We start from the raw sequence: 288358 nt of genomic DNA, 5'->3' as shown, positions 1-288358 counted from the left end.
AGCAGTGTCTTTTATTTGGAAATCCTTGTTTTTTAGTGCCAGATGGTCGATGTCCAGGTGAGGGGTTGACACAGGTCTCACATCCAAAGAGGTCTGGGTAGCCATTCTTTAGGGGGAAATGTGTGAATTAGGCTTATACAAGCTGTAGAAGTGAAACTTTGAAAACTTTGGTGGAGTAAAAGGGTAATTTGCAGTTTGCAGACTAGGGGTTTGGGTATTTAGGTGGAAATACTCTCAAATTCAGGGAAAATTAATTAAATTCAATTAATTAATGTTTGAAATAACTATACGTTTTCAAATTGAGAGGGTCATTCTGGTTTTTTCTCAAAAATACTTGGAGTTGATGGTATAGGCTGCGAACTAGTTTCAATGGTGGCTGTAGAGTGTGCAGTTGATTTAGCTGTGCATTGGATGGTTGAATTGGGCATCCGGAGCATGTTCGAAAGGTAATCGGTAGTCAAATTCAGTTGTAAAGGCTCAAGGTGGCGCAGGAAGGCTTAGGCAGCTTTCACAGTGAAAATGAGCGAAAAGATTTGAAATGGGCTTCTTCGGCCTTTTAATTGGAAACGGTTAGAATTTGGCACAGAATTCATAATGAACAGTGTATGGTTTAGCTTTTGGTGGGGAGGCAGTTTTAGGGGCCATCACATCACTTTTGGCAGTCGGGTAGTATTTCCCTGAGAGCATGCGATTTCGCCTTGAGCTGCCATGTAGCCAAAAAAGGCCCGAGAAAAACTGGGAATCTCATGTGCTCTTGGGCTGGTAAAGATCAGAAAAAGAATAAGTGTGATATGGATGCACACCATCAAATCTAGGGGTGAAAGATCTAATGGCTATCACGTGGAAAAACTGCATGGAGGGAATAGGGGTGGAGATTCGCAAGGCCCGAGGAATTAATTACAACTAACTGTAATTAATTAATGAATAAAGTGGGGATTAAAATACAATGAGCGGGATTAATAAAGTGGGACCAGGGTTGAATGTGGTGGGGTTTCTTAACCGCATCAAGGGTGGTGGGTTAAAAGGGTTTATGTTGGGGAGTTAATTAAATAATGCGGGTGGGGGGGGAGGATAAAACTTAGGATAAAGTATTTTTAAGGGTTTTTAGGGAAATTAATAAGGGGGAAGAGGATCTTTTCAATGGGGAGTGGGTTTCACACTAGGAAATAGGGCTTTAGGGTAGGGGGATGACCTTTGGAGGGCAATTTGTTAGGAAAATGTGTGAAACCAAGGGGTAAGGGTCAAAATGAAGGGAAAATGGTATATTCATGAGACATGATGGGATAATGGGGAAATTAGTAAGTATGTAGTGGGGGATGAAATGAAATGAGGGGAATTTAATTAAATCAGCTTGTGAACATCCTTTCACTTTCATAACTGCTCTTGCACACTGTAACATATGATTAAGCATGATAAATGTGCTTATGCTTTAACAACCTTGTACTTCTGCAACCTTTCTTCTACCTACCCTTTACTTATCCTAACATTTTTTTTTCACTTTATTGGGTGCATTTAAGCTTGCGGACCATTTCTTTCCTTTTTATTTTGAAAAGAAAACTATGTAATTCTAACCTTATATCTTCCAATGGCTCAGATTAGGCTGTTGAGCACATTTTATTTCTCTACCTAACTACTCATCTGCCAAAATTAAATAGTTTGGCTAGATCTTTATTCTCTATCTATAAACATGAAATTTAAAGCATGAATTAGTCAAGATTAAGCTATTTGACTATCATGGGCTATGGCATTTATGACAAGCTGCACACAACCATTATTTTGCACATAAAAGTAAAAGCATTGGCACTTGAATTTGCACACTTTCATGATCTGTTTTTGTTTTGGGTTCATAATTTTTTACTTTTTTTATCTTTTCTTATTCTTTTTGTCCTTTGATATTTATTTTAGGACATACCCTTTTTACATTTTTTAATTTTTAATATGGAAAACATTTTGCAGAAAGAAAAAGTATGTACAATATTATAAGACTAACCATAGCCAATTCAAAATTATGAATTCTATTATTATAGGACCCTAACAGTGGCTCCACATGGGGATGGCATTTCCTGGTGAAATGTCAAGAACTTTAAGATCAATAGCCTTTGAATTTTTATTGCAGTTACCCTGTAAACTATTCTTCTGTGATTTCTGCCTTACTCATACTTATGATGGTGAAACCTTCAAAGCTTAGGGCCTTCTCTCTGGGCTTCAACTTCAAAAGATCACCATCCAATCCAATCTAAACTCTACAATGTTATGTACAATTATCAAAGTAAAGTGAACTATTGTTAATATGTGGATACATAATGCTTCAACATTCTACCATTGACAAGTCCTCCTGGTAGATTTGATCCATCTATCTCTCTCAAGAAAAATGCATTGTTACCTTTGTAACCATAAATGACATAAGGGCCTTGCCATAAGAAGTAAAATTTTCCATGTTTTCCCTTGTCTTCTCTTCTTGAATCCCACTTAAGAACTTTATCACCTATGTAAAAATCATCAGATTTGGTCTTTTTATCAAATATATTTTTGATTTTGTCCTGGATTACTTGTGATTTTACATATACTTCTTCTCTGGTCTGCTGCAAGTGTATGGTCTGATTTATCCTTCTCTGGATATCATTTGGTTCTACCTACAACTCTTGGATGATCTTCATCACTGGAACTCCAAAAGAGGATGGAAAAAACATCCATGTCTTATACTAACTGATAGGGAGATATACCAATGGGCTTTTTGGTAGTTAGTCTGTCTGCCTGTAAGGCATTGACCAACTTTTTGTTCCATGTCTTTTTCTTGTCTTCCAATAATTTCTTAATGATATTGACAAGGTTGTTGTTAGAGGATTCTGCAAGTCCATTACCTTGAGGGTAATAGGAAGTGGAGTGGCCAAGGGTGATGTGGTATTTGTTACAGAAGTCTATCATTTTCTTGGACTTAAAAGCAATTGCGTTATCAATAATGAGCTTTTGGGGGCATCCAAATCTTGATAGGATATTGTTTTCTAGGAAGGAGATAATGGCAGAGTCTGTAGCTTGTCTAGAAGGGATGGCTTCTATCCATTTGGTAAAATAATCAATGGATGTCAAAATCCACTTATTTTGGGTTCAAGAGACTGGGTGTATTTCTCCAATGAAGTCTAACCCCCATTGTTGAAATGGCATTTTTGTGGAGATTGGTTTGAGAGGTAAAGGTAAAAGCTTTCTTTTTCCCTCAAATATCTGGCACTTATGACAGGAGGTCACATGTTTCTTAACATCTGCAAACAGGGTGGGCTAGTAAAAACCAGCCCTTAGAATTTTGTTAGCAGTAGTCTTCCAATACAAGTGTCCTCCACAATCTCCTGCATGAAATTCTTACATAATTTTATTAGCTTCATCTTTAAGTAAACAATTCAAAAGAATACCACCATTGTCTTTCCAAAACAAAGCATTATCTATGATACAATATCTCAATGACTTCATTTTCAAAAATATAGCTTTAGTTCTTGTTAAACCAGGAGGAGCTTGTAAGTTCAGTAATACAAATATGATATCTACATACCAAGGTGAATCTATAAAAGGTTCACTAATCTATGGAGTCACCATCTCTTCCTGATCATCAAGGGCACAAATAAAATTTATATTTAGGGCCTAATAGTTCGATTTAGCCATAAATTTGGCTAAACCTTGGCCTTTGATAAGTTTAGTGGGATTTATTTCTATGTCATATTTCAAAATAGTGGCAATCCATTTGCCTCTCTTTCCTTCAAGCCCATTTTGTGTCAAAATGTCCTTAACTAGTGAATTTGAAACATAAGCAATTATGTGAGAATACAAAATGTACACTTTGAAGTCTTTAATAGCCTTTACTAAAGCTAATGCTTGTTTCTCCATAATGTTGTATTTAAGTGTGGCATCTCTTAATTATTTACTCAAAAATGCAATTGGTTGTTCATATCCTTGGTCATTCTTTTGCAACAAGATTGCTGTAATAGTCTGTTCTGAAACAAAAGAAAAAATAATAAAATCTTTCTGGAAATTAGGACTTATAAGGACTGGAGTCTTGGTTAGGGCTTCCTTGATGGCTTTAAAGGATTGTTTGGCCTCCACTATCCATTTAAGTGCTGAATCTTTTCTTAACATGTTATTTAGTTCTTTAATCAATTCTTCTAAATTTGAAATGAATCTCCTAAGAAAATTAATTTTTCCTAAAAATGACTATAATTCTTTGATGTTTCTAGGATGGGTGATGGTCAAGATTACCTCTATTCTAGCAGGATCTATTCTAGTTCCATCTTTGGATATTATATGTCCCAATAGTTTCCCTTCTTCAAGACCAAAGATTGTCTTTTTGGGATTTAAGGAAATACCAAATTTCCCGCGTTTAGTGAAAACTCTTCTCAGGTGATCTAGGTGTTCATTATTAGATTTAGAAAATACTGTGATGTCATCTTGGTAAACTACTAAGAAATCATGGATCTCCTTGGAAAAATCTATATCCATAGATCTTTGAAATGTTTCTCCTGCATTCATTAATCCAAAAGGAATCTTAAAATACATGTAGGTACCCCAAGGAGTATTAGATGTAGTTTTGGCTTGGTCCTCTGGTTGAACTAAGATTTGTTCATATCCAGAAAATCCATCAAGCAGAGAAATTCTGGATGAGCCTACTACCCTCTAAAGGATATGGTCCATTTTTTGTAGAGGATAGTTATCTTTTAATGAGACTTGTTTAAATTTCTGAAATCAAAACAAAGTATGATTTCTCCAGTTTTCTTCCTAGTAGTGACTAAGTTTAAAACCTAATCTGAGTATCTAATGGGAGCTATAGTTTGGGAATCATACATTGTTTTAACTTCTTTCTCAATAGATGGCATAAGAAATGGATTAATTCTCCTAAGTTTTTGTTTAAAAGGTTTATGATCCTCTTTGATTGGTATCTTGTGTTGAATATGTTGGTGTCATAAGATTTTAGGTCTTCATAACTCCATGCAAATACATCTTGAAACTCTTTAAACAGATTTATGTATCTAACTTTTTCATCTGGAGGTAAGGCTTTTGATAATTTAAAGAGTTTAGGTTTTTCTTCAGTTCCTATATTACATTCTTCTATATCTACTCTCAAAGGCTCCATTTTCGGTTTCCTAGCTACATCATTGGAACCAAAAAATCTTCTAAGGGGACTAATCCCTTAGGAAAAAAAAATATTTTTAAGATTAAGAATTTTAGGATCATCATTCATTATTTCCTCTATTTCTACATTTTCTAAGTTATCTACTTCTAATCTAGTGAAATTCGTAGGTTTACCTATATCTAAAATATTTACATCTATCCCACTATCTATGTCATTGTCTACTATACAGTTTGTATCTATATTACAATTCTAAAACTCACCTTCAACATTCATGAAGTTATAAATTTAGGAATCTTGTGAGAAAATCTGCCAATACTTCAAGTTCTTTGGTATGACAGGCCTATGTCTCACTTCTGCAGTGTACTGATGGATGGGCTGAATGGGAAATTTGCAAGTACTGGCAAAAGTAGCTAAACTGTGGGCCTACATATTCTATTTTCTAGGAATGGAAACAAAGTTTGTTTCCAGAAGGTCTTTGATCAAATCTAGGACAATCTCTCTATGTTGACTCAGTCTGGGATTGTTTATAGAGCATTCAGCATTAATTTGTTTAATAATCAATTCTGAGTCTCCAAGTATAGAAACTCTCTTGGCTCCAAGTTTTCTAACCATTTGTAATCCTAAGATCAGAGCTTCATACTCTGCCATGTTGTTTGTGCATTTAAAATTTAACCTAAATGCATGACCTTCGACATGATTATTCTCCATATTGTGGATCCACACTCTTGCTCCTGCTACAAGTCTATTCATAGATCCATCAAAATCTAAATGCCAAAGTGATTCGTGAAAAATGTTTTAACTATCAACTATTTTGTATTTCAGTTCTTCAGCTATGATTTCCTTTTTTCATGGTCCGAATTATACAAGATGAAAGATTCCATATCAAAATGCATGGAGTATATTGGGAAATTTTGTGGTTTTTATGCACTACTCACCATGTATTTTTTTTTTTTTCTAAAGCAAGATACTTTCCTTCTATTTCACTAATCCAAAAGTAAAGTTACATAATATACAAAAAACCGTCCATCTTCATGGACACAGGAAAAAAGGTTTCCTGTCGAAGACTTGACCCTATACCAGTTGACACCAAACCCTTGAATTACACACTCTGATGTGCTAAAAGATCCCCCAACTAAGGGGTGAGTGCCCCTTTTCAACAATGGGGATTGGATTTCATTGGTGAAATTCATCCCGCTTCTTCCGGTCAGCATAGATGTATCCTCACAGCGACAGATTATTTCATGAAATGGATTGAGGCAATTCCCACAAGACAAGCTACTGATGCGGTAATCATTTCATTCCTCGAAAATAAAATCTTGTCTTACTTTGGTTGCCTGAATAAGTTAATCACTAATAACGCAGCAGCTTTCAAATCAAAAAGGATGGTAGAGTTTTATCATAAATATCACATCATTTTGGGTCACTCAACTGCCTATCATCCACAAGGCAATGGATTGGCCGAGTCTTCGAACAAATCATTGGTCAACATCATCAAGAAGCTGCTGGAAATAAATAAGAAGAGCTGTCATAAGAGGTTGGTCAATGGACTTTGGGCAGATCGGGTCAGCCAGAAGAAATCCATTGGTACGTCACCATTTGAGCTTGTTTATGGAGTTGATACAGTGTTTCCTACCTCTCTCGCTGCCCCGGTAGTCAAACTTCTTCAGGAGGCCGGCAGTGAAGAAGATCCCATGCAGAGAAGGTTGAATCAAATGGTCCACTTGCAGCAAACCAGAGAAGAAGTTTTCAATAACACATCCAAATTACAAGAGAAGATCAAGAAAATTTATGACAGAAGAGCAAAGGCAGATAAATTTCAGTTGGGTGATGTGGTGCTGAAGTGGGATGCAAGGAATGAGGAAAAAGGTAAGCACGGTAAGTTCGAGAATCTTTGGAAAGGCCCTTTCAAGATTGCAGCATATCGGGGTCAGAATGCAATTCTTCTTAAGGAAATGAACGGGGAAGATTGTCCAGGAGGGCCGATCAATGGTTGGCTGATCAAGTAGTACCATTTCTGAGTTATTAACGTTACTTCCACTGTCATTGTAAATACCATTTTTATTTCAGTTTGGTTTGAGTTTGTCAAGTTAGTCTTCAAGTCATTTCAATGTCAAGTTTGAGCCAATTTTTTGGTCATTTTAGTTTCATAAATGAGTCAGAGTCCTGTGTTGTTTGTCAAAAAAATGACTCCATAGCCCAATGGACGAAGGCACTGTCTAGCTCTTCCAGAGATCTGTTGTTCTTGGCACCTCCAAGGAGCTACCATCCCGCATTGGAGCCAATGTTAGAGTCGGTCTAGTGAGTCCTCCATTAGAGATCAAAACTCTTTATGCATTTCATTTTTAGGAGTCCTGCTCCATTTACCCAGCTTCATTCCACTAGGAGCATGCCATAATCTGATGGAAAAGGTCATACTAGTAATTTCCCCTCATGTCTGACTCCTGCTAGCTTAGGTCTTTTGTCAATGATCACTAAAGTCCATGACAGTCAAGGTCTGGTCCTTTAATGGACAAAAGTCATTTTCGATAATTAGGTCTAGGGATTAATCAATTTGGTCTTCAACCATGTCCAATAAAGCCATGCAGGCCAGAGTGGGGCCCTTACAAAGTTATGATTCAGAGAGTTTCATCGTCATGTGGACGAATTTCGATTGTTCTTCAAAACTCTATTTTGAAGAAAAAGTCAAACAATGTCATTTGTGATAAAATTTTAAAAAATTCGTCAGTTGATTTCTTCAGGTGCAGTCATGGTTTCCATGGCCAAATGCCCTGTCATGCAATCCATGCAAAGAGTGCCAAAAATTTCATCATTTTAGCTAAAAATTCAAAGGGAAAAATGAAATTCAGTGTTGCATTAAATCAGTGAAAAGTGTCAAAATGAAACATTATTAAAGTGGGTTTTGAAGAAGCAAAAATTAAACCTATGACTCCAAGGTCTTTATATACAAGTTTCCACAAGCAACCAAATCATTGTGCACACCAAGGTCATAGAGAAACATAGCAAAGTGATTGAGGGCGCAGACACGCATTTGGAGTAAGTTTGGGGTCGGTTTCAGGAGCGCGGTGCACACACAGAGGGGCACGGTGCACATAGGGAGTGCGGCACACAGAGCGTGACCCCGCAGTGTAAAATTACAACGGGCGCAACGCATATACCGAGCGCGGTGCACTGGGTTTGCTGCGCGGTGCACACCCACAGAGGCCCGAATTTGTGCCAAAATTGCAACAAATCTCTTTGAAACCCTTCAAATCGATAGGTAGGCTCTATATCATGGCTTGCTCATCAAATTTTGTGAATGTTATGGTGGTTCATGGCTATGTTTAATTGCAACAAAACTCATAAAACCAACCACAAGAAAACACCAAAAGCCATTGTTGCTAGGGTTGCATAATTGTGGTGTTGATGCCAAGGTTCTGTTATCACCCCTCATTTTCCCTTTCTTACCATTTTTCCCTATCCCCCCTATCCCATTTTTTCCTATTCTCCCTACCCTAAAATATTACCAAACCCTATTCCTTATCCCTCCACTCTTTGGTCAATAAAAACCCCAAAACCCTACCCTATCAAATCCCCAAACCCTCCTATATATCCCTAAACAAAACCTCTCCCCATAACCACTATTCCCATCATATTATTCCCCTCCTAATACTCCCTTTTTTTATTATTCCCCTTGGCGGCAGATATCACAACAGCACCTAGTTTCACTACCATCATCAAAGGGCAGTCCAAGCACAGTACACATACAACAGTCATGGCATCTGAGCATTCATCAGAGTATGAGATGGAGACACAAAGTGATTCATCCTCGGAAGAACAGGCTCCCAGGAGACATCACAAGAGTGGCAAACATGTTAGGGATGAGCCAACCACCCTCACAGAATTGTAGGCATGCCCTCTTGCTATGTCATGTTTCCAGCATCTATCATGTTTTGAGTTTTGTCAAAGAGTGGCTAATGTTCGAGTTCATCATGAGTTGGCCCGTCTTTTTGTGCTTCACCTACATGGAGATCACTCTATCTTGGCGAGGTCACCTTCACACTGACACCTGAAACTGTCTCATTAGCAACCGGTATACCGAATGTTGGAGAACCATGGCACAAGAAACAGAAAGTTGATCGGCAACATTATGAGCCTTACATTAAGGCCAGTTTCTTGAGGCGGCTCACAAGAGTCTTTCCATTCAGATATTTGAAAGATGAATATGCTCCACTCATGAAGTTAATCATGAAGTACTTCAGCTGTGAGGGGAGGTTCTCTTGTCTATATGCCTATCACATCAGGTTGCTCATGCACTTTACAAGGGTACGGATGATGAACATCCCATTTTTCATTTGTAGGAACATAGAGAGGATGAACACCTTCATGCAGCACAAGACCCCTCAGCAGCAACTTAATAGTGTTTATCACTTTGCTCTTATTAAGATTTTGGTGGTTCTTCAGTTGGGATTGTAGGGCATTACTTGGGATGATTTCATCTCCCGTGACCTCTTTAGCACTTCATAGGTATTATTAGAGGTTAAGCATGAGGGTGAACCTTCTCGTCGGTATGAGCGCCATGAGACTGCTAGTGTGCCGGTTTTCATCACATATCAGAGGGGTGCTAGACATTTGTTTGCAGCAGCAAAGCGAGTGTTATCTCCACCCGGGGTGGAAGGGGCCTCGCTTCCGACATCATCACTACAGGTGCAGGACAAAGGCAAGGAGCCAATGCGGGATGAGGGACCTTCAGATGAACGAGAGACCAAATTCGTTCTCCTTCATGATGATGAGGCAGATACAGAACCGACAAGTGCACAGCTCAAAGAGATCATCCAGGAGCAGGAATCAGAGATCAAAGTCTTATCCCTTGACTTGGAGAGGGCTAAGTGGAACATGAAATATCTAGAGCAGAGGAACAAACAACTTGAGGATCAGAAAGCCATCATGGAGCTACAAAACATTCGTGAGCATCGCCAAGCTGCACAAAGGAGAAGAGTTGAGCTCACGTCATTGGAGCAAGAGATTAATGAGGATCGGGAGGCCAACCTCGAGAGAGTTAACATGCACTTAGAGAGGTTGCTAGACAAGGCTGACAAGGACCATGCATTGCTAAGACACATGGCTTTCCACTACATGGCATGAAACAAAGTGTGCAAGGCCCGAATCAGGAATTTGAAGGTTAAATTGAGAAAGGCAATCAAGAAGCAAAAGAGGCAAAGGGAGCTCGATCGACTTCAGATATTGGCCGAAGCCTCTTTGGCCCAGCACAACACCTCATAGAGGATCTCCAGCCCAAATTTCAAGAAAATTGGGGCAATTTTGATCACATGGATAATTTTTGGTCACAACACAGGTTTTTTCTCCCTGTGCATCGCGCCACTGGGGCGGTGCTTAGGATTGGGAGCTTCAAATCACAAATGGCTTGCATTTTTGGATTCAGAATGAAAAATCATGACTACTGGTGCTTGGACAAGAAATTTGGGCATGATTTGAGTCCCCAGGAGGTCAAAAACACTCAAAAAATGACATCTCTGCCCCTATTTTGACACACAGGAAGCAGTCTTGGGAGAATGAAGTTTTGGAGGGGAAAATGAGCACCAAATTCAGAAATTCCACTTGGGTTGGAAAGTAGACAGGCCAGGATTTCCAACAAGCACACTTGGGCACAATTTGGACTCCTTCAGGTACCTCAAAATCGCCTCCAAAGTGGCGCAGCGCATATAGATTTTGGCGCGGCGCATATAGAGAAAAAGGCCAAAATCGCGCCCGCTTCGCGAAATTTCGATTCGCGACTTTCTCCAAGTGGGCCCGCTCATTTACACTATATTTTTCTCAACAACTAAGGCAATTGTTAAAAAGTATTTTCACTAAAGGTAGGCTCCTATCCAAGTGGCAAAGGAAGGCGAGGAGTCACCCAAACCATTTGTCATTTTTGTAACGCTGCACCTGTAACTAATGGTTGTCTTTCCACTTCCACTTTGTAATGATTCAAAAAACTCCCCAACTCTTGGTTGTTCTATTTCCTCATGGCATAGTCTATTTATTGTATGCAAACCATTTGCAAAAGGTTGGCTTGTAATTTATGGGAGACTGTGGGAGAGAAACTCAGTTCTTCATTGTATATTTTGACAGAGGATTAATGAAAGGCAGCGGCTCTGTTTCATGAGATTCATGTGGTTGTGAGTGTAGAAAATGTGTCTCTTATGTTTCATATGTATTTCGTAATGTTTGAAAATTCATTTCATATTCATTTCTAGTGAAATTTTCTAAGTTAGATAAGGTAGAATTCATTTTTATTGCTCTGCTTGTGGGAAAATTTCATGTTCAGTGTTCTTCTTTTGTTGAAAAGGATTCATGTACTTATGCCCTTTTCACCCTCTTAAGCAATTCGTCCATTCTGCGTTATTTCAAACTAAATTGCTAGACTTTCTACCTGTCTTGCCTCACGAAGTAATCTGTGCCTTTGTATTGAATTCTTTGCTCATTGCTGTCCATTGGTCCCATACCATCCCAAAAGCTCAGTCATTCATAAAAAAATGCTTCTTGTATCCATATTTACTTACTATCCTAAGATCAATATTTCACTGTTAGTCATCTCAGACCATTCCATTTACTTATTCACTGAGCGTGACTCGGAGAGAGCCCTCTCCTGTTCTGGTAGGGCTAGCTACCAGACTAAGCGTGGTTTGTGGTTACCCTGAATTTTGCCTTCCTTCAGCCTAAGGCAGATTTAGGTGCTAACATAGTGGCGACTCCACTGGGGACGAAATTAATCCCCTTACTTCTTGATAATTCTAGGCTTCCAGATGATAAGTTTAGGATTTTATAGGCTGAGTAAGTTGTTCATGTCCTTCTGATTTTTTCGAAAATAGCACGCTGGCTTCGAGACGATATACCAGAGCCAATCCAGATCCGGATCCTCCTCATATTTACGAAAACCCCAACTTGATTCCAAGACTCCTTCATCAAGAGAGAACTATAACTCCCGTGTTCAAATCCCATTCATGTCCTGACATTTTTGAGTATCTTGAAGAGCTTGAGTTTGATGAGCGGTTTGAAATATCATTGTTCGAGACCAAATCCGAAAGGGCTGTTGACTATACTGTACCCAATCCACAATTTCTTGTAGACTTGAGACAGAAAGGGCTAACCGGTCAATTGATAATTACATTATAGCTCAGCTTCAAACTCCAATTGCTAGACCCTTACAAACTGTGCACACTACTCCAACACCTCCAAGGCCAAATCCACCAAGAGTGATGGCTTCCTGTTTTGCACCCCTGGTTCTGCCTCAAGTTCTAGATGATATGCCCGCAGATTATCAAAGAAAAATCCTGTTTTTTGATGGCACTCCTAACAGCATTACTGCTCAACAACATGTGGACAGAATGGCAGATTTCTATGAACTTCATGAGATCGATGCGGAGAATGTGGCAATGAGACTCTTTGTACAGACATTTGCAGGTGAAGTGAGGAAATGGTTCAGAGGTTTGCCAGCGGCACGTATCACTACCTTGGATGACCTACAAAGACAATTTTTAAACGATGGGAAGTGAAAAAGAATCCTCTTCAAATTCTGGCTGAATATGAGAAAATCAAACGAAACGCTGGCGAGTCGGTCCAAGACTATTGCGTTAGATTCAATTCAGTTTATAACGAAATTCCAGATCATCTAAGGCCACGTGTGGGACTAGCCATGGTGAAGTTCCTGGATGGTTTTTATGCTGACATGGCTTATCAATTAAGAGAGAGAGAGAACCGGCCAGAATGGAAGACATGCAGAAGATAGCGGTCAACGTTGAAGCAAATCTACTGACCAAGAGAGCTAGAGCAAAGGCAGAGAAAAAGGTCACCGTAAAAGAAGAGTCTTCCTCGGTAGATCAATTACTCCGGAAGGTAGAGCAGATGCTTGAAAGGGTGAAACTTGACAAACCAGAGCCACAAGTTAGAAATCCTAACTTTCGTGGTCAGCAACAACCACAATATAGAATAAGACAGAGAGATCAAAGAGCCCAAGAGCAGATAGTACAACAGCCAGTACAGACACCTTTGCAGCAAAATTTTGTGCATGGACCAGAGTCAGATGAGGACGGGAATATAATAGGTGAAGAAAACCACCTCTTTACTCCTGATGATTTGCCTATTTATCTCATTGAGGATGAGGAGTATGCATAAAGTTCGGCTGTACACAAAGATGTAGATTTCATTCTAGCAAATGACACCGTTTTGGAGGAAGAATCAGATGAGTACCAAAGAGGCTATATGAATGCTCTGTCTGCCCAGCAACAGCGATATTCACTTAGAAACAAAGATGTGTCGTCAAACCAATTCAGAAAAGGAAGGATGTTGAGGCATCAAAGAATGATTCATCAGTTACACAAAGGAAAGGAAAGGAGGCGGTTGGTCCGGAGAGCAGCAAATCACCATCAGCAGAACAATCACATCAGCAAGTTGCATTGAAAGAAAGGGAAAAGAAAGAAATCCCAATCAAAGAGGTAGAAAAGATTCCCGCTTTTAATTTAGAGAATGAGATTTCTAAATTAAAGGTATCCATCCCCTTGACTAAAATAATGAGGAACAACAGTTATAGAGGGAAACTATCTAAAATGTTGAATTTAGACCCAATGTCCGACATGGTGAATGTCGAAGACAATCAACCTGAAATGATTTTTGGGCCAACATCGAATGGTGAGTTTCCTGATAGTGATGTGCCACCCTTTTATATCAGTTTAAGGTTGCATGATTTTGTGTTACATAATGCCATGTTCGATTCCGGAGCTTCTCACAATCTCATGCCCAAGGCTATCATGGATAAGCTTGGTCTGGACATCACCTGGCAATACCGTGATCTCTATTCATTTGATTCCAGTAGAGTAAGATGTATAGGACTCATCAAAGACATGGTTGTGAGTCTGGATCAGCTCCCAATGAAGAAGATTTTGATGGATGTTGTTGTAGCAAATATTCCTCCCAGGTTTGGCATGCTTCTTTCTAGGTCTTGGGTAGCGAAATTGAAAGGGACACTACAACTAGATTTCTCCTATGCAACGATTCCGGTGTTTGGCCAAATGAGGAAATTGTATCAGGAACAAAAAATGAAATACATGATCACAAGCAAGGAGAAACCAATAAATCATCCGATTAATTATGTACATACAGATTTAGAGTCTTTTGTTTTGTATTCTGATAGTTTCAATGATATTGATAGTCAGTTAGTAGAAGCAGATGATATTCTGAAAATAACAGAAAATTTCAGAGTTTTAAAGAAATAAGGACAAGAACAACAGAGCACCGTTGAGCGATCAATTGAAAGTAATGGACAGCAAGCAGACCAAGCACAACAAACAGATTTTCAACACTTGCAAGAGGAGGAAGAAGGTTTGTGGACCATGGATTTCGATGGAGTAGTGGGAAATGATGGCGTTGGAATTGGAATTTGGGTACGCAGTCCTTTCTCCGCCCCGAACAAAGTGCCTAGTAATGTGCGGGTATGCTCTTACAAGTTGGCTTTTGATTGTTCAAACAATGAAGCTGAGTATGAAGCTCTGATTGCTGGCCTAAAGATTCTAAGAAAGCTGAATGCTAAGAGGATTTCAGTCTATGGCGACTCAGAGTTGGTGATTAAGCAGGTCAGAGGCGAATATCAAGCAAAGCATCCTCGGATGCGGGCTTACCGTAATGTAGTCCTAGACATCCTAAAATTGTTTTTAGAATACACCTTGACATGTGTGCCTCGTATACAAAATAGTATTGCTGATGCTCTTGCTAAGGCAGCAAGTAGTTTGAAGATCCCAATGAACTCTAGTAATAAATTCGAAATCCATGTCAAGCATCATCCGACTGTCCCAGACAATCAGAGATATTGGAAAGTTTTCCAAGATGATGAGGAGATTGATGATTTTCTCCAAAACAAAGGTAAGTTCAAAGAAACCTCAATTGATGTAGAAAATGACGATGGTAAAGGTAATGGTACAGATGATGTGAAGATCAATCAAATGGACGTATTGCAGCTAAAGAATAACGTTATTCCTAAAGGCTTGATACCTTTAGAAGAACTCTTCGATCAAGATGATGTAGCCCGCAAACCAACATTGCAGCCAACAGAGAAGGGTGTGGTAGAGGTCAATGTCAGAACAACTACTAATCCTAAATTGGTAAAACTGTCTAAAGCATTGCCACCAAAGATCAAGGACAAATATATCAGTTTGCTGTCTTCATTTGCAGATGTGTTTGCTTGGGACTATTCTGACTTAAAGACATATGATACCAATATAATTCAGCACACTATACCCATCAAGCCCAATCAAAAACCATTCAGACAGAAGTTGAGAAGGCTAAATCCAAAGTTGTTGCCATCTATTGAAAAGGAGATAAACAGGTTGTACAAATCAGGGATCATTGTTCCCATCAGATTTTCAGATTGGATCTCTAATTTGGTGCCTGTACGAAAGAAGACAGGTGAGATTCACTTATGCATTGATTTTAGAAATCTCAATAAAGTTTCGTTGAAATATAATTATCCACTGCCCAAAATGGACCATATACTTCAGCGAGTAGTGGGAGCATCTCGTATGTCACTACTTGATGGTTATTCCGGATATAACCAAGTTTCTGTCCATGAAGATGACCAAGACAAGACAGCGTTCACCACTCCATGGGGAACCTTTCGTTACGCTAAAATGCCTTTCGGTTTAAAGAATGCGGGTGCCACATTTCAGCGTGCAATGGACTTGGCTTTTTCAAATGAGAAGGATGTCTTTTTGGTTGTGTACCTGGACGATTTGACGGTGTTTTCCAAATCTGATGAAGAGCACATGTACCATCTAAAAACTGTCTTTCAAAAGTGCAGAAAATATGGCTTGTTGCTGAATCCGAAAAAGAGCTTGTTCGCCATGGAGGAAGGAAAACTACTCGGGCACATTATCTCAAAATATGGCATTCGTATTGACCCATCATGTGTGCAAGCAATTCAACAAATCGATCTGCCCCGGAATAAGAAAGAGATACAATCTTTCAATGGTAAAATGAATTTTCTACGCCGCTTTGTACCTAATCTTGCTGAGCAACTAAGAGAGATGAAAAACATGCTTAAGAAGGATAGCCAAGTGAAGTGGACGGAGGAGGCTATAAAATCTTTCAATTTAGTCAAATTGGATCTTTCTTTAGCTCCCGTTCGAATTAGCCCGGACTACACTCAAGATTTCATATTGTTTTCATTTGCTTTGGAGCACACTATGGCAGCTGTGTTATTGCAGAAAAGAGATGATCATGAAAGACCCATTGCATTCTTCAGTAGAGCTATAAGAGATGCAGCCTTAAAATACAACATCATTGAGAAGCAAGCCCTTGCACTTGTGAAGGCATTAAAATATTTCTGGGTATATATTCTACATTCTCATATTTTGGCCTATGTTCCTAACGCTGCTGTCAAAGATGTTTTAGTGTAGACCGATCTAGAAGGAAGACGAGGAAAATGGATTGCAGCCTTGCTGGAATATGATGTGGAAATAAAGCCCACAAAGTTGGTTAAAGGACAGGGATTGGCAAAGTGGCCGAATCAAACTTACATGCCTTGGACATAAATCTGATCATTGTTATGTCCGATGAGAGTGAGGAAGCATCATTAGTTCAGGTATCTGAAATGTTTGATCTCTCTCTGTGGTATTCAGATATCATATATGTGCTTAAAAATTTGTCACCACCGCCCATCATGACTAGAAACAAAGCGAGAACACTCAAGTTGAAAGCTACCAAGTTTTGCATTCTTAATTCCGCACTGTATTGGAAAGATCTCGGTAGCGTTATGTTAAATTGCTTGGTGGAAAAGCAAGCAAAGAAGGTCATGGAGGACTGCCACCAAGGAGACTGTGGGGGTCACCTTTTTTGGAAGTCAACAGCAAATAAAATTCTGAGAGTAGGGTACTATTGGCCGACATTGTTCCTGATGTATATAAGATGGTCAAGAGATGTCATAAATGCCAGATTTTTGAAGGGAGGCAGAAATTACAACCTTTGCCGCTTAAGCCCATTGAGGTGAGTGCCCCTTTTCAGCAATGGGGATTGGATTTCATTGGTGAAATTCATCCCGCTTCTTCCGGTCAGCATAGATGGATCCTCATAGCGACAGATTATTTCACGAAATGGATCGAGGCAATTCCCACCAGACAAGTTACCGATGCGGTAATCATTTCATTCCTCAAAAATAACATCTTGTCTCGCTTTGGTTGCCTGAATAAGTTAATCACTAATAATGCAGCAACTTTCAAATCAAAAAGGATGGTAGAGTTTTGTCATAAATATCACATCATTTTGGGTCACTCAACTGCCTATCATCTGCAAGGCAATGGATTGGTGGAGTCTTCGAACAAATCATTGGTCAACATCATCAAGAAGCTGCTGGAAATAAATAAGAAGAACTGTCATAAGAGGTTGGTCAATGCACTTTGGGCAGATCGGGTCAGCCAGAAGAAATCCATTGGTACGTCATCGTTTGAGCTTGTTTATGGAGTTGAGACAATATTTCCTACCTCTCTCGCTGCCCCGATAGTCAAACTTCTTCAGGAGGCTAGCAATGAAGAAGATTCCATGCAGAGAAGGTTGAATCAAATGGTCCACTTGCAGCAGACCAGAGAAGAAGTTTTCAAGAACACATCCAAATTGCAGGAGAAGATCAAGAAAATTTATGACAGAAAAGCAAAGGCAGATAAATTTCAGTTGGATGATGTGGTGCTGAAGTGGGATGCAAGGAATGAAGAAAAAGGTAAGCACGGTAAGTTCGAGAATCTTTGGAAAGGTCCTTTCAAGATTGCAGCATATCGACGTCAGAATGCCTTTCTTCTGAAGGAAATGAACGGGGAAGATTGTCCAGGAGGGCCAATCAATGGTCGGCTGCTCAAGTGGTACCATTTATGAGTTATTAATGCTACTTCCACTGTCATTTCAAATACCATTTTTATTTCAGTTTGGTTTGAGTTTGTCAAGTTAGTCTTCAAGTCATTTCAATGTCAAGTTTGAGTCAATTTTTTGGTCATTTTAGTTTCATAAATGAGTCAGAGTCCTGTGTTGTTTGTCGAAAAAATGACTCCATAGCCCAATGGATGAAGGCACTGTCTAGCTCTTCCAGAGATCTGCTGTTCTTGGCACCTCCAAGGAGCTACCATCCCCCATTGGAGCCAATGTTAGAGTCGGTCTGGTCAGTCCTCCGTCAGAGATCAAAACTCTTTATGCATTTCATTTTTAGGAGTCCCGCTCCATTTACCCAGCTGCATTCCACTAGGAGCATGCCATAATCTGATGGAAAAGGTCATGCTAGTCATTTCCCCTCATGTCTGGCTCCTGCTGGCTTAGGTCTTTTGTCAATGATCACTAAAGTCCATGACAGTCAAGGTCTGGTCCTTTAATGGACAAAAGTCATTTTCGATAATTAGGTCTAGGGATTAATCAATTTGGTCTTCAACCATGTCCAATAAAGCCATGCAGGCTAGAGTGGGGCCCTTACAAAGTTATGATTCAGAGAGTTTCATCGTCATGTGGACAAATTTCGATTGTTCTTCAAAACCTATTTTGAAGAAAAAGTCAAACAATGTCATTTGTGATAAAATTTTCAAAAAAGTCGTTAGTTGATTTCTTCAGGTGTAGTCATGGTTTCCGTGGCCAAATGCCCTGTCATGCAATCCATGCAAAGAGTGTCAAAAATTTCATCATTTTAGCTAAAAATTCAAAGGGAAAAATGAAATTCAGTGTTGCATTAAATCAGTGAAAAGTGTCAAAATGAAACATTATTAAAGTGGGTTTTGAAGAAGCAAAAATTAAACATATGACTCCAAGGTCTTTATATACAAGTTTCCACAAGCAACCAAATCGTTGTGCACACTAAGGTCATAGAGAAACATAGCAAAGTGATTGAGGGCGTAGGCACGCGTTTGGAGTAAGTTTGGGGTCGGTTTCAGGAGCGCGGTGCACACACAGAGGGGCGCAGTGCACATAGGGAGTGCAGCGCACAGAGCGCGACCCCGCAGTGTAAAATTACAATGGGCACGACGCATATACCGAGCGCGATGCACTGGGTTTGCTGCGCGGCGCACACCCACAGAGGCCCGAATTTGTGCCAAAATTGCAACAAATCTCTTTGAAACCCTTCAAATCGACAGGTAGGCTCTATATCATGGCTTGCTCATCAAATTTTGTGAATGTTATGGTGGTTCATGGCTATGTTTAATTGCAACAAAACTCATAAAACCAACCACAAGAAAACACCAAAAGCCATTGTTGCTAGGGTTGCATAATTGTGGTGTTGATGCCAAGGTTCCGTTATCACCCCTCATTTTCCCTATCCCCCCTATCCCATTTTTTCGTATTCTCCCTACCCTAAAATATTACCAAACCCCTATTCCTTATCCCTCCACTCTTTGGTCAATCAAAACCCCAAAAACCTACCCTATCAAATCCCCAAACCCTCCTATATATCCCTAAACAAAGCCTCTCCCCATAACCACTATTCCCATCATATTATTCCCCTCCTAACACTCCCTTTTTTTATTGTTCCCCTTGGCGGCAGATATCACAACAACACCTAGTTTCACTACCATCATCAAAGGGCAGTCTAAGAACAGTACACATACAACAGTCATGGCATATGAGCATTCATCAGAGTATGAGATGGAGACACAAAGTGATTCATCCTCAGAAGAACAAGCTCCCAGGAGACATCAGAAGAGTGGCAAACATGTTAGGGATGAGCCAACCACCCTCACAGAATTGTAGGCATGCCCTCTTGCTATGTCATGTTTCCAGCATCTATCATGTTTTGAGTTTTGTCAAAGAGTGGCTAATGTTCGAGTTCATCATGAGTTGGCCAGTCTTTTTGTGCTTCACCTACATGGAGATCACTCTATCTTGGCCGGGGTCACCTTCACACTGACACCCGAAACTGTCTCATTAGCAACCGGTATACCGAATGTTGGAGAACCATGGCACAAGAAATAGAAAGTTGATCGGCAGCATTATGAGCCTTACATTAAGGCCAGTTTCTTGAGGCGGGTCACAAGAGTCTTTCCATTCAGATATTTGAAAGATGAATATGCTCCACTCATGAAGTTGATCATGAAGTACTTCAGCTGTGAGGGGAGGTTCTCTCATCTATATGCCTATCACATCAGGTTTCTCATGCACTTTACCAGGGTACGGATGATGAACATCCCATTTTTCATTTGCAAGAACATAGAGAGGATGAACACCTTCATGCAGCACAAGACCCCTCAGCAGCAACTTAAATGTGTTTATCACTTTTCTCTTATTAAGATTTTGGTGGTTCATCAGCTGGGATTGCAGGGCATTGCTTGGGATGATTTCATCTCCCGTGACCTCTTCAGCACTTCACAGGTATTATCAGAGGTTAAGCATGAGAGTGAACCTTCTTGTCGGTATGAGCGCCATGAGACTGCTAGTGTGCTGGTTTTCATCACATATCAGAGGGGTGCTAGACATTTGTTTGCAGCGGCAAAGTGAGTGTTATCTCCACCTGGGGTGGAAGGGGCCTCGCTTTCGACATCAGCACTACAGGTACAGGACAAAGGCAAGGAGCCAATGTAGGATGAGGGACCTTTAGGTGAACGAGAGACCAAATTCGTTCTCCTTCATGATGATGAGACAGATACAGAACCGACAAGTGCAGAGCTCAAAGAGATCATCCAGGAGCAGCAATCAGAGATCGAAGCCTTATCCCTTGACTTGGAGAGGGCTAAGTGGAACATGAAATATCTGGAGCAGAGGAACAAATAGCTTGAGGATCAGCAAGCAATCATGGAGCTACAAAACATTCGTGAGCATCGCCAAGCTGCACAAAGGAGAAGAGTTGAGCTCACGTCATTGGAGCAAGAGATTAATGAGGATTTGGAGGCCAACCTCAAGAGAGTTAACATGCACTTAGAGAGGCTACTGGACAAGGCCAACAAGGACCATGCATTACTGAGACACATGGCTTTCCACTACATGGCGTGAAACAAAGTGTGCAACGCCCAAATCAGGAATTTGAAGGCTAAATTGAGGAAGGCAATCAATAAGAAAAAGAGGCAAAGGGAGCTCGATCAACTTCAGATATTGGCCGAAGCCTCTTTGGCCCAGAATAGCACCTCATAGAGGATCTCTAGCCCAAATTTCAAGAAATTTGGGGCAATTTTGGTCACATGGAAAATTTTTGGTCACAACACAAGTTTTTTCTCCTTGTGGCGCGGCGCTTAGGATTGGGAGCTCCAAATCACAAATGGCTTGCATTTTTGGATTCGGCATGAAAAATCACGACTATTGGTGCTTGGACAAGAAATTTGGGCATGATTTGAGTCACCAGGAGGTCAAAAACACTCAAAAAATGACCTCTCTACCCCTATTTTGACACACAGGAAGTAGTCTTTGGAGAATGAAGTTTTGGAGGGGCAAATGAGCACCAAATTCAGAAATTCCACTTGGGTTGGAAAGTAGACAGGCCAGGATTTCCAACAGGCACACTTGGGCACAATTTTGAATCTTGCAGGTACCTTAAAATCACCTCCAAAGTGGTGTGGCGCATATAGCTTTTAGCGCGGCGCATATAGAGAAAAAGGCCAAAATCGCACCCGCTTCGCGAAATTTTGATTCGCAACTTTCTCCATGTGGGCCCACACGTTTACACTATATTTTTCTTGGCAACTAAGGAAATGTTTAAAAAGTATATTCACTAAAGGTGTGCTCCTATCCAAGTGGCAAAGGAAGGCGAGGAGTCACCCAAACCATTTGTCATTTTTGTAACGCTGCACCTGTAACTAATGGTTGGCTTTCCACTTACACTTTGTAATGATTCAAAAAACTCCCCAACTCTTGGTTGTTCTATTTACTCATGGCATAGTCTATTTATTGTATGCAAACCATTTGCAAAAGGTTGGCTTGTAATTCCTGGGAGATTGTGGGAGAGAAACTCAGTTCTTCATTGTATATTTTGACAGAGGATTAATGAAAGGCAGCAGCTCTGTTTCATGAGATTCATGTGGTTGTGAGTGTAGCAATGTGTCTCTTATGTTTCATATGTATTTTGTAATGTTTCAAAGTTCATTTCATATTCATTTCCAGTGAAATTTTCTAAGTTAGATAAGGTAGAATTCATTTTTATTGCTCTTCCTGTGGGAAAATTTCATGTTCAGTGTTCTTCTTCTGTTGAAAAGGATTCATGTACTTATTCCCCTTTCACCCTCTTAAGCAATTCCTCCATTCCGCGTTATTTCAAACTAAATTGCTATACTTTTCCGCCTGTCTTGCCTCATGAAGTAATCTGTGCCTTTGTATTGAATTCTCTACTCATTGCTGTCCGTTGGTCCCATACCATCCCAGAAACTCAGTCATTCATAAAAAATTGCTTCTTGTATCCATATTTACTTACTAGCCTAAGATCAATATTTCACTGTTAGTCATCTCAGACCATTCCGTTTACTTATTCGCTGAGCGTGACTCGGAGAGAGCCCTCTCCTGTTCTGGTAGGGCTAGCTACCAGACTGAGCGTGGTTTGTGGTTACCCTGAATTTTGCCTTCCTTCAGCCTAAGGCAGATTTAGGTGCTAACAGGGTCAAAATGCCAAAAAATCAGGATTGGATCAAGTTCTAAAAATAGTGTCTACAGGGCAAGATAGAGGAGTTACTACAGATCTCAAAGGCTTGATGGTGAAATGGTTTCCAATTGGATCCAGGGAGAAATTAAGGGCTCCTTAGGCAAAATTATGAAGAGAAATGAAAGAGGTCAACCGAGATGGGAGAGAAATTAAGGGTTCTCAAATCCAGGTGTTAGAGGAAAACATATAAATGATTAACTGTGCAAAACAGAGTGTACTTAAACAAATTTTGAGTTAAATTTCCTATTAATTCATTCAAATTTAGATAACATTTAAGTTTATGAAACACATAATAAAGTAACAAAATCAGACAAAGAAGATACTTCACTACAATAGCTCATCTCATGAATCCTGTAGTGCAATCTTTTATTACTTGCTCCAGTCTGTTGACTTGAAAATTGGTACAATAACCCTTAGGTTTAAGATCAAAATAACTCTACAAATGTATAGCAATCCACATTCAATACTTCGAATTATGAAGTATTTATACAAAAAGAATTTACAAAATATCCCAAATTGTTGTGGGAACTAATCTAGGAGAAATAAATATCTTCATGCAAGAAGATAGAGACAACTATTGAGCTGCTACTTTCTATCCCTGTTATTTAGGTTCTAATGTCTTTTAATCTCTGATCTTTTGCCCTTTAATCTATTTGCTATTTGGTCTTCACACTGGATGTTATATTTACTTTTACCTTTCATCTGATACACTTTGACCTTGCTGACCTGTCAATATCCTTTCACTGTACTCTTTTACTTTCTACTGTACATTTCATATTTTTATTGTGTATTCCTACAATAAATGATTGAGTTTTTTCCATGTCTCAGCATCTGGTAATTGGATATTGAGCATTTTTTTATAAATCTCATCTGCCTCTGTATACTTGGCAAAAGTTGGCTTATTAATAAAAAGGTGGTTTACCTCATGCTGGAGGTAAAACAAATTCTCGAATGTTTGATACAATACTTTGCCAGTAGATATACCATTTATGGATGAAGTATTCATCTGATCTTTGGCTACTTCCCTGATCATTTTATTATAATCCTCCTATGTCATTAGCTTATCATTTATAACCAAGGGATTTGGTAAACCCTTTTGCCTAAAATTTTGAATTTAACCATGAATCTGTCAATTTCCAGTTGCATGGTTTGGTACTTATCCTCCAAGTTCAACATCAAATTACTGTTAGTGAGGACCTTTTTAACTTCCAAACTTGTACCTGTTCTATCAGGTATCTCCATTTCTTATAGCTCATACTTGTTCTTGGAGTTGAGGAAATGAATGATCCTTGCAGCTTCCTCTGGCATGTCTCCAAGTTCTGCTTTAACCCTCTGAATGGCTTCTGTAGCCTACTTTATCAAATCAATTTGTTCAAAAATAACCTGGATGGATGGCCAAATATCATTGACAGAGTCAATGATATTGGCCCATAGTTGCTCCTTAGCTTGACCTAAAGGTTCATTGAGTGTTAGTTCCTTCTCTAGGCTTTTGATTCTTTCAGTCATTCTTGTAGATTTCTATTGTTCTTCTTTGTGCATGATTTGGGCAAGTCTGCAATATGTCTCCACGCTGGTCACTTTCTCCTTAAGCTTGTTCATCTTAGTGGTTTGAATGGACATTTCCTCCATTGCCTTGACCATCATGTTTTCTTCACCACCTATTGAGCCTATTGTTGTAGATCCTGTTGCTGATGTAGTTGGTGTAGATGCTGGTAGTGTTGTGGCCATTGGAGTAGTGGGGGCCAATGATGCTACCAAAGTAGAAGGTACAACAATGGAAAATGTTGGGATGATAGTTGTAGGAGAATCATGAAGACTAGGTTGTTTGAGCTGAGTCAAGATATCCAATTCTTTCTCCATCTCCTTTAACTGATCATTTAGTTGCAGCACTAGATCCATCATTTCTTCATGATTGGTTTGGCTCTCCAGGACCTCCTTTGTCTGTGGGTGTTGCAAATGAGGCAACTTAAGTTTTTTCTTGAGGGCTTATATATCCTCATTCTTCTTTTTGATCAGTTGTTCAACAGCCTTAATGTCACTTGGATCATGGCCGAGTTCAATGACCAAGTCCTCCAATGATTTTATCCTGTTATATTTGGCATGTGAGGAGGCGTTCTCCAATTTGTACTGGGCTGTCACATTATCTAGTGAATCCTGTAGCTTGTGGGTAGCCATGGCCTTTCCTGTAAGGGTGGAGTAAATCATTTCTCCAACTTGCTTCTGGAACTCTATCTATTCAATGGGATGAACATCCTTGACCATCCCCTCAATATTTGTCTTCGTATAGTTAGTTGAGGTCTTGGGTTGTTGTACAGTGGGTTGCAAAAATGACACCTGCGACTTTCCTGCTTTGAGGTCAAAGGCTGATTTCAATATGCTCTAGTTGGGTGGTGTATGTTTGAAGTATTGGGCATATTTCTTTGCCTTCAACTTCTCATTCCTTGTATTTATTTCTTAAAACATGTCCTTGACATCTTTTTCCCTATTAGCTAACCTGACAAAGGAAGAAACCTCAACACTGTGTTGTCTTTCAATCAATTGAGTGTTGGAGGTTGATGGCTGTTGTGTTTCACCTGATGCAGTTGTCACTTTGCTCCTTTGCCCCATTGTTTCATTGTCAGCTATTTCCATTGCTTCAATGTCCTCCTCCTGTTTAGACACATGATTCAACTTGGGTCTTTTTTGAGCTCAAACAACTCATAAGTAGTCTCCATGGCAGAGCTAGATGCCTCTTCCCTATTCCTCTTAGGATTCTTCTCCACATTGGCTGGGATCTATAACACAAGATGAACATTCATTGGCTCTCCTAGCTCTAGCACCTACAGGAAAGAGCTCTAGTCAAATTTTTTTTCAAGGTCAATCAGTGTGTTCACCACATCCACCACTGTGTTTTCCACCCACTCAAATTGGTTGGCAAACTGTTCAATGTCAGGTCTTGGGTGGTGGATGTATGGTCCCAACTTGACCTTGAGTCTAAGTTTATTTATAACCCCATGAGGGTCATACTGCCACATGAATCCGTTGCTAAATTTCATCCACTATAGTATTTTGTCACCATCTGGTCCAACCTCTCTGTTGTTGCAAATGAATGGGCCCAATTGGTTTTTCATCTTGAACTGGGTTTTCTTCCTAGAAGATAGGAAGTGGACCTCATCAGAGTTTATGATTTTTGTGAAGTACTCAAGTGAAAATATCCTCATAGGGAGGTATTTGGGCAACTTATAGGGGGCTAATTGGTATCCATAAACTTTGATTTTAGTGTGGTTCTGGTACAAGTACCAGTCTCCCATATTGATTTTCTTAGCCAATTGTAACACCCTTTGATCTCTTGGCTTATCCTAGGTTGAGTGTTACTGATCAGCATGTTCATGACTAGGTACACAAATAATTCTATGAAGTCTTTGTAGGTAAATGCTGTGGAAAATTTCTCGACCAAGGGTGTCCAGTAGACCACTGATCTCTCCTTTCCCTTGGTGTCCAACTTCTGGATACTTACAGGGAACTTATCTATTTGGTAATACAAAAACATATAAAACAACATTGAAGAGTATTTGAAAGCTCTTTCAGTGGGCAGTCTGGTGAATCATTCATGAATTCTGCCTGTAATGAACTGAGCATAATTGTACATGATAGCAGGAGGATTTCTTGGAGTAAAAATGGACAGGAAGGCCAGGATGACCTCAGCCACATGCTCATGTGAAGTGTATCCTATGATGCATGAGAGCATGGTGATTATGTGTCTGCTAATCTATGAGAAAATGGTGGTAGCATAGGGTGGGGTATCTGTAGGAGTATGGCGATCTTCAATGATGAAAGTCTAGAAGATTTACCTTATCTTAACCAAATCCAATGTGACATATAAGTCCAATAGGTCTCCAATGGATATAGGTGTTTGATTAGGGCTAGGCTGGATTTGTAGAATTTTATTGATAGACTCTGGTGTAATGGTGAATAACAACTATTGTTTTGGGGCGACAATAGCCCTTTGGCTAGGGATATAACATGCATGACAAAAATGTACAATATTAGAGAATGGGTGAACTTCTGGGAATAGGTATTTGAGTAAATTGGATTCCCAAAGGTGGATGTCATCTACATGGTTTAGAAGTTTGTCCTTACTCCAACAGTGGAGCTTCAGAAGGCGAGCTGGAGTAGCAGTGTATTTTATTTGGAAATCCCTGTCTCCTAGTGTCAGATGGTCGATGTCTAGGTGAGGGGTTGACATAGGTCTCATGTCCAAAGAGGTTTGGGTAGCCATTTCTTAGGGGGAAAGGTGTGAAGTGGGCTTATACAAGCTGTAGAAGTGAAACTTTGAAAACTTTGGTGGAGTAAAATGGTAATTTGCATTTTGCAGAATAGGGGTTTGGGTATTCAGGTGGAAATACTCTCAAATTCAGGGAAAATTAATTAAATTCAATTATATAATGTTTGAAATAACTGTACGTTTTCAAATTGAGAGGGCCATTCTCTTTTTTTCTCAGAAATACCTAGAATTGATGGTATAGGCTGCAAATTGTTTTCAATGGTGGTTGTAGAGGGTGTGGTTGCTTTAGTTGTGCACTGGATGGCTTAATTGGGTGTCCAAAGTGTGTTCAGAAGGTAATTGATGGTAAAATTTGGTTGCAAAGGCTCAGGGTGGCACAGGAAGGCTTAGGCAACTTTCACAGTGCAAATGAGCGAAAAGAGTTGAATTGGCCTTCTTCGTCATTTTAACCGAAAACGATTATAATTTGGTGTGGAATTCATAATGACCAGTGGATGGTTTAGCTTCTGGTGGGGAGGCGGTTTCAGGGGCCATCACATTGCTTTTGGAAGTCGGGCGTTATTTCCCCGAGAGCACCGATTTCTCCTAGAGCTACTGTTAGTGTTGGTATATGCATACTTCCATCAGGGATCAAATCTGCTCTCTGCATTTTCATTGTTGGTGTCTCATACTAAATTTTTTTTATCATTCCACTAGTTCATGCCAAAAATGATCCACTGATGGTTGTCTTCTTCTTCTCTGAACATCTAATTTTCCCTCATCAGGTATATTTGCTAACCCTTCTTCATGTTTCATTCAATTATGGTTTTAGTTATATTATTTTTAGAGTCAACGCAGTTATGTCTCCATTAGGTCTTAGGGCTCATTTCCAAAGGTCAAAAGATTTGTTTTATTGCAAATAAAAGGCAACAAAGGTATGAGGAAGACCAATAAACAAGAATGGTTGGTAGTTAGTCATGGCTACTGTACAAAATTCTTATTTCACTAATGTAATTTTCATCTCAAAAACATTGTTTTTTGAGATGAAAACAAAGTATTTTATTTTGTTCATATCCTTGATGTAATTCAAGTCATTTTATGTAATAATTGTTCCCATAAGCTGCCCAAGGCACTTCTCCTTGTTGGAAGAGAGGAATCATTGAAGAATCAAATCAACCAAAGCATCATCCACCTGAAAAAAGACAAAGAAATAAAAGCATCAAACTGAGATTTGAAGACAAATTAAAAAGTTCCAAACAAACATTATAAAGTGGGTTTTTCTAAGGAAAAATCCAACTCATCCTCTATATAATATTTCCAAAGCATCTTTCAAACTTCATGATGCTCATTTGACAAAGAGAGAAACCAAGTTGTAGTGAATTGGTGGCCAAAGAAACCGTGGGCACTGTGCATAGATCCTGAGCACCGCGCACAGGGAAAAGTTGCAGGGTGCTGCGCACGCAGGCGGGACACTATGCATACAGCTAGAGCATTGCACATAGAGCTCGCGTGCCTGTGTATTTTTTCACGGTGATGCGCATACAACAGGGCATTGTGCACCTATACACGGCGCTGCACATAGGGCCGGAAACCATCAAAACTATCCTAACAAGCATCAAAATCACTCCTTTTACTACATAGAGCCTAAAAAAAGTAAGTATACTCCCTAAGTTGTCCCCCTAGCACTCATTTGAAGATTTTTGAGTTTGTTTGCTATTAAAATTTTCAAACCCTAGGTTTTTTAAAAACTCTCCCTATTTATCATTTTCCTGTTCATTCCCATATCTTATTGTCATATCCCTAAATATTATCCCTATTCCCTACTGTCAAATAAAATTATCCCCTATACCCTAGTCCCCAAACAAAATCCCTAAACCCCTACTTACAAAATATTCCCTACTAAAAAATACTCCCCTTTCTCACTCTCACATCATACATATCTCATTCCTACATCACACAAACTCCTCTCCCCTTCCCCTATCCCTACTCACCATAACTCCCACTTACTGATTACCTTCTCTAGGGTTTATAAAGCTTAAAAATAAAAAACATGGACAAAGAGAATAAATATTATGAGGAGGAAAATGGTGGTAGTGAAAGCATGGAAGATGAACCTCAGCATCAGAGAAAACCACATAAGGGAGGTAGAATTATCAGAGAGGAACCATCAAACATCAGAGAGTTAGAGGCTTCCCCTATGACTATCTCTTGTTTTAGGTATCTGCAATGTTATGATTTTTGTGAGCAAGTACAAAGAGTTCAACATCTTCTTGAGTTGACTAGCCTTTTTGTAGCAAATCTCTATGATAACATGACAACTCTTGTTGGGGTGACATTTGCAATTTCCACCTCCGTCAATGCTGATGCTACAAGGATTCTGAATGTGGGGGAAAAATGGTATAAAGCAATTGATTTGGATGAGCACTAATATGATACATACATCAAATCTAGGTATAGGAATGAAAGGAAGATGACCTTTCTTTTCAGGTTCCTTCACGACAAGTATGCCTCTATAATGAGGATCACTATGAAGTATTTTACATGTGAGGGCAGATTTTCCAGACTATACACCTATCATATTAGGCTTCTAATGCACTTCACAAGAGTGAAAATGTTTAACATCCCATACTTCTTATTTAGGAACATTGAGAAGATGGCCTACATTGTACAGAAAAGGCCATACCCTTAGCAGATGAATAGTATTTATCACTATTCCTTGATTATGATTAATGCGTTACATCGTCTCAACCTCCTCAACATCTCCTGGGATACATTTATTACCAATGACATCTTCAATGGTCCTCAGATTCCTCCACTGGTGCATCAAGAAGTAGAAAGGCCTTCCAGTAGTACCAAAGTAAAGAAAAGTAAGAAGGCTAAAAAGACTAAAGTTGTTGAGAAGACAGAAACCTATAAAACATATCAAAGAGGGGCTAGAAAGTTGTTTGCAGTGGATAGGAAAGTGTTTAATCCACCTGATGTGGAAGGGGCCTTTCCTTCTTCATCATCTCATAGGAAAATACTTGCTCCATAAATGGTGGAAGGGGCTTTGCCTTCTTCATGAACACAACAGGTGTAGCATGTGCAAAAAGGGAAGGAAAAGATGCTGGAGGAAAACCTCAATGATGAAGAGGAAAGGGAATTTGATTTGATGGAACATGATGAACCAAAACAGCTACACATTCATCATGGCATTGAGATAGTCGACTTGGAGGCTCAAGATGAGGCAACAAATGAAAATATAATCATAAAGGAAAAAGATGCACAAATCCAAGCATTGATGGACAACTTGGAGAGAGCTAAGTATGCCATTTCGTAACTTGAGCAAGAGAACAAGCATCTAGGTGAAAAACTGGTCCTCATGGAGCAAGAACTTCTCAAGGCAAAGAGGCAAGATGACAAACACAAATCAGTGATGCAAGAGGAAAAGACCCTCGCCACCTTGACTACAGAACAGAGGCTTGAAAGGGAGTTCGAAGAGGACAGAGAAACATGGCTTGACAGGGTAAATTTTCATTTGGAGAAGCTGCTAAAAAGGGCCAATAGGGACAATCAAATCGTCAGGCACATGGCTCACCATTACAGGACCCAGAACAAGATTTGTAACATAAGAGTCAAGCAAATGAAGACAAGGCTAAAACAAACCCTCAAAGGAAAAAAGGATGGTGATAGGCTTAGGTTGCTTGCTAAAGCTTCCTTGGCTGACCCAAACACTTGATGGTGGTGATCTCCCACAAATTTTGAGCAATTTTGCGCAAGTTTTTAGAATTTTCGCATTTTTGAAGAATTTAGCAGTTTTGACACATAAATTTTGGCTCTACGCGCTACACCACTAGCGTTGCGCTTTTCCTAGGAGAATCTAATGGAAAAAATAAGACCACCATTTGATTTCTAATGATGTAAGCATGGTCCCTGTGCATTTTCTAATCTTTTGGAGCAAAACTGGTCAGCGAAAAGGTTAAAAAACACCTAAAAATCATGTTTTTGCCCCTGTTTTGACCATGGCGCTGCACATAGAGGTAGCATTGGGAAAATGTTTTTTTGAGGGGTCAAATCAAATCCAAATGGGAAAATAAAGGAATATTTGGAAAGTATACAAGATAGGTTTTCCAATGAGCTATCATGGGCTCAATTTGGACACCGGGAAAGCCTCCAAATTGGCCGTGCAAAAAGTGTTGCACATAGTCTTCTCACGCTGCACATAGGACAATTTTCTGCTAAATTTTCACTTTACTGTGCCATGACTGCAAATTTTAGTTTTTCTCTCATGGATGATATTTTTACTGATGTAAATGGTGACTAGGCATGTAAATAAGATTAATATTAGTCACTGGAGGGTAGATTCATTGGATCAAAATTTCTCTTGAAGTCAAATGAATCAGTTTCCTCCCTTTTAAAGGCAAGTTGTTAGGGTTGCCTAGATTCTAGTTTCTTGTTCAGCTTTTGATGGATTAGTTCCTCATCTTAAGGATTCAACCCTTGAGGATGTGAGGAGGTTGAATTGAGTTCTATCTCTTCTTTTTCTTTCTCATTGTAAAAGGTTGGACTCAGTGGGATGCTTATGTTTTGATTATATATCATTTTGTATCAGTTACAGCAAGAGATTAATGAAAAATTGTAGTTGTTTCTTTGGGATCCATGTGGTATGATGATTAGTTCATTTTTTATTTTTTGTATTCATGTGTTAGAATGTATTGTTGACTCCATTTCATCATTTCATTTCCTTTATGTGAATGTATACGAGTCTGAGAGGCAGAATCCATATCCTTTATGCTCTGTTTTGGGTAGACATTTCATAGTCTGTGGTTTCTTCAGTTTAGGAAGAATCCATGTGGTTTACATGCTCTTTCTAGCTCTTCACCGGCCTTTCACCTCATCCATCAAACGTTAAGGTTCTGATCATTGTGCCTAACTTGCCCCATCGAACACCCTGCAGTTTTGACCTAACTTCCTTGACCTAACAATTTGGCTCTTTCTAATCCAGCAAAACCCTTAAAAAAAAATTGAATCAAAACCATGTGCTACTATACCTAGCCTAATATCAGTTTCTTGATCTAGTCATTTTGGCTTTGAGCCTTATAGAGAGAGCCCTCTCCTAGCCTAGTAGGCTAGTTACTTGGCTAAGCGTGGTTTGTGGTTACCCCGGAATCACCTTATTCAACCCAAGGCTCAATCTAGGTGCGAACAGCTGCCACGTAGCCAAAAAGGGCCTGAGAAAAATTGTGAATCTCGCATGCTCTTGGGCTAGTAAAGACTAGAAAAAGAATTAGTGTGATATGGATGCGCGCTGTCAGATCTGGGGCTGAAAGATCTAACAGGTGTCGCATGGAAAAACTGCACGAAGGGAATGGGGGTGGATATTTATAGGGTCAGGGGATTAATTACAACTAACTATAATTAATTAATGAATAAAGTGGGGATTAAAATACAATGGTTGGGATTAATAAATTGGGACCAGGGTTGAATGTGGTGGGGTTTCTTAACTGCACCAAGGGTGGTGGGTTAAAAGGGTTTATGTCGGGGAGTTAATTAAATAATGCGGGGGGGATATAAAACTTAGGATAAAGGATTTTTAAGGGTTTTTAAGGAAATTAATGAGGGGGAAGAGGATTTTTTCAATGGGGAGTGGGTTTCACACTAGGAAAAAGTGGTTTAGGGTAGTGGGTGACCTTTGGACGGTAATTTGCTAGGGAAATGTGTGAAACCAAAGGGTAAGGGTCAAAATGAAGGGAAAAGGGTATATTCATGAGACATGATAGGATAATGGGGAAATTAGTAAGTATGAAGCGGGGGATGAAACGAAATGAGGGGGAGTTAATTAAATCAACTTGTGAACATCCTTTCACTTTCATAACTACTCCTGCACACTGCAACATATGATTAAGCATGATAAATGTGCTTATGCTTTAACAACCTTGTACTTCTGCAACCTTTCTTCTACCTACCCTTTACTTATCCTAACATTTTTTCTTCACTTTATTGGGTGTATTTAAGCTTGCAGACCTTTTCTTTCCTTTTTCTTTTGAAAATCAAACTATGTAATTCTAACCTTATATCTTCCAATGGCTCAGATTAAGCTGTTGAGCACATTTTATTTCTCTACCTAACTACTAATCTACCAAAATTAAACAGTTTAGCTAGATATTTATTCTCTATCTATAAGCATGAATTAGTCAATATTAAGCTATTTGATTATCATGGGTTGTGGCATTTATGACAAGCTGCACACAACCATTATTTTGCACATAAAAGTAAAAGCAGTGGCACTTGAATTTGCACACTTTCATAATCTGTTTTTGTTTGGGGTTCATAATTTTTTACTTTTTTGATCTTTTCTTATTCTTTTTGTCCTTTGATATTTCTTTTAGGACATACCCTCTTTACATTTTTTAATTTTAATATGGAAAACATTTTACAGAAAGGAAAAGTATGTACAATATTACAAGACTAACCATAGCCAATTCAAAATGATGAATTCTATTATTATAGGACCCTATAATGACCAAATACTGAAGCCAACATAAATCACTAAACCATATATAGATTATCACCTAGAAGCATCATCACAAGTCAATACTTTACTTCATAATCAATTCAGGCCAAACAATACTTTCAAACACAGATAATTATAATAGACTTCATCAACAGACAAAAACAAACATAACATAATAGATCAACCATTATCATCAACTCATATTGCAAAACCCTAACAGATATACATGACTCTTATAAATCATTTCCGCGTATGTACGCTCCTTTTATACTTAACACATGCGTAAAAATTTGTCTATTCTACAGAATGTATACATGATTATCCAGAATCAGGTCCGCATATGTACATGATTTTTTTGAACCATACTTGTGTATAAATCTATAATTACCAAGTTCAAACCTTCATTGCACACCAGAACACCTATCAAACCCAAATATCGGCATACACCATAACAGATACACATCATAAAATCATCATCACAGATCTATCAAACCATAAGTAAATTATTCAATATATAGTCATTTTAGATCTAATAGATATGATCTATCATCATACTATTTGGTGCACACTTATTTCAGATCAAACCAATCATCAAAACCCAATATATACACACATAGAAGTTTGATCTCTATATCCTTATATAGCTCAGGCCTTAGCCAATACCTTAGGCCAATTACATAGTTATGCCGATGGTATTCTTTGATGGGATCAAATATCCATTTTCGTGCTCATTACTATGGGCCAATACCATGGTAAATACCCCTAGCATTAAAAATACTATGGTGCGGAAATTGTACACGACTTTGCTTCACCATACCTACGTATGTATGCGGCCTTTGTTAATAGGGCCTGTGTATACTTCTTAAAGCATCATCTTTAGCATTACTCTGTCTCTAAAATGATATGTACTGGCCTAAATACTTATCCTCCTATTATCATGCTGACATCTTTATTAAGAAGGTTACCATCAAGGACAACACATTTGTCATAATTCCAACAGTATGTTAACTAACCACATGCCTCTCATTCCACCTTTATGACTCTTGGAAATGCCTTCCTATCATATTTTTGATCATCTCTTCGATATGGCTCAGGTAAAAAAATTTTGACTTCCCTTCTTCAAACTTCTACCCCTCACCTTTCTCACCATGTACAAGAATGGCGCAAAAGGAGCAGCCTTTGTAAAGCTCCCAATGGAAATTTCTATTGTCTACTTTGGACATTTTGGATCCTTTTTATGATCATTTGATCATATTTGATGTTGTTAAAGTGGAACATCCCCCCTTCCTTCATTTTTTGCTTTTCAGATACCAGTCTTAATAAAAAAAATCATCGTTCAACGATGTATAATTGACAAAGGCTTCTCCACTTGTGTGATGGCCACTAGTGTCTGGAAGCAACTTGGTTCTCCCAACTTGTCACCCTCAACCATCACTCTTCATGCATGAGATGGTCACCCTTCACAGCCTCTTGGTTTATATCAAAATTTTCCCATCACTATTGTTGGTAAGATGGTCATGATCAATATTGAAGTCATTGATGCCCCTTTAGATTATAACCTCTTATTGGGTCATTGTTAAACATATGCCATGTCAGATATTGCATATTTTGTCTTTTGCAAGATTTTCTATCCCCATAATGGAAAAATCACCACCATTGTCTATCAACTTACTTACTATGACCCTTAGTCATAGACATCTCCTCAAAATACCATTTCATCAATGGCAGGCAACAAGACCACCTCTACCTTTACTAATGTTTCCCCTGGGGGCTTATTATGGCCACTTTCTGTTCATACTAAGCCTAGCTCTTCTATTATTTGCATGCTTCAAATGTCATGAGCCACTAGTAAGTAGTCTGGTATGTCTTCTCAGCAGCCAACTCCATAAAAACCCCCTACTCAAGACTCAACTCATCCTTCTGGAACAATTCCTCTAGGCCATTTCCCTCCAGTGGGTTTTCCTCCTAACCATCCTCCTTCAGGAGGAGTTCCTCCAGGTCATTACGCCTTTAGTTAGATATCTTTCTTATTTCCACCACTAGGAATAGTTTCCACTCATGTAATGGATTTATTGAATATTCCTACCATGAGTTTGGGTATCCCAGTTTACTACATCGATCCTCCTGCAAACACTCCTCCTGACCAACTCAAACCTTACATGTCTTTGACTTTGGTTCAACCTGTTCCTACCGGCTCTACATTTGCTTCAGTTCCATAGAAACCATAGCAGGAATATAATCCTATTGCGAAAACATCTAGTGAGAGGGGGAAAACAAAAAAAAGGGGAGTAAAGACAAGGCAACGCATGCGACTACCACTCCTCCTAAACCACTGAAGCCTACTCCTCCATGTGCTTTGTGTGATGTTCCTGGCATGCCACTAATAATTTTCCTCAACTCCCCCATGTTAAGAGTGTGGTCTTTGATACTCAACCCGACCCTAATATTCTTGAGGTTCATGTCACTTTATCTAAATATGCCAAGAAGAACAAATCATTATGCACAAACCACCCTCATTTGTTGTGTGATACATACGAACTCTACTCCCATCATTTTACTCATCTTGAAGACTTTCACGATTCTCTCCATGTCCTTCACGAACTAGTTGTTGCTTCTAGTGACTCTCATTTCTCTCTACTTGTGGGTCCTAGTAGTAGTTCTTCACTGGTACAAGAGGTTTCTCAACCCACTATTGTGATTCCCCCTCCTAATGTTGAGTTGACAGATAATTCAACACCCGTTATCTACTTTTCGTCATTCATGGGATCGATATAGTTAGACTCTTTGGGGGTTTCTAAATGTGACTATTTAAAACCATCCTCTAAAGACACTTTGGTCTCAACATCGGTGGATTCAACATCCACTTGTCATTAGTCTACCACAGTAGATGTTGCATATGTGAGTCATGTATCCCATGATGATTATTGGTTCAAAAGCCCTTACTTCAAACCCATGAATTCGAACCACATCCACCTTGTGGCCATTACATTACCACACAATGTTTGGGTAAGGGAGAATCTACTTTTCAAAATCTAGAAGAAGAAATTATCCCTAACCCTCCTAATGCACCTGGCTGTGTTGACTCTAGCACCATTATTCTTCCCCAACTTGAAGAACTTCTAGAGTCCCACATAAATCCAAATCACCATGAGGATGATCCACTTCATCATTCCTCCTTCATGCACCAACAACCTAGTCCCTTAGACATTGTTGTTGTGCAACCTTTGTGTCATCTAAATGAGCATCGATTCACTGTATCTCAATCCACTCTTTGGTATGGTGACACCATGTACGTGAACCTAGAAATCTAGTCCATTTGACTCCCATATGTATTACCACAGGAGATTGGTAATCCAACATTTCCTTTCTCCTACTACATCCATCCATTCTTCCCATAGGAATATGTCGACGGTGCTGGAACCGCCAACATGTAAGGGGATCTCCATGGTAGTAAGTCCTAATTAGACCTCAGACCATTTGGTGTAGGATTCCCAGCAGTGGGTCGTATATAAATTCTTTGACTACGAGGCAAGTAAGATAAATTTGTTGGTAGCATGGGTGTGACCACTACAATGAGTCAAGGAAGGTGCATGAGAAGTTCTAACACAGGTGGGTTGAGATGAGGGTGAAGGTGAGTTCTAGGCTGAAAGGGATCAATCCCAACTTTTCTAGGAACACTCAACACACATGACATACACAACTTCCGACGGAGAAATCCACTTGGATGTGATAGTCACAACATACAAGGTAAGGTAACACGTACAACACTCATGGATTAGTTGGAACAAGTGCAACGGTTGTTATAGCAAGGTTCATGTGAAAGGCCTGTCTAATGTCCGGCAGAGCAGTCGACACAGACGGGATAGCATTAACAACATATACAACACATTTCCATTAATAGATTATGCATTACAACAAATGAATAAGTTCATATGTAGAATATAAGTTAAAGTACCATGCATTACAAGTGTTAAAGATCAGTGTTATAATAGATAAAATACATGTGTGAAAACATGTTGGCTCTTATTATATAAAGAAGTGTAAGTTCCAATCATATAATACATCCATGTAAACCCACTATCCCTAATGTTAGACCATTACAACCACATCCGCCTGCTCCTCCAAAGAGATGAACTAGCTTCGTGAAGTGGAGAAGCCAATGCATGTTACAATACTATCCAAGCTCTTTCCAAGATAGTCTTATTAGAAGCTTGGTTGACAAAAAAACTATAAAATGAGTTATTAGGAACTATTTATAGCAAAGGGTGGGGTGACCCTTGACTTCCCCTTTGTGACTGTTCAACTACCTTCATGACTCTTCACCTACTCTATGACTGTTACATCCAACTATTGACACTTGACATGGCTCAAGATTATAATGCACATGTATTCATGCGAGAAAACATGGCTTGAGCAAGCCATGCAAGACATCGCTGATACTCGGTCCACTGTGATGAGACCAACTCTTTGACATGCTTGTGATGTTGAAGGTGGTGGGTTGATGCCAAGCTTGGTCATCCATGATGGTGTGCATGAACCTCATGGTGACATCTTGCTAAAGCAAACTCTTACCTCTGTTGCAAACGATGCATTGTTTCGGCTCCTTAATCCAACTTGTCTACTAACATGCACATGGTATTCTTAAGTGTAGCTGAACTGGAAACACATTGATGCATAGTGTCTGTGCTGATATTAGAGTGTGTGCTGGTGGTCTTGCACATCAACTTGCCGAAGTACATGTTCAAATCCAGTTGGAATGACTTCTTTTCTTCACCTTGGTGAGTGTGTTGAATGGGTTGGATTGCATGTGTGCACACAATGACATGCATGCTACTAAATCCCTTGCATGCAATCAACAAAAGTTCTCAACATGTCTTCTCCGTGTCAGCTGTTGGGATGGATCTTTAATCTGAATGGGTGAAGTTTCATCCATGAGTGTATGTTACGCCCACTATTGTTCCTATTCCTATTGCAAATCATTCGTCTATCTGTGCAGCTTTATGTTCTTCCTTGAGTTGATGCTTCAACACATGCAACTCCTTCTTTTTTCCATTCCCTGTCTTCACATGAAACCAACCTTAGGACAACAAGGGCCTGACATAACCATCAGATCAGGCTGAAGTGCCTTGATAGTCTAGGGGGTTTTGACTTCGTTGACAGATAGATCATCGTAGACTAGTGTCTTAGACAGATTAACAATGATTGAATCAACATCGTGATCAGATGAGGAAGTGAATAGATCACAACAACTAAGATTAGAAAATTCGAGATGTTCGTCGACATCCTCATGATTTGATGAATCAAGCAAAGGGGTAGATGAGAAGCAAAGATGTTCACCCTCTATGTTTTCAAGAAAGATAAATGACAGATTGAATGGATTTTCCAAGGAAGATGTGTCCTCTCCGAACTCTAATGGAAGACTGACATCTGATGTGTCCTGTGAATGATCGGAAGTAGAAGCATCTGGAAATGAGTTTTCACAGGAGAAATCAACAGTGGTAGAATCACAAGGGATGTCAGGATGAATTAGATGAGGCGTGGCTGGAAGAGATTCATCCTTCACCACAAGATCTTCTTTAGATTCTCGCACACACTCATCATGAATGTGTGCAGGTTGGCTGCATAATGCCAACTCTGTCGATAGCTTGACCCTCATTCACAACAGGTGAGGAGTCCTAAATGGGAGAACACAAGATAGTACAATCCGAAGGACCAATAGAATGCGAGGATGGAGGTCGAGGGAATGAGTCCACATGACAACCAATAGGCTTGCAAGTCAAATATGTGCAAATCTCAAGAGCAGGTAGAGTGGGAGGATGTGACAGTTCAGCCGAGGTGTGTGCATGATCTCCCACATCACTCTGCGGTGGTGGAGTTGTTTGATGAGGTGAACGAGGAAAGTCACTTGTGACAGCAACTGTGCCTACTAGTGATTGTGCAGGTCCATCATCGAAGTGTGCTGAGTGGGGTTAAAATATGTGAAGAAGATACTCAAATATTTCATCAAAAAATTCCCAATCAATATCATCTTCTGAGAATCGGTACGCGAGATTACAAAAGCGAGTGTGAAACTATTCAACAGATTCATTGGGTGCTTTTCATAATTTCATAATTTCTTTGTTGAGTTCTTTACGTTCATAGTGATTGAAAGAACGTTCTATCTCTGTGATCAGATGAGCAAGAGAATGAATAGATTTTTCAGGCAGCGTGGTACACCAGTGCATTGGGTACCCTTGAAGCGTGTAGATGAATAGCGTGCAACTCATGTATTCTTCAAAGAATCCATGTCTTTCACATGAGCTTACAACACAGACCCCGTGCCTTACCAAGGCTATGTAGCCTCCACCATCAAAATTTTTATGATACAAGTTATGTGAGATCTGTTCTGAGATGATGAAATCATTTCCATAAGACATACATTTCGGAAGAGCAACTCAGTAGTGAACCATGATAGATGTGTAGAGATTCAAAACAGATGTGAGGACTTAGCTTGTCATCTAGCCCTCCTTTTAGTGCCAAAATGTTGACAGTGTTGGACCCGCTAACATGTAAGGGGATCTCCCTGGTAAGAAGTCCCAATTAGACCTCAGACCGTTTGGTGTAGGAGTCCTAGCAGTGGGTTGTATAGCAATTCCTTGACCGTGATGTCACACAGAGGCTAGTAAGATCACTCCGTTGGTAGCAAGGGTGTGACCGCTGCAATGAGTCAAGGAAGGTGCATTAGAGGTTCTAACTCAGGTGGGTTGAGATGAGGGTGAAGGTGAGTTCCAACTCGACTAGGAACACACAACACATAGGACATACATAGCTTCTGGCAGAGCAGTCCACTCGGATACGGTAGTCACAACATACAACGTAAGATAACACGTACAACACTCACGGATTAGTCTGAATGAGTGCAACGGTTGCTACAGCAAGGTTAAAGTGAAAGGTCTGTCTCATGTCCGACAGAGTAGTCGAAATAGATGAGACATCATTAACAACATATACAACACATTTCCATTAATAGATTATGCATGACAACAAATGAATTAGTTCAGATGTAGAACATAGGTTAAAGCAACATGCATTACAAGTGTTAAAGATTAGTCTTACAACAGATACAATACATGTATGAAAACATGTTGGCTCTTATTATATAAAGAAGTGTAAGTTCCAATCATACAATACATCCATGTAAACCCGCTAGCCCTAACAGTGAACGTTACAACCACATCCGCCTGCACCTCCAAAGAGATGAACTAGCTCCGTACAGTGGAGAAGACAAGGTGTGTTACAATACTGTCCAAGCTCTTTCCAAGATAGTCTTATCAGAAGCTTGGCTGACCAAAAGCCTATACAATCAGTTATGAGGGACTATTAATAGCAAAGGGTGGGGTGACCCTTGACATTCCCCTTTGTGACAGTTCAACTACCCTCATGACTCTTCACCTACTCTATGATTGTTACATCCAACTATTGAAACTTGACTTACACTTGACATGACTCAACATTACGATGCACATGTATTCATGTGAGACAACATGGCTTGAGCAAGCCATACTAGACATCAATGATTCTCGGTCCATTGTGATGAGACCAACTCTTTGACATGCTTGTGATGTTGAAGGTGGTGAGATGATGCCAAGTTTGGTCATCTGTAATGGTGTGCATGCACCTCATGGTGACATCTTGCTGAAGCAAACTCTTGCCTCCATTGCAAACGGTGCATTGTTTCAGCTTCTTCATCCAACTCGTCCACTAACATGCGCATGGCCTTCTTGGGTGCAACAGAACCGGAAACACACTGATGCGTAGTGTCTATCCTGATCTTCAATTGTGTGTTGGTGGTCATGTACATCAACTTGCCAAAGTACATGCTCAACTCTAGTTGGACTCGATTCTTGTCTTCGCCTTGGCGAGTGTGTTGAATGGGTTGGATTGCATGTGTGTGCACAATGACATGCATACTACTGAATCCATTTCATGTGATCAATAACATTGCTCACCATGTCGGCTCTCTGTCAACTGCTGGGATAGACCTTTAACCTGTACGGACACAGTTTCATCCATGAGTGTATGTTGCGCCCACTGTTGTTCCTGATGCAACTCCTTCTTTGTTCCATTCCTTGTCTTCGCGTGAACTTCATGTCATGCCGTCACCTCATAGCCTAAGTCTCCAAAGTTGCTTTCATCATCAATGGATCTTCTTGAACTTGCAACTTTGTTCCGCCTCTGTGTTGTCAACAACCTTCCTCTTGCATTCATTGCATCCGTTGCATTCACTGCGTTCATCGTGTTTGTTGCATTCGCTACATTTGATATGCTGCCTTTAGCTGTTGTTTATGATGTTACTTGCTGTGATGATGCTATTGTCATATCTTGATGTCCTTGTCTACAAACAACTTGATGTCTTCGTGAGAAGGAAAGATCATAGACATTTGATCGATTGCATCTCCAGGTGTGCTTTGGACGGTGTCTTCAAATCTTCTTTATTGGAAACCATTATACTTGTATTTCTGAGAGGCAGATGAACACATACAATACCTGTAGACATGGAAACACTCATTGAAATAAACATGTCAGTCGGAAACCAAAATTAACTTGAGAAATAACTTGCAACATACCTGTGTGATTGATCATGAAGGTTGCGTAATTTCGGCCGGGAGGTCGGGAGACCGACTGCCAAGACTGCACAAGGCATAGTCTAGTTTGCTAGGAGACTGAATGACTGTTGGAACTGCACAATACATAGGCTAGTCTGGTTGTTGACTGCTAGGATTGTGCAATGCGCAATCTCAGCTGGCAATGGTTGTAGGCTCAGTGACTGCATTGCACAATTTTCTTGGCCAGCAGTGACTATCCCTCAGGATTGCACAAAGCAGGCCTGTGAAAAAATGTTGGGTAGAAATGCACATTTCTATGGAGGAAAGTAGAGCCTTCCCTCTCAGGATTGCGCAATGTTGTCTTGGTGAGGCTCTTGGTGAGGCAGAGTCTGAGCCAAGGCTGCCCAGACTCACTAACGGGAAACTGAAAGTGAATGTGAGTTTGAATGCATGTTGATACTGAGTGTAAGCATAAATGAATGATCATTCATGCAATTGGTGAATGATAGATTTAGAAAATGGAACAAAATGCATGTGGGTGAGGCGAGTCGCCGAATTAATGACCGTTCATGAAAAAAAGTTTCGTGCATGTGACAACATTGATATGTTGATGAAAACTAAAATGGTACTAGGAGCTAATATACATGTAAACAATAGTAGACGTTCAAGGAAATCAAGCAAATGGTATTCATACAAGCGAAAACACAAAAAGCGACAAAAATGCAACACAAGGCATGGGAAGTGGGCTTACCCAAAAACAGCTAAGATGAATGTGCTGACTACTCCTAGATGTGATGTGGGATGTCAGAGATGCAAGGTTGATGTGAGGAATGAGCTCTGCAACTTTCGGTTGATGATTTTTAACAACATCGAGGTTGTGATGTGAATGCCACAAATCTAGGGAAAGTGACACTTGGTGGGAGGTTTATGAAATGATCCTTTCATGTAACCTCCAATTGCTAAACATAGATCCCTGAAACAAGGGATGCCTTTACATGTTGCCTTGGGAGAAGCAGCTCATGCATGCAAGTCATTTTTGCTCAGTCCCGGAGGGGACCAGTCAACTCAGTTGCACATGCAAGAGAATGCTCTACTTCTTGAAGGAAATGCGCATTTCTAGCTGGGAGCTATGCTGACTGCCCAAGAGATTTGCGCAATGTCTAGGTAGAGCAGCTGACTACTACCAAGATTTGTGCAAATTTTGGGCTGAGCAACCTTGTTGAGGAAAATTGTGGAATTCCTGTTGGGAGTGTTGACTAGCAGAATTGAGCAACCTTGGAGCCTAGCAAGCTGCCATACAAGATTGTGCAATTTTTGGAGGGAAGGCTAGTTTCCGTCCAGAAATGCACAATTTTCTTGGGGAATCTTCTCAGCCTACAATTGGACCAGGTTCGAGTGACCAGCCTGTGAGGGGAGTACATCGGGCTATGATTGACAGGCTGCCTATGTGCAAGAAAAACATTGAAGCTCGTGAACTTCATGAAGCAAGGCAATTTGCTGTGAAGGTTGGAAAGGAGGCTCCAAAACGAAGCTAAGGAGAAATTTTGGAGGGTGGTTGTAGCTACTACAACATAAGACAACCATAAATAACAAATGGCCACACCATACAATCATGCATAATCACATTATGTATCACGATATCCATAACGTGTTTAGAGTCCATTATTCTGAATAATTACAGCATGTCCATAACATGTTGTAACCATAAATACCAAACTGGGTGACACCTATGCCCCTATAAATAATCATCATCCTCTTGATGATCTTATGCCTATGGGACCAGATTCTTGAATCCCTTATTCAAGCACCTAAAACACAATGGCGCTCCACAAACTCATCCAGCTTGGGTCATCATTCCCATTCTTTCATACTCGATAATTCTCCTCCATCATCACATGTTGGGGGGTAGTATCTCATGCATGGGGGCATGATGGCACCCATGGCCACTTTCTCACTTGGTTAACATCAGTCTCGGCTTAGATCCCAATGATCTAAGTATGGTCGGTTATCCTTTCATTTCAAGGATAATTTTTCCTGTCGGCCTCTTTGGCGAGCCATATACACATCACATATCATAAATGCTTGATACCATATCTTCAAATATTCTACTCTATGTGATACCAAACATACCACCCGGTCCCCATGTTTGACTCAGTGGGTGTGGATTATCCTAGACCTTCTGTAATAATCCTTCTTGTCTAACCAAGAGAGATTACTAGGTTACCTGACTCTTGAGCATGGTTACAAGAATCGGGTAGTTGCCTCTTTCTTTTTCTATGTTTTTTCTTCTTTTACTCTCCATTTTAGAAGGTTATATATAGTTACAGCCCACCACTTAGCTCAGTACTAGCTTCTCTATTCAATTATAGTGTGAAAACTTTAGTGATAGTCTTAGTGAGGGAATTCGAAGAAGTAAGGATTGGTGATAATGGCTATTTAGTCCTTAAATAGTTATAAAAGTCGTACTAACAACATGACTTATGTATGGAACCATAGAAAAATTTATGACAAGCCATAGACATGAATATGTCATTCTATCCCATGGGACCTTTAAATCATCCCACATGTGAAGGTAACTTTAGTTTATGGGTTAATCACAATTCCCTAAGCTTTAGTATTACCCATGGTTACAAAATCCATAAGAAGTCTTGCAATCTTGTAATTCCAGTAGGTAGTTATAGTCGATAAGATAACTCAGAGTGGGCATTAGGGTGAGGCTCATCATTTTCCTCCCAACCATTGGCAAGATGCCAATTATGCAGCTACCACCCCCTAGCTTATGAAACTTGTCCCAGTGTCTATACATTTAGGGATTCCAAAGGTCTAATCAAACCTCCACCCTTCTAGCATAATAGTGTTCAAGTATAGGGACTCGAGAGATCTAATCCAATATCCACCCTTCTGGTATAGTAGAATAGGGACTTCAAAGATCTAATCCAATCTCCACCCTTTGGCATAATAATATAGGCACTCCAGAGATCAAATTTGATCTCCACCCTTCTTGCATAATAATACAGGTACTCCAAAGATCTAATCTGAGCTCCACCTATCTGGCATAATAGTGATACTTTATATTTGTATTTTAGTTTTCTCTTATCTATCTTGTGATACTTTGTAACATTCCATAGTATTAAATTCATTGCATAACACCCTTTTACAACCATAGACCATGACATAGTTCACATGTAGATAAATACCCTACCAATATATTAGTGTATGCACCATTTTTTGTGTGACTTAATGAAAACATCCCAAACAATATTAAACATATTGAGTCCATGAATCCCCACTTTAATTCATGTATGATAAGCATTATTGATTCTTGTCAATATGGAAATTTGGCGTTGGATTTGATTTACATTTTTCATGTTTTTTTTTTTATCTCACACATGCCATATTGTCATTTTCTTTGTTATCCTTTCCTCCACTCTTCGTTTTATAAAAAAATGAAACAATTAACAATAGGTTATGGGTGTAAATTGTAGTGATATTGGGAGCTTATTAGTAAAATTAATTACAAATGAGTTGTTCAATTTTTTAAGAGAAAATAATAGAAATTAAGAAAATTGAAAGAAATCACATTATCTCTATTTTTCATGTTTAAATATTTAATCTCTCTAACAATGGCTAATGTTTTGATTCATAGTTATTTTATTGCATTTATAATGTTATGTGTCTTCCTATTAAAATTCATGACATGGTTATAGCTTTGGTATCTAATATGTCTATTATTTCATCTAATATGAATATTATTTCAGCACATTGTCATGCCTCTCAACCATTTAGCATGCAATTCATGGCATCCCCATTAATATAATAGATAATGGAAATTAAACACAAAAATAAATGAATGTAAATGTCTCAATAATCCACCAATTATTAATAGGTTTGGTCAACTCACCATAAAGATAAAAAATACTTTTTTTTTTGGTTCATATATAATTATTTAATGACGATTTGTAAATTTCCATGGGTATTCCACCGGATAGTTCATCACAACATATCTAATAAAATTATATTTAAAAATATGAAATCTACACTATTGGTGTTTTATTTCTCTTTAGAATCTATAGATTATTGTTTATTTTGTGTGCATGCAAATTAAAATTTATGTAGAAAATAGAGAACAATGAAAAAATAAATCACAAACGATGATTTGACACAAGATATAACTTGGAAAACCCTTTAATGAGAAAACCCAATCGGAAGGTGATGTGACTTCGCTCTCTTTCTCTGAATAGAAAATAGTTGTGTTATCACTCAGATTTTCCTAGAAGTTGTAAGAAGAGGGAAAGGGGTCTGAGATAACCACAAACCAACTTTTAGGTACAGAATCTAGCCAATTTGTACCCAGAGAGGGCTCCCTCTTTAGGATTTAGCTTTGTTTTGAAATATATTAGGCTAGTTATGAAAGTTTGGGATTTTTTATTGTGTTTGGTGGTGAAATTCAATATCAGAGGGGTAGGACTGAGTAGTTTAGGCCATTGGGCTAATGGAGTCAAAGAAGATGGCTCAACTGGATTTGGTTTTTCAACAAAGGATGGTTTCACAGGGCAAGATAACTAAACAGGGAGAAAATAGAGACTTGAAAAGATGGAATGGACTTAAAAGGGATGAAGGGAATTTAAGAATCCTTCAACATGTTTTAAGAGAAGGGAACTTGGACGATTACCAATAAAGAGCAATTAAGAATTCTTTACTAAATAATCAAAATGAGTAAACTAGGAAATAGGAGCAATTAAGAATTCACTGCTTATGCTAGTTTAGAGGAAAACATTAAAAATAAAAACAATTGAAAACAAATTGCACTTAAGCACTTTCTGAATTATTCTTTTTCATTTTAATATTCAAATATGAAACACAATTGATATAATAAACCAGAAAACATTAACACATGAGATATAGAATACTTAATGATTCGGTGTTTGACACATGAATCCTGTGAAAAGTCATTTGCATTAATTCTTCATCCAACCAGCCATACAAAACTTGTCCAGTAGCATTTTATTCCAAAGTAATCAGCTTATAGCAATGTCTAAGAATCCACCACCTCAATACTCCGAATGAGGGAGTATTTATACAAAAAACTTTAAAAAATATCTCATAACAAAGCGAGATATATTCTAGGATGACTATCAATAAATTACATGAAAAATAGAGACAGATGGTCTCGTAGATAGAAGAAAAGGAAAAATGATGGCTTGTTGTTCCTATTTTTGTGAATGCGCTAGAGGCAGGCCCTATGATTGGGCATGTTGCTATATTCTTTGTAATTTTGTGCTAGCTACCCTGCTTTTGATCTTCTTATTGATACTCTTTACCAGCTCTGATACTCTTTGACTTGTTTAATCATCGTTTACCTTTAGTTACCATCATTGACTCTAGTAAAAAATGGAAATTTACCTTTTTACCAAAGGTAAATCACAAAATTTCTATCATTTCTACCCACCAATTTTCCTTCAGTATTCTGGTTCTTTGAAGCTTTCTAAGGATTTCATCAACCTCGGTATATCTAAAAAAATCAGGTTGAACTTGGAACAGGTGTTTTATCTCGTGCTCAACATAGAATAGGTTCTCAACATTATAAAAAAGAACTCTGCCTATAGGTATTGCTTTAGTTGTACTGGAAGATGAGCTAGCTTGGTCGTCTGCATATTTAGCCAACTTGTTAACATAGTATAATTGTGTCATCAGCTTGTCATTGATAACTAAAGGACTGGGAAGTCCTTTACTCTGTAATACACCAAATTTCTTCATAAAGTCATCAATTTCTTCCTGCATGTTTAGGCATCTCCTTTCAAAATTCTGCATCAAGGACTTTTTAGTCAAAACTTTCTTAATTTCCAAAATTGTCCCCGTTCTATCTCTAATGCCTAGTTATTCAAGCTGGTATTTATTCTTAGTATTCAAAAAATTAATTAGTCTGGTAGCCTCTTCAGGCATCCTTCCTAATTCTTCCTTTGTTCTCTGGACTTCTTCAAGGGCTAGTTTTATCAACTCCATCTCCTCAAAAATTATTTGGATAGATGGCCAGACATCATTTATTGACTGAGTGATGCTAGCCCAAAGGATTTTTCTAATTTTTGCCAAGGGTCTATCAAATTTGAGGTCCTTTTCTAATGATTTCACCTTTTGTTCTAATCCTTCTTTTTCCCTCACCTTTTCTGCAAAATTGATTTTTGAAATATCATACTTTTGCTCCAAGGTAACAAATTGTTCTTTTACCTTTTTTAGCTCTGTAACTTGGAGCTTCAATTCCTCCATTGATTTTATTAATTCATCTGAGCTAAGACTTGAAACTCCTGCTTGTGTTGTACCTGCTATTGTTGTTCTTGCAACTGCCTCTGCTATGACCACTGGAACGTTAGGTGCCAGAGCTGTTCCAAAGGTTGAAGGGACTGCAGTGGAAACTACTGGAATCACATTGGGAGGCTGAGAGGTTGACTCTCCCTGCTTGTCCTTCAATGATTTCTCTAATTCTTGTTCAGTCTCCTTCAACTGCTCATTAAGCTTTAGGACTAAATCCATCATCTCTTCTTTAGTCCTGTGTTGTATAACCTCAGCTATCTGTGGATGTCGTGAAGGAGGCAACTTTAATTGCTTTCTTAAGGCAGCTATGTATTCATCTTTCATTTTAATTAAGGCTTCTGCAGCCTTCACATATTTAGGATCATCACCCAACCCGATGATCAATTCTTCTAAGGATTTAATCCTGTTGTCTTTAGCTTGTGAAGAGACTTTCTCCAACTGTAGTTGGGCAGTTGTATTATTCAGAGAATTCTCCAACCTTTACGCCATCATGGCCTTGCTCGTTAACGTAGAGTAGACCATCTCCCCTGTCTGTTTGTGTAATTCACTATGGTCTAGGGGATGGATGTCCTTCGCCATTACCTCAAAATTAGTTTTGAGGTAATCTGCAGCTGATAGAGGCTGTTGCACCTTGGGCTTGAAAAAACTCATTATCATTTTACCTTCTTTGATGTCATAGGCTGACATCAACCTATTTTTATTAGTTGGAGCCATTTTTAAATATTGATTGTAAACTTGTATCCTTAATGGCTCATTTCTGGCTTTTATTTCTTTGAACCTTTTCTTGATGTCTAGATTTTCTTTTCCTAGAGGCCTGAAAGAATATACTTCTGCACTCTATTGTCTCTCCAATTCATGTCTTTGTGAGCTAGAAGGTGTCCCTCCTACTAGGAAAGTTTGATGACTATCAACACCTTCTCTTCTTTGGCTATTAGTGTTCTATTCATAGAATTCTTCTTCTGAAAGAGGATTCAACCTATGCCTCTTAGCACCGGGCTATTCAGAGGGTCCACTGGTAGGGGTAGCTAATTCCCTATCCCTCTTTCTAGTCCTTTGTTCATCCAGGGGAATCTGCAAGATGGGTGGTTCTACCACACTGACTTGAGTTGAAGGAATTTGGATGTTGCCATGCTCTTTGGAAGTTTCAGGCTGTTTAGACATTATGGACTATTCAGTACCCTGTGTACTTCTCTCTGTTTCTTTATCCTTGGAGGTCCCTGTGGCTGGTGTATTGGTCTACTGTGAGTGCCTTTCATAGGTCCCAGCTGCTGAGGCACTTATTCCTAATGTTGATTTCTGAGAATTATCATAATGTATCTGTCCAAAAGAATCTAAGTCAAGAGTCTTTTCAAGATCTCTCATTACATTCTCTATGTTGACCTGTTCACTATCAGTAGCTACTTAGGTCCCTTCTCTCCATTCATCCATGTTGGCAAACTGTTCAATTTCTAGGATTCTATGATGCATATATGGAGACAACCTATTCTTCATTCTTCTATCACAGATAAAGCCATGAGGGTCGTATGGGGCCCAACCAAAATTTTTTTGTAACCTAAGGTAATTTTCTAGAATTCTTTCTGCTACATCCCCTGCTTCTCTAGTGTTGCAGATGAAAGGGCCTATTTAATGTTTGATCCTGAGCTGTGCTTTCTTTTTTGTTTTAGTAAAATGGATCAAATCTGAATTACACATCTGCTTATAGTATTCTAATGCAAACAGTCACATTGGAACATATTTTGGTAACTTGAAGGGGGCAAGCTCACACCCAAATATCTTGAATTCTATAAAGTTCTAGTACAGATACCAGTCACCCGCTTTGTACTGCTTGGAAAGTTGAAGGATCTTTTCAATGTCACCACTGATCCTAGGAGGGGAAACCCTTGTCAATAAGGTGGTTGTTGGATGAAAAAATTGATCATTGAATTCATTATAGGAGTAAGGGGTTTCGAAGGAATCATGGAAGACTGTAGAATATAAGATTATAGACCTTGGATTGCTTTTGGTGTCAAGTTTCAGGACAGGGAATGAGAATTTGTCTGACTGATAGTAGAGCATGAGATGTTATATAAAGGTGGTATACTTGAAAACTCTTTCATTTTCCAGTCTCATGAACTGGTCATGAATCTTATCGGCAATGTAGGAAGCATAGTCATATTTGACAGCAAGGGGCTGTCCAGGAGTAAAAATTGACAAAAATACTAGGGTTAACTCATCAACAAACTCACTAGTATTGAAACCCATTACTAATGATTTCATATCGACTATAAGTTTTCCCATATCTGTGAAGAAAGTGTGCAGATAAGGAGGTGGGCCATTAGGCTGATATTTCTACAGCATGAAAGTCTGACAGAGGTAATTAAGTTCATCTTGGGACAATTTAGGTGACTTCTCAAGTAAATCTCCCATGGAGAGGGGAGTGAGGGCTTGACTAGAGTGGAATTGCAACATTTCTTTGATTGACTCGACAGTTATTGGAAATTGTTTTGGCTGTAAGGTTTTGGAGCAGGTTGGCGACTGGAAGCTTGAACTGCTTGACCTCAATGTTCTTTTGCATGGGCGCATAGGTTTACAGTATAAAGCAGCGAAAATGACTTATTTTTTTTATTTACAAAGTCAAAGGTTGGCGGGGTTTTGGATTTTGGGCGGGTGACATCAGTGGCAAAAGATGTGATGTTTTTGTCATATGTGGGAAGGCAGTAAGCAGTTTCATATCGGATTGCTTTTGGGGAAAGGTGGTAATTGACCTCGAGCCAGCGATTCCATAGAACATTTGACGCGTGGTGGAGGTTCTGTGAGAAAACTGCTTTGTGATCACGTGATAATGCGTGGTCACAAAGGGTCGCGCGATATTGATAATAGCCATCAGATCTTGAGGACCTGATCAGATGGCTGACGCAGGATGCGATATGCGGAGTTTTAAAAAAGGTAGGCCATATACATTAAGATTTAATTTAATCATATCGGGAGTGGCAGGATTGGTTGTTAAGGTTATTAATTAACCGTGAGGGCTAATTAATCTCGTTTTGTGCGGTGGGGGATTAAGGTTCTTAATGAATTCTAGATTAACTCATTAATCCTATTTTAAATACTAATTATGGTTGTATTCAACCGGGGGTGGGATATATAACATTTTTGGAATATTTAATAAAATTATAATATGGGAAAGGGTAAATGTTGTAAGGGATTTATACAATATAAGTTAAAAGTTAATATGGCAATGAAATGAAAAAAGCACCAAGTATAAAAACATTTGACATGTGTAGTTAAACTTAGGCTTAAAGTGAAAAAGGGTTTATATGAGAAATATTTGCAATTTTCCTAAGTAAAATAGGATTTTACTTAGGAAAAGAATTATGAAAGTGAATGAGTGATCTATGAATAGTTTTAAGTGCTTTAGGCTTTATAAACTATTGGGCCGAGGGTTTGGTCCCTCCAGAAGTCAAAGAAATGCTCTAAGCCCCTATAATTTAGCAAATGCCTTAATACTTAGGGGAAATTAGTGAAAATTTAAGGAAAAATGAGAAGGGGAGTTAATTATTTGACCTTGCTTTGCTTGAAATTCTTTCAGTGTAATGTCTGCTTTGAACTTGTGATGAAAGTAGAAGATTAACACATTTAGAGTCATCATTCATCACATGTAATTTTGCAACATCATCTACCTACCCTACCTACTTCAACCTAACATTTTTTCTTCTTTATTTGGGTGCACTTAGACTGGCAAACTCTTATCAAACTTTTCTTTTCTTTTACATGCAGATATCTATCTAAGTCTGGCTTTATTACATCCAAGGGCTCAGATTAAACTGTTGAGCTCCTTTTATTCACTCTACCTATCTGCTTATCTACCAAGATTAAATAGTTTGCTCAGATTTTATTCTCTATTTCTACAACATAAATTTCAAATATGAACTAGCCAAGCTTAAGTTGTTTGACTATTCAACAATTGTGGCATAAGTTAACAAGTTGCACACAATTTTTTATTATATAAGAGTAACAAGTAGTTGCATTTAGGCTTGCACACTTAGTCTTTCCTTTGGTGGGGTTCATTTTCTTTCACTTTTTTGACCATCTTACTCTTTTTACACTTTGATTTTTCTTTTAGGGTATACCCTCTTTACATTTTTTAAATTTTTTTGATTTTTTGAAAATATGGAAAACCTTTGCGACAAGTAAAGGCACGAACATATTACATAGCTCATCAAGTCAATCATGATATATGACACCTATTGGTATACGAGCATAACACTGGCTCCACTTGGGGATGGCTTTTCCTAGTGGAAAGTCAAGAATAATAGGTTATATGGCCTCTGAATTATTTTGACTTCACTATGGAATCTTCTTCTACTTGTTGCTTTATTGTATATATGATAGTGACACTTCTGAAGATTAGGGCCTTCTCTTTGGGCTTCAACTCCAAAAAGTTACTATCCAATCAAAACTGTGACAGTACAAAGGATATAGTATGTACATCTTAACAATCAGGATACATTAATAAGTAGGATCAAAGTAATGCTTCAACATCCGACCATTGACTAGTCCTTCTTCTGTTTTTGTGCCATCCAAGCTTTTCAATTAATATGTATTGTTTCCTTGTAAAGCATAGATAATGTAAGGTCCCTTCCATAGGAAGTCAAACTTCCCATGTTTCCCCTTATCCTCTCTCTTGGAATCCAATCTTAACACTTTGTCTCCAAGGTAGAAGTCATCTGCCTTGGTCCTTTTATCAAATATCTTCTTGAGCTTCTCTTTCAACACTTGGGATCTTTGGTACACTTCCTCTCTGGTCCGCTGTAGATTGATGTTTTGGTTTATCCTTCTTTGAATATCATTAGGTTCCACCTAAGCTTCTTGAAGTAATTTCATCATAGGAACTCCTAATGATGAAGGGAATACAACCTCCATGCCATAAACTAGCTCATAAGGACTAGTACCAATGGATTTTTTGGTTGTAAGTCTGTCTGCCCATAGTGCATTTGTCAGTTTCTTATGCCAATTTTTCTTGTTCTCCTCCAATAATTTTTTAATGATATTAATGAGGCTCTTGTTGGAAGACTCGACCAGTCCATTCCCTTGAGGCTAATAGGCTGTGGAATGGCCTAAAGTAATGTGGTACTTGTTACAGAAACTGATCATTTTCTTTGATTTGAAGGCAGCAACATTATCAATTATAATTTTATCAAGACAGCCAAATCTAGACAATATGTTGGTTTCTAGGAATCCTATGATCACTGTGTCATTGGCTTGTCTGGAGGGGATGGCCTCTATCCATTTGGTGAAATAGTCTGTGGCAGTGAGAATCCATTTGTGTTGGCCAGAGGAGGGAGGATGGATTTCTCTAATGAAGTCGAGGCCCCATTGTTGGAAGGGTTTTTCAGTGGAAATTGGTTTAAGGGGTAAAGGTAACAATTTTCTCTTGCCTTCAAAAATTTGACATTTATGGCAAGTAGTGACAAATTTCTTTACATCAGCGAACAAGGTTGGCCAATAGAATCTAGCCCTTAGGATCTTGTCTGCAGTTGACTTCCAGTAAAGGTGTCCACCATAGTCTCCTACATGAAATTCTTGGAGAGCCTTGTCAGCTTCTTTTAGTAAACAATTCAATAAAATTCCTTCATGATTTTTCCAAAAAAGAGTATTATCTAAAATACAAAACTTTGAAGCTTTCATCTTTAAAACCATTTTCTTTGTTCTGGATAACCTTGAAGGAGCCTACAAGTTTAGTAACACATAAATTACATCAACATACCAAGGTGAGTCTAAGAAGGCCTGGCTGATTTGTGGAGTCACCATCTCCTATTCGTTATCCAGATCATTTATGTCCAGGGCTTGACAATTGGTTTCTATCATGAGTTTGGCCAATCCCTGTACTTTTATTAGCTATGTAGATTTTATTTCAATATCATATTCTAATATGGTAGCAATCCATTTACCTCTTTTGCCCTCAATTCCATCCTGAGTTAGGATGTCTTTGACAACAACAATTGGTACATAGGCTATCACATGAGAGTATAATATATAGACTCTGAAGTCTTTAATGGCTTTTACAAGTGCAAAAGCTTGTTTCTCCATGATTTTGTATTTTAATGATGCATCTTCGAGTGCTTTACTAAAAAAGGCTATGGGTTTTTCACATCCTTGATCATATTTTTGTAGTAAAACAATTGTTATAGTGTGTTCTGATGCAAATGAAAAGATTATGAAGTCTCTATCGAATTGTGGACTGGTTAGGACTGGTGTTCTAGTTAAAGCCATTTTCATTTCTTCAAATGCTTGTTTGGCTTCTACTGTCCATTTGATACTTGAATCATTTTTTAACATATCATTAAGCAATATAATGAGTTCAGCTAAGTTAGATATGAATATTCTCAAAAAATTTAACTTTCTTAAGAAAGCTTGAAGTTCTTTGATATTTATTGGATGAGGTATCTACAGAATAGCTTCTATTCTAGCAGGATAAATTCAAATGCCATCTTTGGAAATGATATGGCCCAAGAGTTTACCTTCCTCCAAACCAAACAAGAACTTCTTTGGATTTAAAGAGATACCATATTTTCTGCATTTTAGGAACACTTGTCTGAGATGGTCCAAATGTTGCTGATCTGATTTAGAAAAAACAGTTAAGTCATCTAGACATATAACAAGGAAATCATGAATCTCTTTCACAAATGCTATGTTCATTGCTCTTTGGAAGGTTGCTCCTGCATTTTTTAGTCCAAATGGCATTTTGATGTACAATAAAGTGCCCCATGGTGTTGTAAAAGCAGTTTTTTCCCAGTCATCAGGATGAACTAGAATCTGGTTATATCTTGAGAACCTATCTAAGAGTGAAATTCTAGAAGAACCTACTACCCTTTGCAAAATATGATCCATCTTAGGTAAAGGGTAATTATCCTTCAGAGAAATTTTATTCACATTTCTTAAATCAACACATAATCTAATTTCCCCAGTTTTCTTCCTAGTAGGTACCAAATTAAACACCCACTCTCAAAACCTAATAGGGGCAATTATCCCTGCTTCATACATACATTTAATTTCTTTTTCAATCAATGGTAACAGCACAGGGTTGATTCTTATGATTTTTTGTTTGAATGGTTTCTGGTTTTCTTTCAAAGGTATTGTATGCTGAATTATGGAGGTGTCATATGATTTCAAGTCCTCATTACTCCAGGCAAAGACATCCTGGAATTCTCTCATTAGTTCAACATATTTTAACTTTTGGTCGGGAGGCAGAGATTTGGATAGTTTTATCATTTTTTGATTTTCTTCAGTCCCTAAGTTATATTCTTCAATGTCTGCTTTTAGTGGTTCCATCTTTGGTTTCTTTGGAATGTCATTAGAATCAAAGAGGTCTTCTAGAGGAGTTAATCCTTTAGGTAGATGATTGTCTTTTAAATCAATGACTTCTGATTCTCCTTGAACAATCTCATCAATATCCATTTGTTTAAGGTCTTGCACTTCTTTTTTGGTGAATTTTGTGGGATGAAGCATTTGAATTGTACTTTCTTCTGAAATTTCTATTTCTACCTCATTTGTTTGATTAAATTCAATAACTGTGTCTACATCTATGTGACTGTTAGAAAATTCTTCATCTAAAGTCAAGAAACTATTTATCTACTCATCACTATCAAACACTTTCCAGTTCTTGACATTATTAAGTATGGATGGTCTATGTCTAATCTCAGCTGTAAACTAATGATTAGGTTTGAAAGGTAATTTGTAGGTGCTGGCAAACATCGCCAGACTGTGGGCTTGCAAGTTGTGTTTTCTTGGGATTTTAGCAAGCTGAGTTTCCAGAAAAGTATTGAGAATCTCTATAACTGTTCCTCTATAGTATCTTAATCTAGGATCATTAGTTAGATATTTTCCTTTGATCTATTGAATGATTAAATTAGAATCTCCTATGACAGATACTCTAATTGCTCCTAATCTTTTAACAAGTTTAAGACCTAGAAAGAGAGCTTCATACTCTGCCATATTATTGGTGCACCTAAAATCTAACCAATAGGCATGGCCTTCAACATGGTCATTTTCAATATTGTACACCCAAACTCCTGCTCCTACTCCTAATTTATTGACTGAGCCATCAAATTCTAAATGCCAAATAATTTCATGTTCATAGTTGGCATTAGGAGTGTCAGGAATTTGTTTAACTGTGAGATCTGGTTTTTCACTTTCTTTTGGTTTCCCTTGGGTGTCTGATATTTCATTGTTTTCAGAGATTTCCTGGATTTGAACACTAGATTTTTATTTTTTAATTTCTTTTGGTTCTACTGCTAAAACTTCTAATTCATTGGAAGGATCAATTTCAGCATTGTAAAGAATGAATGAATCCATATCAGAGTGTACTGAGTAGATGGGGAAATTTTGGGGTTTTTCCTAACTACTTACTACATATTTCATTAAATTTTCTCTGTATAGCTTCTTAGGTTGGCCGAAAACTGAGATAGTAGCATATGACATGTCTAATTGAAGAGATCCCTAAAGCTTTGCACCCGAGGATCTGGACAATAACATGCCATATTTTGGTGGAATATCTGCTACCACTATATCCATTAAGATTGTCTTTGTAGAGTATTGAACCAATGAAACACAAAAGTCTTTTATCAATCCTAAACATCTCACTTGACTTGAATCAAAAGAAAAGAGGTCTTTGTATGGTCTGGTGATATCTAGGTCTAGTTTTTCCATTACAAACTTGGGCATTAGGTTATGAGATGCCCCAGAATCAAACATGGCATTATGAAGTATTTCGTCATGTATGTTCAAACTTACATAGAAAGGGGAAATTCCTCCATCTAAGGGTTTTCCATTCACTTCAGGGCCAAAGATCAGTTCTGGTTGGTCGTCAAAAACATTGACTGAGCCTTCATTTCCAATGATTTTTAGTGATCTATTGATTTGACTTCGGTAGACATCATGTTTAGCTAATTTAGAAAATGGAACAAATATTTTTAGTTTGCCTACTTCAGTCTCTAGATTAAAAGGTTTTTCGGTCTGAACTCTTGTATTTCAAACAGTGGGATTCTCTTTGTCTTCTGTATTTTATATATTTTTCTCTTTCTCAGGAGTGGGGTTATGAGTTGAAGTTGCTTCCAAATCAATCTCTATAGTTTCTTCCACATTTCCTTTGGGAGGAGGAGTGGAGTTTTGTCTGTTATTAAGTTGATTGTCGGAGACATCTTCAATTATTGGATTAGTAGGATTAGGATCTGATCTAGAAAGAATATGCATAGGTGCAGTGTTCATCTTACCTTTGATGGGATGTTTTGTAGCTTTATGTTTGTTGGTTTCAGGAACATCAATTCTTCTACTCCTCGGGTTATATTTCTTGTGGACTTCATAAATGGTTGTATCATATCCCTCCCTGAAGTCGAATGATTCACCTGACTGAGTTTGGAATTGTTTGAGAATATGAGCCTCTTGATCTCCCTGGGTCAAGAATACCTATTGTTCATTATTGAGTCCCATTAAATTTATTTGAGTATCTTCTACTGGTTCATCAGAATTTTAGGCTTCAGCATAATTTTCTTGGAATGGGGCCCTAATGTTTTGATCAGGACAAGTCTTTCCAGTGTTCTGATTTTTATTTTTTTTGAAATTTGGATTTCTCCCAGTATTGGTTGGCTGACCATCCCAAGGGGCCTTCCTTTGTATTTCTTCTACTCTATCCCCTAGCCTATCCATCCCTTTAATTATAGCATCTAATTTCTATTCAAAAGCTGAGGGTTCTTCTTTCAATGGTATTCTCCTTTCACTTCTAGCCTTGGCTCGTTTAGATATCAGGTTGGCTTCAACACTGATAGCTATACTTTGCATATCTTCTAAAGTGCGGGGAGCTCTTTCTCTAAGCTGGTAGGCCATGTCAGAATCAAATCCATCAGGGAATTTGATTAACGCTAAATCAGGAGGAGGTCTAAGGTTTTGAGGAATAGCATTATAAACATTGTTGAACCTAGTGCAGTAGTCTTGCACAGTTTCTTGTGTTCCTCTTTTCAGGTTTTCATATTCTGATAAGATTTGGAGAGGATCTTTCTTCTTTTCCCATCTGTTTAAGAATTTCTTATAAAGATTTTATAGGCTATTTATATTGTTTGCAGGTAGGGCTCTAAACCAGGTTTTGACTTCTCTAGTTAGACTTTGAACAAATATTCTCATTTTTACATCATCAACATCTATTTCATATATTTCAAAGTAATCAGTCATTCTTTTGGTATGCTATTGGGCAGTGTAGGTACTAGAACCATCAAATGGAGTGATTTTACTTTGATAGTCTTGGGGCCTGGCCCCTAGATTGGCTGGTAGTACCAAGGGATTATATTTGTTTGCCATTGCAGTAGGTAGTAATGAAACAATAGCTAGGGTTTGGATAACGATAGGTGTTGGAGTGGTAGATGGAGGGGTAGAATGGGTGGTTTGAGGTTGAGATCTCTGAGGAAATGGTGATGAACTTGGAGAGGCAGTAGTGATCACAGAAAGATTGGGTGTTTCTTCAAAGGTAAGATCAGATTGTATCAAGTTCTGCAAATGTCTATCAAGATGTGAATTAACAATTTCAAGTTGTAATTCTTCAATGAACAATGGATCTGGGAGTAGGTCGATTAATTCTGAATCACAGGATGTCCTAAACAGAGAGATTTCAAAATGTTCATCAAAGGGTTCGTCTTCAAGATAGATCCACCTAACAGGATAGGATGTTGATATGAAGGGGGGGTCTGGAACTGGTAGAACTTTCTTGGCTTTCCTATCTCCTAAGAATTCTGGGGATCATATTAGGATTTTCAAACACTTGTGGTGGATTGGGATTAGGATTAGCTCTGGTGTAACGAGTCCTTTCTGAAGCCAGATTTTTAGGTGTATTTTTGGTTTTTCTTAATTGGTATTAACAACACAACTTCTATGGTTTCTTTAAGAGGTTTTAGCTATGGGATTTGAACTTTCCTAAAGACTTATTTGACAAGAGGAACTGGTCGAATGTTTGGAAACTAGATGTTTAGTCCATAAACTAAATCGGAGATAGACTGAAGCAACATTCATTTAATATGTAATTTCAAAGCAAGAGTAGTTCAAAGGCTACCTAGCTAACTTTAGGCTTCATCTGTAGTTTATAAAGTAAACAATAGTAACAAACAAACTATTCGTTCCCCAGTGGATTCACCACTATGTTATCACACAAATTTTCCCAGAAGTTGTAAGAAGAGGTAAAGGGGTTCGAGGTAACCACAAACCAACTTTTAGGTACAGAATCTAGCCAATCTGTACCCAAAGAGGGCTATCTCTTTAGGATTTAGCTTTGTTTTGAAAGATATTAGGCTAGTTATGAAAGTTTGGGATTTTTTATTGTGTTTGGTGGTGAAATTTAGTAGCATAGGGGTAGGACTGAGTAGTTTAGGCCATTGGGGTAATGGAGTAAAAGAAGATGGCTCAACTAGATTTGGTTTTTCAACAAAGGATGGTTTCACAGGGAAAGATAGCTAAACAGGGAGAAAATATAGACTTGAAAAGATGGAATGGACTTAAAAGGGATGAAGGGCAATTAAGAATCCTTCAACATGTTTTAAGAGAAGGGAACTTGGATGATTACCAATAAAGAGAAATTAAGAATTCTTTACTAAATAATTAAAATGAGTAAACTAGGAAACAGGAGTAATTAAGAATTCATTATTTATGCTAGTTTAGAGGAAAACATTAAGAATAAAAATGATTGAAAACAGATTACACTTAAGCACTTTCTGAATTATTCTTTTTCATTTTAATATTCAGATATGAAACACAATTGATATAATAAACCAGAAAACATTAACACATGAGATATAGAATACTTAATGATCCGGTGTTTGACACATGAATCCTGTGAAAAGTCCTTTTCATTAATTCTTCATCCAGCTAGCCATACAAAACTTGTCCAACATCACTTTATTCCAAAGTAATCATCTTACAACAATGTCTAAGAATCCGCCACCTCAATACTCCGAATGAGGGAGTATTTATACAAAAAAAATACAAAAAAATATCTCATAACAAAGTGAGATATATTCTAGGATGACTATCAATAAGTTACATGAAAAATAGAGACAGATGTTCTCGTAGATAGAAGAAAAGGAAAAATGATGGCTTGTTGTTCCTATTCTTGTGAATGTCCTGGAAGCAGGCCCTATGATTGGGCATGCTGTTGTATTCTTTGTAATATTGTGTCGATTTCCCTACTTTTGATCTTCTTACTGATACTTTTTACCTTCTCTAATACTCTTTGACCTGTTTAATCCTCGTTTACCTTCAGTTATCATCATTGACTCTGGTAAAAAATGGAAATTTACCTTTTCTACCAAAAGTAAATCACAAAATTTCTATCATTTCTACCCACCAATTTTCCTGCAGTATTCTGGTTCTTTGAAGCTTTCTAAGGATTTCATCAGCCTCGGTATATCTCATGTTGAACTTGGAACAGGTATTTCATCTCCTGCTCCACATAGAATAGGTTCTCAAGATTATCAAAAAGAACTCTGCCTGTAGGTATTGCTTTAGCTGTACTGGAAGATGAACTGGCCTGGTCGTCTGTATATTTAGCCAACTTGTTAACATAGTCTAGTTGTGTCATCAACTTGTCATTGATAACTAAAGGACTGGGAAGTCCTTTACTCTGTAATACGCCAAATTTCTTCATAAATTCATCAATTTCTTCCTGCATGTTTAGGCATCTCCTTTCCAAATTCTACATCAAGGACTTTTTAGTCAAATCTTTCTTAATTTCCAAAATTGTCCTCGTTCTGTCTCTAATGCCTAGTTCTTCAAGCTGGTATTTATTCTTAGTATTTAAAAAATTAATTAGTCCGGTAGCCTCTTCAGGCATCCTTCCTACTTCTTCCTTTGTTCTCTGGACTTCTTCAAGGGCTAGTTTTATCAACTCCATCTGCTCAAAAATTATTTGGATAGATGGCCAAACATCATTTATTGACTGAGTGATGTTGGCCCAAAATATTTTTCTAATTTCTGCCAAGGGTCTATCAAATGTGAGGTCCTTTTCTAATGATTTCACCTTTTTTTCTAATCCTTTGTTTTCCCTCACTTTTTCTGCAAAACTGATCTTTGAAAGATCATACTTTTGCTCCAAGGTAACAAATTGTTCTTTTACCTTTTGTAGCTCTATAACTTGGAGCTTCAATTCCTCCATTGATTTTATTAATTCATCTGGGCTAAGACCTGAAACTCCTGCCTGTGTTGTACCTGCTGTTATTGTTCTTGCAACTACCTCTGCTATGACCACTGGAACGTTAGGTGCCAGAGCTGTTCCAAGGGTTGAAGGGACTGCAGTGGAAACTACTGGAATCACATTGGGAGGCTGAGAGGTCGACTCTCCCTACTTGTCCTTCAATGATTTCTCTAATTCTGGTTCAGTCTCCTTCAATTGCTCATTAAGCTTTAGGACTAAATCCATGAGCTCTTCTTCAGTCCTATGTTGTATAACCTCAGCTATCTATGGATGCTGTGAAGGAGGAAACTTTAGCTGCTTTCTTAAGGCATCTATGTCTTCATCTTTCTTTTTAATTAAGGTTTCTGTAGCCTTTACATCTTTAGGATCATGACCCAACCCGATGATCAATTCTTTTAAGGATTTAATCCTATTGTATTTAGCGTGTGAAGAGGCTTTCTTCGGCTGTAGTTGGGCAGTTGTATTGTTCAAAGAATTTTCCAGCCTTTGGGCCATCATGGCCTTGCTAGTTAGTGTAGAGTAGACCATCTCCCCTATTTGTTTGTGTAATTCAATCTGGTCCAGGGGATGGATGTCCTTTGCCATTACCTCAAAATTAGTTTTGAGGTAATCTGCAGCTGATTGAGGCTATTGCACCTTGGGCTTGAAAAAACTCATTATCATTTTACCTTCTTTGATGTCATAGGCTGACATCAACCTATTCTGATTAGTTGGAGCCATTTTTAAATACTGATTGTAAACTTGGATCCTTAATGGCTCATTTCTGGCTTTTATTTCTTTGAACTTTTTCTTGATGTCTGGATTTTCTTTTCCTGGAGGCCTGAAAGATGATACTTCTGCACTCTGTTGTCTCTCCAATTCATGTCTTTGTGAGCTGGAAGGTGTCCCTCCTACTAGGAAAGTTTGATGACTATCAACACCTTCTCTTCTTTGGCTATCAGTATTCTCTTCATAGAATTCTTCTTCTGAAAGAGGATTCAGCCTGTGCCTCTTAGCACCGGGCTGTTCAGAGGGTCCACTAGTAGGGGTAGCTAATTCCCTGTCTCTCTTTTTAGTCCTTTCCTCATTCAGAGGAGTCTGCAAGATGGGTGGTTCTACCACATTGACTTGAGTTGGAGGAATTTGGATGTTGGCCTACTCTTTGGAAGTTTCAGGCTGTTTAGACATTATGGACTATTCAGTAGCCTATGTACTTGTCTCTGTTTCTTTACCCTTGGAGGTCCCTGTGGTTGGTGTATTGGTCTGTTGTGAGTGCCTTTCAGAGGTCCTAGCTGCTGAGGCACTTTTTCCTGATGCTGATCTCTATGAATTATCATAATGTACCTATCCAAAAGAATATAAGCCAAGAGTCTTTTCAAGATCTCTCATTACATTCTCTATGTTGACCTATTCATTGTCCCTTCCCTCCATTTATCCATGTTGGAAAACTGTTCAATTTCTGGGATTCTATGATGCATATATGGAGACAACCTATTTGTCGTTCTTCTATCACAAATAAAGCCATGAGGGTCATATGGGGCCCAAACAAAATTTTTTTGTAACCTAAGGTAATTTTCTAGAATTCTTTTTGCTGCATCCCCTACTTCTCTAGTGTTGCAGATGAAAGAGCCTATTTGATGTTTGATCCTGCGCTGTGCTTTCTTTTTGGATTTAGTAAAATGGATCAAATCTGAATTACACATCTGCCTATAGTATTCTAATGCAAACAATAGCATTGGAACATATTTTGGTAACTTGAAGGGGGCAAGCTCACACCCATATATCTTGAATTCTGTAAAGTTCTGGTATAGATACCAGTCACCCACTTTGTACTACTTGGAAAGTTGAAGGATCTTTTTAATGTCACCATTGATCCTGGGAGGGGAAACCCCTGTCAATAAGGTGGTTGCTGGATGAACAAATTGATCAATGAATTCATTATAGGAGTAAGGGGTTTCGAAGGAATCATGGAAGACTGTAGACCAGAAGATTACAGACCTTGGATTGCCTTTGGTGTCAAGTTTCAGGACAGGGAATGGGAAATTGTCTGACTGATAATAGAGCATGAGATGGTATATAAAGGTGGTATACTTGAAAACTCTTTCATTTTCCAGTCTCATGAACTGGTCATGAATCTTATCAGCAATGTAGGAGGCGTAGTCATATTTGACAACAGGGGGTTGTGCAAGAGTAAAAATTGACAGAAGTACTAGGGTTAACTCATCAACAAACTCACTAGTATTTAAACCCATTACTAATGATATCATATCGACTATAAGTTTTCCCATATCTATGAGGAAAGTGTGCAGATAAGGAGGTGGGCCATCAGGTTGATATTTCTATAGCATGAAAGTCTAACAGAGGTGATTAAGTTCGTCTTGGGACAATTTAGTTGATTTCTCAAGTAAATATCCCATGGAGAGGGGAGTGAGGGCTTGACTAGAGTGGAATTGCAACATTTTGTTGATTGACTCGGCAATTATTGGAAAAAGGACTGTTTCGGCTGCAAGGTTTTGGAGCAGGTTGGCGACTGGAGGCTTGAACTAGTTGACCTCAATGTTCTTTTGCATGGGCGCATAAGTTTACAGTATAAATCAACGAAAATGACTTATTTGTTTTATTTACAAAGTCAAAGGTTGGCGGGGTTTTGGATTTTGGGCTTGCGACGTTAGCAGCAAAAGATGTGATGTTTTTGTCGTATGCGGGAAGGCGGTAACGAGTTTCATATTGCACTACTTTTGGCGAAAGGTAGTAATTAACCTCAAGCTAGCGATTCCATAGAACATTCGACGTGTGGCGGAGGTGCTGTGAGAAAACCGCTTTGTGATCGCATGCTAACGTGCGGTCACAAAGGGTCATGTGATATTGATAATAGCCGTCAGATCTTGAGGACCTGATCGGACGGTTGACATAGGATGCGATATGCAGAGTTTTAACAAAGGCAGGCCCGATACATTAAGAGTTAATTTAATCATATCGGGAGCGGTGGGATTGGCTAGTAAGGTTATTAATTAACCGTGAGGGCTAATTAATCATGTTTTGTGCGGGGGGGATTAAGGTTCTTAATGAATTACAGATTAAATTATTAATCCTATTTTAAACATTGATTATGGTTGTATTCAACGGGGGTGGGATATATAACATTTTGGGAATATTTAATAAAATTATATAATACGGGAAAGGGTAAATGTTGTAAGGGATTTATACAATATAAGTTGAAAGTTAATATGACAATGAAATGAAAAAAGTGCCAAGTATAAAAACATTTGACATGTGTAGTTAAACTTAGGCTTAAAGTGAAAAACGGTTTATATGAGAAATATTTCCAATTTTCCTAAGTAAAATAGGATTTTACTTAGGAAAAGAATTATGAAGGTGAATGAATGATCTATGAATAGTTTTAAGTGCTTTAGGCTTTATAAAGTATTGGGCTGAGGGTCCGGTCCCTCCAGAAGTCAGAGAAATGCTCCGAGCTCCTATAATTTAGCAAATGCCCTAGTACTTAGGGGAAATTAGTGAAAATTTAAGGAAAAATGAGAAGGGGAGTTAATTATTTGACCTTGCTTTGCTTGAAATGCTTTCAGTGTAATGTCTGCCTTGAACTTGTGATGAAAATAAAATATTAACACATTTAGAATCATCATTCATCACATGTAATTCTGCAGCATCATCTACCTACCCTACCTACTTTAACCTAACATTTTTTCTTCTTTATTTGGGTGCACTTAGACTGGCAAACCCTTATCAAACTTTTTTTCTTTTACATGTAGTTATCTATCTAATTCTAGCCTTATTAAATCCAAGGCCTCAGATTAAACTGTTGAGCTCCTTTTATTCACTCTACCTATCTGCTTATCTTCCACAATTAAACAGTTTGGTCATATTTTATTCTCTATTTCTACAACATAAAATTCAAATATGAACTAGCCAAGCTTAAGCTGTTTGACTATTCAGCAATAGTGGCATAAGTTAACAAGTTGCACACAATTGTTTATTATACAAGAGTAACAAGTAGTGGCATTTAGGCTTGCACACTTTCCTTGGTCTTTCTTTTGGTGGGGTTCATTTTCTTTCACTTTTTTGACCATCTTATTCTTTTTACCCTTTTATTTTTCTTTTAGGGTATACCTTCTTTACATTTTTTAAATTTTTTTGATTTTTTGAAAATATGGAAAACCTTTGCAACAAGTAAAGGTACAAACATATTACATAGATCATCAAGTCAATCATGTTATATGACACCTATTGGTATAGGAGCACAACAAGTTGCAAGTACAAAGAAGTATGGCATGTTGTTCATAGGCTACTACATTGCACAAATACTCTCTGTGTGCTCTCTCCTTATTCCTCTCTACTATTTTTCTCATCTATGGAAAAAAATGTACTAAAAAAGAATGGAACCCGTTTTCCTCCCAGTGTCCTGCTTATAACACAACCAGATAGCCTACTAGTGGTTAGGTGTGACTACCTCGACTCTTATAGATTAAAATGTAGGATCTTATAGACTATTCTTCATCATAATCACATGGTTAGCCCTTTTTCCATGAATAATGGGGGCTGACATGGCATCCTCTCTAATTATGGTGTCCAAAATAGGAAGGTCAATTTTTTTAGTAGCATAAATTTTGCATATGTACTCTGATTGAGGTGATTCTTGCACCGTTGGAAATTTATCTATGTGTAGATTATGAAAAAATGATGCAAAACTAAAGCAACAAATATTTACTCCCAAAAAATGTCATTTGATGCCTCAAAATGCTCCGAGAAGGTTTAAGACCCCAGTTTTCCAAATTGGGCCCCACCAATAAAAATGGTCTAGTGAGATTATTCCTCCACTTTTTCCACTATAAAAGCAGCCGTATGGATGAAAAAAATATAAGTGATCTAATTTGGATCATACCTCCCCATTTTGGAAGGCTTTTGGTCCCCAAAAGCTTACATTGAATGAGGTGAGGAAATTTTTCCTCCATCTTCTCTCTAGAGTACCATTTATCCATATTCTCTCTGGTGTACCACTTATCCTTGCCTAGAAGTTTTCCTTTCAACCCAATCTACCAAAGGTAATTTATCTATATTCTTATAGTTATGGACCTCTTCTGAAAAATTGTATCTTATGTCAACTCTACATGAGAATTTGTTACCAAATCTTCTACAAAGGTAGGATCTGTTCCTCTTCCTAATATAGGATGGAAGGCTCATAAAGTTACATATTCTCTACATTAATAACTAATTAAATGCACATATATGGGGGGTAGACTGAGTCTACAGGCACTATCTCTAACCTTTTCTAGTATCTCGAAGGGACCATACCTCAAAGCCTTGATTTTCTTACCAAGACCTTGTAGTCTCTCCTTGTGTAACTTAACCATACTTTATCTCCCACCTTAAATGACTTCTCTATTTTATGTTGATCATGCTTGACCATGTATTTTTCCTTTGACTTATGCAGTGTCTCTCGTACCTACATATGGATCTGCCTAATCTTCTCAATGATTTTTTCGTTTCTCAAGGCATCCCCTGTAAGATCCTACCCTACTCCTCCATGTTGCCCATATGTAATATCCAAAGGTGAAGGTGGAAAATATCCAAAACAAGTTTCAAATGGGAACTTAACAATAGAAGTGTGGACTGATTTGTCATAAGAGTGTTGTATATATACCATATTTTCATCCTAGGTCTTTGGATGCTTCTAATTATAACACCTCAAAAGTTGCACCAAAGTCCTGATGACTACTATTGTTTGTCCACTGTCTAAATATGGCATGTGGTAGACCTCTTCAACTTAGTGTCCATCTTATCCCATAATGTAGCCCAAAATACACTAAGAAATCTCATGTGTTTTTCTGAAATTATGCTCCTTGGTATCCCAAAGTGCACCCAAACATGTCCAAAGAACACATTTGTTGCTTCTTTCCCATTGATGGTCTTTCTATAAGGAATTATAGCACATATATTGTTGAACATATCAACTACCATGAACATGTAGTCATGTCTATTGGTAAACCTCCCACAAATTTCATGGAAATTCTATTCACGGTGACTAATACTTCATAATAAAATCCATTTGTGGAAATATGTGCAAAGATCTTAATATACTAAGTTTTTTTTGTGGGATTAAGAGCCTTTACTGACCCTATGGTAATTTTCCTACATCAATGACCTAGTATCTTAACCAAGAACTCTTCAATGGGCACATAGTTTACCTAACGAGTGGAGTTGGTCCCCAAACCCTACCTTTCCCCTAACCATTAATGCTTTTTTTAACCATATCTTCATTAACTCTTCTCACCCTTCATCTCCTTTCAAAATGTCGAACAGTTAGATGATAAGTTAGAAACAAAGGTTTCATGAGTTCTTGACTAATTATATTAGATTCTACTCTAATTAATTATCAAAATTGAATCCATTTTTGCCTTTTCGTAGGGTTAAATTGGGTTTTAAAAAGTAATTTAAAAGACACATTTTAACAAAAATGTAAAATTTTTAAATCATTTGATGGGAAAAAATATCATAAAATGAAAAAAGAAGATTCATATCCCCAATATCCTCTCTTCCAATACTTATCAATATCCTCCATTCCAATATTTATTTTATGAGCATTGATTCATCACACAATACTTACCTCTAACATCAAAATACTAAAACAATTGATATTCTAACTAGCTCTTATCTATCTTGTGATACTTTGTAACCTTCCATAATATTAAATTCACCACATATAACCCTTTCACAACCTTAGATCCATCACGTAGTTCACATGTAGATAAATATGCTACCATTATGTTAATGTATGCACCATTCTTTTGTGTCACTTAATGAAAGCATATGAAACAAGGTTAAACATCTTGAGTTTTTGAATCCAAAATTGAATTAATGTATAATGAGCACTATCAATTCTTTTCAATATTTAAATTTGGCATTGGATTTAATTTACATTCTTCATGTCTTTTGATCTTAAAAATGCCATAATTCCATTTGCTTTATTATATTTGTCTCCACACTCACCATAATGTCATTTGCTTCCTCCAAAGTCGTTTTTCTTTGTTATATTTTCCTTTACTCCTAGCTTTGTAAAAAACTAAAGCAATTAGCCATAGATTATGCATGTAAATTGTAATGATATTAGGATCTTATTAGTAATACTAATTACAAATTAGTTGTTTGATGTTAGTTTTGAAGAACGGATAATAGAAATATAGTGAATCCAAGGAAATTGAGTTATCATTCTTTTTTCATGTCCACATCTTCCATCTCTCTAACAGTGTCTGATATATTGACTCATATTTATTTTGTTTCATTTATATTGTGATGTGTTCTCCTATTAAAAATAGCATGGTTATAGCTTTAGTATTTAGTATGATTATATTTCAACACATTGCTAGGCCTCTCAACAACTTAACATGCAACTCATGTCATCTGCACTAATATAGTAGATAATGGAAATGAAAGACATAATTAAGAATTGAGTGTAAATGTCTCAACAATCCACCAATTTTTACAAGTTTTATCAATCTCATCATAAAGATAATGCATAATTTTTTCATTTCATTTATAACTATTTAATGGTTATGTTTGGGATTAAAAACAAGTTACAAACTATACTAAGCTAAATTTTCTAACTCATGTGTTCTTCGATTAAGCTTAGATATGAACTTGCACAAAATGAACCTTGTCAACATCAAAAAACCTAAAATTGGTATTACAACAATGTGAATTATGATTTTTTTCATCCAGTTTATAGTATTATCAAATCTTGATTCCTTGGTTCTCTAAAATCATTCCTCTTTTCAATATTATATGAATATTTGTCTATGACATTCTTTCACTTCTTCTTTTTGTTTCTAGAAACAACAACATTGGCATGATGATAGTTAACAAATATTTTGAGAATGCCTCATAGTTGTGGTACATGCATGCTTAAGACCTCTTTTGGGCCTCAATCATTTCACCCTCTTTCATAAACTACTAGGGGAACATATAACCGCTTTTATTGCACTACTAGACCTTACCTACCATTTGGGATTGTCTTATATTTTTAGCTTTTTTCTAGTTTTATTAAGTCTCTTTTTAGTAGGGATGATGTCTGGGATGATATGTGGTAGTGACTAGGAAATAGTTGGGTAATGACATGGAAATTTCCCCTCCATTACTGTGCATTATGTCAACCTTAATATCTATAAGTACTAATGCACATTCCCTTTCTTATTTTTTGAGATTACCTTATCCACTCACCTACCAACCTTAGCCTTTGACTTTCATTCTTATTTTAGGAGGTTTCTTTCTATTTCTGAATTAGGACTCATATTTATTCAACCCTATTCTAGACTCTTACTCTATTTTCAGATGGGCCTACTCTAATTTCAGGCTACTAGCTAATTATGGAAAGTGATTTTTTATTTTCTAGTGTGCATACACTATGGAACCCCATCCTAGTGCACATCGGTTCCCCCTCGAGGAGTGTTATAAATATGCAGTTACATCAAGAAATATTATATACATTATTTTAAGGGTATTTTGAATTGGCCTCTCAAGCTACATATTCTTTTTTAATGTAATTCATTATCTTATTTCTTCTTATGAAATTGCTATTTGTAGTATTCTTTTACATAGTAGATCACATGCTTGCGCTTAAAAGGCAACATAGTAATAGATATTTAGAGTGATGTGAAGAAGAATAACATATTATTTCAGGTTTTACAAGTTTGAAAAAACCAAAGTTAATGGATCAACCAACAATTCACATGATTCTAACTCCACTTTATTACTTTGATTGGAAGTTAAAGATCGTATTTCTATTTCTAGTAAGTGCTTCTATAGAATCACTATGGGGACTAAAATAGATCCCAATTTAGCTATAAATAAGTCCAATTACTTCAAAAGAATGGATGAAACCTATGCGGTATTGTGTTTTTCTATCTCCATTTTTTTTTATTTCATGTAGAATCATGCACAACTCTTGATGATGTATGTACAAAATTTGAGGAATTTTTTAACAAATAGGATGAGTTGAGTGGACATGATCTATTGAACGATGATCACTCTATAGCTTGAACTAACCATGTTGAGACCTTACATGACTTCTTCTCTAAGTTAAATACCTTGAATATTTAGGTAAAATCTTATGACATAGATAAGAAAGAGGAGCCAACTATCCTCTCAATACTTCCTAAATGAACATTGTGTCTTTATCTCAACATTCCAAACCACTAGAGTCTCCTTAGATGAAAATTTTAGGATTCAATCTATTGAATCCTAGATACATGAGTAGATTAAGTTTATCCACATAAGGACCCTTAAGTCTCCCGATTCCCATGATTTTATAGTGAAGGACGATGACAATAAGAACAAACAGAACAGGAGGGATATTGATCATATAGATATAAAAGGCATTAAATATTTGGACCCCAAGGGAGGAAATCCTACTATTGTTCCTAAGGTTGATCCTTGTTAGGAATCAATGCCAAGGCACCCTATGGAGATTAAAATAACGTCCCTGCCTTAGGTATTTAAGCTAGAACTTGGACTAGAGCGAGCAACCCTCAACATATTATAATTTAATAGCTACAAAAACAATTTTGTATTTAGTAAAATTAATTTAGAAATGTAGGTGGATTCTAATGGTCATTTACGGAAATTACAAATTGGCAAGGAAACATGATGTATGATATTGAAATATAATTTCCTAAGTAGGTGCAATTATAGTTACAAACTTCATATAATTGAACATGTCATTCATACATAGAAACCAACACAATAAAACAAGATAGGTTATTTAGAAACTTTGTGAGAATAAAAAAAATGCCCCCCACACACACATTAAAAAATATTTATTGTTTATGAAATTAAAATCAAAAGGAACAAATTGAAATACAAATAAGATAAAAAATTACTTAGATACAATGTAAATTCTTATTTGAATGAAGACTTAAGCATCTATATCAAGTATTAATTGCCTATGAAGATATTTTAGTTAATTTAATTAACCTTTCATATTACTAACCATTCAATAGTATATGGATCTTTGGTAGTAATATAAATTAAACTTTAAAAGACTATTCTATAGAGTAAATCTATTTAGGATTGAAGTTTGGAAAGAGTATAACAATTAAACAAGAAAACATATAACACCATAACATGAGTTGCTACACGGAAGTATGATGGATAACCATGAAATATAATAACTGCATTCAAATCCACAAACAATAGTAAGCTCAATGTGAAAGTTCCTACAATTCAAAATAATATCAATATGATGAATTTCCAACCCCTTTAGCATGCTTATACATTTTCCCCTTCAAATAATCATTTTATGGGATTGAACTTTGTTTGTTAGGATCTTTTCTTTAAAAAATTTATCCTTTCCTTTATCCGATGTTGATGCTTATGCATTTGCGTTGGGAAAACCTATAGCATTGGTTGTATCTTTCTATTTTCTTTGGAAAATAGTGAAGGATTTATCATCCTTGTTGACCACTTTAGCAATTGATTGTTGTGGAAAAATAGACTAAACACTTGATACTAGGAATGGTGTTTGGGACATTACTTTCTTTAACTTTTTCAACATTTCCCATTCCATAGGAGTAATTGAAGGATTTGTTTTGAAATTTAAACATGTTTTTTCTAGGCTAGACTTTAGATAATATGGTATGGAAGGTAGCTTATAGATAATTTTTTCTAATAGTATAAGAATGTTAAAATATGTGACAAGAGGCTCCATTATCAACTCCCCAGAGACATAATTCCCAACTATTTATATGATGTAACTCTGATCCTTTTGATACTTGTCCATTTCTTCAATAAAATTTTCATTTAATATTATCCATCCATCCTTATTCCAATGTTTTATCAAGCTGAACATTCAGATATAACTTCAATCTTCTTTAAATCCCCATTATTGTCTAATAACATTTGAGCTCTCATCTTGAGTTCAAGCCCCCATTGTTATCTTTTTCCATTGCACACATGCATTGAGAGAGAGAGAAGTAGAGTTGAATTCTGCTAGAGCACAAGGTCAAAAAGGACCCATCCCATGGAGGGGGATCTATAGACCCAAGTCTATAATCTCTCCTCATCAGGTGTTAAATTTCCATTCTTAGTAATAAAATAAGAATTTATTTTGTCATATTTCAAATGGGTTGTCACACTTTATCTTTCTATTGCATGTATCTTTTTTATTTGCACATTTTTTGCTATAGGGTTCAATATTTATTTTAAAGGGTTAAAAGATGAAGTAACAATCATTTTTGTTGTTAGAGTAATTAGTGACCAATGCTTTAAGTAAATAATTTTTGGTAAACCTTTCTGAAAAATTTACTCTAATAAATGGTGACTCCACTGGGTCTTTAATCCCTAACAAATGGTGACTCAACTGGTGTAGCAGTTCAAAAGTCCTAGTGACTATTGTTTTGGAAATTTTCTATATTTTTTAGAATTTCTTTTTTATCTCAATTCTCATTTCTATTTTTAGATTTCTACCATTTACTGGGATATTTTTTCTTCTGTTGGGTTTCCATGTCTTGTTTGTGGGTCACAGGTGCATTTTTTAGGCCAAAACCTGTGCCCTAGAACACATTTTTTGGACTATTTTCTACATCTGGGCACTCTTAATAGGTCAGAACCTGCACCCTGCCTTTTTTCCATATTCTTTCATATTTTTTAGATTTTTCCGAGAGTGTTGCCTATGTCGGGAAGAGATTCTATTGTTTTCTTGATCACCTTTAGGCCTAGATATAATTAGTATTTTTCTCATTTCAAGGAAGGAAAAAACCCCCTAGGGTTTAAAGTATGCCTCTATCAGGATGAAGACAATTTTCCGAGTTGGGGAGTCTAGTGTGTAACACCTTCAACCATTATTTTCCAACACTTCTATAGATTTTTCCAATCTTTTGTAGATAATTTTTATATCACTTTTTTTCCCTTAGAAACTTGTGTTCTTTTCCCTCTTTAGGGTCCCCTTCAACATTTCACTTTCTAATTTTTGTTGGTTTTCTGCACCACTTTTAGTATATTTTTTCCTTAGATCCTACCCCCTTATACAATAGATATTTTGGCCATTTTTGTATCTTTGCGTTGTTAATTTCCAATCATATTTATTTCTCCTTGATTTCCTTCTTGGGTGGGAATTGTGTGTTTGATTTTGTTGTTTATTTTACTGTTAATTTTTAGTAATATTTAGAGTTTATGAACTTTATTTTTAATAGCAATGGAATCTCAAAACATGCTCAATAACTCATCCACTGACACATTTTTGACACGTGCACACCTAAAGTGAACATGAGCTTGGTTAGAACTGCTAAGCCAAGACTTGAGAAACTCCACATTAACAATAACTTAACTCACACAGACTAGGCCCACTTGGGTGATAGGGAAAAACAATATATGTAGTTAGGTTTAGGATTGGTGGTATAGGATTCCAAAATCACCCATCGATCGCTTACACTAAGAAATAAAAAGTTGACATGCTAAGGAATTTAAAATCCTTCACCTTCCCATGGTCCAAAGCTAGTGTGCGACAAAGACCTCTTTGAGAGGGAGTTAGGCTTAGGTCTCAGGTGCACAAATATCCATGAGGCTTCTTGAATCATTGGTCTAGGGTTCCACATTGTTGACTTACTACCAAGAAGCCCAAGACTCAAACACCCCCATGGGAGGAAGGTAACCTTAGTGGCCAATCTTAGGAAAACACCCTATAGGCAGTGGTTGTGGGCTAAGCAGCCTCTCCTCTACCTTACCTTCCCCTAGACTGCTTGCAGAGATCAGACGTTGTCAAGTAAGAAGTATTTTGGAAGGCCATCTAAAATAATAGAGCTAGGACTTGTTTGAGGATTTAGACCACCTTTAGGCTAGAGGTAGTTTTTCTTTGATAGGATGTGTTTTCTTGGATTAGAGTAGCATATCATTATAGCGAGTTTACACACTGCACCACTACATTAGGTGTTTTCTTGTTTTTCGTTTCTCTTTTCCTTCATCACCATCCTTTAGCCTTTTGACTCATCAGTTTTCCTTGGCACCATTTCGCCCCCTCATTATCTGTTACAGAGACTTTGTGGCCTTCACCACCAGTTTCCTTTAGTCTATCCTTGCCTCCCTCGCTTGCTAGGCCTAGTTTTTTCTCGGGTCTGTGTTGAAGGTGACCCAGCAGGTATGTGATATGGTTCTCTGAGCAATGACCTTTAGAGACCTCTAGAAATATAATTTCTTCTTACAATGGAAGAGCTGCACTCAATTTGAAGTCTCATTTAAACATTGACTAGAAGCCACTTGGCTTGGCTCCTCCTGGTGAAGGGGTTTTGGAAAAAGGTTCAAGGCTAAAGAAAAATATGAAAGGCTCGTGGACTTGATGTTTAAGGCTAAAGTTGGGCAAGGCTTCTGGCTTATGGTGACTCATGTGGCTGGTATTAGCTTAACGGGCCACTGTCATTAACACAAAAAACATGCAATCTACTGGCTTTGATACTTGGCTTGAAGTCTGTCTGGGTGGGATTCCACACAACATGTTATAGAAGTACCCTTTATTCACTCCATGGCCGAGAGAAAGGAAATGTTACCCATGTGACATACAACAGAATGCTTACAAAGGTCGGTACTCATGGGATGCTCTCCCTACTTGACGAGTAGGGCTTCCATGATCTAGTCCTCCACCTCGACCACATAAGGACTCTAGTTATTTTGATTCTTCTAGTTCTTCATCTGATTCCAAATCATCCCAAACCCACACCATAACCATTTCAGGAGCTAATGTGGGTGGTGGAAACCAAGGCGCTAGCTCTGGTCCTAAATAGGGTAACCCCGCAAAAGGAAATATTGAAAACTCTTCAGGTATGGCTGCCAATAACCCTCTTCTTCCCTATATGGCTAGTTTGAACCTACCTAACTTAAGGAAACTCATCAATGACCATCTTCTCCATGACTAAAATTGGCCTCCCATGCCAACCAAACATCCCTCAGACATCCCCAAGTTTGAAGTAAATATTGGAGAAGACTCTACCAATCACATTCGCTCTTTCCACATGTGGTGTTCATCTAATTCCATTACCCATTTGTCTTCGTCTCTTCCAATGAACTCTAACTAGAGTTTCTTTCAAGTGGTATGCCAACCAATCACAAGCCTCTCATTCCACCTTTGCAAATCTTGTCAATGCCTTCCTATCATATTTTCGATCACCTCTTCGAGATGACACTGGTACAAAAATTTTGACTTCCTTTCATGAAACTTCTACCACTCACATTTTTGACTATGTATAAGAATGGAGTAGAAGGAGTCTCTATAAATATTTTGAGTTCAAAGACCATGTATATATGGATTTATTTTTTAGAACTCTCTTGGCCCCCTTAGGTAAATATGTCACCTCTCACTTCCCCCAAACTTAAGAAGAATCTCTCTAATTAGCCTTGAAATGTGAGTTGATATATTCCCAATTACGTTATGTTTATACCATCCTTCTCGATCTCTCTAGGCATGGTGTTGTTAATGCACCAGGGGCATCCCATGCCACCGATGGTATCGTTGGATCCCTTTTCCTCCCTCATTCATCACCATATTATCAACCTCCCATGAATTATGGTCAACCTCAAGGGGGGACCAGTTCCACTTACACCTATCCCCTTTTGATCCTTCACGTGTCAACTCTTACCAAGGTACAAACATGTCATATGAATTTTCCCATTTGTATTAGTCAATGCCAATGCCAATTGTTGCTCAACCTGGTTGCTAAAATGTTGTTGCAAGCCCCTATTATCCCTATGCACCACCTAGCATTCCAGCCCCAATGACACAAGTGCCTCAAACTTCCATGTCTCCACCACCTTTTCCGAAACACACAACCACCTCCACATTGTTAAGTATATTCTCAACATTGTGTTACCATTCAATCCCAAGAGAAGGAACAACGGGAAGGGTAACTACAATTAGCAACCTTAGGGTAATCATGGCAACAAAGGTAGAAAAACTAATACTACTAAGGGTGACCAGTCCATTCCCATAACCTGGGAACATGGTAGACAACCCAAGCAAAACAAGGCTCTTATAACTAATAAACATTATTCTTGTTGCAAAACTTATGGCCATTACACATGAATGTCCTCTTCTCCCTTAGATGTGTCAAGCATGGGAAGCTCAAACAACTACTTCTAGAGGACCACAACCCATTGCTCAACCTCCTTCTTCTTCTTCACAGCTGGCAGTGCTTACCAATCCATTCCCTCACCAAGGACATATGACCACCTAACCTGGCCAGAATCCTCAAACACCTCAAACTACACAGCTTGAGAATGGAAATTATCATATTATCATGATGAATTTCGAATATATCAACCTCTAAACTTGGTCATGCCAGTACGAAAATCCTCCAAATAAGTTTGTAATCGATTTCAAAACCAAAGTTTCCACTAAGCCCCTTTCTTGACCAAATGGTACCTTACATATCCCTCCACATAAGGAAGAGGTTCATTCTAAGATCACCAAAGGACCATTGCATCAAAATGTTGATAACTATCGAGCTGCCCATACTTATAGTATAGTAGATGACTTGGCACAGTCTCTTGCTACCATGTTAACACTAGAAGTACTTTAGACGTTCCCATCCCAATGAAAATCTCTACTGTCTACCTTATGAATTGTGTATCCTTTTGATGATCATTTGATCATATTTGATGTTGTTAAAGTGGAACATCTCCCCTTCCTTCATCTGTTTCTTTCCAAATACCAGTATTAATAAAAAACACCACTATTCAATGGTGTATAATTGACAAAGGCGCCTCCATTTGTGTGATGGATGCTAGTGTTTGGAAGAAACTTGGTTCTCCCGACCTGTCACCCTCAACCATCACTCTTCATGCATGAGGCGGTCACCCCTCACAGCGTCTTTATTTATATCATAATTTCCCCATCACTGTTGCTGGAAAGACGGTCATGATCGATATTAAAGTCATCAAATTCCCTTTAGATTATAACCTCTTATTTTTTTCATTGTTAAACATATTCCATGTCAGCTATCACATCTTCTATATTTTGAAATATGTGCTTTCCCCATAATGGAAATATCACCACCACTATCGATAAATTGACTTACTATGACCCTTAGTTGCAAACATCTCCTCAAAATACCATTTCATCAATGGCAGGCAACAAGACCACCTCTATCTTTACCAATGTTTCCCATCAAGTCCATAAATATTCCATGCTACTTGGGGCTTATTATGGCCCATTTCCTATTCATACTAAGCCTATATCTTCAAGTGTTTTCATGATTCAAGTGTCATGGGCCGATAACAAGCAGTCTGATATATCTTCTCAACAACAAACTCCAAAACAACCCCCTGCTCAAGACTCAAATCATTCTTTTGGAATAATTCCTCCAGGCCATTTCCCTCTAGCGGGTTTTCCTCCTAACCATTCTCCTTCAGGAGGATTTCCTCTAGGTCATTACCCCTTCAATCATATACTTTTTGTATTCTCGCAACTAGGAATAGTTTCCATTCCTGTAATGGCTATGTTGAGTCTTCCTAACATGAACTTGGGGATCCCAGTCTACTACATTGATCTTGCTACAAACACTCCTCCTTACCAAATCAAACCTTACATTTCTTTGAATTTAGTTTAACCTATTCCCACCACCCCTTCATTTGCTTCAGTTCCATAAAAACCTTAGCAGGAACCTAATCCTATCGTGAAAGCATCTAGTGAGGGGGGAAATCCCACAAAAAGGGGAGCAAAAACAAGCCAACTCATAGGACTACCACTCCTCCTAAACCACTGAAGCCTACTTCTCAATGTGCTTTGTGTGATGTTCCTAGGCATGCCACTAATAATTTTCCTGAAATCCCCCATGTTAAGAGTGTGGTCTCAAATACTCAACCTGACCCGAATATTCCTAAGGTTCATGTCACTTTACCTGAATCTGCCAAGATGAAAAAATCATTAATCACAAACCACCCTTATGTTTTGTACGATACATATAGACACTATTCCCATCATTTTCCTCATATCAAATCTTTTCGTGATGCTCTCCATGTCCTTCGCGACCTAACTATTACTTGTAGTGACTCTCCTTTCTCTCTACTTACAAGTCCCGGTAACAGTTATTTGTCAGGAAAAGAGGTTTCTCAACCCACTATTGTGATCCCCCCTCCTAATGTTGAGATGATGTGAAATTCAACACACATTCTCTACTTGTCGTCATGCATGGGATCGATATATTCAAACTCTTTGGGGGTTTTTGAATGTGCCTCTTTAGAACCATCCTCTGAAGACACTTTGGTCTCAACACCGGAGGACTCACCATCCATTTTCACCACACTAGATGTTGCGTATGTGAATCATGTATCCCATGATGATGATTGGTTCAAAATCCCTTCAAACCCATGAATTCGAACCACACCCACCTTGTGGCCATTACATTACCACACAATGTTTGGGTAAGGAAGCATCTACTTTTCAAAGTCTAGGAGCAAAAATTCTCCCTAACCCTCCTAATGCATATGGTAGTGTTGAATCTAGCACCATTATTCTTTCCCACCTTGAAGAAATTATAGATTCCCACATCACTCCAAATCACCATGAGGATGATCTGCTTCATCTTTCCTCATCCTTACACCAACAACCCAGTCCCTTATACATTGTCATTGTGCAACCTATGTGTTATTTAGGCAAGAACCAGTTCACTGTATCTAAAGCCACTATTATGTATGGTGACAGCTCGTATGCGAACCAAGAAATTCAGTCCATTTGACTCCCATATGTAGTACCACATGAGATTGTTAATCCAACATTTTCTTTCTCCTACTACATCCATCCATTCTTCCCATAGGAATATAGCCATAAATAGAAAATGGCCACACCACAAAATCATGCATAATCACATTATGTATCACAATATCCATAACATGTGTTTAGAGTCCATTATTCTAAATACTTCCAGCATGTCCATAACATGCTATAAGTATACATACCAAACTGGGAGACACCTATAACCCTATATCTAATCATCATCCTCTTTAGGATCTTGTGCCTATGGGACTGAATGCTTGAATCCCTTATTCAAGCACCTAAATCACAATAGCCTTCCATAAGCTCATCTATATAGGGGCATCATTCCCATTCTTGCATACCGATAAGTCTCCTCCATCAACATATGTTGAGGGGTATTTTCGCATGCTTTGGGGCATGAATGAACCCCTGGCCACTTTCTCACTTGATTAACATCAACCTTGGCTTAGATCCCAATGATCTAAGGATGGTCGATTATCCTTTCATTCCATGGATATTTTGTCCTACTAACCTCTCTGGCAAGCCATATACACATTGCATATCGTAGATGCTTGACACCGTATATTCAAATATTCTACTCTATGTGATACCACACTTACCACCTGGTCCCCATGTTTGACTTGGTGGGTGGGGATTATCCTAGACCATATGTAACAATCCCGCTTGTCTAACTAAGATATATTAATAGGTTACTTGATTCTTGAGCACGGTTACAAGAATCAGGTAGTTGTGTCTTTCTTTTTCTCTTTTTTTTTCTTCTTCTGCTCTCCATGTTAGAAGGTTATGTATAGTTGCAACCCACCACTTAGCTCAATGTTGTATTCTCTATTAAATTGCAGTGTCATAGCCTTAATGACAGTCTTAGTGAGGACATTCAAAGAAATAAGGATTGGTGATAATGGCTATTTAGTCCTTAAAGAGGTATAGAAGTGGTACTAACAACATGACTTATGTACGGAACCAAAGACAATTTTATGAAAAGCCACAGACATGGAGATTCCATTCTCTCCCAGGGGCCTTGTAAATCATCCCACATGTGGACGTAACTTTATTTTATGGGAGAATAACAATTCCCTAAGCTTCAGTATTATGCATCGCTACAAAATCCATAATAAGTCATGCACTCCTATAATTACAATGGGTATTAATAGTCAATAAGATAAATTAGAGTGGGCATTAGGGTGAGGCTCTTCATTTTCCTCCCAACCATTGGCAAGTTTCCAATTGTGTAGCTACCACACCCTAGCTTATGAAACCTATCCCAATGCCTAGAAAATTAGGGATTCCGTAGGTCTAATCCAACCTCCACTCTTCTAGCATAACAATTTTCAAGTATATGGACTCAAGAGATCTAATCTAATCTCCACCCTTTTTGCATAGTAGCATAGGGACTTCAAAGATTTAATCCAATATCCACCCTGTTGGCATAACAATATAGGGACTCTAGAGATCTAATCTGATATCCACTCATATGGAATAAGATTACAGGGACTCCAAAGATCAAATCTGATCTCCACCCCTCTGGCATAACAATACAACGACTCCAAATATCTAATATGATCCCCACCAATATGGCATAAGAGTACAAGGACTTCAGAGCTCAAATATGATCTCCACCTGTCTTGCATAAGAGTAGAGGGACTAGAGAGATCAAATTTGATTTCTACCCTTTTGTAGAGATAAGCTGCAATATTCTCTAAAATAAATTTAAGTTCTGGTTAGCAATAGGTAAGAATTAAAGATCAAGACATCCATAAGATAATGTTCAGGACAAGGTACATGCACTACAAGTTTTTGGTAGAGCCATTTGGGCTCACAAAATCACTAGCCACATTTGTGTGCTTGATGAACAATGTCCTCAACCCATATTTGGAAACAAAATGTATTGTTTTTTGTAGATAATATCCTAGTCTACTCAAGAACTAGAGAAGAACATGAAGAGAATTTGAAGGGAGTGTTGTATTTGCTAAGAGAGCACAAGTTGTATGCCAAGCTCAAAAATTGTGATTTATTCCAATCACTAGTTCAATATTTTGGGCTTGTCATTTCAAAGGAACGAGTAGTCGTGGATCTTGAAAATATTAACGCCATAATGGATTGGCCCAATCCCCAAAATGTCACATAGGTTAGAACCTCCATGGGATTGGTTGGATATTACCAGTGGTTCATTCAATATTTTTCAAAGTTTGAACATATAATCATATGATTTTAGAAGAAAGGAATCAAATTTCAATGGAAGTTAGAGTGAACAGCTAGTTTTGAGCAGCTCAAGGGATTGCTCAAACATGCACCTATTTTGAGAATAATCGATCTAGAGAAAGACTTTCTAGTTTGCATAAATTCCTACAAGGATTAGGTGGAGTCTTGGTGCAAACTGAACATGTAATTTATCACGATTTAAGGAAACTAAATGAACATGATAATAAATATACCACTCATGAATTGGAGCTTGCAGTAGTGTTGCATGCACTAAAAATGTGGAGAAAATACTTGCTTGGAAGAATATTTGTGTTGATGTCAGGTCATGGAGGGTTGAGATACTAGTTTGATCATACTAAACTAAATGTAAGACAAGTCATATGATTATCTTTAATCATTGGGTTTGATTTTGAGATCAAACATATTAAGGGAAAATAGAACAAAGTTTCATATACACCTAGAAAAATCCCGCAAATATCTCACTTGTTAGTCATGAGTACTTGTGGTTTTCACATGAAAGACATCATAAAATAAATTATAACATGATGAACACTTCCAACATGTGAAGGAATGATTACAGTAGGATGCATAGGGATCATTAAGCAAGAATTATAAGCTCATTGATAATGTATGTTATTGTTCAAGGATAGATGGTATGTTCCTTGCACAACTAAATTAAAGAAACTCATAATGGATGAGTATCATAAGAGACATTATTCATGTCATCCTAGATATCATAAAATGATAACAACCTTGAAGAAATAATACTATTGGCTAGGAATAAAAAATGAATTTTTTGAATACATTTCCAGGTGTCTGAAATGCCAACAAGTCAAGGTAAAATGCATGCACCAAGCATTATTGTTACAACCAATTCCAATTCCTGAATGGAAATGGGAAATAATATCTATGGAATTCATTATAGGGTTTCCAAAAACATCCAAACAACATGATGATATAGTGGTGATAGTGGAAAAATTGAGCAAGACAACTCACTTTATAGCTACCAATCCACCCACAAATCCATTGACATAGATCATATTTTCATGAGATAAATACTCAAATTACATGGAATACAGAAGAATATCATTTTAGATCAGGATGCAAGTTCAAATAGAGTTTTTTGAAGGAATTATTTGTTGGATTTGGAACCTAGCCAACTTTTAGTACCACATATCATCCTCAGACAAATTTCCAAACAAAAAGAGTGAAATGATTTTTAGATGATATGTTGAGAATGTATGTCACGCATCAGTTGAAGAGGTGGGAGGAATTCCTTCCATTAGTTGAATTTTCATATAACAATGGGTATCAAGAGTCACTGAATATAAGCCCTTTCAAGGCATTACATGGTAGAAAATGTAACACTCCCATTAGCTAGAATGACCCAGTGAACATAATGGTTCTTGGAATTGACATGGTGAAAGAAAAGGAGTAAGAATATTAGGCATAAATTAAAGGATTCCCATGACATAAAAAAGAGGTATGTATATCAATGAAGAATACAAAAGGAATTCCAAGTAGGAGATAATGTATATCTTCACATCAGACCAAGCAAGATATCACTAAAAGTGGTGTCTTTTGCTAAGTTGACACCTAGATTTTGTGGACCATTTCAGATTTTGGAAAGAGTAGGATTAATGGCTTATAGATTTCCCTTACCACCTACTATGAAATAACATGATGTATTTCACATTATTTACTTAAGAAGTATGTATGTGACACTAATCATGTCTTTTATTGGTTTGTGAGATAAGTGGAATCCAAGGGAGAATTCCAACTATAACCTTTGTGCATCCTGGATTAGAGATAGATTGCACTCTAAAATTGAGTAATAGAGCAAGTCAAGGCGAAATCGAAGCACTTTGGAGAAGATGAAGGAGCCTAGTAGATGATAGATCAAATGAGTGTACTTTACCCATTTTTGTATAATACATAAATGAATGTAAGAGATAAATATAAAGCTCAAATTTTGTTTTATTGTTTGTTAATAAAACACGCAGGATGGTGTTATATTAAGGGGGTGGAGTCTATAACGACCCCTTTTCATTACCCCTGTGTTTTGTATACACAACTTTGTACTTCTAGCATAAGAGTCATGGCTGGCTAAAGCGATTGGACTGTAAACTTAGGAATTAAATGTAAAATTAAATGATTATATTGAGGAGAGGATGACACAGATCCATAGTTATGAGGGAAGAGGGAGCTCACTTGTTTGAAAATCCATGAAACTGCGTTAGAGTTATCACTGGAGTCATTTTTGACCCAATTAAGATATCACTGGTTAAGAACAATTATGATATTGGATAGCGTGGTGAGGGGCACAAGACAGTGGACATCTTCCCTCAAAGATCTAGAAACGACTGGGTCGAATATGATTCTTCGAGAAAGAAAAGAAGCATCGAAGAGATGTGGGAACAAATAAAGAGTACAACATATTTGACATTGAAAGCAGAAAAGGACTAAGAATCCAATAGAGACTATGCCTAAAAACAAACAGATGTAGAGGGAACTATTTGTACGCATAGAATAGAAGTGAGTCTAGGGGTTTGGCAAAGGTCGTGCCTTTGTGCAAGATGTATTTACCCTTAATTTGATTTCACATCATGTTTGGGAGTCAAGACAATCTAGGGTGGCAAAGGTAATCCATCTCTTGGGAGTACAAATTTCCATAAGTCCCAATATTTTCCCTTTTCACTTGTCACTTATTGTCCACAACACGTAAGTTATATTCGGGTCTGAATTGTTGAATTGTATTAATTTTAAATATGGGGATCTAGGGGTTGAAGAAAGGTACATGCCATTTTGCAGCTAGATAAGACATAATATGGATATAAGACTTAGTGCTAGAATACTAGCCCACTAGGGAATCATGCTTGGTGGAACCATTTACTATGCTATCTGGAGGTCCTGTGAATCTAGAGTGTTAAGGGGTTGCACAACTATGCATTCTTGGATTCGGTCAGAGCTAGATAACTTATAATCATGACATAATGTTGTCATGGTAATGCCATGAGGGCTAGATTAGAGTACACATAGATGCAACATGGCAACAAATTGGTGACATGGCAAGGTTTGAATGGCCAAACTTCTAGACCACATAACTTACAATTTCAAAGTTAGATTGTTGTATCAAATTTCTGATACCACATCCTTGGTGATTGTTTTAACCCATACAGAAACTTCTTTAACTTGCATACCAGTTCTTTCTTACCCTTCACCGCAAAACATTCAGGTTGATTCAAGTAGATCTCCTCCTCCAGATCCCTGTGAAGAAATGTTGTCTTCATATCCATCTGTTCTAACTCATAATCAAAAGCAACAACAACAGATAAAAGTAATCTAATAGAAGTTAGTTTGGCAACAGGAGAAAAAATATCACCAAAATCAATTCTTGGCACCTGGGAATAACCTTTTGCTACCAACCTAGCTTTGTATTTCTCCACTTTTCCTTCTGAATTTGTCTTCTTCTTGAACACCCATTTTCTACCAATGGGTTTCCTTCCAACTAACAACTCCACCAGATCTCAAGCCTCATTTTTTTGCAAAGATGCCATTTCATCAACCATGGCCTCTTTCCAAAGTTTTCCATCCTCTGAATCTATTGCTTCCTTCACAGTTCTGGGATCATCATTAGTAATAGATAAAGAAAAATTTGAATAGAAAGCAGATGGACTATACCTTTCTAGCTGCCTTCTTTCTCGAACCGATCTTCTCACACCCGGAGTTTGTGGCTATTCATCTTTTGATTCCTCCTCTACTGTAGAGTCTGATTCTTCCTCCTTTAGCTCAAACTCTATCTTCTTAGGTTCCTTTGGTTGGACTTCATGTTTAATAACATCTTTCACCTCTCTGAACACCACATCTCAGTTGTACACAACCTTCCTTGTTACTGGGTTCCAAAGCTTATAACCCTTTAAACCATCCTTATACCCAATAAAGATGCACTTTTCAGATTTACTACCCAACTTGGTTCTTTTCTCCTTTGGAACATGTACATATGCATCACATCCAAATACCCTCATATGTTAAAGAGAGGGTTTCTTACCAGTCCATACCTCTTGTGGAGTCCTATCCTCCAACGCTGATGAAGGTGACCTGTTGACCAGGTAACATGCAGTATCCACCACCTCTGCCAATAATTCATATCCTAACCCGGCACCACTGAGTATGCTTCTTGCCCTTTCCATCAACGTCTTGTTCATTCTTTCTACGACTCCATTTTTCTGAGGTGTATATGGAGTAGTCTTCTACCATGCTATACCACACTTCTTATAGAATTCTTCAAATTCCTTACTACAAAACTCTCCACCGTTATCTGTCCTCAACACCTTTATCTTCTTCTCTATCTTGTTTTCCACCAGAGCCTTAAATTCTTTAAACCTGTCAAAGACTTCAGATTTCTTCTTAAGGAAATATATCCATGTATTCCTTGAGAAGTCATGTATAAATGATACATAGTACATAGACTTACCCATTGATGGAACCGTCACAGGTCCAAACACATCAATGTGCACAAGCTCTAATATATGTTTTGCCCTCTTACCACCAGAGGGGAAACTCACCTAATTTTGCTTCCCATATAAACAATTTTCACAGAAATAAAAATCCAGAGAGCTATTACTCATACCTTCTACCATACTTTTACCATGAAGTATTTGAAGGCCCTTTTCTCTAATATTTCCAAGCCTTTGATGCCACAGCATGGTCTTCTCTCCAGAGACCACTAGATTTTCTGCTCCACTTTCAGGAACCATAGTACTGTTGCACCCATCAACAACCATGCTACCTTGCAGCTTGTACAGAGTTCCAATCCGAACTCCCCACATCAATACCAGTGCTCCCGAACCATCTTGTAGGTATCTTTCTCGAACAATGTTTGTACACCTACATCATCTAGCTTGCTAACAGAAATCAAATTTCTGGCTAATGCAGGAATATGTAGAACACCCAGAAGTGTTCTAACCCTTCTGTTAGAGTCGGTCTGGTCAGCCCTCCATCAGAGATCAAAACTATTTATGCATTTCATTTTTAGATGTCCAGCTCCATTCATTCAGCTGCATTTCGCTAGGGGCATGCCATGATTTGACGGAGAATGTCATGCTAGTCATTTCCCCTCATGTCTAGCTCCTGCTGGCTTAGGTCTTTTGTCAATGATCACCAAAGTCCATGACAATCAAGGTCTGGTCCTTTAATGGAAAAAAGTCATTTTCGGTAATTAGGTCTAGGGATTAAATCAATTTGGTCTTTAAATAGGTCCATTAAAGCCATGTAGGCCGGAGTGATGTTCTTGCAAAGTAATTATTCATAGAGTTTCATCATCATATTGATAAACTTCGACTGTTCTTCAAAACTCTGTTTTGAAGAAAAGTCAAACAACGTTATTGGTGACAAAATTTTCAAAAAAGTCTTCAGTTGATTTCTTCAAGTGCAGTCATGGTTTCCGTGGCCAAGTGTCCTGTCAAGCAATCCCTGCAAAGAGTGCCGAAAATTTCATCACTTGAGCCAAAATTCAGAGGAAAAGTGAAAATCGGGGTTGTTTTAAAGTCAGTGAAAAAGTGTTAAACATAAACATTAGAAAATGGGTTTTTTGAAAAAGCAAAAATGTAACCCATCACTTCCAAATATTTATAAACAAACTCCCACCTAAATCCAAGTCATTGTGCAATCAAAAGTAGAAGGAAAGCATTGCAAAGTTGTGGGTGTGGAAGTGCGTAATTTGGAGCAGTTTGGAGGAAGTTTCAGGGGCGCGACGCACACAGGGAGGGGTGCGGCGCACACAGAGCCCACTCGCAGTGCAAATTCCTAACATGCGTGGCGCACACCCAGAGCACGGCGCACTGGGTTTTGCGCACGACGCACACAGACAAAGGGTCGGCAACAGTGCCAAACTCCCTCAAATCTTTTGTGAAGCCCATCAAATTGCAAGGTAGGCTCGAAACATCACTTGTTCATCAAATTTTATGAGTGATATGGTGGTTTTATGCCTGTGATTGAATGCAACAAATTTCATAAATTCAACCACAAGAAGACACCAAAAACCATTGATGCTAGGGTTGCATAAGTGTATGTTGATGCCAAGGCTCTATTTTTCCTGCCCTACCACTTTTCGTTATTCCCCTATGCCATTTTTCCTATTATCACTACCCTAACACCACCAAACTCATATTCCCTTCCCCTCCTCCTATTGGTCAATAAAAACCCCAAACCCTACCTTATTAAAACCCCAAACCCTAACCTATCAAAATACCCAAAACCCCTACATATCCCTAAACAAAATTCTCCCTATAACCCCTATTCCCATTACATTACTCCCCTCCTACTAGTCCCATTGTTTCATTGTTCCCCTTGGTGGCAGATATCACAAACAACACTCAACTTCACCATCATCAAAGGGCAGCCTTAATACAGTATATAAACAACAGTCATGGCATCTGAGGGTTCATCAGAGTATGAGGTGGAAACTCACAGTGATACAGCTTCAGGAGAACAGGCCCCCAGGAGACATCACAGGAGTGGAAAACATGTTAGGGATGAGCCAAACACCCTCACTGAATTGCAGGCATGCCCTCTTGCTATGTCATGTTTCCAGCACCTAGCATGTTTTGAATTTTATCAAAGGGTGGCAAATGTCAGAGTTCATCATGAGTTTGCCCTCTGTTTGTGCTTCACCTATATGGAGGTTAGTCTATCTTGGCTGGGGTCACCTTCACATTGACACCCGAAACTATCTCAGTGGCAACAGGCATACCAAATGTTGGAGAATAGTGGCATAAGAAGAAGAAGGTGGATAGGCATCATTATGAGCCTTACATTAGGGCCAATTGTTTGAGGCATCTCACAAGAGTCTTCCCATTCAGATATTTGAAAGATGAGTATGCTCCACTCATGAAATTGATCATGAAGTACTTCAGTTGTGAGGGTAGGTTCTCTCGCCTATATTCCTATCACATCAGGTTGCTCATGCACTTTACCAAGGTGAGGATGATGAACCTCCCATTTTTCATTTGCGGGAACATAGAGAGGATGAAGAATTTCATGCAACATAAGACCCCTCAGCAGCAGCTCAACAGTGTTTATCACTTTGCTCTTATCCGGATTTTGGTGGATCATCAGTTGGAATTGCAGGGCATTGCTTGGGAGGATTTCATCTCCCGTGACTTCTTCAGCACTCCACAGGTAGTATTAGAGGCAGAACATGAGATAGGTGGTCCTTCACATCAGTATGAACGGCACGAGACTGCTACTATGCCAGTATTCATCACCTATCAGAGAGGTAGTAGACATTTGTTTGCGGCGGCAAAACGAGTGTTATCTCCACCCGCGGTGAAAGGGGCCTCACTTCCTACATTGACGACACAGGAACAGGACAGAGGTAAGGAGCCCATGCATGATGAGGGGCCTTCAGGTGAGCCATCAGGTGAACGAGAGACATAATTCGTTCTCCTTCATGATGATGAGACAGATACAGAACCTACAAATGCAGAGCTTAGAGAGATCATCCAGGAGAAACAATCAGTGATTGAGGCCTTATCCCTTGACTTGGAGAGGGCTAAGTGGAACATGAAGTACCTGGAGCAGAGAAACAAACAGCTAGAGGATCAGTGGGCGATCATGGAGCTACAAAACATTCGAGAGCATCACCAAGCTGCACAAAGAAGAAGAGTTGAGCTCACATCATTGGAGCAAGAGATCAATGAGGATCGGGCAGCCAATCTCGAGAGAGTCAACATGCATTTGGAGAGGCTGCTAAACAAGGCTGACAAGGACCATGCTTTGTTAAGACACATGGCTTATCATTACAGGACACGAAATATGAGTGCAAAGGCTCGGATAAGGAGCTTGAAGGAAAAATTGTGCAAAGCAACAAAAGAGGAAAAAGAGGCAAAAGAGTAAGATCGGCTTCGAATCTTGGCTCAAGCTTCCTTGGCACAGCATAGCACTTCATAGAGGACCTCCAACCCAAATTCCAAGAAGTTTGGGGAAATTTTGAGCACATGACAAATTTTTGGGCAAAACACAAGTTTTTTCTCCCTGTGCGTGCTAAAAATTGGGAGCTCCAAATGAAGAATGGTTTACATTTTTGGATTCAGCATGAAAAATAACGACTACTGGTGCTTGGAAAAGAAATTTGGGCAAGATCTGAGTCTCCAAGAGGTCAAAAACACCCAAAAAAATGACCTCTCTGCCCCTATTTTGACACACAGGAAGCAGTCTTGGGAGAATGAAGATTTGGAGGTGAAAATGAGCACCAAATTCAGAAATTCCACTTGGGTTAGAAAGTAGACGGGACAGGCTTTCCAACAAGTACACTTGGATACATTTTGGACTCTTTCAAGTGCCTCAAAACAGGCTCCAAAGTGGCACAGAGCACACAGAAAATAGCGCAACGCATATAGGAAAGAAGCCTAATTTTACCTCCGTTTCGCGAAATTTCGATTCGCGACTTCTCCAAGTGGGCCTACTCATCTACATTTCGGTTTTTTGGCAGCTAAGGTGGCATTTAAAGTATTTTCTCTCCAGATTGGCTTCTATCCAAGTGGCGAAGGAAGGCAAACGGTCACCTAAGCCATTTGTCATGTTTGTAACACTGCACCTATAGCTGATGGTTGGCTCTTCATCTCCATTTTGTAATGATTCGAGTAACTCCCCAACCCCTGGGCATTCTATCTCTTCATGGCATATTCTATATATTGTATGCAAACTATTTGCAAAGGGTTGGTTGGCTTGTAACTTCTGGGAGACTGTGGGAAAGAAACTCTACTTCTTCACTGTATATTTTGGACAGAGAATTAATGAAAGGCAGTGGCTCTGTTTCATGAGATTCATGTGGTTGTGGGTGTAGCAAATGTGTCTCTTATGTTTTCATATGTATTTCGTTATGTTTCATAATTCAATTCATGTTCATTTCCAGTGAAATTTTCTGAGTTAGATAAGGTAGAATTCAATTTTATTGCTCTGCCTGTGGGAAAATTTCATGTTCAGTGTTATTCTTCTGTTGAAAAGGATTCATGTTCCTATGCCCTTTTCACTCTCTTAAATAATCTCTCCATTCCACATTATTTCAAACTAAATTGCTACACTTTCCACCTACCTTGCCTCACGAAGTAATCTGTGCCTTTGCATTAAATTCTCTGATCTTTGCTGATCGTTGGTCCCATAACATCCTAGAAGCTCAGTCATTCATAAACATTGTTTCTTGTATCCATATTCACTTACTAGCCTAAGATAAATATTTCATTGTAAGTCATCTCAGACCGTTTTGTTTATCCATTCACTGAGCGTTACTCAGAGAGAGCCCTCTCCTGTTCTGGTAGGGCTAGCTACCAGACTGAGCGTGGTTTGTGGTTACCCTGAATTTTGCCTTCCTTCAGCCTAGGGCAGATTTAGGTGCTAACATAGTGGCGACTCCGCTGGGGAATGAAATCAAATCCCCTTATTTCTTAATAATTCTAAGTTTCCAGATGATGAGTTTAGGATTGGATAGGTTGAGTAAGTTGGTTGTGTCCTGTGGTTTTTCTCAATAGCACGTTGGCTTCGAGACGATATACCAGTGCCAATCGAAACCCGGATCCTCCTCATATTTACGAAAACCCCAATTTCATTCTGAGACTCCTTCGTCAAGAGAGCACCATAACTCCCATGTTCAAATCCCATTCATGTCTTGATATTTTTGAGTATCTTGAAGAGCTTGAGTTTGACAAGCGGTTTGAAATATCGTTGTTTGAGTCTAAATCCGAAAGGGCTGTTGATTATACTGTCCCCAATACGCAATTTCTTGTAGACTTAGAAACCGAAAGAGCTAATCGGTTAATTGACAATTATATTGCGGCACAGCCTCAAACTCCAATTGATAGCCCCTTACAAACTGTGCAAACTCCTCTAACACCTCCAAGGCCAAAGCCACCAAGAGTGATGGCTGCCCGTTTTGCACCCCTGGTTCTGCCTCAAGTTCTAGATGACATGCCCATAGATTATCAAAGCAAAATCCCATTTTTCGATGGCACTCCTAACAACATTACTTCCCAGCAACATGTGGACAAAATGGCAGACTTCTATGAACTTCATGAGATCGATGCGGAGAATGTGGCAATGAGACTCTTTGTACAGACATTTGCAGGTGAAGTGAGGAAGTGGTTCAGAGGTTTGCCGACAGCACGTATCGCTACCTTGGCTGAACTACAAAGACAATTTTTAAATCGATGGGAAGTGAAAAAGAATCCTCTTCAAATTCTGGCTGAATATGAGCAAATTAAACGAAACACTGGTGAGTCGGTCCAAGATTATTGTGTTAGATTCAATACAGTTTATAACGAAATTCCAGATCATCTAAAGCCACCTGTGGGACTAGCTATGATGAAATTTCTGGATGGTTTTGATGCTGATATGGCCTACCAATTAAGAGAGAGAGAGAACTGGCCACAATGGAAGACATGCAGAAAATCACGGTCAGCGTTGAAGCGAATCTGCTGTCCAAGAGAGCTAGAGCGAAAGCAGAAAAGAAAGTCACTGTTAAGGAAGAGTCTTCTTCAATGGATCAATTACTTAAAAAGGTAGAGCAGATGCTTGAAAGGGTGAAGCTCGACAAACCTGAGCCACAAGTTAGAAATCCTAACTTCCGTGGCCAGCAGCAGCAGCCACAATATAGAATAAGACAAAGAGATCAGCGCGCCCAAGAGCAGACAGCACAACAGCCAGTACAGACACCTTTGCAGCAAAATTTTGTGCATGGACCGGAGTCAGATGAGGACAGAAATGTAATAGGTGAAGAAAACCACCTCTTTACTCTAGATGAGCTGCCTACTTACATTACCGAAGAAGAGGAGTGTGCAGTGAGCTCAGCTACACACAAAGATGCAGATTTCATTCTAGCAAGTGACACTGTTTTACAAGAAGAATCAGAGGAGTATCAAAGGGGGTATATGAATGCTCTGTCCACACAACAGCAGCGATATTCACTTAGAAACAAAGATGTGCCGGCCAAACCAATTCATAAAAGGAAGGAGGTTGAAGCATCAAAGAATGATTCATCAGTTTCACAAAGGAAAGGAAAGGAGGCGGTTGGTCCGGAGAGCAGCAAATCACCATCAGCAGAACAATCACATCAACAAGCTACATCAAAGGAAAAGGAAAAGAAAGAAATCCCAGTGAAAGAGGTAGAAAAGATTCCCGCTTTTAATTTAGAAAATGAGATTTCCAAATTAAAAGTATCCATCCCCTTGACTGAAATAATGAAAAACAACAGTTATAGAGGACAAATATCTAAGATGTTGAATTTGGACCCAATGTCTGACATGGTGAATGTTGAAGATGATCAGCTTGAAATGATTTTTGGACCAGCATCGAATGGTGAGTCTCCTGATAGTGATGTGCCACCCTTTTACATCAGTTTAATATTGCATGATTTTGTGTTACACAATGCCATGTTCGATTCCGGAGCCTCTCACAATCTCATGCCCAAGGCTATCATGGATAAACTTGGTCTGGACATCACCCGGCAATACCACGATCTCTATTCATTTGATTCCAGCAGAGTGAGATGTATAGGACTCATCAAAGACTTGGTTGTGAGTTTGGATCAGCTTCCCATGAAAAATGTTTTGATGGATGTTGTGGTAGCAGATATTCCTCCAAGGTTTGGCATGCTTCTTTCCAGGTCTTGGGTAGCGAAATTGAAAGGGACACTACAGCTAGATTTCTCCTATGCAACTATTCCGGTGTTTGGACAAATGAGGAAATTGTATCGGGAACAAAAAATGAAATATATGATCACAAGCAAGGAGAAACCAATAAATCATCCAATTAACTATGTACATACAGATTTAGAGTCTTTTGTTTTGTATTCAGATAGTTTAAATGATATAGATAGTCAGGTAGTAGAAGCAGATGATATTCCGGAAATAACGAAAAATTTCAAAGAAATTTTAAAGAAAGAAGGACAAGAACAACTAAACAATGTTGGGCAATCAGCTGAAAGTAATGGACAGCAAGCAGACAAGGCATAGCAAACAGATTTCCAGCACTTACAAGAGGAGGAAGAAGGTTTGTGGACCATGGATTTTGATGGAGTAGTGGGAAATGATGGCACTGGAATTGGAATTTGGGTACACAGTCCTTTCTCCACCCCAAACAAAGTGCCTAGTAGCGTGAGGGTTTGCTCTTACAAGTTGGCTTTTGAGTGTTCAAACAATGAAGCTGAATATGAAGCTCTGATTGTTGGCCTGAAGATTTTAAGAAAGTTGAATGCTAAGAGGATTTCGGTATATGGAAACTCCGAATTGGTAATAAAGCAGGTCAGAGGCGAGTATCAAGCAAAGCATCCTAGGATGCGGGCCTACCGTAATGCAGTTCTAGACATCCTAAAATTATTTTTAGAATACACCTTGACATGTGTGCCTCGTATACAAAATAGTATTGCTGACGCTCTTGCCAAGGCAACAAGTAGTTTGAAGATCCCAATGAATTCTAGAAATAAATTTGAAATCCATGTCAAGCATCGTCCAACCATTCCAGACAATCAGAGATATTGGAAAGTGTTCCAAGATGATGAGGAGATTAAGGATTTTCTGCAAAACAAAGGCAAGTTCAAAGTATTAGCACCTAAATCTGCCTTAGGCTGAAGGAAGGAAAAAATTAGGGTAACCACAAACCACGCTCAGTCTGGTAGCTAGCCCTACCAGAGCAGGAGAGGGCTCTCTCTGAGTCACGCTCAGTGAATAGATAATCGAAAATGGTCTGAGATGACTTACAACAAACTATTTACCTTAGGCTAGTAAGTGAATAGGGGTTTTCGAAACAATTTTATGAATGACCGAGCTTCTGGGATGTTTATGGGACTGGCGCTCAGCAAAGAACAGGGAATTTAATACAAAGGCACAGATTATTTCATGAGGCGAGGTAGGCGGGAAATGTAACAAAGCTAGTTTGAGGTACCGCGGCATGAATAGATTGCTGAAGAAATTGAAAAGGGCATAGTGACATGAACCCTTTTCAACAGAAGAATAACACTGAACATGAAATTTTCTCACAGGCAGAGCAATAAAATTGAATTCTACCTAATCTCACTTGGAAAATTTCATTGAAAATGAACATGAAATGAATAATGAAACATAACGAATTACATATGAAAACATAAGTGACAGATTTGCTACACTCACAACCACAAGAATCTCATGAAACAAAGCCACTGCCTTTCATTAATTCTCTGTCAAAAATAAACAGTGAAGAAACAAAGTATTCTTTCCCCACAGTCTCCCAGAAGTTACAAGCCAACCAACCCTATGCAAATAACTTGCATACAATATATAGAATGTGTGAGGAAGAGATAGAACTCCCAGGTGTTTGGAAGTTACTCGAATCATTACAAAATGGAGATGGAGAGCCAACCATCAGCTACAGGTGCAGCGCTGCAAACATGACATTTGGCATTGGGTGACTGTTTGCCTTCCTTTGCCACTTGGATAGAAGCCAATCTGGAGAAAAAAACTCTTTAAATGCCACCCTTGGTGCCAAAAAACTGAAGTGTGGATGAGCGGGCCCACTTGGAGAAGTCGTGAACCAAAATTTCGCGAAACGGAAGAAAATTGGCAATTTTTCCTTTGTGTGCCATGCCATTTTCTCTGTGTGTCGTGCTACTTTGGGACCTGTTTTGGGGCACTTGTAGGTGTCCAAAATGTGCCCAAGTAGGCTTGTTAGAAATCCTATCCTGTCTACTTTCTAACCCCACTGCAATTTTCAAATTTGGTGCTCATTTTCCCCTCCAAATCTTCATTCTCCCAAGACTGCTTTCTGCATGTCAAAAAAGTGGCAGAGAGGCAATTTTTGGGTGTTTTTTGACCTTTTGGAGACCCAGACCTTACCCAAATCTCTTGCTCGGACACCAGTATACATAATTTTCGATGTTGAATCCAAATATACAAGCCGTTTCTTCATTGGAGCCCTAGAAAATCCCTATTTTTTGCACAAAAAATTTCCTTGTGACCAAAATTTGCCCAAATTTTTTGAAATTTGGGCTGGAAGTTCTCTATGTGGTGCCATGCTGAGCCAAGGAAGCCTCAGCCAATATTCTAAGCCTATCTTGCTCTTTTGCCCATTTTTCCCTTCTTGTTGATGTCCTTAATTTTGCCTTTAAACTCCTTACCCGGGCCTGTGCACTCATGTTTCGCACCCTGTAACAGAAAGCCATATGTCTCAATAGAGCAAGGTCCTGGTCAGCTTTGTCCAGCAGCCTCTCCAACTGCATGTTCCTGATCTCGAGATAGGCCTCCCGATCTTCATTGATCGCCTGCTCCAGTGATGTGGGCTGAACTCTTCTCCTTTGAGCAGCTTGGCGATGCTCACGAATGTTTTGAAGCTCCATAATCATTTGCTGGTCCTCCAGCTGTTTGTTCCTCTGCTCCAAGTAGTTCATGTTCCATTTTTCCCTCTCCAAGTCAAGGGACAAGGAGTCAATCACTGACTGATGCTCCTGGATGATCTCTGTGAGCTCCTCATTTGTTGGTTCAGCATTTGTCTCATCATCCCGGAGGAGAAAAAATTCGGTCTCTCGCTCACCTGATGGTCCTTCCTCCTGCACTGGCTCCTTACCCTTACGCTGCTCTTATGGCGCTGATGTCGGAAGCGAGGCCCCTTCCACCTCAAGTGGAGATAACACTCGCTTTGCTGCTGCAAATAAGGTTCTATTGCCTTTCTGATAGGTGATGTATATTGGCATAGTGGCAGTCTCATGTCGCTCATACTGATGAGATGGGCCCCTACCTCATGCTCTGCCTCTGAAACTACCTGTGGAGTGCTGAAAAAGTCACGGGAGATGAAGTCCTCCCAAGAAATACCCTGCAATCCCAACTGATGGTCTACCAAAATCCGGATAAGGGCAAAGTGATACACACTGTTGAGCTGCTGTCGAGGGGTCTTGTGCTGCATGAAATTTCTCATCCTCTCTATGTTCCCACAGATGAAGAATGGGAGGTTCATCATCCGCACCCTGGTAAAGTGCATGAGCAACCTGATGTGATAGGCATAGAGGCAAGAAAACCTCCCCTCGCAACTGAAGTAATTCATGATCAATTTCATGAGCGGTGCATACTCATCTTTCATAAATATGAACGGAAAAACTCTCGTGAGTTGGCTCAAACAACTGTCTTTGATGTAAGGCTCATAATGATGCCTCTCCACCTTTTTCTTTTTGTGCCACTGCTCTCCAGTGTTGGGTATGCCTGTTGCCACTGATATGGTCTCAGGTGTCAACGTGAAAGTGACCCCAGCCAAGATAGACTGTCCTCCATGTAGGTGAAGTGCAAAAAGTCGGGCCAGCTCATGATGAACTCTGACATTCACCACCCTCTAACAAAATTTGAAACATGCTAAGTGCTGGAAACAAGACATAGCAAGAGGGCATGCCTGCAACTCGGTGAGTGTGTTTGCGCTCGTCTCTAAGATGTCTGCCACTTCTGTGACGTCTCCTTTGGGCCCTTTCTCCCGAAGCTGTGTCACTGTGGGTCTCCTTCTCATATTCTGATGAAACTTCTGATGCCATTACTACTGTTTGTACCCTGAATTTTATGCTGCCCTTGAATTCCAATGAAGCTGGAAGTTTCCCTGAAAATCTGCCACCAAGGGGACCATAAAACAGGGAGTATTAGGAGGGGAATGATGAAATAGGGATAGGGGTTTAAAGGGAGATATTTATCATGGATTTTAGAGTAGTTTGGGTATAGTATTGATGGGGTAGGGTTTGAATTTATTTTGGCAGGGTTTGGGTTTTTTGAGTCATAGGAGGAGGGGGAAAAAGGAATATGAATACAGTGGTGTTAGGGTGATGATAAGGGGAAAATGACGCACGGAAAATGGTGATAGGGGCAGGGTAGGAGAACACTTTGACAACACTGTTACTGTAGCAAAAACCCTAGGAGCTTGATTTCTTTGTGTCTTCTTTCGTTTACTAAAAAGGAATTTTGGCATTAGATTTATACTCATCAAAATCATGGTATTCTTCTCAAGTTTAATGCCAAGAGTGAAGGTAGTTGGTCTACCTCTCAAGTTTGATAGGCATTCACAAAAATTTTAGGCAAATTGGTGGTTTTCTGGGCTTATATCTCTGTGTGTCGCGCGCACTGTCCAGTGCGCTGCCCCAGTGGCATTTTTACACTGTGAACCGGCTCCTCGTGCACCGCGCACAATGAGTGCACCGCGCCTCCTTGTGTGTGCACCGCGCGCTCAGAATTTCACCATGAATTGCTTGCAGGGATAGGGAAAAGGTTATGTAGTGGTTTTAGGGTGGGTTTTTTAGGAAAAATGGTCAAGGGGAGATGAGAAAGATGATGGGTGAGGGGACAAGGGGAGTGGAGTGAAACCTTGGTGCTATCATCACATTTTTGTAACCCCAGCCATTGTTTTCTTGGTGATTTTTTTCATGGTTGACCTTATGCTTTTGGGTGACATTTAAACATCTCATAAACACCATATCAATGACAAAATTGATGGAGAAGAGGTGTTCGCAAGGCCTACCTCTTGTTCTGCTAGCCTTCACCAAGACTTGAAGCGGTTTGGCAATTTTTTATGCCCCTGGATGTGTGCATCGTGCGCAAAGCCTAGTGCGCTACGTGCTAGGTGTGTGTCGCGCCCTTGTGAATTTCCCACTGCGGGCTGGCTGCGTGTGTGTCGTGCCCTCTGTGTGTGCCGCGCTCCTTGGTGTATGTGCCGCGCCATCGAAATCCAACTCTCACTTTTTCAATGTCTCTCCAAAGCTTGCAAGAGCACAATGCTTTTGGTTTGGGTCAAAGCATGTATTTATAGCCTTGGAGGAGATGGGTTTGATTTTTTTCTCTTTGAAAACCCCTTTTCTAATGTTGAGTTTTGCACTTTTTCATTGACCTTTAGACACACTGATTTTAACTTTCCCTTTGACATTTTGGCTCAAATGATGAAATTTCCGGCACCTCTTTGCAGGGACTGTACGACAGAGCATTGGGCCATGTAAATCATAACTGCATCTGAAAAGTCAACTGGTGATTTTTTGAAAAAATTTGTCATAATTGAGCTTGTTTGACTTTTCTTCAAAACAGAGTTTTGAAGAAGAGTCGAAGTCTCTTCAGGTGATGATGAAGCTTTCTGAACCATAGCTGTGTAAGGACTCCCTCTGGCATGCATGGCTTTTTCTAGACATGTTTTCAAAGACCAAATTGATGAATTCCTAGACCCAATCATAAAAAATGACTTTGTCCTGTAAAGGACCAGACCTGAACTGTCATGAGCTTCGGTGATTATGGACAAAGACCTGAGCTAGCAGGGGCCAGAAATGAGGGAAAATGGCTTAGTATGACTTTCTCCATCAGATCATGGCATGTCCCTAGCGAAATGTAGCTGAGTGAATGGAGCGGGACACCTAAAATTGAAATGCACAAAGAGTTTTGATCTCTGACGGAGGGCTGACCAGACCGACTCTAACATTGGCTCCAATGGGGGATGGTAGCTCCTTGGAGGTGCCAAGAACAGCAGATCTCTGGAGGAGCTAGATAGTGCCTTTTGTCCATTGGGCTATGGAGTCATCATTTCGATAAACAGCACAGGACTCTGACTTATTTATAAAACTGAAATGACCAAGAAATTGGTTCTACTTGACATTGAAATAACTCAAAAACTAACTTTACAGACTGAAACCAAACTGAAATAAAAATGGTATTTACAATGACAGTGAAGCAGCGTTAATAGATCAACAGTGATATCGCTTGAGTAGTCGACCATTGATCGGCCCTCCAGGACAATCTGCCCCATTCATTTCCTTCAGAAGAAAGGCATTCTGACCCCTATATGCTGCAATCTTGAAAGGACCTTTCCACAGATTTTTGAACTTTCTGTGCTTGCTTTCTCTTCATTCCTTGCATCCCACTTCAGCACCACATCATCCAACTGAAATTTCTCTGCTTTTGCTTTTGTCATATATTTTCTTTATTTTCTCCTGCAACTTGGATGTGTTCTTGAAAACTTCTTCTCTTGTTTGCTGCAAGTGGATCATTTGATTCAGCCTTCTCTACATGGGATCTTCTTCACTGCTGGCCTCCTGAAGAAGTCTGACCACCGGGGCAGCAAGAGAGGTGGGGAATATTGTGTCAACTCCATAAACAAGCTCAAACAGTGACATACCAATAGACTTTTTCTAACTGATCCGATCTGCCCAAAGCGCATGGACCAACCTCTTGTTCCATCTCTTCTTATTTATTTCCAGCAGCTTCTTGATGATGTTGACCAAAGATTTATTCGAAGATTCCGCCAATCCATTGCCTTGCGGATGATAGGCAGTTGAATGACCCAAAATTATGTGATACTTATGACAAAATTCTACCATCCTTTTTGATTTGAAAGTTGCTGCATTATCGGTGATTAATTTGTTTGGACAACCAAAGCGAGACAAGATGTTATTTTCGAGAAATGAAATGATTACTGTGTCCGTGGCTTGTCTAGTAGGGGCTGCCTCAATCCATTTTGTGAAATAATCTGTCGCTGTAAGGATCCATATATGCTGTCTGGAAGAGGCAGGATGAATTTCCCCAATGAAATCCAACCCCCACTGCTGGAAGGGAGCGCTCACTTCAATAGGCTTAAGTGGCAAAGGCTGTAATTTCTATTTTCCTTCAAAAATCTGACATTTATGACAGCGCTTGACCATCTTATGCACATCAGCAAACAAAGTAGGCTAGTAGTACCCTGCTCTCAAAATTTTGTTTGTTGTTGATTTCCAAAAAAGATGACCACCACACTCGCCTCCGTGGAAATCCTCCATGGCTCTCTTTGCCTCCTCTTCCACCAGACAATTTAACAAAATGCCACCGAGATCTTTCCAATACAGTGCAGAATTCAAAATACAAAACTTGGCAGCCTTCAATTTGAGTGTTCTCGCTTTGTTTCTAGTCATGCCGGGTGGTGGTGATAGATTTTTCAGCACATATATTATATCTGAATACCATGGGGACAAAGCAAACATTTCGGATACCCAAATTGACGTTCCCTCCTCATTCCCATCAGACATGGCAGCGATCAGATTTATGTCCAAGGCATGCAAGTTTGATTCGGCCATTAGTTTCGCCAACCCCTGTCCTTTGAGCAGCTTTGTAGGCTTTATCTCCACATCATATTCCAACAAGGCTGCAATCCATTTTCCTCTTCTCCCTTCCGGATTGGTCTGCACTAAAACATCCTTTACAACAGTATTAGGAACATAGGCCAGAATGTGAGAATGTAGGATATATACCCGGAAATCCTTCAATGCCTTCACCAATGCCAGGGCTTGCTTCTCAATGATGTTGTACTTTAAAGCTGCATCCCTTATAGCCCTGCTGAAGAATGCAATGGGTCTTTCATGATCATCTCTCTTCTGCAATAATACCGCTGCCATAGTGTGCTCAGAAGCAAATGAAAACAATATGAAATCCTGAGTGTAGTCTGGGCTGACTAGAACTGGAGCTGAAGAAAGGGCCAATTTGACCAAGTTGAAAGATTTTACAGCCTCCTCTGTCCATTTCACCTGGCTGTCCTTCTTAAGCATGTTGGTCATTTCTCTTAAGTGTTCTGCAAGATTAGGCACAAAACGACACAGAAAATTCATTTTACCATTGAATGATTGTATTTCCTTTTTGTTCCTCGGCAGATCGATTTACTGAATTTCTTGCACACGTTCTGGGTCTATATGAATGCCATCCTTTGAAATGATGTGCCCAAGTAATTTGCCTTCCTCCATGGTGAACAAGATCTTCTTAGGATTCAGCGATAGACCATATTTCTTGCATTTTTGAAAGACAATTTTTAGGTGATGCATGTGCTCTTCATCAGATTTGGAAAATACCATCAAATCATCCAAGTACACCACCAAAACCACATCCTTCTCATTTGCAAATGCCAAGTCCATTGCCCACTGAAATGTGGCACCTGCATTCTTTAAACCGAAGGGCATTTTGGCATAGTGAAAGGTTCCCCATGGGGTGGTGAATGCTGTCTTGTCTCTATCATTTTCATGGACGGAAATTTGGTTATATCCGGAATAACCATCAAGCAGTGACATATGAGATGCCCCCACTACTCGCTGAAGTATATGGTCCATCTTGGGTAGTGGATAGTTGTCTTTCAATGAGACCTTGTTTAGATTTCTGAAATCAATGCATAAGCGGATCTCATCGGTCTTCTTGTGTACAGGCACTAAGTTAGATATCTAATCTGAAAATCTGATAGGCACAATGATACCTGACTTATACAACCTATTTACCTCATTTTCGATGGATGGCAGCAACTTTGGATTTATCCTTCTTAGCTTTTGTCTAAATGGTTTTTGGTTGGGCTTGATGGGTATTGTGTGTTGAATAATATTTGTATCATAAGTCTTTAAATCAGAATAATCCCAAGCAAACACATCTGCAAATGAAGCCATCAAACTGATGTATTTGTCCTTGATCTTTGGCGGTAATGCTTTGGACAATTTTACCAACTTTGGATTGGCAGTTGTACCGATGTTGACTTCTTCTACACCCTTCTCTGTTGGCTGCAATGTTGGCTTGCAGGCTACATCATCCTAATCAAAAATTTCCTCTATAGGTATCAAGCCTTTAGGAATGATGTTATTCTTCAGCTGCAATACGTCCATTTGATTGATCTGCACTTCATCTGTACCATTCCCTTTGCCTTCATCGTTTTCTACATCAATTGAGGTTTCTTTGAACTTGCCTTTGTTGAGCAGAAAATCCTTAATCTCCTCATCATCTTGAAACACTTGCCAATATCGCTGATTGTCTGGAATGGTTGGATGATGCTTGACATGGATTTCAAATTTATTGCTGGAGTTCATGGGGATCTTCAAGCTGCTCGCTGCCTTGGAAAGAGCATCAACAATACTATTTTGTATATGTGGCACACATGTCAAGGTGTATTATGAAAATAGCTTCAATATGTCTAAAATTGCATTACGATAGGCCCGCATCCTAGGATATTTTGCCTGATACTCACCTCTGACCTGTTTTATTACCAACTCGGAGTCGCCATATACCGAAATCCTCTTTGCATTCAACTTTCTAAGAATCTTCAGGCCAGCAATCAGAGCTTCATACTCAGCTTCATTATTTGAACATTCAAAGGCCAGCTTGTAAGAGCAAACTCTCATGTTGCTAGGCACTTTGTTTGGGGTGAAGAAAGGACTGCGTACCCAAATTCCAATACCAGCGCCATCATTCCCTACTGCTCCATCGAAATCCATGGTCCAAAAGCCTTCTTCCTCCTCTTGTAAGTGCTGGAAATCTGTTTGTCGTGCCTTGTCTGCTTGCTGTCCATCACTTTCAGCTGATTACCCAACGTTTTCCTGCTTTTCTTGTCTTTCTTTGTTCAAAATTTCTCTGAAATTTTCTGTTATTTCTGGAATGTCATCTGCTTCTACTATTTGACTATATATCTCATTTAAACTATCTGAAAACAAAACAAAAGACTCTAAATCTGTATGTACATAGTTAATAGCATGATTTATTGGTTTCTCCTTGCTTGTGATCATATATTTCATTTTTTGTTCCCGATATAACTTCCTCATTTGTCCAAACACCAGGATTGTTGCATAGGAGAAATCCAACTGTAGTGTCCCTTTCAATTTCACTACCCAAGACCTAGAAATAAGCATGCCAAACCTTGGAGGAATACCTGCTACCACCACATCCATCAGTACATTTTTCATATGAAGCTGATCCAAACTCACAACTAAGTCTTTGATGAGTCCTATACACCTTACTCTGCTAGAATCGAATGAATAGAGATCATGATATTGCCGGGTGATGTCCAGACCAAGCTTATCCATGATAGCCTTGGGCATGAGATTGTGAGAAGCTCCGGAATCGAACATGGCATTGTGTAACACAAAATCATGCAATCGTAAACTGATATAGAAGGGTGGCACATCTCTATCGGGAGACTCACCATTCGTTGCTGGTCCAAAAATCATTTCAGGCTTATCATCTTCTACATTTACCATGTCAGACATTGGGTCCAAATTTAACATTTTAGAAATCTGTCCTCTATAACTGTTGTTCTTCATTATTTCAGTCAAGGGGATGGATACCTTTAACTTAGAAATCTCATTCTCTAGGCTAAAAGCAGGAGTTTTTTCTACCTCTTTGACTGGGATATCTTTCCTTTCCTTCTCTTTTGATGTGGCTGGTTGTTGTGATTGTTCTGCTGATTTTGATTTGCTGCTCTCTGGACCAACTTCGTCCTTTCCTTTTCTTTGTGTAGCTGATGAATCATTTTTTGTTGTTTCACCCTCCTTCTTTTTTTGAATTGGTTTGGTCGGTACATCTCTGTTTCTAAGAGAATATCGTTGTTGTTGTGCAGACAGAGCATTCATATACCCCCTTTCATATTCTTCTAATTCTTCTTCCAACACGGTGTCGCTACCTAGAATAAAATCAGTGTCTTGGTGTGCAGCTGAATTCACTGCACATTCTTCCTCTTCGGTAATGTAAGTAGGCAGCTCGTCTGGAGTAAAGAGGTGGTTTTCTTGGCCTATTACATTCCCATCCTCATCTAACTCTGGTCCATGTACAAAATTCTGCTGCAAAGGTGTTTGTACCAGCTGTTGTGCTGTCTGGTCTTGAGTTCGCTGATCTCTTTGTCTTATTCTATATTGTGGCTGCTGTTGGCCACGAAAGTTAGGATTCCTAACTTGTGGCTCTGGCTTGTCAAGTTTTACCCTTTCAAGCATCTACTCTACCTTTTTGAGCAGCTGATCCATTGAAGAAGATTCTTCTTTCACAGTGGTTTTCTTCTCTACTTTCGCTCTAGCTCTTTTGGACAACAGATTTGCCTCAACGCTGACCGCGATTTTCTGCATGTCTTCCATTGTAGCCAGTTCTCTCTCTCTTAATTGGTACGCCATGTCAGCATCAAAACCATCTGGAAACTTCATCATTGCTAGTCCCACAGGTGGCTTTAGATGGTCTGGAATTTCGTTGTAGACTGCATTAAATCTAACACAATAATCTTGGACCGACTCACTGACATTCCGTTTGATTTGTTCATATTCGGCCAGAATTTGAAGGGGATTCTTTTTCACTTCCCACCAGTTCAAAAATTGTCTTTGTAGTTCAGCCAAGGTAGTGATACTTGCAGCCGTCAAACCTCTGAACCACTTCCTCACATCACCTGCAAATGTTTGCACAAAGAGCCTCATTGCCACGTTCTCCGCATCGATCTCATGAAGTTCATAGAAGTCTGCCATTTTGTCTACATGTTGCTGAGTAGTAATGTTGTTAGGAGTGCCATCAAAAACCAGGATTTTGCTTTGATAATCTGTTGGCATGTCATCTAGAACTTGGGGCAGAACAAGGGGAGAAAAATGGGCAGCCATCATTCTTGGTGGATTTGGTCTTGGAGGTATTGGAGGAATGTGCATAGTTTGCAAGGGGCTTGCAATTAGAGTTTGGGGCTATGTTGCAATGTAATTATCAATTAATCTATTAGCTCTTTCTATTTCAAGGTCTACAAGAAATTGCGGATTGGGGACGGTATAATCAACAGCCCTTTCGGATTTAGACTCAAACAATGATATCTCAAATTGTTCGTCAAACTCAAGCTCTTCAAGATACTCAAAAATGTCGGGACATGAATGGGATTTGAACACGGGAGTTATGGTGCTTTCTTGACAAAGGAGTCTTGGGATCAAATTGGGGTTTTCGTAAATATGAGGAGGATCCGGGTCTGGATTGGCTCTGGTATATCACCTCGAAGCCAGCGTGCTATTGAGAAAAATCACAGGACACGACCAACTTACTCAGCCTTTCCAATCCTAAGCTCATCATCCGGAAGCCTAGAATTATTATGAAACAAGGGGATTTGATTTCAACTTAGTCCCCAGTGGAGTCGCCACTATGTTAGCACCTAAATCTGCCTTAGGCTAAAGGAAGGAAAAAATTAGGGTAACCACAAACCACGCTCATTCTGGTAGTTAGCCCTACCAGAGCAGGAGAAGGCTCTCTCCGAGTCACGCTCTGTGAATAGATAATCGAAAACGGTGTGAGATGACTTACAACAAACTATTTACCTTAGGCTAGTAAGTGAATAGGGGTTCTGGAAACAATTTTATGAATGACCGAGCTTCTGCGATGTTTATGGGACTGGCGCTCAGCAAAGAACAGAGAATTTAATACAAAGGCACAGATTATTCCGTGAGGCAAGGTAGGCGGGAAATGTAACAAAGCTAGTTTGAGGTACCGCATCATGAATAGATTGCTGAAGAAAGTGAAAAGGGCATAGTGACATGAATCCTTTTCAACAGAAGAATAACACTGAACATGAAATTTTCCCACAGGCAGAGCAATAAAATTGAATTCTACCTAATCTCACTCGGAAAATTTCACTGGAAATGAACATGAAATGAATAATGAAACATAGCGAAATACATATGAAAACATAAGAGACAGATTTGCTACACTCACAACCACAAGAATCTCATGAAATAGAGCTGTTGCCTTTCATTAATTCTCTGTCAAAAATACACAGTGAAGAAACAAAGTATTCTTTCCCCACAGTCTCCTAGAAGTTACAAGCCAACCAACCCTTTGCAAATAACTTGCATACAATATATAGAATGTGTGAGGAAGAGATAGAACGCCCAGGGGTTGGGAAGTTACTTGAATCATTACAAAATGGAGATGGAGAGCCAACCATCAGCTACAGGTGCAGCGCTGCAAACATGACATTTGGCATTGGGTGACCGTTTGCCTTCCTTCGCCACTTGGATACAAGCCAATCTGGAGAAAAAAATATTTAAATGCCACCTTTGATGCCAAAAAACTAAAGTGTAGATGAGCGTGCCCACTTGGAGAAGTCGCGAACCAAAATTTCGCGAAACGGAAGAAAATTGGCAATTTTTCCTCTGTGCGCCGCGCCATTTTCTCTATGCGTCGCACTAGTTTGGGGCCTTTTTTGGGGCACTTTTAGGTGTCCAAAATGTGCCCAAGTGGGCTTGTTGGAAAGCCTGTCCTGTCTACCTTCTAACCCCACTAGAATTTTCAAATTTGGTGCTCATTTTCCCCTCCAAATATTCATTCTCTCAAGAATGCTTTCTGTGTGTCAAAAAAGTGGTAGAGAGGCCATTTTTGGGTGTTTTTTGACCTTGAGGAGACCCAGACCTTACCCAAATCTCTTGCGCGGACACTAGTATTCATAATTTTTGATGCTGAATCCAAATATGCAAGCCGTTTCTTCATTGGAGCCCTAGAATTTTACCGTCGCGCCAGTGGCGCGGCGCACAGGGAGAAAATCCCTGTTTTTTGCCCAAAAATTTCCCTGTGACCTAAATTTGCCCAAATTTTTTGAAATTTGGGTTGGAAGTTCTCTATGGGGTGCCATGCTAAGCCAAGGAAGCCTCAGCCAAGATTCTAAGCCTATCTTTCTCTTTTGCCCGTTTTGCCCTTCTTGTTGTTGTCCTTAATTTTGCTTTTAAACTCCTTATCTGGGCCTGTGCACTCATGTTTCACACTCGGTAATAGAAAGCCATATGTCTCAATAGAGCAAGGCCCTGGTCGGCTTTGTCCAGCAGCCTCTCCAACTGCATGTTCCTGATCTCGAGATAGGCCTCCCGATCTTCATTGATCGCCTGCTCCAGTGATGTGGGTTGAACTCTTCTCCTTTGAGTAGCTTGGCGATGCTCACGAATGGTTTGAAGCTCCATAATCGTCTGCTGGTCCTCCAGCTGTTTGTTCCTCTGCTCCAGGTAGTTCATGTTCCATTTGGCCCTCTCCAAGTCAAGGGACAAGGAGTCAATCACTGACTGCTGCTCCTGGATGATCTCTGTGAGCTCCTCATTTGTTGGTTCAGCATCTGTCTCATCATCCCGAAGGAGAACAAACTCGGTCTCTCGCTCACCTGATGGTCCTTCCTTCTGCACTGGCTCCTTACCCTTACCCTACTCCTGTGGTGCTGATGTCGGAAGCGAGGCTCCTTCCACCCCGAGTGGAGATAACACTCGCTTTGCTGCTGCAAATAAGGGTCTACTGCCTTTCTAATAGGTGATGTATACTGGCATAGTGGTAGTCTCATGTTGCTCATACTGATGAGATGACCCCCCTACCTCATGCTCTGCCTCTGAAACTACCTATGGAGTGCTGAAAAAGTCACGGGAGATGAAGTCCTCCCAAGCAATACCCTGCAATCCCAACTAATGGTCTACCAAAATCTAGATAAGGGCAAAGTGATACACACTGTTGAGCTACTGTCGAGGGGTCTTGTGCTGCATGAAATTTCTCATCCTCTCTATGTTCTCACAGATGAAGAATGGGAGGTTCATCATCTGCACCCTGGTAAAGTGCATGAGCAACCTGATGTGATAGGCATAGAGGCGAGAAAACCTCCCCTCGCAACTGAAGTACTTCATGATCAATTTCATGAGAGGGGCATACTCATCTTTTAGAAATCTGAACGGAAAAACTCTCATGAGTTGGCTCAAATAGTTGTCTTTGATGTAAGGCTCATAATGATGCCTCTCCACCTTTTTCTTTTTGTGCCACTACTCTCCAATGTTGGGTATGCCTGTCACCACTGATATGGTCTCGGGTGTCAATTTGAAAGTTACCCCAGCCAAGATAAACTGTCCTCCATGTAGGTGAAGTGAAAAAATTTGGGCCAGCTCATGATGAACTCTGACATTCGCCACCCTCTGACAAAATTTGAAACATGCTAAGTGCTGGAAACAAGACATAGCAAGAGGGCATGCCTCCAACTCGGTGAGTTTGTTTGGCTCGTCTCTAAGATGTCTGCCACTCTGGTGATGTCTCCTTTGGGCCCTTTCTCCCGAAGCTGTGTCATTGCGGGTCTCCTCCTCATATTCTAATGAAACGTCTAATGCCATTACTACTGTTTGTACCCTGAATTTTATGCTGCCCTTGAATTCCAATGAAGCTGGTAGTTGCCCTGAAAATCTGCCACCAAGGGGACCATAAAACAGGGAGTATTAGGAGGGGAATGATGAAATACAGATAGGGGTTTAAAGGGAGAGATTTATCATGGATTTGAGAGTAGTTTGGGTATAGCATTGATGGGGTAGGGTTTGAATTTATTTTGGTAGGGTTTGGGTTTTTTGAGTCATATGAGGAGGGGGAAAAAGGAATATGATTACAGTGGTGTTAGGGTGATGATAAGGGGAAAATGATGCAGGGAAAATGGTGATAGGGGCAGGGTAGGAGAACACTTTGACAACACTGTTACTGTAGCAAAAACCCTAGGAGCTTGATTTCTTTGTGTCTTCTTTTGTTTACTAAAAAGAAATTTGGCATTAGATTTATACTCATCAAAATCATGGTATTCTTCTCAAGTTTAATGCCAAGAGTGAAGGTAGTTGGTCTACCTCTCAAGTTTGATAGGCATTCACAAAATTTTTAGGCAAATTGGTGGTTTTCTGGGCTTATATCTCTGTGCGCTGCGCGCACTGCCCAGTGCGCCGCGCCAGTGGAATTTTTACACTATGAACCGACTCCCCGTGCACTGCGCACAATGATTGCGCCGCGCCTCCTTGTGTGTGCACCACGCGCTCAGAATTTCACCATGAATTGCTTGCAGGGATAGGGAAAGGGTTATGTAGTGGTTTTAAAGTGGGCTTCTTAGGAAAAATGGTCAAGGGGAGATGAGAAAGATGATGGGTGAGGGGACAAGGGGAGTGGAGTGAAACCTTGGTGCTATCATCACATTTTTGTAACCCCAGCCATCGTTTTCTTGGTGATTTTTTTCATGGTTGACCTTATGCTTTTGGGTGACATTTAAACATCTCATAAACACCATATCAATGACAAAATTGATGGAGAAGAGGTGTCCATAGGGCCTACCTCTTGTTTTGCTAGCCTTCACCAAGACTTGAAGCGGTTTGGAAATTTTTTATGCCCCTGGCTATGTGCGTCGCGCGCCAAGCCCAGTGCGCTGCGCGCTGGGTGTGTGTCGCACCCTTGTAAATTTCCCACTGCGGGCTGGCTGCGTGTGCGCCGCACCCTCTGTGTGCGCCGCGCTCCTTGGTGTATGCGCCGCGCCCTCGAAATCCAACTCTCACTCACTCAAACACTCACAATTTCGCTTTCTCACTTTTGCAATGTCTCTCCAAAGCTTGCAAGAGCACAATGCTTTTGGTTTGGGTCAAAGCATGTATTTATAGCCTTGGAGGAGATGGGTTTGATTTTTGTCTCTTTGAAAACCCATTTTCTAATGTTGAGTTTTGCACTTTTTCATTGACCTTTAGACACACTGATTTTCACTTTCCCTTTGACATTTTGGCTCAAATGATGAAATTTTCGGCACCTCTTTGCAGGGACTGTACGACAAAGAATTGGGCCATGTAAATCATAACTGCATCTGAAAAGTCAACTGGTGATTTTTTGAAATTTTTTTGTCATAATTGAGCTTGTTTGACTTTTCTTCAAAACAGAGTTTTGAAGAAGAGTCGAAGTCTCTTCAGGTGATGATGAAGCTTTTTGAACCATAGCTGTGTAAGGCCTCCCTCTGGCCTGCATGGCTTGTTCTGGACATGTTTTCAAAGACCAAATTGATGAATTCCTAGAACCAATCATAAAAAATGACTTTGTCCTGTAAAGGACCAGACCTGAACTGTCATGAGCTTCGGTGATTATGGACAAAGACCTGAGCCAGTAGGGGCCAGACATGAGGGAAAATGGCTTAGTATGACTTTCTCTGTCAGATCATGGCATGTCCCTAGCGAAATGCAGCTGAGGGAATGGACCGGGACACCTAAAATTGAAATGCACAAAGAGTTTTGATCTCTGATGGAGGGCTGACCAGACCGACTCTAACACAAAGAAACCTCAATAGATGTAGAAAATGACGATGGTAAAGGGAATGGTGCAGATGAAGTGTAGATCAATGAAATGGACGTGTTGCAGCTGAAGAATAACGTTATTCCTAAAGGCTTGATACCTTTAGAAGAACTTTTTTATCAAGATGATGTAGCCCGCAAGCCAACATTGCAACCAATAGAGAAGGGTGTAGAAGAGGTCAACATCGGAACAGCTTCCAATCCTAAGTTGATAAAATTTTCCAAAGCATTGCCACCAAAGATCAAGGACAAATACATCGGTTTGCTGGCTTCATTTGCAGATGTGTTTGCTTGGGACTATTCTGACTTAAAGACATATGATACCAATATAATTCAGCACACTATACCCATCAAGCCCAATCAAAAACCATTTAGACAGAAGTTGAGAAGGATAAATCCAAAGTTGTTGCCCTCTATTGAAATGGAGGTAAATAGGTTGTACAAATCAGGGATCATTGTGCCCATCAGATTTTCAGATTAGATATCTAACTTGGTGCCCGTACGAAAGAAGATAGGTGAGATCCGCTTATGCATTGATTTCAGAAATCTCAATAAATTTTCATTGAAGGACAACTATCCACTGCCCAAAATGGACCATATACTTCAGTGAGTAGTGGGGGAATCTCGTATGTCACTACTTGATGGCTATTCCAGATATAACCAAATTTTTGTCCATGAAGATGATCGGGACAAAACAGCATTCACCACTCCATGGGGAACCTTTCATTATGCCAAAATGCCTTTCGGTTTAAAGAATGCAGGTGCCACATTTCAGCGTGGAATGGACTTGGCTTTTGCGAATGAGAAGGATATGTTTTTGGTGGTGTAGCTGGATGATTTGACGGTGTTTTCCAAATCTGATGAAGAGCACATGCATCATCTAAAAACTGTTTTTCAAAAGTGAAAAAATATGGTTTATCGCTGAATCCGAAGAAGAGCTTGTTTGCCATGGAGGAAGGCAAATTACTCGGGCATATTATCTCAAAGGATGGCATTTGTATTGACCCAGCAAGTGTGCAAGCAATTTAGCAAATCGACCTGCCCCGGAATAAAAAAGAGATACAATCGTTCAATGGTAAGATGAATTTTCTATGTTGCTTTGTACCTAATCTTCCTGAACACTTAAGAGAAATGAAAAACATTCTTAAGAAGGACAGCCAAGTGAAGTGGATGGAGGAGGCTATAAAATCTTTCAATTTGGTCAAATTGGCTCTTTCTTCAGCTCCTATTCTAGTCAGCCTAGACTACACTCAGGATTTCATATTGTTTTCGTTTGCTTCAGAGCACACTATGGCAGCAGTATTATTACAGAAAAGAGATGATCATGAAACACCCATCGCATTCTTCAGCAGAGCTATAAGGGATGCAGCCTTAAAGTACAACATCATCGACAAACAAGCCCTGGCACTTGTGAAGGCATTTAAAGATTTCTAGGTATATATTCTACATTCTCATATTCGGGCCTATGTACCTAATGCTACTGTAAAAGATGTTTTAGTGCAGACCGATCCTGAAGGAAGAAGAGGCAAATGGATTGCGGCCTTGCTGGAATATGATGTGGAAATAAAGCCCACAAAGCTGGTCAAAGGACAAGGATTGGCAAAGCTAATGGCTGAATCAAACTTGCATGCCTTGGACATAAATCTGATCGCTGCTATGTCTGATGAGAATGAGGAAGGATCATCCATTCAGGTATCTGAAATGTTTACTCTTTCTCCATGGTATTCAGATATCATATATGTGCTTAAAAATCTGTCACCACCACCCGACATGACTAGAAACAAAGCGAGAACACTCAAGTTGAAGGTTGCCAAGTTTTGCATTTTAAATTCTGCGCTGTATTGGAAAGATCCCGGTGGCATTTTATTAAATTGTTTGGTGGAAGAAGAGGAAAAGAAAGTCATGGAGGATTTCCATGGAGGAGACTGTGGTGGTCACCTTTTTTGGAAGTCAATAGCAAATAAAATTTTGAGAGCAAGGTATTATTGGCCGACATTGTTTGCTGATGTATATAAGATGGTCAAGCGCTGTCATAAATGTCAGATTTTCGAAGGAAAGCAGAAGTTACAGCCTTTGCCACTTAAGCCTATTGAGGTGAGCGCTCCTTTCCAGCAATGGGGGTTGGATTTCATTGGTGAAATTCATCCCGCTTCTTCCGGTCAGCATAAATGGATCCTCACAGCGACAGATTATTTCACAAAATGGATTGAGGCAACTCCCACCAGACAAGCTACAGATGCGGTAATCATTTCATTTCTTGAAAATAACATCTTGTCTCGCTTTGGTTGTCTGAATAAGTTAATCACCGACAATGCAGTAGCTTTCAAATCAAAAAGGATGGTAGAATTTTGTCATAAATATCACATCATTTTGGGTCATTCAACTGCCTATCATCTGCAAGGCAATGGATTGGTGGAGTCTTCGAATAAATCATTGATCAACATCATCAAGAAGCTGCTGGAAATAAATAAAAAGAGCTGGAATAAGAGGTTGGTCCATGCACTTTGGGCAGATCGGATCAGTCAGAAAAAATCCATTGGTATGTCATCGTTTGAGCTTGTTTATGGAGTTGACACAGTATTTCCCACCTCTCTCGCTGCCCCGGTAGTCAAACTTCTTCAGGAGGCTAGTAGTGAAGAAGATCCCATGCAGAGAAGGTTGAATCAAATGATCCACTTGCAGCAGACAAGAGAAGAAGTTTTCAAGAACACATCCAAATTGCAGGAGAAAATAAAGAAAATTTATGACAGAAAAGCAAAGGCAGATAAATTTCAGTTGGATGATGTGGTGCTGAAGTGGGATGCAAGGAATGAAGAGAAAGGTAAGCACGGAAAGTTCGAGAATCTTTGGAAAGGTCCTTTCAAGATTGCAGCATATAGGGGTCAGAATGCCTTTCTTTTGAAGGAAATGAATGGGGAAGATTGTCCAAGAGGGCCGATCAATGGTCGGCTGCTCAAGCGGTACCACTGTTGAGTTATTAACGCTGCTTCCACTATCATTGTAAATACCATTTTTATTTCAGTTTGATTTCAGTCTATCAAGTTAGTCTTTGAGTCATTTCAATGTCAAGTTTGAGTTAATTTTTTGGTCATTTTATTTTCATAAATGAGTCAGAGTCCTGTGTTTTTGTCGAAATGATGACTCCTTATCCCAATGGACAAAGGCACTATCTAGCTCCTCCAGAGATATGTTGTTCTTGGCACCTCCATGGAGCTACCATCCCCCATTGGAGCCAATGTTAGAGTCGGTCTGGTCAGCCCTCCATCAGAGATCAAAACTCTTTATGCATTTCATTTTTAGGTGTCCCGCTCCATTCATTCAGCTGCATTCCGCTAGGGGCATCCCATGATCTGATGGAGAAGGTCATGCTAGTAATTTCCCCTCATGTCTGGCTCCTGCTGGCGTAGGTCTTTTGTTAATGATCACCAAAGTCCATGACAGTCAAGGTCTGGTCCTTTAATGGACAAACGTCATTTTCGGTCATTAGGTCTAAGATTAAATCAATTTGGTCTTTAAATAGGTCTACTAAAGCCATGCAGGTTGGAGTGATGCCCTTGCAAAGTAATGATTCACAGAGTTTCATCGTCATATTGATAAACTTTGACTGTTCTTCAAAACTCTGTTTTGAAGAAAAGTCAAACAGCATTATTGGTGACAAAATTTTCAAAAAAGGCTTCAGTTGATTTCTTCAAGTGCAGTCATGGTTTCCGTGGCCAAATGTCTTGTCAAGCAATCCCTGCAAAGAGTGTCGAAAATTTCATCACTTGAGCCAAAATTCAGAGGAAAAGTGAAAATCAGGTTTGTTTTAAAGTCAGTGAAAAAGTGTCAAACATAAACATTAGAAAATGGGTTTTTTGAAAAAGAAAAAATGTAACCCATCACTTCCAAATCTTTATATACAAACTCCCACCTAAATCCAAGTCATTGTGCAATCAAAGGCAGAAGGAAAGCATTGCAAAGTTTTCGGTGTGCAAGCGCGTAATTTGGAGAAGTTTGGAGGAAGTTTCAGGGGCGCGGCGCACACAGGCAGGGGCGCGGTGCACACACAGGGCGCGGCGCACACAGAGCCCACTTGCAGTGAAAATTTCTAACTGGCGTGGCACACACCCAGAGTGCGGCGCACACCCAGAGTGCGGCGCACTGGGTTTTGCACGCGACGCACACAGGCAAAGGGCCGGAAACAGTGCCAAACTCCCTCAAATCTTTTGTGAAGCCCATCAATCTGGGCCGTTCATTAGGCAGATGATCTGACGGTAGAACTTATGTTTAGTTTAGGGTTTTTTGCCCTAGAAGGCAACCCCTCTCTTTGTATGAGGGTATTGTATTTGAGGCTGTGTGATAGATGTGTATTCTGTGAGCGAGAAACAGAGAGGTGAGACTGTGAGAGAAAACAGAGGATATTACAGCGGATTTGCTGTAGGTTGTGTTTCTTCATTTTGCTGGATAATAGAAAGGAAGGACTGGCTGTTCGGGGTGGACGTAGCCCAAACTGGGTGAACCACGTATATCTGTGTCTCTCTTGTTTTGTGCATTTTCTGTGTTTATATTTCTGCAATATTTTATGTGTTCCATTGCTCCGTAATATATAATTTTCTAACAGTGGCAACAGGCATACCAAATGTTGGAGAACAGTGGCATAAGAAGAGAAGGTGGATAGGAATCATTATGAGCCTTACATTAAGGCCAGTTGTTTGAGGCATCTCACAAGAGTCTTCCCATTCAGATATTTGAAAGATGAGTATGCTCCGCTCATGAAATTGATCATGAAGTACTTCAGTTGTGAGGGGAGGTTCTCTTGCCTATATGCCTATCACATCAGGTTGCTCATGCACTTTACCAGGGTGCAGATGATGAACCTCCCATTTTTCATTTACGGGAACATAAAGAGGATGAAAAATTTCATGCAGCATAAGACCCCTCAGCAGCAGCTCAACAGTGTTTATCACTTTGCTCTTATCCGGATTTTGGTGGATCATTAGTTGGGATTGAAGGGCATTGCTTGGGAGGATTTCATCTCTCGTGACTTCTTCAGCACTCCACAGGTAGTATCAGAGGCAGATCATGAGATAGGTGGTCCTTCACATCAGTATGAGTGCCACGAGCCTGCTACTATGCCAGTATTCATCACCTATCAGAGAGGCAGTAGACATTTGTTTGCGGCGGCAAAACGAGTGTTATCTCCACCCGGGGTGGAAGGGGCCTCGCTTCCTACATCGACGACACAGGAACAGGACAGAGGTAAGGAGCCCATGCATGATGAGGGGCCTTCAGGTGAGCCATCAGGTGAACGAGAGACAGAATTCGTTCTCCTTCATGATGATGAGACAGATACAGAACCTACAAATGCAGAGCTTAGAGAGATCATCCAGGAGAAGCAATCAGTGATTGAGGCCTTATCCCTTGACTTGGAGAGGGCTAAGTGGAACATGAAGTACCTGGAGTAGAGAAACAAACAGCTAGAGGATCAACGGGCGATCATGGAGCTACAAAACATTCGAGAGCATCGCCAAGCTGCACAAAGAAGAAGAGTTGAGCTCACATCATTGGAGCAAGAGATCAATGAGGATCGGGAGGCCAATCTTGAGAGAGTCAACATGCATTTGGAGAGGCTACTAAACAAGGCTGACAAGGACCATGCTTTGCTAAGACACATGGCTGATCATTACAGGACACGAAATATGAGTGCAAAGGCCCGTATAAGGAGCTTGAAGGCAAAATTGAGCAAAGCAAAAAAAGAGGCAAAAGAGCAAGATCGGCTTCGAATATTGGTTGAAGCTTCCTTGGCACAACATAGCACTTCATAGAGGACCTCTAGCCCAAATTCCAAAAAATTTGGGGAAATTTTGGGCACATGACAAATTTTTGGGCAAAACATAGGTTTTTTCTCACGCTAAAAATTGGGAGCTCCAAATGAAGAATGGTTTGCATTTTTGGATTCAGCATGAAAAATCACGACTACTAGAGCTTGGACAAGAAATTTGGACAAGATCTGAGTCTCCAGGAAGTCAAAAACACCCAAAAAATGACCTCTTTGCCCCTATTTTGACACACAAGAAGTAGTCTTGGGAGAATGAAGATTTGGAGGGGCAAATGAGCACCAAATTCAGAAATTCCACTTAGGTTAGAAAGTAGACAGGATAGGATTTCAAACAAGCACACTTGGGCACATTTTGGACTCTTGCAAGTGCCTAAAAATAGGCTCCAAAGTGGCATGGCGCACACAGAAAATAGCGCGACGCATATAGGAAAAAAGCCCAATTTTACCTTCGTTTCGTGCAATTTCGATTCACGACTTCTCCAAGTGGGCCCGCTCATCTACATTTCGGTTTTTTGGCACCTAAGGTGGAATTTAAAGTATTTTCTCTATATATTGGCTTCTATCCAAGTGGCGAAGGAAGTCAAACGGTCACCCAAGCCATTTGTCATGTTTGTAGCGCTGCACCTGTAGCTGATGGTTGGCTCTTCATCTCCATTTTGTAATGATTCGAGTCACTGCCCAACCCTTAGGCGTTCTATCTCTTCATGGCACATTCTATATATTGTATGCAAACTATTTTCAAAGGGTTGGTTGGCTTGTAACTTCTGGGACACTGTGGGAAAGAAACTTTGCTTTCTTCACTGTATATTTTTGACAGAGAATTAATGAAAGGCAGCGGCTTTGTTTCATGAGATTCATGTGGTTGTGAATGTAGCAAATGTGTCTCTTATGTTTTCATATGTATTTCGTTATGTTTCATAATTCAATTCATGTTCATTTCCAATGAAATTTTCTAAGTTAGATAAGGTAGAATTCAATTTTATTGCTCTGCCTGTGGGAAAATTTCATGTTCAGTGTTCTTCTTCTGTTGAAAAGGATTCATGTTCCTATGCCCTTTTCACTCTCCTAAACAATCTCTCCATTCTGCGTTATTTCAAACTAAATTGCTACACTTTCCGTCTGCCTTGCCTCACGAAGTAATCTGTGCCTTTGCATTAAATTCTTTGATCTTTGCTGACCATTGGTCCCATAACATCTCAGAAGCTTAGTCATTCATAAAAATTGTTTCTTGTATCCATATTCACTTACTAGCCTAAGATAAATATTTCACTGTAAGTCATCTCAGACCGTTTCGTTTATCCATTCACTGAGCGTAACTCGAAGAGAGCCCTCCCCTATTCTAGTAGGGCTATCTACCAGACTGAGCGTGGTTTGTGGTTACCCTGAATTTTGCCTTCCTTCAGCCTAGGGCAGATTTAGGTGCTAACACCTTCCACCTTGCAACTTCAACTTTACTTTTCCACGACCAATGATTCTAGCCTTCCTGTCATCCCCTAAGAAGACATCACCACCATCATATTTCTCATACTCACAGAACCACTCTCTATGGGGAGTGAAGTGAAAGGATGCACCTGAGTCAATCAACCATGCCTCATGATCTACATGTGTACTTGAACAAGCCAAGTACACATCCCCACCTTAATTTGAGGTGGTTTTTGCCTCTGTAGAAGGAGCATCATCAGATCCCTTTCCTTTATCAGGAGCTTTAGATTTATAGTCCCCTTTGTAGTGCCCTTCCTTTCCGCATTCCCAGCACACCACCTTTATAGGTTTTCCTAGAGATTTAGATCTCCCACTCGATGACTTATTTTTGTTTTTGTTCTGGGACCATCCTTGTACGGAGAAGGCATCACCATTCTGGCTCTCCATATTTTTTTGTATCATCTCCTCCATTAGCAAGGATGAGACTATTTTATCAAACTGTAAGGCAGTTGCATTACTACCTATTGTAATAACCAGACTATCCCACGAATCTGGTAGAGAACACAACAAAATGATGCACTTATCTTCATTTGAAATTTTAATATCAATAGATTCTAACTAAATTACCACAATATTAAATGCATTCAGATGCTTTGTCACAGAGTCTCCATCTTTCATCCTCAGGTTATACAGCTTTTTCTGCAGGAAAAGTTTATTCACCAAAGACTTAGATTGGTACAAAGTCCCTAACTTGTCCCACAAAGCCTTTGTTGTAGCTTCCCCTGATACATTCAGCAATACTGAATTTGAGACACACAATCATATTGTGCTCTTTTCCTTCCAATCCAACTTCTTCCATTCTTCATCAGACACTCCCGTTGGTTTAGTACCCGGATCTACAGTGATACACTAATCTTTATCCACCAACAGATCCTCCATCTTGAGTTTCCACAACTCAAAACTTTGACCATTAAATTTCTCGATCTCTATATTTCCACTGCTCACCATATTCTTTCACCACCAGAATCAATCTCGTAGATCTCCCACTGAATAGGGTCTACCACAGGCCCAAGAGAAACCCCTCAGCAACAAAGGAATCCCCTTGAAGCCAAAACAGCTCTGATACCAAATGTAGGTTTTAACCCCGTACAGAAATTACCTGCATATGAATTCTAAAACCCATAAAATAAATAATGCGAGATCATAACACATAAAACACATATACGTAGAGATTTTCCCCTGAATCCCAAAAATGGGACTACTAGCTTGATTTTTCATTATGTTCCTTTCAATGTTATAATACATATTTATACATGTTGAAGCATCCAATACCATGGACCAAAAAACATCGTGTCCAAAACCATGGAACAAAAACCATCGCATCAAAAAATATGTGCGAAAATCATGAACAAAACCATAGGTGGGTCCGCCCAACCTAACATAGAGTCCAAAACCAAAATTTTCCGGGGCGCTGCCCCGGACCCCATAGAGTGGGGTTACGGGTACCCCTCAAACCCCTTGTTACCCCCCTGCTTCGCAATCAACGCATTGAAGGGGGGGCTCTGCCCCCCTCTAACCCTCAGTTAACTACATCGACTAGTCGTGGAAAGAATACAACACAACCCAACAAGATGGAGAGAACTTCTCAAGTGAGATGTTTGTTTGTGATAGTGAGCTAGAAGGTGATTTTGTATTGAAGTGGAGCACCAGCCTTCCAAATTATCTTCCACCACCATTAAACAAGTCCCTCAAATGGTTCCTCAAACCAAGCTTTGTATCCTAGTTTAGCAGTAAAGTTGCTAGTCGAAGGGTTCTTAAACCAACAAAACACATCAAGAGAGTTTGTTTTAAGCATAATGAAGGTATATGTTAATTGGTGTATGCAACAAACCCACTTAGATGATATATCTCCTTTGAGGTCGAGGAATTGAGTTGATTTCAACCCTATTGAGCCACTAGGCTTAGGAAGTTGCATCGCTCCATTTGAGATGTTGGCGATGTTGATTACCATTAGTATTTCAAGAAGGGGAGGAGATAAAGTGAAGTAATATATTACTCCATAACCATGGATCCTATCCAATCCAATTTTTTTTCCGTCCCCTATGTTCCATGCTATCCATTTGCTTATTAGAGGAAAGGACGACACAATTTTCTTCCACATAATTGATTTTTTTATGGTTTGTTAGGTAGTCAAATCCAAGAAATTAATGAAAATCCTTTGAGGTATTTGTAAATAGTCAATTTTTTCCATAGTGAGTTACAAATCAATAACCTCGATAGGTTTTTTCCAACCATGGCCTTAGAAAAAAGGAAGGTTTTCTTAAGTCCCCAGCCATCTAACTCTCTCATAGTTGCTAGTCTAGACCATTTAACCAAAGTCATCACCTAGATTGGTTTTGTCACATATCCAAAGAAATTTGTAACTAATTTTATGAATAAAATTAATAATACCCTTTGGGATGTAAGTGATAGAGAGCCAATAGACATGTATTCTTTTAAGAATTGATTTTAATAGTATGATATTCCCCCTTAAGAGAGGATTTGGTGAGTCCATATTCTGATCTGAACTTCATACATTTTTATAAGACACAACCAATTTTCCTTGCTATATTTGTTTAGCTTTAGGCATTAGCCAAAGTATTTGAGGCCTTCCTCCAATGAACCTTTTGGAAAATGAAAGGCCTCGATATCTAGTGATCGAGACAAGGCCAAGGTGTTATGAAAATAAAAGCATATTTATATTCATTTATGAGCATTCCACTAGATTTATATAAGGAGTCTAAATTTTTTTGAGAGTCAATATGTTCCTTCAAGTCCCCTGTAGAAAGATAAGAACATTGTCTATAAACAACATATGGGAAACTTGAACTTGCTCAGAGAAAGAGATACATTTGATAGCACCTGAGGATTTGTGAATGTCAATAAGCCTATTGAGGGATTGTGTCACCAAAGGGAAAAATAAAGGTGATAAGGCGAAGTCATATCGGAGCCCTATGGAAGCTGTGAAGAAGATAGTTCATACAAAGATATCCTAGAGCTACTACCATTTTTAAATGGTTCCCCTATATGTGGTAAGTTCCTTTAACCTTGAGAGGAATTAAAGTGCCTATGCTTACTTTGTATTAGATTAGGTGAAGAAAAATTGATTAGGAAAAAGGAAGTTAGAAAAAATTGGTTTGTGTTTGTAATACACTTAAATTTTTTCTTGGAAAATACCTAGGGTACAAAAGGGTCCTTTGAAGAAATGTAACCAATGACTATGCCATGTCAATTAGGAGATTCAACTAGAATGGATTGTGTTGAGTCCCATTTCGCTCACTTTTTGATAGCCTCCTAAGACCTTGTTGCCCCCTTTTTGAACTCTTTTTTACTCTTAACTACTCCTACTTCACCTATATTACCTAAGTTTTGACCAAAAGGGTGTTGTGTGCTCACGGTTTGCAAATCAACTTAAAAAGTATTATTTTACCTTGTTCTTAAGATTTTCTTGAAGTTAATTATTTCCTAATTGAATTATCAAGTTTTACTGATCAAATCTTATTCACATTAGTCATGATATGAGGTAGCTCCACAATTTCCTATAGACAGTTGTGGTCGCTGATTTCCTGCAAACACTACACAATTTCCTGTAGATCTAGATTTCTTGTAGTAGAATTGGTGGTTGGAAATGTTCCACTTAGTTTCAAGAAGAACGAGAACAACAGTTTTATGAGGAAATCCACCTACATGGACGTTGTCTTATTGGCTTCCTCGAATTCATCATTGCAACTCCTCGGATCTTCAATCCTCTTCTTGATGTCTGTATTGGGAACAAGCTCCAGCAATATAATGAAATTAGTTTGATCCATGCTTTCAGTCATGGATCAAACTCAACAGAGCTATTTTGTCAGTTTGTTTAGTTATTGATAGAAAGTAGTTACAACATAGTAGTTTTCCTAATTCAGGAAAACATATGCCTTTAAGCTTGTATAAATTTCATTATGTTTCATTTGCAAGGGGGCTGGTTGGTTGAACATATCAAACTTGTACATCTCTGTAATACTTTTCAGATTAATAGAAATTTATATGTCATGTTGATATCCTAGTGTAAAATCCTTTAATAGTATAGGGGTTGTGAGTAAGGGAGGCCCCCCTTTGCTCACAACTCCATTAGTTACAGTGTTTGTATTTATTTTTATTATTTTTATGCATCACTAAGTTATTTGTGCATCTAGTGTTTCTCTTTTCTGAATTTTAGCAGAATATGTGAAATGGTTGGATGAAGAAATTTATTTGATAAACGTGTTTTCCATCATTTAATCAAGTTTTATCTTCTTGATTTTTATGGCTGTCTTTTTGGTCTTTTATTTTTTCTGATCAACATCAGTAATACCAAGAGTTGTAAAGGGATGATTGGATCCACTTAATAGCCTTTGCTGCCAAGTGTTAATGTAGAAAAGAGACATTAGATTTGTGTGTATGAATTGTTTAATTAGAAACCACTTAAGGTGTTAGCCTACATATATTTTTCACAACATCTAATAATCTTACCTACCCTTGGTTGAGAATTTACGTCTGTCAAATTATAAGTCTATTATTTTCCCAAACATTTTCGCCTTGTTGCCAGGGAGGTTCTAAGGGATGATATTGAAAGTGTTTTAGTATGATTTTTTTTTTTAGTTTTTCAGGACTGAGGGAGTCAAAGTGCTAAGGCATGGGGTAAGGCCTACGCACTTGCAGAGATCAAAATTCGCCAAAGCCACGTCCTGATTGTTTGGTAAGTAGAAGTTTTGATTTTTTTTATAGGGGCTAATATAGATTTTCAAGAATTTTTGGTGGTGGTGTGAGGACCACTTCGTTCACTAATAAACTAGTGGGGAAAAAGAATCTTGCAAAGAACAAGGGGGAATCTAAACCAAGGACTCACAGTTCTAAGCAAGGATCGACAATTAATCCTAAGCAGAGAAATACCCCCACAACATAGAAGAATCCTTCTAAAAGAGAATCCTATGTTGATGCTCATAGAAGATATCCTCTTTCTAGGATGACATCATCTTTTCTTAGTGGTTAGCCTAAAGAAGAATTCCTCTTCAATCCTATTTAAGAACTAGAGTTCTAGGCAGCTGACTCTGAAGGATCTGTAGTTTACCAGGGTGCCATTCCTTTTTGGTTTAATATGGCTCATTTAGACGGTACTGGTACTACAGATGGGGACTATCATGAGAAGGAAGGAGAACTATTTACATATGAATTTCCTATCAAAGATTCTGTTGGGACTATTCAGATGAAAAAAATTCCTCCCTCTACTTTGCATAATTTTCATGGTGTCTCTAGCAAAGATCCCAATGCTTTCTTATTCGAATTTGATGTATTGTGAAGGAGCTACGAGTAATCTTCAAATTCTCAAAATTTAAACTTATTTCCTTCCAGATTAAAGGATGTAGCTCTCAGATGGTTCATGGGACTAATTGTGAATTCCATTGCAACATGGGATGACATGAAGAAGGTGTTCGTGAAAAAGTACCAGGATTATTGTAAGACCAGGGAAATCAGGGAAGAAATCTTTGGCATGAATCAGAAGGAGGAAGAGAGCCTAGAAGACTTCCTGGAAATATTCTATTATAATTTGCAAAGATCCAAGATGAACCAACTGAACAAGGAAACCTTAAGGAAAATATTAGTGAGAGACATAAGACCAGAATCTCTCGAGGTTTTGAACTTGATGGGAGCAAGTGATGTATCAAAATTGCGTTATGATGATGTGTGTTAGTTGTGTCAACGATATTCGAGGGGAAATTATAAGGTTGGAAAAGGATTAAGAGATACCTCTTCCAGATTCACTAAATCAATTGCAGGGGCTAGGGTAACCAAAGCTGAAATGGGAAACCTATTTGAAAATTTTAAAACTGACATTCTTAGAACTTTGTCTTCATAGTTAGATGTTTTTCAGACTAAGAAGAAGTAGGAGGAAGTGGAGAAAGCCTTGGTTGTGTTCTACTCCAAGTGTAAGAATAAACATCCCTTAAGGGAATGTCCCACAGACAGTATAGAGGCATGTCGAATTTGTGAGGCTGGTCATTCTACTGATCAGTGTCATTCTCTTCCAGAGATTAAAGCAACATATCTAGCAGATCAAGAAGTTGTCAATGCACTCTATGCAATGGCACATCAAAAAAATGGCAGCCATGTCCTATAGGTATGTCACAACAACGTTCTCAATTTCCTTATGCTTAGAATCAAATGTGGAACATTCCAATGCCCTGGAAGCCCTGGCCTCCACAACAACTTTGGCAGGGGGATTTTCCTTATCCTACTGCATTAAATTACCCCCTCAAAATTTTTATCCACTGAAACCCATGCCACAAGAAATGGTTCAACCACAACAGCAATAACTTCAGTTTCCTACCCCACCAAATCAACCGCAACCTACACGACTTATTTCCTAGCTAGTACCCAATCCTAACAATAAAGTCATCCAATCTACTCACAATATTGGATTGGCCACCTATCCCACTTTTCCTACCTATTTCATTACACCATAGCCTTTGCAGGAATTTTTTCTTCCTGTGTCCCTAAAGGAATTTTTTGTATCATTGCAGGAATTTCCTATGTAGCTGCAGGAAATCAAACTCAAATCAGGAAAAGTGGTGACTCGGCCCAGAAAATTTGAAGAGGTTATAGAGGAAGATACTCTCGATACACATGAAGTAGAAACCACACAAAAACCAGCTGAAAAAATCATTTTAAAGTCACAAGAACCTTCCTCGTATCATACTATCCATCCTCCTTTTCCAAAGAGGTTGGAGATGAAAATAAAATAGCCTGAGTTCGATCTTGTGTCTGAACTAAGAAATGTATGCATTAAGATCCCATTACTACAAACAATTAAGGGTATCCCTATTTATGCCAAAACAATGAGGGAGCTATGTACTAAGAAACTAGGGAGATAGAAGAAGGAACCTTCTACAATTCAAGTAGGTGGAAAAATTGCAAGTCTTATGTCCACCAGATTTTTTACTGAGAAATATGCAAACCCTGGGATCCCTGTGGTTACCACCTTTATCAATGGGTATCTAATAAGAAACACTCTAATCAATTTAGGTGCAACCATCAATGTGATGACCATGGAAACATTGTCTCACATAGGATCCTTTGACTTACTTCCTACTCCTACCATGTTAGAATTAGCAGATAGGTCTAAGGTAAAGCCAGAGGGTGTATTAGAAGACATTGTCATTTCATTGGATTCCTGGGAATACCCTGTAGATTTCTATGTTCTTCAACCTAAGACCAACTTGGGAGGGCATCCTTTGATCTTGGGGAGACCTTGGTTGGCTACGGCTGATGCCTACATAGGGTGTAGGTCTGGAAACATGACCATCGCTCATGGGGCTAAAACTAAACACATCAACCTATACCCCCATGCCAAACCTCTCCTAAAGTTAGAAAATACCTATTTGTATGATGAAGAACATGATTGAGAAGCGATTCACCCAGTATTGACAATAGCCCAAGCCATGAGCCTTAAGGAAAATTCAGAGGAAAATCTGATAAATTGTCATATTTCTAATCCCAATTTTTCTAATGAAACCAAATAGGGATCCAGACTCGACAAAGAAAACACATTTATGCAGATTCAGACATATGTTATAGAACCCGCACGTAAGAAAAATTGCTCATAAATGAACTAGGTGTTGAGTTCGCTTCTTGGAATGGGCTCGAAGGTCGTCCAAGTAAGCCTGAACAATATGTCCAATATCATGGAATGCATAGTCCATGGCCCATTGAAATGTTTCTCTAGCATTCTTTAAACTGAATGGGAGTTTTTGATATGAAAATATTCCCCAAGGGAAAATGAAGGTGGTTTTTGCTGGTCCACAGGTTTTATGGTGATTTGGTTATAACCCGAGAAACCATCCATAAATGAGAAGGATTCGTAACCAGTGAAATCGTCAATTATTTGGTCAATGAACGATGTTGGATAATTATATTTTAGACGCTTAGTGTTCAAGTCCCCATAGTTGACACAAACGCAGATGGTACTTGTTTTTTATCTACAGGAACTAGATTGGAAACCCATTTCGTTAAAGGAACGGGGTAAATGAAAACAACACATAACAATTTTTCGACCTTGGTCTTGATGGCTACAGTTTTGTGGGGGTGGACTGGTCAAAGCCTTTGGCAGATAGGCTTGGCATTGTCATAAACCTTGATCTCATTGTTGACTATAGATGGATCTATGTTGGGAATTTCCTTGTAAGACCAAGCAAATAAATCACGAAATTCCTTAAAAATCTAGGTGAAGCTTTCAATTTCCTCAGGAATGAAATCGACTCCAATCTGGATGTTTTCCATGATGCCTGTGTTAATTGAAATATCTATGAGCAATGTCTTTGAAATATTTCCCATGTTCCCTTCCGAATCCAAAGTTTGGATGGTTGTGTAACTCAAGGGAAAAATTTTAAGTGTTTCAAAGGACAAGATTTGTATGGGTATCGCGTCCAAATCAGATATGGAAACATGATGATGAGAATCTTCCCAAGGTCGCTCCTCTAAACACATGGTCTCTCGAATAGCTTCATCCGAAGGTAGGACTTGATTGAGGAGATCGTTAGAGGGAGCAGTTTTGGGAGATGAGGTGGTACCATTGGTCGTGAACAAAGTGAACTAAGATTCAGATGCAGATTGAATGGATTGGTAAGCCAATTCAGCTAGTGACAATGACATTTTTTTTCTCCATAAGAATCAATGTTTGAAGGGGCCGGGAGGATCCAAGAATCATTCAGTTCATGAGGAATATATGAGAACATAGAGACTGTCTTTGGAACTGTAGGTGGCGGGAGAGGAAAAAAAACCCATCAGGGAAGAACCTTTCAATAGACCGGTACCAATACTGACATAAGAGTCTGGTATTGGAGTTTCTGGGCAATGTGAAATAATCTAGGGTGCAAAAGGATAGCTATTCCATTGTGAGTATCCTTCCATCCAATGAAAATAGGATGATATGAAAGACAGTAGAAACAATGGCAGTCATGGCATAAGTCCAACTATGACTCAACAACATATTATAGTTGAGTTTTCTATCCATGACTTCGATATCCACTGTTACCATTTTCCCACTCAAAGTGATGGGGTAGCTGGTAAGGTAACCTTTTGGGATGAAAGTGTGGTCGTTGAAAGCTTTAAGGGAATTCAACGGTGGTAAGAAGGTTGGAGAACCCAAGGCAAGCCAACATGAAGATGACATGACACATGTCGAAGCACCTTTGTCAATGACAGTTCTATGTACTCCTCATCCTTTCAAAAATATTTGCACCTAGAATGCAAGCTAGTGTGAAAGGGGAGTTTTACATTTGTTCATGTAAAAAATTGCAAGCATGGAATCCTAAGGGTCTACCCCACCAATTGCTAAAGGAAGAGCTTTCCTTTGTGTTGAACAAGTTTGCAATACTTCGAGCGTCGACATAGTTGATGGTGCTTGCACCAAAGCTATATAATATTGTAGTTCTGGCCAGCATGTGCATATGTATTATGGGTTGTGTGACAAAGTGCCCCTTTTGGGGAGTGAATCACAAGATCAACAACTGGCCGTTTGATATGAAGATCATTAGGTGGTGGTGGGTTTTGACTCGAGGAGGCTTCCTCAGCATTAGCGACTAGAGTTCCATAAGTTTTGGCTCTGGCTTAAAGATCAACCGTTTCAAAGGTGTAAATGGTAGATGGTCCTTCACCAACTTAAGGATGATTTGAATAGTTGTTGCCCCCTTGTGGGGGTTGAAGCTAGTTCACAATAAGATGCTTCTGCGGCTAAGCAGGGAAAGGGTTGTTTAGACTGTAGGGTTACAGTTTCCTTTTGCGAAAGGAGATCTGTGCATTTGCGGAGATGTGGACAATGATGTGTCATATGGTCTTCCATATAGATCCTGCAAGGGAGCTTGACATCTTTTTCCTTTCCACTATCAAGAGGTGCAACGTCTTTCTGCTTTGGGTTGGATTGCTTTGCTGACTGCTCTTCAAAAGGAGCGGTCTTTTTATTGTTCTTATTCTTACCATCGCTTTTTTGTGTAGACTGTACAGAGTTTATTGTGGTGGTAGGAAGAGAAGCCAATTGGGTAGTGGGGTCAACTAATAATTGGGCAATGTGACCGCTAAGTTGTTTTATAGCAACCTCGGAGATAGCGTCATTAATACCATCAGCGTGCGCACTGGGTTGCTGAGTCGCAGAAGCATTAGAAGTTCTAGGGGCATTGAAAACGACATCTTATGATGTGCCAGACTATGAATAAATTAAACCTAAGTGCTAGGCATGATGAATGGATTGGTCTTCCGTGACTGCACCACCTAATGCAACATCCTTAGTGATTTGAGGGAGAAGATATTTGCAGAACCAATCCGCTAATAGATAATCTAGGAGGGGCGCTTCGATTAGCCTTCGCCTATGTCTCCATTCATGGATGTGATTGAAGATGTGGCTGGCAGTGTCCTGACATAAAAAAGTAAGGAGTTCCATCCTAGTTTCATAGAGGATGTGTAGCTGAAAGTTTAAAAATTCCATCGCTAAAGTGCCAAAGGTATTGATTGATGCACGTGGTAACTCAATCTACCACTTGGCCGCATTGCCAGTAAGGGTGAGGGGAAAGAGCCTAAGTCAGATACTATCATCCACCATGGAGTTACAAACACACCATAAATGATAGGTGGTGATGTGTGTACCCGGATCCTCCCCTTGTTTCCCTTCGAACTTCGAGATGTCTGTGGGAATTTTGTGTGGGATTGGAGGCCAAAGTAAGTTGTGAAAGATGGGGTCATTGGTGAGTTTGTTCAAATTGGGGATGTCAAGCGTTGCCAAGAAAGGAAAAGTATTTGATGCCCTCGATTCAAACCAAGGTGATGACAAATGACTTGAGGTTCCTTAAGGTCCTCCCATCATATTGTTCCAATATTATACATAGGATGCTTGGAATAATAATTTCCTTGGGGAACAGTCGTATATTATGGTTGTCCATAGGGGTTGTTAGGCTAGGGGATATAAGTGTCCCCAGGATAAGGAGTACCCCCTTGACTCATTTGAGGTTGAGAGTGGGGTGCCCATATGGATTGAGCGAGACCTTGTTTGAAGGATCCTATTAGCCACGTAATTAGCCATAGTCTCTTGACTGACATATGGAGGATTTATGTCAATCAATGACTATCTATTTTGTCCTATAAATGGAGAGGGAACAGTAATGTTCCCGATCAGTATATGCATATTGGGAACATTGCCCCCAGGCATTTGAACCTAAGGGTTGGAACTAAACAATGGATTCCAACCAAAAGGGTTGCTAAAGGGACCTGTGCTAACTACGCTATATAGAGCATTATATGGAGCACGTGTTGATGGTCCAGGAGCTAACACAAAAGGGGTGGAAACTAGTATGTACTAGGTTCCACTCATGTTGGGTGTAACTATGGTGCTCAAACCTGGCATAGTTGGGATAGTTGGGTTTTCGATCAGTGGGTTGGTACTGACTGTTGAATGGGGATGTGGAGGTGGACCAAAAGTGTCCACAAAAGCCCATGACCCATTATTCGTCGATGGGATCTTGGGTATAGGTTCAGCAAAAGACATAGGAGGTATAGGTGTAACTGGAATCAATACTGGTCCCAATGGATTCATGATCAAAGGATTATAAGGAGGAATGAAACCTTCAATAAATAAATATTTTGGTAAACTTGAGTCATGGGATGTCCAGACTGATTCAGTGTTAGATCTGGGAGATTGATTACCTGAAGTGCATAATCCAACTCACTGGGGCTCGTTGGATCCTCCATAATTAGTGGAGGAAGACCTTGTAGCTATCTAGATTGACGACGAGGGTTGTATGTAGCCATGATGACCGATAAATTTTATCAATATATTTTACAGTGATATTGATTAAAGTCTTGATTATAAAAAACTGGCACCTAAAAATAAAAAATACTCTAAATAAGTCAATCAACAAGCAGAGGGTATGACCATGTCTAATAACCATCGATTGCTAGAGATGAAACCTAGTATCACAATGGATAAAAGAGAGAATTGGCCAAATGTACAATTATTATTACACTTGAGTTTCACTCGAACCTTAGATTAAGGGGCAAAGTACTCTCATGAAGATGAACACCCTCCCTAAAACCAAAGATAGAGTAGGTTCGTCTGTTTAGGTACCAGGGCAGCCAACCCTAGTCACCTTGTGTTCGTTCCTAAGAAGTATGGCCACTATGGTTACCTCAAATCATAGACACTACTGGGAGGACATGATTGTAGATAGTACGTTGTGTGGGCAGGATACACGAGTCCCCAAATTAGCTCTGATATCCCCGATACATAGAATACCCAAAGGAGATGTAAGCAAAGGAGGGCTACCTTCATTTATAGTCTGATGTTGTCTCACATTTAGCTCAGCTTTGACTGGAGTGCTCCTAGATAGTATGCGTGCAGAAAGATTTCCCTCGTTAATGACACTAGTTTCGGTGTATGATCTTGGGCAGTTAATTCACAACTGCCTAACCCAAGATCCTAGCCGAAACTAATATGTGTTTACTCAAAAAAGAGTTGCTGATTGATTTTATTACGATGTAAATTTTAAATGTACTTTGTTAATGTCTTCGGTAGGGGTGTTGACGTATGAAGTTATGTGGGACTTTGACTCAAACCATGCAGAAAAAATGATTTAAATTTCACTTCAATGAATGAGTTGATTCTACAAGGAAGGAGTCATTTATACATCAATATATACCATGCATCCAGTATAGTAAAACACAAGCACAACCGACAAAAATACAATTCTCTCTAACAACTTTTAAAACCAAATAAATGTAGATCTAACCAACTAAGCAGAAAAAACTGTAAACATTTTGTATTTTCTTTTTTATGAAAAACATAAGCAGTAAATCTATTTTCCTAAAAAGATTTTTTTTTTCAGGAAACATGCACGACAGTAGATCCCTAATTAGTCTACAAGCAACTTTCGCAACCCATGAGTTCAGAAAACTAGCTGCTTATCAAGAAGTGGTTGGATAATGCACTGTAACAAAGGACATGTAGAGTTAGTGGCTACACTAACGCTCTGTTTTCAAGGCCATGGTGCTCTATAAAGCACTACTTTCACAGGTAGGATGCACTAGTGAGGAATAAGCTCTAAATCAAGGTTGTGGGGATCAGATCTAAGGTTGAGCACTGAGAGGAGGGTGTTGTATAGTCCTAAGTGGTCAGAAAGGGGATCAAGAAGTACAAGTAGGCTTGGAAGAAAGAGAAACCTGGGAAATTTCTGGGAGAAAACCAGGACCTAAGTGTAGTCCCCAGTGGAGTCACCAATTCTTCTATAGTGATTAATACACAGGTGATTGTGGTGCTGATAGCCTCAAGGATCTTCCCAAGATCCTTGTAATATAGTAAGATTAGTTGTTGCTGGCCCAGAGATACATTCACATATATGTATTAGTGAAATGATAATCAAAATAAGAAGAAGGATTGTTACCTCATATCTTGGTGTGGTGTTGTTGAAGAATGCAAAGTAGCGGAGTGGAAGACCCCTCAACTAGCTCCAAGATCAATACCTATACATAAACAAGACAAGGCATAATATCACAGCATATAACTTCAACAATCAATACAATAATACATAGGGATATCTAACTGCATACATATAAGCTACTCATAATCATTAGTGTTGCATAAACATGTAAATAAAACACAATATCAATGCCATGGAGTGGAAAAAACAACTGCAGGTCTATATTAATGATAGGAAAGAGTGATTACAACCATTAGTTGCATCAACCTTCCCTTACTCCTCTAGCTCCTCTCTCTCTCTCTCTCTCTCTCTCTCTCTCTTCTTAACCTCTTGAAGAGCCAATGTCTAATACAAGCTTCGAAAGTGAATAGGAAATCCTTTCAATACTTTTGACCTCTTTCACAATGGCCCTAGCCTCAAATATATAGCATGAGAGGATAAGCCTTGCCAAATATTTCATGAGTTATTTTGGGCAAAAGCAGAGATGTTTCCATGCTTTATCACTCTTTCCCTATTTGTAGACTCCATTAGGAATAGAAATTCCTCAAACAGGTCGAATATGGATGTTTCCCTACTTTATGAGCTAACATAGGAGTGAATATAGGGATATTATTTGGTCAACTTTCTCCTTTGACCTCCAGAAACTCACTTAAGTTGACTAACGCACCTCCCGAGGCAACAAACAGAGTTACCCTAGGGACTAACGCACTTGATGCATGGCTAGGAAGCTTTATAAATCATCTTGCTAGTTCCTGGAGAGCGTTAGCTTGGAAAATAGGCCTATGAACTTGGTCAATATTTCAGTCATCTTACCCTTCTCCTTTGAGCTGATGAGGAGGTCATTTTCCTATGTGTTGGCTTAGTGGGTCCTGACCCAGGTTCAGAGTTGATTGCGCAAATAAAACCCTACACTACTGGCACTTTCGGCATCAACCCGTGTAGTGCAGGCTGAAGTCTCACCTAAAGCAGTATGGGAGGATGCTGGAACCAAGTTTCTGCATCCATAGATCAGTGTGATATCTTTTATTGACCTAGATCTACCTTCGCACAAATCTATTAGCCCCTAGGGCTTAGTAATGCAACTTCTTTTAAATGGCCTCTAGACCTTTACGAAGGTCTACGATAGGTCTTTGCGGACCCTTAACAGATGAACCAACCACTTACGCTCACCATAAAATGACCCTAGATCTAAGTTCATGCAGATCTACTTAAGTGCTTAATATACATAACATAATGTATTATAATCTTTACAAAAGTACTTAACATGCATTGCGTACAGTTAATAAGACTTATCCAATAGAGTTGTGCATCAATAAATCAATAATTCATAATGACATTATTCCATCACATCATATATCACAAACATAAATAAAAGAAGTAAATAGATAAACACATGAATTTCTTCAATAGTATTCTTTATTGATCTTCAATATGAGGTTACAGACTCAAATTTCCCTGTGCACTTAGCTGCAGGGGTCCATGCACTTAATTGTAGACTCTACTCTAGACCTCTGTGCACTCAGCTACGGAGCCTTTTTCCTTCTATCTACCCACTACTTACTTTCCCTTTTTCTCCTCTCTTAGTCGTAGACATCGATCTATGCCTTAGATTCTCTAAGACACACCTATTTATAGATTTTTACATACAATCTCATGGTCCGCAGACCATGGGTGGATCTCAAAACTGACTCATATTTACATAGACAAGGGGCTAAAACCCCTTTTGACTCCTAACTATCTACGCGCTCTGCATCCACAACTTGCAGAGACTTTACATATTTTTACCAAAATTTACATCAAATCTTGGGTTTCTACCCCAAAACTGACCCAGAGGACCCCATCCTAATAGGCCCACAACACAAAGGTATTGACTCACCCTCAAGTCACTCGACTGGCACGGTGATCTTGCTGCAAAGATCCCACAGCTCCACCTGTACAACTGCAACCTCAGTAGCACTCTGCGTAGCTGCCTGCTTGACCTCTTCTACATTGCTTTGTAGTTGGTCCTTCCACGACCAGCTTCATTGTTTGCTATTTTTGTTGTAAGCCTGTCATCTTTTCCTGAATGTTGGTTGATACTTCGTAAGCTTCTTCTAACCAAGGTCCCAACTTGGCCTTAGGCATGGCCTCCTTCTTATAAGCTACTTCTACCTGTGCGACGAGTTGCTTTCCCTCCTACAACTTGGCGAGGCGTTGTGCTGTAGCAATTAAGTGCATCGTCAACCTGACCTCGTCATACTTCTTCTGGAACTCACGAATATCTATATTCAATATCTACAGGTTTGGGTCTTCCTACATGGTTGTTACCAACTCCATCACCTATTCAAACAAGGTCATGCAGTCAGTGACTGCGGCATCCAATGTGGCCATCCCTTCCTTGATGGTAGCTCCGTGCTACTCCTTGACCTTGGATGGAGTCGTAGGCTGTAATTTGAGTTGAAGCTCTATGATCTTCATATTGAGTTCAAATTGAACTCGCCCAACTTCTGCCTTTACCTTGCACACTCCTACAGCTAGTTTCCGGATCTTGGATTCTAGTTGTGTATTCTCTGGAATGTGCAACTCCGGCACTATTCTACATGCTTCTACTACCACGACCTCCAGCTTGGAACTTTGTGCCTGTATTGTATCTTTTTCATTCCAGGAGTGCATTTTCTCGGCGAACATTTCTTCAATTCCTCCATCACCCCTGCCTGCAGTGCATGAATAAATTCATTGGGGAGCATTTCAATGTTCAGCACAATGTCCTTGAGGGTACTTAAGATGATTTGGTCATCAGTAAATTCTGCACGTAGGAACCCTTCCGGTAGAGAAACTGTGCGAAGGTCCAATGTCTTGACCAATTCTATAGCCTGATTCGTCCCTGGTGCCAGGCTCACTTATGCGACGCTCGCTTGACCTACGCCCTCTTGCATCCTGCTAGTTTGGATCTGCAACTTGCGTAGATCCTTTTGGATGCTCCCAAGTGTTTGCATGTAATACTACTCAAACTGTTGTAGCATTTCAGTTGTAGTATCATAGAATTTGTCACAGATTTCATCGAGATTGCCCTTTGTCAACACCATGGGGTCAACCTACGACTTGTCCGATTTCTTCTTTTTTCGGGGACATTCCCACTGATCCTGTCCGTGATTTTTCAGTTGAAACAGGGCGCTCTACCCCGCAACTCCTCTGCCACCCTATTCAGACTGTTCTTCCTCCTCTGTCGCAGGTGAAGGTGATTTACCACTTCTCTGTGATTCGCGTTGCTATTGCTCGACCTACTCCTTAGCAGCGCACTCCTTCTCCATCCGAGCCTTCTTTATGGCTTCCTTCTTTCGCTATGCAGCCAACTTTTGCGCATCCTGCTTTGTTGCATCTTTCCTTTTCTTTTTTGCTGAGCTTCCCACACCCTTACTGGTTCTAGCATCCAAGTTGGATGGGGTGTGCCATTCTACTGGAAATCACTTGATTACCTCCTGAATTTCTATATTTGCGACCAAGTATGGTAAATCATACCATTTATGCTGCAGATCCTTCCGTGCCTAAATGTAAACATGGTGGAAGTCATCCTTGAACATGGCATAAGCTAAAGATTGCTCATACAAAGTTGGAGACAACTATGGGCACTGGTTGATGGCCATGAGGATGCTTGCTTCCATCAAAACCCATAATATATTTGTTTCTGTGACCCTTGTGGTGTCCTTTGTGGCCCAAAGGGAGGAAAACTACGCAGCCTTTGACAATCCTTCTTTCAATGGAGGAAACTGGTTGTCCTCCGATAGCTACCATGCGACCAACACGATGGAGAGCATAAACCAATCATAGTGGAATGGCTTGGTCTCATCCTAGACCTTGTGGAAATTCGTGAGGAATTTGCTACATAGGTACCTTGACCAGTTAAATTGCACGCCCTTCGTGCATTGTGTAGCTAAAGAGACCACGGGCGCTAGAACTTCAGCTGCGCGACCCTTATTTTATTGAATATCCACGCAACTTTTTCACAAGTTCAACTCCTTTTTCATCTTGTTCACAAAATATTTTTCGCCTACCTTTCCGCCAAACTCCTTGGCTAGATTCAATCCCTCATTTGGCAAGTGCGTGATCCTGTGGAAGAGCATGTCTGTGATGGGTATAGGCCCTCCTAGCCATAAGAACCCATTGTAGACTAGAGTAAGCAACTAACGCACATAGGTCATGTTGATAGTGGTGCAGTGATAGTGGGGTACCCACAATAGGTTCAACAACGCGGAATTCTCCACTCTGCAGATCCATTCCACTGTTTTTAACTCACTGACACTTAAGTCTAGGTAATAGACACATATCCTATACTTTTTTGTCACGAGGTGAGGGAACCTAGTCTGCCAGGTCCCAATCTTCTATCTTCAGAAGGGGGATCTGCACAAGGCACAAACCTTCAAAGGGGACTTGCTTCAGCAGTGGGGGGATATAAATAACAAATGTGTCTGAGTCCGAGTCCTTTGTGACCTTTGTTTTCCCCTTGCACAGATGGATATAGTCTGACAGCTTTGAAATGGGCTCCATTCCCTCCGTGTCTATATCCTTGGTGCCCTATCCTTCCTTGGCCTCTAAATCGACAACCCTCTCCGGTTGCTTGTCTTTCTTCTGCTTTTGAGTTACAGACCTTTTTTAGGTGACGCGCGCACCAACACTGGGTTCTTCTGCTTATCCTTCTTCAGCGTCTGGGTTTCTCTAACAAGGGTAGGCTTCGGCCTAGGTGACCTCAACGTCATAGGCACACGAGCTAGGGCTTCCATACTCACAACCTCTGGAGCAGCTCCTTCAGACCCGACATCTCCCCTAGTTCTCACAGTCTCAGCAAGGCTTGTTCCTAAAATGGTTTCAAGGATGAACTTCTAATTCAACTCTAGTAAATTGGAAAATGCAGGGCTCATGACCAAATCCTCAAAGAACAAGTGGTTCATAAGTAGCATATAGCTCAGCTCAAAATTTCTAAGTGTGCAAAGTGTTCTCTGTTTGACCAGCATGCGTAATTTATAAGGGTTTTTGAATTCATATCCGACTGTTCCCCCAAAAAATCGATAATTAATGTTGTTTTGGTGGTAGATCTTCAAAGGTTTTGGCCTTAAGTGTCACCAGCTTTCTCCTCTTAACCGTCTTCTGGATGTAAAATCATGAACAGTGAATCCAATGATCACTTTCTTGCTATGTCGCGTGGCACCTCCCTCTGTAGCGCAGCTTCCTCCGCACAACTTCTTATACTGCGAGTACACCATTTTCCACGTAACTAGCCTGCCACATAGTCCTCCAATCTTGGTAGTGTAGTTTATAGTCCCACGCTCCCTTGCAACTTCCTGGAGCACTAAGACTGTCTTGTCGCCATATATTCATTGTGTAGGATCCCCTGTATATGGCTTCAATCAGCTTCCATTCACCCTTCTTGGACACAGTTCTCCATTCAGCTTCGCAAGCTGAACTGCGCTTCCATCTGTAATTTCTTTGATAAAATATGGATCAAGCGAGTGCATTTGAAATTTCCCCGGGAACTTAGTGAACTTGCTATCATATAATAAAACCAAATCATTTACCTTGAACATTTGTAGCTTGATATGTTGATTGCGCCATTCCTTTTTGCATTCCTTCTATACTTGTTGATGGAATCCAGTAAAGAATTTGTCTTCTTCAAGCTCCATCAGCTGTGCGAGTCGTTCTTCCAAGCCTTCACGATCTTCCATACCTGTGAAATCTGCTATGTGTAGACTAGGCATGATATATTCCTTAGGCATCACAGCTTCTACACCATAGACCAATCTAAAAGGTGTTTATCCTATAAGCTTTTTGCAAGTAGCCTTGTATGCCCATAGCACTGCAATTATTCACACGTCCCAATCATTCCACTCCATGTTACAAATATTCGTCAGTGCATTCTCCAAATCTTATTAAAAGCCTCAACTATTCCATTAGCTTGAGGATGATATTGTGTGCTCTTCTGATGATAAACCTGGAACTCTTCAGTCAATGCACTGATCGTTTCATTTAGGAAATGTGTACCCCCGATCACTCATCAACACTTTTGGGCAGCCAAATCTGGTTAACACATATTCAAACAAGAACTTCATTGTTGTAGCCCCCATACAATCCTTCACTGGCTGTGACTCCATCCATCTGGTTAGATACTCTATCGTAGTGATGATATAGCGCACACTTGTCTTCTTCCCAGGGGGTTGGATTGGCCCAACGAAATCAATTGCCCATTTTTCAAATGGTTGCAATGATACTTGAGGATTCAGTGCAAACTCTTCTCTTTGTGATGGTCTGCTCGTTCACTAACATGCATCGCATGCCTTACAATATGCTTTATAATCTTTATGCAGCATAGGCCACCATAACCCTGTGCGCAAAATCTTCTACACTATCGTCTTTCCTCCATAATGTCCACTTGCAACCCCTCCATGAGCTTCAGTGAGGATGATATTCCATTCAAAATATGGCACATATCGTCGCAATATCTTGTCTGAGCCCATCTTATACAAATGTCTTGCAATCACTAAAAAATCTGCCACACGCACTACTAGTTCCTTCTTTTGCTGACTATTATATCCTTTCAGCATCGTCCATGTAGTAAAAAAGTGGATAATATCTGCAAATTGTTTATCTATTATGCACACCATGAAGAGTTGTGCATCGGGAAACCCTTCCTCCAAATTGGTAGGCTCCTCTCCTGTCTCAATCCATGACAGATGGTTAGGTCCTACATTCAACCTCCTTGGCTTCACAATCACCTCAAAGTCATACTCTTGGAATAGCAGCAACCATCGGCAAATCTTCCCCCCCAACACAGGCTTGTTGACCAAGTATTTCAAGGAAAAATGATCTGTGTACATTTTGAAATGTCCACCCAACAATTAGTGCCTGAACATTTGAAGTGTGTATACCATAGCCAATCTTTCCCATTCTATTGTTGAGTAATTCTTCTTAACCTTTGATAATTTCCCGCTCGTGAAGGCTATAGGGTGGTCCATTTCTCCCTAACCGACCTATGTTAGCACTGCTCCCAACATAATGCAAGAGGCATCGACATGTACGTGGAATTCCTTTTTCCAATCCGGGAAGACCAAAATCGGTGCGGTGACCATCTTCTCCTTCAATACATCCAAACTGCACTGACATTCTTCATCCCAACAGAATGTAGCGTCCTTCTTCAACAATTTCTCCATGGGCGTGGTAATCTAAGCATAAGCCTTGATGAAATTCATGTAATATCATGTATGTCTAAGCATTGCACGCAACTGTTTGACACTTCTTGGGGCCTCCAAATTTACTATCACTATGATCTTGGTAGGGTCCACCATCAACCCTTTCTTTCACACCACATGACCCAACAAGATCTCAAAGGGAACACAGAATAGACACTTCTTCAGGTTCAGCGCAATCTGGTATCTACGGTACGTATCCAACATCAGGCGCAGGCTTGCTACATGGCGCTTTACTAAACCAAACACCATCTAGTCATCAAAATACACCTCCAATAACTTATGAATAAACTCATTAAACACTACTATAACTACACGAGAGAATATGGCAAGCACATTCTTAAGTCCAAACGGCATGATAGTACATTGAAAACAACCCCATTTCATTGCGAAGGTTGTTTTGCTCCTATCCTTTGGCACAATCTTCATCTGATGGTACCTGGAAAATCCATCAGTGAACGAGTAGGCCTCCTACCCTCCAACATTGTCCAATACCTCATCAGTGAAGGATGTCGGAAAAGGATCATGGATGCATGCATCATTAAGCTTCCTTAGGTCTACACAAATCCTTATTTCTCCCTTCTGTTTCTTCTCTTGAACCACCATCGGGCTTACCCAATCAGATTCTTCCATAGGTTCAATGATGCTTGCTTCTAGCATCTTATCCAACTCCAAGCATACCTTTTCCTTATATTTGGGATTAAGGTGAAATAGCCTTTACTTAATAGACTTTGCGTCCAATTTCAAAGTGATTTTCATCACACCCAAGTCACCTATGATGCCCTTTAGGTCCGAAAACTTGGTAGGAAAAATATCCCGGTACTCGCGAAGTAACTCAACAACTCTATCCACTGTGGAATCATCCCAGTAGTCTCCAATCTTCACAAATTTTGGCTCTGCTTCAATACTAATGTTTACTTGCTTGGTTTTCAATGGAGCAGTGATGTTTGGGTTTTCTATTTGCGGACCTTCAACCTCGTGATGGCCTTCTGCCTTTGGAACATTGATATTTCTTGGATCTTCATCCTCCCTCTCAGCAGTCACATTATAGAATTCTAGCGAATGATGCAGCTCGGTGCTCCAGTCCAGTTGAACCAACACCAAAGGATCCTGTGGAATTCTGAAGATCATTTCCTTAATCTCCTACAGAGCTTCATCAATGCATTCGAACCCATATTCAAAACTGAAGGTCATTCAAAATCCTTCCTTAATATATCCCACTCCACGGTGCCATGGTGTAGCTCCATTTCCAGATACCAATTCATAGGAATTGTATCCAAATTATGACAGAATTAGTGCACCCACTCCAGCTGCGACTCTGTTCCATAAGCTTTAGTCCACTTCGCTAAATGATCACGCTGATCATTTTTCCCATCATACTTCTCAGTTAATTGAATTTTAGGATGAGAAAATCGCAACCTCATCATCCTTTTGTAATCTCACCATTCATCAAAGTTGTCATTGTGCGTACCCCACCATCGAGTCGGTGTAGCGCATAGTGCCAAATCCAGTGCTTGGAAGCAATGATCCTCAAGGAATTCTCATTCAAATATATCTAAAAACTTATCCACATCAGTTAATCCATCATAATAGGGTAAATGTCTTACCTCTCATGACACACAGTGCAACGATTTAGTCATCATGTTACAGCACAACATACATACTTCATGCAACCTATTCTACCAATGCTCCAATTCTTCATTTGAATCCAAGGTACAAGAGCTTTCCCAGTCCCATGAAATCCTTCCATTAGCTATTGGATTAATCCAATATTGATCTCGTGATGTTATTTTGTAGATTTGGTCCAAGTCATCATCACTCTCTTCGTAGTCATGGACTGGTTCAGTATAGCATGGTCCTTTTGCAAGGTCCAATGGTACTACAACCCGAAGAAATTTCCCCTAAAACGACATTGTCCTCTTATTTAAGTTGATGACTCCATTCATATCAATGGCCCAGTCAATTCCAAGGAGTGTGGGGTATGGATTGTTGTTGTCAATGATCTCTATTACTTCAAAATCAGCCAATGCACTCACACCTTCTATATCTACGATGAATCCATGTAGTCATCCCATAGGGATGATCTTCTACTAGTTGGCCATTCTCAGCTGGATAAGAGACCACTCCAGCACAGGTCTCCCCATTCTCTCCCATATCTATTTAGGCAAAACATTCACGTCAGACCCCAGATCCAGAATGACCTGGTCCATCTCATAATATCCTATCTGTGTGGTGAGCCTCATCTCATGTCCTGTTCTTGCCTTACGTTTGCCAGTTTTTCTTACTACGTGGTTTCCATCAAGAGCATTTTCTTTACAAGCACACTTGTTGTTGGCTCGAATTATTCATCAGGGAAAATACCCCGGGTTCAGGCACGGAAGGCTAACAATGGTCCGATGTAGTTTAGGATAGTGTTGGCATTTTCACCTCACCCCGAAGGGTAAGGAGTCCCACCCAAAGCACGCCGCAACCAAATAGCGAGAAGGGCTCAGCATGGAATCGAGGGGATATAAGTTGAACATAGGCAGTCATACACATATGCATTTATAATACATGGAACAAAGATAATGATACCCTAAACTCATACACAAGGACTCATCATAAATACCATAGAACTAACAGCATTCTAGTATCGATCTAGAAAGCACCAGCTTCATGCAACAAGAAGACTATTTAAAATTTTTATAAGCCATAGAACATGATGTGCAATGCATTATGAGTCTTAACAACCATCAACTCGGATTACATTAAAGCAACAGAACATAATACATTATAACTTGGCCTCTTGCCATAAAAAATACATCAAATACCTGGCTTTGTAGCTCAGGTCATATCTGCTCTGCAACCCAGTTCCTCAGTTTCTAGCTCTTCTTGCTTCTGCTCTTATGTCTATGTACCTCCTTGGCAACCCAATCCTTCAGTGCCTAGCAGGTCCATCCACAGCAACAACCCCAACAATTAACAAAACCCAACAATAGTAACAACAACCTCTTCCTTTCTATTCTTCCTCTTTTTATATCCTTCCCGACTGCCTGGACTGCCATTTCTCACTCTACTGCTTACTTCCTAGACTACCTCTATGCCTTCCTGTCTCCTCGGATGCCTTTGGCTTCCACTGCCACCTTGCCATCACCTTTCCGCTACTTCTCATTCCGCCATCCAACCATTACTGCCATTTGTCCTTTCCCATCCTATGGTTGGTCAAAACTGGTCAAAACTCTTCAAAATAAACGAAGGCTCCAACAGGCCCTGACCATAATTTCTTGACTCATCCCCAAGTCAAGTCATTTTGACCTCTGGCAGCTTTGTTGTTGTTTCCATGGGTTCTATGGGTGGTGGTTGTGTTGCTACTGACATTGTTTCCACTGTCTGTTGTGTCGACACCTCTGTTGCTGCGATACTTTCTTGTGGAATAGGCATCTCTTCCATTTCAATCCTAGCCTGTGATGTGGCATTTGTTTCTGTGGCCCTTTATTGACCTTGTGGCTCCTCTGTTCCAAACAAAGGCTCCAACTTGGGGACTGTTGTTGTCGTCTACTGCCTGAAATCACTATATCGCTGGATAACCAAGTCCCAGTTTGCGAGGATTGCATTTGCACTTTGTGTGAATGCCTCAGTTGATTATGAAGTTAAGGTTGTCGGCTGTTGGGCTTGCAGGCCATCCAATTGTTGGTTGCTTGAATCGCATGCCTCTTTTAACAGCAGAACCTACATCCGAATCGGGGGCCGCAAGTCTCAAATTCCTTTTTTCATCTTGGTCGACTCCTCCTCAATTGCATCAACCTAGGTCTTGAGGATATCGATTTATTCATTTAGTTGCTAGAGCTGAGTAGGATCTATGCATGCCCATGTGCTGGCATATAGAGATTGAATCTATTCTCGCAACGTGTAGACTTGGTGATTATTCAGAGCTAGAATGCTTGACCAATCGTGGACATTTCCCATTAAGGCATATCCATGGGTGAGGGCATCGTCTACTGCTTGTTTCTTTGTCTCAAGTTCTCATACCTTGCTTTCAAATAAGCGTGCATAAATTTGTATAAGGTCTGGTAGTGCAGACCTTATGGTCTCTAGCTTCCTCTTCATTTCAGAATTTTTGTTGCTAGGCATATGCACACAGTTTGTATATGATCCTAGCAGTTGATCAAAGAGCAGGTGAACATGTTCATCGGTGCTTCCGTGTTGGCTTCGGTGATGGTTGGCCACATGGATTGGAATCTCTGAGTAAGGTGATCCACTTGTGATTACAACCCTATATTTGCCTCTTGCAGGTGATCCTGTTCTTCTGTCACTGTGAGCAATTGCATCTTCTGCTACTCATCTTCCTTAGCTAGTTTCTCATGCAGGCTCTCGGCCTTATGGGCGGCTTGCTGAATGAAAGAAAATAACTGGGCTGATGACCAGTGATAGAGTGCTAGAAATTGTTGTTGTAAGGGTAGGCCCTTGCAATGGATTTATCAGAATGTGAAGCGGGTGAATGCTCTTGCTTGGATGGTTGTTGTGATGGCAGGGTAACTGTGGTGTGGCTGGGGTGATACTAGGGTTTGGGGGGACTGTGATCTTTATAAGTAGTGCAGGTAGGTATAAGCCAGTCCTTTCTCCCTGCCAACTGGTATCCAGGTGTATTCCAGTTAGTGGGTCCAGTCCTAGCATTGGTGTTGTACTTTCGGTGGGTGGTATCCCTAAGGTCGAGGTGCCACCTTCTTTCCAGCCAGTTGACTAAACTTCTGCTTCCACAAATAGTCTCCTGTGGCTGAAGGGGAAGAGCTTGGACGTTGTTGTGGAGGTGGAAGTTGTTTGCAGGGATGATTCTCGCGATGGATGTACTGCAGTGGCTGTGGTGTTGGGGATTTCCTTGACTATGGTAGTTGTGGGAATTTGGTGTTTGACCTCAACAGTGAGATCGATGACTAGGGTTGGGGTGCTAATTTTCGGCTCTTTGGCTGCCAGATTTTTGATTTGGGGGGTGCAGATAACTCGCTTCTTTTGTGGCTTGCGTACTAGTGTCATGGAGGGAGTCTGGGCTACACTCGTGGGAGGTGCCATTGAGAGGGGTGGTGTTATAATGGGGAACAACATAGTTGAACCTTGAAAATGTTCGGGATAGTCACCCTCACCTGGCTCGAAGCTTGTGATTGTCCTTCTTACCTCGAACATTTTCTCCTCCATTTGGTGCAGCATTGGTTGGAGTACTTTAGTTGCCACCCTTCTATTGTTACTTTCTGCCTCGTCTCCCTCTTGGTTCTGTGGTGCCAGAGCTCCGAACAGGTACCTGGGCTTTCCTTCTATTATTTTGGAGGCCACTCCCGGTCAGGACTCTACTTCTCTGTGCAAGGCCTCCTCTATTAGGCTAAATCTTTGTGGCCTTAATTTGAATGTGGTGGGGTTGACACACTGTGGTCTGAGATAAGTATACGCATGTGAGGCCCTGAACAAGAGGTCGCCTGAGAACTCATCAAGGAGAGTCTTGGGTATTCTCTCCACAGACTGAATGGCATCCACCATCTGTGCGTACCAACTCTTGAAGGTCGTTTCAATGATCTATTTTATGTTGGGATCCCCCGATGCCCTCCATGGTTCATATCTAAGTGAAATTGGCTAATATTCAGTGATAGTTTCCATCTACCTCTCTGGTGGTGGCCTCCACTTCCACATTTCTAGCATCATTACCAAATATCCAAACACAAAGCCAGTGCTCCACCGGTAGACATCTTCACATGCCTTAAAGAGTTTGTTGAGTACGAAGGCTACCCAGTTGAGTATCTCACCCTAGCAACAATGTTATGCTATTAACACCATGTCCAGGGTGCACTCGTTTCTCATGAAGTGCCTCATCATCTTTCCCACAATAAGGGAGCAGGAAAACCGGATGTTATCCTTGTTGATTTTGTCTAGCTTCGTGCCTTCCCCCCCCCCCCCCGACTCCATCCCATAGCGGGTGTAGATGTTTCCCTTTGTCAGTTTCTTTCCTCACTTGGCCCCAACATGGAATGTTGTGCTGACTGCATTCCCCATGTTTGCCAACCCAGTTAATCGATAGATATCTTCAGCATGGATCGGGTATTCTCTGTCCAGCCATAGCGAACCTCCATGCATCCTGCTGGCTAATAGCTTAGTATACTGCATGGCGGCCAGTTGGGTGATGAACATAGGTAGATTTCTCAAGGTGAATAGCATGGAATTTTGTAGCCCTTTGAAGTTTCCCCTGATTTTGGAGGCCCTAGTACCATCCTCCTGTTGAAACTCTTCTGCATATGCCTCTGTTTTCATTGCTGGGAATTGGAAATCGTCTGTGAAGTCGTTGTCAATGAGGTTCGACCGCTCATATTTCCCATACAGGTCATCCAGAACTTCGATTCTTGGATCTAGAGCAGTTTTTGGGACTGATATGATTCTCTTTGCCATTGTTCCCCTTCTTCTGTAAACAATTTGCACTGGTGGTCTTCTATTTCTCCTATCCTGCTCCTGTTCTTCCGAGTGCTCCTAGAATCCTTTTGGTGTTTGAAATTCTACCATTCCCTTAATTATTGTAAGATTTATGTAGCGAGTTCTGACACGACATCCCCTAACTGATGAGGCTTTAATCAACTAATTACTCCAGTGGCCTTTCCATGTATTTTAGCTATCTTTTTGCCGTCGTTGGCTAACTGGTACGTGCCAACTATGACGTGGGCTTGGAAAGTACAGAGTGGGTTGCATGGCATCTTTATTATGCCGTGATGGGATTATTTATTAACTAATTCTATGCTTAACGGGAAAGATTTTGCGACCCTACCTTGATAGTTTCCTCATTGATTACTTAATCAGGAAATAAATATTGGTACGACGGATGGGATGGGTGCATGTGTGGCCATCAATTTTGGAAAAAGTTCTAACCTACGTGTATTCTGTTGATAGTGTTTGACATGCACAACTACTATTCCTGCCAACTAGGCCTGCTGACTCTACGGACACTACCCCTCGACCACAAATGGGTTGCGGTATCTCTCTACTGGACGCAACCTTATTATGTGAATATAGATATATATATATATATATATATATATATCTGCGGAAAGGTTTTAGGCATGTGCCATTCACCCATCCTAGTAGTAGGATTCCATCCAGCTGCACAAGTCTTACTGCACCTGATTCTTTTATATGTGTAATTATGAACGGGCCTAACCAGTGTATATGTAGTTTTGCTGGGAACTTGAGGAACTTGCTGTCATAGAGGAGCACTTGGTTGTTGACTTTGAATGATTTCTTCTTGATGTGCCTATCGTGCTAAGACTTCTATCTTCGTTGCTCGATAGATTAATGGAACTCCGCCAGGAACCACGTTTCATTGAGCTCTAATAGCTAGTTCAATCTATCCCACAAGGCACTGTTATCGGTCATTCCTGTTGCCTCTGAAATCAACATACTGGGTAGTACGAACTCTGGGGGCACCACCGCCTCTCTACCGTATACTAGTTGGAATGGAGTTTGTTTATGGAGTCTTTTAACTATTGTTCTATATGCCTAGAGTTTCGCTAGAATTCTTTCATCCTAGTCAACTCTGTTGGCTGATACGATTTTGTTTAGCCCTCTTTCTAGTATCTTGTTGAATGATTCTACTGCACCATTTTCTTGTGGATAGTAAGGGCTGCTCTTGTGATGTTGTACCATAAAAGTTGTTAATAAGACCTGAATTGTCTCGTTCAGGAAGTGTGTACCCTGGTCACTTGTGAGGCTCCTCGGGCATCCGAACCTTGAGATGATATTTTCAAAAATGAATCGCGCCATGGTTTCTGTTGTGCAGTCTTTTACTGGGGTGGATTTTTCCCATCTTGACAGGTATGCTGTGGTAGTAATTATGTATCGAGATTTGGAGTGTCGTGCTAGTGGGGAGATTGGACCAATGAAATCTACCGCCCACTTATCAAATATATGCACCATATGGACCGGGTGTAGTGGTAGCTCATCGCGTCGGGAAGGCCTTCCAACTCTTTGACAGACATCGCATTCATTGGCGAATGCCTTCAAATCCTTATGTACCATAGGCCACCATAGTCCTACTTGTAGTATCTTCCTTGCAGTTGCCTTACCCCCTACATGGCCTCCTGTGACCCCTACGTGGCACTCCCATAAGATATCTTCTCTTTCATGTTGTAGGACATAGCATTTGAGTATCTAGTCTAAGCCCATTTTGTAAAGGTGTCCTGCTATGAGTTGGTAATCCGTTGCTCTAACCACCAGGTTCCTTTTCTGTGTTGCAGTGTAGCCCTGTGGACAACTGCTTGTTGTGAGCAAAGAAGCAATTTCTTGTAGGTGGTCGAGTATGGCTTCTATCTTGAATAAAACGACATCAGATAACCGGTCATCTATTGCTCTATCATTCTTCCCTATTTCCAGGCGAGAAAGGTGATCCGGGCCTACATTCAGTCTGCCTGGCTTAACAACTACTTTAAACGTGAACTCTTGAAATAATAATAGCCATCTGCATATTCTTCCCTCCAGTATCGGCTTGTTTACTAGGTACTTCAGTGCAGAATGGTCTGTGAAAAATTTGAATGGTGCACCCAGAAGGTAGTGCCTAAACTTTTGGAGAGAGTAGACCATTACTAGAGCTTCTCGTTTTGTTGTTGTGTAGTTTTTTCTGCTGTGGAGAGACTTTTTCTTGCGTAGTATACTGGATGATCCATCTTCTCTCCTGGTTGCGCTAAGACTGCTCCAAGTGCTGTTCCAGACGTATCAATATGTACATGGAACATTTTCTTCCAGTCAGGGCACACCAATATGGGTGCACTTACTAACCTTTCTTTTAGTTTGTCCAGTTCTTCTTAACAATTTGTTGTCCAAATGCATTCCTCTGTCTTCCTTAGAAATTTCTCCATTGGGGTTATTATGGCTGCATAGTTTATGATGAACCTTTTGTAGTACCCCGTATGGCCTAGTATAATTTTTAACCCCATACAGAATTACCTGCATATGAATTCTAAAACATGGAAAATAAACAATGCAAGAGCATAACACATAAAACACATATACATAGAGATTTTCCCTTGGATCCCAAAACCAAGACTACCAACTTGATTTTTCATTATGTTCATTTCAATGTTACAATACATATTTATACATGCCAAAGCATCCAATACCATGGACCAAAAACCATCGCATCCAAAAAAACATGTGCGAAAATCATGCACAAAACCATAGAGTGGGGTTACAGGTACTGCTCAAACCACTGTGACCCCCCCTCTAACCCCCTCGTTAACTACGTGCGCTAGTCGTGGAAAGAATATAACACAACCCAACATTCTCCCACTTATTGTTTTCTTTCCACAGGGGGCCACAAGAGAGCTTAGTCATTTATCCACCCCTGCAATGCCCATTGTTTCTCTACACCAAGAGAACTTCTCAAAGCTCACAGATTTTGTCAATGCATCTGCACTATTCTTCAAAGTGTCCACCTTTACCAGCAACACCTTTTTTGTCTTCTATCATATCCCTCACAAAGTGATACTGAACATCAATGTGCTTTATCCTTGAATGATATGCAAGGTTATTTGCTAAGAAAATTGCACTTTGGCTATCACAGTCTATCTTTATAGTTTCCTGTACTAACCCCATACTTGAACACAATCTCTGCAACCAAACTGCTTCCTTGCTTGCATGAGTGTCTGCCATGTATTGTGCCTCTGTAGTTGATAGTGCAACTACAAATTGTTTCTTACTCATCCAACTAGCTGCACCTCCAAATAGGTTAAACACATACCCACTTGTAGATCTTCTCTGATCCAGATCCCTAGCCCAGTCTGCATCAACAAAGCCATGAATATCCAACACTCTATCCAATCCTAGTCTTCCTTGGTAGCACAAACCATAATTACTAGTGCCACGCAAATACCTGAAAACCTGCTTCACTGTTGTCCAATGCTCCTTCCCTGGTTTTGACATAAACCTGCTCAATACTCCCACTGCATGTGCAATGTCTGGTCTAGTACAAACCATTGCATACATCAGGCTACTGACTGCAATTGCATATGGAACATGTGACATGTCATCTTCCTCTTCTTGTGTCTTGGGACACTATTCAGCAGATAACCTCACACTTACAGGAATAGGAACCTTCACTGGTTTACTATCATCCATATTAAACCTATGCAGAATTGTGTCAACATACTTCCTCTTGTTTAACCAGAGCTTCCTCTTTGCCCAATCTCTTTTAATTTCCATGCCCAAAATATAGTTTGTAGCACCAAGATATTTCATGTTGAATTTGGAGGACAATTGGGTCTTTAAATCCTGGATAATTTCTTTGTCATTTCCAACTAGCAAAATATCATCCAAATACAAGACCAGATAAATAACACGGTCACAAATTAATTTAAAATACACACAGTGATCTGCTTTGCTTCTTGTGAAGCCAAGTCCCCGTATAAACGTATCAAATTTCTGATACCCCATCCTTGGTGACTATTTTAACCCATAGAGAGACTTATTTAACTTGCATACTAGTTATTTCTTACCCTTCACCGCAAAGCCTTTAGGTTGCTTCATGTAGATTTCCTCTTCTAGATCCTCATGAAGAAATGTTGTCTTCACATCCATTTGTTCTACCTCAAAATCAAAAGCATCAATAATAGATAAAAGTAATCTAATAGAAGTTACCTTCGCAACAGGAAAAAAAATATCACCAAAATCAATTCCCGACACCTGGGAATAACCTTTTGCTACCAACCGAGCTTTGTATTTCTCCACCTTTCCTTCTGCATTTGTATTCTTCTTGAACACCCATTTGTTGCCAATGGGTTTCCTTCCAGCCGGCAACTCCAATAGATCGCAAGCCTAATTTTGTGCAAAGATGCCATTTCATCAACCATGGCCTCTTTCTAGAGTTTTCCATTCTCTGAATCCACTGCTTCCTTCACAGTTCTGGGATCATCATTAGTAATACATAAAGAAAAATTTGAATAGAAAGTAGATGGACTATACCTCTCTGGCTGCCTTCTTTCTCGAACTAATCTGGCTCTTCATCTTCTGATTCCTCCTCTACTGTAGAGTCATCAACCATGGCCTCTTTCTAGAGTTTTCCATTCTCTGAATCTACTGCTTCCTTCACAGTTCTGGGATCATCATTAGTAATACATAAAGAAAAAATTGAACAGAAAGTAGATGGACTATACCTCTCTGGCTGCCTTCTTTCTCGAACTAATCTGGCTCTTCATCTTCTGATTCCTCCTCTACTGTAGAGTCCGATTCTTCCTCCTTTAGCTCAAACTCTATCTTCTCAGGTTCCTTTGGTTGAACTTCATGTTTAATAACATCTTTCACCTCTCTGAACACCAAATATCGTGTGTACACAACCTTCCTTGTTACTGGGTTCCAAAGCTTATAACCCTTTAAACCATCCTTATACCCAATAAAGATGCACTTTTCAGATTTACTATCCAACTTGGTTCATTTCTCCTTTGGAACATGTACATATGCATCACATCCAAATACCCTCAGATGTGAAAGAGAGGGTTTCTTACCAGTCCATACCTCTTGTGGAGTCTTATCCTCCAATGCTGATGAAGGTGACCTGTTGACCAAGTAACATGCAGTATCCACTGCCTCTACCTAGAATTCCTGTCCTAACCCAGCACCAGTGAGCATTCTTCTTTCCCTTTCCATCAATGTCTTGTTCATTCTTTCTACAACTCCATTTTGCTGAGGTTTATATGGAGTAGTCTTCTGCTGTGCTATACCACACTTCTTAAAGAATTCTTCAAATTCCTTGTTGCACAACTCTCCACCATTATCTGTCCTCAGCACCTTTATCTTATTCTCTGTTTGATTTTCAATGAGAGCCTTAAATTCTTTAAGCTTGTCAAAGACTTCAGAGTTCTTCTTAAGGAAATATATCCATGTATTCCTTGAGAAGTCATCTATAAATGATACATAGTACACAGACTTACCCAATGATGGAACCTTCACAAGTTCAAACACATCACTGTGCACAAGCTCTAATATTTGTTTCACCCTCTTACTACCAAAGGGGAAACGCACCTGATTTTGCTTCACATATACACAATTTTCACAGAAATCAAAATCCAGAGAGCTATTATTCATACCTTCTACCATACCTTTACCATGAAGTATTTGAAGGCCCTTCTTTCCAATATGTCCAAGCCTTAGATGCCACGACATGGTCTTCTCTCTAGAGACCACTAGATTTTCTGCTTCACTTTCATGAACCACGGAACTATTGCACCCATCAACAACAGTGCTACCTTGCAGCTTGTACAGAGTTCCAATCTGAACTCCCCACGTCAATACCAGTGCTCCCCGAACCATCTTGCAAGTATCCTTTTTGAACACTGTTTTTACACCTGCATCATCCAACTTGCTAACAGAAATCAGATTTCTGGCTAATGCAGGAATATGCAGAACACCCGGAAGTGTTCTAACCCTTCCACCTTGCAACTTCAACTTTAATTTTCCATGACAAATGATTCTAGCCTTCCTGTCATCCCCCAAGAACACATCACCACCACTCATACTCGCAGAACCACTCTCTATGGGGAGTGAAGTGAATGGATGCACCTGAGTCAATCAACCATGCCTCATGATCTACATGTGTATTTGAAGAAGCCAAGTACACATCCCCACCTTCATCTGAGGTGGTTTTCGCCTTTGTAGAAGGAGCATCATCAGATCCCTTTGCTTTATCACGAGATTTATATTTACAGTCCTTTTTGTAGTGCCCTTACTTTCCACATTTCCATCACACCACCTTTACAGGTTTTCCTGGAGATTTATATCTCCCTCTAGATTTAGATCTCCCACTCGATGACTTATTTTTGTTTCTGTTATGGGATTGTCCTCGTACAGACAAGGAATCACCATTCTGGCTCTTCGTATTTTTCCATCTCATCTCCTTCATCAGCAAGGATGAGACTATTTCATCAAACTTCAAGGCAGTTGCATTACTACCTATTGCAATAACCAGACTATCCCGCGAATCTGGTAGAGAACACAACAAACTGATGCACTTATCTTCGTCTGAAATTTTAATATCAATAGATGCTAACTGAATTACCACAGTATTAAATACGTTTATATGCTCTGTCACCGAGTCTCCATCTTTCATCCTCAGATTACAGCTTTTTCTGTAGGAACAGTTTATTCACCAAAGACTTAGATTGGTACAAAGTCCCTAACTTGTCCCATAAAGCCTGCGTCGTATCTTCCCCTGATACATTCAACAATACTGAATCTGAGACACACAATCATATTGTGCTCTTTGCGTTCCGATCTAACTTCTTCTATTCTTCATTGGACACTCCCATTGGTTTAGTACTCGGATCTACCGCGATCCACTGATCTTTATCCACCAACAGATCCTCCATCTTGAGTTTCCACAACTCAAAACTTTGACCATTAAATTTCTCGATCTCTATCTTTCCACTGCTCGCCATCTTTTTTCACCAACAGAATCGATCTCACAAATCGCCCACTGAACAGGGTCTACCACAGGACTGAGCAAAACCCCTCAGCAACAAAAGCATCCCCTTGAAGCCAAAACAGCTCCGATACCAAATATAGGTTTTAACCCCGTACAGAAATTACCTGCATACAAATTCTGAAACACAGAAAATAAACAATGTGAGAGCATAACATATAAAACACATATACACAGAGATTTTCCCCTGGATCCCAAAATGGACACTACCAGCTTGAATTTTCATTATGTTCATTTCAATCTTATAATACATATTTATACATGTCGAAGCATCCAATACCATGGACCGAAAACCATCGCATCCAAAAAAGCATGTGCAAAAATCATGCACAAAACCATAGGTGGGTCTGCCCAACATAACATAGGGTCAAAAACCAAAATTTTATGGGGCGCTACCCTGGACCCCATAGAGTGGCGTTACGGGTACCCATCAAACCCCTTGTGACCCCCCCTCTAACCCCTCGGTTAACTATGTGGGCTAGTCGTGGAAAGAAAATAAGACAACCCAACATTAGATTTGCTCTTAGTTTCTTTATGTTGTAGGCTGGTTCCGTGTGGACGATTACTGCTATTTTTGCATCGTCCATGCAGACTCCATCTTTGAAAAAAATATGGCCCAGCAAGGTTCCGAAGGGAACCGCGAAAATGCACTTCTTCAAATTTAAAGAGATCTGTAATTGTATGCATCTTTCGAACATTACTCTCAACAGACTGGTATGCTTCTTCAACAGGTTGTAAACTGTCCAGTCGCCCATGTAGACTTCTAGGAACTTATGAATGTAGTCTCGGAAAGCTGGTAGTACAATCCTTGAAAAGACTGTTGGCGCATTCTTTAGTCTAAATGGCATTATATTTTATGCATACGAACCCCATTCCATCGTGAATTTTGTTTTCCTTTTATCTTCTTCGGCTATTCGAATCTGGTGCTAGCCTGAGAAGCCATCTGTGAATGAGTAAGCCTCATTCCCTGCAACATTGTCTAGGACTTCGTCGCTGAAGGGTGTGGGGAATGGGTCGTGCACACATGCATTGTTCAGGCTTCTATAGTCGACGCATACTCTAATCTCGATCACATCCTTCTTGTTCTGAATCACTATAGGGCTTATCTAGTTAGCTTCATCAACTGGAAAAATGATTCCTGCATCTAGCATTTTATCAATATCCCTTTTAACTTTCTCTTTGACCCTTGGGTTTAGTTGGTATGGTCTATGCTTCACTGGTCAGACTCCTGGTTTCAGAACAATTTTCATTTCTCCCAAGTTACCTTTTATCCCCTTGAGTTCGGCTATCGAAGCTGGGAACAAGTCCTGGTAATCTTGTAGTAACTCAAAAATTTCTTTAGTGGTTTGTTTTTCCCAATAGTCTCCTACTGATGATATCTTGGGTTTATTCTCCATCCCTACATTCTGCTTTTTCAACTTCACTGGTAGGATATGGGCACCTTCTGTCGAGGGACTCTTGCAGATCTCCCTTTCTCCCTCTGTTTATTCAAAGGCTAGGTGTCTAATCCCTTCAAATTCGTCTACTTCTGGTTCTACATCAATTCTGTAGTAGGTCACGAATCCTATATATTCCATGTCAAATAAGCATTGCAGGAGGTTTTCTTCGTGATCCCCTTCAAATAGCGTCACTAGGGTGAACAAAACTCCTTTCACCACTTAAAGTGCTTCTCTCATTTGTGCTTCACTATCATTGAATGAGACATCACCAATGAACTGTGTTTTTAAGGCATCCCAAGCAGTTGTTTGTTGTCGTAGTTCTTCATGGATGTACCACGCCCCTAGGGATGGTGTTGAGGGTGCGTATAAAGGCATGCACCCATAGGTTCGTTGGCAGCCCTTGGCTTTCCCAGTTGGTCATGCACCCTTTGACATGTTCCTTGGGACTTGAATTCCCCGTGTATTCTTTTTGGTCTCATGGCCACTCTTCCTTCTTGCTAAACCTTTCCTTCATTGCTCGCTTTGCATCCTTCCAGTCTTTCAATACCTAGCAGTGTGCTTTCCACCATCTTGTCAGTGTTGCCATGAGTGCAATGTCCAGAAAGGGAATTATTTGGTCTTCTAGTACATCCTAGTCCATCCTTTCTAGGAACTAATCTATCGATTCAAGGCCATAGTACTTCAGGATGTCATCCTTTCCTATATCTCCCCAGTTTACTTGGCTTATCATTGCACATTGTCGGGTTGTTAGGTCGTATCCACCCTATTGCCATGGATCCCATGCAGCTTCTGAACTTTGGATGCTACTGCAACTAACTGATCCTTCGGCTGTAGGATTTATGTAATCTTCCCTCTTTCCTGCCGTGAGTGTATACAACTGATCTAACATCCCTGGTTCTTCCCTGTCATCTACTGGCTCTGTAAACTTGGGTCCTTGATAAGGGTCCAACGGTTGAATCAGCCTCAGTCCTTTTTCTTCGAAGATCATTAGTTCCTTGTTCAAATCTATGGTGGCATAGTTTTCATATGCCCAGTCAATCCCTAGGAGTGTTGGATATGGATCTTTATCCCCCATAATGTCTATTACTTCGAATTCAGTGTGTGTTTTTACTCCTACTACATCGACCTCTACATTCTCCAATCTTCCAATGGGCAGTATACAATACTAATTTTCCATTCTCAACTGAATTAGTGAATACTTCAGTTGCGGCTTCCCCATTGCCTCTCAGATCTTCTGGGATAGGATGTTTACGTCCGATCCCAGATCTAGCATGTTGTGCTTTATCTGGAATCCTGCCACATGCGCATTGATTCAGAATTCCCTCCCACTTCTCTTCTTATTCTACTTCACCCTCTTGGAGACTTTCTTTGGCCAGACTTCACAAGGTTGCCCCGTGTTCTCTCGCTCTACAAACACTGTGGCCTTCAAGATTTTCCGTAATTCCCTTAGCATGGTCTCATGTTCAACAATTTTTAATAAAAGTTTAAACCATTCCCCATTGGGTTGGGCAGGGCCAGGCCCGTAGACTTGCGGACCTTGGGTGTCCCTATCTTCAGTCATCCCTTCAAACAATTTGGCTACTTCCTGGTAATATTTCTTTTGGCGTTCGGGTTGATATGCCTTTGGTGGTGACGCTACTTTGACGATCACGGTGGGTTCCTCGGCGTAGTGATCTTCCCCTATCTTCTTCCCTACCTTGGTGACTATATTGATATTTGTTGGGGAGAGACCCTCGTCGGTCTGAGGTTCGGCATTCACCAGGTTAGCCCTTCATTATCTGGTCCTCTCTTCCCTTTTCACGATGAGCTCTGGGTAATCTTCTATCACGTGGGTGTTAACCTTACACTGTGAACACCATGGTCTTCTCGGGAGTGGGCATTCCCTTGCGACATGTCCTTCCTAATCCCAATTGTAGCATCTTAGGGATCCTCTACCCCCCGATCTCCCTCCATGTCCATTTCCTCCTTGCCCCCTTCGATTTGCTTCATTGACTCTAAATGTGGATCTATCCAACCTTTCTGCCAGAGCATCCAACACCCGACATTGATCAGTGTGATGAGTAGTCAATGCGCAGAACTCGCAGTAGTTGTTATTGGGGATGCTAGAGTACTTTTGCAGCACTTGACACATCCACGAAAGGTGTCCATACGTTTTACAAATTTGGCAGAAATTTGCATTATTCCTTCCTGGGAAGGGTCCTTGCACCACGATGACTACAACCCCTGCGGTTGGAGTGGTTCCTGATGACCCTGCCACCCCTCCTGATTATTTAAGACCCCGCAGTCGTGGGCATTCTATCACAACGTGCCCCTCCACCAGGCAATGGGTGCACCAAACATAGGGCATGGCTAGTCATAAGGATTGAAGATCCCTCAGCTTCTTAGTCAAGTTCGTGATCTAGCTTTGCAAGACCGTGATTGCTGAATCTTGCAGACTTGTGCCTCCCTGGTATTTGTGGGGATACCCTGCCATTGCTTCCATCTGAGATGCTTGTAAAAATTCTCCCTGTAGATTAACCTGGTTATGCAATGTACTAAAGAAAAATACTTAATCTACTTCTACAATCAAACTTGTGGAAGCTTAATTGGTTTTAGAAAGATCAAACAGAACACATATAATAGAGAAGAAGAATCAATCACACATGAAACACAGAATAATATTCCGGGGAAAGAATCAGATAAAAACCCCATTATCTGTATTATCTTACAAGTGGAAATATCTCAGGATTACACAAAGCTTTAGCTCTCACAGCTATCTAGCTCTCAGTACAATCCCTCACTGCTGCTCATAGATAGAATAGACAACATATATGCCTTCTCCTCTGTCCTCCAAGCCTCCTATTTCCTTATGCAGCTTTCCCTAGGTGCTCCAGCTGTAACCTTTTGTGACACTAATCTCACACACTACTCTCACACACTGTAAAACTGTGCAAATCTCAAGGAACGAAATTCCTTCTGCATGCAAGAGATTTTATTATAGGAAAATCATTGCAACTGAAAATACATTGTCCCTGCCTTTAATATCAACTAGGTCTTTGTCTGAATTGACATGCATGAGTTATTTTTGAGAGAATATTCAGTTATCTGGAGTACACTAGTTTCATGCATGCATGCGTTAATTGATTGAACTCACAATTAGTTCCTCAAATTGTTTTGAACTAGTTTAACTAGACTTAACTCAAATACATCTCATTGTTATCTCCTTAATTAAGGGATAACTTCTTCAATCAAAGGGATAACTGTTGCATGACTTCACAAAGACTTCATGTTTGAATTTCTCCAACTAATTAACTCAAGATGAATTAATTAATTATTTTTCAAACAGTTGGTGAGACTAAATTCAAATTTTAATTCTCAATTTTAATTCAAGGACAAATTAAAATTGGAATATTTTGAAATGCTATTTTTAGCATTTCTTGTTGCTATTTTCAACACTCCCTCTCAACAAGAAAGGAATTATCTGCCACCCCAATCCTGTCTCTATGGAACTCGAATTTACACTTTGACAATGCCTTAGTCAAAATGTCATCATCCCACTCCTCGGTCGAAATATATTGCAACAACATGATCCTCCTCACCACACAGTCTCTGAGATGATGATATTGAATGTCGATGCGCTTGGACCTGTCATGAAATACTGGATTCTTAGAGAGTTTGATACAACTCTGGTTATCACAATAGATCACAGTTGGATCCATCCTCTAATCAAACAAACCAACTTCCATGCTTAGAAAGTAGTGCATGAGACCGATGTCTTTCATCTCCAACTCTCTTGCAAGGTCCTCCTTGAAAGAGATGATCAACTGATCATCACCTATCAATATCAGATAATCAACATAAAGAACAATGATGAACTACTTACCTTCCACCATGATGTGGTACAAGTTCACATCGGTTTCACTCTTTTTGAAGCTCAACCGGGTGAAGTAGTTGTCGATCCTGGTGTACCAAGCACGAGGAGCTTGCTTCAGCCCATACAAATCTCTCTTGAGTCAGCACACATGCGACTCACGATCGAAGGTCTCAAAACCTTTTGGCTATTCTATGTACACCTCTTCCTCAATCTTTCCATTGAGGAATGCAGTCTTCACATCCAACTAATTGATCTTCCAACCCATCTATGTTGATAGTGCCAACATAGATATGATAGACAAGTACCTTGCTATAGGAGCAAAAGTCTCATCATAGTTGATCCCCTCGACCTGTGAGAAACCACAGGCAATGAACCTTGCCTTATGTTTCTCCACACTACCATCAGCAGCTTGCTTTACCTTGTAAAGCCAACGGGAACTCACAACTGACTTGCTCTCCGGTCTTGGAACCACATCCCAAACATTGTTATGAACTATAGAGTCATACTCCTCCACCATAGCATCAACCAAAATCAGCTACTGCACTACTTCCTCAAAGGAAGATGGCTTGGTCTCAACACATTCCCCAACAAGGGCCATGTATCCAGTGTACCTATCGGGTGACCTCCTTGTTCTACACTGAGAAAATGGTTCTCCCACATTCTCTCTTGCATCCGATAACAATCCATTAGCTTCTCTCGTGTGCTTCCACCCATCTCTAGAAGGCTCTGCTTGAGTGGATGTCTCCACTCCTGGAACCTCTGCATGCGGCTACTCTGCATCAGTGTGAGGCTCCTCCTCCTTAGGATCCAAAATTTACCCCATAGCCTATAGTTGGAGCTCCCTCTCAAGGGAAATTTGCATGGCCTTCTGCTCATCAAACTTAAGATCTATGCGAACCACTGTCCTCTAACTGGTAAGAAACTACACCCAATATTTGTGGGGTGTATCAGTGTACCCCACAAGTATCCCCAACTCTATAGTCAGCTCATGTTTCTTCTGGGCATCCTTGGTCACATGGCAATATACCGATGAGCCAAAGATCCTGAAGTGAACCACATCTGGTCTCTTCCCAGAGAAAGCTTTCTCTAGTGTCTTCATCCCAAGTATGTGATGCAGGATTCTATTATTCAAATAGACCGCTATGTTGCATGCCTTAGGCCACAAATGAAGTGGTAGTCCTTGGTCATGCAACATCACCCAAGCTGTCCCCACAATCGTTCTATTCTTCCTCTCGGCCACCCCATTCTGCTGTGGGTTATGAGGTGGTGTCAGTTCCCATTTAATTTCTTCTATAGCACAGAAGTCCTTAAACTCTTGAGAGACATACTCTCCACCATTGTCACTTCTCAAGGCCCTGATCTTCTTCCATGATTCTTTCTCAACCAAAGCTTTGAACTCACAAAAATTTGAGAAGGTTTGATCCTTCTTCTGCATGAAATAGATCCAACATTTACGAGCAAAATCAGCAAAATCATCAATCCTTTCTTTAATCCTTCTACATCCATCCCCCCGCAGCACACCTATCCCCTTGTGGGCAACATTTTCCCCTTTAGTTCCTTCCCCTGATACTGGGGTTTTACACTTCCATCCCGGAAGTGGAAAGAGATAGCAGTCCCTCTTCTACCAAAAGCATCTTAATCCACGTTGGAATTTTCCCTATCAATTCCCCCTTTAGCTCAGAGTTGAACCCTGCCTCCGCCTTTGAGTAGGACTGATAGCTTTCTGTAGCAAAGTCAACTACATATCCTTCTACCATAGTTCTCACCCAGAAATCAATTTCTCTCGTCTGGTCGTTATCCAGATGTTGTAATAGTGTAGTCTTAGGTGAAGTCCAACTATGGTCGACTCTCACTGATCCGTTTAAAGGACTTTGTCACTTCAGTTCCCTCAACTAATTGTATAGGTCCTCAGGGAATTTGCACCAAAAAATTTCATATTGGTCATCTGAGCTATCAATGTATAAGATCTGCTTATGCACCTTGCTAATCGGCTGTTTCCTATGGACAACCCTTTCTGCCACAAATTGCTCTATTTTGTGGTTCCACCAGTTTCTGATCTCTCTCTTAAACACCCTCGACACCATATTTTGAACCAGTTCTCCTAATTTTAGGTCCTGGAAACAGAACCATTTGTTGGCTCGAATGAGTCATTAGGGAAAAGACCCCGGGTTCAGGCACGAAAGGCCAACAATGGTCCGCTGTAGTCTAGGACAACACTGAAATTTTCACATCACCCTGAAAGGTAAGGAGTCTCACCTGAAGCGCGTCGTGACCAAATGGGGAGAAGGGATCAACATGGAATCGAGGGGATATAAGTTGAACATAGGTGGTCATACACATATGCATTCCTAATACATGGAATAGAGATAATGATACCCTATACTCATACATAAGGACTCATCATAAATACCACAGAACTAACATAATTCTAGTATCGATCTAGCAAGCACCAGCTTTGTTGGGTAGCAGAGGCCCCGTGTAATGGTTTTGGGGCTCAAAGCCCACAATTTTGGGTAAAAGTATGGTAAAGACTTCGCGAAGTGTGTGGAGCGTGAATTGTAATAAGTCAAGTCAAAGGGTTGTCCGCCCGAAAATAATGTAAGAAAATAGAAAGTGAGTCAGTCCGCCCATGGTCCGCAGACCATGGAAATGTATAAATAGAGCGAGGCTCTATGGTTAGAAGCCAGTTTTTAGTTTTTGAGAAGATCTTGAATGTTATGGGTTTGTAAAGGAAATATCCTCTCTGTGTCTGTAAATCTGAGTCAAGGGTGTGGTAGATAGATAGAGGCTCTGCAGCTATGTGCGGAGAGGCCTAGTAGAGTCCGCAGCTGTGTGCGCGAACCCCTACAGCTGAGTGCACAGGGAGGATCTAGTTGTATTGACAGAAGATAAATAAAGATAAGAAGTTTTGAATATTGTGTGCTTTATTACGAATCTATCTGTTGCTTATGTTCTAAATTTATGCACTTTCTCTTTTTTTGGTTAATGATGATTGTGCGCACTTGGTTTTATTGTTAAATTTTTTCTTAAAGACTGTAATAAGAATAGATCTGTGATAAATTCATTAATAAGAAAGTGCATCTATACAGATCTACGCGAAAGCCTGACAGTGGTACAAAGTGGTGCAAGGCCATAGAACGGTTCGCGACCTCTCCAGACCACATCAAGACATCCCAAGGGTGCGGAAACCTGGTTCCAGCACCCACCCCTACTACCTCAGGTGAGACTTTAGTTCACGCTCCACGGAATGTTGCCAAAAGGGCCAGTAGTGTGGGATTTGTTTGGCTAATAACTCTTCCAAACCTGGGTCAGGCCTCAAAAAGCCAAAAAATGGTTTCGTTGTCGGGACTGAGATCTGCCTAAGGGATGTCTGATGTCGGAACGCTGGAACCCTACGAAGAAAGAGCTTGAAGATTGGTTGGATAAGAACCTTCACAAGTTCAGATATCTGAGGAAAGGTAGCTAGATTGCTACATATACACAGAGATCCATGAGATCTTCTTTGCATCCTATTGTGGCCAGCAACAACCCCCCATCTTATTTATTTTTATCACTAATACTAAATAAGTGGGGACCCTTATTCAAAAATTTAAAAAATCAATTAATGCTTGTATTTCCTTTTCCAATAAAACTTAATATCATAAACTTAGGAGAATACCCTCGAAAAATCTAAAAAGACTTAAGTTTTATGATAAGTTAGAATAAAATCACTCCTTAAAGCACGTCACATCGCAAAAAGGGTAATGGATGCATTCCTACAAGCGGAATTCTAAAAGTGCGAAATCGCGATGCGAAATCACACATCAAAAGACCCTCATCGCATCGCGTGCCTCAAACATGACTTACACTGAAATGCCTTAAACCACCGATATGCGATGGTGAATCTCGCAAATCGCATTTCGTAGAAAGCACATTAACAGATGATTACCACACGCAACGGATTTGCGATATTGCGATCTGCCATACTGCGATATTGCGAAGCAAATCGCAAAATCGCTTTATTGCAGATCTTCAGGGCTCGTTGTTTGAAAAATATTTTTCCATAACCTGAGGCCTAGTTATGCATGTTAATATTAATTAATGAGTTAGTTGGAAATCATTAATGAAATATGGTTTTGATCTGATCGAGGAGCCATTTCACGTAAGGTGATATATTTTATATGTTTTTGGCATTTAAAGCTTTCCCGTCACCTTTTTCTTATCATGATTCTCACCTCATTTGTAAACTGCAGGAGCGAAGAGCAAAGAAGCATACATAACAATGTTCAAGATATTATGGGAAAGAAGGGTAAAGTTCTGAGTTTTGAAGATAAAGAAATGATGCCCTTGTACACAGACACCACCTGTAACAAAGATGCCGATATTACTACTTGGGAAGGCATGTACAATCTACTTGAGGAAGAAGATCCCAAGGGAATGGGGGTTACGACTACTACAGGCTCACACGGGTCTTCTGAGGCGTCTATTACAAAGCTAGCATGTTCATTCTTGCACAGGATAGCGGCGAGGCCCAAAATTATTCCGTACATGGACATGGTTAAATGGATACTAGATAGTGCTGATATCACAAATAGACAATTCAAGACTCAGGGTCAAGGACTCATTGGCTTGTTCACTCCACAAGATTTGAGGCTCATGTATCATCTACCAGAGCCACAGGCGACTTACAAGAAACAGTTCATGGAGAAGTTCGCTAAAGAAAATGAAGATTTAGTAGAATGCACCAAGGACTGGTCAAGAAGGAACGAACCACTAAAAAAGGATAAGCACGGTATGTATAGTATTGGTTCCCTCACCTCCCCATATTGCTTTGCTACTCTATGTTCTGTAGAATTTTTGGAAAGCCAGAAGTTAACAAATTTTCATCTGAATGGCTACCATTATTGGATGCTGCCACTAATGCTATTATATTTGATTGGGCTAAGACATTGTCTAACAATTTAGCCACAACCATTTTGAATTACCGGTCTAAAAGAACTATTTCTCAGAGAATTTATCCCCCTTTCTACTTATCTGCATATGTGATGGAGGCAATCTGTTATATTTCCAACTTTCCTTTAATGGGTTGGAAATGGACTACTTAAGATCCCTTACCCATTCATATTTATCACAAAAAATTGTGGGATTCCAAGTTCACTCCATATTTCTACAAGATTTGTCATGGAATCATGTTACCTCTATACAAAATGTTGTATGATAAAGACCCTCCAAGATTTTCTCCCGAAGCGGAGGTCGATATGCTACCTGTTGCGAGATGGTTTGGAGAAGAACTTTTCACATATGTCAGGGTATTTGGAAGTCTCGCTTCCCCTCATGTCTTACCTTTATATGTTCCTGATAAACTACTGGCACAAGAGATTGCTTATCAAACCTGCAGAGAAGGAGGTATGAGTAAAGAGTTGAAGGACAAGAAAAAGGCCATTTGGCCACAATTTCCTATGGCCTATGGGGCCTTTTAACTATTTCATGTAGGCCATATGTTCAAATAAGTAAAACAACATGTTATGTCTACGATTGTTCAAATTTCTAGGAAGACCATTCGACCCTTCTGATATTGTTAAGAATTTCACTACTGCAGTCAAAATAAAGGTGTTTTCTAAAAAAGATGATCTTTTTAATGATATGTTCCAACAAAAAAGTACACTTAAAGAAGTTCTACATTTGGCCCAAATGCGATTTCCTCCAGTAGAATTTCAAGAATTCAAAATATACAGAGGAAGGAGGTTAGCTAATATCCCTTTGGATAAATTACGCTTGCAACCCGTGAGGGAACCAACTCCGAGTATCAGTCTCAGTGGAAGTTTAGGAACAGACAGGTCCAAATCTAAGTCCAAGACAGAAACATCATAACACTCCAAGAGGTCCGAAAGTGACCATAATAAAAGCGAAGGGTCAGTAAGGGATACTTCCCAGTCTAAAGAGCTCCCAGAGCAATAGATTTTGACCTCTCCATAGGTATATCCTCCCCCTCTCATCATCCAGCCACCATTAGTCAGAACTGAGCTGGATAAAGAATGGGAGACATTCAATGATTTAATCAATATTGAGGGACAAAGCACAAAAACACCTGAGAGTAATGTACAGACGGTGAGTGATATAGTCATAGGAACAGTCATCAATGTCCCAAAAATGGAACATATTCCCATTACCCCATCCTCTAAACTTATGCTCAAAATAGAGGAAATTCCCCCTCTCGATGTATGAGAAGACAAAGAAAGAAAAGGAAATTGGAAAGAGTGTTTTCTCGTGATGCAGAACAATTAGACATCCTTTGGCAAGATTCTACCATTGATCCTACTGAAAATCTCACTAAATTGTCTCAGATCGTAGGAGCATATGCTTCTACGACCATTGATAAAGCATCTGAGGTACAACAAATACTGAAAGAAAAAGAAGATCAAATACAGGTTTTGTAGCAACAGCTACAACAAGCCAACGCCAACAGCGAAGCACAGAAACAGCTTGAAAGATTACAACAGGACTTTCAACAAATGCAGATAGGATACCAGAACAATTTGGCCGAAAGAGAAAAAAAGTTACAGGTTATGCAAGAGATGCACCAGGATGAACCTACGCTTACAGAATTTGTCACAGAATCCATTTCCTTAAATGATCAACTGCTACAGCAACAAGAAACATTGTGTCAAAGAATATCACAGTGGAGCTCTTATTGCGAAACAAGCGACAGAATTACTAATCAAGTCGTGGACTTACAACATGATTATGATTTAATTGATAAAAGAGTTACTGAATATTTGGCTTGGCAGGAAACAGAGGAAGGAAAAAGGGCAGGTGCAGCAATAATCAATGACACCCACAAAGAAATGCTCTTTAATAAGTCGGATGCACAGATCAGGAAAATAGAACAAGCGGCAAAATAAGCAGCCACAACAGGAAATAATGTCATTGACTACATCAATGAAAATTTACATAGAGCAAATCTGATCTCAGAGACCACTCCAGGATATCTACTGAATGTACAACATCTACAAACAAACTAGAGACAAAAGGCTCAAGAAAGGGCAGAGTCAATCAAAAGGTTAACCAAGTTGAATTGGGATTCTTACTAGACGTATTTGGTAAAACCACACAGCCAGTGCATGAATCTCAAATGCATCGTCAATTTTTCCGAGAAGATGGTGCCAGCTCTTACCGATTCCGTTTTCGCAGGACAACTAAAGTCAGAAATCAGCCAGCCAAATCTCCTCAAGAAAATGCTGAACACTAGCGATTGCAAGGAACAGATACACAGATAGTTAGTTGTTAGTTTTAGTTTTAATTTTGCTTTATTTTTTCCTGAAATGAGGATGGTCATTTAAACCACATCCTACATTTTTTTAATAAATTATTTTTTGATTTAGTTAGTAGTATTTAAACTCTTCTCATGCATTTAGAGAAAGGTCCAGAAATTTATCAAAAACTTGTCCTTAGAACATGCACTTTTGTACCCTCCGAGGAGGTTTTGATGAATGAATGGAACAAGGTTTATTGATATCTACGTTTAATATCTGCTACTGATGTTTCACTTTTGTACTCTTAGTGGATGTTGGATTAAGAAGAGATAGATCATTATTGTTGGAGCTCATGACTAGAACTAGTTATAAATGGTACTTTTATCTCTTAACTGTTTTTGCTTATGTGTTAAGGTGATATTCATGTTCAATTATTTATGTATGAATGCTTAAATGCTTGAGTTATCATTTGACACTTTTTTACGGTGATAGCTATTTATTTATGCTTAATATATGAGTAGCTTATTATGCGATATGTTTTTCACAACTATTTCGTCTAACTTTTTATATGAAATGGTTTATCTTTATTGACTTCTTTTCTCATAGCAGTTGAATGATCATTATTACCAACTATTATTTGAAATCATTTTAGATCGCATAACAGAAAGATTACATCCCGGGTTAGTTTAGAATTAGATATTTATGTTTATTAGAATACAATTGCATGTTGTTAGATTAGATTTAGAATAAAATAATTTTACTTAGGAATCATTAGGTAAGAAATATCAATTCTCAACACACACACACATATATTGGGAAACTGGTCCCATATCCCCAATTGGACCCACTATACCAAATGGAAAAGGAGCTGCTAACCAAGGTCCAGACCGGGTGGATATCCCCCTTGTTGTAGACCTGATTTTCGGGGCTTCAACATATTTGGCGCTAGAAGGAGGGCCCCGAACTGTGAATGGCAAGTAAGTCTAAACCTAAATACCATTCTAAGAGTAAATCGCCCTCACCATCTCCCCTGACTTCTCCATCACACTTAGAATCTTTTAATCTTGATCAAGAAGTTGAAAGAATAAAAACCACTGCTACAAACCCTAACATTTCAAAGAAATCTACTATTGAACCTCTTGAAGTTGAATCTTTGATTCATAAACTTCAGTAATTTTCTATATCACCTCAAAGATCTGATAAATCTCAAGGCAGTGTGACTTCGCAATATAACCCTGCTCATCCTCTCACCAGAGTAAAGAGTGAAAAGTTTGGTATTAAGCCAACCGAGTTACCTCTACCTACAAGGAAGAGAGCAAGGAAATCACCTAAAGGGTCTGATAACGAGACTTTTTCGTCATCATCATCCATCTCAACCTCTCCACCGCGAATTCAACCATCCAGTCCTCCACTTCAAATCATCGTCCACTAGACCACTGGAGCTTCGACATCTCCTTCTCAATCCTCTGGAACTGTAATATCCTCATCTTCCCAACCGTAGGGATCATCTTCTGCACTTTCCTCTATTAGCAGTTCAACGATGGCCCAAATGCCATGGAATAACCTAGGGGCAGTCTTAATGCCTGCATCGTTGAGTCAATTACCATCCCATCCCAAAAAATGGCTGCCTAAGTTTAACCCTGAAGCAGGCATGCTAGCAGAAGAACACATAAACAAATTTATGTTATCCATAAATCTCAATGGGGTTACTAATGAAGACGTTGTCGTTCGGCTCTTTTCTTACACTTTGTAAGGAGCAGCTGGATCATGGTATTTCTCATTACCATCTGGATCTATCACTAGTTGGGATATCTTCCAAGAACAATTCTTAACTAAGTTTGGTGTTGACAGGTCTACCGCGACATTGATCAATGACCTATCTAACCTTAGGGTTGAGTCAAAGGAACCTATCAAATATTTGAACTCACGTTTCAATAAACTGTTGAACAAAATTCCTACTACTTCTAAGCCTAGCAAAGAAGTGTGATGTGAATGGTACATCTCTGCTTTACCATCAAACATAGCAATCTTTGTTGATAGGGATAATAAAACAACTTTAGCTGACAATATGAAGGAATAAATAGTGGTAGAGAAACTATCATAGCCTTAGGAAAGAAAAAAATCGTTGAATAACGTAAATCTAAGAAGGTTTCTTTCAAAGAAGATCCAAAGAAAAAATAGCCCAAAGACCCATTTGATTTAGAGGGATTACAGAAAGTTTTGAAAACCATGTCTAACGAAATGCTTGACATAAAGAAATAAGTAGCAGAGACTTCTTCTAAAAAGCCTTACAAGCCTTATAGAAGAAATCCTTCGACTGATTCAAAGCCTCCCAATGCTATTACTAATGCTGAATCAGGAGAAGAAGAAGAGGAAATTGCCACCGATGAGCCTACTGATGAAGAAGAAGTTGTATAGGTAAAAGGTATGTGGGATTTCATCCTACCATATGAAGAGGATCAAGAGGCATCGCTAGTTAGTACTCGAAGTAGAAATCAACTCGATCCTCCCCAACCTACTCCTAAGCCAAAGAGCGCAAGCTCAATGACTAAGGATAGAGTCGCAGCTAAGAAAATGACATCCAAAGCGACTCAAACAAGCCCAGTCCAAAGAGATTCACCAACTCCATCTAAAACATTGATTGTTTCTGATGAGATGGAGTATAATATCATAGAAGACATGAAGAAGACTGGGGCTAACATCACTTTTTATGAATTGAGCAAGTTAAAACATCAACAAAATCTCCCTTTGAAAGAATTACACGCAATAGCAGTTGCAACTCTGCCTATCGTTGTAATCTCGCAAGCTTCGCACGAGATGGGAAGACCTCCAAATACTATGAGTAGTAAAGTTGATCCTAACGACATCGCTCTAATTGGAGGAAGGTCAAGATCTCATACTCCCCCATTTCTTCTTACTTATGAAATTTTCAATAAAAATTTGCATAACTGTTTAGTTGATTCTGGAGCTTCATCCAATATCTTACCTAGATCAATATGTGCAAAGTTGAACATTCAGCCTCAAAAATATGTTGTGTGCATAGTGCAGCTGGATCAGTCACAAGTTGAAGTGATCGGCGAATTAAATCAGGTTACCATAAGGCTATCATCTAATCCAAAGGTATGTCAAGTTATCGACATTTTAGTTGCAGATATTCCATAATTTTATGGCTTAATTCTTAGCATAGATTGGTCAGAAAAACTTCATGGAAACTTCGCAATCGATTGGTCACACATGTGGCTCCCTTACAATGGTAAACCAAAACAGATAAAAGTTTAGCGAGAAAGACATAAGAAATACATAGTAACAGAATTGGAAGGAGAAAATGAACCGGTAGCATACAACGACAATATAATTGGCAACTATTCTATTGATTTTTTCTTAGGAAATTTTAATGCTCACACTTCACCTTACTTAGAACATTCTGTTTTATCTCAAGTAGAAAATTTTTCTCAAATAGATAGTTCTAAATGTATTAATTTTATAGATAATCCTGTAAATAAATCTTTATTTTGGAAGTTATTTTTTGACGGTTCTAAGTCTAACAACGGAGCAGGAGCAAGATGCATATTAATCAGTCCAGAGGGAAACAAAAATATGTTAACTTGCAGACTCGAGTTCGATAGCACCAATAATACTGCAGAATAGATGCTTTAGTCCAAGGATTATACAAAGCAATTGGATTAGACATCAAATATCTACAAGACTTCGGAGATTCTGAAATTGTTATCAGACAGGTATGGAATACTATACATTGTCTATCAAGTCATGTAAAGCATTATCAATCTTTAGTACAAGATCTAACTGAACATTTTATAGCATTTAATATTTCATCAATTCCTAGACTCCAAAATGCTCGTGCCAACCTCTTGGCAAACGTAGCTTCCAATCTCATTCCTTCAGAAGACTATAGCCTCGATAGATTTTCAATTGAATTAATTTTTAGACCCTCGATTCCTGATAACATTACCAATTGGAAAATTTTCACCGATGATCCTGATATTGTAAGCTTCCTCACATTTGAGGGATCTTACACCAATTAGATAATTGAAGAGGACCAACATGACAGACAATTGCAACAAGATAGCATTAATAATATTATGCCAAAATTAGTAGTCAAATTGGAAGACTTATATGATTTAAAAGATCAATTCAAAAGATCTACCAATTCAAAACTTCAAAGTTAAACTTTGAACTATGAATTAGTAAATCTAGGAACTGATACCAAGCCATAGAATATCAACCTAGGCCTTGGCCTAACTCCTGAAGAAAAATTAGCGTATGTTCGTCTCTTGAAACAATATAAAAGTGTCTTTGCTTGGAACTACGATGAACTTAAGACTTACGACACTTCTATCATTCAACATATGATCCCAATGATAGATGATGAAAAACTTGTCCAGCAAAAGCTGAGAAAGATCCATCCTAACCTAGAAAACCAGATCAAATCTGAGCTCAATAAGTTATTGAAAGCCAAAATCATTTTCCCCGTGTGACATTCTAAATGGGTTTCCAATATGGTTCCTATTAGAAAGAAAAACGGAGACATTAGAATTTGCATTGACTTTCGAAATCTTAACAAAGCCTGCCAAAAGGATAATTTTCCTTTGCCTCCTATGGAGCAAATATTGCAGGAAGTTGCAGGATCAGAATTAATGTCCTTCTTGGATGGTTTCTCCGGCTACAACCAAGTTTTGGTCCATCCCGATGATCAATTAAAGACCACATTCAGAAACAAATGGGGTACTTATGCATATCAAAAAATTCCTTTTGGTCTGATCAATGCTAGTGCCACATTCCAAAGGGCCATGGACATCGCATTTAAGGGATTAGTGAACAAATCAGTAGTAATCTACCTGGATGATATAACCATATATTCCAAGAAGTGAGGCAATCATCTTAGAGATTTAAAACAGATCTTCCAACGTTGTCAAAGGTATGGAATTGCACTTAACCCAAAAAAGTCATTTTTACATTAAGTGAAGGAAAACTTCTTGGATTTATAGTGTCAAAATCTGGAATCCATATTGATCTCGACAGAATCAAGGAGATTTCTGAAATACCTTTGCCTCACAACAAGAAAGCTATGCAATCTTTCCTTGGCCAGATTAATTTTGTAAAGAGATTTGTTCCAGATTTTTCAAGAATCGTATCTCCTTTACAAGCAATGATTAAAAAGAACTCAATCTTCAAATGGGGCCAAGATGAATATGAAGCATTCAATCTGATCAAACAAGCGATTGTTAACGCTCCATCTTTAGCAACTCCAAATTTTTCTGATCCTTTCATTTTATATACATTTGCCTCTGATAGATCATATGCTGCGATACTCACTCAAGCAAATCAAGACAAGGCAGAAGCCCCAATTGCATTTTTTCAATTAAAATCTACAAGGGGCTGAGTTAAATTATTCAGATGTAGAGAAACAAGCATATGTTGTTTTCAAAGCGATAAAAATATTTCAGACCCTTTTTTCTTAAAACCCATACAAAAATCATTGCATTGTTTCCAGTGGTAAGAAATCTCTTAGTACAGAAAGATGTGGGTGAGAAAAGAGCCAATTGGGTTACCGCATTACAAGAATATGACATTGAAATTAAACCAATAAAAATTGTAAAAGGTCAAGGCTTTTGAAAAATGTTGGTTGGAGCATCGCTTATTTCCGAAATACCATCTACAGAGATACAAATGTATGAGGTAAGCCTAAACGATGTTGATTCATTATACGCTGACATCATATTTTATCTAAAGAATGGATATGCCCCTTCAAACCTCAATTATACAAAGAAAAGAGCTCTAAGGTTGAAGGCTAAGCAATATCAGCTCGTGAATGAAGTACTTTTTAGGATGAATTATGATTCTATTCTCCTTAGATGTCTTGAGAAATATGAAGTTGAAAAGGTGTTGCAGGAACTCCACGATGGACGAGCAGGTGGAAATTATGCTGGAGATGCCACTGCACATAAAATCCTCTGCACAGGCTATTACTGGCCCACACTATTCAAAGATGTGCACAGCTACATAAGGAAATGTCAAGTTTGTCAAATTGTTGCTAGGAGACAAAAGAAACCATCGTTGCCTTTGCAACTAGTCAACATTGAACAACCTTTTGATCAATGGGGATTGGATATAATAGGTGAGATCGTTCCTCATTCTTCTAAACAACATAGGTATATCCTTACAGCTATAGATTATTTTACTAAATGGGTAGAAGCAGTTCCTCTCAAGACAGCTAATGCTGATCACATCATTGATTTCATAGATCAGTTCATAATCACCAGGTTTGGTTTACCCTCTGCTTTAATGTTTGATAATGCATCATATTTTTCTGGCAATGCTATGACTGAATTTTCACTCAAAAGAGGTTTTAAGCTTAAATACTCTGCCAATTATTTCCCACAGGGGAATGGGTTAGCTAAATCTATGAATAAAAACTTAATCATAATCATTAAGCAAACCATTGATCAAACTCACAAAAATTGGCACAAGTCTTTAATATATGCTTTATGGGTAGACCGAATAACGCAGAAAGCCTCTATTGGCACTTCTCCCTTTAATTTAGTTTATGGGAAAGAAGTGGTTCTTCCAACTCATCTAGCAATTCCCTCTTTGGCCTTAGTTCAATATATTGATGAAGCACCAACTTCTTCCTTACAACTAAGGCAGCTGCAAATCCTTAAGCTAGAAGAGCAATGAGAACAGGCTAAAATAACTCATGCTCATCACCAAGCATTAGTAAAAGCTTCTTTTGATTCAAACATGACATCCAGAAAAGACTTTCAGATAGGGTATCTAGTTTTAAAATGGGACAAGGCTCATGAGGAAAAGGGCAAACATACGAAGTTTCAACGAATGTGGCTTGGCCCTTTCCAAATCATAGAAATCATAGGTCCATCTACTTTTATGTTATAGGATTTAATAGGAAAAAGAGAATCTTTACCCGTTAACGGGCTGATCCTCAAAAAATACTTTCCATAGGAGATCATTCTTCTATTTTTGTAGATTAGTTTTTGCTTTATTTTCATAATAAAACCAGTTGTAAATGGTTACATTTGGAATTCACAAAAAGGACAAGTATTTCTTTTAGATTTTGTTTTTTCGCTTGTATAAATATAAATGATTTAGAAAATTGGTCATTATTATTCAAAGATATAATCAAAGGTTATAAGCTTGAAAATGATACTAGTTTCAATCTTGTAAATTTTGATAAAAAAAGACCTTTAGTTGGAATTTGTTTTATATCAATCAAATGAAAGGTATCAATAACAAAATGAAGATCCTCTGTAGAAAATCTCTTTCCAAAAAACTCTACCATTTTCATCTAGAGCTATTCTTAAGGAAACAATGACTTCCTCCCCACCTAGGGAATCACAAGCTTCAAGGAATAATCCAGAGATACACTTTAACTTAAAGAATAAGAGGTCTCATCATGAGCCGACTTATCATGATTATAGATATTATAGCTTGTTGACTTTGCCAAAACTGCATACCACAATAGGGCAATGACTCAAGATTGTTGCAATCAAAAGACAAGGGGTCTCATCACGAGCCAACTTGTTCAGCGAAGCTATAAATCAAGTGAGTGGCACTGTCATAATTTGGCTACCAAACCAAGGCATTGTTCTTTAAGGATTAAAAGAAAATGAAAGCACTAAATGTGGATATGGATTTCTCTTTGAAAATTGTATATTTCTCCAAGTGGGATACAGGATCATTGCTGGGTAACAGGTAACCCTGTCGAGGCTATAAATGCCTGTTGGCAGCAGTGGCTCTACCTACGACAAATGAGCAAATTTAAAACTGATTTACAAAGAAGCCTTTGTTTTTATCTTTATGGACCAAGTAATGACTGATGTAGATATAATGACTAGCTCTAGGAAGTAAATAACCAAATTTAACATAAAAGAAACAAACTATCATTGACGGCTGAAAAGCATAATGTATTTTATCTTTCTATAGTAAAGTTTGATTTTCTAGAAAAATTTCTATTTTGGAAGTTTAGAAAATTCAAAAGAAAAGTAGAGATAACTGGTTCTTCCAAGTGAATCACCAATTGTTGTGGCCAGCAACAACCCCCCTTCTTATTTACTTTTATCACTAATACTAAATAATTGGGGACCCTTATTCAAAAATTTTAAAAATCGATTAATGCTTGTATTTCCTTTTTCAATAAAAATTACTATCATAAACTTAGGAGAATACCCTCGAAAAGTCTAAAAAGACTTAAGTTTTATGATAAGTTAGAATAAAATCACTCCTTAAAGCCCGTCGCATCACAAAAAGGGTAATGGATGCATTCCTACAAGCGGAATTCTAAAAGTGCGAAATCGCGATGCAAAATTACGCATCAAAAGACCCTCATCGCATTGCATGCCTCAAACATCACTTACGCTGAAATGCCTTAAACCACCAATATGCTATGGTGAATCTCATAAATCGCATTTCGCAGAAAACACATTGACAGATGATTACCACATGCAACGGATTTGCGATATTGCGAAGCAAATTGCAAAATCGCCTTATTGCAGATCTTCAGGGCTCGTTGTTCAAAAAAACCTTTTCCATAACCCGAGGACCGGTTATGCATGTTAATATTAATTAATGAGTTAGTTGGCAATCATTAATGAAATATGGTTTTGATCTGATCGAGGAGCCATTTCATGTAAGGTGATATATTTTATATGTTTTCGGCATTTAAAGCTTTCCCGTCACCTTTTTCTTATCATCATTCTCACCTCATTTGTAAACTGCAGGAGCAAAGAGTAGAGAAGCATACATAGTAGTGTTCAGGATATTATGGGAAAGAAGGGTAAAGCTCCGAGTTCTGAAGATAAAGAAATGACGCCCTTGTACACAGACACCACCTGTAACAATGATGCTGGTATTACTACTTGGGAAGGCATGTAGAGTCTACTTGAGGAAGAATATCCCAAGGTAATCGAGGTTACGGCTACTGCAGGCTCACATGAATCTTGTGAGGCATCTATTATAGACCTAGCATGTTCATTCTTGCACAGGATAGCAGCGAGGCCCAAAATTATTCCATACACGGACATGGTTAAATGGATAGTAGATAGTGTTGAGATCACAAACAAACAATTCAAGACTTAGGGTCAAGGACTCATTGGCTCATTCACTCCACAAGATTTGAGGCTCATGTATCATCTACCAGTGCCACAGGCGACTTATAACAAATAGTTCATGGAGAAGTTCACTAAAGAAAATGAAGATTTAGCAGAATGCACCAAGGACTAGTCAAGAAGGGATGAACCACTAAAAAAGGATAAGCACGGTTGTATAGTACTGGTTCTCTCATCTCCCCCTATTACTTTGCTACTGCTATGCTCTGTAGAATTTTTGGAGAGCCAGATGTTAACAAATTTTCATATGAATGGCTACCATTATTGGATGCCGCCACTAATGCTACCATTGTGGATTGGGCTAAGATATTGTTTGACAATTTAGCCACAACCATTTTGAATTACCAGTCTAAAAGAACTATTTCTCAGAGAATTTATCCCCCTTTCTACTTATTTGCATATGTGATGGATGCAATCTGTTATATTTCCAAGTTTCCTCTAATGGGTTGGAAATGGCCTACTCAAGATCGCTTACCCATTCATATTTATCACAAAGAATTGTGGGATTCCATGTTCACTCCGTGTTTCTAAAATATTTGTCATGGAATCATGTTACCTCTATACAAAATGTTGTATGATAAAGACCCTCCAATATTTTCTCCTGAAGCAGAGGTCGATATGCTCCCTGTCGCAAGGTGGTTCGGAGAAGAACTTTTCACATATGTCAGGGTATTCGGAAGTCTCACTTCCCCTCATGTCTTACCTTTATATGTTCCTGATAAACTACTGGCACGAGTGATTGCTTATCAGAGTTGCAGAGAAGAAGGTATGAGTAAAGATTTGAAGGACAAGAAAAAGGTCATTTGGCCACAATTTCCTATGGCTTGTGGGGCCTTTTCACTGTTTGATGTAGGCCATGCATTCAAGGAAGTAAACAACATGTTATGTCTACGATTGTTCAAATTTCCAGGAAGACTATTCGACCCTTTTGATATTGTTAAGAATTTCACTACTGCAGTGAAAATAAAGGTGTTTTCTAAAGAGGATGATCTTTTTGATGATATGTTCCAACAGAAAAGTACACTTAAAGAAGTTCTGCATTTGGCCCAAATGCGATTTCCTCCAGCAGAATTTCAGGAATTCAAAATATACAGAGAAAGAAGGTTAGATGATATCTCTTTGGATAAATTACGCTTGGAACTCGTGAGGGAACCAACTCCTAGTATCAGTCTCAGTGGAAGTTTAGGAACAGACAGGTCCAAATCTAAGTCCAGGAGAGAAACGTCAGAACACTCCAAGAGGTCCGAAAGTGACCATAATAAAAGTGAATAGTCAGTAAGGGATACTACCCAATCTAAGGAGATCCCAGAGCAACAGGTTTTGACCTCTCCACAAGTATATCCTCCCCCTCTCATCGTCCAGCCATCATCAGTCAGAACTGAGCTGGATAAAGAATGGGAGACATTCAATGACTTAATCAATATTGAGGGAAAAGGCACAAAAACACCTGAGAGTAATGTATAGATAGTGAGTGATATAGTCACAGGAACAGTCAGCAATGTCCCAGAAATGGAACATATTCCCATTACCCCATCCTCTGAACTTATGCTCAAAATAGAGGAAATTCCCACTCTCGATGTATTTTATAGCCTGCAGCATAAGGCTATGGTGAGAAGACAAAGAAAGAAAAGGAAATTGGAATGCATGCTTTCTCATGATGCAGAACAATTAGACATCCTTTGGCAAGATCCTACCACTGATCCTACTGAAAATCTCACTAAATTGTCTCAGATCATAGGAGCATATGCTTCTACGGCCATTGATAAAGCATCTGAGGTACAAAAAATACTGAAAGAAAAAGAATATCAAATACAGGTTTTGCAGCAACAGCTACAACAAGCCAACACCAACAATGAAGCACAGAAACAGCTTGAAAGATTACAATAAGACTTTCAACAAATGCAGATAGGATACCAGAACAGTTTGGCCGAAAGAGAAAAACAGTTACAAGTTATGCAAGAGATGCACAAGGATGATCCTAATCTTATAGAATTCGTCACAGAATCCGTTTCCTTAAATGATCAACTGCTACAACAACAAGAAACATTGCGCCAAAGAATATCACAGTGGAGCTCTTATTGTGAAACAAGAGACATAATTACTAATCAAGCCATGGACTTGCAACATGATTACGATTTAGTTGATAAAAGAGTTACTGAATATTTGGCTTGGCAGGAAACAGAGGAAGGAAAAAATCCAGGCGCACCAATAATCAATGACACCCATAAAGAAATGCTCTTTAATAAGTGGGATGCACAGATCAGGTAAGTAGAACAAGCGGCAAAAGAAGCAGCCACAGCAACAAATAATTTCATTGACTATATCAATGAAAATTTACACAGAGAAAATCTGATCTCAGAGACCACTCCAGGATATCTACCGAATGTACAACATCTACAGAGAAACTGGAGACAAAAGGCTCAAGAAAGGGTAGAGTCAATCAAAAGGTTAACCAAGTTGAATTGGGATTCTTACTGGATGTATTTGGTAAAACCACACAGCCAGTGCATGACTCTCAAATGTATCATCAATTCTACCGAGAAGATGGCACCAGCTCTTACCGATTCCATTTTCGCAGGACAGCTAAGGTCAGAAGTCGGCCAGCCAAATCTCCTCAAGCAAATGTTGAATGCTTGCACTTACAAGGAACAGATACATAGATAGTTAATTGTTAGTTTTAGTTTTAGATTTAGTTTTAGTTTCAATTTTTCTTTATTTTTTCTTGAAATGAGGATGGTCATTTAAACCACATCCTACTTTTTGTAATAAATTATTTTTAGATTTAGTTAGTAGTATTTAAACCCTTCTCATGCATTTAGAGAAAGGTCTAGAAATTTATCAAAATCTTGTCCTCAGAACATGCACTTTTGTACCCTCCGAGGAGGTTTTGATGAATGAATGGAATAGGATTTATTGATATCTACATTTAATATCTACCACTGATGTTGCACTTCTGTACTCTTAGTGGATGTTGGATTAAGAAGAGAGAGATCATTATTGCTGGAGCTCATGAGTAGAACTAGTTATAAATGGTACTTTTATCTCTTAACTGTTTCTGCTTATGTGTTAAGGTGATATTCATGTTCAATTATTTATGTATGAATGCTTAAATTCTTGAGTTATCATTTTGCACTTTTGTACAATGATAGCTATTTATTTATGCTTAGTATATGAGTAGCTTATTATGCGATATGTTTTTCACAACTATTTCATCTAACTTTTTATATGAAATGGTTTATCTTTATTGAATTCTTTTCTCATAGCAATTGAATGATATTTATTACCAAATGTTATTTGAAATCATTTTAGATCACATAACGGAAAGATTACATCCCGGGTTAGTTTAGAATTAGATATTTCTATTTATTAGAATACAATTACATGTTGTTAGATTAGATTTAGAATAAAAGCATTTTACTTAGGAATCATTAGGTAAGAAATATCAATTCTCAACACACACATACATATATTGGGAAACTGGTCCCATATCCCCAATCGGACCCACTATACCAAATGGAAAAGGAGCTGCTAACCAAGTTCCAGACCGGGTGGGTATCCCCCTTGTTGTAGACCCAATTTTTGGGGCTTCAACACGTCGTTCTCAATAGAATTGTATGAGTGGATTGCAAGGCTAGTTGATATTCAGGGGAGGTACACACTGGATCAGCCCATCGTATGGACGCTAGAGGTCGTGTGTAGGCTGGAAGAATCTAAAGATAAACTTGCACGGGTAGTGGATCACTAGTTGGATCAAATACTCAGAGGGTTTATCACTGAGTTCGCGATAGACACAACTGTGAATTACAGCTAAGTAGAAAGGTTCTTTCTCTAAGGACCACAGGGTAAGTACATCAAATTGTTGAATACTTGGATTAAAATGTTGTTATGTGAAAAATGGGTTATGCGCATCCATTGATGTCTGGAGTAATGTGGAGTGGAAGAGGCTACCGAGGGACCGAAGGATTAGAGAACAGTCCTTTGATTGCTATTTCGTGAGAAAGTAAGGAGGTGCTTGCAGGATTCTCGCCAAGAAGCACAATCTGATTGATAAAGCAACGCTTTCCACTGGTACCACCACCATCCATGCCATCTCCCACTTCACCTACATCGAGCCCATCTTTTCCTACCCCACCTCCACCACCACCAAGGGTTGGAATGGCGAGTGCGATCAAGTTGCCAGTATTTAGAGACGTGGGGAATGAGGAACTAGATCAGTTTTGGTTTGTGGTAGGGGCTGTATGGGAAGCCCAATGCATAACGGATGATAACCTCAAAAAGGCTACTTTGCTTAGCACCCTACAGGACCGCGCATTGACGTGGTATATAAAGTACTCAAGTGATCACCTGAATGAGGGAATAGCAGCGATCCAGGATGCATTAAATAAAAAATTTAGCCAGCCAAAATCAGAAACGTAGTCGATTATCGGGTTCAAGGAGATCGCGATGCTTCCTGGTGAAACCCCATGGGATCTAGATCAGAGATTGAAGAGTAAAATCTGCGAGGCTAACATGATGCTGATGGATGCACAACACTGTGCATGGTTTGTGGCATCTTTGACACCAAATCTGAGGATGGCGCTATCGCAGCAAAAGATCTCAACCCAAGATGAAGCATTAGAGATAGAAATGAGGTCGCATGAAACTCCAATACAGAATCTGGGGTTGGGATTTCAGCAAATCCACACACAACTACAAAACCTATGCTTAAAAATGAAAAGTTTGAAGCAAGAAGGGCACCCCGACCGGAGGCACATACAGAAGTAGGGTGTCTCAAATGCAAAAGTCACGATCACGACAAGGACCACTGGCCCGTATTTGCAAACTATTTGGCGAGATGGGGGCTGATGCCATTAAGGCTAGAGGTACAAGCAGGGCCAAGTGTGGTGCCCATGCTCTGGTGTGCAATTTGTCAAGTAGGAGGAAACCATGCCACAGACAACTGTCACCTGTTGCAGAAGTATACCTAGACTCTGCAGCAGCTGTATTGCAACTTTTGTAGATCAGTGCGCCATGAGGAGCAAACATGTCGGAGCTATGAGCTAATGATGGAGAGGACCTCAGCCTATCGAATGTAGATTGAGGTGCGGAGCTTTGACCCAGCCGCAGGGCCACACGGTCGATTCCAAGGACATGGGGGAGGAAGAGGAGGAATGGGGCCTAGACGAGGGCACAAATAGCTGATCTGTTATAATTGCGGAGGGCCGGGGCACTACACTCATGACTGTACTAACCCAACGAGAATATCTTGTCCATACTATGAGCAGTTTGACTAAGAAATCATAGATTGTCCGATGTTCATTTCCCAAATGCACGAAAAGGGGGTATTGCAGCCGACTCCAAACCAAAATATCCAAATGATGAGGTCTGAACCACGAAAAGAGGACCCCGGCGTAAACATGGTACTGAGGAGTGATGCAACTACAGGGGGATATGCAGGGGAACAACCCAGAGAAAATGGGAAGGGTCACAATGCCCTTACAAAGAAACCTGACTTTGAAATGGAACAGGTGAAGGGGACATCTGAGGAAGCTTAGAATAGCTTCACGGAGGTCTCTACTCCAGGTAGTAGGGGTCCAACTGAGCCAGGAATGGATCCGTCTATGCTTACTACCTTTCTAGAGACATGTATGAAGTTGTTACGCGACAATAAGGTAGTTAAAGGACTGCAAGAACTGGTCAATAGGTGTGTAGGACCAGGGGAGCCGCGCGTAGTCCGAAAATTGGGAAAACATGTGCTGTGCACTAGGTGGGAGATGCGAATGACGACACAAATTGGTGAGTATGAGATGGATCAGGTCATCCTAGATTTAGGGTCGAATGCGAATGTATTGCCTAAGCAATCGTGGAAATGCATGGGCAGGCCCACACTATAGTGGTCTCCTATTCAACTACGAATGGCCAACCAACAAAATATCTTACCGATGGGAAGATTGCAAGGGGTAGTAGTGGACATTGAAGGCGTAAGTACGTAGACAGACTTTTAAGTAATAGAAATTGTTGATGACAGTAACCCATACCCTATGTTGCTAGGAATAGATTGGGCCATAGACATGAATGGTGTCATCAATTTAAAAAGACGAAAGATGACATTTGCAAAAAATTCACTCCGTGTTATAGTTCCACTGGATCTAGCCGAAGGAGCGTGCTACACCAAACTGGTGCACGATGAGGACAGTGATGAGGAACTAGACTGCATCTACCAGATAACAGCACAATACCAGGATCAGGTGAATCCCACAGCGAACGGGAGAATCTCATGGGAACACGCTAGTTCTTGCACATCGGATTCAAATGAGGAGATTGAATGATGCTAGAACCGATTGCACAAAGTCACAACACTCAACTGTAACACGATGATTAGATCACAGCGACGCATGACAACCGAGGTACGGCAACGGACAGTGGATGAAGGTGTAATTAAGGAGGACTTCGTCAACCCCTATGGAATTTCAATCATAGAGTAGACGCAGCATGGTGCGATGGAAGAAGCACTGCACGCAAAAATCACCCTGGTGTGGTGTGCACATCGAAAGATAAGGTGGAACAAGCGCAAAGGTAAAAGGCGGTTGCGGGTACGGGTTAGAGGGCTTCTGTGGTGAATGCAATCATGGCAGCCGCGACAAAGCAGTTTGGACACCCATCTACATCGGAGGGCACACATGTATGTTGTACAACCATCGACCCAACTGAATCTACACATAACAGGGGCTCGCTGGGCCGATAAGACCATAAACAAAGCAGGGTGTGCGAAGAGATCTCTATCCATGGTCGAACGTGAGGAAACTAGAGAAGTGAAGAGAATTTCCCCGATCACTACCCCTGTAGTTCGACCTAAACGAGAAGACTTGGATGAAGGGATCTAATAGTTGTAGGAAGCCATTTGGTGCGACAACATGCGACTTCACAAATTAGAGGAAGTAGGGGAAAGGCTAAGGAGGAAAAGCACGAGGCTAGATGAAGAAATTGACAAAATAAACTTAGGAATCCCACAAACGGGCCGCGCGAACATGCGAATAAGGGGACTAGACATGGTCAACCCTCCTACGGTACTAGAACGAGTCGTGATCTTGCTATCATGGTTGCGATTGTACCCTACTGCACAAGGGGGCCCAGGCCACGACGCACTACCTGATTCAAGGGTACACGAAGGGTGCCCACAGCCTGGGCTACCAAGGATGAGGAAGGCTCGCACAAGGGGTACAACCACCTGACTATATGTAGAAGGCCTAGTCCCAGCACTCCACGCAGTTGATAGAGGGCGCGTGACTATAAAAAAATCTACAGGAAGGTTGCACGATTCGATCGTGGTGCGCAGGGCTAGTCACAAGCATAGAACGCGTCTGCATAACAGGTACTGTGCTGCTGTGTGGGAAAGATGGAATGTGGCCATTGCAGTTACTATTCATGACAAGATGTCCCATTTAAGACACCGAGGAGTGGGCGGCGGGCCATTAAGACATAGGGCCGAATGGATTTACCGCCAAAATTGCATTAATACACCATGAACGAGGAGCACAGCCGGATTTAAAGTCGAAAGGGTATATAAGGCACAGGTGGCTTGTTACCACACATCCATTAGCCCCTTGCATAATAAGTTGTTCAAGATTCAAATAGATCGGCACAGGATGAATGAGGCAGTCATGAAAGGAAGCCCATGGTTCAAAGCCCTGCCGAAGGTAATACAGGAGTCCCTACTCAGGTCAATATCCAAAGCCAAGGACGTTACAGCTGAAATCCCTAAATAACCCAGGACATTGCGGACCAAGAAGAACCCACAGGCAGTAGGACTGGTCTAGATCTCTCGGCAAAATCCACAATTTGGAAAATTGTAGATGAAGGAAAAAGGCAAAACCTTTACTATTGAGAGTGATGAAGAGGAATAAGATCCTCCGACCTATGTCGAAGAAATAGAACCCGAAGAAGAAACATAAGAAGATATCCAACCAGTAAAGTGACCCAAGTATGTTCCTCCAAGGAAAGGGAAGGGAAAGGTACCTAAAGATTTGGATGTCGTTGACAGCATACTCATCACCCCATCTCTCCCTAAAGGGGTTCTGTTCGAAGGAACGACCACTGGCCGCATCTATACTATGAAATTTGAAGACTAGGATCTTGTGGATACTGAGAAGTTTCCCCATTTGAAAACAAGCGAATTAATGGAGCAAAGCATGGAGGGGGCTGTTACGACCCTATAGCGGCAAGAATGGCTATGAAAGGTAGAAGAGGCTGGGCTACTCTGCCTCCTGTCAATTCCACATTTTCATCAGGCCCCCATTACAATTTAGGTCATCAGGCAACTACTCTGCCTAGTACATGATGGGTACTTATGGATAGACAAACCCATCCCCATCACGGTGGAGCTCATTCATAGGATCTATCGGCTTCCCTGTGAAGGTGGGGACCCCACGAAAATCATTGATATGAATGACGATTTGACGATGACGGAAGCCCTAAAAAAGAAATACAAATTGGAGAAAACGTAGAGAGGGTATGCTATTAACAGTATTCTGGACAAAGGGGTCCGCATTGCTACCCAGTTGCTCGTGGGAAAAGTGATGCGGAAATGCCGAGGCAACGAGGTCCCAACAACAGTTTTCGTGCTAGTTGAGCAATGCGCAGAAGGGGAATGGTTTAATTGGGCACAATTCCTCTGTGATGAATTCCTAACCAACTGCAGGGGGGCCCAAGAGGAGGGTAAGACGTTCCACTATGTGTGGTTGTTATTATCCATCATTTTAGTTACAAGTGAATTACCTGAAGATATCAGTTTCCTTCCTTGGACCAGGATTGGCTAGATGCCGCAAAATACGCATCGCTCTGGGTGACGAAGGATGCCACAAGAATCCAGGAAGTTAAGATTTTTTGGATACTGATGGAAGCAAACATCCGATAGTGGATCAACCAGCAACCCCATCCATCTACCGAGATATATGATAGTCTGAAGAATGTAGCCGATTTTAAGGTGGATATGCACCATGTATACATCTGGGCGCGCAAGGATCTAGAAAAGACGTGGACCACACTTCCCTTCATTGCCATTGACGAGGCTATTTTTGTAGTATTGGATATCTGGCCACCAGAGTGGCACGGACCTAATGCGGTAGGACACGATGAGACCACCATCCAAAAACAGAAGGCTGAGGCCAAGTGCTTAGCACAACAAAAGCAGAATGAATAGCACGCTGCGGAAGTACGAGCCGCCTGAGAGGCAGCGCAGGCTTCTACAGGGAAGGCAACAGCAGGAGGGCCTGCCACAACAGAGGATGAAAGCGGCCTGAATGTGACCACAGAGCTGGCCATGGATATCAGGATGGAAGGTACAACACCAACCACCACCAGTTCACCCTTAAAATGACCACAGCCAATGGAACGGTCAAAGCCACGAAAGAAGACCAAGGCGTCTAAGTCGGATAGAGAACTTGTCACATAACCGAAGGTGATCTCGGTGACATCAGGGATACAGTTCGTGAAGTCACCCTGGAGGCGCTCAACGAGGCCATGACGGAGCAAGAGACTGTGTTGGGGGCACTTTGCGCGCAACTGCAGGAATTTCATAGCGCATGCCTCACAGCCAGGAATCATCGTTATGGGTATGTCAGCAACTAAGCAGCTACTACAGGCCAAAATGGCTAATACTATCATACTACCCGTAGAAGCAGTGACAGCAAAAAATGTGGTGGACAGAGCTACGGTAGGCCGACTTACGGGGCTTGGCTTAAATTTGTCTACCCTCCCACGCAAGATCTTATAGCAGCTCCAGGACTGTGCAACAATGGAGCTCCACGCTCGGGAAGTACGTGCGATACAGGTACTTAGTGAGTAGTGAATTAACATAGAATAGTTGAGCCTCCAACGTGATGAAGCAGTAGCACAAAATCGGCAGTTGGAGAAAATTTTGGAGGAAGCAAGTTGTCGTTCCCTTAAGCTGGAGATTGCATCAGATTTACCTGTCGGCATACGAATCCACAAGTTGGCCAGTGGGTTCTATGAAGCAAAGGAAGAAGCTGCGAGGATCCAGTTGGCCCTCAACTTGCAGATCGCCGAAATAAAACTGAAATCACAACCCTCTACACCACCAGAGGTCACAAAGCAGCGGAGAGGCATCATTCAATCCGGGTAGGAAACAATAGCACAGGCCATGCAAGAGTGCACCGGCTTGTTGGATCAGTCACTTATAATGCTCACTTCACTATAGGAAGACCCAACCTTATAGCGGCTGGAAACTGAGGCAAGGGAGCTACAACAAGCCTATGATAATGTCAGGGGGACTGCATAGACAGTTGTTATTATGTAGCGCTTGGCCAAGATGAGGGAGGCCTAGGCTCTTAAGATACAAGTTGACACCGCTCGGTAGAAGGAAGCAGTGATTAAAGAATGTATCCAACCTTGGCTTGATGAGGCATTCGTGGTGTCCACCACCATTGAGCGAAAGATGGCACACATGCAGGCAGTATATGAACCCAGATCAGTGACTGAAACTAATACTAATGCCTCAGCGTCTCATGTAGAACAAGTACAGCAGATGGTGGAAAATTTTGTTACAAGTGTAAGCGAAGCACAAAAGTTGTTGAATGACCTTCGTGTGAAGATTGTTGCACCAGCCGAGTGACTCGGGACGAGTCATGATGATTGTGTTGGGGGCATGTTGGGTAGCGGAGGCCCCGCGTAATGGTTTTGGGAATCAAAGCCCACAATTTTGAGTAAAAGTATGGTAAAGACTTCGTGAAGTGCGCGGAGCGCGAATTGTAATAAGTCAAGTCAAAGGGTTATCCACCTGAAAATAATGTAAGAAAGTGAGTCGGTCTACCCATGGTCCATGAACCATGGAAATGTATAAATAGAGCAAGGCTCTATGGTTACAAGCCAATTTTTAGTTTTTGAGAAGATCTTGAATGTTATGGGTTTGTAAAAGAAATATTCTCTCTGCGTTTGTAAGTTCGAGTCAAGGGTGTGGTAGATAGATAGAGGCTCTGCAACTGTGTGCATAAAGGCCTGGTAGAGTCTGCAGCTGTGTGCACGGACCCCTGCAGCTGAGTGCATAGGGCGGATCTGGTTGTATTGATAGAAGATAAATAAAGATAATAAGTTTTGAATTTGTGCGCTTTATTGCGAATCTATCTGTTGCTTATGTTCTAAATTTATGCACTGTCTCTTTTTTTGGCTAATGATGATTGCGCACACTAGGTTTTATTGTTAAATGTTTACTTAAAGACTGTAAGAAGAATAGATCTATGATAAATTCATTAATAAGAAAGTGCATCTGTACAGATCTACGCAGAAGCCCGATAGTGGTACAGAGTGGTGCAAGGCCGCATAACGGTTTGCGACCTCTCCAAACCACATCAAGACATCCCAAGGGTGTAGAAACCTAGTTCCAGCACCCAGCCCTACTACCTCGGGTGAGACTTCAGTCCGCGCTCCGCGAACTGTTGCTGAAAGGGTCGATAGTGCGGGATTTTTTTGGCTAATAACTCTTCCAAACCTGGGTCAGGCCCCAACAAGCCAACAAGCTTCATGCAACAAGGAGACTATTTAAAATTTTGATAAGCCATAGAACATGATGTGTAATGCATTATGAGTCTTAACAACCATCAGCTCCAATTACATTAATGTAACAGAACATAATACATTATAACTTGGGCCCTCGTCATCAACAATACATAAAATACCTGGCTCAGTAGCTCGGGTCAGATCTGCTCCGCAACCCAGTTCCTCAGTTTCCATTCTTCTTGCTTCTACTCTTATGTCTATCTACCTCCTTGGCAGCCCAATCCTTCAGCGCCCGACAGGTCTGTCCACAGCAAAAACCCCGACGATCCAAAAAACCCAACAACATTAACAACAACCTCTTCCTTTCCATTCTTCTTCTTTTTATATCCTTCTCGGTTGCCTGGACTGCCAGTTCTCGCTTGGCTGCATGCTTCCTTGGCTACCTCTATGCCTTCCCATCTCCTCGGCTACCTTTGCCTTCCACTACCACCTAGCCATCACCTTTCCACAACTGCTTGTTTTGCTACCCAACCATTGCTGCCATTTGTCCTTTCCCGCCCTACGGTTGGTCAAAACTAGTCAAAACTCTTCAAAATTAATGAAGGCTCCAACACTTGTTTATCAATTCCTGCAGACCTTTCACATCCTTGCTATCACACTGAAGCTTCATGCAAGTTTCCAGGAATGTGTTAAGTACAAAGGGGTCAACCTCTGTAGGTGCGCTAGTTTCTCATACTTTGCTCTGGCTTCTTGAGGTAGATGCCTTAGCAAAGCTTTTCTTGGCTTCCATAAATGTTTCCTTCCCGCACTCCAGATCGAACCCAACTTCCTTCTTTGGGGCCTTGCAGACCCATCTATCCTCTTCAGGCTGGTTTCCCTTATCATCCCCAGTTTTTATTTCGCTTCTTAGGAGGATATTCACATTCAGATCTTCCTCGCAGGGCTCAATTCTCATCATTTGTAAGTTCTACATAAGTTTTTGAGGCTACGCCTTCTTCTCTTGCATATTAGCTATCAGCAAAGCACATTCTTCTATAGTGTGGTCAAATTGGCTGCAATATTGATAAGACTTGTGTGCCTAATTATGACACTCTCGCGCGTAGTGCCCTAGTGTAGCACAATTATAGCAAATAACCTGGTCGCGGCTCTACCAACTCCTCCTTCTCCTCTGTCCCATCCTCTTCCTTGATAACCTTCACGTGCTCCTCCTGCACCATGATCTGGAGGCCGAGTTTCTGCTTGCATTCGGTAGGTAGGCGTTCTTTCCATCATCAATTTGTAGCTTCGACAGTGGCACTCATCGTGGCCCACCGATTTGCAAAAATCGCAGAACAAATGTTGCAGCATTTGAAAAAACTTTTGTAGTAAATGAAAATTATTAGTTACATGTTTTCCAGCCACCTGGAAAATAACGCACCATAGCACGGGCCCTGCACTCAATCTTGTTGGAGCTTCTGGCCTTAGGGGAAGTGGCCCCCCTCCTATAATATAATTTGCGAAGACATGGTAGTGGTCTTTATCATGCCCCTGGCTCTTACATTTCAGGCACTGGACTTCCTCATGCACCTCTAGCCTAGCCTCCACTGAAAATTTTAGGGGCGAATGTTTGCCCTTTGGCGAAATTAAGGGGTTTTAAATTTTTAGTGGGTGAATATTTTGTATCATAGTACATTTTTACAAATCTCCTCAAATAGCCCACCTTATTTTAAGGGAGAGCGTGAAAAAGGTAAATTTAGCCATTGAAATTAGGAGTTACAACCTTCCATTCGCCCTAATTTTCAAGAATAGGTTTTATTTAAGTGAATCCTATGGGCCAAATACCATATTTTTAAAAGAGGTATGCTAAATTAAAAAAAAAATATAAATAAATGAGAGGTATGGTAAATAAATAAAACATTTTTTATATTTACTCCATAAGTCACCTTATATACATGCAAGGGTGTAAACAAATAAAAATATAAATAAAGTGGAGGTATGGTAAATAAATAAAAATATAAATAAACTAAACATATGGTAAATAAATAAAACCTTTTTTTATATTTAGTCCATAACCCTCTTTCTATTTATAAAGGCTCAAAAAAGAGGTTTTATTTAAGTGAATCCTATGGGCCAAATACCATATTTGTAAAAGAGGTATGGTAAATTAATAAAAATATAAATAAACGAGAGGTATGGTAAACAATTTTTTTTTTTTTTTTTTTTTTTTTTTTTTTTTTTTTTTTTTAATTTACTCCATAAGTCACCTTATATTTACGAACACTCAAAAAATGCATTATATTTAGGTAAAACCTATGGGAAAAATACTATGGGTCAAATACCATGGGCTAGATTATTATTAATACCATGCAAAAAAACATTATTAACCCTAATGTTAGTATTAATAAAAATAAAAAAGGCACATGGTATTGACTCATGGTATTCACATGGAATGTAGCCTATTTAAATAGAGGGAATTAAACTATCATAAATCCATCTTTACTCTAGATCTACTAAGCCCAGAGAGGTATCAAATATCGTAATATTTGATCAAGGGTAAATATGGATGTTGTAATTTAATGTATGTTAAATATTTTAATTTGGTTAAGATAAAAAATAAAATAAAATAAAAATCAATTATTAATTTTATTAATTTTTATAAATTACTAATAGTAATTTTTAAGCTCCAAGTTTATGATAACCCATGGTATTGACCCATGGTAATACCATGGTATTCATGTGAGCATAGACTATTTAAAGGGGAAATTCTATCATCTTAAATCCATCTTAATTCTGGGTCTACCAAGTGCTCAAAGGGATAAATAGATTTCATCCCCCTAAGAGTGGTAGATGTGGAGTTAAGATGGATATAGGTTAGTTTTTATGATAATGAAGATATTAAATAGACTCAGGAAATTATATTGTAAAAAAATGTGAATGGTTAAAGCTACATTTAGTCACTTCACAAAATTTAGTAAAAAATACCAATATCTCCATTGTTAGTGGTTTTTAACTTTTTCTGATTTAACAAAAAAAAATTCAAAACAATGAAACCTTATCAATTTTTCCGCATCACCCTCACAGAAGATTTCTCACCATTTTTCAAATATCTTCATGAAAAATTTTAGGTACTAACCTTGGATTAGTTGTTTGAAAAATAAGTTGTTTTGTACAACCTTTCATCTTCTGTGCTATTCTTAGTTTTGTCATAATGATCTGTAGGGGTTGGAGCCACTGCACCATATTTGCCTAAAAGGTGGAGATTGTTCACCAAAAAGGAAATTAATCTACATGTTACAACGCTGTTAAAAAATGCGAGACCTATGAGGGTAGTGAATTATGCTAATAAACAATTTAGATTGGGAGAGACGTCATTAAATTTTACTATTTAATTGAATATTCACAATTAAAATAATAATAAATCTACATTTATATATTCATATATTGATTGGAATGATTCTCACAATGGTCACTTCTTTCAATTAGATCCCCTTCAAGCCCTTGGGATACCTAATACTTTCTTATATAATATAGTTGGGGCTTGCTACTTGTTGGCGTGTTGGGGTAAACAAACTTGATGTGTTTTTTTTTATCTCACAGTTGGAGTCTATGGAATAAGAAAGAAATTTGATAACTTGAAAAAAGTGGTAGCTTGACAAAAGTTGTAGAGAAAATATTAATCTATCCTACCTTGACAGAACTTGTTGTCAATATCAACACCTACAAGAACTTTGTTGTGAAATATTATCAAAACTAATAGAAGGATATGAAATTGTAAGAACCTTGACAAACACGACCACTGAAACTTGGAACATTGTTTGTAGGAAGAGAAAATTTTGTTTCTTTTTCCAAACATGTATGTTAGAATATTACAGTTTAATGAATATGTTTTCTTATTATCATATATGGTTTCATACTTTAACAAAACATTCGCCAAGACTTCACAATGTTTTATTATTCAGTAAAAGATTTGCCGAGATCTTACAAGGTTTTATAATTCAGTGAAAGATTCTCCATCACTGTACAAGATAATATAATCTGGTGAGAGATTTACCAAAATATATATATATATATATACATATTATATTATTGATAAAATCACCTCCCATTTTTTCTATGTATCATGGGGATTAGCCCATTTATTATAGATATAATTTAGGGTGGTTCTTAAAATTTTCCCTACTAGCCTCCTTCTCTTTTTTCAAGCTCTGCAATTCCAAGTAGAGGTTCTGCAACTGCGAGTGAATTTGTTGAACTCCCAAAGTCGTGTCCTGAATAGGCGTCTTGTTCAGTCTCATCACAATTTCGAGGGCTTCTGCCTGAGTTCCTATCTTCTATCGTGACAAAGAAATCCTTGGGTGGGGTAGAAGCGAGGCTATAAACCACTCGTGGTGCTGACCATCTATGAGCTGCATATTAGCTTCGCATATCACACATTTAAACCTTTGATCTAACTCCCAAGGCATTTCATCACCCCCCATCGTGATGTCCTCAAATCCAATTACTAACTGTGAGTCAAACTTAGGCTTACTAAACTCTTTGTTTAATGCATCCTTAGTTTCTACTGGCATCGCTAATTGATGATTGGCACAGTACTTGATATACCACGCCAATGCGCGATCCTGCAGGGCAGTGACTAACTGCGCCTTTCTTTATGTTATCATCAGTGATATGTTGAGTGGTCCATATAGCATTCACAACAAACCAAAATTGATCTGTATCTTCGTTCCCTATAGCCTTGAAAATTGGCAGCTTTATTGAGTTTGACATGTTGAACGACAGTGGTGGTGGTGGAGGTGTGGGCGAAGGTGTATGTTGTGGAGGTGAGGGTGGAGGTGGAGTGGATGGATGATGTATCCGTAGAAAACCCTGTCTTATCAGCTGGACAACACTCCGCGGTGAGGCTTGTACCGCTCCCTCGTCATCGCTCGAAGGAGGTCCAATCAATGGGCTATATTCAGGACTTGCTTTCTCTTGATTTCTAAAGATCCTCCCACTTCGCGTAGATCCAAACATCAAGGCAATGGCATAACCTGTTTCTCACACAAAAGCATCTTAATATAGGTATTTAAAGACCTCAGATACTTACCTCCCGAACCCTTGAAGAAATGTCGCTCTGCTTCGTTGTAACTAACAGAGATATCAACCACGAACTCTGTAACAAATCCTCCTATAATTAGATCCAATTAGTGGTCAAAAACATGTGCGATCTTATCCTTAGAGGCTTCTAAATGTCATACTAGTTTTGGAGTCCACACTATTGGACCGTCAAGCCTCCACCTTCCTTGGTCATCTGCCAACTTAGTTATCCACACATATAGTTCGATCGGGAAGGTGCAAAAGAAAATTTAGTGTATTTTTGTGTACAAATATTTTTCCAACCACTACTCCTTTGACAGGTGCAGATTCCTGTCCTCTTACGCCGCAAATTCATGAATCTTTCTATCCAATCACTTTTCAATTTCCTTTTTTTCCGGATTCCAGTGATGCAACATCAAACATCTCCTTAATCAGATCCCGGACCCGGTAATGGAACCATCTATTGGCTTAGTGGGTCCTAACCTAGGTTTATAGTTGATTGTGCCAAACAAAACCCTACACTACTGGCCCTTCGACATCAACCCACGTAGCACAGGCTGAAGTCTCACCTGAAGCAGTATGGGGGGATGTTGGAACCAAGTTTCTGCATCCAGAGATCAGTGTGATTTCTTTTATTGACCTAGATCTACCTTCACGCAAATCTATAAGCCCCTAGGGCTCAATAATGCAACTTCCTTTAAACGGCCTCTAGACCTTTGCGAAGGTCTACGATAGGTCTTTGCAGACCCTTAATAGATGAATTAGCCACTTACGCGCACCATAAAGTAATGCTAGATCTAAGTTCACACAAATCTACTTAAGTTCTTAACAAACATAATAGAATATATTATAATCTTCGTGAAAGTACTTAACATGCATTGCGTACAACTAATAAGACTTATCCAATAAAGTCGTGCATCAATAAATCAATAATTCATAAAGACATTATTCCATCACATCATATATCACAAACATAAATAACAGAAGTAAACAAATAAACACATGAATTTCTTCAACAATCTTCTTTATTGATCTTCAATATGAGGTCACAGAATCAAAATGCCCTGTGTACTCAACTACAGGGGTCCACGCACTCAGCTGCGGAGCCTTTTTCCTTCTATCTACCCACTGCTTACTTGCCCTTTTTCTTGTCTCTCAGTCATAGACATCGATCTATGCCTTAGATTCTCTAAGACACACCTATTTATAGCCTTTTACATAGAGCTAAAACCCCTTTTGACTCCTAATTGTCTCTGTAATCCACATCCACAACTTGCAGAGACTTTACATCTATTTACCAAAATTTACATCAAAATTTGGGTTTTTAACCCAAAACTGACCCAAGGGACCCCATCCCCCCCATGGAATTCTTATTAATGGGCAGATTATTGGTGCATAGCAAAACACCTTTAACATCAACATCATTTATGCTCTATATGAGTCTGCTACTCATGAATCCAGTACTTTATTAACATCAAATCATATCTGATTCTGAATTCACCTAACAATGTATGAGTAATCTACAAACTCTACATCATTGGTCTTCTTACTAGTCACAAACTCCAACAAGGCCACACAAAATATGTATATATCATTCTTCTCATTCATATTGAGGGTGTAAGCATACTTTAGAGAACTATATCCATATGAGCCAGCAACTACTGACCTAGAATTTTCCTGTCCCACCTTCTCCACAATTCTAGATAAAAAAAAATCAGCAATATGGCCTTCAATTTAGGATCCAACAATATATGATATGATTCAACAACCCTATATACAATTGGAAGGGAAAAACCCTGATGTAAGTAGGAAAATCCTTTGGCAACACTGAACACAATCTTATAGCAAGTAGAGAAATCTAAGGTTTCCCCTTGAGAACTATGAAGCCACTCATATAGGCTACTGTTTGGCATGTATTCATACACTAAAATATTAGAATTTGAACTAGAGATGCAATAAAGCAACTTCACAATGTTGGCATGCCTAATCTTCCCTAGAGCCTTCTATCTCTGAGATTCACAAGACTTGTTTTCTCTTTTGAAAAACCTCAGCTAACTAATTGGTATCAGAAAGGTTTGAAACCTATTACCCAAGCCAAAGTGTGAACACAATTGGAATGGTTTCTTGGAAGAACCCATTTCTTGCAATTCCTCCTTTGAGAGGATATGACAACATATTGCCTCAGTATATTAAAAACATAACAAACCCATCAAATATCAACTTGAGGAGTTTAGCCAAGATTTTTTAATCAACCCCTTCAATGAACATACATGGATTTTTTAATCAGCCATTCTGAGAGAAGTAGGATGGCTATGTAGACTTGCAAAGGCTATATGAAAATTGAAAGGAATTACAAATGATCTCTGACATTGGGTGAGACAATAGCTTCTCAAATCAATATGGTCAAGAATTCCTTGGATCATGCAAAATCTATATAGGCTATATGGAGTTTTTTTTTTGCTAGCATGGGCCTACTATAGGTGTATAAAGAAATTGTTAGAAAACAATCATTGCATATCAGCAACACCAAGGAATTTCTAATTCATTCCCAAGCTTAGGGACTCTAAGCTTATTACCAACTTGAGGTCAATAACACTTTTGAGCATCACCACAAAATCCTAGCTAAGACCTTGTCCGTGCAAACTAAGCATATTCTATCTGAAATCATTCACCGTAAAAGTAGACCTTATTGAGGGGTGATATACTTTGGATATATGACTTGAAAATCATATGACAAGGTCAAGTGGTCTTTCATTTTTCCCATGCTTAACGTAGTTGTGGTCCATTTTACTCAATCCTATGGGGACCCTTTTCTCGAAGGCATTGGATTGCCTAACTATCACAAACATAAGTCAAAGGTGGTAGGGTTGTTCAAATCCATCAATAAGGATATCCATTAGAATTTGTGCTTTAAATAAGCTAAGAAATTTTGGTTCATTTCTTCATCCCCCTAGAGTTTCTCTTATTACTCCATTTGTCTTAGATTTTTTTTTGAGTAAACAAGAGCTTTGTTCTTAGTGGAATATGTTAGAAATTATTTAACAAAGTAATGGAACACATAAAATATTGCAGAAAATTAAATGAATAAATGCATAAAATAATAAATATGCATATATATGTGGTTCATCTAATTTGGGCTACATCCATAGAGAAACAACTAGTCCTTCCTTTTATAGTATCCAGCAAAATGAAAAGATATAACCTACAATAGATCATCTATAATTATCTCATCGCTCTCACACAATCTCCTCTCTCTCTCTCACTGAGAATAATCATACATCCACAATACGATTCCCTCGTATAAACCAACGGTTTCCTTCAAGGGAAGAAAACCCTAAAATAACGTAAATTCTACTGTTAGATCATCTGCCTAATGAATGTCCCAGATTGACTATGAAATTACAATATTTTACAAGGCAAATGTTCATCTATTTTTATCTTTGAGGGTGCTACCCCAAACCCCCACCAGAGGGAGGCTCATAAAATTCATTGCCCCTCCCCCCCCAGACCCCCCTAATGGTTATTAAACGGGAAGTGTTTCTGCCCCATTAGGAATAGGGATCCAACATGACTGAGACAAAAAACCTTTGAACAATTAGGAATATAATCATGCTCCACACCCAATAATCTCACACTTGGAGAATTATTATATAAATTCCATTGTTGCTTCACTTGTTGAATAATGACTCCACTTGGACCTAACAGTTTCTCATCTTCAACATCATACTTGAAGACCAATTGAAACTTAGCAAAATCACAGTTTCTCCTTGGTTACAACTTTTGTTAACATATTTGTAGGATTCTGGCTAGTGTGTTTCTTTTCCAGCTTCAACTATCCATCTTCCAACACTGACCATATGAAATGTTATTTGAGATGTATATGTTTAGTCTTGGAATGAAATGCTAAGTACTTTGTAAGATTAATGGCACTCTGGTTGTCACTGTATAACCTTCCCATCTCCTTCTTCTTGCCCAATTCATCCATAAAAATTTGTAACCAAATCATTTATTTACTAGCCTCTGTAGTAGAAATATACCTTTTTTCTATTGTTGAAAGTGCAACAATGTTTTTCAATTTGAAACCCAACTGAAAATTCTTCCACCTACAGTAAACATATACCATGTGGTGCTCCTCCTGTTATCTCTATCATCTTCCATATCTACATCAACATATCCATGTAGAGCAGTGTTTGAACCACCAAAGCATAATGTTTGATTTGTGGTACCTCACAAATACTTGAGAATCTGCTTTATTGTCATCCAATGCTCTTTTTCTATATTTTTCATATACCTGCTTACAATTCCCACTGCATGTGTAATATCAAGCTTTGTACATACCATTTCATATATTAAGCTTTCAACTGTTGATGCATATGGAAATTTACACATATAATCCATCTCTTCCTGAGTCTTGGGACACATCTCCTTACCTAGCTTGAAATGGCTAGTCAAAAGGTGTACTAACTGGGTTTGCATTCTGCATATTAAATTTTTCCAACACCTTTTCTATGTACTCACTTTGAGACAATGTTAATTTGATTTTTTTCCCATCTCTAGTTATTGTCATACCAAGGATTTGTTTTGCAACAACCAAATCCTTCATTACAGATGAAATTTCCAATTTTCCTTTGAGCACATCTATTTCTTGCATGTTAGACCCTACAATAAGCATGTCATCTACATATAATAACAATATAATATAACTTCCATCATTTTTGTTTTTAATATAAAAACAATGGTTAGAGTGACATCTATTATAACCTTGTTTAGACATAAACCTGACAAATTTTAGATACCACTACCTTAGGGTCTACTTTAAGCCATACAAGATCTTCTTCAATTTGCACACTAACTTCTCCTTTCCTTTGACCTCATACCATTGTGGTGCTGCATATATATTTCTTCCTCCAAATCCCCATGGAGAAAATTTGTATTTACATCTAGTTTCTCAAGATGCAAAAATTCTATTGCCACTAGACATAAAATAGTTCTGATTGAATTCATTTTAACATTAGGAGAAAAAATTTCATCGAAGTATATATTTCTTTTGTGCAAACCCCTTCACCACAAGTCTAGTCTTATACCTCTTTTTACCTCCATCTTCTTCCTTCAACCTATAAATCCATTTATTCTAGATTTTTTTTTACCTATAGGACTCTTGACTAAGTCACAAGTTTGGTTATGTATCAAAGATTCCATCTCTTCTTCCATGACTTGCTCCCACTTCCTCTTGGTTTCTACCTGCATTTCTTCTCCATATCTTTCTGGTTCACTGGAATCAATCAACAATACATAATATGATGAAGGCGAGTATTGTTCACGGGGTCTAATTATCCTGGTAGATATTCTAACACCACTTTCAGGTGTTTGAGGTGCATGTTGTTGTTGTGGTTGTTGATCATTATGATTTTCAGGAACCTTTAGTTTTTTTTTTTTTTTTTTTTTCTCATCAAGAACTGCGTATTCTTTATTTTATTTTTTCATGTTGTTTTCCTTGCATTTGATTCTTATACAAGACCTTTTCATTCAATATTACTTCTTTGCTCCCAATGATTTTGTGATTTTCATATTCATATAAGTGATAACCAAAATCATTTACACCATATCCAATAAAGGTACATTTCTTTGATTTTGCCTTAGGTTTTGTTCTGTTTTCTTTATTGTTGTGGATAAATGCTTCACAACTGAAATTATTTAAAAATGAGTAGTTTACCTTTCTACCTATCCATGCCTCCTCTAGAATACCACCATCCAAGGAACTTGAAGACCCTCTATTTAATAGATGACATCAATATCTACAACATCTGCCCAAAATTGTAAGGGAAATACTTCATGCAATCTCATGCACCTTGCACACTCCATGATTGTCATGTTCATCCTTTCTGACGCACCATTTTCCTGTGGTGTTCTTGGAACTATCTTCTCTCTGTGAATTCCATGCTCTAAACAATAGTTATCAAACTCTTTTTTGCAGTATTCACCTCCATTTTCTGATCTGAGACAATATAAACTCTTTCTTGCCTCATTCTCAACCAAATATTTCAATTTTTTGAAAGTATCAAATACATCATATTTATTTAAGATACAATAAATATAGGTTTTCCTAGTTGCATCGTCAATAAAGTAAAATAATAGAGAGACACAGAGAGATGATACCTAAGAAGGTCCCCATACATATGTATGAAAAAGATCTAATTTTTCACTCTTATTTTCCTTCCCAACTCTAATAAATATGAATCTCTTCTATTTTCCATAAACAATTTTTCACATAAATCCAAATAAACATGGTTCAAACCTAACAAAAATTTTCTTGAGTGAATAATTTGCATCTCCTTCTCACTCTACTCTATTGGGAGAGCATACCATGCTACAAGTTTAAGGAGATGATCTCATCTGTTGAAGGTATAATTGTACCATTTTGTTTATGATTAATGAAATTACATGTTCCTTTCCTATAAATCTATTCTTCAGGTTGATTATACATGTTAATGTTTATTTGAGCTAACAGTATTTTGTGGAAGGATATTTGTCATCTATGTTTGGTGATGCATGTGTGTAGGTAGTATATTTAGTGTAGGGGACAAGATCACCTGGTTGGAGCAAAAATTTTCTGCAATGAACCTAACACCCGTCACCGATCTACGAGGGCTACAAGTGTGAGCTCAAACCCTTATTGTAGGGGATATATAAAGTGTCATATTTGCTCCTATGGAGGTTAAATAATTAACAGAATTAGAAATATTATTGCATAAATACAATGTACCAACCTTTTCTCCCTTTTCTATTATCAGTGCTCCTTTAGTGAATTTCCAGGTTTTGTTGGTAAAAGTAGTTACACAACCTTGAAATCCCAACTACCCTATTGAAATTAGATTTTTCTTTAGGTATGGAATATTCCTTACCTCCTTCAATAGCCATTGGTTTTGATTCTATTGCTTTGTTAAAACCTTACCCATTCCAACAATTTTATATGGTTTATCATCATGCAAATGAACTTATCCAAAATCTCCTTGAACATAGTCATGAAAACGTTTCCTATTGGGTGTGGCAGGGAATGAGGCCCCTAAATATACCACCCAGGCATCAATAATATTCTCTAATGAAATAATCAAAGCATATTTCAACACATCACCTACCACATTCCCTTCATGATTGTTCTATTGTTGTCCATCTCCTTCTTTTCCCTTTCAATATTTACAACCTTTCTTTGGTGTCCTTTCCTCCCACATTTTCAACACACTATCCTTCATCTAGATTTGGATCTTCCTTTTCTTGACTTATCGCAATTTCCTAGGCTCCTTCCTCTTTCCATTTATTTCCCCTAGTCTCTTCATTCATAGCATTAGCTAATATCTCACTAGAGCTTTTATGTTGCATTTCCTTGCTAAGGATGGCACCAAAAACATCATCAAACTATAAAGCAATAGATCCAAAGATAGAGTTACTAATAGCCATAAGCAGGCCATTCCAACTTTTTGTTAATGACAGCAAAAGTAACAGAGCCCTATCATCATCATCAAAATTTACTCCTACAGAATTTAACTGATTGGTAGCCATGTTAAATTCATTTAAATGACTAAAAATAGATACACCTTCTGACATCTTCATATTAAATAGACGCTTCATAAGAAATACCTTATTTGAGGCCGAGGGTTTTTCATATATTTTGGCCAATTCCATCATTAAACCTTTTGTTTTGTTTCCTTTGAAATGTTGAATGCCACTGATGTTGCCAGACACAAACATATTGTTCCTAGTGCCTTTCTGTTGAGAATCTACCATTCTTCTTCCGTCATACTCTCCAACTTCTTTGATTTTCCACTCAATGGTAAGTACAAATATTTTCGATATAGATAAACTTCCATCTACATCTTTCACAACTGATATTTTTTTTAATTTCTCGATCCTAAACCTAGTATCTTCCACCATTACTCCCACTCGAACTAGCAACTCTTCTCTCCTGCGAGTTTATCATCCAAATAAACCTTCGTATTTGATACCAGTTGTTAGAAATTATTTAACGGAGTAGTGGAACACATAAAATATTGCATAAAATTAAACACAAAAACACAAAAACCAAGAGATACATAGACATACATGGTTCGGCCAATTTGGGCTACATCCACGAAGAAACAACCTATCATTCCTTTTATATTATCCAACAAAATGAAGAGATACAACCTACAATAAATCAATTGTAATTTCCTCTTTTCTCTCACACTACTTCCTCTCTCTCTCACTCAGAATAATCATACATATGTAATACAATTCCCTCATATAAACCAAGGGTTGCCTTCCAGGGAAAAAACCCTAAATTAACATAACTTCTACCATCGGATCATCCACCTAATGAACAACCTAGATTTACTACGAAATTACAATATTTTACAATTTATATTTTCATTAATTTTTAGCTTCGGGGGCACTGCCCCTGTAGCCCCACGTAGGGGGGCCCATAAATTTTGGCATTGCCTCCTTAAACCCCCCTAACAGTGATTAAATGGGTGGCGTTGCCTCCCCATTATGAATAAGGATTCAATGTGGCTAAACAAAAAACTATGAACATTCAGAAAGATAACCAGACTCCACACCAACACAATCATCCCCTTAATCCTTATTCATTTCACAATACGCCCATTAAGTCCTAGTGTTGAAATTGAGAGCAGTGACACCACTTGTAACAAACCCCCTTTTCTAACAGGGAGAGATTACTAGGTTACCTAACTCTTGAGTATGGTTACAAGAATCAGGTAGTTATCTCTTTCTTTTTCTCTCTTTTTTTTCTTCTCCTGTCCTTGTTAGAAGGTTATATATAGTTATAACCCACCCATTAGCTTGATACCAACTTCTCTATTCAATTGCAGTGTCACAACCCTTAGTGACAATATTAGTGAGGATATTTGAATAACTAAGGATTGGTGATAATGGCTATGTAATCCCTAAATAGGTTGTTGTAGTGTTTCCCTCTCAAATATGTAGAAAAATAACCCACTTAATATTGTGGATGACAAACAATCTCAACAATATAAATGGCTACTAAACATTGTAGATCTGCAGCAACTGATAGAAACAAAACCTGCCAAAGTCTGGGTCTATGCCACAATCATACTTGAACAACAAAAAGAAAGAGTAATAACTCCAATCATCCAATGGAAACCAGATATGTAAAGAATAATTTTATTATAGCACCTATGAAGAGAAAAAATAAATGTTATCAGTCCCCCTCTATGGGATGGGTTCTTGGCTATCCTCAAACGTCTTCAGCTTGTGTAGAGTCTCTCTCCTCTATAATATGTAAACCCAACAAAAATATGGTGTGTGACAATGAAAATAATCAAAGTTACAATAGTGAGTGCAACAATGAAAATAATAAAAAGTGAATAATGAATGGAAAACCCTTCTATTTATAACAAAATATTGAGTTATCCTCGAATAATGAGCAATAATAAAATATTATTGATCCCATTCTTGGAATAACCACTTGGAATATTTTATTATATTTGTTTAGGAGGGAAAAAGTATTTAAACTTTTATTTAGAAATAATAAATAAATAAATGATTTATTTATCATCTCAAGGAATTAGTTAAGAAATAATAAACAAATAAGGATTTATTTAATTATTCCTAAGGGATTTAGTCAAATTTAACAAAGAATAATAATTAATTAGTGATTAATTAATTATTCTTAGAGAAAAATAAGATAAATAATGATTTATCTGTTTATTTTTCATGATTGGGTCAAATTTGACAAGGAATAATAATAAAACAATGGTTTAATTAATTATTCCTAGAAGAAAATCAAATAAATAGTGATTTATTTAATTATTCTTCATGGGTTTAACTATAAATTAGTTAAAAAAGGTGGTTTATTAGATATTTTTTCACAGTGAAAGCAATTTTACTATGGTAAAATTGCCTTTACATGGTGTACTTTGATCCATCTAGTAAATTAGGCTATATGATCATTTTTTTGGTGATAATAGATTGCCCCCCAACATACAAGTGTTAGGAGCACAACATATGACCGAAGTACGTTGTAAAGACACAATCACTTAGATAACACAGAGGAGTCAGAGAGAGAGAGAGAGAGACCAATCAAGCTGAATTGAAATAGGATAGGGAAAGAGGGGGTGAGACTAATGCAAGTCTCCTTTTAAGTTGTGGTACCGGACCTCACCGAGGTGGGGAGGCATACCCATACCCACCAAGATAACTTAGTACAAAAATAATGGTTCACCCAGAAATATAAAACTAAGCAATGAAGTACATGTTGAATGGTACATGACATGTTGGCGTAACAAAGGCAGAAAATAATACAATGTGACCCATATACATAATGCACCTAGAAAAAACATTAGCCAGGACTGAATAGAATAATATCTGAGTAAATGAGATACAAATCCCATTCCCTCAAAAATGGGTGGGAGTCAGGGTAGAACAACCAGAGAAGCCCTACTGAATAAGGAAGGGCTCTACAAAACTGAATGGACCATCTGGAGGAGATGTGCATGCTATGAACACTACGATTGCTATAAACGAAACCCATCAACTCTACAGAACTGCATCTGAGGCTGTAACATAGTAGGTATGCATCCGGGCATGTGGGGGGCTACCTAAAGGGCCACCCCCTCATGAGGTCCGAAACATCTCACACACACCTAGGAATCACTGGTACAATTTGCTACATCACTGGACCATCAAGTGCATGGATCACACACATGAAATGAACAAGTCAAAGGGTAATAATGAGACCCTTTGCTTGATCCAAGGTGTCGAGCAATAATGGAAGTTGGAACTGAGATACATCACCTTCTAGACCATTCTTCTGGAATAATTGAGCTGATGTTGACAGAATAAGTCCCATGATATATGAGGCAATGAGTATCCTCAACTAAAGAATGAGGGAAAGTAGTAATGTGAATGATGGAATGACACTAGGGATAATGGGGAAATGTGATTGATGGAGAAACAGACGACTACCCTTGTCAGAGCATAAAGTGCATGGTTGACCTGGCAACAACTGACTCAACTCTGGAGGGGATGGGGAAAATATGACTGGAGGCTGAAATGGGCAACACGGGGTGGATGGTATGAAAATATGGATGGAATATTGTGACATGATATGATGGGACATGAAATAGACTTCAAGAATGCCAGGGTGACTCATCGCGAATGCTATGAACAAGGGTGACTCAATCACGCTGCCACATAGACTAGGCCCGATGGGGACCATGAAAACATGAGTAAGTGATGGTTACTCATGATGAAAGTCAGCATATGGTATGACAAGTATTAAGAGGAGGTGGACCTCAAAGTACAAGTGTCGCTTCATGATGAAATTCGATTTTGAGAGGCGAAAAAGTGACCTTTCTTGGACAAATGACTCCTTGGTGAAGTGTTAAATTATCAAAAAATAAGGAAGACCCATTATAGTACTTGATGAGAGCTTTCTAATGGTGTTGATGGTTCATCAAACTGAGCTACGATTTGGTCACAATGTGCAACAGGAAAACTATTGGTTTTCTTATAAAAGGGTGTTTTCCCTCCAATTTGAGAGGAGGAGAAGGCCCTAAATCTTGTGGATATCATGGCGGATAAACCAACCATTGGAATTGGGATCTACGACTTTCAGGAAAATGGCTACACTTGTATAAAGAGGGCCTTAATGCTTCTTGGAACGATGATTCCTAGTGAAGAATTAAGGGAAAAGGAAAACAAGAATGAACTACAATATCGTAAGGGAGGCACATGCTTCATTGATTGCTGGACATTTTGGTGTAGGCAAGATAGTAGTGAATTTCAAAAGGTATTGTCACTGGCCACACATGTTTGTTAGTGTATCTCATTTCATTAGAGAATGTTCTTTATGTGCAACAAGTAAGCTTAGCAATAGGAAACTAGCATTATACACTCCACTTCGATACCTTCACATCCATGGGAGAGTATCTCAATGGATTTTGTAAGAGGACTTCCATTGTTAAGGAAAGGTCATGATTACTTGTATGTAGTTGTAGATAGGTTCAGCAAGATGTGTATACTAACGCCATGTAAAAAGAAAATTACAATTGAACAAATAACTCATCTTTCTTCCAAAATATTTGGGTTCATTTTCGTCTTCCTACTTCCATTGTAAGTGATAGAGATTCTCGATTTGTTGGTAATTTTTCATCAAATTTGTGGGACATGATGGACACTAATTTGAAGAAGACTACAACCTTTCATCTGCAAATAGATGGACAAACCGAGGTGGTAAACAGGACAATCATTCATCTTCTTAAAGGATATTGCATCACACATCCCAAGTTGTGGGATGAATAGTTGCATTACATACAACATGCATACAATAGGGCAAAGCATTCTTCCACAAAAAAATCTCCATTTGAGGCATGTTTTGCGTATTTTCCAAGATCGCCATTGGACTTCATCTTTGAGAAAAATGTCACCATCGATGGTCATAGTGACATTGATAAGGCAAGGAAGTTCATTGACAAAATTTAGTTGATACATCACATAGTGCAAGAACAACTTGAAAGAAGTCAAAGCAGCTATAAGGCAATGCATGAAAAACACCATGTCAATCATAAATTTCAAGTTGGAGATGAATTTTGGTTATATATTAGCAAAGAGAGACTTTAAGGGGTGTTACAGATCCATTTGGGCACATCACTCCCATCAACTAGATGAGTGTTTTAGGGCTCATCAAACCCTAATTTCAGTTGCTACATGACCTAAACAAGTCACCCTTTTAAATGCCTCCTTCCCAAACAATTTCATGACTTGAAGACATCCTAAAATGACATCTAAAGGGACCAGCACAGGTAGACCCATGTAAGGGTGTGCTGTAGAGAAGTTGAGTCCATGCCAGGGTGCTCTGAAGAGCACTTAGGCCCTCTTTCACCTGCGTTGGGTGAGATCGAGTGAAATTCACATAGGGTTTGGGGAATATTCTTATCTCTTGGAGTCATCTAGAAGTTTCCCTCACTTATCAACTCCTACGAGCTCGGAAATGGATGAGGAATGAGTTAATATGCATCATATTCTCTCATCCCTTCCTCCATGGAACTAATTCTAAGTATGGAAGGCCATTTAATACCTCCATTTATGACATAACCTCCTTCATCTTCCTATAAATTGAGCACTCATCTAAGGGATCAAGGGGCTACACTATGTTGAATTGTAAGGAGATAATGTTGCTATGAGAATTGACTTTGAGACAAGTATTGTTATGCTACAAGTTTGTCATGTTTTTGATGTGATGTGGTTTGGATCCAAGCTGGGGGAGTGACTTCGAATCAAACTTGATGGTTTTAATTCCTTCTTCTATTCAATAAAGTATTTGAACATTTTTCCATATGCTTATCTTGTTATATGATGCCTATAGGTGTGAATGAATCTGATTCCATTTACTTGTATTCAATAGATATTTTTCTTTGATCAGTTCTTTATATTCTGTTGATGTTTACAGGTACTTCTAAAGTGTGTTAAGTACAGGAAGGAGAAACATGATCGATACAAAGGAGACAAGAGGAAAGCAGGACTACAAGTAGGTCTTCTCATCTTCTTTGTCTTATCTATTGCTTATAGGAAAAGGCTAAAGTGTTTTAAACTGTTGTTCTAGAAATTATCCAAAACAAATTGGCGACCATACTGGGGAAGATCATCCTTCCTAGTAGCTTATCCACCTCCTATGACACTCTTACAGACCCTACTTGTGTTTTTTCAGCTCTTTTGCATTGAATTTTGGTCAAAAACTGTGTCAAATTGCTTCTTAAAATGGCTCACTGTCACCAGCGCAGGCTTGTGAGGGACACAGTGTGTTGCAAAGCACCCTTGGCTTAGGGATAGTGCTTTGAAGCACACTATCTCCCATTCATGGCTACACTGATCTTCCTAGGGTCAGTTTCCCACCTTTGGATTGAGTTTTTACCAACTTTCTTCTGTTTGATTTTTTTTTTATTGATCAATGAATGTCATGTCTCAGAAAATAAGTTTATGTCTCCTTTGCTTGCCCTACTTTGACTTGGTTGATTAATGTTTCTTTAATTTTTTATTTGTCATTATAGATCCATAGTCAAAGTTAGATTATAGTCGATTAATCTTTGTTCAAAAGAAAGTGTCGTAAAAGTATTCTTTTCCTTCGAAACAGAACTGTCGTAAAGTCTTCGTTCTTGTTAAATATTGATTGATTGTATGTGCATTAGTTTCCTTTTTATTCATATTCACATTAAGGAAATCAAAAATAAATACATGCATTTTGCATTGAAAAAGTTTGTGGGTGCTCATAGGAATAGTTTAGGGAAATTACATTAGATTGTGCTCTTTGCTCTTTGATCGAAAGAAATCTGATTGCTCTATCACTATTAGCTAAGATTTTCATTGTTAAATTGAATGGAAAGAATGCTTATCATAATAGTTGCATTCCTAGGAATTTCAAAATACATCACGTGGTGAACTTGAAAGGCAAATTCGTAAGCAAGATCAACTTAAAATTAACCTCAATCTACCTAATGGAGTATTGTCATCTAACGAAAAACATTTAGTGGTTCTAGGCTAGAGATGTGTTCCGGCATCGTAAAACAAAGTTGTTGTTACTAACTTGTCTGCAATACATCCCGAGTGTGATACCTCATTCCACGTACGTGAGTATATTGTAGCTCGTCCATGTAACTTCAGGTATATATGGCAGTGTTATAATATGTAAAGTATATGGGAATGCTCTCATTGTACGGTTTTGCATTAGACAATGCTTATACAGATTGGGCCTCCACATACTTTCGGGTATATACGGGAGGACAACACTAGGTTGCTATCCATCCTTAGGTAACCGATTCAGCCACCTTGTACACTGTGATACACCGAACACAGCATTTAGGGAGATTCCCTTCCCGTACTTCTTGGTTCGCCAGGAGGTATTATGCAGTTCACAGTTGCTTGGTAAACCTTTTGCCTAGCTTACCCCTTTTTGTTTATTTCTTTTTTGTAATAAAATTAATCAACAATCATGGAGGAACATCAACCCTTACCCCATCGTTCGTGGAGAGCAGCGGGTAAACCACCTTTTCCACTAGAAGATACATCTATTCGATCAAAGTGATCTCGCTTAACTGAGTCAAGTACATAAAAAACTCCTAGTTCTTCATCTGAATTACCAGAATAATCCATTTCGGTAAGTACTGAGACTCTAGTTACTCCAACTATTTCTGGTACATCTGTTATTGAAGAATAAGTTTCACAATTACCTGAGGACATTATAACTGATATTAGTGAAATGGTAACCGAAATTGTTCAACAACAAGTTGATCCACAACTTGAAGTTTCTCAACAAGAAATTACTTCTGAACTTGAATCAGTTCAACCAAAACTTAATCCAGAACCTATCACAGTTCAATCAGAAGTTACTTCTGAACATGAAGTTGTTCAGGAACCTTTCTCTGAAATTGTTGCTCTTTTATTGGAACATATGGACTTCGAATTTGAACATTTAGAAGTTGTTACTTTACTGAAAGAAAATCAATTGGTTAACCCTCAGACATCAGTAACTATTGAAACTTCCACTTTTTCAACACCAAAATTCTATTACGGACCAGACGGTGAAGTTCTTCCACCTCGTTTAATTGTTTTTGAGGAAGAATTTGAAGAAGATACTACACCTGGAACCCCATTCCATTTTGGAATCAGGCTTTATCTTTACCCTCATACTCCTCATTTTACTACTCCTTTTGATCCTGGTTCTTTTCAAGTACCCATTGATTCTTTAGGACATCTGTTGGTTCAATTAACTATGGCTGAACAACTATCAACATCCCATACTGTATCATCTGATGCGGCTGTGGCATAATCTTCTATCGCAACCTCTTGGATGTTTTCTACTACTCCTGAGTCACACCTATATGGTGAATCATTCGTCCCAGTTGGTTACCAATCTTTATCTGGAACCCACTCATGGGTTGCTTCTACACCATGGTCTTCACCCATGTACTCAACCAGAATTTTACCTGGTTCTTCATTTATGGGAACTCAACAGTTTGATCCTGCATATCAATATCAAACTGGGCAATCTAGTCAACAACGACCTATGTATCCATTACATATTGGATTGCCACCATATGGAGAGCAATATGCTTATTCACCTTATCCTCCATATCCTGAAGGACCATCTTATGTTAGCATCTCACTGTATTCAGGTCAACCTAGAATGCAAGTCTTTCAATGGCAGCCAACAATGCCAGTTCAACCAAGGCTTGTGTATCCAACACAACCAATGAAAACTATGTCAGTTATTCCTACTACACTTGTTGTTACTAGTGTGCCACAGTCACAAGTTCAAACAATTGTATCTCAACCTATACAAGCTGGTCCTTCTACCTTGCAACCATAAGTTTCAGGTCAAGAGGCCCAAGTTTCTCAAGCTGTTTGTTTTGGGAAGTTTTAGTGTCTATGGATAAATGCTTAAACCCCTAGACTAGTAGCTAAGTCTAAAACAATAGTGCAAAGCATTCTCTACTTTTTCTATGACCAATAGATTAAATAAGAGGTAAAGAAGCCTACCTGTAGCTTTTGCTTACTCCTTATCTCCCTTGACCAATTTTTTCGCTCCTTTCCATACTTAATCTGCTTGAAGAGTACCTGCACACAGACAGAGGACAAAAACTGATGAAAACATATGATAATGATCTATTGATTAAACATAGCATGGAATCAAGTACATGATACACATATGAAAGCATCAATGAATAACATGAGCATATGGAAAAATATTTGAACAATTTATGAGTAAAAGGAAGACTTACAACCCAATTTGCTCGATTTAGCATCACTCCTCCAGTTCAATCCCATCCTCTCCTCATAACAAGCAAGACATTTTGACATCATTACAAAACTTGAAATCAACTCAAATATCATACTAATAGCATCTCCCTATAATTTAATGATTTCCAACCCCTGGTCACTTAGATGAGTGGTCTTTTTATAGGTGAATGAAGGAAGTTATGCCATAAATGGTGGTAATGAATGCCCTCCCAAACTTAGGATTTAGTTCCATGGAGGAATGGATAAATGGATTGATGTTCCTTAACTCCCTACCTCATCCAAATTCAAGCTCAAAGGAGTAGATAAACTTGGGAAACTTCTAGATGCATCCAATGGATAAGAATATTCCCAAACCCTGATGAAATTTCACTCAAATTCGCCCAGCACAGGCCAAAGAGGGCTCAAGTGTGCTGCATAGCACCCTAACAGTGTTTGGACTGCATTGCAACACACCCTAACGAAGGCCTTCCTGTTCTGATCTTCTTAGAGGCAGTTTTTGGATGATTTCAGTCATGGAACTTCTTGGGAAGCTAGGCATTTTGATGGTTGACTTCTTTAGGGCATGTAACAACTAAATTAGGGTTTGATGGCCCCTAATAGTACTGATATGTAGGTCGGGGTTGATGTGCCCAAATGGATCTGTAACACTGTTGTACAATAACTGCTTGTGTCCAAGGTCCAACAACGTCAGGTTAATATACCTTTATCTAGAGTGACTCAGGCTTACACTAGTATAGTTTATTCACAACTTGGGCAAAAACAACCATTAAATCAACAACGGTTGTACCAACAACACCAATAGTTGATTCAACAACCGTGGTAGCCCCAATATCAATAGCCTCAATTCTAGCAATTCCAACCCCAATTTGGACCTGCCCAACAAGCTCAACCTGGGTTTGGACAATACCGAGCTTACCAAGGTCCTGGTCAACAAGGCTTTGCTGGTTATGGACAACTGCAAATTCAACCTGGTTATCAACAACCACCTTATGCCGGATTTGTTCAACAACCACCTTATCAAGGTTACCAAATGTAGATGCCCTATGTTGGTATGCAAAGACCTATTGCTCAGGTGATACCATCATATCCTAGGTATGCTCAACCTGGCTTGAATCAAAAGTTGCCATTTGTAGCAACTCTTTAATTACTAGATTTAAACCGGCTCACTAAGGATCAAATTTTATATGCACCTTGGTGGCTAGTAATTCTACATAAGTTACCCTTTGACATTTCGAAATTCAATGGAAATCCCAGAGAAGACTCATCAAATCATGTCATGACTTTTCATTTGTGGTGTTCATCAAACTCCTTAAATGATGACTCAGTTAGACTCCATATTTCCAAAGAACGCTTACTAGTCCGGCTGCGAAGTGGTACATTGAGGTACCATGAGCTTCTTTCGACAACTTTACGACTTTAGCCACCACATTTATGACCCAATTCTAGTTACCTATCAGATATGAGACTGGAACAAAACTCCTAACCAACTTTAAATAGACTACTACTACTCATATATCAGATCATATTCTTGAGTGGCGGCATCATTGTTGAATGGTTAAGGCTTATGTTCCTAATCATATTTTGGTTGAGTGGTTTATAAAATCCTTATTGCCATCAATCACCGAGGATGTGGGGAAAGCTGGAGTTGTCATAGACGAGCAAGTAATTGCTCGTGCCCAATATTTGGATTTGATTTGTACACAATCTGGCACGCTCTATGAAAAGATTCCAAATGCACCCTCACCAACTTTCACTATTCTTCCTCCTCCACAATCGAGTAAGGACTCTTATGCCAGCAATGGTGTGATTGGTTCTTTGAGCACGCAAATGATAGGTAGAACATTTGGTCAAACACTTTCCATTTCCAATCAAACTTCCAATGCATCAGAAAATGCTCTTGCTTCCGAAGTCAATGTCGTGTCATCTGACAAAGGAAAAAATAAAAAGCAACCAGGAGGCAAGAAGAAGGGGAAAAACAAGAAAAAACAAGATAATCCTCCTAAAGAGAAATCATCTAATTCCTCTAGTTTGGCAAGGAATCCTCGTTATCCATGTCTAATCTGTAATGACGAGCATTTCACAAGAGATTGTCCACACCTCTCAGAAGTCTCTAAGCTTCTAAAGACTTCTAACACATCGGTAGTGTCGACCGATCCATTTCCAAACTTGGAGACACATTTGGTTGTGACAGACCATGCTTCCACATCCCAAGTACTTATGTTGTCCATTACAAAGCCTCAAAACAAAGTTTTGGTGTCAATAAGAAATAAAGATTATGGAAATCCACCATCATCGTCGAATAATTACGCCACTAATCAACCTAATCCTTCGACTTCGTCTTCATCTAAAAATATTCCACCACCTATTGCACCAGAATTGACAATAAAACCACCAAAGGGAGTTTTGCATAAATCGACATTTAACCCTCGAGCTCGAGTTGCTCAGAACTATAACATTGTAGAAGACCTTTCTCAATCACCTTCTGCTACGACACTCGAGGTGTTACAAAATTGACCCTCCTAGAAGTAGGCTTTATTAGTTGAATTGAGGCTTTTGTGATCCATAATAGTTGAAAGAATAACTTCGGTGTAAATCACATGTAGACAGACATTTTTCGACACGTTTCGAACCAACAAGTGTGGTTCATCGTCAGGACAAAACTTTTAACTTGTCCTGACGATGAACCACACTTGTTGGTTCGAAACGCGTCGACAAATGTAGGCTTTATTGTTAGCAATTGGTGGAATATACCCTATGGATTCCAATTTTGTAGTTTTTAACCATGCGGGATATACACCACAATTATCGGCACAATTAACTTTCCTAACTCAAGTAAAGGCTCTAAATAAGAATGTTCATCGAACTATTATTGACGAGGGGGCATCTACTTCCATTATGTCTATGAGATGCTGGAAAACAGTTGGTTCACCATCGTTGTCATGAGCACCAACAACGTTAAAAGTTTTCGACAAATGGACATATATGTCTTGCGGGATTTTGAGTAACCTGCAAATTGAACTAGGGGGGAAAACAGTTACTGTTGAGGTTGAGGTAGTTGACAGACCCCTCGGTTACATCATTTTACTGGGAAGGCCATGGGTATATGCTATGGCTGATGTGGTTTCCATGTACTTTCATACAATTGTATTCCCTCATAAAGGTGGAATCACAGTTATCGATCAGCTTGCCCTCTTTGCATCTAGTTCTCAGGCTACTAGAAGAATTTTGTTGGTACACAGACCCCTACTATCACTTCAAAGTGTTGGTGTAGGTCTCTTTAAAGATCCTTCCCTAATGGGTACTTTTATGCTACTGTCACCATCTGATTTAGTGGAAGTGGTAAGAGTTGAGACTTGCAACATGATTTCCTCCACCTCATTTGATTAAAGGGGGATTACCAACAATTCTGAAGTTGATAGTAATACTGAAGTTATGCCACTAAGCCCCATTGAGCTTGAATAGCAATCAAGTTTTCTGGCTTGTGCGACAAACCCAAATCCATTTTCACCAATTGTATGGGTAGACTGTTCATTAGAAAATGGTACTTCTTCGGATCCTTTTTCACATATATTTTCTACGAATGAAGGAATCGTCTAATCAATAATGATAAGAGAAGAACCTGGAAGATTATCATCATCATTCCTATCTTCCAGATGACATCGAAGATTATTCAAATGAACTTAACCACCCTTCATTTGTTGATTTCCTTTTGAATTCCATTTTCATAGACACAATAGATTCCGAGCGAAACCTATCAAATATTGAAGAAACGATTTCTATTAATATTTCAACCAAATGTTGGGTTGTGTTATATTCTCTCCCCTAGTTAACTACGTAGGCTAGTCGTGGAAAGAATATAACACAACCCAACACTTTATTTAGTCATGTAGAATATAAGGACACCAATAAACACTTCAGAAATTAATTCATATGAGCATGGAAAAAATAAACATAAGTAGCACAAATAGTACACATATATTATTCAAATTATTTCTTCAATTTACATCAAAAAGGCAAGTTGTTACTTGTCGTTACAATGTTTTATGGCTACAACCAGAAGGAAGCTACTACTCCCTGATTTATTAGCTACAACCAAAAGGAGCTACAACCCCTGGTCCGAATCTCTGATCAGATTTGCAAGCTACCACTTGCTTTATCTCAATGATTCATCTTGGCATACCGTTTTCAAAATAAAATCATGAATGCCACTTCCTTTCAATTTTTTTTATTTTTTTTTTACCTCAAACACTCACCACCAACACCATAAACATCACCTTTAGTAACCCCTGATCATTGATCAATTCACCACGACCAACACACACACTAATCAATTCATCACTTATTTACAAATTCCCTTTCACTTATATAGATTTTGAGCTGATATTTTTAGTAATTGATCTTTTAGTTAATTTCAACTAAAAAACAATGCATAAATTTTTATTTTTGTCTTTGTCCTACTTCAATCAAGTCTTCAAAATGTGTTTATGGATTCTTCTGAATTTTCTTTGTTGTCTCTATAAGAAAAACTAAGCTAAACTATTAAAAAATGCAATTCTAAAATTTTTACAATTTTGAGTGGATCTTCTAAATTTGGTTAACCACCAAATTTGGAAAAACTTCTAAATTTTCCTCCAAGAATGCCCATGCTGCTAAATATTGTTGCTAACATATCCATGCCTTTTTTTTCCACTTTAACGCATTACATGTTCGGTCACAAGCCTCAAATTGATGTTGCAGGTCTGGGGACGAACTGAGGTCAGAGCTCTCGCAGATTCCATTCTCTGTCGTCTATTCAGAGGTCTTGACTTACTCACAATCCTTTCAATTTTTCACTAAAGATTATAACAATGAAAAACGTTGCAAAAATGTGATCCTAGCACAAACTTCAATGCAGGTGAGAGGTCAAAGATTGGGGTGTATTCCTTGTTGCATGTTTTCTTCCACCTCTAACTTTCCCTAAGATCTGACTAGCTTAGGGTCTTGACCTACGAGTTTATTTACTTTATTTTTTCCAAAATTAAAATACATAGAAAAATCTCGCAAAACACATCCCTTGGCATGAAATTCGAGGGACTGCCACATCACCTAGCTGATGTCATCTATGCCATGTGGTGACTTTTGAGTGGTGCCACATGTCACTAATATTTGGCCCAGTTTGCCACCCAAAAATCTCAAATTTTCATACCACATGTCACTCCATCATTGGTGTCACATCACTATTCTTGTCATGTTGACATCATCATCCACTTGTGCATTCACATCACTATTGTTAGCCAATCAAATCACGCCACATTTCCTCCACGCTGTCATCTGATACCCCTAAACTAAAACTCAGTTTTTCGATGAATTTTATTTATAAATTTAAATTAGCAAGAATTGTTAAATACATAGTTGGGAATCAGAGCATTTTCCTGGCTACATACCTACACCTTCTACCGATCTATGACTCGCCTGGAACCCTGACTGGGTCCCACAAGGCTGAGATTCGAGAGTCAGAATGATTCTTTGAGTTGCACACCCACACTTGCTGCGACTTCCAACTAGGATGAATGCCCAACTAGGGTTGGGGTCGGAGTGTATCAAGGCCCGAATTGGAACCTTGCCCATCTTTAACTTTTATACTCTTTCAAGTGCTGAAATTTGACCTATAATAATGTTTTATCCTGGAAGATTTTTTCAGACTTCAATATACCTGTGGAGAGCTATTTTAGAGATCTATCCATTTGAACAATTTCCAAGAGAAATTGAGATGATTTACTAATATTTAAAATGGCTCCAAAGTCTCTAGTTTTTTATCAATCTTCTTGCACCCATCAATGCCTTTTCCATCAATTTGCCATCATCTTCTTTTCTTTTTCCATCAATGGCAACATATTTCTAAAATTCTCCCCCCTTTGGAATTGATGGAAACACCATATGCAACAATCAAACAAAATAACATAACATTACACATGAATAAAAAAATCAATGTACTTACTTCTCTTCTTCTCCTCATCTGGATTATGCTTCTCCTATGATGCACTTATCCTTTGGTGTATTTATCCTTTGATGTACTTCTCCTTCTTTGGTGTACCTCTCTCCTTTGTTTTTCTTTGATGAATTTCTCCTTTTTGTACTTCCCACCCTTTGACATCAATGGAAAAGTAACTAACGAGCTCCTCCTATAACCTTGTTCCCCTTGTCAACAATCGTTGTCTGTCTTATCTGTCCTATGGACCTGACAACTTTCGTTTGATATTGTGAGTTCTTTGTTGGTTTCCTTTATTCTTGAAGATCTAGTGGAGGGAGGCAAGAGGAACTACTCCTAATATTTGCCTTAAATACTCAAACTAATGTTTTAGGAGAGGTTTGGTGAATATATCAGCTACCTACTTTGGTAGGCATGTACTCTAGCTCGATAATTTGATTTGGAACTTGCTTTCTTAAGAAATGGTACTTGATTGGAATATTCTTTGTCATTAAATGAAAAATAATATTCTTGGACATGTTGATGGCACTTGTATTATCACATATGATAGGAATAGGTTGATCATATAATACTTATACATCATGTAAATTATGCTTCATCCATAAGAGATGAGTTCAACAAAAAGTTGTTGCTATATATTCTACTTGAGTAGTAAAGAGAGATTGAAACTTTCATCTTACTCAGCCATGAAACTATACATTCACCAAGAAAGAAATCACTGCCACTAGTTCTCTTTCGATCATCTACATCACCTACCCAATTGAGATTAGTGAAAATAGTTAGTGAAAAATATTTACCTCTGAGGTACCAAAGTCCATAGTCCATCATGGCTCTCAAATATATCAGAATCCTTTTAGTTTCAAGTAAATGACTCTATCTAGGGAATGCTTGAAATCTTCCAACAATACCAATTTTCTGTATGTTGTCTAATCTTGAGGTTGTCAAATATAGGGGGATTCGAATAATAGATCTATATAAAGTCTGATCTGCTTATGGTGATTCATCAATTTTTCTCAGCTTGCATCCTATAACCATTGGAGTGCTTACCAAAGAACATTCATCCATTCCAAATTTCTTCAAAACTTCCTTGAGATACTTTCTTTGTGAGACAAATATTCCATTGGAAGATTGTGCAATCTGTAAACTAAGGAACTATGAATTTTCTCCAAGAATAAACATCTCAAATTTGAATTTCATATCAGCTGTAAACTGGCAAGTTAGTTGATCTGAATCACTAGCAAAAATAATGTCATCAACATAGACAACCACCACAATTATTTTTCCATTATCAATTTTCACATACAAATTACTATCGCTTGCACCTCTTTTAAAACCACACTTGAGCAAGTAATTGCCCAACTTGGAATACCAAGCCCTTGGGGATTTCTTGAGACCATACAAGGCCTTTTTCAGCTTGTAAACATAATCAATATAATCTGATAATTGAAAACCATTTGGTTTCTCAATGTATATTTCTTCCTATAATTCTCCATTCAAAGCATATTTGGCATCCATCTGATATATCTTTAATTTCTTGAAACTAGAAAATGGAGAAAAAATTCTAATAACTTCTAATCAAGAAACAAGAGCAAAGGTTTCATCAAAGTCCATACCTTCAATTTTTGCATAGCCTTTACAAACTTGTATTTCCTTGTTTCTTACCACTTCGCCACGCTCATTAAATGTATTCTTGAATGCCCTCTTCATGTCAATGAAATTCTTGTTTTCTAGTTTAGGAATAAGCTCCCAATTCTGATTTTTCTCGATTTGATCAAGCTCTTCATGCATAGGTTTTAACCAATTATCATCTTGGCTTGCTCGAGAAAATTCCTTTGGATCCATCATAGATAAAAAAGCTACATGCACTTGAGTATCCGGATTTAAATCACCAAAAATTTGGTCAGTTTGATGGTGTTTTTGCATATACTTTGAAGAATCCTTGGATTGAGGACTGATATTCTTTAATGTCTTGATCTAAGAATGGCTCATCGTTCTTCTCATCATAGTCAACTAGATCATTGGAACTAATATTCATTGGATTATTATCTTCAGCATCTATCCCCTTTGTATTCTTCCTTTAGCATTTATAGCTTTTATTATGTAGAGAGCATGCAAAAAAATACTTTCATCAGTGTTTGCATAAAACTTACCAAGTTTTTCATCATTCCTTTCAATATATCACTTGCTTTTGAACACTCTAAAATGCTTGACAATTGCAGGTCTCCCATACCAAAGCTCATATGGAGTTTTATCAGTATTTGGTCTCATTCAAGTGTGCTTTGTTTAGAATCACCATTTCTATATGAATGGCTTCAATCGAAAATATTTGTTGAACATTTCTTTCTCCCATCATAGCTCTGGCTAAATGTTAAACCAATCTATTGGCTCTCTCTGCTAGATCATTCTCCTATGGTAAACTTCCTTTTGATGCCATGTTTCTTAAAAAAATCATCAAATCCTTTTGAAGTAAAGTCACCTCCATTATCAGACCTTATGCACTTGATTTTACAATTAGTCTCATTTTCAACCATGGATTTAATGTCTTTAAACTTTTCAAAGGATTTTGATTTTTATTAGGGAATGCAACCCACATCATTCTACTAAAATGATCAATAATAATCATAAAATACAATTTACTTGTGGGTGTCAGCATTCTTGAGGGTCCACATAAGTCCATATGAACTAATTGTGATGGCATGTTTGATGAGTTCTCCTTGGACTTGAATGGTACTCACACTTGTTTTCCCATCTGAAAAGACTTGCAAATAGTATTCTCAGGCTTTGAAAGTTTTGCAAGGTATTTAATAGAATTCTTCTTGCTCAATCTAACTATCTGATCAAAGTAAAGATGTCCAAGTCTCCTATTCCACAACCATATCTCATCAATATTTGACAAACAACACCTCTTTGTCTTTTCTTTTAGGACATAGAAATTATTGTTTGTTCTTACAACTTTAGCTACTATTTCTCCAATGCATACATAATTGATTTGATAATTTTTATCCTTGAAAAGAACATCATAACCTTGGTCACACATCTGAGACAAGCTAAGTAAATTATGCTTCAACCCATCAACATACACATTCTTGGCTTTACCTCTGCCATTTGATAGACTAAAAAATACTTTACCAACACTCTTACCATGTGCATTATTACTAAAGGCCACATTACCATTCTCAGTCGGTTTTCATGATAAGAAATTATTTTTGTCTCATGACATATGTTTGGAGAAGACAAAATAAACATACCAATGAGTACCCTCATTCTAAGCATATAAAGCAATATTACATTTATCTAAATTTTACTTTTCCTTCTAGACTTTGGTTTCCTGACATGTTTACATAAATATTGGATCAGGACTTGTATTCTTAAGTTTGCAATAAATAACTATATGCCTAAAATTATGACAAACATAACATTCAATCAAATTATTCTGAGAAGTAAACAGAATAATGTACCTAGGTTTACTCATCCCGTTAGAAATCGAGATAATACTAAGAGTGGGGGTTGAATTAGTATTGTAGGAATTTTAAAAACTTTTCTTTCACTTGTAACAACAAATTTAGGACATCATAAAAGGATTCAACAATTAATTCATATGAGCATGACAGGAACCAACATACACAACACAAATAGCACACAAAGAATTCTATTATCTGGTCTTCTCTGTTGTCTAAAACTCAATCTCTAAGTTAAACTGAGTTAAAATTCTTGATTTTCCTTTTATAACTTTATCAAAGTTCACCTCTTATCATGATTTCTTCAAGTTTTCATGTTGTCTTGATGTTTAGTCATGTTTAATCATGAGTTCTACAGGAGTAAATATCGAAATTCATCTTTTCATGTTGTTCTAAACTCAAATTTTCAGTTAATCTACCTCAATATGCTCAAATAATCAATTCTAGAGTTTTATCATAGTTTAGCAGAGATTCTTCTATTTCTAGAGCTTTTCTAACTTTGGTTCAACTGCAAAATCTGTATCTAATATGGTTGTTTTGGAAATAATTTCCTTAAGCCCCTAGCATTTTATATTTTTCTCCTTTGGCCCATAAGACTATGCACTGTGACCTCCTCCTTGGACCCTAAGTACTTAATGGTAAACTCTACAGGTCCTTGATCATCACTTTTGCATAAAACCTATCCTAATGCTAATGCTTAGCCCTCAATGCCTTATGTCCTGGCACTTTTTTTTGTACATGTTTCAAAACCTTTTGGGGTCATGCCACCTAGTCGAGGTGTCCCATGGGGTCACCTTCTTCTTCTTTTCCATTGGTCACAGCTGCCACAATGTACCGCCAACATGTCTTGGCCCTTGCATTTAGGTAGTCCTTCTTTGTACTCATAATTTACCTCTAGGATCAATTCGTAGGGATGACATGTCCCATTGGGGCTCACCTGCTACTTCTCATTGGTTGTTGTTTCATTGTATTCCATGTCAGCGTGTCCCGGTGATCATCATCTTGACGTCCACCTTTTTTTCACTTTAATTTTTCTCTGGGGTTTACCTTTAGGGATAATTTTTCACGATGGGTATGTTGTTGTACTTGTGATCGAATCATTTTCATGATGGGTTGACCTATCTCTGACACCTTCTGAGTCAACCCAATGGCTAGACATCTTGTGGGTTCTACCTCTGTGCACTTCAAATCCCTTCGGGAATAGGCCATCAGGATGATGTCATGTTGGTGTCATATATTCCATGTGGTTCCATATAAGTGGTGACATTTGTCACTCATATTTTTCCCAATTGGGTACCCGAAACGCCTAAAAACGCATGCCATGGGTCCACCTCTCATTTGGCAATGTCATGTCCATGTCATCATCCATTTGTGAGTCCATTTTTCTACTATGGGCCAATCACATTGTGCCACCTGTATGATAGAGAGGAGAGAGAAGTAGGATCCTACTGCCACGTTTCCTGACCTTTCTCCCTTGTTGCAAAAATTGCTGCTAAAAAAATCACCCATTGTGATGCCCCTGTTGTGTGCTTTGTGGTAAAGAGAGGGGGTGTGAGAATGAACCTCCATCGTTGATTTGATGATTGGCGGTATGGGACAAACTACCTATTATGACACCCTCATGCACGTTAGCACTTTCACTAGATAACCAGTCGGAACTCCTCTCAATGTACTGGTGAGATGTGTAGGGCGCGATCCTTCCAACTACATGCATGTCATTTGACTATCAAGTGGGGGGATTCCCACTCTAAAAACTCCACCAATCAACACACTTTCCATTTCTCCTAACTCTTATATGCTAGTTCGGATCTCTACCTATTTGTCCTTGCACTATCATACTACCATGCCCACCTAGATCACGTCATCCCAACCATTCCCTTTAAGGATTTTCTGAGGTACAACCACTAGGCTACAATCCTCGGACTAAATGGCTATGTGGGCTCCGCCATGAGCCAATAAAAATAATTCCTGCTGCTATGTTGTGATGCTACATTTTTGTAGTCCTCTATTTGTTTGCTCCACTAATGACTCTACCATTTTTTAGGAATCTACCAAACTAACTTGCTCCAAAAGTTCTCCAACCACTTTAACTCTGCCACTTTTGACTTTGGGGGTTCTCATCTTTTACTGGCTCTAACATTCAATTTAGAAGGCTATTTTATAGCTTCCACATACCATTGGAAATCTCTCTTAGATTTTTATCCATCTACTTGGGTTCCATCTGCTCTTCAAGTGATCTATTGCACTAGAAATTCCTTCAAAGTATCTAAACTAGCTCTACTTATCTTATAGTCACCTTATGTCATCCTTTTTTAACCTTTGTTATCTTTTCCAACTTTTCCATGCTTTTCCATTAATGACAACAAATTTATAACATTCTCCCCGTTACACAACATTTTGTCACAGTCCCTGTACTCCCCATTCCTTGATCCTGGTGGACCTCTAAAGTGAACCCTACATGCTTTCCCTTTATGAAGAAACCCCCATTTTGTCCCTCTTCATGAGAAAATCAATTCACTCTTGCACCATTTCCCCAAAAACTTCTATTTTTCCCAGTTTACAAGGTCATCGCTAATGGCCTTTGTCCTCCTCGCACCAATATGTAGGGATTAACATTGTCCCTAGTGCCGACTGGAGTGACTGAGCTTTGTTCTAGTCGCGCTAGTCCTCTTATGGAATTTTTTTTAAATGAAGAGTCAAAGCTTCTAGCTCTAGAGGCTTCGTAATGGAAGTCTGGTAAATGGTTTGGCCGGATGGGGTCGAGGATGTCAATTTGGACTCCTTTCCCCTATAATGATGGAACTACCTCTAGAGATAATACCTTCTCCTATAAGAAGAGGATCCAACTCCCATCTATTCATCCTATATAAACCTCCATTTTTCCCAAGCACAAGCTAGTGTTGAGTGTTAGTGTAGTGTTAATGTTAGTGTGCTAATGCTAATTGAGTTTGGAGTAAACAACAAGCTATTCAGAGTTGTAGCTCTCCAGTTGTGTGAGGGAGAAGTGTGATTTGGTTTTAGTGTGAAGCCTAAAGGGAAGAGCCTTAAAACTATTGTTGTTGAGGCCATCATGGAATGTTAGAAGAAGTGTGTTGGAACCTGGTCTTGTCAAAGGAGAATGGAAATGTCAAGACAATGGTTGTAATCTCTTCTTGATTCAATGTATATGCAACTATCGATTGATTTCCTACATGATTTTTCATCTTACATGTTCATGGCTTAATGTTTCTTGACTTTTTAAGTAGGTTGAATTACAATTTGTCTATTATCATGATTGTTATTTGTTGTTGTTTACTTGTTTTAGGTGTTTGAAGAAGGAAGTGAGAGATAGCTAGAGTGAGCAAGCAAGGACATCATCAAACGGGATAATCATACTAAGAGGTAGGCCCCCTTAATTGGTTCTAACCTAAGTAAATATTCCATAGACTGTATTAGTTGTGGCTAGACCCATTATTAGGCTAGAGGAATTTGTTTGTGTCTACACTTATAATTTTACTTCACCGCAAATTGGAGACCATACTGGGGAACCAATCCTTCTGTTTGTCTTGTTTGAGATTTCTTGATTTCGTGAAAATTTTTCTAGTTCCACTTTTTCCCTTTGGTTCTATTTCTTTTCCTATGCTTATTGGTCTGGGTTTGAAATTCATAGTAGCAGATTTGGTCCCAACTTTATTTTATTTTTTATTTTTTTCTTGGATCCTTTGCTCGGTGCACTTAATTCACTGACAGTTGCACTGATCAGCGCGATATACTAAAAAATAGTCACGTCGACCTCCCTTTGGCGCTTGTTGTTAGTTAGGCAGTCTTGTCAATGCGTATAAGTGAAGATTAGGTTTTTCCCCAAATCTTGGCCAGTGTGTTTTGCTCTCATGATTTCGACCCTATAAGCCTTTTAGACTGTCTTCTCCCTAAATAGAGAGATTCGTTTAGCTTGGTTTGTGTGCTTTATTGGTTTATCCCACCCTCTGATGCGTTAAGTCTGGCCTTGTGTGAACCTATATTTTATTTATTTTTCTTTGAATCCTATAATTAACACTATTTTTGGCCAAACAGTCGCACCAATCAGGCCTAGCAGCACTAGTTTTAACCTGAAAGTCATGCCAGTCATGTCGATTAGTGGTACTTTTGGCCCAAAAGTCACTCTCGTCTCTGATTTAAAAAAAAAAAAAAAGAATTTCTCCCATTCCAGTGCCAGTGTGTCTTGACCCTCAAACTCTCTTCTTGCTCCTAGAAGTGACTAGGATGCTTTGTTTGCTGCATTTTCAATAGAATGAGTGAAAGAGTCTCGTTTGTTCTCTTACTTCGAGTGTCTCTTTTCTCTTTCCAAGCATAGATTACATTGCTTGGTTCCTTGATTGAAGAATTTATGTGTTTGGTTTCTTCGATTCAGGGAAGAAGTTGCTTTTAGTTTCATTTATCATACTTTGTATTTGATTCATGCTTGTTTGTTTGGAATTGTGAAAATTTTCATTTAAAGTGCTTTATGTGAAAGATTCATTTTGCATTTTATGAAAAGGAGAACATCATTCTAGCTTACTTAAGCGAAAATATCCCATTAGTAGCATTATTGAGAAGTTAGAATTGCATCATCATAAGCATTCGAAATGAAATTAGACTTCTTATGTTGTTATAGGAAGATTGAGTGCATTTAGGACATGCATAAGTGAAAGTTTTTATTCTTTGATTGTTGCATTGATTGTGCGCTCTCTATCCCTCAATTAGTGTTAACTTTCATCGAAGAAAGATTTGTCTTCTCATACAGTTGCATATAGGAGTTTTCAGATGACAGCGGTAGGGCCTTGTAATTGAAACCTAATTCAAGATCAACCGTTAAAATTTATTGAATTACCCTAAGGAAGCATTGAAACTTAATGCTCAAATTTAGTGTTCTAAGCTAGAGACATGTTTCGACGTCTTTAAACCTAGTAGTTGTTGTTCACTTCTACATTAGACAACACTAGTATGGACTTGTGCTCCCCATATCATCTCGTATATAAAGGGAGACCCCTCTAGTCTATAATCATTTATCCATAGGAAGCCGAGTCTACTACCTTGTAAACATGATACACCAAACACAGCATTCAGGGAGATTGCCTGCCTGTACTTCTCAGTTCACCAGAAGGTATTCTGAAATTCACGATTACCTGGTAATCCTTTATGCCTAAAATACCCTAAGTAGTCATTTTTTTATCTTTACTAACTCTTTAAATTTGAAAATATCATCAAGCACTTGTCCTTTCGAGCTCAATTAAAACCGAAAGTGATAGAGTCACCTATCGTCCTTTTCTCGACTCTTAAAATATGAAAAGGCAATTTTTTGCTTCAGTGTCTTAAAATTAATTGCCCACGGAATATTCCTGGTCAAATTTATCTTCCTTAGTGTTTTTTTAAAAAGTCAATTCCAATGGCAACATTCCCAGAGTCTACCAGTCAAGGGTTCCCCTCGGATGGGAACCCTGGTCCTTTTCCTTATTTTGGAAATGTTGGTGCTCCTTATATGGCAACGTTGTCCCTCCATGGGTTAACCATTGGTTTACCTGTCTGGTTATTTTAAAACTTTAGTAGTCCAGAGTGTCCCAACTCCTGTCACCATCTCTTTCATTCGAATCACGTCACGACGATTCTAAGGTTGACCCCTTGCATTCTTCCCACATTTCTTCACCCTCCTCTTCTACTTTGCTTGGTGAAAGTTTGAAATCCAGTAACCAGGAGGCTATGAAGAAGAAGAAGAAGTCAAATAAGCGAGAGGCCAATTGTGCAATTATTACTCCAAATGAACCCCCCATCAACAAACCTTCTAATCCTTCAAGGAAGGTAAAATTCCCGTGCAGGATGTGTAAGGGTGACCATCTCCTTCGAGACTGTCCTGGCATTCCCAGAGTCTTAGAGGTATGGTCCCAAGACCTAAACTGACCATCCCCATCGACCTTTGAAGATCATGTCGATGCTACACCTTCAGCTAATGATCGCAAGAAGAAGGGAAATATTAGATTCCACTGTAGGTTATGTTAAGGGAATCACCTTCTTCACTTTTGTCCTCTTATGGATAAAGCTTCCAAAGTTTTGGAAAACCTTACAGCTACTCAACCCCAACTTCCTGTTGGTTATTAGAGGCTTTCTTCTAACCCGCTCCTAGTTGATAAAGAGATTGACCTGGATTCATCTCTTGCCCATGCGGCTCTTCTTGAGCGTGACTCTCTTATGTCTGTTCCCAACCAACCATTGGTCGAAAAGGGTGTCGATTTGTCTCCACCTTCAGTTGATCACTCTGTTCTGGAAGAAAGTGGTGATCATACTGTTCATGTTCTTCTTGTCTCCTCATATTCTCTTGAATTGAAGAGTGACCCTCTCATCCCAGTTGTTCAGGAGAGTCCTTCTTCTATTCATGTAGAGCATGGGGGAAATCATATGATACCCCCACCAAGTAGTTTTGTCGTCTCTGTAAGGACCATATCCATACTATATATATATATATATATATATATATATATATATATATATATATATTTTGAAAACAACTCACAGCAAAATACAACCAGAAGAGAAACACATTGGGAATTCAAATTTACTCAGTACTGTCTAACACATTGGGAAGGGTAGAGTTTTTAAGGTAATCTATTTTATTTCTTCCAATTATCCTCTTAACCCAAGTTTTATTTTTGATTTAATTACCTCGGTTTCTAACATCATTTACCCTTGATGTAATTTACCTAGTTTTCATTTCTTGATTATATTTATCAATTAATTTATTTTTATTGATTCCAAGGGTGCCAAGTTTGGTCATGCCCTTCAAGAACTTCCCTTGAAGTTCCAAGGTTTCCATGCCTAATAGTTTATTTGCGATGCCAAGGGTGCCAAGTTTGGTTGTGTCGTTCAAGAACTTCCCTTGAAGATCCAAAGGTGCCATGCCTAATAGTTTATTTGTGATGCCAAGGGTGCCAAGTTGGTTGTTCCCTTCAAGAAATTCCTTTGAAGTTCCAAAGGTGCCACACCACTTTCCCTTCAAACATTCAGTGACTACAAGGGGAAGGTATAGATGCAACGTCATAGACTGCTATCATCTCTTATGTTGCATACTATACTGAGACTAATGGTGTCAGGGATCAAGGAATCCACCTTGATGTGCACCCCCTGATAAAATCCTCATGAGCGACCCAACTTTGGGACCTGCCCTCATGGTATTGTGATCTTCAAGGCGAAGGTGTTTCACCCTTTCCAGCCCAAGTCACGGTGGGAGTGCTAGTGGGTGAGATCAGAGACACTGTCCCACCCCTCCCATGTAGTTTCATCCACTTGTACAACCTCATCACCCATATGTGAGTCATTCGGCCAAGCAACTAGTCTGTGTCTACAACCATTAATATATCATCAAAATATAGATAAAAATATATAGCAAGTTTCAAAATCGGCTTATAATTTCAAAGATAAAATAATATAAATTTTCATCAAACCAGGTGTCGTCAACTCATCATGTATGACTTCCTCTGGTGGTTTCCTACCCTACTCAATAATAATCAGTAACAAGGTTTCTCAATGTTAGTCATTGTCATAATAGCATCATTAACAACACCTAGTCATTCACATCATTATTCATTGTAAGCCCAAACTAATGAAAGTAGGTAACATAGGGGACACATCCATCATGGTTATCAACATCATAATATTGATAGAAATATACATATCCATCAAATTTATCATCATCATGATATCAATAGAGAGCATACATATCCTTTATTGCCATCATTATCATAAATTCAATAGACACCAAGCATAACCATTTATCCTACCATCAGCATAATATCAATAGAGAACATGCATAACCATAAATGCTACAATCATTATAATACCAATAGATAACATACATCATCATTAATGTTATCTTTATCATAATATCAATGGAGAACATACAATAACATCACAACCACTAATATCTCAACCACTAATAATAGAGTCATGTGCTCGGATCCTCAACCTGATGTCCTCAAGGATAATATGTGGGCCTTAGGGCTAAATAAATATTAGTGTCATATCTCAGTTAGCCAACTAGAGTGGGGCACTACATACACCCCCTCTTAATAATAGACTTCGTCTCGAAGTCCTTGTAATAGGTAAGGAAAATAGTCATGCATCTCCTCAATGTCCTCCCAAGTAGCAGAACTAGAACTATAATTGTCCCACTAGACCTTAACCTGGTCCAAAATCTTCCTGTAAACATTGCTCCCCTATCAGATATGATCTTCTTAGGCACTCCATGCAGTCTCATAATCTCATCAATAAAACTCTGCCTGTTTCTGTTGCTTTATACGTAGTCTTAACTAGTATGAAATGGGCGCTCTTGGTCAATATGTCCACCACTACAAATATGGAATCATGTCTTCTTGAGGTCATTTGTAGTCCCACAATTAAGTCCATTGTTATCACTTCCCACTTAGATTTTGGTATCTCATGTGGTTGCAATAATCCTACTAAATGTATGTGTTCAGCTTTTACATCATTGACACTCTAAGTATCTTGCTACCAAGTTTATGATGTCCTTCTTCATCCCTTTCAAATAGAAGAGTGGTTTTCAGGTCCACACTCATCTTCTTAACACCAAGGTGTGCCATGTATACTACGCGATGTGCTTCATCCAATATTAACTGGCATATATCTTCATTCGGTGGTACATATATCCTTCCGCAAAATCGTAGTAGCCCATCGTTATCAAGGGATCATTCTTCATTTTTTATTTTTTTTTCAAAAATGTTGGACCGGTTTCTTGCATTTTGTTTCACTGGACTTTGGGATCTTAAAAGTTAAAAATTTACTTGACAAATATTAAGAATCAAAACAATTTCACATAAAGAGATTTATGTGGAGGAAGATCTCATAAAAACGTGGAGGATGATCTTCAAGAAAGTGGTGGAGCTTTAAAAGCGCATATGTAGCTAATGCACCGAAGACTGTTGCTATGGATTTCTGACCAAATTTATGGCTCAAGTCTAGTTAATCTGACCGTGATTTTAAACCCATTTCAATAATGTAGTGAAGAAATTGTTACAAATTTTTATTTTTATTTTTGCACTGTGAATTATTAAGTGAATGAATAAATTCTTTCCAAGCGAATCTACCCCAAATAATGGTGTTAAATATCTTAATATGGACAACGAATCCTATTAAGCATGATCATACTTTTTGATTCGTATTACTTTATTGGTGTGTTAAATAATTAAATAATTTATTACAAACAGAAATCTCATTAAATACTAAAATCATGGAGTATATAAGATCAATCCTACAATTTTTTTTTTTTTTTTTTTTTGACTCCCAAAAGACACGACAATGATAAAATGGGAAAATTTGGAACTGGGTGTGTAGCGTAGGAGGTCCCTACTATGCTGCACAAATCGTTGATGGATTGCAAATTTCATGCATCCAACAAACATATAACTCCCATATGACAACATCCAACCAACAACTAAAATTCCATTTATTAATTAAGCGACAACAAGGATTAAAAATATACTTGCCTTCTTCATTAATACATGATATTTGTTGATCATGTCAATTTTCCATGAATTGATAGCAATTTTCAATTTTCCATGATATTTGTTGACCGCTGTCAATTTTCCATGAATTTCCAGTTATTACTCTTTTGATGAAGGACAAAAACACGGGAATATTTGGTCAAGAGAGGAATTTTGACAGTGCCGTTGTGGCCTCTGTTAGGCATCTAGACGGGAGCAATTAGGGCCAAACCAAATTCAAGTATACGAGGAAATAGAGAAGAGTCATGAGCAGGCATTCAAGATTCACCACTCAACCTCTATTTGCAAGCGGAGTAGGGACCCTCCTGATACTCAAAGCAACCAAAGGATACATATTTTTGAGGCATCCAGTGACTCCAAATGGGTGGTGAGGGCATCCTCACAAGACTTGTTCGTGTAGTGAATAAGCATCCAAAAGTTCTACATCAAGTTTGCATTTTCAAAATGCTGCCAGAATCCAGATTAATTACGCTGCAGATGCAAGTTCATCAAACAAAAATATTGTTGTAAGAACATGCAACAGAAACAAGAATCGTCTAAAATATTTGCAGTAGGAAATGAGATCCAATCACCACAAGAAGTGGAAGAAGGACTCGGCAGTTCAAAGTGACCCAATAAGCAACGTGCACCTTCTGTTCATTGATTGAAAATGATGCCATAAAAACTAAGAGTTCTGCTATTATATGTTGCCATGTTGATCTGAGTTAGTTCCAAATTTTGCTCTCTGAAGTAGAACTATAGTGTCTTTTGATGGATTTATGTCTAGTGATAGAAGTTATAAGTTACAGTAGTTCATATAGACGTATGTGGCTCTCAAACCATGAGCATGTCAATATTGAAATTTTGTATGAAAACGACAGTTATTTTTTTTCTTCTTTGGAAATAACTCCTTGGGAAACATCTAGGCACTTCCCCATTCTGAGGATTGTACCCAATATAAAGCGAGACATGTAGACCAAGTGCACTTGACCCTATGGGAATTGAAATAGGGACCTTCAACAGTGGTACCAAGCGATTGAGCTAACCCTCAGGAGCATATGGGAATAAAAATTGTCACTAAGAGAAAGACTTTTCTCTGTTATACAATGGCAAAGTAGAACCTAGTATATCAAGTATGGGCTGGCCAGATCTGTTTTGTAGGCAAGGACCCAATTTGACAGACCTATTATTATACCATGATACTTTAGGATAGCAACAACGTCCTTTATCTATGTAGAGATCACCGTATTAATTCATCCTTAACACATACCATTTCTTTTCCTGAAAAGAGTGAATTATTTTTGACCAAAAATTCAGTTTGTTCACTAAAAGCCTTGAATGGTAGTATTCAAGATTTTGATGCTACTTCCAAGAGACCTCAAGGTTCTCACATAGAAATTTTGCAATGATGGATTTACAATTTATTTCATCTAGACAAACACAAATTTATATTACATGTAACATTCTATAATTTAGTCCAAGAGATAGATAAATGACACACGAACTAGTATAAGAAGCATGTATATATTCTGTTACTCACCATTCTGTTGAGCACCAAAAAAAAATAAAAATAGGTAACTCTTCTGCATTTTATTTTTGCTATCTTTGAAGTGTTGGAGCACGAATCATGAAGAATATGATTTTGAGTGTCATCTACAATGATATGAAATAGCTAGAGGCAGTTCAGAACCATAATCACCAGATTGCTTAGCCAACAGAAATCCACTTGTTCATGTGGTTCCTTTTTTTTTTATCTCCTACCCTGAGTAATAGAGATCTAAAAGCACTTTGGTGCAAGAAGGATAAGGTTATAGCAGATGGAATTATGGGATAAGAGAAGCCCTACTGGACAATCTTAAAAAACTATTAAGATATCTGAAGTATCATGTGCATGAATTTGAGCAGACCTTGAACATTAAGTTCCCTACCTGTCCCCGGGTCCACTGATTCCACCACAACAATTTTGATGTCCAGGGTGTGGTCTAAAGAATTACAACCAGTCTCCAAGAGAGATTATGCTACAGGGACAACTATCCTGATACATTGCGTCAAATATTCATCATTAATACTGATTCTGGTTTTAGATCTCTCTGGAACACCATAGAGTTTCCTTGACCTAAGACAGCTGGAAAGAGACACACACTTGGGAAACAAGTATCGCAGTAGGCTCTTAGAAGTCATTGATTCAGATCAATTGCTTGAAATTTTGGATCTAACTGCATGTTAGGAAAGAAGCAAGTTCACATGGAAGACATATTTTAGGAACTTTTGGAGTGCAGCAGTTTGAAATCAATAATGCAATAACACTCTGGTATAGGCCGCAGAGTTGTTGCTAGGATCAACAAAGTATGGTCCAGCTGTTGATATGTTGCCATTGGGTTGCAATTCTAAATAAGTAGTATGGTTGGAATCCTGGGACAGCTGGTTTGTATGCCTGAAATAAGAATTATTTTGCTCCAGGATAGTGCAGAGAACATTATGTGGCACTCCAAGGATGAGTGCATTAGTTCTCCCTTATTCATTAGAGGTCTGATCTTCATGCACTCTTATGGTTATTCCTCAGCTGTAACAGGCTTAATTATGAACCAAAGTATGAATGGGACATTGTAGCTCTAGTGTCCTGCAACCTGTGATAGTTCATACCAAGCTAAAGTTTGCTTATACCTTGAATGACCTCAATTCATTTGGCTCGCTGGGCACTCATATCTGCAACTTTAATCCACTCCCTCTATATGTTGACAACTCAGAGGTGGTTACAACACCACCCTTAACTATTTCCCAAGTTATGGATTCAGATGCACTATCTACGGGTTGTTCTCAATACTGAAAACTGGACTAGTTCCAAGACTGACGTTTCAGCCTTGCCAACAGGGACATAAGAACATAACATTCCTCACAACACATTGATAAACTCTCTTGTGCCCTGTAATGTCTTCACGCTAGGATCCATTAGGAAGGAACTTTTTATTTGTGGGTTTCTTCCCTCACCTTCTTCATAGATATTTGTTCCAAAAATTCGCACAAGCATCCGTAACAAAGTTGGCTGAAGTAGGTACCCCTACTCCTGAGTTAGATGACCAGAATAATGAGAAAAACTCATAAACCTTATTATGAACCAACTCATAATATTTGACAGTAAAGTGCCCATTTTCATTTCTATAGGCTAGATTTCAATGGTACTATTGCTTGATGAGAGAAATGATATCCTTGCCAATGAAGAGAAACAAGGATGCCATCAATCCTGGACATCAAGCTATTAGCTACTATCAGCATGTATAACTATCTATTATTCATTAAAATAGAGATACTTATTTTATTTGGTTCCAGAAGTCCTCAGCGGACACAAGGATTTTTATTCTTAATAGAGCACAAATATAAAGTCTTTATTTTTGGAAGGATATATTTTGAGGGATTATCAGAGAGTTACACATCATTCTTGAATAGCTTACACATTGGTTACACGGTTAGCTTTTCTAAATTATTTTAATCGGCTACATATTGTTTACACAGTAAGATTTACTGATGCAGTCAAGATGCCAATAGGCTGTTAATGCTACCAGCAATCTCTGCTCCCAAAACTCCTTCCTCAACTTGTGGTTATAGGCAATTAAAGTTCCTATAATTATGAAAAGAAAAGACATTTTTGTTTGGATCCGCAGATCCTTCGCTCTGTGTTAATGTTTACACCAATTATAGTATAAACACAAACTGCGTTTCTTGATTTCCTCATTCAAATATGCTCAACACTTATTTGCAACTAGAACATATTCAGATTCATAAACATCATGCTCCAGAATCTAAACTGTAATCTTATCAAACAAAGGCATGCTACAGGATTAACTACCTGTAACTGAATCCCTGAACTCTTACCTTGAAGTAGTCCTCTGTTTCTGGTTGGTATATATTTTTGTAAGGATGTGCATAACCATTATAGGAATTAAACAACAACTATCGGAACACCACTGTGCTGCAGGAATCAATCTTCCACCATCACATTTGAACTTCCTCTGAGTTTCATTGTAGCTATTCAACCACGATCTACAAGAATACTCTTGCTTTAGGATCCCATTCCAATTGATATCTCAAGGCTCCTTCCAGGTCTGAATACATTCTTATTAACAAAAATGTATATGCTGGCATATATAAATTTAGCTCAAACCCCAATTTCAACGACTTGATCACGATTTGACCAAACCTTCTTCAATGATCAAGTTGGGCTTGAATTCTCAATTACTAATCAATGCTTCTTGCAATAGTTGCCAGGAGTTGGGCACTTAATTTAATACATTTACTAACCAAGTTGTGGGTATCCCACAACTAAACTTCATTTTCAGATGTAATACTCAGCATACAATCATATGAGCTGTAGACACATCGTTTAACCCTATCGTTACAGAGAATGTAACTTCCACCGTTTGATTCTACTTTATCATATGTGAACACAGACACGGATATAACCAGAAACACAATTTAAATCATATCAGTGTTGATTCAAATCACAGAATCAAACATTCTGCCACCTGAGAGCGATTTGCCCCACACATCACAATTTATCTCAAAAAAAAAATAGCTCTCATTTCCCAAGAGATCGAATCTCACGACTTCAAGATTAAATACACGATTTCACGATTAAATACACAGATCTCGAGTTTGGATGAAGCGGGGAATAAAAGCCACTTACCTTTAACGCTGTTTCCAGATGTCCAACGAGTCTTCACTTAACAGGGTTTGTTTATAATGCAGCCCTTCCGGCTGCTCTCGTATTTCCATCATTCAACACAGTCCATCGCGTTCATTCACCTTCCCGGTCTTGGCTCTTCCCGTCTCTTTTTCCAGTAGCCTTAACTGTGTAGCCTTCGAATACTTTAGCCATGACATTCAATCGGAAAGTGAGATGGAAGAGAAAGTCGAATTCGAGCCGGTTAAACTCTGAATTGCTAATGCTGCCCACTCTAGCATAGAAAGCATTATTATAGTGCCCCAGTAGTTGGAGTTTAAGCAAAAATTCAACAAACTTCCACAACGTTCAGAATTTCAGGGGATAAAAACAAAGCAAAACAGAATTTATGAAATTAAACAGCGTTTCTTAAAAATTCCATGGAATTTTAGGCTATTGAAGAATAAAAGGGCCATAATTCATAAAATTTAAACAAAGATGCTTTAGATTTCCCCAATAGATAGAATTTCAAGGGAAGAAATAGGGCAACAATTAAAATTGACAAATTTGTGAGCAGAGATTCTTTAAAATTCCCCAGCAGACGAAATTGCAAGGGATAAACAAAGGAGGAGGTTAGAGTTCGTCACATTAGTTAGAGATTTTCATCATATTATTTAACAAAACTAGCCATGCATGCATGGGCCCATTGGCCTCAAGGGTTCAACATGGCTCTAATACGAAGTGTAAGGACCATATACATACTATATATTTTTATTTTTTTTGAAAACAAATCACAGCAAAATACAACTAGAAGAGAAACACATTGGGAATTCAAATTTACTCAGTACTGTCTAACACATTCCTAAGATTTATTTCAGGAAACATATCACAACATTTACATACATTTAACTAAGATTGAGATAGTATTGCAACACATATGTACCGTTCACCAGAAGACGAAACTCCGCTTGCTTTGCAGATATTGGTATTCCCTTGTTGTCGGTCACCTCCGTGAGCGAATGATGACGTACTTGATTCGAATGTGGTGACGCACCAGTTAACCTCCCAACCTACTCCTTGGGTACTCTTCTTCCCCGCGGACCCTCGAGCTGCAATGGGGTTGTACAATGGAGGAATGCACTAGCTGGTAGAGGAGAGCACTCCTTGGCTCAAGAGTCCCCTCTCTAAAATCCTCTACCTCACCAAACTCACTATAGTTTCGTAATCACTGCTCTAACGTCATCTCATCCACCAACCATAGGGTTTCCCCAAAAGTCCCTTCTCCCATGCCTTGCCCCTTCTTTTATATGAGTCCTCATAGGTGACACTTGGCATGTCATGCATAATTAATTATTTTTTATAATTCAATAGCTTTATTATTCACCCACCCATGTGTCACTCTCTCATCAAGGGTCTCCCAAAATTATTTACTTAAATTTTAATTTAAAACTAATATTTTCCTCACCTCAACAAGATTCCTATTTCTTCTCCTAGTTGTCTCTTTATCCTCCTTTTTATTCCTTAATTTGTTTTCATTACTAAAGTCAATTAATGAGTCAAGATTTGATCCCCCTATCTACTCCCTAATTAACTCAAGTTTTCTCTTAGATGGATATTCTTATGTTGGTTGTTGCCACATGGAGGTTCTCTACATTTATCTAAATTTAATTTATTATTCTTATTTTAATTCACCTTCCTCTTCTCTTAATTAGGTCTAATTAGTTTAGGATTAATCTTTATCCTTACAATTATGTCCCTCTATCCCCTTTTACCTAATTAAACTGCATAATCTACCTAATATTTTCCAACATGGGAAGTGTAGAGTTTTTAAGGTAATATATTTTATTTCTTCCTATGATCCTCTTAACCCAAGTTTTACTTTTGATTTAATCACCTCAGTTTCTAACATCATTTACCCTTGATGTAATTTACCTAGTTTTCATTTCTTGATTATATTTATCAATTAATTTATTGTTAATGATTCCAAGGGTGCCAAGTTTGGTCGTGCCCTTCAAGAAGTTCCATGAAGTTCCAAGGGTGCCATGCCTAATAGTTTATTTGTGATGCCAAGGGTGCCAAGTTTGGTCATGCCCTTCAAGAACTTCCCTTGAAGTTCCAAGGGTGCCACGCCTAATAGTTTATTTGTGATGCCAAAGGTGCCAAGTTGGTCATGCCCTTCAAGAAATTCCCTTGAAGTTCCAAGGGTGCCACACCACTTTCCCTTCAAGAATTCAGTGACTATGAGGGGAAAGTATAGGTGCAACGTCATAGACTGCTATCATCTCTTATGTTGCCTGCTATAGTGAGACTAATGGTGTCAAGGATCAAGGAATCTGCCTTGATGCGTGCCCCCTGATAAAATCCTCATGAGCGACCAAACTTTGGGACCTACCCTCATGGCATCATGATCTTCAAGGCAAAGGTGTTTCACCCTTTCCAGCCCAAGTCATGGTAGGAGTGCTAGCGGGTGAGATCAAGGACACTGTCCCACCCCTCCCATATAGTTCCATCCACTTGTACAACCCCATCACCCATATGTGAGTCATTCAGCCAAGCAAATAACCTATGCCTGCAACCATTAATATATCATCAAAATATAGATAAACATATATAGCAAGTTTCAAAATCAACTTAGAATTTCAAAGATAAAATAATATAAATTTTCATCAAACCAGGTGTCGTCAACTCGTCATTTGCGACTGCCTCTGGTGGTTTCCTGCCCTACTCAATAATAATCAGTAACAAGGCTTCTCAGTGTTAGTCATTGTCATAATAGCATCATTAACAACACCTAGTCATTCACATCATTGTTCATTGTAAGCCCAAACTAATGAAAGTAGGTAACATAGGGGACACATCCATCATGGTTATCAACATCGTAATATCAATAGAAATATACATATCCATCAAATTTATCATCATCATGATATCAATAGAGAGCATACATATCCTTTATTGCCATCATTATCATAAATTCAATAGAGACCAAACATAACCATTTATGCTACCATCACCATAATATCAATAGAGAACATGCATAACCATAAATGCTACAATCATCATAATACCAATAGATAACATACATCATCATTAATGTTATCTTTATCATAATATCAATGGAGAACATACAATAACATCACAACCACTAATATCTCAACCACTAATAATAGAGTCATGTGCCCAGATCCTCAACCTGAGGTCCTCAAGGATAATGTGTGGGCCTTAGGGCTAAATAAATGTTAGTGTCATATCACTATTAGTCAACTAGAGCGAGGCACTATAGTCTCTTTCGATTGGAGTCCATTAACCGCTTTCCGCCTCCCATCTTATGTGCCTTTCTAGATCACAGTACAAGCCTATAATATGGTAGTAAATGGCACTATATTAGATGAAGGCGCATCTGTTAGCATCATGTCTTCTACTACTTGGAAAGCTTTGGGCTCCCCACAGCTTGTGCCTGTCACTCAGAATCTGTTGGCTTTCAATGGAGGAACCAGTAAACCCTTAGGGATCCTTCCGAAGTTCCCTATTACTTTGGGAGGAAAGACCGTCTATATAGATGTGATGGTAGTCCAAGGTTCGTTAGATTTCAATCTTCTCCTTAGGAATGACTATGTTTATGTTTTGGGAGCCCTAGTTTCTTCACTTTTCTGTGTGGTTTGCTTTCCACACAAAGGGAGAATAGTGACCATTGATCAACTATCATTCTTTGGTCACCAAGCACCTCCTTTACAACCAGCATCCCCTATAGGCTCTTGTTTGCATGCAGTACCTTCCTTACCATAGGTCAATTATGTGGCTACTTGTTCTGTCTCCGCATCTGCTAATGATCACATAGATGGTATAGTACATTATCTACTAGGCGAATTGGAACCCGATCTATCTCTGGTAACAAATGACATGTATTCCTCCTAGAGTGTAGTTTTTCCATCTAGTGAAGACCTCTTTGGAGCCATGTTATTGTATGGTCCATGATCAAATGTCATGAGGATAGTTCCTGGTCTTGTGTCAACCTCGTTAGAAAATGAAACATAGGGTGCGAGCATAGTTCTTTGTCTTGTATCAAGATCGTTAGAAAATGAAACAAGGGCCTCAAGGATAGTTCTTTTACTGTGTCAGCCCCATTAAAAAATGAAGCAAATCCCTTTTCCAAATCAAGTCTCTGATTAAGATATTGTAAAATCCCAGTCGAGTCTTTCCAAGATCTCGAAAGTGAACCTTCATTCGATCCACCTAGGTGACTGAAATGAAGCTTAGGGGGCATGTCCCTTGATTGCATCATTATTCCAGGGGCATGCAAAATTATAGAAAGCATAGTTTTTCATTTCAATATTGTATAAACATGAAACCAAATCCAGGCAGAGTTCTCCATGGTTCAAGCTTGTGTAAAAATGAACCCATGCCCAATTTACATCTTGTAGTTGTCATTTTTATTAGCTAATTTATGCCAGATGAGCCTTGGTTGTTTCATTCCATTGCCACCATCTCTTTGGCCGATCATATGCTTTAACTTGGTTGTTTTTCCTTTCCTGAGGGACTGCAACGATGAGTGGTTTTATTAGCCTACCTCTTGACCATTACATGTTTTGAGCAGTTCCACCATTGCCAGAACCAATTGCTACCCTTTATACTACTCATTCCTCTAGGACAAGTCACCTTTAAGCTCTTTTCTGACTCGTAAAAGATGAAAATATTGCCCAGTATGTTTTCCCTTTTTGAATCGTTAAAGAGAATAAAACCGGGGGGTCTTCTTTCACACTCTTTTTCGACCATTTAAACACGAAAATATTGCCAAGCTCTTGTTCTTTTGAAGTCATTAACAGATGCAAAACATCATGCACCCAGTATACGTTTACCCCTTTTTCGGGATGGGATGCACTATTTATGAAAAAGGTACTCCTTTCACTGAAATGGTCAAGCGGTTCCCTCAAGTATTGTTTTCTACCTTTTCAGGCTCGAGAGAAACAAATGTATGAAAAGGGACCATGTGGAGTTTCCTTTTCCGTGTCTTTTTCAAACTCTCTAAACATGAAAAAAATATTGAGTTACACCTTTGTCGGACTCGTTAAAATATTCAATGACATCGGATTCATCACTATGATGACCATGGGCTTCTCCTTCCTAGGGCTCGTTAGACTTACTAGGTCAGAATCGTCTGAAGGATGAAATTATAGTGCAAGCATATGTTATCCCCTTCAAGCTTGAGATTAAAAAATAATTGGGGTACCTACTAGAAATGGTGGGCGAAAATTTGGAAATCTAATCAGTTGTGTCGGCAAATCACTCTTGAACATGACACTTTCTGCTTTGTGTCGGGTTGGGATATCCTCCTTTGTATTGTTGACCTTCCTAGGTTGGGCCATTCATTTTTCCTTCCATTTGATCTCTACCATGTCATTATGACCACCGAACATATGGATCCAAACGCTGCCAAAATTCCAGTCTTGTCGCCAATATGTTCAAGTGTTTTCCTTCTGCAGTTACATTTACCTCTGATTATCTGTATCATCCAAAATCATTTTGCATCCTTTTGTCTCACATCGATGATGTGGGATACATTATGCCCCTCCTTCGACATGGTCGCTTTCCATTGACTTCAACTCATTATCCGGGAAGTTCACTGAGAGACTCCCTTCCAGTACCTTAGAGCTTGCATTCCCTAATGGCAAGTTCTTCGCACTCAGCAATAAGTTCACATCATTGGCTTTCGATTGAGTGATTTCACTGGTGTTAGACTTCAGTTCCTTTATTCACATTCTATGGATTGTGCTGATAGTACCTTGAGGACCATTGTCATTATTGGTGGTTTCTCTCGCGCTTGTTAACATTTTACATCATTGGTCCAAGTTGCGAAGTGATGTGACATGGTTATGTTGATATACATGTCTCTTTCAGATGGATGGCTGCGACCATATCATGAGTTATCATCTGTGATCCTTCTCATTATTGGATGGTTGTACCCATATCTTGGCTTCTTTATGATACTCTTTGATGAATGGCTACGCCCATACCTGGATCCATTTACATGATCATTCTCTGGATGGCTGCATCCATGCCATGATTCATGTATCATTTGACAATGTTCTCAATTATGTATAAGTATTTGTACTTTCTTGTAGGTCTTCTGATAAAAGACTACGGTTCCTCATACTAATTTATAAAGTGTTTCATCCCTCACTCTAGTTCAGCCTTCATGCTTTAGTGGGAATCTGTTACACAACATTTTTTCACTGTCCCTGTACTCCCCGTTCCTTGATCCTCGAGGACCTCTACAGTGAACCCTACATGCTTTCCCTTTATGAAGAAACCCCCATTTTGTCCCTCTTCATGAGTAGATCAATTCCCTTTTGCACCATTTCCCCAAAAACTTTTGTTTTTCCTAGTTTACAAGGTTGGTGCTAATGGCATTTGTTCTCCTCACACTGATATGCAGGGATTAACACTGTCCATAGAGATGATGGGAGCGACTGAGCTTTGTTCTAGTCACGCCAGTCCTCTTATGGAAATTTTTTTAAATAAAGAGTCGAAGCTTCTAGCTCTAGAAGCTTCGTAACGGATGTCTGGTAAATGGTTTGGCTAGATGGGGTCGAGGATGTCAATTTGGGCTCCTTCCCCCTATAATGATGGAACTACCTCAAGAGATAAGACCTTCTCCCATAATAAGAGGATCCATCTCCCATCTGTTCATCCTATATAAACTGCCATTTTTCCAAGCACAAGCTAGTGTTGAGTGTTAGTGTTAGTGTTAATGTTGGTGTGCTAGTGCTAATTAAGTTTGGCGTAAACAACAAGCTATTCATAGTTTTAACTCTCTAATTGTGTCAGGGATAAATGTGATTTTGATTTAGTGTGAAGCCTAAAGGGAAGAGCATTAAAAATATTATTGTTTAGGCCATCAAGGAATGCTAGCAGAAGTGTGTGGGAACCTGGTCTTGTCAGACGAGAACAACAACGTCAAGACAATGGTTGTAATCTCTTCTTGATTCAATGTATATGTAACTATCGATTGATTTCCTACATGATTTTTCATCTTACATGTTCATGGCTTAATATTTCTTGACTTGTTAAGTAGGATGAATTACAATTTTTCTATTATCACGTTTGTTGTTTGCTGTTGTTTACTTGTTTTAGGTGTTTGAAGAAGGAAGCGAGAGATAGATGGAGCAATCAAGCAAGGACATCATCAAACGGGATAAGCGTACTAAGAGGTAGGCCCTCTTAATTGGTTCTAACCTAAGAAAATCTTCCATAGAATGTATCAGTTGTGGCTAGACCCATTATCGGGCTAGAGGGATTTGTTTGTGTCCGAACTTATAATTTTACTTCACCACACTCCCACCTTGGAATTTATGGAGACACCTTTATAAAAAAAAAATCATTGTGAAGACAAACCAATGCTTGTCCAAATATTCTTTTGCTCAAATAATTCCTTTGGATGCTACTTCCCCTACGATGTACTTCTATTATGTTGTATTGTTGTTGTTTTTCTTCTACACCATGACGTCTAATACTTCTCCTCCTTTTTTATTTTTATGTTATGAGAAACTTATTGCTTTTGTTCAATGCCCATTTGACATCAATGGAAAATAAAATAATGGACTCTCCCTGTCAATAATATTCCCCTCTCTTGTTAATCATGTGGACTTGACAACTTCATCTGATATGTTGAACGTATACCAACTCCATTTCTTCCTCTTGGAGGAAGAGCTAGTGGAGGGAGGCAAGAGGAACAACTCCCAATATTTCCCTAAAGTAATCAAACTATTCTTTGGGGAGTGCTCTATTAAGAAATGATACTTGATTTTAATATGCTTAGTCTTGGACTGGAAAATAAGATTCTTTGGAATGCTGATGGCACTTGCATTGTCACAAATAATAGGAATAGGCTAATCACAAAACACTTTTACATCTTGCAAAGTCTACTTCATCTACAATATTTGAGTGCAAAAAGAAGTTGCTGCAACATATTTTGCTTCAACTCTAGATAAAGAGATGGAAGCTTGCTTCTTTATCAACCATGAAACTAGACATTATCCATGAAAGAATTCACTGCCACTAGTACCATTTTGGTCATCTACATCACCTGCCCAATCAACATCAACATAAACAATCAGTGAAAAATATTTACCCCCTGGGTACCACAATCCATAGTCCATTGTGGCTTCAAGATATATGAGAATCCTCTTGGCTACTAGAAGATGGATCTATCTAGGGGTTGATTGAAATCTTCCAAAAATACCAATTGCTTGCATAATATTTAGCCTTTAATTTGTCAAATATAATAGGCTACCAAAACATTATTTGTATAAAGTCTAGTCCACTTCTGGGGATTCATCAATCTTGCTAATCTTGTAACCTACAACCATTGATGTGCCCACTAAATAGCATTCATGTTGGCTTGAGGGGGCTTGGAACTAGGTTCAAAGTAAGTTGCGCTAACCAACAAAACCCTACACTACCAGCCCTTTCGGCAACAACCCACATAGCACAGGCTGCAGTCTCACCCGAGATAGTATTGGGGGATGCTAGAACTAGGTTTTTGCATCCAAAGGACTATGTGATATGTTTCTGTTGGATTTAGGGCTTTATCCGACCTTCAGGAACCCTAATCCCTAAAATTTGGAAACTACAACAACTAATAGTTAACAGATTTAAACCCTTCTAATATGAAATGATCATAAACTAAAAACTGATGTAGAATTGATTAACCATTAATGATTTGAATGATAACTGAAAGCATGGAAATCAAGGAAAATTGCTGGAGCAAAACACTTTACGACAACTGATAAACATAAGTAATATGCAAAACAAAAGTGAAAATAACAAATACATAGGTATACTAGACTACAAATTGATGATGGATTTCTTCCCTGATGGACTACATCTCCGGGTCCACTTTCAAGATGGGCGACCGCTTTTATTAGGAATGAGAAGAAAGGTGTTGATTACACAGTGATTTAGTCAAATTCAACTTGCACATAGTAAATTATGACCTCTGTCATCAGATAGCCCTTTTAACTAGCTTTCCAATTCTTTTTACGGTTTCCAATTCCGACTCCGAATGCTCCTGAAACTCTGAAAACAAAATCACCTCTATCCCTCCAAAACCTGCACATGAAACTCAAAACCACTCTCTCTATTATTCAATGAGAAAAAATGCCTCTTATAGGCCTACTAGTACATTCAAACCTCTTTGACTGCCTTTGAGGTGTATGAGTTGACTTATGGGGTTGAATTAGGGTTTTTGGTTATGTTTTGCCACCTTGGTTCATTATGCCATGGTCTTCGAATTAATTTTTAAATGAACTAACAATAAAAACCCAAAAATGACTTTATAATAGCCTCGAAACCGCAAGTGGTTAGCTAATCGGGCGAAAGAGGTTAGACAACTCATGTGAGTGGGGCAAAGCCCGCGGTCAGTGCACTAGTGGTTCCACTGACAGTTCCTTGGTGGTCCCCCGAACTGCACAGTGAGCACGTTGCTATTCACATGTATTGTGGTTCCTGACGTGGCTAACTGTTGTAGTTAGGGACTACTAGCCATCGTCTGCCTGCTCACATGACCTTCTCTGTCGTGGTCTTCATACCTGTGCGGTTAAGGTCCACAGTTCTGACAACCCTGATGGCTATTCACCATGCGGTCACATGAACCCTCTTCTCTGGTAGTCCCGACACAGTTAGCGCCAGCGGTTAGAGCCTGTTATATTGCATTTGTAATGTTTTACATTGTTTACAAAGGTCCGAGGGTGTTTTATAGCATAGTTTTGAATGTTGTAATGTATTTTTTTTAATACATAGTTTTTAGGCTAGGGTTTAGGTATAGGATTTGATTTGATACATTGTTTTAGGCTAGGGTTTGGTGTTTAGCATAGGATTATGGTTTGTAAGGAATGAATTTGATCAAGGTTTTAGGTTTAGTTTTAGTCATTAGGACTTAGATGTAGGATTAGGGTTTAGGTCTAGAATTTTAAAAACCCTTTTACAATCTTTTGTCACAATGTGACATAAAACCACATGTCTATCGTCGACAAATGATGATATTGATATTTTGCCACGACGACAACCCTGATGATATATCAACTTCTGCAATGGACGATCAACAATGTCGACACTAACCCTACAAAGTCGAAAACACATGTCATCGATCAATCCTGGTGGAACTGTCAATGAACACAATTCGACGACTAGGTGCTAAACCATCTCTGTTGAATGCCATGTAAACCTATGAAAATTACATGAAAAACTTTATCATAACCAACTGTTGATGAAAAAAATTTGACAAGCAGGCACTAAACCATCTCCGCTGAATTCCATGTAAACCTATGAACATTACCTAAAAAACCTGATCATAACCAACACTGTCACAACTAAACTGAAGTGACGACGACACTTAATACTGATGACGACACTGAATACATGTGCAATTGAATCGACAGATCCTCCTGGATCATTCCTCTCCACTTGAAAGCTTTTGGACCACAAAAGTTTGACTAATTAAATAGTCGATGAGGGTAGAACTCCTTTCTTTCCATCTTGACCTAACGATGTACCAACACATGTGATCAATGACCTGCAAGTGATGACCCTGATGATGCTGAACATGGCACATTTTGATTTGGTGACCTATTTCTTCCATCCGTAATATGAATAACTTGCGATGATGGGTAAAAAAACTATTATCAACATGTCAATTGAATTCTTTCCATGAAGAATCATGAGTTAGTGATTCAAAAAAAATCTTTGAAAACAATATTTGTAGAACTTTGTTCAATACATCTGATGGGTATTAACAATCTACTTTTTGGAATAACTAAAATATTCAAAGACTCCTTTGATTTTGACTTCATATCAATTACTTGACTTGATTTACTTTCTCGTTGACTAAATACTAAGTGAACTTGTTGCACAGAACACATCCAATTGTGATGTAAAGACTATTGCAACTTAGTTTGACTTTGAAAGTATATAAGTAATTGTTTATTTACTTGAATCACTATTTCTTCGTATATTAACTGATATCTCCATTGACTAACACTTTCACTTAATGCATTAATTTTCAAATCATGATAAGGAAACTTTAGATCTGCTTTTGAAAATTCTTTGTCATGAAAACTTATAGACTTCCTCTCCACTTGAAAAGATGCTTCATTACTTTTTAAAGCATGAAATGATGATGCAATACCAAAGAAATGTAACACTGACTTTCCCCAATACTGAATTGCACCCCTGAAACTGCAAATAAACATACCATCTGAAACAAGTCTCTGATTAGACTCACATGTACCATTCCCTGCAATACCCTGCTGCTGATGATAGTTTCTATAGTTCAGTTGAATGAATGAGTTGAGATTCATTCTATATTTAAGAAGATGTTCATAGGACATTAAATGTATCTCATATTGCTTATCATGTTTATGAATAAGATTTCTTGTAAAATAATTAACCACCTTGACCAATTGATCTATAAACTGAATCTTGCATTCCGAACAATCATCCTTATGTTGGTCCTTAATAAACATGAGTACATATTTATTTGAACTTATTAACTACTTAACTTGATTTGTAAAAATTAGATCCAAGTTCGATTTGACTTTATGTGCCCTAAAAATAAATTTGACCCTTTCATTCTTAAGGTGATATTTATGTTCTCTTATATAAAACACTGCATCTCTATCATAAATATAAGGACTTCCTAAGATAACTCCACATATGTCTACCGAGACCACATCTAACTCCACTTCATCAATGTACTTAGATGTAATTGAAAATTTTAACTGACACTACTTTGTGACAAGTATCTGAGTTTATTTATTAATCCAACCTAATGGGTATGGGCTTGGATGATTCTATGTTTCCAATCCCAATTGATTAACTATATGTTTAGATATTAAATTTGCTTGCGATCCACTGTCAAACATTGTGTCAATCTTTGTATGCTTAGAAGTTATCCTTATGTGGAAGAGTTCAACTCTTTTATCCTTATGTGAAGGATTTATGTTTAAAGAAGATACATTAGTTTTCAAAATTGAACCAATATCAAAAATTTTACTTGTCGTAACCATGGCGGTTATCCTCCTTTCATCAACTGAATCTGAACCTAGATCTTGCTGGACTGCTGCAATGGCCTTCTTTTCATCCTTCACCTTAAGGAACGTTTTGGGCTTCAGTTTTGGATGAAGTTTCCAACACTTCGATTCATCATGACTGATTCTCTCACAATGAGAACAATTAGGTCTTTCCTTCTGAAATATCGCTGATTTCTTTCTCTTTGAAATGTTCTTCCTCTTACTGTCACTAGAATCTTTGGTTTCCAACTCTTTGGATGAGTGAGATGAAAAATTGAATGGTCTACCACGTGATTCAATATGTATGGCCTGAGCACACACCTCATCAAAATCATCAGGATTAAACATCAATAAAATATGTTGCAAATATGAATGTAAACTATCGATGTATTTTAACAAAGTTTCATGTGTATCCAATGAAATACCAAGCGCCAATGCTTTCTTTCGGAACTCTTGAGTAAACTCCTGAACACTCTGCCCTTTACCTTGCCTCAGATACTGCCAATCAATAACAACTTGTTGCATGTATCCTAAAGGATAGAACTGTTTCCTAAGAGCTTTTAAAAACTTAGACCATGAAGAGATGACTTTTCCTTTACGCTTTACATCTAGCTGAGTTTTACTTTCCCACCAAATTAAAGATGTTCCCCCATTCTAAGTGTAGCTAACTGAATTTTAGTTTTATCGCTAGAAATGTTCTGAATGTGACAATACACTTCTAACTGCTTTATCCAGTTATTTAGCTTTCAGGATTCATTTCGCCATCATAAACAGGTAACTCAAATTTAACATCAAGTTTCAAAAGAGATGTTTTCTTAGGTTTCTTTTCCATTTTAGATTCTGCACTGGAAGAAGAAGAAGAAGAAGAGGATGATGGAGATGATGGAGGTGAAGGTGGTTTATCAGCCTTGCCTTTACCTTTGTCCTTCTTCGATGCTTTTGAAGAAGATGCATCTCTCACCTTCTTGTCTTCGTACAATTCTCCCAACATCTGCTACATAGTTAAGAATGCCTACTAAAGTTGTTCCTCCCTCATCTTAGTTTCAGTGTTTTCACCTGCATCAAGTCCTGACATGGTCGATTTCTGAATGACTCATCGCTTTCCAATCGTTGACAGTTCCCTGGCAATCCCCCGAACTGCGCAGCAAGCATATTGTTTTTCACATGTACTATGGTTCCTAACGTGGCTAACTGCTACGGTTCAGGACTGCTAGCCATCGTCTGCCTACTCACATGGCCTTCTCCATTGCGGTCTCCATACCCGCGCGGTTAAGGTCCGTGGTTCTGACAACCCTGATGACTATTCACCATGTGGTAACATGAACCCTCTTCTCTGGTAGTTCTGACACGGTTAGCCGCCAGTGGTTAGATCTTGTTATATTGAATTTGTGATGTTTTACATTGTCTACAAAGGTTCGAGGGTGTTTTATAGCATAGTTTTGAATGTTGTAACGTATTTTTTTTAATACATAGTTTTTAGGCTAGGGTTTAGGTATAGGAATAGATTTGATACATGGTTTTAGGCTAGGGTTGGTGTTTAGCATAAGATTATGGTTTGTAAGGCATGAATTTGATCAGGGTTTTAAGTTTAGTTTTAGTCATTAGGACTTAGATGTAGGATTAGAGTTTAGGTCTAGAATTTAAAAAACCCTTTTACAATCTTTTGTCACAATGTGACATAAAACCACATGTCTATCATCGACAAATGACGATATTGATATTTTGCCATGATGACAACCCTAATGATATATCAAATTCTGCGATGGATGACCAATCATGTCGACACCAACCCTACAAAGTCGAACGACAAAACCCATGTCGTCAATCAATCCTGGCGAAACTGTCGATGGACACAATTCGAAAACCAGGCGCTAAACCATCTCCATTGAATGCCATGTAAATCTATGAACATTACCTGAAAAACCTGATCATAATCAACATTGTCGCAGCTAAACTGAAGCGACGACAACACTGAAAACTGATGACAACACTTGAACACCTGTGCAATTGAATCGACAGATCCTCCTAGATCACCTTCACAGATCGTGTTAAATATTCATAACATTATGTAAATAAACAAATCTACTTATTTCATGCATATATTAAGTACTTTCCAAGATTAATTACATTCAACATATCAAAACATATAGTAACTTCAGAGATAGGAAAAGATACATAGATACATAGATAACTCTCCAGAAAAACCTTTTATTATGCTTAGATCTTCTATTACAGACTCTTCCAACCCTATGCACACAACTATAAGGGCCCACACACTCAACTATGAACTTACCAAGGTTTTTGCGCACATAGTTATACGAGCCTTCCCATTCTCCCAAGTACAGAATAAACAAAACAAACCCAAAACTTTCCTATCTATGCTCTTTGCTATCTCTTTATGACTCTTTTATGACTCCTTTTTATATGATACTTCATTACAATACCATGGTCCGCGAACCATGGGCGGGTAACAAAACAACTTAACTCTTAATAAAATATGGGGCTTTGAAATTCCTAAAGTCCCTTTGACTCCTATAAACTTGCACATTCTTCTCCTCAAAATGCGGATACTTTACAATATTAACAAAATGTCTACAAAATTTAACCCTAGGGGACCTTGTCCCAACAGGCTGCCAACACAAAGTCATGACTCGTCCCGAGTTGTTGGTGTTGCCTCAAGATTTGCCTGTAGACCGCTGAAATCTATCTTTAATGCTTGAAGATTTGTTTCTCCCTGTGCAGTGGCTTGATGAACTTCTTCAACCTGTTTTTCTATGGTTGGACCTTTGACTGCAAGGCCCATTGTTCTCTGTGTCTGTTGCATAGCCTTCAACTTTCTCTATACGGTCTTTGTTAATTGGCTTGCCTCATTAAGCCATGGATGTGTCCTTGAGGATATGATGGATTCCTTCCAACGCATCTGATCAATCTGGGTCTGAATGAACTTTCCCTCCTACAGTCTAGTGAACCTTTGCACAGGTGCTAAGGTCAGCGTTATAGCCCTGATCTCTTGGAACTGCACCTATTTTTCTCAGATATCTACATCATTTATCTACAAGTATGGATCCTCCTATAACGAGGTACACATATCCATGGTCTTCTCAAACAATTGGCTGAAATCCTTGACTGCATCCTCTAGTGTAGGCATGTCTTCTTTAATAGCAGCCTCGTGTTGTTCTCTGACTTCTGGAGTAGTTGGCTGCAGCTTAAGTTGAAGCTTAGATATCTGTAGTTGTAGCTCAAAGTGAACCTTGCCAATTTACACCTTTGAATCCTTCACCGCAGTAGCTAACTTATGGATTTTCTCTAAGGAGGCCACTTTTGCAGGAATCTAGAGCTTGGAAAGTTCACTACAGGTCTACGCTATCGTTTCTTCTAGTTGCTGACTTCACGCAATGACCTCTTCCTGTTCTTTGATTGTCTGTGACTTTTCCTCGAACATCTGCTAGTTGTTAGTCTTGACTTCACTTATAACCAGTAATTCTCATTTTTCTCGAACCCTGAGCTCATTTGATACTCCTTGATGTAGCTCATGCAATGTCTAATTGGGGAGCACTGCAAGGTGAAGGCTCAATTTCTTCAGATGCGATAGGCGCGTCCTATTCTTTGAAGTCTCAATGTGAAAAGATACATCTAGTAATTATACTATACGAAGTTCTATTGTGATCTCTACTGTGGAGGTTGTTGCGCTCACTTGCTTCAGGCTCACTTGTCCTACACTCGCTTGATTTACCCCAGTCTGGACCTGCAATTCCCTCAGGCCTCGTCACAACTTGTCCAACACCTGATGGTATTGGTCATTAATGTTGCCCAAAATAGTCTCTGTTTCATTTCTAGGTCCCCCTATGTGAGGACCAATGTTGTCACGCTCGCAGACTTATTAGACTTCTGGTTCTTGCGCGGTCCAGTGGAGCTTCGCTTTTGCCTCTTCTTGAGTATGAAGGGAGACTTCAAGTGTATGCCTGAGTCTCGACCTTCACATCTGTGCACTCTGTTTTTGGCTCATCGAGGTCAATAGTGGCCTATGACATGATTGCAAATTTCTCCTTCAATGCTTCCATCTCTTTTTCAGAGAACTTTTCTTTCGGTCTTGTCGTCTCCTTTGTAGAGGCCTCTTTCTGCTGCGTGGCCTTTTCTTTTGCAGAAGCCTTTTGTTCTTATTTCTTCTTATCTTTCTCTATTGATGTCATAGTTGCACCTTCTCCAGCCTTACTAGTTCCTGCACCTATGTCAGATTGGGTGATCTAGTCACTCAACCATTTACTAACGACCCCCATCATATCATCGTCTGCGACCAAGTAGGGAAACTTATTCCATGTGCTTGGTGATAACCACGACTGTTGGTTGATCACCATCCTCAACTCAGATTCAAACAATACCTAGAATATATTTTTCTCCGTGATGTGCTCCAGATCCTTCGTCACCCATAGCGATACAAATTTCATGGCCTCGCATAATTCTGGATCATGTTGCGAGAACTGGCTCTCCTAGGGCATCCTCCATGCCACTAGTGCAATCAACCAAAGTAGCCATGCATAGTGGAAATCCTTACCATTGTCTTAGGCTTCACGACAATCCTCCAAGAACTCATGACATAGATACTGAACCCAATTATATTGGACTCCTTTGGCACACTGCGCAACCAAAAATACTATTGGCACCGGTACTTCATTAGTGCGACACTTCCTCATTATCTTTCTGGCCAATATTTGTGCAGAAAACTACACAACGCCATCTAATATGGAGCTAATGGCATATCCACATGATCTCTTGACAGCCTAAAGTCGCTCTTCATCTGGTTTGCAAACTTCTTCTCCTGTGATTTCCACACAAGAGCATTTTCAGGGTCTACTACTTGATACGGAAACAATGTTATCCAGTGATTCAACATATCGGTGATTAGAATGGGCCCTCCCAACCAAAGGCACCCATCATGAACCAATGCCAATAATTGACACACATAGACAATGTTAATGGTGCTATGGCTAAAATGTGGCACCCACAAAATATTGAGCAATCCTGTGCACTCAACTTTGGTCACCCACTTCACTAGCTCAAGTCGTGTAACATCTGACTCCTCATAGTAGACCTTCATTTTTTTGCTCAATTCCAACTATGGGAACTTCAAGTGATCCCCTGGGTCCTAGTCCTCCATCTTCAAATACAGTATCTTGTCTAAAAAATTTCCCTCAAAAGGTATCTATTGGGAATGGGTCCCCTAGGGTCAATTTTGGGGTTAAAAGCCCAAGTTTTGGGGTTGAGGGCCCAAGTTTTGTATAAAGAATGTAAATTCTCCGCATTTTGTTGTCGTGGAGTGCAAAGATGTAAAGAGTCATCAAGGGTTTTTTTCCCTTGGTTTACATAACTTGTGTCAGATTTATGGGATCCACCCTTGGTTCACGGACCATGGGATTGTATAAAAGGGAAGTCTTAAAAGAGTTTAAGGCAGTTTTTAGTTCAAGGAAGATAAGTTTGAGGAGTGATTAATGTAATGGGTTTGTGAGAGCCAAGAAGAGTCTTAGCATAGGAAAGAGGCTCAAAGGCCTAGTGTAGAAGTCCACAACTGAGTGCGCAGATCCCTGCAGCTGTGTGCACAAGGTAGTTAGAGTCTCTAAAGGAGATATGAACATCAATAAAGAGAATTCTTCTAAAATTACCTATGTGTGATCTATTTTACTTCTCTTATGAATTCATGCTATTATGTTATGTTGAATATTGGGTTTATGATTTAATATTGTATTGATGCGTGAATCTATGTGTTTTACTTTGTTATATGAACGCAAGTAGGAATATCTGTTTCCACGAAGGTAACCATAATGCATGTTGAAGTTATCCACTACTTAAGCTAATCTAGGTAAATACAATACTAAGAATAATTACAGAGATGCATAAGTGTCTGAATCACCTATTTAGGGTACATGAAAGACAGTCGTAGACCTTCACGAAGGTCTAGAGGAAACCTAAGGGAAGTATATTAATAAGCCCTAAAAGGCTTATCAATCTGCATGAAGGAAGGGTTAGTGTATAAAGTGACATCACTGCCATCTCAGGGTGTGGAAAAAATTGGTTCTTGCATCACCCCATACTGCTTCGGGTGAGGCTTCAGTCCGCGCTTCATGGTTTGATGCCGAAATGGCCAATAGTGTAGGGATTTTCTTGGCTAATTAACACTAAACCGGGGTCAGGGCCCATCAAGCCAACAAATGGTTCTGTTGCCAGGATCAGGATCTGCATAAAGAGATGTGTGATGTCACATCAATGGAATCCAACTAAGAAGGAGATCGAAGACTAGTTGGAAAGAAAGATCCATGAATTCGTGGCACAAGAGAATAGGAATCCATGCTTAATGCAAGAATAGTGGTTGGATAGATATTTGTACATAAAGATACACAAGATCTTCTTTTGTTCCTTCCCGGTCGAATTGTATGAGTGGATTGCGAAATTGGCAGACGACCAAGGAAGGTGGAGCCTTGATGGTCCAATTATTTAGACCCTAGAGTTAGTGTGGAGATTAGAAGCCTCTAAAGACAAGATCGCACATTTTGTCAATCATTGGCTCGAGCGTATCATGGTAGGGTTCATGATAGAGTTCACGGTCAATACCTCAGTCAATTACAGCGAAGCGGAGCGCCACTTCTTCAAGGGGCTGCGAGGTGAGTATTTAAAGTCTTTAAATACCTAGATTTAGATGCTCTTGTGTGAAAAGCACTTTATGAATCTTCCTTGATGTTTGGGGCTACGCGAAGTGGAAAGACTTTCAGGAATAGAGGGAAAACATACCCTGAATATGGCCTGTTGATTGAACCTCCTCTTAGTGATGATGAGGAAGCAACACAAGCTTATCCACAGAGCGTTGTTCAGTTGATAAAGCAAGGGTTCTCGTGAATACCCCATCGACCCACACCGTCTCCATCTTCACCTCTGCCGCATACACCTTCGCCTACACCACTGCCACCTCTGCCACCATTTAGTATGGTGAAATCAGTAAAGCTACTTGTGTTCAAGGGCTTGGGAAATGAGGATCCAAACCAGTTTTCGTTCATTATGAAGGTTGTATGGGAATCTCAGGGTACATATGATCAAATGAAGAAAGAAATGTTAGTTAGTGCTTTGCAAGAACATGCGCTAACATGGTACATTAAGTACTACACTGATAACCCGACGTCTGCACTAGAAGATATCCAGACCATTCTAAATAAGGAATTCAGTAGACCTAAGTTTGAAGCACAATCAGTTGCGGGATTCAAAGAGATCATGATGAAGCCTAGCGAGACACCTTGGGGTCTAGATTAGAGATTGAAATGTACAATCCACGAAGCTAAAATGAATCTGACAGATGGGTAGCACTGCAAATGGTTTGTGGCTTCACACCTGCCTCATCTAAGGGTTGTGATATCACAGCAAAATATTGGGACCCAGGCAGAACCCCTAGAAATTGCGATGAGATTTCATGAGACACCGATGCAAGATGCTAATTTGGGGGTTTAGTAGATTCATGCGTAGTTTCAGAACCTTTTCCTAGAAATGCAGAGTCTGAAGAAAGATAGAATAGCTCGGCCAGTGGTGTGCGAAGAAGTTTGGTGCCTGAAGTGTAAAAGTCAGGGGCATGACAAAGATCACTATCTAGTCTTTGCAAATTATGTTGCAGCAGGGGGGACCGATGCCTCTGAGGCCAGAAGCTCTAGCAGGGCCAAGTACAAGGCCAACACTATGGTGTGCTATCTATCAGGTAGCTGGAAAGCATGCGACATACAATTTCCATTTGTTGCAGAAATTCGTATAGACACCGCAACAACTCTTCTGTAACTTCTATCAATAGGCAGGTCATGATGAGCGCAATTTTGTAATTACAAGTTAATGATGGATAGAACGCCCGCATATAGGGTGAAGGCAGAAACCCGACCTCCAAACCAAGAGGTTGGGGGAGTGTGAGGCGAATATTAGTGGCGCAGATGAGGCTGAGGTGGAGGAGGACCTGGTAGAGGTTGGGGATAGGTCATTTGTTACAACTGTGGAGAACCAGGACACTACGCGCAAGACTGCTCGAATCTGATGAGTCTGTCATGCAGGTATTGTACTCAGTTTGAACACGCAATTGAAGATTCCCTAGTATTGCTAGCTAAGATACGTGAAAAGGGGGCGCAGCCTCCACAACCAACTTAAAACCTGCAGATGATGAGGGTTGAGCCTCGTGAAGAGGATCCCAAGGTAAATATTGTGTTGTGGAGTGGGATGACGACTAGCGAAGATAAGGGGAAGTAGCTTGAAGAAAGTGAATGGGTTTGCAAAGCTCTAGAAAAGGAGGTTGAGTTTGATCTAAAGCATGCACGAGAAACATTTATGGAAGCAAAGAAAAGCTTCGCTGAGGCCTCTACCTCAGGAAGTCAGGATAAGCCAGCTGAAGAGATGGACCCTTCCATGCTTACTACTTTCTTGGAGACCTGTATGAAGCTGCTACGTGAGAGAAAGGCTGTGAAAGGACTACAGGAATTGATAAATAAGTGTGCCGGGAAAGAAAACGCTCTTGATGGACCACACGTAGTTAGGAAGATTGGTAAGCATAAGGCAAGAACAGGGTGTGAGATGAGGTTCACTGTGCAGATAGGAGAGTATGAGATGGATCAAGTAATTCTGGATCTGGGGTCAGACGTGAATTTTCTGCCTAAATAGACATGGGAAAGGATGGGGAGACCTACGCTGCAGTGGTCTCTGATTCATTTAAGGATGGAAAATCAACAGAAAATTATCCCCATGGGAATATTGCAGGGAGTGACAGTGGATATTGAAGGCACAAGTGAATTGGCTGACTTCAAAGTGATAGAGATTGTGGATGAAAACAATCCCTACCCTACACTCCTTGGGATCGATTGGGACACTAACATGAATGGGGTAATCAATTTGAAGAAGTGGAAGATATATATTTGAGAAGAAAATGCTCCGTGTGGTAGTAGCCCTAGACCCTACAAAAGGACAATGCTATATTGAATCGGTCAACGATTATGAAAGAGATGATGATTTGGACCAGATCTATAAGATAATAGTGCAAGATCAGGATTGGGTGAATCCAACAGCGGATGGATGCATTGCTTGGGACCGTTAAAGTTCGTGCACATCAGATTTAGATGAGGAGTTGGAGCACTAGCAGAGTCGACTGCATGAAGTATCTATGCTACGCTGTAATATGGTGACCAAGTCATTCCGCTGTGTATCGTTAGAGGTAATAAATCTACCTTACTATGATGGTTTAACTGATATTGATAAATTTTTGGATGCATTTGAAATGGAAGTGCTGGAGAAGCATCCCTTTGAGGCCTTGGATTGGGCACTATGTGATACAACTACAAGGTGGTCAGGTATGCACAAAAACATTTTTTATGATTGGCACGTGTACCAAAAGATGCTGGGCTGGGTTGTGGCTTGGTCGCCCACAAGTGCAGTTAACAGAGAAGAATGATGGAAGGAACAACCCGCGTGACCACTTGGCCAAATGGACTAAGGTTTATGGAGCAGAACCTCAACCTGAATGGGTACATCTGTTTTGTCATGCTTTGGATGTAATACCGATGAACTGGTACTTGGAAACAGAGCTCCGCCATGGCATTGAAGAATGGGAAATTTTGTGAGAGGGAATCTTGATGAAATTTAGCTTTGAGGATGGGTTTGAAAGTATTAACGAGGCATTGCATGAAGTTAAGGCAGTAATCTTCAAAGTACCACAGGGTCCCTTGTACTTAATTCAACCATATTGGACCACCCAGGTGAGCCACATGCTGGAATGCTACAATGTGACTGTCAAAGAAGAGGACGAGGACCCAAGGAACATTAACATCCCAGAGACTGAAGGTTGTTGTGAAGTTGAAGGACAACAAATTGAAAATCTAGATATCACCGCGCCACTAAAAATAAGACAAGTGAACATTGGGACAGAGGCAAAGCCAAAGTTTGCAAAGATTGGGGACTACTGGGATGATGCAATAGTAGATAAGGTTGTTGAATTACTCCACGAATACCAGGGCTTGTTCCCTACGAGGTTCTCAAACCTAAAAGGGATAGTAGGTGACCTGGGTGTTATGAAAATTACATTGAAACTAGATGCGAAGCCGATCAAGCAGAGCTCTTACCACCTCAATCCGATGTATAAAGAAAGGGTACACTTAGAGTTGGATAAAATTCTTGTGGTGGGCATCATTGAACCAATATAAGAGTCTGATTGGGTAAGCCCAATAGTAGTTCACGACAAGAAATAGAAGGCTGAAATAAGGATATGCGTAGATCTCAAGAAGTTGAATGACACCTACGTACATGATCCCTTTCCAACTCCGTTCACTGATGAGGTGCTATATAATGTAGGAGGACAGGAGGCATATTTGTTCACAGATGGGTTCTCGGGGTACCATCAGATCAACATCGCGCCAGAGGATATAAGTAAGACGACATTCACCATGAAATGGGGTTGCTTCCAGTATGCCATAATTCCTTTTGGGTTGAAGAACGCGTTGGTGATCTTTTCGTGTGTGGTCATAGTGGCGTTCAAGGACTTCATTCACAAGATTTTGGAGGTATACTTCGATGAATGGATGGTGTTTGGGTTGGTAAAGTGCCACGTAGCTAGTCTACGCTTGATGCTAGATACATGTTGGAGGTACAAGATCACGCCCAATTTGAAGAAATGCTTGTTCTGTTTCCCTTTTGGGATCTTTCTTGGGCACGTGGTATGCAAACAAGGTTTGATGGTAGACCCTGCTAAGATAGCAGTTATAATTAACTTAGAGGCACCAAGAAGTGTGAAACAATTGCACGCAACATTGGGGCATACATGATACTATAGAAATTTCATCAAAATCTATGCCTAGATTACTGTGCCAATGGAGAAGCCTCTAAAGAAGAATGCTACGTTCTGTTGAAATGAAGAATGTCAGCAAAGCTTAGATGTGTTAAAGGAAATGATGGTAACCACGTTGATCCTAGTTTTCCTAGATTGGAAGAAGGAATTTCATGTGCATGTGGACGTGTCATGTATTGCACTCGAGGCAGTACTGACACAGGTCGGTGAGGGAGAGCTAGATCACCCTATAGCTTTTGTAAGTAGAATATTGTCTAAAGCTAAGAATAATTATTCAATGATAGAGCACGAAGGATTGGCTATGGTGTATTCACCTTAGAAGTTCAGACATTACTTATTAGGCAAACACTTTAAGTTGTATACAGACCATTCTGCATTGAAGTACTTGGTTAACAAGCCTGTGTTGGGGGGGGGGGGAGATATGCAGATGGTTGTTTCTATTACGGGAGTATGATTTCGAAGTTATTGTGAAGCCAGGATGATTAAATGTCGGACCAGATCATCTACTGCACATTGAAACAAGAGAGGAGCCTACTAATCTGGAGGAAGGACTACTTGACACACATCTCTTTGTAGTACGTGCTGCGGACAATCACTTTACAGATATCATACACTTCCTGATGACGGGGATGGTTGCAGAAGGGTATATTAGTCAACAAAAGAAGGAGTTGGTGGTATGCACGACATAATTTTGTCATTGCGGGGCATTAATATATAATGGGCTTGGATGAAATTCTATGACATTATGTACCTGAATTTGAACAAAACAAAACCCTTGTTGAAGCTCATGGAGGAGCCACGAGAGGATATTATGTAGGAAAAGCTACAACACATAATATTTTACCTATTGGGCTATGGTGGCCAATGCTTCATAAGGATTCCAAGGTTTATTGTAAGGCATGTGATGCATGTCAAAGGACGGGCAGGCCATCATGGAGGGATGATCTGCCTCTAAATCCATAGATGTCATTAAAATCATTTGAAAAGTGGGTGATTGACTTCTTAGGACCAATTCAGCCTCCAGGGAAGAAGATGGGTGTGCGGTACATTATCACTGCAACTGAGTATTTGACTAGATGGGTGAAGACGCAACTTGCGAAGGATTGTATAGGGGAAACAACAACAAAGTTCATCTTTGAGTATGTACTGACTAGATTTGGTTGCCTGAAGATCTTTATGAGCGATCGAAGTACACATTTCCTTAATTAGACGATCAGTGTGCTAACGAAGGAGTTCTAGGTTTATCATCAGAAGAGTACGGCATATCACCCACAGGGTAATGGGACAATGGAAGCATTTAATAAGATATTGGAGAACACACTCAAAAAGGTCTATAATGCATAAAGGAATGACTGGGATATGCGCATACCCTCAATGCTATGGGATTATAGGATGACTTTCAAAAAGCTGGATAAACGCCTTTCAGGCTAGTTTATGGCATAGAAGTTGTGACACCGATGGAGTACAATGTACCTAGTATACGCATAGCACATTTACAAGTATGGCAGATCACGAAGCCCTAGAAGAAAGGCTAACGTAGCTAGAAGAGCTGGAAGAGGATATATTTTTGGCTGGATTCCATCAACAAGTTCAAAAGGAGCACGAAAAGGCATGGCCCGATCGGCACATCAAACTGCACACCTTCAAGGTAAATGATTTAGTGTTATTATTATGACAGCAAGTTTGATAAATTCTAGGAAAATTTTGGATGCATTGGATGGGACCCTATGTCATTGGACGGGAACTGCGCGGAAGGCAGGAATGGCATAGTATCAGCGGAAGCACGAAGGGAGTTGTGCTATAGGAGGAGAGACCATTCAGGGCAGCCAGAAAGTGACCGTTATGGTCACTGTTCATGATTTGATAGTGGGAAACGGCTAAATGGAGCAAGGGACGACATTTAAGTAAGAATTTAAGAGTGAGATATTTGAAAACCTGCCGCCAATCTAGAATTTATGAGTGGATATTTGGGAGAACGGTTGGATTCAAATTCGAATTTGCCTATAAATTACAGATGGCCAGCCAACCAAAAACACTGTGCATTTTTAGAATTAAGGTGTTGAGCTATCAGGTGTGCATGAACCTTGACTATTTCAAGGCTTTGGTGGCTAGTTAAGTATTTGACAAGTTGCCTAAAGCAACCCGCAAGCTTCTTACGGGACTCATGTCAGCACCCGTGGAAACCGCAAGTGTTGGAGGATTGATGGCATCTGAGGGAGCTACCCCTAAGATTGCAAGTGTAGAAGTTCCCGCAGAAGTGATAAAATCACAGAGGTCACCCAGGCTGAGGCATACACCACCCAAAGAGGGTCCCAAGATGAAGAAGAATAAGTAGAAAGAAACACATCCAGTGTGTGATTTGCTAAGAAAGCACTAGAAGGGAAAATCCACCACTCAAGAGAAAGGCAAGGTGGTAGACATAGAATCTATGGAGGGCACCAAAGATATGGATATGGGTGCAAAGGACATTGACATCGAGGGTGTAGACCCTATCTCAAAGCTACTGGAGTATATCCCTCCACGCCAAGGTAAGGTGAAGGTCCTGAAGGACCCGGATGTGGAGAAATTTTTGCTAAATACCTCATTATTGCCAGACTAGATCACGTTCGAAGAGTCACGCTTGGTGTGCATTCCCATTCTCAAGATGGAGGATTGGGACATGGAGGACACAGAGCGATTTTCCCACTTGGTTACTGATACATTTATGAATTGTGTGTTTTATAATGATTCCGGTGTCACTGCACTAGAGTCATGACAATGGATTAAAGGGGTGGAAAAGACAGTTCTATTAAAACTATCATGGGTGTCACATTACTACCGCACGCCCATAACCTTGATGGTGATCAAACAGTTGCTATGCTTAGTGAAAAATGGGTTCCTGTGGTTAGGAGAACTGATACCCATCACAGATGTTGATCCATAGGGTCACTTTCCTACCACATTCAGGGTTGAATTTGGCCATGTTATTTGGCAGAAAGCCAAGCGAGCACAACCTTTCCATGAGAATGAAGGACAAATTCAAGCTTGCTAAGAAACCATGTGGATACTCAATTTCCAGCATAACCGACCCCGCAGTTAAGGTCGCCACCCAGATTTTGGCTGGGAAAATAATGACGAAGTGTCGCATAGATGAAGTGTTGGCACCAGTTGTGTCATTAGCAGCCCACTGCACGAAGGGTGTACAATTTAATTGGGTGCGCTACCTCTGTGCTGAGTTCCTCGTGAACTGCAGAGAAGCACAAGGCGAGAGTAAGATCTTCCATTACGCCTAGCTCTTACTGTCAATTGTGCTAGTTGCATGGGAACTATCGAAGGACATCCAATTTCCTCTAGTCACGTTAGATCTACCAGAAGCAATGAAGTTCGCTTCGCTCTATGCCACCAAAGACACCACGAGGTTCAAGGACACTAAAATATTTTGGGTGCTGATGGAAACAAGCATCTGCGCCATGATAAACTGTAAGTTGAGGTTATCCCCAATTGTCTTTGAGATGGTGTCAGGATATGTGGAGTTCAAATCGAACTTCCACTATGTCTCATTCTGGGTGCAGAAGGACCCCAAGAAAAAATGGTATGATCTTCCATACCTAGCAATGAACGATGCAATCGCAACGGTCCTTAAGAGTTGGACATCAGAGTGGCACACGGCCTAAGACTTGTCAGCTGGGTCTAGTAAGTCCACTGCGAAGCAGAAGAAGGAAGAGGCCCAGCTAAAGATGTAGCAGTTGGCCGAGAGATGGAAAAATGGGGCCGAAGAAAAAGCTAAAGCAAAGCACGCTGCTATGAAGCACGTAGAGGAGGAAGAAGAAGAGGAAGAGCGTGACTCTAATAGAAGTCAGAAGTCTCCTTCACCATATATGGACGAAGAAGAACGATAATGAGGACAAGGAGGTGTAGACCCAAAGACTACTCCATTCCGAGTTAAGCGCACTGGGGAGCAGGAAAAAGTAAGGTAGCAAAAGAAGTCCAAGGCCAAAAAATAATCACCTGACCCGATCACTTTGACTGAATGTGATTTGAATGATATCAAGGACACAGTGAGGGATGCGACAATAGAACTGCTGCAATAGTTTGAGCAGCAGTAGAAGGAAGCCTTGGTCACCATTCAAATAGGTCTGCATAAGCTACAAATCCAAGCCACTCAAGTGCAAACCAGTGTGGGACAATGCACCGCGACATCAACTACCTTGGTACCTAGAACCTCAGAAGCGGCGGAGCTAGTCCACTCCTTGGATTCCCAGGTCGTCGTGTTGCCAGACGAAGCATTGGCTACAGAAGTGGAAGCTGACAAGGCCACCGGCAAAGCTCTCAAGAAGGTTAGGTTGAACTTGGCCGCGCTACCAAGTGAAGCCCTTCACACCCTCCATGATGGTGTGATCACAGAACTGCGAGCTAGAGTGGAGCACGCGCTGAATGTGATCAGCAAGCAGAAGGTCAAAAATGCCCAGATGTTCATAGAAAAGACTTATGTGCTTGATCTCCTTAAGAATATCAAGGAGAAGAATGAATGCACCATAGTTGTGGTAGTTGAGGCCTGGAGAACTGTTCTAGAGCTGAATATCCCAGAAGATGCGCCAGTCGATGTAAGAATCCGGAAGCTTCCTATAGGTGTGTGTGACACAAGGACGAAGTTGGCTAAGGTTCAGTTTGAGCTGAACCTTAAGATCACAGAGCTCTAGTTGAGGGCCCAGCCTTTGACTCCACTAGAAATCAGAGAGAAGCACGAGGCAGTTATCAAGGATGCAGCTACTGTAATAGATTCCACAATGAAGGAGTGCACTTCACTCTTCGAGTAGTCGCTCGAAGTAGTTACCAGCTTGGTATAAGATCTCAACATGGAGAGTCTAGAAACAGAGGCGTGGGAACTACAACAAAGATATGACGAGGTAAAAGTTGGTGAAGCTGCAGGAAGTGGAGGCACTTAAGGAACAAGTGGACGTAGCACAGTGCAAGGAGGCAGTACTGAAGCCCAAATTAGGGCCTTGGCTAGATGAAGCCTATGTGCTCACAACCTCCATTGAAGGAAAATTGGCTAATCTGAAGGCAACAAAGCAGAAAATACAGGTAGATAGTGCAAGATCAGTGACAGACCAACTGGTTGAGCAGGTTAAGCAGGCGGTGATGCAGTGTACCACCGAGGTTTCACTAGTGCAGGTGGAGCTAGGAGGTCTTCATGATAAGATCTTTGTGCTAGTAGAGTGATTTAGGGGCAAGTCACCAGATTTGTGTTGGGGGCCTGTTGGGAACGAGTCCCCTAGGGTCAATTTTGGCGTTAAAATCCCAAGTTTTGGGGTTAAAAGCCCAAGGTTTGTATAAAGAAGGTAAAGTCTCTACATTTTGTGGTCACAGAGCGCGAAGATGTAAAGATTCATCAATGGTTTATGCCCTTAGTTTATGTAACTTGTGTCAGCTTTATGAGATCCACCCTTGGTCTACGAACCATGGGATTGTATAAAAGGGGAAGTCTTAGAAGAGTCTAAGGAAGTATTTAGTTCAAGGAAGATAAGTTTAAGGAGTGATTGATGTAATGGGTATGTGAGAGCCAAGAACGAAGAGTCTTAGTGTAGGAAAGAGGCTCTGCAACTATGTGCATAGAGGCCTAGGGTAGAAGTCCGTAGTTGAGTGCGCAAACCCCTGCAATTATGTGTGCAGGCTAGTTAGAGTATGTAAAGAAGATCTAAACATAAATAAAGAGAATTATTTTGGAATTACCTATGTATGAGTTATTTTACTTCTGCTATGAATGCATGTGATTATGTTATGTTGAATACTGGGTTTATGATTTAATGTTGTATTGATGCACGAATCTATGTGTTTCACTTTGTTATATGAATGCAAGTAGGAATATTTGTTTCCACGAACATAACCATAATGCATGTTGAAGTTATCCACTAATTAAGCTAATCTAGGAAAATACAACAGTAAGAATAATTACAGAGGCGCGTAAGTGTCTGAATCACCTATTTAGGGTACACAAAAGACATCCGTAGACCTTCATAAGGGAAGTATATCGATAAGCCCTAAAAGGCTTATCAATCTACGCGAAGGAAGGGTTAGGGTATAAAGCGACATCATTGCCATCTCAGGGTGTAGATACTTGGTTCCTGCATCCCCCCATACTGCTTCGGGTGAGAGTTCAGTCCGTGCTCCACGGATTGATACCGAAAGGACCAGTAGTGTAGGAATTTTCTTGGCTAATTAACGTTGAACCTAGGTCAGGGCCCATCAAGTCAATAGTACCTCCTCTGGTAGCAATGGTGTGGATACCTGGAACTTCACCAAATTGGGGTCTTTAGTAACTTTGGTCGTGGATTTCCTATGGGGTACATAAGTTGGTAGCCGAGTAATCGGCACGGCTTCATCTTCATCAATCTCTTCAATTCCCATAGTCAACTCTTCCTCATCTAAGTCCAAGGGTTCCATCGGATGCTTGGTTTGATCCATCTTACCCTTCTTCCTGACCTCAATTGGATTATTTCGTGGCGATTTCCACATCGACGCTTGTTGGGGCTTATTTTGCTTATTTTCTCCTAACACAGAGGTAGTGGGTTTAGGCCTCAGTGACCTGGGCACTATGGTAGGAATGGGTTGTCTTGCAATCATTCTCTCCCAGAATCATTTCTTATGCCACTTAGTTAAATTCGCCTCCCACCCAAGTCCTTTCCATGCAAACTTCTCTCGATTCTCCCTTCAATCCCCTCTAGACATGCAGTAATTGTGTTGGCACAAATTAAGGCGTAAAATCCCAAAGAAATTTCTCAGGAAGCAAAGTGTTTGAATGTGGAGAGGGATGTTGTATTTATAGCACATTTTGAATTCAAATCCATCTAGTCCCTCTAGATCTCCATCATTGATGCACTTTTGGTGGAAGATTTCCAAAGATATGCTCCTTAAATTCTCTCCCCCATCTCCCTTTAAGGTAAAATTCTCCATCCAATCATATACAATGCTTCCAATGGTCACTTTTTGGCTAAGCTGCATGGAACCCACCATGGTAATGCAACTCCTTCGTCACAGCTATCCTCTGCAGCTTTCTTCCAATCACCATGCAACCCCTTTGCTTCGCCAAACTGTCCTTCTGATAGCGTAGTTTATAGTCTTTCACTTCCTTGCAACTGCCTGAAGTACTAAAATTGTCCTCCATCCATATAGTCATTACGTAGGGGTGGAATAGCCCCTATAAAACTTTAACCATCTCCCATTGATTTTTCTTGGAAACAGTTCTTCATTCAGCTTTGCGAGTTGAATTACGCCTCCATCTGTAATCTCCTTGACGATATATGGTTCCAACCAATGCATCTGAAACTTTTCTAGAAACTTTGTGAACTTACTATCATACAAAAATACTAAATCTCCACTTTTAAACGTGTGTTGCTTAATGTGGTGATCATGCCATGCCTTTTCATGAGTCTTCTACAGTTGCTAATGAAAACCTACCAAGAATCAGTCTTCTTCCAACTCAACTATCTGTGTGAGGTGTTCTTCCATAGTATCCCAATCAACCATCTCTGTGACTGGAACAATCCTCAAATTGGGCACGATGTACTCCATTGGCATCACTGTAGTATACCTAGGGGGGATATTATGGGGCATGGGGTACAAAGGGGGGTACCCAAGTTAATAATGAGATGTAAGGATATTAAATAAATGGGTCATAATTAATAAATAAAGTGGTTAACCCACATCATGTAACAGATCACAAGTAGTTAGGAATGATGTGATAAGCCCATTGTATTAGATATATGGTATTGAGAGACCCAGGGTATTATATGTACAAAGCCTATATAGAGGCTAGAGACTCCCCATTGATAGGTGTCAAAGATTATTGTATTGACAAGCATATGGATTGTGGAGTGTTCTCCTTCCTTAAGTAGTGATTGTATGGTATTACCCTACCTCAAGTGTTTGATATTATTAAAGATCTGAAGTTTATCTATTTTTCTCTTGCGTTGGCTCTTGGGTTTAATTTAGTATTGGGCATATTTCCATTTTCATATATTTGCAGGTAAGATCTATTATAAGTGGTATCCGAGCACTTTGTTGGGCAAAGAGGAAAGATTTTTTATTTTTATTTTTGCAGGAATTTTTTGGGGCGACGAGTTTGCAAAGAAAATATGAAAGTTCTAGGGAAAAATTGGCAGAAAAAAATTGTAGATCTAGATTTTTGTGAACAAATACCCAGATTCAAAAAAGCAATCAGCCGAATTAGAGTCCAAATGAGGGAGATATCGTTGCTTTAAAAATCCACTGTGTTGCAAAAAAATTTCTGTCGACAATTTGTGGACAACGGATACCCAGTCACATTTTGTAGTTTTTGTGGGGAATTTTGAGAAAATAATTGCAGATCTGAGATCCTCTTAAAAAAATACCCAATTAAAAAAAATAAACCGCTCAAATCGAAGTCCGGATGAGGGATATATGGCTGATCTTAAATTAGTTTTTTTTTTTTTTTTTTTTTACAGCGAGACAATTGTAGAGAGAATTTGAATTTCCAGAGTGCCTGATAGAGATTTATATCACATGGGAAGATGTAGAATGGTTGTTCCATTTCCAAAAATAGGTCATAATAAGGATTCTGAGCAATATTGACTGAACTGTGGCCATTTTAAATTTTTGCCAAAGTAAGTGATTTTTTCAAAACCCTCTTCATGGTCTTTAGCATGATTTTTTTTTTTTTTTTTTAACATAGGGAAAGATAATGGTCCAACTATTGAAGAAATCATAAAAGATATTAAGAAAACCTCTCCAAAACATTGGAAAGTCTTAGTATGGCTTTCAAGTGAAAGATGAGGCTATCATATGGTGGAGCTCACTTGATAGCAAGTTGTCCAAACTTTTAGATGAAGAAATGGAAAAACTCCTTTTGGACAAATGGTCTCATGCTACACAACAAGCGAATGAAACACATAAAGGGTTATTTTCTGATGATATCTCCTTATTACAGGTTCATGGATGTATTCAGAAAGAGAATATAATTGTGTCTATCAATCTTAATAGCAAGCATAATTTTATTAATGTTCATTTGGCTAAAACATTGCAAGTCCCAGCCAAATAAATGGAGTACACACATGTTAATAATGAGCAGGTGCAAGTTTATAAAGATTTGAAGATTTCTACGGATAAGTATGTATTGCATTCAAATTTTTATGCTTCAGATATGGCTAATGTGGATGTTGTTTTGGGACCCCCTTGGACGAAATCTATTGGTACTATAAATATTAATGTGTAGAAGAAATTCCTAAAGCTCCGGTATAAAAAGAAGAACATTACATTATAGGATATTTCAATCAATAGATAGGCAGAGTCCAAGGAGGTTGAAGCAGAAAATGTTGCAGGTACTGACACATCAGCTGAAGAGTCAGTGGTTGAAGTAATACTAGAAGATAAGCAACAACCACAGGTGCCACAACATGTACTAGATACCAATCAGGCTCCATTAGGTGGTGAATTACAGAAAGACACACCATTGGTTAAAACTTCAGCGTATCACCACCCACATCACCCAGCAAGAAAATAACCAACAAGATGGCAATGAATTATCACCAAGGAGCACAACCCCAGGACGACTGATAGAGTGGGACGAACATCCACCCACAACACATCAACACAGAGGAATAACCAGGATCAACTCCTATCTCAAGCGGGCAAGGAACATGCTATATCGAGTAATAACCTGTCTCTGGGATAGCTAGATGCACATGCATGGTACCATTGGACTACTCTTTTGAGTAGATCTTATTATTTGTGTTTTTCTTATATTTCGGGGACGAAACATGTTTAAGGAGGGTGAAATGTAGTATACCTAGGGGGTATATCATGGGGTATCGACTACAAAGGGAGGTATCCAAGGTAATAATGAGATGTAAGGATAATAAATAAATAGGCCATAGTTAATAAATAAAGTGGTTAACCCGCATCACGTAAGGGACCACAAGTAGTTAGGAATAATGTGATAATCCCATTGTATTAGATATATGTTATTGAGAGACTTGTGGTATTGTATGTATAAAGCCTATAGAGAGGCTAGAGACACCCCATTAAGAGGTGTCAAGGATTATTGTATTGGCAAGCATATGGCTTGTGGAGTGTTCTCCTTCCTTAAGGAGTGATTATATGGTGTTACCCTACCTCAAGGGTTTGATATTAATAAAGATATGGAGTTTATCTATTTTTCTCTTGTATTGGCTCTTGGGTTTAATTGTAGTATTGGACATATTTCCATTTTCATATATTTGCAGATCAGATCTATTATAATCGTTGTCTCTTGTCCATAAACTAGCCTAAACAGTGTTTGTCCAGTCAATTTCTTACAGGTAGTTCTATATGCCCAAAGAATAGTAGGTATGTGTATGTCCCAATCATTTCTATTTGCATTAAAAATCTTCGTCAATGCACTTTCCAGGATTTTATTCAAGGCTTCCACTGTACCATTTGCTTGAGGGTGATACATCATGCTTTTCTGATGATACATCTAGAATTATTCAATTAGAGTAGAATTTGTTTCATCCAGGAAGTGTGAAACCCTGTCACTGATCAAAATATTAATAAAATCAAACCGAGACAAAATATATTCAAATATGAACTTTATTATTATAGCCACACTGTAATCCTTCGTGGGTTGTGCCTCGACCCATTTGGTTAAGTATTCGGTTGATGTGATGATGTATCGTACTCCTGTCTTCTTTCCTAGTGGCTAAATTGGTCCCACAAAATCAATTGCCCATTTATCGAATGCTTGTAACGACACTTGCAGGTTCAGTGGAAATTCATCCCTTCATGATGGCCCCTCCATTCTCTAACAAACATCACACACCCTACAATATTCCTTGGATCCTTGTGCACAGTGGGCCACCATAGACCAACTTGTAAGATCTTCTACGCGGTTTCCCTTTAAGCATAATGTCCTACAACAACTCCTTCAGGTGCTTCAGCGAGGATGCTTTGTCATTCATAATTTCTGACATACCTATGCAGAACATTAGTTGATCCCATTTTGTACAACTGCCCTACAATGACAAAAAAATCCACAGCCTTAACCACTAGTTCTTTCTTCTGTTGTGTTGTATACCCTTCAGGAGTTGTACCCGTAGACAAGAATTAGATTATATCTGCAAAATTTTCATCTCTGACACGCATAATAAAGAACTATGCATCAGGCAATCCTTCATCAATACTTGTAGGTTCTTCACCATTTTCAATTCGTGAAAGGTGATCTTGTCCAATGTTTAATATCACTGGCTTAACAACTACTTCAAAGTTTTATTCTTGAAATAATAGCAACCATCTACAAATTCTCCACCCCCCCCATCCCCACAACATAGGCTTGTTGACCATGTATTTCAAAGCTTAACGGTCTATGTACATTTTGAAGTGAGCACCCAAAAAATAATGCCTGAACTTCTAGAGCGCATACACCATCACCAACTCTTTGTAATCTATGGTTGAATAATTCTTCTTTGCCTTAGATAACTTCCAGCTCGCGAATGCAATTGGATGATCGATATCACCTGCACCTACTTGGGTTAGTACTACTCCTAATGCTATGCAAGATGCATCTACATGTACATGGAACTCTTTCTTCCAATCGAGGAACACCAGAATAGGTGTTGTAAACATATTTTCCTTCAACACATCTAAGCTTTTCTAGCAATCATCATCCTAACAGAACATCGCATCCTTCTTCAATAATTTTTCCACGGGCGCAATGATCTGCGCATATGCCTTGATGAACTTCCTATAATATCATGTATGGCCTAATGTCATGCACAACTGTTTTACATTCCATGGAGGCTCCAAATTGATAATCACTGCAATTCTGGCAGGGTCCACCATCAACCCCTGCTTACAAAAAACATGGCCCGAGAGTATCCCATATGGTACGCAAAAAATGCACTTCTTTTGATTAAGGGGTATATGATACTTCCTACAAGTATCCAATATTAGACGAAGACTGGAAACATGTTTTTTCACTAACCTAAACACCGTCCAATCATCAAATTAAACCTCCAAAAACTTATGAATAAATTCTTTAAAAGTTGCGACTACCACCCTACAAAAGATCGCAGGGGCATTCTTAAGTCCAAAAGGCATAACTATATATTGAAAACATCCCCATTTTGTGGCGAAGGTAGTCTTGCTTCGATCTTCTGGCGTGATCTTGATCTGGTGATACCTTGAGAATCCATCTGTAAATGAGTAGGCTTCTTGACCACCAACATTCTCTAATACTTCATCTGTGAATGGTGTAGGGAATGGGTCATGTACACAAGCATCATCCAATTTTCTTAGATCTAGGTAGATTCAGATTTTTCCCTTCGTCTTATTTTCCTAAACCACCATAAGACTAACCTAGTCTCATTCTTCGTGAGGCTCAATAATCCATTTTGCAAGCATCTTATCCAATTCATCACACACTTTTTCTTTGTACTTAGGATTCAAATGGTCTAGGTGCTGCTTTACCGGCTTCACATATGGCTTCAAATTGATCTTCATGACACCTAGATCACCTACTATCCCCTTCAGATCAGAGAACTTTGTCAGAAACAAGTCCCTATATTCCCTTAATAGCTCCACAACTTTGTGAATTATGTCCTCATCCTAGTAATCACCTATATTTGCGAACTTCGGCTAGGCTTCCAACCCAATGTTCACATGCTTGGTTTTCAATGGTTTTGAGATGTCAAGAACTTCTGCCTTAGGCCCCGCAACTTCGCATTGTCCCTCTAACTCAGGGATACTAATATTTCTTGGATCTTACTCACTTTATTCTATGGTCACATTATGGCATTCCAGAGCATGGTGCAGTTGCATACTTGAGTCTAGTTGCACCCATGTGACATGTTCTTACGACATCCTGAATATTGTAGCCTTAATTTCATGTAATGCTCCATCAATACATTCGAAGGCATCCTCAAAACTGAAAGTTAACATAAAAATTTCTTTCAAAACATCCCACTCTACGATTTCATGTTGCAGCTCCGTTTCTAGATACCAATTCATCGAAATAGTATCCAAAGTATGGAAAAATATGTGCACCCACTTAGGCTGTGGTTCCTCTCCCCATGCTTTCGTCCACTGATCCAGATGCTTGCATAGATCATCCTTGCCTGTATATTTTTCAATCATGCGGGTATTAGCATATGCAAACTGTAGTTTCATCATCCTACAGTATTCCTTCTAGTATGAAAAGTTGTTCCTATGTGTACCCTACCATTTGGCAGGCATAGCTCTCAGCACGATGTCTAGTGCTTGGAACCAATGTTCCTATGGTACATCCCTTTCAAATTTATCCAGAAATAAATTTACATCATCTAAGCCATCATAATATGATAAATTGTGTACCTCAGTAGATATACATCAGAGCGACTTAGTAAGCTTGTTGCATCGTAGTGTTGATACTTCATGCATCCTATTCTGCCAATGGTTGAGATCCTCATCTGAATCCAAGTTGTAGGAGTTGTCCTTTTCCCAATTAAATCACCCATTCTCCGTAAGGTTGATCCAATCATCATTTCGCGCAGTAAGCTTATAGATCGATTCAATATCATCTTCCTCATAATAACCTCAAACTGGTTCAGTATACTATGCAGCCTCAACTGGATCCAATGGAACAATGAATCTTAGCTCCTTCTTCTCAAATTTCTTGTTTCGCTTCTTCAGGTTGATGACTACATTCATGTCAAATTCCAAATCAATTCCAAGGAGCTATGTGTAGGGATTACTATCATCGACTATTTTGATTACTTCAAAATCAGCAATGGCACACACCCCTTCAATATCTACAGTCACTCCATGTAAGTGCCCCATTGGAATAATCTTCTGTTGGTTCGCCATTCACAGTTGAATTAGGGACCACTGTAGCATTGTCTTTCCCATTCTTTCCCATGCCTATTTAGGCAAGACATTCACATCAGATCCAAAATCGATGAGCACCTGGTCCATTTCGAATTCTCTGATCTATACAATCAATCTCATCTCTCGACTAGTCCTTTTATTACCCTTGTCCACTTTGTGCACTATGCGTTGTCCAGGCATTGACGCATCCTTTCCAACGCAATTGTCTATCAATTCTTGTAGTCCCTCTATTTCTTTTTGGTCCCTTACAAGCTTCATGCAGGTCTGTAAGAAATATGTTAACAATGAAGGATTTTTTTCCTATGTAACAATGAATTCTTCACAGGTCTCCATTGATGCACCCTGAGCCTTTTATGTGGAAGCACTTGTGTCTGCAGAGCTATTATTCACCTCCATAAAAGTTTCCTTTTCCTTATGCAAATCAAATCCAACATCTTTGTCAGAAGCCTTGCGCACCCATATGCTTTCTTCTGGTTGTTTGCCTTTATCCTCCCTGATAGCTATACCGCTTCATGTAATGATATTAACATTGGGCCCATCCTCGTGTAGTTATTATCTCATCATTTGGATGTTTTGGGTAGGTTTTTGGTTCTTATTCTCTTGCTTTTTTACAATGATCACGAGACAATAATCTATAACATGGTCACACTGTCAAAAATATTGACAAGACGGGTGTGTCAGGTTCTTACAATCGCGCGCAAAGTGGCTTGGTTCCCCACAATTGTAACAAATGATCTCTCTATGACCTCTTCCATCTCCTCCTCCTCATCCTCTTCCTCATCCTTGGAACCCTCCATGCGTTGCAAGTGTGCTTTTATCCTACTCAGGATGTGCCTCAGCCTGTAATCTATACGTTGTAGTTTTTTGCATCATTAACTCGTAGCTTCGGCAGTTGCGCTTATCATGGCGTACATACTTACAAAAATTACAGAACAGATGTTGGGGAGTCTGTACAAACTTCTATAACAAGTGGAAATTGTTTGTCGTATGTTTTCCTGTGATCTGGAAGATAGCACACCATGGCACTATTCCAGTGCTCGTCCTAGCAGTATTTTCTGGCTTCAGGGGCACACGACCTTCCCCAATTAGATAAGTTTTGATACACTAAGAAATGATCCTTGTTGGGACCATGGCCATTGCATTTTAAGCACCATACTTCCACACGGGTCTCACTTTGGACCTCTTTCCCCTTTTTAAGATTCTGCAACTCCATATGCAGGCTATCTAACTGCAACTGAATCTGCTCCACTCCTATATTCTTATCCTGAATAGGCGAAGCTTCCAACTTCGTAGAAATTTCTAGTGCTTCCACCTATGTTCCAACCTTCGACTGTGACAATGGTAATCTCAAGTGAGGTAATAAGGAAGCAATATACCAGTCCTTATGCTGCTCATCTGAGATCTGCAGGTTAGCCTATTGTAGCAGACATTTCAACCTTTGATCAAAATCCCATGTAGACTCATTCACCTTCTGCTTGATCTCTTTAACCTTTGTTACTAACTAGGCTTGTGACTTAGGCTTCTTGAATTCATTATTTAGCACATCTTTTATTTATTTTAATGTCATGGCTAGATGGGTCGTACTATACTTAATATACCAACTTAGCCCCCTATCTTGCAATGTTGTGACCAACTATGCTTTCTTCAGATCATCATCTATTATCTGTAGTGACTTCCACACAAAATCTTCTACAAACCAGAATTGTTGAGGATCTTCATTCCCTTGACCCCTGAATATAGGAATCTTCATATTATTCACCATACTGAATAGCAGAAGTGGAGGTGGAGGTGTAGGTGTGTGAAGTGGAGGTGGAGGAAGAGGTGGAGTGGATGAATGTGGTATTCCCACAATACCCTAGTTTACTACTGTCATGCACCTTGAACCATCTTCAGAATATTACTTTCTTCTTTGCTATTAGATGCTCCCAACAATGGACTGTACTCAACACCTGAATTTAGATCTCTTTTGAATGGTCTCCCAATTAACATGGCTCTCGTCAAGTCTCGTCTAAACATCAATTTAATGGCATAACCCATTTCTCAAACAATATCATTTTAATCCAGGTTTTGAGAGATTTCAGATACTTACCTCTTGGTCCTTTGAAAAACTAGTGTTCAGCTTCACTATAATTGACAGATGTGTTAATTGCAAACTCAGTAATGAATTCACCCAAAATACTACCGATCCAATAATCAATAGCCCTTACGATCTTGTTTTCTGAACCCTCCAAGCGCCTTACTAACTATGGACTTCACACGATAGGATTACCTAGCTTCCAAGTACCTTGACCATCTCCCAATTTAGCCAACCAATCGTATAAATCACACAGAAAAGAGAAGAAGGGAATTTCGTGTTATTCTGTCTATTCAACCACTCTTCTTTAAACATGCACGGATTCTAGTATCTATTTAACCAATCATTCTCCAGCTCCTATTGGAAGGGAGCTCCAACCCCCTGATCTGATTACCAGCTACTACTGGTAGGAAGCTTCGACTTCCTCACTAAAGGCTCCAACCCTCAGCATCATCCATGGACCACGTTTCATGAATTTTCACATTGGATCCACCTACTTCAACACATCATAACTTGTAGGCCACATTTCATCAAATTTTCAGACTGGACCCATTATCAACATTTAAGCTCAATATCAATAATCAAACTGTAACTCATCACTATAACACAATCATCAATCTCTGACACAACTAAATCAACCAATCACTAAAAGAAATCATCAATCTCTAACACAACTGAATCAACCAATCACTGAAACCCAATCATTAATCTTTGACACAACTGAATCAACCATTCACTGAAAACCCAATCAACTGACACTTAATCAAAACTCAACAAATCAATTGGAACAGTGAGACTATTGTAACTAGCACACAAAACTGATCCCAGAATACTCCATCAACACACATAATTAACTGTAGTCCTGATCATTCAAATTCCAAAATGTATATGCTACTTCACTTTAGGAAACCCATATGCATGCACGATTTCCTGTAGAGAAACCCATGTAAAGATATTAAAATACTAAAAACTGAAAACTTGACTACTGTAATTCTGAAAAGAACATTGAACCATACTCGGATCTACTGCAACACTCTGAACCAATAACATAACTACTTATGATATTCAATCACAATCAACAAGTAATCTTAACATTCTTCAATTAATCCGTAGCCACATTCAACTTCATCATTCAATCATTTCTACTTCATACATTATTACTTAACCCAGATCAATCATGAGGACATCATTGACAGACAACAGAGAAGCACCAAAACTGATTAAGTTAATCAGTCATTTTTGAACATCAACCAATACTTTATATACACAACTTTGGAAAGGTGAACCCGCATGTATATGCGCTTTTCTCGAGACCAACCAGCGTATAGATCTGCAAATTTTGACCTAAAATTTTGCAGCTCTTCAGAACTTCAGAAAGACCCATATCATAATATTCAAAGATAAAAACATGCATCAGTAATTAGATCTAGACAATCCTTGAGTGGACATACTTCAATAAAAATTCATTTCAAGTCTCATGATCCTAATCCATCATTGTATTCATTAATGCATAATTATTTCAGATCTATTGGATCTCATCCATCTTGAAACTCTCAGGTGCATACTTAGTTTAGATCAAGAAAAGCATAAAAAACCCATAACATGCATATTTTCTTTTGATCTCACTCTTCATGAGATTTCCATCACTTGCACACACTCCACACTTTGATCTTCACCATCTTATATAGTTTAGCCTTTTTCCAATACCATGGTTCAAAACAACATTAGTGTTGGTGGTAATGTTTGACGGGATCAATATTCATTTTCGTGCTCATTACTATGGGCCAATACCATGGTAAGGACCCTTGGTATTTACAATACCATGGTGCAAAAACCATACACTACTTTTCTTCACTGAACTCGCGTGCATATGCAACTTGGCTTAACAGAACCCGCGTATAGTTCTTAAAATTCCAACTTTATCATTCCTCTGAACTGATTCCTCTAGACTTCCATGTATTCGGTCACATTTATAAACACATCCTATTTATAATTGATTCCTCTGAACTGCCATGCATTCTATCACATTTGTAAACACATCCTATTTATTCCTTTAACCAGTAGATTTTCATCAAGAGATAACTTATCAATTAGGATTCCATTCATCAAATAGGTTGTCATCAAGGAAAACTCATCACATACGTTTCCATCAAGGATAATACCTAATTCATAATTCCAACAATTTCCCCATATCAAACTTATGATTCTGATCTATAAACCTTTGACCCATCATTCTAGTACTCTGTTCCATCATTCTATCACCTCTGAACTGACCTGTGAATTCTATTACAAGTGAGTTTCCATCAAGGACAACACATGCATCATAATGCCAACAATCTTACCCTTTGGACTTGATGACAACAACTTTGGTGTTTGGTTACCACAACATGTAACTAACATCAAGCAAAGCACCAAGATTTTCAAAACATCAAGCTACTCTCCAAACATCAAGCTACTCTCCCCCTTTGACATCAAGGGCAAAGGGTTGACCAATGTTAAATGAAGACTTCCATATCTAAACTGTTGAATATGAATACTGACCATGCGCCCCCTGAGTACATGCTGAATTCTTTGATCATGCTCCCCCTGAGTACATGCTGAAATATCTAACGAATGTGCAATGAAGTACATGAATTTATGACTGATATAACTTTTCCTATTACCAAAAGCTTAAATCAATCACCCAACCAAGTGGGGATACATATTTTACATAATTATTACATTAACTTCCCAAACACAGTGCGGTTTCAAAATTCATCATAAGTTCAAAAGGACTTGACCACAATAGTCCATACATGGCTGACTTTTACAATGAGTACATCAGATGTCTTTACATGACCTTTACATCAAATTATATACATGATATTTATAACAAGGAACAAATACCTAAATAGGATCATGATAGTTATCAGCAACTGTCATACACCATATATGATCTACACCATAAACATCTGTCAGAAGCATCAAGAACAACAATCTGTATATGTTCATCATCAATTTGTAAGAAAAGACAATGTAGCTTTAATATCATCATCCTGTGACTAAGTATGCATCATATAGATTTTCATACATATCTGCTATCAACTTCATCCTCTTGACCTTATCAAGAAGAACTTGGTCTTTTTCTTTGGTAGAGAAAGCCTTTATCTATGTTTATCAAAAACATAGCCTTTCATGAATCAACTAAGCATATGCCATATCTCCAAATATTAATGCTCATTTCTTCACAAAACTATTAACATTATATCATATACATGTGAAACCACCATAGTTATCATCCATGACCACAACATCATCATCAAATTATCGTAGAACGAACTGCATGTTCTTGCCTCAATATATCAAGCATGTATCATCAGTAGGGAGTTTTCTAACATCCCACATCTGATAAGCATCAACATTTTGTAGCCTCGAAATTCGTTGCTACAACATGGGGGATAACCACCTGGTCTGGACCTTGAAAGCAACTCCTTTTCCGTTTGTTATAGTGGCTCTGACTAGGGATAATGGCACCATTTTCCCAGAGAGGATTGATTTGATAATGTTGTTGGGGATGATATAAGATATAATGGGAATGATTCAACTAAGTATAATCTACTCTAAATAATAAACACATGCATATATCTTAATCTAACATTATCTAACTATAAATACAACCAGGAATAAACTAAGATATGTGATCTACAGAGATATCTCAAATCAATTGGTAATAAAGATCATTCAACTACCAAAAGAAATGAAATTGTTTAATGATAATTGTTTTGGATAAATAGTTAGACAAAACAATTGAGAAAACTATATCACATATAGTAATTGTTCATGTATTCAAAATGAAATTAGAGCTAAAACATCATATAAAAGTGCAATAATGCAGAACTATAACTCAGATTTTCATACATAAGACAATCAAGAAAAAGAGTATTGCTAATGCATAAATAAAACACAATAATATGATAAAAGTACCATATATGAAAGGTTCTCATGGGCTAAGCGATATTGATCCAATTTCATCCAATCAAATACACTCTAAGAGTACAAAAGTGTAATTTCAATCGAGCATGCTCGATATTCAAAGATAAATAGATCTAGTTCCATTAATTTCATCAAAACCTTCCCAAAAATATGTGTAATGTCTTGAAAAGTGTTTTTGATAAAATTATCGACCCCTTTCTAAATGCATGAGAGGGTTTTAAATACTATAATAAATGCCTCAAAAATTGATTATTACAAAAATAGTTGAGGAGGTTTCAAACAACCTTCCTCAGAGTAAGAAAAAATAAAACTAAAAATAGAATTAAACTAATGACAAGCTCCTTTCAACTTGAACTAACTTAGTCGACTAACTTGATCTTTGAGATTGCAGATGTCGATGGTTGGTTTGAGCAGAGGTGGCTAGCCAATTATGGATTTTTAAGTGTCCGGCAAATATGACATCTGACAATGCTGGTACCATCTTTTGTGCAAAGGTAGTTAAACACCGCAAAGTCATCCACTAGCTATGTGGTTTTACTAGACATTGCCAGTATGACTCCTAATCTAGTTTGGTAAGCTATTTAATTGATTCTTCCTTGGTCTGCGCTTTTTGTTTCCACTGTTGTTCCAATTGTTTGATATTTTGGAGAAACCCTAGTATGCACTCTTTCACAAGGTTGGCACTGTGAATGTTTTCATTAACAGCTTAAATTATAATTCTTGTTGCACCTGTTGTTGTTGTTGTTTCCCTTTCTACGTGTTTTAAACATGTATCCCAATCTGTAAATAAAATGTCTTTGTGGAAGTCTTCTATTTTTGGTAGGTCAGCCTTTCCTCCCTCATCTGACTCCTTCCAGGTAATAAATTTAGTAATATTTTTATGGATTCCATCATATTCAAACCTCATATCAATCACTTGGTTTGTCAATTTATCAATTGTCTCACAATAAGGATTAATGTGTGATATTTTCTGGGAAAACATTTTTTCTTGTTGCATTAATAGGGAATTTAGCTTGATTTCTTCTTTGATGAACTCGTCAGTTTGAGGGTTATATTTAAACTTATCCACCATGGCTTTCATTTGACAAATCTTCGAATGCTTTTCTGATAAGTTGGCTTGGTGTTGTAATCTCATTTGTTCGAATTCCCTCTGAAGCTAAGATACCTATTGTTTTTCTTGCTGATTAGTTTTTTCTTGTTCTAATTGTTGTTCAAGAAGAAGAATTTTTTGTTCTTTTTCTTTTAGCAGTGGTCGGACTTCTGTTTCTTTATCAATGGTCATTGTGGCATAAGCTCCTGCAAACTATGACAACTTCGTAAGATTTTTTGATGGGTCAACAAGAGTGTCTTTCCACACAACATCCATGGATTCGTTTTCTAGATTTGCAACAGTCGTGGTGTCTAATTTCCTCTTCTTTCATTATCTTTTGACTATAGCCTTATGAGTAGGATTGTAGAATATATCTAATGGAGGTATCTCTTCAATTTTCAAGACAATTTCGAAAGTAGGAAAAGTAGGAATAACCTCAATATCTTGAGTGTCTATAGCCCCTTGCTCTGTTGTCTCTAGATTTTCTTTATGCTGAGTTTGTTTGGGGGTTTGCAATTCAGATGTTTCCTCAAGATTTCTGCCTATTTGGAGCTTCTTATTGAATTTCTCCCATTCCTTGTCTAAGTCAATGACCAAGATTTTCCCTGTTTGAGCCAAAGTGGAACCAACCTCTGTTTGTTTCTTGGCCAAGGATTTTTTGGTCGTTTCCTCAGTATTTCCTCCTGTATCTTTCTCAAAATCTTTATTAGGGATTCCTTCTACATTCTAAGAATGTTTTTCTGACTGTTCCTATTTGTGAGTCAACTTCTCTTGTGTTTCCTCATTGGAATTTTCCTTTGAACTTCTCTCCAGGCTTACGCTAGGAGTTGGTTCTCTTATTGGTTCAATTTGTAATAGGTCCAATGGGACCTTCAACAATCTTTTATTCCTATACATGTGAAAAGCATTAATATCATCCAGGCTTAACTATAATGATGTTGAATGTAGGACATGTGAAAACGTTTCGGCTCCTTGAAAGAGGTCATCAAAGGCATCCTCTTCATGAGTAAATTGTTTGACTTTAACCATAGTGGTAAAGTCTTTAGCAACCTGATTTGGGTCATATTGTCTCCCTGGAACTGTGGCCAATTTTAGAGACATAATAATCTATGCTTATTTTACTGCGTGCCCATAGTCATGTAGTGAAAAAGTGCCACGTTGTAATGGGAAAAATGGCCAAATGGCTTTCTTCTATTCCCTCAGGGCTTTGGTTAAACCACCCTCCGCTGCTGTCTGGTAATCTATTTTTCTGGCCAATAGCTTATCTGGAACATAATATGGGAGGACATGTGGAGCAAAAATGCTCCCAAAAACTCTGATATAAGTGAACGTTTCTTCATCGAACCATCTTGTGATTGGCAAGATGTCTATCTTGGATTCTTCAAAAAATATGGGGGCCGTTCTATCAAAAATGGTTTTATGAATGCGAAACATAATACCCTGGCAAATTTTGTAAAAAAGGGGATTGAATTGGGATTCCCACAAGATGTTATGGTATACATGGATGGGAAGAGTGTTTTGTATAGTCCACCTCCAACCCATTTTTGGAAATTGAGAACAAAAACAAATGGCGTCCATAACATAAGCACTCATAAAAAAGGGGGAAAATTTCTTGAGGAAACACTTCTCTTTTGTCTGTATTTCCTAATAGCCATTGATAAATTGTTTGATAAAACCTTACTCCAGTTCATAATTGTTGTGTTAACCGTTGCATCAATTAATGGAAGCCACTCTATATAAAATTTGGTACTATCACCTTTACCAAATAATCTACACATCATCGCAACTACGAAATTATGTGGTGCATAGAGGGATGCAATCGGGTACATATTGGATTTGTCCAGTTTGAATTTTCCTCCACTTGACCTCCAGGTCTGTGTAACGTCCAATGGGTCCTCGTTCTCTTTGGAAAAATACTCAAGGAAATCATTGTTATAGAGGTTTTGAGGCTCTCATAGGTGGTACATTTGGCACAAATTGTCTGGTGTGAAAGACCCCATGACCTCATGTGCTCGATTCCTGAAAGTTCTATTTGAGACATATACATCATCAATCACCCATTTTACCATATCTGTGTATGGCAATATCTTAGGTCTTCTTGTTATTCTATTTAAAAATGAATGCGTTGCTTCAAAGTAAGAAGCATCAGATGTTGCATTTGTTTCCAGTGGCCTAGGTTTCTCCTCTTCTAGTAGGTTACACATAGCTTCCCATGATGTGGTTCTTCCATCTTTGTTGCAGGTACTATCAGAGAAAAGTGGTATCATCTCTGATTTCTTAGATGCAGTATATTTTCCCTTATTCACCATCTTTTCCAATGTTTCTTTCTTCAGAGGTTCCCTGAAATGGAGCAATGGATATTATCAGATAAGCACTGAGTGAAAATGATAGTGAAAATTCAATGATATAGTTAATTCTGAAAGGTGACAAGGAAGACGATTTTATTTGAAAATGCAGATGAAAGATATCAAATGACATCAAGCTGTTTTAAACATAAATACCATTAAAACTCATTAGATATGCACTAAGATCTTTTATCATGGCCTTTATTATCATTTAGGCCATCGCATCACGAATGTGTAAGGAAAATTTTTAAGGTAATGAGTCTAAAGTGTGAAATGTCGATTATGAAATTGTGATAAAGATTATCCCAATATTGCAACTCGCGATATTGCATTTTCTATTATGCGTTATTTCGGAGTTGTTTAGAATTTTGGGAGATACGATGTGAGCGGCATACCTTTTATCATTCAAAGCGCATTTTTCTTGAATGGATAATTATTGCATAAAGTGACCTTTTACTATGCATCTGGCTTCACCAATGTTTATAACATTTATCGCATATTTCCATCAGGTCTAGGTTATATCGGGTTTCGCAAATTTTTTATAGTTCAGAAGGTTGGCCTTTGTGTAGGCATCATGATGCGTTGAGTGTTGGTTTGTTATCTTGCAATATTGCAATTCACATATTCCAAAGGTTTTGTTAGTTGTGCTTTCTGTGAATGCCAATATGTGATTGCGATAGGAACTTTATTTTTCAAGAATTACTTTAAGCCTTAGTTTTAAATGAAAAATTTAATGATACCATAAGTTTGTTACGGTGATCCTTATTATCACAATTCACATATCTCAGTTGTTAATTAACGTTTTGACACACATGATCCAGTGATATGCGATAAAGCGAGAATTGCTAGTCGTAAAGGGATTTGGCTTGATACCTTATTTTATTTATAAATTTATTCCTAAGGATTCAAAAGTGCTTAAGTGCTAAATTTTTGGAGAACTTTTGTTAAGGGTCCCCATTTATTGATAGAATAATAACTATTAAATAAAAATTGGGGGGTTGTAGAATAGTGAAACAATTAGTGATTCACTGGAAGAACCAGTTATCTCTGATAGTTTTTTGTAACTTCTAAAACTTCCAAAATAAAGATAGTTCAAAAAATATGAATTACATGAAATTTAAGATGTAACATTTCTCTAAATAAAAAAACAAAACTCACCTAAATACCATCCATTTGATATCCTCTTCAAAATGAAAATTCCTTTACCTATATAAGTCTTTACTTGCTTTAAAGATAAATCAGGGGGCTCTTGCAGATTAGCTTTAAGATGTACTCATTTGTCATAGGTAGAGCCACTGCTGCCAGGCCATAGCCTCGACATGGTTACCTTTTAACCATTAATGATTCAATATCTCATCCATATAAGAATGTAATTTTTAGATATAAATTCAGACTCATATACTTATTCTCTTCTCTTTCTTTTTTAAACAAATTATTTTTCTTCTAGAAATTTTCCTTTTTCCTACCTAAAGTCATTGTCTTGGTTTGGTGGCAAAAAAGTGACAATGTCATTCACTGGTTGTAATTCAATTGAACAATCTGGCTCGTGATGAGATCCCTTGTCTTTTGATTAAAACAATCTCAATCCATTACCCTGTTTTGATATGTAGTATTGGTAATGTCAGTCTATTATTTCCCTATGAACATGGTAAGCTGACTCATAATGAGACCTCTTATCTTTTAAGTTTTAGTATATTTTAGAATTACACTCTAAAAAGAGAAAATTTTACTAGATGGGGAGAATCATTGACTCCTTAAGAGTTTTTGGATGACAATTATAGAGTTAAAGGTGCTTATCTGCAGAGAGTCTTTGCTTTGTTAAAGATACTTTTCTTGACTGATAATAGAACAAAGGTCTCTTTATAAAGTTGGGGTTTCACAAAGGATAAATGATTTTGGTGGAAAATAAGAAAATTTCAGAGAAACAGAACTTATCTTATGTTTCAAATGTCATAATTATCTTCTTGAAAATCTCTACTTATACAAGTGAAAAATCAAAATATAAAAGAGATTTTTCATTGAAAGGCAAAAATAAATACTATTTAACTTTTATTTTCCTAGGAAAAGTGAAGACAATAGTGTACAAGGGATAGAAGAGGTTATCTTTTATGAAAAATATTTCTTCATGATCTGCCCATTCACAGGAAAAGATTCTCTCTTGCCTGATAAATCTTGCAATAGAAACGTTGATGGGTCGATTTGTTCTGCAATCTGAAATAGGCCAAGCCACATTCTTTGGAATTTGGTATGCTTACCTTTTTCCTCATGTGCTTTATCCCACTTCAATACTAATTCTTCGAGTTGAAAGGATTTAGGGCTTACAAAATTTGCATCAAATGAATATTTGACTAACTATTGATGATGTGCATGTATGATCTTGGCTTTATCTCTTTCTTCTTCGAGTTTGAGGATTTGTGATTGCCTTAATTGCATAGAAGAGGAAGGAGTTTCTTCAATAAATTGAACTAGGGCTAGAGAGGGAATAGCTACATTTGTAGGAAGAACAACTTCTTTCCCATAGACCAAATTAAAAGGAGAAGTGCCTATTGAGGCCTTTTGTGTTATTTGATTTGCCCATAGAGAAAATGTTAAAGATTTATGCCAGTTTTTCTGACTTTGATCAATAGTTCATTTGATGATCCTTATGAGATTTTTATTCGTTGATTCAGCTAAACCATTTCCCTGAGGATAATAGTTAGCAGAATATTTAAGTTTGAAACCTCTTTTAAGAGAAAATTTTGTCATAGCATTGCCTGTGAAATAGGATGCATTATCAAACATGAGGGAAGTTGGTAGGCCAAATCTAGTAATAATAAATTGATCAATAAATTCAATGATGTTTTTAGAATTGGCTACCTTAAGTGGAATTGCTTCGACCCACTTAGTGAATTAATCAGTTGTTGTAAGGATATATCTATGCTACTTTGAAGAGTGAGGAACGATCTCACCTATTGTGTCCAGTCCCCATTACTCAAATGTTTGTTCAATATTGACTGACTGTAATGGTAATGTGGGTTTCCTTTATCTTCTGGCAACTGTTTGAAAAAATTTACACTTCCTTACCTACTCATGTCCATGTTTGAATAAGGTTGGCCAATAATAGCCAGCATGCACGATTTTATGTTTTGTTGCATCTCCTCCAAAATGTCCACCAGCTGGTCCATCATGGAGTTCCTGCAAAACCTTTTCTGCCTCAGATTTTTCAAGGCACCTAAGTAAAACAGAATCATAATTCTTCCTAAACAAAACATCATTGATGATTTCATATTGCTTAGCTTTTAATCTCAAAGCCCTTTTTCTTTTATAACTAAGCTGCATAGGGGCATATCCATTTTTCAAATAAAATATGATATCAACATATTTAGATTCAGTATTGTTGAGGCTTACCTCACATATTTGTATATCATCACCTGAATCTTCTGGTGTTGGTAAGTTGGATGCTCTAGCTAACATTCTGCAAAAACCTTGACCTCTAACAATTTTAGCTGGTCTAATCTCAATGTCATATTCTTGCAGTGTTGTTACCCAATTTTCTCTTTTCTCACCTAATTCTCTTTGCATTAGTAAATTTCTCACTGAAGAGAATGAAACTATTACTTTAGTGTGATTTTTAAGAAGAAAGGGTCTGAAATGTTTTATTGGTTTGAAAACAACAAATGCTTATTTTTCAACATCTGAATAATTCAATCCATCGCCTTGCAAATTGGAACTAGAGAACGAAATTGGTTCTTTAGCTTTCTCATCATTGCCCTATGTCAGAATAGCGGCATATAATATCTCGGAAGCAAAAGTATATAAAAAAACTGATTAGAAAAATTCGGAGTTGCTAAAGAGGGAGCATTTATAATGGCTTGTTTGATAAGATTGAAAGCTTCATGTTTTGTATGTTCCCATTTAAAAACATAAATTTTCTTGATCATAGATTGGAGGGGTAAAACAATTCGTGAAAATTCAGGGACAAATCTTATGAAAAAAAATATCTGACCTAGGAAAGATTGCATGGATTTTTTGTTATGAGGCAAAGAGATTTCATAAATTTCTTTTATCCTATCAGGATCTATGTGATGCCATCTTTAGATACAATAAATCCAAGAAGCTTACCTTCACTTAGAGAAAAGAAATATTTCTTTGGATTTAGAGAAATTCCATATCTCTGACAACTTTCAAAGATTTTTTTAAAGTCCTTTAAATGATTACTGCACTTTTTTGAATACAGAATTATACCATCTAAATAATTTACCATTGTTTTATTCACCAAGCCTTTTAAATCTATATCCATGTCTCTTTGAAATGTTGCACTAACATTGATTAATCCAAACGTCATCTTTTGATAAGCATATGTTCCCCATTTGATTCTAAATGTGGTCTTTAGTTGATCATCTGGATGTACAAGGATCTGATTATAACTTGAAAATCCATCCAGAAAAGACATTAACTCTAAGCCTGCAACTGATTGCAATATTTGTTCCATAAGAGGCAATGGAAATTTGTCCTTCTGACAAGCTTTGCTGAGGTTGCGAAAGTCTATAAAAATTCGAATATCACCATTTTTTTCCTTACTGAAACTAGGTTAGAAACCCACCTTGAATGTCTGACACGAAAAATTATTTTGGCTTTGAGAAGTTTATTCAATTCAGACTTGATTTGATTTTCTAAGTTTGGGTGAATCTTTCTCAACTTTTGTTGTACAGACTTTTCATTAGATATCATAGGAATGGTATGTTGAATGATGGAAGTATCATATGTCTTAAGATCTTCATAATTCCAAGCAAAAACATTTTTGTATTTCTTCAACAAATGAATAAAGGCTAATCTTTCATCAAATGTAAGACCAAGACCTAGATTAATATTTTGAGGTTTAAGGTCAATTCCAAGATTAACTAATTCAAACCTTGAATTTTGAAGCTTCAAGTTAGTAGGCTTCTTGAATCTGTCCTTAAGAGCATATAAATCTTCCAACTTAACCACGGATTTAGGAATGGAATCTAAACCTGTTTCTTGCTTAAGTTGGTTGTCGTGCTGATATTCATCTATTATTTGGTCATCATAAGAGCCTTCATATGTTAAAAAAATTATGATATTCAAATCATTATTAAAAACTCGCCAATTGGTGATGTTATCGGGAATAGAAGGCCTAAAAATTAATTGTATAGAAAATCGATCAAGACTATAATCTCCTGGTGGTATGAGCTTGGATGTAACATTAGCCAAAAGATCAGAACTTTCATTTTGATGTCTTGGAATTGGGGAAATGTTGAATGCTGCGAAATGTGAGGTGAGGTCATGGACTAGTGATTGATAATGTTTCAAATGTCCAAAAAGATAGTGAATAGTATTCCTCACCTGTTTGATTACAATTTCCGAATCTCCAAATACTTGAAGGTATTTAATATCAAGGCCAATGGCTTTATACAACCCTTGAACTAATGCTTCATATTCAATAGTATTATTCGTGCATTCAAATTCAAGTTTGCATGCCAACATAGTTTTTTCTCCTTCGGGGCTAACCAATATGCAACCTGCTCCAGCTCCATCATTAGATTTAGATCCATCAAAAAATAATTTCCAAAATAAAGAATTGACTACAAGTTTATCTACAGAATCGATACATTCAGAAGACTCTATTTGAGATTAATTTTCGATTTGTGATGTAACAAAATTTTCCAAAAAGGGTGAAGTATTTTCATTAAAATTGCCTAAAAATGATTCAACTGAATAATTTCCAATGATATTACTATTGTATGTGATGGGCTCATTCTCTCCTTCTAGTTTTGTGACGATATAATTTAAATGTTTCTCACGGTTGACCATTATTTGATTTGTCTTACCATTATAATGAAGCCACATATGGGACCAGCCTGTCGCGAAATAGCTAGGAGCTTTTTAGACCAATATCTACTAAGGATCAAACCATATAATTCAGGGATTTCGGCCACAAGAACATCAATCACTTGACATACTTTCAGATTTTATGAGAGTCTAATGGTAGCCTGATTGATTTCTCGTATGACTTCAAATTGAGATCTATCTAACTGAATAATGCAAACAACATATTGTTGGGGTTCGACATTCAATTTTGCACAAACAATTTTTGGTAAAATGTTGGATGAGGCTCCAAAGTCTACTAAATAATTGTGCAAATTGTTATTGAAGAATTCAAATGTCAAAAGAAATAGAGGTGTATGGAATTTAGATCTACCACCTATTAAAGTAACATCAGTTGAACTCATTTTTTTCTGATGAAGTACTGGGAGACCTACCCATTTCTTGAGCAGCCTAAGAAATTGCAACATCATGAAGAGAAGAAGTGGGGACTGCTTTTAATTCTTTGAGCAATAGATTGTGTTGATGTTTCAGCTTGTTAAGCTCATGGAACATGATATTAGCTCTAGTCTTCTTCATGTCTTCAACGATGTTGTATTCCATCTCATCAAATACTAGCAAGGTTTTATCTAAAGGTGAAGAATTGGATCGAGGAGGAGTTGTTTGAGTGGATTTGGGAGAAGATTTATTATTTATTATTTATCTTTGGGACAGGAGCTGATGATTTTTGTTTTCGATTTGTTTGTGGCAAATCAACAATTATTTTTATTCTAGTGGCAATAGGTAACGCTTCTTTTGATTCTTCATTATCTAACAGATGAAGAATGAAATCCCACATTCCTTGTACTTCAACTGTCTCTTCGTATCGGTTTGTTCTTTGACTTTTAATACTTCTTCTCCCTCCACATCTAATTCAACATTTGATATTGTATTTCGAGGTTTAGGATTAGAGGGGGAATTTATTTTGTAAGGTCTAAAAGATTTCCTAGAAGAAGTCTCAACTACATTCTTTTTAATGTCAACATTTCCTTGGACATGGTTTTGAGTACCTTTTGCAGACCTTCAAGATCGAAAGGATATTTAGGTGCTTTCTTCTTAGATTCATCCTTGAAAGTGACCTTCTTAGATTTTCTTTCTTCTAATGCATTCTTATTTTCTAAAGCTAAAATGTGTTTTTCCATAGCTATGGCTTCTTTCATGTTTTCTGCCAAAGTTGGTTTGGCAGCTCTGTCTACAAAAATAGCTGCATTTGAGGGAAGAGAAGAAATGTACCATTCATTTTGAACTTCAGTGCTTGGCCAAGATGCCACTGGAATTTTGTTTAATAATTTGTTAAAACGAGAATTGAAGTCGTCAACTGTCTCTTTAGATTCTGCCTTCAAGTTCAAGAGATCATTAAGAAGCATAGTGGTTAAGATATCATCTCCAAACCTTGTTAGGAACTGTTCTTGAAATGCATTCCAACTATCAATAGAACGAGATGGTAATGAAAAATACCAGGATCCTACTAATCTTTGTAAGGTATAAGGGAATAATCATACAATTACATCCTCTTCAACAACTCCATTTAGATTTATGGACAACATTAAGTTATTTATGTGTTCTTCGGTAGCAATACCATCATTGGGATTGAATTTTAGAAACCATTTCAATGGATGAGAAGGTAATGGATGTAATGGTCTTGCCATTTGAACAACTTCTGGATTTGTCCATGGTCTTTGAGCCATTATGGGTATCTGTATGGAATAATATGTGTAGGTTTTAACCATGTACAGAAATTACCTGCATACGAATTCTAAAACAGAGAAAATAAACAATGCGAGAGCATAACACATAAAACACATATACACAGAGATTTTCCCCTAGATCCCAAAACCAGGACTACCAGCTTGATTTTTCATTATATTCCTTTCAATGTTACAATACATATTTATACATGCCAAAGCATCCAATACCATGGACCGAAAAACATCGCGTCCAAAACCATGGACCGAAAACCATAGGTAGGTTCGCCCAACCTAATATAGGGTCCAAAAAAAAAATTTCCCAGGGCGCTGCCCCAGACCCCATAGAGGGGGGCTACCTGCCCCCCTCAAACCCCCCGGTTCACTACGTAGGTTAGTGGTGGAAAGAATATAACACAACCCAACAATATGTACCAGTGGTTGAAGGTGAATGGGTAGAGGAATACTCTACTACTATACCTGTGTAAATCACAATCTGAGATGATGAGGTGGATGATTGGATTTGAGATGAAGATGATGCAATGAATGAGGGTGTTTCCAATGATGATGAAAGAATCTCACTATGATTCTTTGATTATGATTTCTTAGTTTTCCTTCGAGGAGGAGGAAGAGGAAATTCAAATGGAGAAATTCCAAAATTTTCACTCTGTGATCTAGTTAATCTTCGAGATGAAGTAAAATGAGAAGAAACACTAACTTGGTATAATTCAGATTCTTCTTGAGATAGAGAAATCCCTTGTAACTTATGATTTAAAGACTGAACTTCGGGAGTTTTTGTAGAAGAAGGTTGATCTGATTTTCTTGGAGTAACACTAGTGGATTGTAAAGCTTTCTTCACAACTTCACCTTTAGGATTTGGGGATTTGGAATGTGTTTGAAAAGTAGGGGGTGATGGTGAGGGAATTTTACTCTCAGAATGGCTTTCTGATTTAGATTTTCTTGTCATTTACAGTTGTGACCCTCCTTCTAGTGGCAAAATGTTGAAGCCTCAAAATTCACTACGACAACATGGGGAATAACCACCCGGTACATACCTTGAAAGCAACTCCTTTTCCATTTGGTATAGTGGCTCCAACTGGGGATAATGGAACCAATTTCCAAGAGAGGATTGATTTGATAATGTTGTTGGGAATGATATAAGATATAACAGAGAATGATTCAACTAAGTATAATCTAATATAAATAATAAACACATGCATATATCTTAATCTAACATTATCTAACTATAAATATACCTGGGAATAAACTAAGATATGTGATCTATAGAGATGTCTCAAATAAATTGGTAATAAAGATCATTCAACTACCAAAAGAAATGAAATCGTTTAATGATAATTGTTTTGGATAAATAGTTAGACAAAACAATTGAGAAAACTATATCGCATATAGTAATTGTTCATGTATTCAAAACAGAATCAGAGCTAAAACATCATACAAAAGTGCAATAATGCAGAACTATAACTCATATTTTCATACATAAGACAATCAAGAGAAAGAGTATTTCTAATGCATAAATAAAACACAATCATATGATAAAAGTACCATATATGAAAGGTTCTGCTCATGGGCTCAGCAATATTGATCCAATTTCATCCAATCAAATACACTCTAAGAGTACAAAAGTGTAATTTCAATAGAGCATGCTCGATATTCAAAGAAAAATAGATCATGTTCCATTAATTTCATCAAAACCTTCCCAAAAATATAGAAGTGTAATGTCTTGAAAAGTGTTTTTGATAAAATTCTGGACCCCTCTTTAAATGCATGTGAGGGGTTTAAATACTATAATACATGCCTCAAAAATTGATAATTACAAAAATAGCTGAGGAGGTTTCAAACAACCTTCCTTAGAGTAAGAAAAAGTAAAACTAAAAATAGAATTAAACTAATGAAAAGCTCCTTTCAACTTGAACTAACTTAGTCGGCTAACTTGGTCTTTGAGATTGCAAATGTCGATCATTGGCTTGAGCTGAGGTGGCTAGCCGATTGTGGATTTTAGTTGTCCAGCAAATATGGCATCTGACAATGCTGGCACCATCTTTTATGTAGAGGTAGTTAAACACCGCAGAGTCATCCACTGGCTATGTGGTTTTACTAGACACTACCAGTGTGACTCCCAATCCAGTTTGGTCAGTTGTTTAATTTCTTCTTCCTTGGTCTACACTGTTTGTTTCCACTGTTGTTCCAATTGATTGATATTTGGGAGAAAACCTAGTAAGCACTCTTTGACAAGTTTGTCACTGTGAAGTTTTTCACTAATGACTTCAATTATACTGCTTGTTGCACCTACTACTATTGTTGTCACCCTTTCTGTCTGTTTTAATCATGTGTCCCAATCTATAAATAAATTGTCTTTGTGGGATTCTTCTATTTTTGTTAGGTCAGCTTTTCCTCCCTCACTTGACTCCTACCAGGTAATAAATTTAGAAATATTTTTATGGATTTCTTCATATTCAAACCTCATATCAATCACTTGGTTTGTCAATTTATCACTTGTCTCACAGTAAGGATTAACGTGTGAGATTTTCTAGCAGAAAATTTCTTCATATTGTATTAATATGGAATTTAGCTTGATTTCTTCTTTGATGAACTCGTTAGTTTGAGAGTTATCTTTAAATTTATCCACCATGGCCTCCATTTGATGAATTTGCGAGTCCTTTTTGGATAAGATGGCCTGGTGTTGTAACCTCATTTGCTTGAATTCCCTCTGAAGCTGAGCCACCTGTTGTTCTGCTTGTTGATTAGTTTTTTCTTGTTCTAATTATTGTTCAAGCAAAAGAACTTTTTGTTCTTTTTCTTTTAGTAGCAGTCAAACTTCTGCTACTTTATCAGGTTGTTGTGGCATAAGCTCCTGCAAATTGTGACAGCTTCATAATATTTTCTGATGGGTCAAGAAGAGTGTCTTTCCACACAACATCCATGGATTTGTTTTCTAGAGTTGGAACAGCCGTGGTGTCTAATTTCCTCTTCTTTAGTTGTCTTTTGACTACAGCCTAATAAGTAGAACTGTAGAATATATCTAATGGAGGTATCTCTTCAATTTTCAAGACAATTTTGGAAGTAGGAAAAGTAGGAATAACTTCAATGTCTTGAGTGTTTGTAGCCCCTTTCTATGTTGTCTCTGGATTTTCTTTGTGATGAGTTTGTTTGGGGGTTTTCAATTCAGATGTTTCCTCAAGATTTGTGCCTGTTTAGAGCTTCTTATTGAATTTCTCCCATTCCTTGTCTAAGTCAATGACTAGTATCTTCCCTGTTTGAGCCGACGTGGAACTGACATCTGTCTGTTTCTTGGCCAAGGCCTGTTTGGATGTTTCCTCAATATTTTCTCCTGTATATTTCTCATCATTTTTATTAGGGTTCCCTTCTCCATTCTAAGATTTTTGTTCTGACTGTTCTGATTCATGAGTCGAATTCTCTTGAGTTTCTTCATTGGAATTTTCCTTAGAACTTTCCTACAGGCTTTGCTAGGAGTTGGTTCTCTTATTGGTTCAGTTTGTAATAGGTCCAATAGGACCTTCAACAATATTTTATTCCTATACACATGAAAAGAATTAATATCATCCAGACTTAACTATAATGATTCCAAATGTAGGACATGTGCAAATGTTTCAGGTCCTTGAAAGAGGTCATCAAAGGCATCCTCTTCATGAGTATACTATTTGACTTTAACCATAGTGGTAAAGTCTTTAGCAACTTGATTTGGGTCATACTATATCCCTGGAACTATAGCCAATTTTAGAGATATAATAGTCTATTCTTCTTTTACTACATACCCATATTTATGTAGTTTAAAAGTGCCACATTATAATGGGAAGGCTGGCCAAATGGCTTTCTTTTGTTCCCTCAGGGCTTTGGTTAAACCACCTTCCCCTACTTTCTGGTAAGATATTTCTCTAGCCAATAGCTTATCTAGAACATAATATGGGAGGACATGTGGAGCATCAGTGCTCCAAAAAACTCTAATATAAGTGAAAATTTGTTCACAAAACCATCTTGCAATTGTCAAGATGTCTATCTTGGCTTATTCGGAAAATCTGGGGGCCGTTCTATCAAAAATGGCTTTATGAATGGGAAGCATAATACACTGGTAGATTTTGTAAAAATGGGGATTGAATTGGGATTCCCACAAGATTTTATGGTATACATGGATGGGGAGAGGGT

The 288358-nt window shown here is 38.9% G+C and overlaps 1 long non-coding RNA gene across 1 annotated transcript; it reads right to left on the bottom strand.

Moving 5' to 3' along the window:
* Window positions 1–71583: 71583 nt before the first annotated feature.
* On the bottom strand, window positions 71584–206616 carry LOC149261895 (uncharacterized). The gene is made up of 3 exons (XR_016248680.1): window positions 206537–206616; window positions 131059–131137; window positions 71584–71721 (listed from the first exon to the last, which is right to left on the bottom strand). It is a non-coding gene; the product is annotated as an uncharacterized LOC149261895 (long non-coding RNA).
* Between the last annotated feature and the right edge of the window lie 81742 nt (window positions 206617–288358).

The sequence above is a fragment of the Pinus tabuliformis genome, chromosome 6 (genome assembly GCF_031772625.1).
Source record: "Pinus tabuliformis cultivar Carrire ecotype Pingquan chromosome 6, CPIR1, whole genome shotgun sequence".
Lineage (NCBI taxonomy): Eukaryota > Viridiplantae > Streptophyta > Pinopsida > Pinales > Pinaceae > Pinus > Pinus tabuliformis.
This window is presented reverse-complemented; position numbering and strand designations above follow the sequence as displayed.